A 288,358-nucleotide genomic window follows, 5' to 3' on the forward strand; every position below is an offset into this window, starting at 1 on the left:
GTATGACAAAGAAGATGCAATCTTCTGGTTAATATGCACCAAGGTCACCGAGATTCAGGAAATGGATTGTGATTTCTAAGTTTTATTTCTTCTTTTATTTACTTAATTGTTTCCTGTCTTTTTTTCATGAGGATTCTTTCAGCGGTTCCTGTTGGCGGTACCCTGTTGTATATATATATATATAGCAAAATCTCTCTAAAATATAACAATTTGGTGATTTTCCTATACAGAGTGTTTGAAGAACAATTTCAAAGCTGTTCTAAATATGATCGCCCAGAAAATGTATAAAAAAAAAATAAAAATAAAAAATATATATAATTTTGCAAAAATGCAGTTATCTAAGGGAAAAAAAATAAAAAAAAATATTAATTTTTTTTAAAAAAGTCTATTTTGTGAATAGCTTTTGAATAAAGATTGTAAAAAGTATTCTCCTGACGTGTTGGCATTACAAAACAGCTACAAGTCCTTGCAGGGATGCGGATTATAAACGCCCTTTTTGTTTTAATCATATCTTCATGAATTGGCATGTGTAAATGCTGATTTAGCATCCAGTCAATAGTAGGTTTGAACTTAAGGAAAAGGGAGCTTTTTTTTTTATTGTGTTTTCAGAAATTCCTGTAAATTGATATTTTCAGGTGCCAACTCTAATGGGCACTCACATGCGCGCACAGGCTCACACATGCAAAACCCGACAATTTAGGGACTACTTCTATGTATGCATTCTAGATATTGGTAATCCTATGACACGCTCATAAGGAAAGCGGTATGTGCTTGCGTATGTCATGTCCAATATACGCTCTTCTTCTTCAGTAGGATATTGCTTTTGATTAGTAATTCAAAAAAACAAATTTGAACAAAAGGGGATTCTAAATTAAATTTTTACAGAGAGGGATGGGGTAGAATGTCCCTAATAAAATAGTAAATTGGCTTTGTCTGCTTGGAAAAGGATGAAAATTATCTCCATATCACATTTTGCAGCTATGTCTTAAACACGGTGGAAATATTAAGGATCTATTCTAAATATAAGTACTGGTGTTTTTTAATGATTTTTGATGATTTTCTCTTTTCATGAGGTCACAACACAAAATGTTCTTTCATGTCGCCACCGGACAACACGTTCTCTGTTGTAGATGCCGCTCTGGCTGTCAATTGATCTATTATAGTATTATCTTCGAAAAAGGAAATCCTACAACAAAAACCTCTATCTTGGAAATGGTAAAAAATGCTGCAGGTGTGATGTGATTATTTTTAAGCTCAAACTTCGGGACAAACCATTGATTGATTGTAGAAAACACGAAAAAAACTTGTGTTCTGTTATTTCTTTTATTTCTTTCCATAACAATAATAGTTGATATCTCTACGTTTTCTCATTTGGCATTTCTTTACGTATTAGTTAGGCTAGGTTTCCACTTGGGTTTTTGTGCTGCGTTTTTTTTCTTGATGAAAAACGCCAAGAAAACTGCCACTGCATTTTCCTGCGTTTTGGCGTTTTTTTCTGGAGTTTTTTCTGGCGTTTTAGCCTTTCTGTGGAAATTGCTTTTTTTGACCTTAGGCAGTTTTTCCAGCCTTTACAAGTTAGAAGTTTCACCCAGCTAAAAGGGATTAGGATAAATGGCAAGTATCTGCCCCCTGATGTCATTTACTTGGTAGAGTTCTACTTAAACACCCCGGCGGACCCTTTTGTCACTTTTCTGTGGTTTGTAAGGCGTGCTTTATTCCGAATGTCTGCTCCTGTAGGAAGATTGGCCCCAAATGATGGTGCAAATTGTTTGCTGTTGCTTTTTGTACGCAGGATCAAGTTGATGCGTTGCGTATGTTTGTTTGTAATGGCATGTTTGTTCCAAATGATGTAGAATTCAATATGAACTTTGTTTTGTGTGAAACTGTTTGTTTCCAGCCTATTTCTCGTAGGACACACAGATACCGGGTCCATCCTCTGCATTGTAACTGTGGAAAAAACGCCATAAAAAACGCCAAGGCAATAAACCCACATGGCTTTTTCATGGCGATTTTTCCCTCCCATAGACTTCTATTGGAGAAAAACGCCAAGATTTCCTTGCAAAAAACGCCAGAGTGTCAACATGCTGCGATTTTGAAAAACTGCCACAGAGCCCAAAAAAGCAGAAAAACGCCAAAGAGGACTGAAAAAACGCCGAACAGAAAAACGCCAAGTGGATATGGGATTCTGCGATTTCCTATTGAAGAACAGCTAACATCTGGCTGCTGCGTTTTTTCACAAAAAAAACGCCAGGTGGCGCTATTGGCGTTTTTATGGGCGTTTTTAGCTAAAAAAAAACAAGTGGAAACCTAGCCTTAGAAAGATGTAGATCTGAGACACCAACCAATAAGTGAGGATTTCTGGTTAGGCCACTAACCTGTGGAGGGAGGGAAGTCTGTTATGATGTCATATCCCAGTTGCCATCATCAGACAGAAAGGCTAATATGTTCTTTAAAACTCTGGGAATGGTTGCAGCTGCACCAAGCCATATGTCAAATATACACAAATATATGTCAGTGCCAGCGTCTGCAATTAATTCAGTGAATTTAAGGCCAGTTGTTTGAGTGTTTTTCACTTGGTTTACCCTCTTTATTTTTTTCAAATAGTCTTTCAGGGAAAAGGGTGTAAACAGGGGAGAGCTGATAACATTCAGCTAAGTAGCTCAGTAATAATACCCACCAAAAGACATTCAGCAAGCAGCATACTCAGAAGAAGTACTATTTGGGTTCTTTAAAACATTTTTCCTCTCAAAAAATGTATAAAAAACACATAAAATACTGTAAGCAAAGAAATGATCCAGTTATCATGTAGATGCTTCAGGAAAGACCTTGTTGTTCATCTGGTGGCCAAATGGGGAATTGCAAGTAGAACACAACAAATTATTATTATTATTATTATTATTTATTACTATTTATGTACATTCATCATAAAAGTAATTATATATATATAGATAGATAGATAGATAGAGAGAGAGAGAGAGAGAGAGAGAGAGAGCCTGGGGTTAATTGCCCCTCTTTCTACACTTGTATAAATTCTTATCGACTTCCCACAACCACCTCCATTTTATTAACTTTTTTATTTATTTTCTTATTTATTTATTTATTTCACTGTTCCTAAAACAAGATCAAAATGCATTGTTATCTAGCAACATGCAAGAATCTCACTCCCTAGCTTCCTACTGAATCTGGAATGCTAGATTTATGGAGGTTAATTATCATAATTGCAAGAATTTGGGCGTTCACCTTTTTCCAGAGGTTTCCTAAGAAATTCTGATTCTCCATGGCACAGATCCAGTACTTCCTGTAGAATGGCTTTGTACCTGAAAGCATACATTTTATGAATTGTTTTCAGTGAAGCTTACTCTTGTGGTTAAAAATGGCAGATCATTAGAGCTTGGTCCACAATTAATTCTTTTATATTCTTTTTTGTGTCCTGACACACTTATTGGCATTGGAATCGTTCTAACAATAGACATAAAAGTAAGCAAGACAAATATTGACACAATACTGAGCAAATAATACCAAGAGAAGGCATTCCGTATAAAATGTATATATATTTTTTTTGCAGACAGGAAACTCGATTAATAAAACAAAGAAGAAAAGAGAGAGGGTAAAATAAACAAATTTAACTTTAAGGGAAACTATAGGACCCTTGCTCATCAGATAAAAATGAGGACGCTTTCCCTTTAAAGAATGTTTCTTCTTTGACCATAACATTCTTTTTGTAACAATCATCTGATACATTGTAGCCAACAACGGGACGGACATCTTTTCTTTCTAGAAAGACTATTTTCATGACGACGTTTGGGAAAACATAATGAAGTCCACTCTGTCTACTGTAAAATAAGTAGGAACAAGCGCATGGATAAAGGAGAAAAGGCATGCTTTAATTTTAAGTCCAATAAAACCGCATGACGTATGAAAATATAATAAATTATTTTATTTTCTTGTCAAATGTCAATGTTCGGTGACAGTGAGTAGAGATTTCGAGCTCAAAAACACAAATTTTGTGTTCATTTTTGCCGCCTTCATCTTCAAATTCCTCCATCCCTCCCCCGATGCCCAAAATACAAAAATATTTCCAAGCATTTAAAGCCAAATTGTGACCCGTGATTAAGTTAATGACTATTATTCCACTCCGGGGCATTGAACTACTTGTCACGCCGCGCTGTGCCTTTCAAATGGAACATCTGCTACAAAATGAGTCAGGTAAATGTATATAAAAATGTCTGAAATGGTAATCACGTGGGAAGATGCATTTCCATACAAGTCTTTACCATTAAATCACAGATTCATCTGGGTGACTAAGTCGAATCAAGGCAGTTCGAGGCTACGATTTTAAGTAATTTATTTTAAACTTGTGTGGTCGTGTAGAAGCCTATTTGGGGAGACACCCAGGCACAGCTGGGAGATCTGCTCCGACGTAAAATTAAAAAGAGCAAAAGCAGCTATGTTTTTGAATGCAGGTATACTGATGTGTTATGTTCAGGCCCGGACTGGCCACCTGGCCACTGGCCTTAACCCCTTAATGACAAAGCCCGTACATATACAGGCTCAAAATGCCAGCTTAGCCCTGATCATTTTCATTAAAAAAAACTAGCTAAAATGACACTTATGGGGTGTTTAACCCCTTCATGACAAAGCCCGTAAATGTGCGGTCTCACAATGCATTGTTTTTAATGCTTTTTTTTTTTTTTTTTAATTAAATCATATTTATTATTTTTTCACAGGTCATACAACATATAACAAATAAAAGAAAAACAAAAACGGCAAAGTATTCATACAAATTCATAACAACTTAACCATAAATTTACTCATTCGTCTTCTCGTGTCATTAGACCTCTATACGGTCATATCATATCATAGTATTGATATTTATGTTTTTAATGCTTTTAATGACAACCCATTGTCCTTAAGGGGTTAAGTCTCAGAATACATAACAATTGCTATATCTTACATTGACTTAAATAAAAACAACACCAGAACCAATCATATCACAAATCCTACATGAAAAACAAAACGTAGACAATAGTAAAATAGGAATTACATGAATTTAGTTAAAAAAAAAAAAACAGGTAAATGCTTTAATTTTTGCTCATTTTCAAAAATGATCATGTTTAAATTCTGTTTTAAGGGTTTCTGCTTGTTCTTGTTCTTATCCCTATCCCTTCTGCTTTGTTTACACAGTTACTACTGGCAACGTCTTGACCTTTAACCTTAAGCATTCCTTAGAATATTGGAAACTTCCCTTTGTTTGGGGATTCGGTAGTGAAGCATCGTCACTCACCCCGCTGACGCTCGACAGGTTGAGATTTGTACAAATAAAACAAAACAAAAAAAACACATTATGAAGGGAATTCATTTTTTGCTGTTGGAGGCATAATATTATTTACTGCGTGTTGCTAAAATAAAATTATATTTTTATATAAAATATATAAAATATATCAAATATTTATGTCAATAATAATCAGAATAATCAGAACACCCGGCTGGTTTAAAGTCTCTGAATCGACATCAGAAGATATGTTACTAATTATCAGACAGAGGCTGGTGCTAGCGTGAATTAAACTTCAAGCTCATTGTCTTGACACATTCCTTCTTGAAATTCAATAATAATTAATAATTCCAATGTTTTGGGGTTAAAAAAGCAAACTTTAACAATATTTTACTGCTTTTTTTTGACTCACAGATTTTTATCATGTTTCTTGAGTGCATTTCAATGAATAATAAGAACGAATAATATATATATATATTTAAAAAAAAACCCTCATTATTTAAGTTTCTGGTATCTGTGGAGGTATAGGGGAACATTTCCAGTTCTTTACCTCCATCTCAGTGGCGTATTCTGGATAGGATAACTAGGACTAGGCCGGTTTCTGGATGGATGGCAGCCCCACTGTTGTATAACTAGGGACAGATAGACCTACTAGATGATCGAGGTCCACAATATGGATGTATCATGACTCAATGCTTAAGTGAACATGCAGGGTGCAGATATTTCCAATGTTTTGGACAAGGCAGCGAAAAGACATAAAATGGTTCCCATGGATCCTTTCTCTCATAATCCTCATTGTCCTTCTCCACTTCTTTATATTCCTGCCTCAGCCAAGACCATCGTGAACCAAATGGAACTCTATACAAGAGGTATTCTATGACACACCATGTTGCTGGGCATTCGCCATCTTCTTTTGTGAAGGGTTCTACAGCTTCGGTTTCTCTAGAATAACCTTAAGCAGACAACTTCTACACACAAGACTACTTACACTACTGGAGAAGGTCAGTGGCCACCTAGATGCAAAGCAATAAGACAAGACCAAGGACTATTGATTAAGGCTTGAGTTTTTATGTCAGGAAAAAACAGGTAGACTAGATGGGCCAAATATTTATTTTCTGCTGGCAAATTCTATGTTTTTAATGGCAGGTAATCCACCAATTACATTTTCTTTGGAAATAATGATGTCTGAGATAAAAGGGAAGGCTGGCACTATTTACAAATGGGACAAGTTCAATGACGTAGCTCAGTAATACATTGTTCCAAACAATATTTGGAGATTAAAATGCCGATTGGGCACTATAAAGCTCTGTCTTAGACATAATCACCAAAGGGACTGCATAGAAAGAACATACTAGGAACACAGGGCAGACACATTCAGGATATAAATGTTTCTTATAGTTTTTATTCTATCCCAAGACACCTTGGAGATCCCAAAAGCTTATGAAACTATACATCCTTTTTTTGGCTCAATAAAAGGTTTCAACTTGGACTAAAGACCCAATTTTCTCTTGGGTTAATACGGCTATATCTTATACAGCTTATGTTTTATGTTACTATCCATTTAGTCCCTTAACTAGCTCTTAGTGATGTATTATTTCTTTGGAAGAGCCTAATTTCCTCAATAACAACGACAAGTCCTATAATCTCCAAAAGATGCGAACATCTCCACGGAAGTTTATTGACCTAAGTCTTCCAAAACACCGGCATTTTTTCCGTTGAGTCATTCAAATCTTCAGCTTATTTTTTAAGTAATCCAGTGACCACTTAAAAGATAATGCTGGTATCCGAAGATGAGGGACTGGAATAAATTGTGCGGTGGTTTTCCAATATGCCTTCGAGTGCATCTGTTTCTAACGCGTCAGCACTATTTCTCTCTGTTGGGTTTCTACACACGGGTTGTTTATTTGCCTATTGTCCCCCACGTAACCTCTGTTTTTTTTCATGTTGCCATTAAATCTTAAACATTGTTTGAATGAAATATGTTCCAGAACCTTTGTAGTAGAGAAGCTACATAAACAAAATGAATACACAGCTAATTTTTAGTTTGTACACATGGACCGTATGACTTTGAAGGTAAATGACTCTACGGTTTGTGAGCTAATTTCCACTTGATGCTCTATTGTGGGATGAGAACAAGAAAAGATTCTCGTAAAGATTTATATCGAGGGACATACCTGTGGCTAAGCATTTACGTTAATTTGACTTTGATCTGACGGGATCAGCTACAAAGCCGTCAGTTTGAGGACGGTTTAATTGAAAATAGCTCATGTTTTCATATCACTCAGAAATATCTTTTAAGGACACTTTAAAGACATTTAAAAAAAAAGCATAAAAAGAGAAAATGACTGAAGCATTTTTTTTTGTTATTCTTAGCTGTTTTTAAATTAAAACACAAATGATTACCCCATCAGAGCAGCCATCTTGTATTACATCGATGTTCCGCTAGATATTCATGAATTGGGTTAGTCATTGTATTGTGTGTAGGCCAAAGTGGAAGCCCCCATCATGTTTGGGTCTGGGCATGCATCGGATATAAATTTAGGGGGAAAAAATCTAAAAAATATATTAAAAAAAATTAAAAATGATTTAAAATTGTGTTATGCATAGGTCATTCTGGATGTTTACTGGTGATAGTTCCATTCCATTGGTTGCTATGGTGATAAGACTACTTTAGTAATGTTGCTCCAATATCCAAGTTTTTTTATATGAAGCTTTAAAAGTCTTCATTGGTAAAGGTAAGGAGAAAAAAAGTAAATTTACCACAACGTTTATATTTTAGTAACTATTATTATATCATGACTGATACTTATGAAGTAAAAACAAACTTTTGTTGTCGAGGATGTTTCATAACATTTACCACCCTCTCAGTTTAGAAGAACCGGTGAAATGCATAATTCCGCCCCCAGGTGTTACGTTATTAATAAGGGTACCGATTCTGGGAATTTCCCCCACTAAATTTGCCAATTAGTCTACAGCTGAAAAGACAATGATTTGCATTCTGCTTTTCCAAGCCAAGTACCCAATGAAACAGCCATTTTATTTCTACGCATACCTTCGTGGCCAAGATGATTTACGTTACTATTATCCCCCTTACTCTACGTGGGTTGTGTTGTTTAAAGCCAAGTTACGTGACATTCGTGAAATATATGAATGAAGCAGAGCTGCTATGTCTATAAGAGGTGTTACCACTTGAGATTTTTCTAGAAAAGCAAGTTTCCTCCCACTTAAAGATGCTCTATAAGCCTCTGAAGACGATGATCTTGATAAACTTCTGACCTGCATTCTTTAGCACTGAGTGTCCCTGCTTGAGAACCAAGCATTGAAACGTATTTATACGCCATATCTTACAGAATATAAGATATCCAATATCAAACAGGATGAACATTTTTGGAGTTTTATATTGCAGAGAATATGTATTTTTTCATATTTAAGAAATCCTACATACACTTAACCAGATTCATCCTACACTTGTGCATTGGGATACAATCGAATTTAAATTTTAACAACTTATATTAAATTTGTCTGCTCAAACGAATGTTCAAAAACAAAGACGGGGACTCCAAGGAAACAGATAAAAATGAAAGGAAAAAGTTCCAAAGAAGCAGAAAAAGGAGACAGAGACTTGGAGAAGGAGGAGTTGGTGGAGAAGGTAGGAAGACTTCGAGAGAGAGGGAATGAGTGAGAGATAGAGTGTGTAAGAGTGAGCGAGTGACAAAGAATTTTATTTCTCAATGAAAAAGGCCCTCTAAATTTTATCCAAATCAAAAGACCAAGAAATTAAATTTACTGTCCGAAAATGTCACCAAAAATGACAAATCTAATAGAAACTAAGAATATTACATAAACGTTTAACAAACTTTACTACTTGGATCGCCCAAATAGTTAAATGAGAATAACATTTCTTCTTACTGTATCATTCGATAGCCAGTATACTTTATAAAAAAATCCCAAGGCCTGTTTAGAGTCCTCACCCGACCTCCGGGGATGGATTCCCCATAAAGCCAATTTAGTGCTGTCCTAGAACCAGCTTTAAATCGTATTTCCAAGTGTATATCTATGTGTAGGTCCACTTGGTTGGTAAGCCTACTTGGTTGGTAAGCCTGGGTAATAAATCCTGCCCAGACATCCCTTTTGTATCAGAGGCTTGGGCATCTAACAAAAAGAAAATTTTTTCCCTAAAAGTCTAGCCAAGTTACGACTATAAATTTCCCGTGCAAAAACAATCAACTATATTCAAAACATTCCGAATTTCCCCGTTTTATTCATGATTGCGTGTCTTTTCTGTTTTATATTTACTCTTTTATAGGGTTACATGCCTTTGGATTTTGTTTGGTGCTACTAACTTACATTTTCCTCCATTCCTTATCCTGCGCTAGAAAAATCTGTTCTTTTCTCTTTTTTGACAAAGCCAATAGTGGATGCCAGGAATTTCCTGGCTGGCCGCCATCTACGTGGAGGAGGGGGGGGGATAATACGAATGTCACTGACATCTTAGTATTAAACGTTTGGGAAATAAAAGATACTGTATACGATAAAATAAAGCCTGTTGTTATTAATGTATAGAAAGAACATTCGGATTCTCGCTTGCTTCAGTGCCAGCTTCCTACAACGAGGGCTGTGGGTGAATTTGTTGGAGGAGGGCAATAACAGCCCTGGGGCTGGTGGGACTTTTTGATTTAGCATGTGCCACCATGATAAGTCACTCGAGGTCGTAACTTGAACGACATGGGAACCCAACCATAGGTCTGTTCTATTAACCCTTTCAGTTATATTAACCCTTTGTATTCTAGATTGTAAACTCCTTTTGTGTTTGTAAGTCCAAAATGCTATGTGATGTCCTACTTGCTCCCTGCAGAATATAATGGCGCTATAGGAAATCAATAAATAATAAAAGAAGATCATTTGAGAACTTAGTCTATTTTTATATAAATTCTATTTGCATATAAAGAAGAAAGGTAAGAGATAAGACACATCTCAACAGAGAACATCTTTTATTACTAAACGAAGAGAAGACCTTATGAAGGGGTGATCACCTAAGCTATAACAGCCATCGTTCTTGGAATCTAACTCTATAGCCCTTCTTCAGGATAAATGTTTCGATGTATGTGTTTATCCAACGTTGTGTTTGGCATGGCATCGGAGACGTGGTAGGGTCTAATACAGTGAGGGTAATAAACATGCATGGGATAGGCATACGGCTCCTGAATCTAAGACGAGACCAACGACTGATTAAGGTTTGAGTCGTTACAGCGGGAGAAACGGTCGACTAGATGGGGGCCGAATGGGGCCGATCTGCGGGCAAATTCTATGTTTCTTTCTATTTCTTGTGAGTTCCTTCCATCTTAAGAAAAGACATCGCTATTTGTGAATCATACTGATGCTGTGATGATCTGCCGTGTAAGCTTAGACAGCGCATACACCCAAATATTGCCCCAGGGTTCCTCTTTTGAGGGAGATCACAGAATGACAGGCCATCAGCCTCAGTGCACTTAGGTGGTATCCGTACACGTTCTGCCGCGTAGACACAGAAAGTAATTATGTCGTTTGCAGATGCACAAGACTGATGGCTCAAGCAATTATTACGAAGGACCCAAAAGCGGTAATGGAATCTAATTGCATGATTACCAAATTCAAACGACTTCACAAGTGCATAGAATGCTTTTTTATGTATCTTTTGAAATAATAATTAGTAATACAAAGAATATAATTAATTGTCTCTAGATAAACAGGTAAATGTATTAGCGTGCCGCTTGCACTATATTTATTAATAATGATCTTAACATGAATCAGTCACTAATTCCGTATTTAACATTTTTGGGTTCATTTATTAAACCTATGCGTATCTTTCTGTTATATTTGAGATGTTTGACTTTATCCCACACCCAAAAAGACTACCAGACTGTCCACCAAAGAAGGGATTTAAGATGGTTGCTCCCATGTAACGGCATAACACAAACTCCTGGGCCCCTCCTGCCAGCCATTTTGAGAAGCCCCCTTTCTATCTATGTATCCTGTTTGGGATTAAAATGGCTACCCCTTGGAACATGTTACCAAACTTGTGCAACTAGTGGTCAAGTGCACTCATAGAGCAAATTAATGACATTTTGCTCTAAATGTGAGCCGGTTAACGAATGCCTTGTGTACACGCCATCAAATAATACAGATGTGATTAACAACAGATCATCGTGGGTTTGAAAGCACCATAAAACCTGGGAGCCCCTTGCACTGCAATAAATGTTTCACTTAAAAGCAGAAATTAGTACCTATATATATACTGAATTTCTAAAGTTAAGACCAATACTTCCTTACAATAGTGAGTCGAAGGTTAAGCCTGATCCAAAAACTCTCTGAAACTAATTAGCTGGTGCTAAATAAAGAAAGAAGGAAAAGTTACTTGGCTAGAACGTCAACGTACAAATTAATTCCTTAACCCCTTGATGACAATTGCCGGTCCGGGCACGTCACCGAAAATCGTGACGATTATGACAATTGACGTGCCAGGACCGGCACGTCTTTAAACGGGTGAAAAAATCGATCCGTGATCGATTTTTTCACTCAAACGGTGTTGCTCTAATGCCTCGACATCGAGGCATTGAGCAACACCAAAAAAAACATTCCCGGCCCCCCCCCGATCGCTCCTAGGAGCAAATAAAAAAACATGTTTGAAAGACTGCACGTCTTTCAAACATGGCGGCGCCCGCCGCCGAAAAACGGGTTTAGGAAGCGATCGCGAGTCGCTTCCTTTGCTTAGCTGGTGTTGCTAAGATGCCTCAGTATCGAGGCATCTTTGCAACACCTGTTTAGCAAAGGAAGCGACTCGCGATCGCTTCCTAAATGCTCAACTTACCTTCCCGGTGCCGGCGTCTTCGAAACACATGCGGTGTTTCAAGATGGCGGCGCCCATCAAGCCGGGGGCGGAGCCTGCTGTCATCATCGGGGGGGGGTGTTGCTGGATGTCATGGACATCCAGTGAATAACACCCCTAGTGGTCAGATCACTCATAAGAGTGATCATGATCTGATAAATCAAAGGCAATGTTTTCTAAACATTGCCTTTGATCAGTATTGGATCTGCCCCCCTCCTTCACTTGCTTCTAGTGAGGGAGAGAGACAGATCAGTGTGTTTTTAGGTATTCTCAATAATATATATTATTATTGATCCAAAGGCTCTTATAAGAGCCACCCATTTAATATTAACCCCTTCATTGCCATTGATCACTGCATAAACAGTGATCTTGCATAGTGGCAATTGTTTTGGGGGTTCTTTTTTTTTACATTTTTTTTTACTTTTTATTTTTTTTTGTACTTTTTTTTAGGGTTTTTTTAATTTTTTTTATTAGAGCCATTAACCCTTTCCTTCCCTACTATTTTTGCTGCAATTGTTGCCATGCAGCGGTATACGGCTGAGGAGGCATGTTCCAAATTTGGCCCTTTTGCCCCCAAACAATCTGACAAACCCATGCATGTGGGGTATCAATGTACTCAGGAGATGTTGCTGAACACATATCGTGTTGTGTGACAGTGACATATACCAGGAGCTGTAATTTTACACCTGAAGTACAAAGTATGTTTAAAAAACAGCAAAAACAATTACTATCACAAACTTTGACAAGGGTTGGTGGTAGGATTAGTGCATGGAAAGGGTTAAACTATCAGCATCTAAAATACCCTGGGGTGTCTAGTTTTCAAAAATATATGGTTTGGTGGGGTAAATTTAATTTGCTGGCTTCAAAGATGCCCCAAATACCACATAGAGACAAAATTACCAGATTCAGAGAAAAATGGTTTTGAAATAGCAAAACGCTACTTGTACTTATTGCCCCATAACGTGTAGAAGAAAGCAAAAAAACATAAAAACATTGGGTATTTCTAAACTCGGGACAAATAGTAGAATCTATTTAGCAGGTTTTTTCAGTAGTTTTTTATGATGAATAAAAGATTTTTCAAATAAAAGTGAGAATTTTTTTTTTTTTTTCAATTTTTCGTCATATTTTATTATTTTTATTATAGAAAATTACATCATATATAAAAAATTATGGTGTCTGAAGAAAGCCCTTCTTGTCCTGAAAAAAACTATATATAACTTGTGTGGGTTTAGTAAATGGGTTAAGAGAAAATTACAGCTAAACACAAACACCGCAGAAACGATAAAACAGCCATTGTCACGAAGGGTACAAAAAATAGAATCAGCCTTTGTCACGAAGGGGTTAAACAACATTCACCATACCACTGAAAAGTCACCTTCAATTCATAAAAGAGAATGTGACGCCATTTTGTAAAGGTTGTTATAATAACAATGTTTCTGGTCCTCTTGGGCTATCCCTAGGGGAACCTGGAACCTTGACCCTACAGCCCGGAACCCTCTCCCAGTAGATAGAGGTTAAACTAAAATAAATATCACTTCTTTTCCCTGACATGTTCTTACTAAGCCAGCGCTAAATACCTGAGATTACTGATATACTCATTGAATAATGGAGATGGATATACAAGACGGTGATTATTCAAACGTCTCTCATGATTCTTTCAAGCCGTATTCTTGTTTAAGATATAACAGGACACAGACATGAATGATATGGTGTCTGCTCACTTGTAGATAAACTACGGGGTTAAGGATGAGCGGATTATATCAGCTGCTGGAAGCAACTTCATTTTTCTTATTTCATGGATTCCCTCGAAGACATAGAAATTAATGCCGGGCCTTAAAAGAACTATAAAGGCCTTAAAAATGTGTTTTACAAAATGTCGGCTTTCATATTTTAGACATGTTGATGTTTCATGATTCTGTTTATGATTTGTTTCATTGGAGCAGCTAAAAAATTCTAAATTTTTTTACAGAAAAACTGAGATTCAGATAACAAAATGAAATGGAATGGACCAAGATTTGACGGGTAAATGTCATTGTGAACCAGTAATGGATGTTATATCGCAGCCAGAAACATGGCGGTGTGACTGGTGAAGTCGGTGACCAATCCAATAGAGATGCCGCAATCATCTTTAAAAAAATCTTTAGAAATATAATGCTAAACAAATTGTCATAGAGGATAACTCTTGCCATTCAGTGTATTGCAATGCGGTCTTAACCTAAATGACTTCCAGCCTAAACACCCCCTCAACTTCCTTTCCAACTAACCCAATGGACTACTTAAAAAATCATCTTAATTCTATAAAATGACCCTAACAGGCCAATACTGACCCCTGGCCAACATCACTCAATGCTCCCCAATCTGCGTACGTAACTTGGGCCCACTCATATCCAGCCGTCGACCACACTTATGTCTAAGGCTGTTGGCTTTAAAGTGCTAGAACGACCTTGTTAGCCCCAATCCGGACCTGGATCCTAAGATTTTCTTGGCTTAGGTCTATGATATGATAGGAAAAGTGACTGTGAATCCATTAATTTGTTAATTTCAAGGATAAGTTACAATTAGTTGGATGATGGTGAGATTGAGTAGTATCAGCTAATTTAATATGTGAATATTGGTACATTTCTACAATAGTCTTAAATCATTTAAATATGGCTTTTCCCCTGGATTTTTGCATCCGGAAAGGAAAATAATTGTCTAAATAAGCATTTCCATTCTAGAAATGTGTACAGTGGGTTAGGGTAAGGGTTAGGGGCGATGCACTGTAAGCAGCTGAAAGATTTATAGTTGGACAAATACTCCATTCAAAATCTCTATAAACAGCTTTCATTCCCAGGTTTTAATGTATTTTTTTCTCTTGATTCTCTTCATGGTTGAAATGTTCTACAATGTCAAGTATTTTCACATGTATGTAGACTGTATCAGCAGTTCCATTGTTCAGGAAACTGGCTTTTATTTATGGAATTCTCTTTGGGGAGGGGGTGAATGCCATGAGGTTTAAAGGTACTGGTTGGAAGGGGTTAATATAAAAAAATGTTTTCTGTTTTACCAAAAAAATTATAATTTTATTTACAATACAACAACAGTGATCAGAATGGTGTGACACTTGTTTATCAGTAGAGACATTCATCGGCGTTACATGATTGTTCTCCCGACCATGGGAAACAAAGGAAAATTAGCATTAAATGTCCTGGCGATGTCAAGGCTGAGAAAAAAAAAAAAATATGAATAAGTGAAAAAATAGAGCATTAAATAAACACAATAACACAAGAGACAGATGGTTTTCAGTAATGGATTCAATTACGCTTTTATCTCAGATGTACCAGTTTTCATTTCAATGTCGTCCAAACTGCGAATGATTTTCAAAGAATAAATTGTCAAGTTTCGCAAACAGCAAAATGAATGATTTTAGGTTAGACGCGAGATTAGAGGAACAGACCTGTTGTTAGTTTTTTCCCCTCGTTTTTAAAAAGTAATTAAGAACTGTATGCTTTATACGCTGCGGTTGCTTCAATAATTATAATTATCAAAGATTAAAAAAAGGGACATGGCAGGTTTATGTCTGTTTGGCATCAGAACCTAAAGTCTGCTCTCGTTTTCCGTGATTTCCATTTTTCCGGACTCACCGGGCTGCACCAACATGCCTTGGCAGAAACTGTACCCTCGGTAAAGGCAGGTTCTAACAAATAGGAAACCACACGAGGGTGCATCCACCTTTCATAATCATTCCCTCGGGTGTTTTGGGAAGAACAATATTACTTTATTATATTAGAGTGAAACCAAGGCATTTAATCAATGTCACGTGATGATCCAATAAATTGGTACCAGTTTTAAAAATAACATCAAAGTCATTTCAGTTTGAGCTCATCATAATTGTTTCATTTAATTATTAGTATTTTTTTCGTATTTTTTTTTTAATGCATTTTTTTTTATGATTGTGTTGCGTCATATGCTGTATTATAAATGTTTGTTAGGTCTCCCTTGTAAATGCATGGAGGGATTCTGCACAATCCTTCATATGCATTTGCTTCTTTCCTTCTCCTCAATCTCCTAGGTTTGTGTGGGACCATGGAGAGAGGATTGCACTGCATCTCTGGAGCTGCAGCTTCTACTGAAAATGGAGTTATTTATTTAACTCCATAAAAGCGACCTTCTGTAATTTCCTCGAATAGAAATTATACAGCAGCTACATTAAATCCCTCATACATTTCTTTATGTCCTTGCATAAAGGAGACAACCTGGACATCCTTGTTTCTTATTACACACTATCACCATTTTCTTCCAAAGCTCAGACCTCTAGATCACAAGCTTGCCTCAGTCTGTGGGACCCTAAGATCTAAGACCCTTTTAATCTATGGACTGTAAGAAGTGCTGCACAAAATGTTGCTGCTATATAAAAAATGTAATAATAATAATAATTATTATTATTATTATTATTTTTATTATTATTATTATATATAATATAATATTATTATTATTATTATTATTTCTCAAAACACATTTGCTTGCTACTGTGTATTCCTAAAACCTGATAATCTGTGCATTTCCCCCCCCCCCCCAAACATCGGCAAATAACAAATGCAAAGCATGTAAAATGCCCAAAACTGCAAAGAGTAATAAATTCTAATGTAGCATTTACATGGCCCATTTCCTCGTACAAACATTATTTGTCAAGTATAATCCGTGGCGTTTTAAACACATATTTCCAATGGTGGGTGAAATTTGAACAAGGGGAAACCAAGCTTGTAAGGTATAAAGTTAAGTCAGCTGTAATTGCTGAATTAGTGTTTGAAGACATTTTTTTCTTTTTTTGTTTAAATTCCTTCGTAATTGGTATAGAAACGTCAATGGAAAGGTGAGGATATTTTGTTCTGGGAAAGGTAGAGAGGTTGAAAAAAACTTCAAAAACATATTTTCTCCATATGTATCAAAAGACGTTTCATGGTATGTTGATCTACAATTTGTTTGCTATGATTGTGGACTTCAAATGAAGTGTTTGAAGTTGAAGGAAGATCTTCTTACACAGTAATTTCCACCATAATGGGATCTGGTAATCAGAAAGGTGAAGAGCGACCCATCGGGACTATAATTCATCTAGCAATCAGTTCTGTCTTTGTTGTTTAGTAGAAATGTAACCGTTGGTGGTTTACTTGCTTAGAAAATGAACTCAAATCACTCAATCAAACCACTACCAAATGCGTGGTATTATGAATTTATTTTGGGATGTAGGTTTATATAAAGGTTTATCTAAGAGGCTTAGTCACATAAGTGTGAGTTGAAGATGTGCTGACTCTGGATAATACACACTGTTGCAAAGTAATACACACTGTTGTCAGTAGCAGGTTGGGGCGCTCTCTGTTCCCAGCATTAAAGGGTTAATAGATGGAACTTAGCCCTTTAACGCTGGGAATAGAGAGTGTTCCAACCTGCTACTGACATAGAAAGCCTCTCTAAATACCTAAAAAGCTAAATTTTTGGCACAATCATGCTAATTTAGGTAAGTGTTCTGCAAGATCAACTTGGTACTTCTTATTGTAGAAGTTTGCTGGGTTTGGCCTTTTGTAATGAGTAGGAAAGTTGGTGATGCCCTCTTGGTCGATCAGACTCCCTGGTGTGCCCGCTGCTTATTGGGCTGGTTCTAGGAGAGATCTCCGATCTTCTTAACCAGCCCATTTACACTGTGGAGGGCTGGACACTAGACTGCTCCTTAGATTCTCCTTATAAACAATAGCATAGGTATAAAGTGGGTGACTAAAAATCTATAGAAAATAAACATTACAGACATCCCCTATCCAGAAAGAATGGCTAGGATCTTAGCTGTCATTTTCCATGTCTTCTATGGTGAGTCACAAATAAAAAAAATGTAAATGACTGAAGTAGTTTGACTATTAGAGATCTTAACAATGAAAGAACTGTGAGGTTTAACTGTTCGACTCATAGCGCCTCTTCTATCACACATTTTGATTACATCAGTTTACTTTGACACAAGCTGTCTAGTTATAAACCATGATTACACGCACCGACTAGACGTGAACATCAAGAATAAGACAACAAATACTGACACACACAGCAACTGAACAGCCATCCCACAATTAACACACGAAGCAGCCCAAAAGATGACAAGTAATAACATTAGAACAAAGGTTTACGGTAGATCACAGAGATGACTACAGAAGAGGACCATGTCTCCTTACATTGTATCATGTCTGCCCCCTGTGGTCATTTGATGAATTGCACATAAAAATGAACACTAAAACCCGTAAGACGTACGGTATAAATGAAACTTGCCAGCAGACCAGTTTGTCCAATGAAGGCCCGGTACCAACTACAAAAACAAAATGTCAAGATTTCTGTACATTTTAATTAAAAATATAACATCAAGGGTTTGTTATTCTGCCAAAATGTCAAAACCACCAAAAACTGTTATTTGTTAAGCTTGGTTATTTTTTTAATATTAAGACAGACAGCTCCAGGCTCACCAAGGTTCCATAAACAAAGTTTTAAGTGAAATCCTTCACACAAGGTTGTTCCAATCACATATATTTTTGTAATAATTTATCTTCTTATTTCTAAAGCATTTTGAAGGTCACAATCCAATTTCTCATCCTACGTCACAGTTCGATAGTCAAGCCTGATAATTGAACACCTTGAGTAACGGAAACAGTCCCATAATTTATTGCCTCCATCATTTCCGTAGCATTGAGGGGGTTGAAAGTTAAACGTGTCTTTTCAAGACAAAAAAAAGTTAATATAAGTGTTTAAACATTTAACATAATGGTTTTATATTAAAAAAATATATTTCTTTAATAAAATCTTTATTTTGTGTATTTTTACAATACTTCTAACTATCTATGAAAAATAAATATAGGCAACAGAATTTTGAATCTAGTGGCAAAGGCTGCATAACTAATCGCCTCTCTTCTCTTAACTTCTTCTAAACCTAGATCTAATCTGCTTCCATGAAAGAGGAGGAGCAATTTAATGGGAATGAATAATTATGATATGGCTTATGGCTAGTCCTTAAAGTGGTAACTGTTATTGGCATACAGATAAAGTGGGTTTGTGATACACACACCCAAGCATAGACTTTGATGGCACATCAGACTCATTTGGCCCATCAAGTCTCCCCGTTACCCTGCTGTAAAGACTAGAACCTTAATCAGTCCATTGTATTTTCTTAGATTCAGGAGCCATATGCCTATCCCGTGTGTGTTTATCCCTTTGCTGGATTAGCTTCTACCCAAGGTAAGGCTGGCACCAAAGCCAAGTGGCTCCTTCCGCCCCTTGTGCCTGTCCCGACAATACACTGGCACACATATTCACACCAACACAGACACACTCACGCTAACATGCATACAGACTTTCATAAATACTTACGCTAACACACAATTACACACACTCCCTAACACAAACTTACACACTCACACTCACACACTTAAACATGCACATTCCTGCTAACACACACTTACACAAACACTCTCACTATAACATACATACGTACATGCATACATACATACATGTGTTCGCGCCTCTCTGGTCTGGTCTATGTCTGACCTCTGTAAAGACTTTTCGACTTGAGGCCTCTACCACTTCTGCTGGGAGGCTGTTCAATTATCATCCCTCATTTTACCATCTAATTAAATTAGAATTAGTAAATACATGGGTTATTTTAATCTGTAGATGGCATTGCACACATTTAAATATAATGAACTGGAAATAGGAGAATTGGGTCAAGTATCCAATGTACCGTTATAGGAATAAGTACAGGAAACAGTTATTGTTGGAGGTTTAAGGTTTTAATTACACTTTGATATTTTGATAAATTGAGTAAATTGAATTTTTTTTAGAGGGCTTATCATATCCACAACACTAGCAAACACATCTACCCAACTCAAAATAAAGGAAAGAAAATATCTATTTGTAAAATTGCAGAAGTTTATGTTTCAGTAGCATTAATTATATAAGGATTAAAGCCAATGACCTAATGCACAATTTAATCTTTAGTGGGCAATAAGACGATAGTTGGAAGGAATCTTACTGTTTGTCTTTTATGCCTTTTTTATTATCTGGAGAGATTTTAATGTGCATTCGTTATGTCATGACTCACGATACAAGAATTCACTTCTATTAGAAATCTGATCAGTTGGAGTAATTAAGTTCTCTCAAGCAAAATATGAATTTCTTATCAGTGTTTGGGTAGAAAAAGAATACTTTGTGATCTCAAAGTTCCTGTAAGGACAACAACAGAAAATAAAAAAATATGGAGTGCTCAAAAATTAATTGATTTGTGAAGTTTTCATGAATTAAGAATTCCTTTTTTTTCGCATCTCTTTGGCCACAATGTTTGAGACATTACTTGTTACACATGATGCAAGCAGGGGGATCAACGTAAAGACTCAAACCTTAATCAGTTGTTGGTCTCATCTTAGATCCAAGAGTCGTATGCCTATCCCATGCATGTTTAATACCCTTACTGTATTACCCTCTACCACCTCTGCTGGGAGGCTGTTCCACTTATCTAGCACCAGAAAGGTTAAAAAAAAAAAAGAGAACTGTCACTTTCACATCTATAACTTTTGCTTGTAAATCAGTATGATTGTTTTGAATAATTTGTTTTGAAATTAAGAGATTATTTAAATTTTTAATCAATATTATTATTTTTTTATTTTCTGTTCAACCTAAATGGACTTGTATATCGTAATATTATCATTTATCATATGGCTGCTTACATAACATTTCAGAGCATTGATAGGTGCCAAAGTGAAATGCCTAATGTTAAATCTCTTGTCAGCTGGCATTGTGATATATCATGATGTTTCCCTCATTCACGTCTCTGTGACATCATCAGTTAGTAATGTTTTCTTATCTATCATCCCCATGAGATCATGCTTTGCAGGATCATGTTATAACTGTTATCTTGTGCGTTAGTTGACCCTGGTCAACATGTTTGAGCAAGAAAGGTGCAGGATATCTGGCTTGTGAGTAACTCTCAATTCATCTTTGGAACACAAGACTATACGTTGTGTTAGTGTCAATGCTAACACGCTCTGTTTAACATTACACATAACATTCAACAACCACTTCAAAAAAATTGAACAAGAGAGCTATAGTACAAATCTAATTTTCATTCTTTTTTCTTTCTGTTACATTTTTTTTGCTTATATATTTCCAGTAAATGTTTACAAACATATTTGAGGCAGAAGAAGTGAGACCATATAAAATAATAATAATAATAATAATAATAATAATAATAAATAGAGTATGTGTACTGGGAGTCAGAAGACTCTAACATAGTGTTAGATATACCTAGCCTAGGTCTAAGTTATTGTCTGGGATCTTAGATTGGATCAGAAATATCAAAGAGTGGATCCTTGAGTTTTACAAACCAAATGTGCAAATTCCTTCCTTTCTTCTTTTCTCTTTCTTCCTTTTTCTTTCTTCCTTTCTCTTTCTTCTTTTCTCTTTCTTCTTTCCTCTTTCTTTCCATTTTGCCTTCCTTCCTTCCTAGTGCTTTACAATGATCAACATAATTGAGACAGGATAAGTGAGACCATGTAAAATAATAATAATAATAATAATAATAGGGCATGGGTCGGAAGATCTGAGATATCAAGGAGTGGAACCTTGAGTAGCTCAATGAGAATTTTGGTGAAATAATTAAAACTTCAAGCAATTCTAACACCCCAAAAGAACAAGATTAAAACAATCAAGAAAAAGTTCTCTAGGCTTCTAGGCTGCTACTTCTGCTTACTAAGTATTATGGCATTTTGTAATTGTGTCATTGAAGTCCATTTTGTCTCTGCTGTAATTGCTTACAGAAAAGAGGAAATATTCCGATTTGTTTAATATTTTTTCAAATTAAATCCATCAGCATGCCACCATCTGTGAAAACAGACTTCAGTTTTCATCTAATTCCTTTTTGTTTTTTGGGGGGGAATTAATAATCTATCCATGTAGGTTTGCTTCTGTTACAAGAAAAAGCCAGACTGTAACCAAACACTTTGCTTGGAAGCCCATGGAATACTTACTTCTGCTTCGAATTATACAAATCTTATATTCATGATGCAGAATATACCTTTTATTGTTTTTTGGAAGCCACCCATGAATTCCGCTATACAATGGAATTTTAATGTACCCTAAATGGGGGAAGCATTTTCCATAAATATGAGGACGTTACAATAATTTGTCTCCGGGGATCTGGAACTGGGACTAAAGAGACTGGAAATCCAGACAGGAACTGGCCAAAGGCGTCCATGAAAAGACTATAATATAGAAAACAGTTCTAGATGAAATCCTGAAGTATCATATATCTATTCATTATCTTAATTCAATTAAATATTAATGGGCACAATGTAACAATTAGATTGAGTTTTTAATGTTTTACTTAAAATATGTTACTCTTACATGTCGGCAATGCTACTGAGACGAACCTGATGTTAACCCTTTAAATAATAATGTTTAACCATAATGTTTAACACATGTATGATAATGTTTAACCCAACTGATGCCAATTTACTCAGTCCTTGTGAGCCGTTACACCAGAGGAAGATTCCGATCCAAGCCTCTTTTTCCAGAAGACGTTTTTCTTCTCGTGGTGATCATTTTATATGTAAGTAGATCCGTGGAGACATGATTTCTTATCACTATTTGTTAAAATAATACTTTAAATCATCTCCTGTTTTCCTATCCTCCCTGTCTAAGGTCATAATCTCTACTGGTTATTAATTAAGAGTCTGTGCAAATCTCTGTGGAATTCCAATATTTAATTTTCCAAACTGCATTAGTTTGACAAATCCAGTGTTATCCCAGTACAACCAGTTGGCAGATTCTCTGTTAATGGAGTACATTCTGTCTTTTTTAAGAAACATCATCATCTTTGACAAATTAGTGGAATTTTAAAACCCGAGGCATTTTCCGGTCTGTGTTAAACTCCAGAATATAACATTTACTTCTCACCATACCTGGGAACTGTCAGGGTTTGACCTTGAATCTCAGGGTTTTCTCCTCAATCTCAGGGTGGAGGGTTATATTCTCAGGGCCACGCAATCTAGAGCTGAGTCCTTCCTATTCTCCCCCAGCTGTGATCATATATAAGACTCCCAATTGGTGCTTTTGCTCCCAGTATGTTATGGTTGATATCCCTGCTTGAATGCAGGTGACTCAGTGAAGTGTATCTTTAAATAATGACAAGTCAAGGTTTCCATGAGCCATTTGGAAAACACATCCGGTGGGTCTCTACATAGAATCTTCATGATGGGCTTTTAAGGGGTTAATATTTTAAGAGCCTCAGGGCCAGTACATTTAGAAACTTCCCAGGTATGCTTATCATGTAAAATGGAAAAACCAAGTTAATACAGAACCAAATATATATTTGTAACAACAAAAAGGATAACATTGTACTCCATGTTTCCATGTTTTCAAAAAGCATACTATATTTTGTAAAATTCCTAAACATTTTTTTATCTATTCTATCACTTAAAAAAAAAATAATTAATTTCATGACCATAGATTTTATTATTTTGTATGGTTTTGTTAAATTATCACATTACTAATTTTAATATTTCTTCAATGCTAAATCACAACAAAAAATGCAGAATTTTAGTCCAGATGAGAGGTTCCAATGGCCGTTACAATCAACAAACTTATCTATGAAACAGGAAGACATTTATTTTATGCACATGAACTTGGTCTACCCCTGATAATGGTTTGAAGTCCTGCATGGAATTAGGTTTTTTTTTTAACCTTTTAGGTCCTGAAGAAGCCGAAGGTTATGGTGCAAAAGGAAATATAGTCAGATTAAGTTGAGAAATGGTTAATTCTCTTAAGATCTGGAAAACATCATTGAGACCAAAGAAACAGGCCATGGTTCGGGTGATTTATCTAAAAAAAACTTCCATATCCACCAGTAGCTTGATATGATCACCCTTCCCGGCTCCAATCTCTGGTCGATATGTCTTGTTTTCTGGTTCCATGCACTGATCAGGAACCCAACGACCTATTGACAAATTTCAAAACAAAATAAAAAGATTTTATTCAAATTTGGATCTTTTCCAATTTGCTTGACTTTTCTACAAGAGAAAAAAAGAAAAATTGGCAAAAAATGATTTACAAAATGTTTTCATGCGCTTCACTTGATCATGCAAGGCTGATGGGTATCATGTACAAGTATCAGCATTCGAAACAATAGAAATAAAAAATAACAATGACATTAGATATTTAAAAAATAAAAAAATAAACTTTAGTATAGTACATAGCCCGAAAAAAATAACAGACAAAAAGGAAAGAATGATAAAGCTAACGCAAAAATAAATTGAAGATGTTGAGCCCAGTAATGGCTTTACGATTATTACTGGTCTTATTATCTATTTGTAAATCACTGATATATATCGGAGGACTTGTCAGGACAACAGTTTAGGGATGGACACCTATTCTCGACAATCAGATCTGTCTGGTTTGGCTGTGCTTATCTCATACTGGCTAGAAATAAGTCATTAAAATATTTTACTAATTATACCCACGACTTAAAGAATGAGAGTATAATTAAAGCAAAAGAAAAAGATAAGGATCTGGGATATTCTATTACATTTCATGGGATGTGAAAGTTCTGATTGAAATCACCATTAAGTGATAAAAATCAGAAAATTATATAATTACATTGAAAAACACCTCGTAGCAGATAATTACTACATTTATCTCTCAGCCACATTATTGTCAAATACTGGAGATTCACATGGAAAATGTATTTAATTTAAGGAAGAATCCCTAATATTGTTACAAAATTACATTTTTTTTGGAAGCCCTACTTTTTAATATTGGTAATGGTTTTCACAAATCTGGGAAATTGTAATAGGGTCAAGGAAGAAACATCAGTTCCCCTTAAAAAAAAAGTTCTAATATTTTTACTGCTTTCATTGTCCTGAAAACCCAGAATTGTCAGATAAATAAATATATATGTAAATATATAAATAAATATGGACAGGATTATTTTAATTACGTATTGATAATATATAGCACTATCATATTCCACAGCGCTCTTCAATGGGTAAATAGGGCATAACATAACAATTTGGACTTACAGAAACAAAAGTTATGGAAGGCCTTGCTCAAAGGAGCTTACAATCTAGAAAAATATGTTAAGGGTCTGTTGCCCGAAACATAGTTACCAAAGATCTTAAGTTCCGCCCCCATAATTACAGTCATAAAAACACAATGTCCTTTGGTTAAATATAAGAAACACGCCTCCACACACACCTCGTTTAAAACAAAATAGTACGAACCTCATTGTCGGAAAGGGGTGTTGGTGAATAATATATTTTTAGGCAGGAATTCTAAACATATAGCTTTTCCGATCTTATTTCTATTTTAAGTCGCGGGGACAATTTGGGACACTTCCATAGTCTATCCGCTTGAACGAGATTGGGAAAGATTCCATGGAATGTGTAATTCTGCTCTTAAAGCATCTAACACAAATAAATATATTCCATTCCAACTCCGGGGTCTAAACTAATTAGTTTCTGGCAGTCGTGCATTGCTCTATTTAGGAACTTGGCATGTTGCTCGTCAATCAGTTCCAGACTTACCAACTTCACCTTCAATAACAGGACAATTACATCAAGCAGACATACTTAGAACAGATTCCTTATCTCTCAGCCTTTCTAGTTTAGCTCTGTGGGTGGGCCAAGTCTTCCAGTCTTACCATCATATCTTCACTTCATGGTTGAGTCAGCTTCATCATGAGCTTCTGCTACTTGTCTGCCCACCTTTTGTCTTCACCATCTTGCATTTTTTCTGCTATAAAGCCTCGGGGAATAGGTTATCTGTGAGATGTCTACTAAGTCTCTGTCCGTCTTGTTAGTTATATATCAAGACTCCTTGTGAAACTCGCAAAAGATAACGAGTCCATTAATGAGAACATCCAGATCGTCAAGACATAATTTGTAGACATCTAGTATTTAAAGTTCGGGAGATACCCAGAACAGAACCAGAATATTCATGACCTCCAAAAAGTCTTAATTTTAATATTAGCTGGATATACTATGCTACATATTCGCAATGCTTACTATTAATTTGTTAAATATTGTTGCATAGCTTTTTCCGCCTTGTTCTGTTTTGCAGGCTTTATTGGCATTAGATAAAATCGGTTACCTAATTTGACCAGAGAGCTTGAATGGCCTTGTGAGTACGTCCTTATTAATCTCGTCACGACTCGTGAAACATTGATAACAAATGGATTTTTTACTTTTATGGGGCCGGCTTTGCTATCTGCTGAAGCAAAGGATGTTCATACATATTTTCAAGTAGATAATGCATCATGTACTTTTTATTCAAATGTCTTTACAATAATGGAACTCGGCCGGCTTAATAAGCTTCTGTAATTAAACTACATTTCGAGAGAGATTAAATAAGCAGGGAGAACCTGGAGTGCTTTAATTCAGTGAAAACCTTTTGCAAATAGGTTTTTGTCCAGCAGATAACTCAACTCTCCGATGGAGCTGGAGAGCGGGGATTTTGCTAAGCAGCCCAGTCAATTCACCTGTTGACTTGTGTTACACCTGGGCAACATCTCCCAAGTGTCCCTGTTTATGCCCAGATCACAGAATACTTATTTTCTCCTAGAATGTCCATCCGTTAACAGGTTAACACTACTAACCAGATCTACTTCAATCGAATGACCTAACTTGCGAGTTGTGTGATGCTCTGTTAAAGAGATTTTTTAAGTATTTTTTGGTTTAAATAAACCTGCGAGTTGGGCTTTTGTTCTGGAAACTCGATTTTTACTTAAATGACTAGCCTCTGTTTGCTGTTTATGTGGGTATCACAGGATTTTACAGCCCTAAAAGCCCCAATAATGTGTAAAGAAACAGGAGGGAATGGGTTACTAAGCCGTGCATCTAAAATCCATTATTCTCCTTATTGAGTGATGCAATTAACTAAGTCACCTTCTATGCAAGCTTTGGGGAATGCTGAGTGCATTGCAGCAGGGTATAACATTTCAGCGTGGGATTTCCCTGTCGTATACTTTTTTCTGACTCAGATCTTATCCTCATCCTTACTCCTTACCTACAAACTTATCCTTAAATTCTAAATTATTAAAATAAAGTAGAACTCCAGAAAGAAATTAAATATATATAAAAAAAATATATATTTAATATATATATTAAAACACATTTGAAATAACAGATTTAAAAAATTTGCATAGTTTGAACAAAATAATTTACTACCATAAAAAAATTTTATGAAAAAAAAAAATGAGATTAAAGTAAAAGATTCAAAAGTATGAGAATATTTTGTATTTTATTTTATGGAGAACTATGGAAATTAAAAGAATAAAATTTGCCAAAGTAAATGCCCAATGACAGATTTTAAATCTCAGTATAGTTTGTTAGTTTATTGCAAGTTTTTCTTGTATAGACAGCTATAGACAAGTATAGACAGCTGCTCCAACCTCACAGGGCCCCAGAAGTGTGGGGGTGGTGAAAATAATATTGCAAATTTCCAGTTCACTAAAATAACTTATTTCAGAGCCTCATATGTTAATCATTTATCGCTTCTGCTAATTATTGTGCTAATTATGTTAAGAATTTTCAAATGCATTAAAAATAAATTTGGACCTCCTCCTACATGGCTGTGTCTAAATTGTCGCTTTAGGTGTAATTCTAAACAAAAATAATTAAATCTCAAGCTTTCCAAAAGTTAAACTGGTTTTAATGATTGTTTAATAGCACAAAGAGGGTATGAGACACGGAGTTGTGAGTGCCTATTATTTCTAAACACGCTAAAGCGACAGTCCAATGTCCCAAAGGGATAGTTTAATCTCTCATACAGCCCCAGCACAAGAATGCACACAAAAGTGAAAAAGCCCAACTCATCTGTCCAACTACCCTCCCATCTCTCTACTTTCTCTCGCCTCCAAGATTTTTTATACCTAACTAAATTTCTTGACTCCAACTCCTCACTTGACCCTCTTCAATCTGGATTCTGTGCTCAACATTCTACTGAGATCGCCCTTACTAGAGTTACTAATGACCTGCTCACTGCTAAATCCAAGGATCACTGCTGTATGCTAATCCTTCTGGACCTTTCTGCTGCTTTTGACCACCCTCTTCTCCTACAAAACCTATCATGATCTTGGTCTCCACAACACCACTATCTCCTGGTTCACATCCTACCTCTCTGATCATACCTTCAGCGTATCCGTCTTCAGTAAGACTTCCCCTCCTCTTCCTTCTCAATCAGGATAACCCAATCCACAGTCTTAGGAACCCCTTCTGTTTTCTAAAAAGACCCAAGTCTTATGAGATGTGTGCTTGGTCTGAATCATAAGTTCTTAAAGTTGGTTTTCAAGATGACTCGATTCTTAAGGTATCTTAAAACAAGTACTTAGATATCCAGCAGTGACTAATTCTTTAAAATGAATTCATATTAATTGAAGGTTATTGTGCTTAGACAAGAAAATCCAGAAATTTGACATATTGTTGCCAATATATTGGATCAAACCTTTGGTCCAGGCCATGGAAATAGAACATTTGAGGCTCTAAGGTTATTATCATACCTCAGCTCAGATAAATTACAGTAATTCTTAGGTTGATAGAGAATTTGAGAGAGTTATACTTAAAATAGCAGCTACAAATCAACCTCTTGACTAAGCTGTTCTAATTCGGTCAACTGAGATGACCTACAACCTTCATGTTTCTAGGTCAATATTTGTATAAAGAAAGGATGTTCTTACTTGTAAATTGTAAATATTTGAATGAATCAAAGTAAGAAAAATTATCATGCAGTGACAAAGAGTTACCTCGCCCTTCCTCTTGAAAAACAATCCTAACGTTTCTTATTGTTCTTCTCGAAATAATAAAATATTACAGCCCTTTCATGTTTTACATATAAATGTTGCTCCGTCCCAAATAAATAATAAGCGGTCAGAAGAGATCTGAGCCTGAATAAGAAAATATTACAAATTAACAAACTTCTACTATACAGAATCCAAACACAGCCAAGGATAAACCAAAACCCCAAATTAATGAAAATTTCAGATAAAATATTCACATTTCTCCAGTTTTAGAGGTGACACACACAGCTCCTGTAAGGTAGGGGTACCCAAGTCTTAGGGATACCCAAGGCTTCTTAGCGGACCCCTTGAATCTGACTCTACTGACTCTGATCATTAATGACCTAATTTATTACGAGAGAAGCAGAAGGTGTGATCATATCACTAGATGATGCCTGGTTGGCTTGTGTTTATTTGCTCCACACCTTTTATGCGAGTACTGTATTACGCATGTGCAATGACTAGACCTGGAAACTTTCCAGGCCAGTCTACCTAGAGCTGCCCCTCTTCTGGAGGGTTGGGGATATCCATCTCATAGGAGAAGCAAGCCCTTCTATGGTATGGGCTAGCTGTGTGGAGGTGGGGCTAACAGAATAGTAGGTGGGGGAGTGGGCGTGGCTAAATGCCTATCCCCTGGCCTGGGGATAGAGGAAAGTGATCCAGAGACTCTGGGTCAAACAGTGCTTCACCCGGAGACTCTGGGTCAAACCCAAGGGGTTCCCAGGTATGACAATATCGTGTTCTGTGCCATTCTGATCTGGAACAGGATATGTGTGAATGGGGGTCCTTCATTGGTCCATTTTGTCCTAAGGCACAACTTCTGAAATATTCTTATGTGTGATATAAAATTACATAGTGATGATTCCATCACTTGGCACCTTTATATGAACATCAGTACAAGTAGCAAAAGGATGGCATGGTGAGGATTTGGGATTTTTGAGTTGACAAAATAGACACAATTTCTAAAATGTGTCACTGCTGAGTAAATCTGTAATCAAATATTAACTGCTGAATTTGTAATCTTCTATATCTTGCAGCTTGAGTAAGGGCTCCGTATAGATATACTGTTCTTTATGTACAGCTTCATTACTTTTAAGGAATCTAAAGAGATTAGCTGTAAGTATCAGATTTCTGCAAGGTTTTACAAAAAAATAAATAACCAGACTCGAAAAAAGGTAATGAAGGAACATTGAAAGAAATGAACTGGCTGAAGTATCGTCAGGTGTTGCGTGAGCTTTAAACATAAAGAATGCAGACTTTGTTAGAAATTTGTCATCACTTCATATGAGGTTAATGCATAAGGGTGGTCAAAGGTATTACTTAACCCCTTACAGAGACCAGAACAAGAATGTCGGCATGTGAGTTCAAGAAGAGAAGGTAATTTTTTAACAATATTTTTTAGTAAAAACATTAAAATTATTAAAATAATTCAATATGTCTAAACAAAAGCAACCATTTTTCCCTTTAAGGCCAGGGGGAAAAAATCAATAGTCTGCATTTACTCAAAAAAATAATATTGTTTTTTTGCTACATCACATAATGATAAATTGGTACGTGATACGCTCTAAGAATTTATGTCCAGAGACATGAGACAAAAATCGCCTACAATGGAACTTTTTATCTGAGAACTGCTTTATTTTTTAAAACAATATTAAAAAAAAATCTCTTTATGGTCATTATTATTTCCAACAGGCTATGAAGTGATATATTTTACTGAAATGGTCGAAATCCTACCCACAACTCTGAAATACGAGCTTATAGAAATATTGGTTCATTCTATAATATATTTATTCGCAATGTGCTGAATAGTCATGGGCCAAAAACAAATCATATATTTCTAGATCTGACAGTTTCCTGTTGCTGTTTTCAATAAAATCATTTCTCCGTAGTGGAAACACTTTGATAAATCTTCTTTGTTAGAAACTACTATCGAATGAAATGAATGGAACATTAAGTGTCAGATTTATAAGTACGTTCTACATTTACTGACAGATGTAGCTTCGACTCACGGGCCAGGCTTGGCTCATTTGCTCAATTAAATAAAACACCAACACACAAGATGGGTTTGAAAAGGCCACAGCCGTTTTATTTAACAGTCATTGTCCTGTAAAACCTGAAATAATAAACATAGATGCGTTAACAGAGACAATGACGTAACCAAAACCAACCTAGCTTGCCAAGTTATCCAGGTACCATACCACACACCAATTTTGGGAGGGGACATACCAGGATGCCCCAACCCGGACCTGAGGTTCCGAGCACCACTCCTTGCAAGGAACCTCCCACCGGTTATGACCACCAATGATCATACCACCACATTAACCCCTTGGATACCTGGCAAGCTACCGCCCACGACTGTGACTAATGCAGCAACACCATACCACACACCAATTTGGGAGGGGACATACCAGGATGCCCCAACCCGGACCCGAGGTTCCAAGCACCATTCCTTGCAAGGAACCTCCCACCGGTTATGACCACCAAGGATCATACCACCACATTAACCCCATGGATACCTGGCAAGCTACCGCCCACAACTGTGACTAATGCAGCAACACTACTCCACAAACTCAACCACATAATGGGAGGGAGGGTGGGACAAACACCACCAGGTAAGGTTAAACAAAATGGATCCTTACCCCTGTGATCACCAAACTTAAATATCCTCCTACCAAAACTCCTCCCCTAAAATCCACAATTCCTGCCTTAGCCTAGCCCTGCTCAGCACTCTGTCAGGGCCCACTCTAGTCCATTCTGGCCCCCGTGGGCTTCAGTAACATAGTAAAGCGTGAACTTAAGTTCTGCTTCTTATTCTGCTTTACTGAGCGTTAAGATTAAACATTTAAATATAACACCAAAAGGTCGATAAATGATATAAAAAAAATAATTCTAGAATGAGCATTTAAGTCAACTGTGAAACCTTCTCTATGTTGAATACTTTTATATTGAGAGCATTTTGTAATCATGGACATGTGGTGGGTCTGCGAAGAGGGGGTCTATGTTGGTATTTGAACATGGTGTCAAAAGTGTCCTCTTCCTGAGACCTTGGAAAAAAAATTATATTTTTAAACGAATTGGACTTAAAGTCAAGCCCAGAGAGTGTGTCGTTCACCAAAAAATGTAGCCTCTTCTACAAAGACATTAGAGTGGAAAAGAGGTTCATAATGTTATTTTAGGGGAACTCTGGCTATAAATATAGACCTGATCTTGGCAAGTTTTATTTTTTGTTTGTTTTTCTTTAAATTTTATACCAATTTTCCAAATAACACTAGCAGACAGTTAACATTATCAAACACAACAAGTCTTTACTCCCTCTGGTTTGCAAATAAAAAAAAAATAATAAAAAATAATTAAAAAACCATAAAAAGTAATATATATATATATATATATATATATATATATATATATATATATATATATATATATAAAACATAAAAAAAATATATATATATATATATATATATATATATATATATATATAAGCAGATACCAGAGGATTATGTAGATAAATGTATAATGTAGGCATCTACAGCAAGATTGTATAATAAATCATTTTTGTTACTAATTAGCGTGCCCCCGAAAACCACCAATGAAATCTTCTAACCAAGGTGTCACGGTCAGGACTACTTGCCAAGCCGTGACTGTGTGGAGGGCGTGGGCATGAAGGGGTTAATAGCACCAGGCCTCTGGATTTACTAACTTGACCTCTTAACAAGGCATAAGCTATACCAAATTAACCCCCAAATCCTGCCTGTATCCCCCCAGGTAGTCTGCCACCACTCACGATTTTGATACCGGATTCGTGAGAAATCCGAATTAGAACCTCTATCTCTATATATATATCAACCCAACCAACATATATATATATATCCAGTAAAACGTAATAACAACAATATGGTAACGTGTTATCCTCTCTTAGGGTTCGTGGATATCGATACTAGAGCCCAAAGACAGACTTGGATTATGAATATTTTAATAACAAAAAGACAAAGATTACACAGTGCCAGAATTACAAAAAACAAGACATACAAAATAAAAATAAAACAGCAAACAGTTCTTAAAAACAAAGGGACTTAAACACAGGACCCTCACTCACGAGTTTCTCCAATAAGTAGGCCTGTGGGAACTCCTTAAGTCCAGATGGTTTCTTATGATGTTGTTCCGATCAGAGTATATCATGGAGTTCTGCCTTGAGGTCGCTGCTTTGTCCCTAAATCAGACTTTTGCAAGCAAACGCCCCTCTGACCACATGACTGATTATATGACACCATCCCCAAGAATCGGGTCCTATCTTTGATGTGCCAATAAATTATGGTGGGGTAAAGGTGATGGAAACCCCTCCACTTAAGATAGGAATGGAATTCCTATAACTCAGGGTCCTTATCTGTTAGGCCATGAATCACCACAGGGGTCCTTTGGGAAGATGACACCTCTAGCCAGAACAGATACAGTGGGCATTCACAAAGAAACACATTAAATCAACCTCAGATTAACTCATTGAATGCTTAAACAAAGAAACTAACCACCTCTGCTGGGTTACCCTTCCATGCATCCACTATGTTATATGAGTTAATCATGACACCTCCCCCTTTAAGATGGTGGACAGAGGAGGTCAGCACACGCTGATCTACTATGTCTGCCTAAATCCTAGTCTCCCCCTGACAAGACAAACTGTCAGCACGGGACTCCATCTGAGCAATTTGCTAAGCTTCCCCTCTAATCTATCCACCTGAAGAGAAGGGTTGTGATAGATTATAACAGTGAAGTCACAACCATTCAAGTATGGCTGTAACTCCTGCAAAGCACACACCAGAGCTAAGCACTCTTTGCCAACCCTTGAATAAGCCTCTTCTTTTGGCGATAAGTTACTCCGATGTTTCAAGGCCTCATCCATTTGTTTCTCTGCCCTGCTTAGGATAGCTAAACGCTGCCCATTCCCAAGCAAGACAGCAAACGGGTGTCCATTGTCCTGGGCATCCGGTGTGGATCCCAGGTTCTTGGCTTCACCTACACTCACAGGGCGAGGGGTTTCTTGCTGACTGGTCAATGCAGCTGTCTTTTCATCAACCCATACTATATTATCCTCTATAGCTGTTGCCTCAGCATCTTGCTGGTATGCCACTACAGCTACAGGGGAAATATTCTGCCCCTCACACTGCCCACTCGGTAAACACACAAAAGGGATAACAGGGTGTGAATTTTCCTCCCCCTCCTCCTTATCTCCAGACTTTACAGCTTTAGGGGTCTTAGGCACGGTGGAGAAACTACCCCCTTCCTGCTTCTTAACCTCCAGCACTTTAAGAGTTAAATGAAGCATTTCCTCTGGAGCATGCAAGCAGGGTTTTGGCTGTTGACACACAGATACATCACATTCCATATATCTCTTGTTTTCCCTTTGAGGAAAGTCAGTAACATAAATATCCGCAGACACCCCTATATCATGTATACTTTCTCCTGCACCCAAACCTAAATACTCAGGTGCTGTAGGCACGGTTGGCCACACATCCCCAGTCCCCTTTAGTTTTTCAGGGATAATACCTTCTGGGCATACAACTTCTGAAGACACTTTGGCCGAAGTATCCCCAGCATGACCGAATCCCTTGGCTACCTGATCACCCATAGTAACACTATGCTTTTCCGTATCAGGGGGCATTGAACCAGAAGAGCCACTACAGACTCCCTGTTCCTGAAACTCTGCCCCTCCAAAGGTCAAACCACACTTTTCCCCTAGAGCTTGCTCACTAGGTGTGGTCCCTTGGTGCACATCCCCCTTCATCCCTTCAGGAGACAGGATCCTGGGTGCTGGTTCAGACAGGCATACCTCTACCTTCTGGGCTCCCTCCCAGCTACTCACTACTCCCAAAGTTTCAGACAGTACCTTAGGTTGGACAGGGCTCTCTACCAGCCCTCCAGGTTTGCAGGTTTCCTTAACTGGTGCATACTGGCAAACAAGTCGACCCAGATCCTTACCCAGCAAAACATTAACAGGAATATCCTCGGATATACCCACCTCCCGCAAACCCTTGCCCACACCCCAATCAAGGTACACACGTGCCACTGGCACTGCAGGGCGCACCCCGCCAATTCCATGGATGGACATGGTCTTCCCAGGGATATGATCCTCCAATTTTACCATCTCAGGCCGCACCAGAGTGCAAGCAGCCCCCGTATCCCTGAGTCCCATAGTCACACGGCCACCTACGGTTACTCTTTGTAGGTTCTCTTCTTCATTCCCCTGAAGCCTGGAAACAAACAAGACAGCTGGGTGTTCCCCAACTGTTACACACTGCAAATTGTCTCCTTGTGCCTCCTTTGGTCTAGCCACAAATAAAACAGGTACAGCTCCCCCAGCTGTACCTCCATTTCCATTTGTCCATGGAGATGGTCTCTTAGAGGGGCAGGTGACACTCAGGTGCCCAATCTGGTTACACCGATAACACCGGCGGGTATCCCCCTGGCCCGATGTGGCCCCTGCTCTGTTGGCTAGAAAAGGTGTGGGTGATGGTCTCCCTGCTGGCTTAGGAGTTGGTGGCTGGTAGGCTGCTCCTTTCCAGGTAGATGGTCCTTGTGATGCTTGTACCCGCTTGGTTGTTGGAGTACGGTTGTTGGCATAATCGTTAGCCAGATCTGCCGCCTCTGCCGTGGTCTTAGGTTTTCTGTCCAGAATCCACTCTCGGGCCTCCGGACTTCGTGTGCTCAGGAACTGCTCCAAAATCATCAGATCCTCCAGGGCCTCATATGTAGTAACTTGTAGGCCTCCAGTCCATTGCCGGAAAATAGTCCGAAGCTGTCCCGCATATTCGGTGCAACTGTCCGATGTAGCTTGCTGCATCTCTCGAAACTTTTTCCTGTAGAATTCAGGGGTGAGGTTAAAACTTTTTAACAAGGCAGATTTTATGGCCTCATAGTCCTGATCAACTTCCATTGGTAAGGAAGCAAACACATCCAGGGCTTTCCCCTTCAGACGTGGGGTTAAATACTTTCCCCACTCTTCCTTGGGCAGCTGGTACTGCCGGCACACTTTCTCAAATCCTCTCAAAAACACATCCAAGTCAGTGTCCTTTTCCAGCATTGGAAAGTGTTCCAGGCGAGGTCGGTTAGCATATCCATCCCCGTTAACAATGCTTTGGGGAGACGGACTATATTGCTTTAACCGTAGAAGTTCCAGCTGATATCTCCGCTCAGCTTCTCGTTCAGCAGCTGCCCGCTCCGCAGCTCTCTCAGCAGCCTCGCTCTCTCTTTCCTTGTACTGCATAATCAGGTTGAACTTTAGCTGAGGATCCACACTCCCCAGATGTTTTAGTACCACTTGTAACTCAGAGTCAATTGCACTCAAGGCGTTAACTTTATCAGGAAAACATCCTTGATCCACAGGCTCTTCCAAAATCACATCTGCTCCAATGGCCTGCTCTGCACAGAGTTTATCATGTTCCAGGAGATCCAAAATCAGCTGCTCTTTGCTTTTGCCAAAAATTTGTATATTCCTTTCTTGACAAACCAGCTCCAGAGATTCTTTGGGCTGTCGTCGATATGCCTCCATAATGCAGTATGGTAGAGAAAAACAAAAGGAAGAGGAACGAACTGTTTTGCACTGTATGTCTGTAATTAGGCACTGAGTAATGTCTTTGGGAAATTACACAAAACCCATGTAATTTCTTCTAGTACTAAAATCACCAAACCGGGCAATATAAATAGCACTAAAAAACTCTAGATATCCCACCGCTGCCACCAAGTTTGTCACGGTCAGGACTACTTGCCAAGCCGTGACTGTGTGGAGGGCGTGGGCATGAAGGGGTTAATAGCACCAGGCCTCTGGATTTACTAACTTGACCTCTTAACAAGGCATAAGCTATACCAAATTAACCCCCAAATCCTGCCTGTATCCCCCCAGGTAGTCTGCCACCACTCACGATTTTGATACCGGATTCGTGAGAAATCCGAATTAGAACCTCTATCTCTATATATATATCAACCCAACCAACATATATATATATATCCAGTAAAACGTAATAACAACAATATGGTAACGTGTTATCCTCTCTTAGGGTTCGTGGATATCGATACTAGAGCCCAAAGACAGACTTGGATTATGAATATTTTAATAACAAAAAGACAAAGATTACACAGTGCCAGAATTACAAAAAACAAGACATACAAAATAAAAATAAAACAGCAAACAGTTCTTAAAAACAAAGGGACTTAAACACAGGACCCTCACTCACGAGTTTCTCCAATAAGTAGGCCTGTGGGAACTCCTTAAGTCCAGATGGTTTCTTATGATGTTGTTCCGATCAGAGTATATCATGGAGTTCTGCCTTGAGGTCGCTGCTTTGTCCCTAAATCAGACTTTTGCAAGCAAACGCCCCTCTGACCACATGACTGATTATATGACACCATCCCCAAGAATCGGGTCCTATCTTTGATGTGCCAATAAATTATGGTGGGGTAAAGGTGATGGAAACCCCTCCACTTAAGATAGGAATGGAATTCCTATAACTCAGGGTCCTTATCTGTTAGGCCATGAATCACCACAGGGGTCCTTTGGGAAGATGACACCTCTAGCCAGAACAGATACAGTGGGCATTCACAAAGAAACACATTAAATCAACCTCAGATTAACTCATTGAATGCTTAAACAAAGAAACTAACCACCTCTGCTGGGTTACCCTTCCATGCATCCACTATGTTATATGAGTTAATCATGACACAAGGATAATGATAACAGATGTTTACAGCAGTCCAGCCTTTCTTTGATGGGTATTTAATAATAACATTGTTTTGGTTTTTTTAAAGTAAGCAGAAAAGAGGATATTTAAAAATTAGGAAAATCTGCTATAAAAAAAAAGTCCTACAAGTCAGCATTTTCTGAGTTTATTAAAAATTCAACCATAAAATTGTTAAAACCCCAGGTCAGCAGTAATTCATGTCATAAAACATATGTGTAAAAAAAAAAGAGTTCTTCAAATTAAAGACGGCGGCCTCCAGGTCTTCAGATAAAGGGAGCTTACTGGGACAAAATGAGATAAAAAAAACTTTTTGTCAATTCCGGCCAACATGCCTGTATACAGCACTTGGGGTTATGCTCAAGGCAGAAAAATACATTTTTTTTTTTATAGAAAATGCCTTTAAACACAAAGTTGCCTGATGTCCTCTTCTCCAAAGAATCTGGTATCTCCTGGGTCTACCACCTTCAGGTCCTTCTCCCACTAGCCTTACCCAACAGTCTTGACCTGGAACAAGACCAGGCCCGTGACCTCTATCCTCTAAAAATTCACTATTATCAGGTGGACTTGTCTTTGAATCTCCTTTAATTTGTTGAAAACTTTTATAGATACAACAGAAGTGAAAAGACCTTGTGCTGCATGGAAACGCGGTCACACATTCCCGATGCTTAACAGTCTATTCTCTTAGAAGGCTTTGTCATATACTTAAAGGTTTTTTCTTTCTGGAGAGCACAATCACCTTGAAAACGTTATTGTGTACACATCTAATACATTACTATTTGAAATGACCTCATGTTCCTTCGTCTTCTCTGTAATCATAGATGCAATGCTGCCGATGAGACGCGTTGTTAGGTTTCATTTGCTATACTTGGCGTTCTACTTCTCAGCCTTAGAATATTATAAATGTTTAGTTTTAGCCTTCGTCAGGAGATTAACTCACTGTCCGTATTATATATATCACGATAAAATGCTGTGTTATGGCAGGATGTTTGCAAACCGCTAACGTGACGTATGAACGTGACGGTGTCCTAAGTGTGGAATATATTAACCTGAATCATTACTTGACTTTTGTTATCAATTTGAAGAACGTCACTGATGAGGTTGATTGTATTGTAAAAACATTAAACCTACTATTAATTGTTGCCAGACGTGTATTTACCTTCCATGCTGTCATATAGGTCCAACCTAGGGAAGCACCCCCGGCCACCCTGTGGTTGACATATTCCCTGTATTAAAAGGCGCTTATGATGTCATATCTTACCACTTTGTGTCTTCTAATGCAGCGTTGCTGCGTCGGTTTAAATGGGCCGGTTGGGGACATCATAGACACTGGAGGGTTTGATACCCCAGAAGGTGATCTGCCCCTCGGTTTTGAAGTAGGGGGACTGTCACCCCCCTAGATCTGCCATCCTAGTCGGCCCAAGCCAGAATATCTGTTGCGCAGATTTGGTCTGCGTTATCCTTCCAACACATTTTACCATTATTCCAGAAATTCAGTGTTAAAAAACATAATATTTTAGTTAAACCTCTTCAGGATGGAAATGTACATTTTTAAATTAATTGCTTAATTGTTACTAAATGATAATGGTGGGTTACATATAGCCGACACAATGGTATGGAGCGATGTGAGTTTTAATGAAGGTTAAAGGGCACGCGCTGAATACGAAGGCTGCTAATCGGAGTAGAGTTGGTCCCATGACATTTAACCCTTGTACGAGGCCTTCATATCAGAAACAAGAGGATGTTTAACAAGCAACGACAGCTTGTTTTTTCTTAATTGGCACTCTTTTTAAGGTTGGTTTATCGATCTATAAGACAAGGGCAATAACCTTAAAGTTCTACACACTGTATATAAACAGAAAAGATAAAAAATGGGAAGCCAAGTTCCTGCTTGATTTTATGTTCCTTTTTTTAGTTAACAAATCCAGAAAAATAAAAGTTTGTTTTTGTTTTTTCTATAGGTAGAGCGAGTTCTGGTGTGATAATCACATTTAGAAAAAAAAATAATATATTTTATACAAGGATACCAACATAAAGCAAAGAAACAACAGCCAAGAAAAACTGAAAAATATGCACTGAAGTTATGACAAAGAAAACAAAGTAAAAAAAATGCTTTACCCAAGGTTCTGGCTTCCAAAGAGTTAAGAAAAATTGTAATGCAAAACTGACAAGTGCTATCTGAAGAACGCATCCAGCTGTCCACATAAACAAGGAACACACTACTACACAATGGACTTATTCTGCAGCTGTGGCAAAGTGAAGTGTGACATCATTTGGCACCAACATAGAAAGATTTGCAGCTGTATATAAAAAAAGCGGACAAGTGGTTTCAGTCCAAGACAGCTTAGAGAAATAGACGATCAGCTTTAAAACATAAAACAAAAGCACGGGTAATAAACGCAGCGCACAAGATGTGGCAAAACGTCAATAAATATGTCAGAAGAACAAGACCGATTTGTTTTTGTGAAATCACACGGCGTGTATTTTTATAGTAAGATAATGGTTTATTAATGGGAGGGTGTGTAAGTATTTAGAACCTTTAGATCTTCTTAGAGTTACTTTTGTTACTTGGATTGGGTCACATAGCTGTTGGGTCACCTGATTAGACATCGTCAACAACCAATTCAACATTGGGTTAGAAAATTCTAAATGTGTCCCAAGAAGTATCTGCTATAAAAACGGGGATACATTTTCAACCTTTAGAACAGACAGCCGCCATTATCACCTATGGTAACAGTGTTACGCATCAGTCTTTTAGAACAGGGGTTCTTAACATTTTTGAGGTCACACCTCCCTTGACCCAAACCTCCCATGTTTTTTAACGGCTCAAAATTTAGGCTTTAGGCAGGATGAGTTTGAATTTCTTTTTAGTTTATGGGCAAGTCACAAGGTAATTGTGTACTTATAAACTTGTAAGTTGTACTCATAAAGTTTTCAAACTCGTATCGCCAAACGTATAAATGTTAGGACTCGTGAGTGATTCAAATTTAACCCCTTAATGACCGTACATGTACGGGCTCAAAATGCATTGGTTTCAATGGGTTTAGGGACCTCCCATTGTCCTTAAGGGGTTAAGAGAATACATGTTATGTATCATTTTGGTGCAAAGAAGACTAGGAAATTACAATGACTCTTGAGTTGATTTTGACTTGTAACAATGTTTATACTCTATGGTTGTTCCTAATGCACCATGGACCTGATGGAATTCTTGGTGTTCTCCTGGTGAGCCAATAACCAACATTATAACTAATCCACAAATGTTCAGTTCTATCTCATAACACATCTGGACTATATCATAAGGACCAGAAAGAAACCATGTATATGGGGCACATTACATCTCTCTAAAGTTAGCACCATCTACCACGTTTCCGCAGGACCTTCAGCTCTCTAAAAACCATTGAGACGTCATATAGCTCCAATCTTCTATGATCATGAGACATCTCTCAGGAATCTTTAGTGCTGCATTCCTTTGAGACAGTTCCAAGTACCAAGGACAGTAAGGCTTCTACCTCTCCAAGAAATAAATGGTTCCTGGAAATCTAGATGAGAACTATCCAAACTTTCAGTACATAGAAAGAAGCATGGCCAGTTTACTCAAACAAAACATGTGAAACCACCCATTATAATCACTTATAGCTTTGTTAAGGGCACCGACTGGGAAAGCACCTTTATTTTTCTTCTATCGCCTTTAAGAAATTGCAAAATTACTTACATTTCAGGATTTAATATTGAAATCGTTGCTGCCTTTTTCATGGATAATAGAACACATTAAACACATTGGCACAATCCAGCACCTAAAAATCTGTCGTTGCCCGAGCGGAGTAAAGAAAATATTGTTCTTTTATGTTTTCCATCAACGGGAAAGGAAAAAAAAAAATGTATAGCAGCGAAACCCTTATAGTTTATCAGAAACAGCTGAAAGATGTGTCCATGGACTTCTGTAACGTGTAATTAGAAAACTGACAATATGGTAAAGAAATGACAAGCGGGGTCAAAATCATATCCTTGTATATAAAACAGGACATTGTTTGGACTTTTGAATGTTATCTTACAATTAAACCCGTCTGCTCTACACCAACAATGAAATGCAAATAGATTTCTCTCGACCCTTCGTGCTGCCTCTAATTTCTATTTTCCTAAGCCGTGGTTCAAGTAATCCAGATGTTACCCTAATTTCAAGACCATGTGTCTCTTATTATCTGTTCTCGAAACTCAGTTTGCTCCTAATTGCAAATTAATTGTTAACTTTTTTGCAACTTATTTTTCCTTTGGTCTGTGACTTGTCCGTGGATCAGGTGTTGGTCAAAGTATATGACCTCTATTTGACTTTGAAATCTACCCTCCTTTACCCATGGAACCAGCTATAAAAATAGTGTATAATGGTAGGGTTGAGATGGTTGCTGATCAGAAAAAAAAGACGCAGATTTTACACAATTTAGTCTTTTTCATTGTCTGGCCTCAAAATAAGTAATAAAAAAAATTACAATATTTTTGGTGTTTTTTAAATAAAAATGTAATTTAAAAAAATGATGTAATATTTGTTATTATGGCATTTTGTTTAGTTTTAATATTTGGCCATGCATGTATAATGCTGATCAGATGTTATATAAACTAGAAAAATGTCAAACAATATATATTCTTGATTTATTAATTATTATGATTGACATTGAACGCGATATAGGGTATATTTTAACACTTAGAGAAACGTAATTCGTGACCGTGGCTTCTGGAAATGGTAATGCGGTGAATTCGAAGGCTGAGTAAAATGATTGCATGTGTTGCAGAATTCTAATGGACGGTTCAACAATGATTTTACTGAAGTTGAAACAATGAAAATTGTCATTTGTAATTACCGGCCTTAGCTTCACTTTCGTTAAAATAAATACGTTCTTGGCAACCGTTCCCGGATTGGTGAGCTATTTCGGTGTGGAACGCCAGTTGCCGGCGTGCTGCCAGAAAAAATAAATTATATTAACAGCTATTATTTTTCCTGCGCGGTTGGATTGACCAGCTACAAACTTGCAGTCTCACAATCTGTGACCAAACGCAATCAAACGCAACCAAACGCGTCCTCGTCGTCGCCACATTTACAAAAATCTAATTTTTTTCATAAAATAAATAAAATAATAAATAGTAAAATGCAGATCTTGGATATTCTAGATTAAAGAGCCTCACTGGGGACAAACATTAGAGATTTTGTGTTTTAGGGAACAAATAATGCATTATTTAAGACATTAGCTACAAGGGAAGATGGCGGCCAAGTATTTAAGTGTAAACATATAAACATATTTACAAAGGAACCCCAAGAAAAGGTGATAAGCGCATAAGAAGTCATGTATGAATGTGAAGTTTAAGCATTTTGCTTTAAAGTGATTTTATTTTTATTGCGCTCTTTAATTTTTGATTGGTGTTTCGAACTAAACTAATGTTCTCCCCCCGTATTGTCCTAAACCCCAGAATTCCTCGTTGCGTCTCTGCAGACGGCGTAGAAAATGAGACAGCTGGCAGTCGACACGAAGAGGGCCCAGCTGAGCTCTAGCGTACACGATTATCTGCGCACAACCATAGAGACATTGTACGCCAAGCTAATTGCTGAAGAGCAGCTGGATACAGTAAACTCGGATGGAGGAAATATGTCACACTATCACAGATTACCAAAAAGATAAGAGACCAACTTCGATTTCTCAGCGGTAGAGTCGCAGCAGGAAGTCAATGTTGACCCGACTCCCATAGAAAAGCAGAGCCAACGATCTCACTAAACCACGTGGAAGTATCCGGCTTGTTTTCAGATGGGTACATGCCTGTTAACCATAAATTACAGTGAAGAGGTTAATAAGCCACGCTCGGAAGAAACATCAGTAAAAGTACTCTACTAAATACCTTTTTTTTAACAAGCACGGTTTGGAAGGGGCCCGGAAACCATTATTGCAAAGATCTGTAACAGTATCCGAGAGTTAAAGTTTTGGAGAGATTGTAAAGTCTGGATTGTTTCAGGCCAAAGCAGTTACCTGCCTTCTATCATCCGTTTCTGGGACCCCATGCTTGTGTAAACGTTCACCATGTGTTATGCAAATACGACTCCCTAAAGGACATAGAAAACAAATTATAAGCAAGAGAACAGCTCAATCACCTCAGTACTCAGAGCAGGAACCTACATTAATGATATCTAAACATGTTTAAGCAGATCCCCCCCAAAACCTTTGTTTCTGTGGGTTACGGGTTTGTATAGCATCATCATATTCTGAAGCCCCATATAATGGGGAGACAGAACATAACAAGTAGTATATCTCATAAAAATATGAATTTTATAGAAATAAAAATAAGGCCTTGTTCAAAGGAGCTTACAATCCACTTCTTGTTATTTAGTGTTTGCCTATTGTGCAGCACTACAGACTTTGATGGTGCTATGCATTATGCACTGACACACACACATACACTCGTGCTAACACCATACACTTACACATACACTCTTTGACACAATACAGTAACAGACACGTACACATGCTAACACTATTTGCTCACACACACACACATTACACCATACAGTAACGCACATTAAAGCTAACACCGTATGCCTCGACAAACACACACACAATAACATAAGACCATACAGTAACAAACACTCTAACACCATACACTCACACGCACTAACACCATATACTAATACTCCACCTTTTAGTACCAACACACACTCTCTCACTCTCTACTCCCCTGGCCATCTCCTTCCCTCCATTTTACCATGCGCAGACCCCTGTTTTCAATCCAGCTTGAACTCTGTGAGTGAGCGGTCATGCTACTACAACTGTGGTACTCAGTTGCTGGTTACCTTGGTTACCAGGTGCATATGTACCATCCACCTGTCACACCCGCCTTAGCGCATACCTATATGTTACTCCATCTTTGATCTTTATTCATAATTGTACTATAGATATATCTGTAATGTAGGGTAGAGTTAAGAACATCCTTTAGCCCGTTTAACAGCCATACTGTCCACGACATGGAGACGTCATGTAGATTTATATACCTAGCATTTATATTTTACACATATAACCAAATACTTTTAAGTTAATAACTTACAAATTTAGGTAATTGCTAGAGCAAAGCTAAGCGGAGGAGGATCCTGTGCTTATCTTCTTTTATGCTCGCGAATTATGTCAGTAAAAAGCAAGTTTGTACCTCCAGACACTGAATATCACCAAATCAAAAAAGAATGTGTTTCTCCAGATCCCCCTGTTGCTCATTATAAAGCTTATATTAAGCAAGGAATATACTGTCTTAAGGTTTAACCCCTTTAGGGGCCGCCCATTATCCTTAAGGGGTTAAGAGCCCCTTCAATGTTAGTTCTAAAAGACCATAATTGTTCTACTTTGAGTTGTCTCAAGTTTTCATCACTTCATCACCTTTTCACACAGTATATTACTGGAGAAAAATTATTATCAGTGTAGCTGTTTTCTCTCTGCTAGAGGCCTACTTCATCATAAACTACATTAAAGGGCCACACGTAGCTAACATCTGGTGACCTCCTTGGCTTAGCTAAATATAAGTAACTTTTTTTAGAAACACAAGGGCCCGATTTGCTAAATGTAAAGTTTGAGCTACTCAGAAAACCTTCTGGCCCCCAAACCTCAGAAGAGTTGGTCAACATCACTATAGTTAATCCAATGGTTGACAGTTTTAAGATTTGTTTTGTCCAATTATCTGTTACGGAGTAAATACAATTAACACTTCTTTTGGCTTTTAGTGATTGAGGCCTAGGGTCCGATTTGAGACCAAAATAAATGATGGCTAACCACTAGTATATACGCTTATGGTAGGCAAACTTTCTTGAAGAAGGGATACAAGGTTATAGCCACAAATTATAGACCAGATAACTATTCGAAAGTAAGTAGACACTCAGATTTGCACGTACTCAAGAACATAGGGTATTCATTCGCTTCAGCTATTAGACCTGAGTTAAAAATGGCCGCCGGATCGATTTCTTTCCAATGGGAACAGTAACCCGTAAGTTTGGGCATATTAATACTCAGAGGAGAAATATTAATGAAAATGTAGCACTATTAAAATAATAATATTTTCTCACAAAAAAAACAAAAAGGGTTCTAAACTACAAAAGTTAAAGGCGTGCAACGGTTTAGTCTGCTTTAAATAGTTGGAAAAACATGTTAAAAATTAAAAGAAAATACATAAAAATCTGTTGTTGATAAGCATGTAATTTAGAGAAAAAATATACATTTTTTTTTTTTGTACCAAGCACCAATTTAGAACATTTAGCCCATAGGCATTTATATGACTTTTACTAGTTGGTTTGTGCCAGGGACTAACAAAGCGAGTATAGATAATTTAAGGAAATTAAATGTATTTGTTTTGTTTGGCAGCTCCGCTTCATTATCGGTACAATAAATGTTCCTGGCTCACTTACAAACACTTTAAATTGAATTAAACCAAATGCTTTTAACAAATGATTCAATTTCTGAAATGGTTGCTTATGTAACAAAAGGCAGATTGAGTGTTAAAGATATGAAATTGAAGAATATTGGATGGAATGTCATTATATTATACCTTTCCCAACGTAACGGAGTAAAATGTCTTACAGTGCGTAATTTACATGTGTAATTTTTTGCCGAAGATGAAGAATACGTTTAGTGAAAAAGATTTCGTTCCCCAAAATGCTTCCCTGTAACGTTAATCCACTTTCTTGGGCCATTCCAGAATTATAAAGAATTGGCTGGTCCCTAGAGCATCCAGCGATTAACCCTTTAATAAACCATCATTTCTCAGGAGGTGTTCCTCACATCTCCCTCTCTACTGCTAGTTAAGCGAGAAGGGGGTTAAACCCACACACGTGAACTTTCTAAATAGGACTTATTTGAGAGAAGGTGAGACTTTTGAAGCATTAACCCTTTAATAGCCCAACAGGAAGAATTTGTTTACTTACCAAATGTCTTATCCAAATGTCTCTAATTCCGGGCATCACAGAAACTTTGACTTGTCATTATTTAAAGATGGTCTTAATTGCGTCGCCTGTTTCATTTAAAGGGCCGCTCAGGTATCACGAGCATTAAGTGCATCTGATGGCTGGAGTTTCCCTTTAATGCATTTTCTCTGTCTCTTTAATCCATTTTTTCGGTCAAATCTTTCTTAAGGAAATTTCACCCTTTCTTCGTTAATATGCACAATTTTGATTACACATAAAACACTTAGACTTAGTTAAGTTTTGCAAAGAAGGGGGGTGAACATATAACACAGAACACCTACAAAAACAAACAAAATAGACAAAAATATATGAATTAAGAAAACTAGATGCATAATCTATTAAGGAAATAACCCAACTCTCCCTGTATACCTCGGTGACCGGTGTTGTTTAGATTTTTTTTTAAGGATTGTAATGTATTTTTTGCAGAATTTCTTCAATTTTCTTATAGTTTTTTTTTTTTTTTAAGAAAACATCTGCTTTTTGTCTTTGTTTCTTTTACATTACTTTTCAGGGCTAATCTTCCAGATGATTGCTGTACTGGATATTATTCAGGAGAGAGCATAAAACAGATGTTAAATTTTGTATACAAATACGCCAAATGGCCCTTTCAGTGTCATGTACATAAAGTGTGTGGCCTGGGAAATTAACAATGCATAGATTGCTCTTTACTGAATAATAATACAAATGTGTTTCCTTTACATTTAACCCTTTGATAAGTGGAAGATCTTAGTTATGAAGTGAGGCTAAAAAAAGAGGCATTTCTATACGCTAGAAAATGCGTATAAAATCTGAGACAGGAAAAGCGGAGATTTCATACACTGCAAAGGAAGGGATTCTTTACAGTGAGAGCAGTAAAGGTACGGAATCCACCGCCAAGAGAGGCGGTTTTATCAGATACAACAAATGCCTTCAAAAGGGTAAAAGCAGAATATATAGGGGTACAAATGACAGAATAAATTTATATTTTAGAGCTTCTTGATCCAAGGAGAAATCTGATTGGCTTTTGGAGTCAAGAAGGAGTTCCACCCCTAAGTGGCAACATTCAAGAAATAGCTGAATTAGGTGGGATTTTTTTTTTTGCTTCTTCGGAAGACGAGACCCATTTGGCCCCGTTTCTCCTGCTGTAAAGACTCAAACCTTAATCAGTTGTTGGTCTCCTCTTAGATCCAGGAGCCATATGCCTATCCCATGCGTGGTTAATACCCTCACTGTATTACCCTCAACCACTTCTGCTGGGAGGCTGTTCCACATATCTACCAAACACTCAGTAAAGTAAAGCTTCCTCACATTACATCTCTGACCCTCTAGTTTTATATTATGGCCTCTTGTTCAAACATTTCTCCTAGGAGACTTGTTTGGTGTCTCCTAGATTGGGCACCCTCTCAAGTTTGAAGATTGTAAGAAATGAGCTACAGATTATAGACTGGGTCTAGTTTTACATTGGCGACAATGTCAAATATCTACTTTGCTATTCAAAGCCAGACACCTGAAAACCATATCCAGACCTCCTAAATAGTTTCGAAAAAACAATATGTTTCCTTTTTATTATTTTTCCCTGCCGAAAAAAACAGATCATTTAATGGACAGCAGGTGTACAAAGTGCAATGGGAGACTACAACAAGCATTTATTATGGAGAACATTTCCTTTGTTTCTACAAGAATAAAAGTTATATTTTAAATAGACAATTTGCATTCTAAACATTTTTCTCAGTTGATGCACCCTGTGTATTTGACAACATCCGTTCCCAGTAAACCGATGGATAATAATCATATATATATTTTTTTTTATTCTGATTTAGAACAATTGGAATTTGGAATTGGTATAACATATTACATAATTTAAAAGGATTTGACATACAATTTATCAGGCCCTGATTGGCCATTTGATGCATGGATGTGTACTTGTGTGTGAGCATGGATGTATACTTGTGTGTGTGTGAGCATGGATGTGTAATTGTGTGTGAGTTTGAATGTGTACTTGTGTGTGTGTGAACATGGATTTGTAATTCTCTATGTGTATGAGCATGGATGTGTAATCGTGTGTGTGTGCATGGCTGTGTAAGTAGGGTGAGATAGAGTGTGTGTTAATGAGCATGAGCAAGTGTGTGTAATTTGTGTAAGTATGTTTACATATGTTGTATGTTGGAAGGGGGCAAGGGGCAAATAAGGCACAGAACAGTTGTATGGCAGCAATGATGGCACGGCGGGGGGTTTCTAGTTACGTCCCTGCACTGGGTATATGCCCCGGTGGGCCCGCTGATTTACATCACCCCATAAGCCTCCTATCTGCAGCTCAAGTGTTATATATCGGGAGCATAAAAACATAGCCTTGGCCTCTCATATCCTGCCGTCAGCCATACTCTCCTTTCCTTTGGCGACGATCGACCTTAAAGTGCCAGGTCCTCCCCGTCATTTCATGCAATGTATCAATCTACACAATGTGTAGTTCTGTGGAATATGATAGCGCTATATAAAACAATAAAACAATAATGATAATCCAGAGGGTCACATTTTGTTCAGAATACATGTAGGTCTGTAAAGTCATCCGTTCACATTCTATTATGGAATTTATACAGCAGACACTCCCTTGATATCAGTTAAAATCTTGGAATAAAGATCAGCAGAAAACGAAGTGACCGGGTGTAACGCTGTAAAACGATACTGTAGAAAGTGTTTTTTTATGCGAGCAGGTAACAAAAAAAATAAGAAGAAATTCAAGTTATAAATGTACATGAAACCCTGGAGACTGGTGCTAGTTTTACGATGTCAATTAAGTATTAGTTTGAGTCATCTGTCTAGTATTCATAAAAATGGATTTTACAATAGATTTTTAAGAGGCCAAATGAACGATACCGGGCAAGAAATATAGACTGTTTTATCTGTATCAGATATACAGTCTCGCTTCATTAACTGTACGAAAAGAATCCACTTTGGAGTATGTACATAAAATAGACTCATTTCATATTATCGGACCCAGGCGCGGACTGGACGTCTGGCACAGCGGGCTAATGACTCGGTGGGCTGATGCCTATCGGTGCCCCATAGTCACCCAGTCTGCCATTTGACCTGATCTGCTGATGGTGCCTGTCTTAAAACGCTAGCATTAAACAGGTGAGAAGACGGCAAGGTAGATTTACAATTAAACCGTAATGCTTTACAAAAAAAAAAATAAGAATTAGTGCCTTAATAGAATATTTTATATTAGGGATTATATTGAAGCTTGTATGTTTCAGACAAGGCATTACATCGTTACCGGCGCGACGCGTAATAGCCAGTCGTTGAAAATCTCGGTACAAAAATTTCCCATGTCACAAATCGTGGAAGACGGAGACTCATCCATTATTAATTTCCTGCTGGGTTTCCAGTTCTGCAGATTCGATGGAATAAATATTCGGAATTGGTGAAGCGTGCCGTATTCCGAATGCTTTCAATATTTTGTAATTTCTGTTTATTTTATTCTGGCTTGGTATGGGAACTAAAAGGCTAACCACAGAGAAAAACCAAAATAAAGACACTTGTCAGGATTTATTTTTTTCTTCTTCTTGGTATCAGAGGAAACATCTTGGGGAGTAAAAAAAACCAGATAACTAATGAGGATGTTATCTTGATAATGATCTTATGCAACCTTTACCTAATAATTCTGTAGAAGAAGACTCCTGTGTCCCTGAGAAGGTTGCTGCACAATTAACCGGTATATATTCAATCACAGATGAAAGCAGGAGTCCCATTGAGAATATCAAAGTGTCAGGCTTTCCTAGTACCTGCAATTCATGGAGCATGTACGCACCTTGAATCCCAATTAGTCTGTGCCGTAAGAAGATGCGCCTGGAAATGTGCCTTGACTGGTAACTGGGACACCAGAAAATCCCCGGTGGGAAACTGAGCCGGTGAGCCAAGCTACAAGAAGAGCCTCTCTGACCTTGGACAAAGGTAAGTAACAGGGATAGCTTTAAGTTCCATTTGGACCAGCGTGTGATGGAGGTGATTCTGGTGAGTGATGGTATATTAAGTGTTAAGTTGGGGTCTTAAAGTTCTGAGCACCAAATTCTGGATAAAATAATTACAAAATGGAGCTATTCTTACAGAATGGTATCTTTACAGAATATGGTACCAAAAGAGAGTCTTAACGGATTGATAATGGCAAAATAGATATTGCCGTAACAGCCTAAGAGAAAATTGGGTTTTTGGACAAAGTTGATTTCTTGTATAAAGCAAAAATAGGAAAAGAGAGTTTCATAAGCTTTCGATGACCTCGATGAAAATGGTTACACAAATTTTAGTTAGCCAAACTAAATGCAACCAATGGGAGACATCGGCTGCTTATTTTTCATTGGCTGCCCAGTGTTCTAATTTAGAACAGCCACAGTCAGATACGTCTCCGGTTGAATCACAACTCCTTAGGTTACTCCAGTACACGCACCTCCTCTCCCCCCGCAGTGTCTTTGTGTCCAATCAGTATGTTCTACAAAAGCAAACAAGTAGGACTTTTACTTTAATAATCATATTATAGTCATTTTCCTTCTTTACAGCACTCCATGTAAAAAGCTGCAAGTGCGATTTATCAAAGTCACGCAAGCAGGTTTTTCCGGGTTAATTACACGATTTAGTAGAAGCAAAGAGAAGGAATTCTTTGTTCGGTCTCTGCGTTAATATCATGCTGCCCTCTAGTGTTTAGAACCTTTGATGGTCTACAACGTGTTTTAGTAACACTGTATTCTCTGGAGAAGTTTCTTGTGATGGGCTATTGGCTTCCTAGAGATGGACCTCCATACTTGGGTCAAAACAATAAGCGCCTACTAGTGTTCATACCTTGAGATTTACAGAACCAAATATAGCATTTTTAGCATGAAAGGCAAGTATAGGGAATAATTAATAGACTCATACCTGGAAATAATGTTGAATTTTATAGAACTTTCTAAATGAATTGTTGGGTTTCTCATGTTGCCAGCAGACGAAGCCTGATTTGCTCATGTATCATTGGCTGAGACAGTATAATAAACACCATAGACAGAATTTTATAGTTGCAGAGAATTCTGTAATCATGACATTATTGTTGCTCTGTATTCAATCCTAGGTGTATTATGCGCCTGGGTTCTGCATGTGCGCTGTCATTTACCCTGCCTTATTATGTCAAAGCTTCAGCTGAATAACTTGTCTTAATACCGTGCGTCTGAGATATGCAAATCCGATGTGACAGAGCGACCCAAATTTCATTAGTGATAAATGATGAGCCATAGCGCACCAAACAATTCCCTCCGACTAGAGGCCGACTTGAAGTTGTCTCATTGGGTGAGTGTCATCGACGGATTATCTGTCTATTCCTCACAATGAGTATCCAACTCATTCCAATTTCCAGTTACATCCTATATATATCATTTCAATATACGATCCACAGTGCCCTGAACTATCTGGCCGGCACCAGTTTGATGTCATCGTGATTCCCTCTCTGATGGGTCAATGGCCACATTGGTATGAAGGTCTATGTTGGACCTATTGGGCTTTTAGAGAGGGTTGCATTTTAAGCCCTCAACAAATTCCAAGGGATCCAGTGACGCCAAAGTCCCAGTGCCTGTGTCTTTTGTGTCTAATGCTGTTGGAGATATAAGGGTAATGCCAATGGCTGTGCGCACAATGACATGGATTGTGTGTTGTGAGGGTAAAGATCTCATAGTCCCTTCTGTGAGTCATGGGAGAAGGTGGTAGAAAAAAACACCAGATGTATATCTCAGGAACAACAAAGCGTTATATATCATAGCTACATATAGATTATTATGTTTCATATTCCATGGATTGTAATTAACGTCAATTGCTACTTTCTATTGTTTCCATTATCAATTGCTCTTTATGATGATATTAAAACACTAACTAATTAAACTGGAAATTTTATCAAATAAATCAATAACGCATCTGTCATCTAAGCTTCCGTCACAGAACACGCACCTTAGAGAGAGCAAATTAACATACATAGCACAGCCTTTCCCTATCACAAAAGTGATATCAACTATCTCTGTAAGGTATCATCTTTGTAGTGCTTCAGCAGGTGTTCAGGCTTCCTGTTGCTTATGGTTCTAGAATGACCTTTAACCTATTCTTGACCCATCTTCTCCGGCTTATCTGACTCATGATTGTAGACATGGGTTGCCATGGTTTCTTGAACTAATATTATGCTTCTCTGTGATCTGTTTTTGATTCTGGTTTGACCTTTGGCTTGACCCATGACATGGCTTCCAGGATCCTGATTTGGTTTCTGCTTTTCTGACCTGGCGTGGCCCTGACTTTGCTCCTGTCTTGTCCCCTGATGCCATTGGACTCCCTCTTGTACGGTTTGTCTGTTGGCAGCAACCTGGAGGGACTCCTTATATTGGAATTAGCTGTACCCTCCAGGGACAGCAATACCCCCTACCCTCCATGACAAAGGAAGTAGACAAACAGCGAGAAAAGGCGAGGACACACAGATCGCATGCCCAATTTTCTCTTCATATCCACCAACAAACTAATTTTAGTGCCTTATCCATCTCATCATTATTATTGTTCTAATTTAGAACAGCTTCAATAGTGCATATGTGCAAATTGCTCATATAACTAACCTTTCCGCACGTCCTCACTTTATCTTCATATAGCGCCACTTAATCCGCTGGCACTATATATAAAATGTAATGTGAAATCGAAAAGTTTGGCTATTCTGCTTCTTAAACTTTAACGTTCAGTCCCAGAGTTCTGAGAGTTCTCAGTAGCGGTTACTAAACACTAGCTGGCCTGCTTTTAAGCTTTTCTCTAAATAATTTAGATACACTTTAAATTTTGCAGTTAGATTTCATAGGAAAAATCATTAAATAATTATTATGTACTTTTCTCTAAAAAGACAAGACAGCTTATGATATTGGTGTTATTGGAAGAAAAACAGAAATATTTGGGATCAATCTGCTCTAATTTTCACTTTTTCTAATAAATGCAACGAAACCCACAGCACTGACGGAGAACAAAATGAATGGGTTCTCTAGAATAAAAGAAGGTCAAAGCCGGACAGAGCCTGAACATTTGGGCGTCGTCGTGTGACGTAAGCTACATAATGCATGTGAAGTGATAAGTGGAAGTTCCATTTTCGGAAGTTTCTAGAACATGACCGAAAGTTTTTGGCCCACTTCTAGTCCCTGCTGATAGATCAACATGTGACTATTTAAAGAGACATTCCATGTGGGCACAGGAGATGTTCTTGACTGAATACATCTACTGGAGGTCTAGGGGCTCCAACGGGGACCACACGACAATTTAAAGTGGACACTCAGCAATCGTATGAATTAAAGTGCATATGATGGCTGGAGTTTCCCTTTTGTTTAGAGATGGTATCTATTAGAAGATCATAGCCTAAGTCAAGTTGTTGTCTTCGCCAGGTGCAATACTATCTCTAAGGCGCCCCTAACCATGGATACACACACACAGCCACGTATAAAAAAACAAGATATGATGCCAGCCGGTGTTTTGTCAGTAGGGAGACCTTCTCAAGTCAGTCACATTTACACTGAAGCCTGACATGGCGAAGGGCATCAGACTCTGAACATTTAGTTTTTCTTTTTTTTTCTGTCACTCAAAGACATGTTTCTAGGTGCTGGAACTCATGGAAAGTAAATACTGTCACAACATTTCAAGAATGCGTGGAAAAAGGTGAATCGCTGCTCCTTACATGGCTGGACAGCAGGTAAACAAACAGCTGAGATAGATCAGTAGACGTAACGTGCTGTGCGAGGAAGTGTGGGCGCTGTTCGGATTACCGCGGTATTTGGGCTGCACATAAATCATAGCAATTTACTGGCATGATGCAGTCTACCAGGGGAAATGTAACATGGGGGGAGGGAGGGAGGGAGAGAAGGGAGGAAGATAATGAGGAGAGAGGAAGAGTGGAAAGAAAGGAAGGGAGGAAGAGAGAAAGGAAGGGAAGGGAGGAAGAGGGGAAGGAAAGCGAAAAAAGGGAGAGGAAAAAAGAAAGATGGGAAGGGAGAAAAAGGGAAGGGAGAAAAAGGGAACGGAGGCAAATTGTAGAGCATTCCTCCCAACTTCTGCCTCTGATGAATCAGACTCTGTGGAGTGGAACTTGGAAGGTAGAGTGTCACTCAACCTGGCAGTGCTACCGTGCACGTGCACAACTCTGCACATGCGCATTATTCTCCAGTGACACCAGAGAATGAAGTCTCAACCGTGGGATAGGATCTAACATTAAGCTATTAAATAATAATTAAGTGATAGAGATTTCATAATGCATAACCCACATTGGACAACAGTCATAATGTTGACTTCCACGGGACTTATCTCAAGGCTCCTAAAAAAAATAAAAAATCATTGTTTTTTTAAAGTGTTTTCAAGGATGTGATCTAATCTATTGCTTTTCTGCAGAGATGACAATTAAATGCCACAGATTTTGCAATTGCTGTGTACCTCAGCAAAAGTGATATCACATTCTTGTTTCCATAACAACTACAGAATACACATCAAGGTCACTAAATCCACTCAGCTTTTTAGCCCGTAGCTATGTTTTTGAAGCTGTGTGAAGTTCAATTTTACCATGGCTTTCAAAGAGAACAGCTTACAAGGAAAATAGCTATTTTTTTCCCCTGTAAATTTGTGGTAATATGATATATCAGTGATCTCTGGAAATGTTAATGCAAATAATTATTACATTTTTTGTACCATTGGTGGTTTTTTCTATATATACGCATTATGCACTTTGGGTGCATGGACTAAATGTAAGTTGCATTTTGCTGGTCTATTGACTCTTTACCTGCATATTGCACTTTTTTAGTTTGTTTTACATATATTTTATTATTAAAATATTATTATATTTCACTTCAATTGTTTTCTCCCTTATATGCATCTGCGCCCCATACTTCTTTTGTTTGGTTACATTTTTTTAAACAAAGTATTTCACTTAATTTTTCGATGGGGGAGGTTCAGAAATACTAATCATCACAGGAAATGTGTTTTATATATCAATTTATTCAAGATGTCCGGCATCTCGATCTCATTCTTTTATCTGGTGGTTTACGCCGATGACTTGATGAAGTCAACTTATGGTAATTAAATATTCCCCCAAAGTCACTGTGGGATTTTCGTGAGTTATCCTAAAAAGAAGGATAGCCATTCATACTGAGCTACAATAAACAAATTAGACACGTTTGAAGCAAACAATTTTATACTAACTGGAGAACTCCATGTCAAAGTCATCTAGGAAATGCTGTTGAAGAAGAAACATATCTTTGACATAAATGCTAGGTAGAGACAACCTGGTAAGGTTTCCCTACAACCCTTCTGGAGACTCCTGTGTGCTCCTTGACCTTCATCAGACCCTAGGGTGCATGGAGAAGAAAATATACTCTACAAGTCAGAATGAGTGCCTCTAAGTGACTCAAACTACCATAGTAGACAACATTAAGATGGCTTCTGGGCCTTCATCAAGCCTGCAAGGGACATCAATGAGCAAGAAGGGAGCTTAACTGAGCAACACTCAGACTTCTCAAACTTCTTCTTAAACTACTGACCTAGGACCTTTACTTACAGACAATTATTTTTCTGATCAAAAAATAAATGTTTCCATTTTCTTAATCCTATGTGGAATCTTTCCATTGATATTGTAAACAGGAGAAATTAAAAACAGTCCTATGATTCAAAAACACTTTGTAATGTGGGCATTTATGGATGACATCATTCATATGAATGTTAAAATTTGTGGTGTGAAAAATATTGCTTGCGTCCCATCTGGAAGCCCCTTGTTTCATGTGCTCAAAATTGTATTGGGTGATGTCATCTCTTTCATTTAAACATTTCTTGGAATGTATCCCGTTCCATGTGGTCTTAATTACTCTGCAAACATCAGTAGTCCTCAATTTTGTTCACAAAAATAAAACTGACTCAATTGTGAAAGTGGCTTCCCAGAAAGCCAGAGCAATTTTAAACATTTGTATACCACCTGGGTTCAAAATCTTGATTTCAGTAACATGATGGACACGGGAAGAAACTAAAGTCGTTAAAAATCTATTTTGTCACTATAATAAGGGGGAGGGAAGAGTCCTCGCCTAAGGCCAAATCTATCTTCCAGGCTCCACACCTGGCGAAAAACGGGACAATGGTAGTGCTCGGTGGGATAGAGTGGCAAAATAGGCACTGTAAGTGGGACAGTTACATGGAAACATAGAACATGACGGCAGATAAGAACATTTGGCCCATTCAGTCTGCCCAACCTCTGAATACTTTCCTTAGTCCCTGGCCTTATAGGAGGCATGTGATAAAATCATAGTAAAGCATGAAGGAGTCAAATTTGTCAACCTGCAGTCATACTCCCATGCCATTCCATGGTCAGTACAGGGAGTGGATAGACGCTGTGCCAGAAGTTAGCAGAGCCAGAGGCCCATCTTGCCAGAAGAACCACCTTGGAGCACTTCGCTTCAAAGCATCATGAGATGACCATGTGTGAGTCGCAACAGCCCAGACCCCCAGCCCCCTAGGCGAGTGAGAGGATATCAGAGGATCTCTGCAACTTGGCCTTGGTCCCCACTGCCCCAAAAGCAAGATAACCGGGCAGCTTCAAGAGACAACAGGACAGCGCCTGAAAACCATGGAACCATTGGGATGTATGTGAGGACCTACCCATGACCTTGTGACCTTGGTGTATAAATTCTGAGATTGGGGCTGATCCAGCATGGACACTCTTAAAAGTGGCTTCCTTATTAAAATAAATAAATGTATACAATTTCTTATGGCTTGCCTTAGAGTTAACACTGCTTCCCACTAGGAGTAATAAATATTAAATACTGTTACATTATATTACATTATATTACATGTTTGATAAAACCTTTATCAACCTTGAACCTTAAAAATCACTGTGAGCATTTCTATCATATGTCTCATGTAGAATATATAAAGGCACAATTTGCTTTGAGATTTGGTTTCATTTAATTGTTGGTTATAGAAATAAAACAAAGAGAATGTTGCATTATTTATTCTTCTCCTCTTAATGATGTCTGTAAAAAAGTGTTTTTTTTTATAGATCAACTTGTGGTGCAGTGAAATTTACATATTGACAGTTGTTATTAAATACCCATCCCCGCACAAATTTTGTTTATATGAAATTGCATTATTTTAAAATTATGAGGAACCAACAGTTCCCGAGACGTTTAGTTGGCAGGAATAATACGACAAGTTTTTTTTTTATTTTTTGAAAAAAAGATCCTTTCGCCTACATGAAATCTGGGCGTTCAATGCTTGTTTATGGATTAATCTCATGTTGAATATGGTATGTTCTATGAGAAATTATGTTAGATTGGATCACGTTTAACTACTTTAGTCCTAAAAATAAAAATCATAGCATCAACTTTGCATTTTTGTCCCTTGTTTTCAATGGCTACCTTTCATTCTTAAAGGGCACTCCAGCCATCACATGGACATTAATGCATATGATAGGTCCCTTTAAATGTCTGGGTGGTCCATTTTGGAGAATCCCCCCAATTTCATTGCCCCTCGTCCCTGCCTCCCAGCTAGGAAGACATGCATTCGGCTGAACAACTCTCACTGCACCTGATATATGTCCTGCCTCTGATTGGCTACTTGAAGCTGCCAATCACTGGCAGGAAAGAGTTCCTATTGATTTTAGTGAGAGTACTTTCAAGACACTAGTTAGCAGCTTCAAGCAGCCACTCATTGGCAAGAATTTAGAATGGTTTAAGAAAAAGGCAGCGTTAACAGCATAGGTACAATGTCTGTGTCCCGTGAGTGCGTTATTTTTCTTTTTTGGGGTGTTTTTTTTTTTAAAGAATGCATATAAAAGTACTTACAGAGGATAATTTAACATGCATTGTTCTATAATAGAGTTGTCGGGGAGATTAGACCGTCCCTTGAAATAGTAAACATGTTGTCTTTGGGTGTCATTTCATTTCTCTGAGCACACTAACCATTTACATAGATTTTATGGAAATTCTCCTTTTACTTTTGAAAATATTCAGGTTTATATTAAGTGTAGAATAAAAAAAAAACAGCAAACTTATTTTTTTAACGGTCCTTTATTTTGACATTTATTTGCAGGGTCTAGAAATGATGGACTGGAACATGACGTAATTTATGGAAGATATTTTCCTCCCTTCATTTCATAGAATTTTAATTTGATGGCAGATCAGACCTTACTTTCTTTACACTTTTTAAAATCTGTCCAACCTCCTAACATTCAAGAAAACATTAAGAGCTTTCTCCTCTATGGTTAACCAAAGTGGCCTTCAAAAAATGTAGAAATGCAATTCATCTTTGTCGTGTACTCACTTTCCGTTCTAATAGAAGGGTCGTTCCTATTAAACTTTAAGTCTTATAATATCTGAACCAAAAATGGTCAGATCGCCTTCTCGTCTTATCATCTGACCAGTCTGAGAAGATCCTCACTGAACATGAATATATTGCTGATTACCCCAAGTGATTCTTTTCATGTCAATCAAAACCACATTTAAGAAGAATATCCACAAAACCAAATAGGATTTTTTTGAAGTGCATTCAACTCTCAACATTCCGGGCTCTTTCTTCCTATCTAGACTTCGATGAGGAATTTTCAAATATTTTATTTTCCTTTCTTGCTTAAACTCAGCTGAGCAGCTAAACTTGAAAGAGACTCTGTGATGGGTCCCTCCAAGTTTAAGGTGGGAAGAGTAGCAGTCAATAGAAACATAATTACCCAGATGGATTTAATAAAAGATAGGAGCTTAGTTTGAGGAGAAATGTTAGAACATGAGGTCATAATCTAAAACTAGAGGGTCAGAGACTTAGATGGAATGTAAGGATGTTTTACTTTATTGAAAGGGTGGTAGATAAGTGGAACAGCCTCCCAGCATGGGATAGGCATATGGCTCCTGAATCTAAGACGAGACCAACAACTGATTAGGTTTGGAGTCTTTACAGCTAAAAACATGGCCAGACTGAGTAGAGGTCTTATCTAAGTGAAATTCATGCAGTGTAGGTCATGATGGTCAAAGCATGACATGAATCCTCATTACTTGGTTTGGCTTCTGATACTTCTTCATCTCAGAGGTTCTTGATTAGTACAAATCCATATGAGGGTTTATGTAGTAACCGTGGGTTCCCAGATGACCAGCACAAAGGACCAAGCGCATAATCCAAGGGTGAAGAGAGACATCTACTTTTAAATGTAGAATTTGCAGGCACCATTTTTTATGTATGTTTTCTATATACTTTTATAACCCAGAATAATAATAAAATAATTGTAAATTCGGCAGATGTGCTATAATGCAAAAGTTTAATGACATACACATACAATTAAGGATACACAGACTAAAAAAAAAAAGCTAAATTCTCCAGACAGGCTTGTAAGACATATTGTATAAGGAGCGCATACATTTGCATTAAGTGCAAGCTATGGATCATAAGTTACTACAAAAAACAGCATTAGCAACACTGTTGTAATTAATTTTAAGGGATGTCGAGAAACATTTCGGATCAGCATTTCTGCAAAATAGAAAATTACTGAAGCATTATACAAGGTTTATGATTGTGATGAAAAATAACATAACCTAAAATGTTAAAAGATATGAAACTCTTCTACTTTTCTTATTGTTTGGTTTTAGTCAATATGTTTACATAAGTTATGGTGGGTAAAAGGTGATGGAAACCCTTCCACTAAAATTTAAGGGGTAGTAGAAGTATTATTAAACACTCATCTACAGACACCAGACAAGCCAGAAGGCTTGCTTTTCCCTCAGAAATCTCATGGTGCTTTCACAACCACAAGGGATTCTGGGTAGGCACATGCAAATAAGGTTAACAATAATCAATATGTTAAGTCAATATGTTAAAATATAAGTGATATCCTTCGCAATGTTACAATGTTGAATAAATATTTTAGGATTTTAATATTTCTGAGAAATAAAACAATTATTTAATTGAAAGCTTTTTTTCTTGAATTACAAAATGTTATTTTTATCTTCTTTGAAAGCTAAACTTTAGTCCTTATTTCCTGTTCTAATGCCATGCATAACAAGACTTAATAGAATTATCCATGTAAATCTTATTATATTTCAAATATTGTCTTTGTTGTGATTAAGGATTTTTAATTTTTTTTTTTTTTTAATTCTTCTGAGTTATGCATTATATTTTACTGCTTATTTGTATGAAAATATAGATCCGTGTAAGCAATTAAGTATACAATATCATATCAATGTTATTGTATTTTAGTAAATTATTAGACAAAACCACAGTTACTGCATTATTCTGATGACATTAAATGTAAAATTGGTCCATTTTGGGTTTATTTCCAGATGTTGAGCTCCTTCGTTTTGCTTTCAGTTGCATTTTCTTTTTTATTGAGATAAAGTTGATTTTAATAAATGTATATTGAAAGAGAAAGGCGAGATGATGGAAACCTTAGAATTAATCTGTTGCGTCTCGTTTACGGGTTGGATGATTCTGATGGCTGGATGGGGAAATTGGATATAATGCTGCAATTTAAAAACATGTGGATCAGATTCTGTGACAAAATTGCTAAAAATGCTACTCTATAGTTTGCCATTTAGCTGTGATCCATTAACAACACAAATGACCGAATATCAATTATTGGCGAGCCAGACTTTTGACCTTTCCCGTATTACCCTGGGATTTACAAACTTTTTTTTCCCCAATCTTTGTTCTTTATTAAAGTTTAATAAAATACAAAAATATATATCAATAATGAATATGAAACGTTCTCAAAAACTTTTGCTTTAATGGTTATTATTACAACTTATAATAGAAAAAGTGTCTATATTTTAAAAAGAAAAGAGTTTATTTAATTTCAATAGAACTCTTTCAAGTGTACCCTAAAAAGCGCACAAAAAAACGTAATGTAATTCTATTTATCTTGCTTTTTTTTCTGCACTAAGTATTTAAAAAGCAATTTAGGCAGCCAATAACAAAGCGACATATCCAGGTTTATATCCCTTGAAAGCGGTAAGCAATTTACCCCATCTTTCCTAAGAGAAATATGACTTCCATCAAGACACTTTCTTTTATACTTCTTGTTATCTGGCTGCCGCAACACCACCAAAATCAATAAGAGCACAAAAATTGTAATCTAAAAAGTAATTTTCCTTAGAGCGTACATATTGCCCACAAACAAACTCTAATTCTTCTCGCACCGAGCACTCAATCATTCTCTCATTGAGAACAAAAGGCGCTTTTAGCTCTTGTTGACAAAGAAAGAAAGAAAAAATAAAAACGGCAAGTAGAGTATCTTCAAGTCAAAACAGAGCCAAGTAATTCAGGTGATGAATGGCTAAAGCGTAGTTGATACATTGTAGCAGTAACAGGCCCTGTCGGGCATTCCAGTGCCCATACCTTGAGAAATTCAAAATAAGAAAAGTGCATAGGAGGTGCACAAAAAAACAAGAACTTTGAAATAATAATTATTAAAACTGGAATGTTTTGGTTACCTGGAATACCGTAGATGGATTACCTACAAAGTAATACAGGTTAGGGTCTAAGGCAGGGTTGTCCAGCCTGTGGCCCTCCAGCTGCTGCAGGACTACATCTCCCATAACGCTCTTTCAGCTAAGGGGCTGGCTGAGGAGTACGGGAGATGTAGTCCTGCAGTATCTGGAGGGCCGCAGGTTGGACACCCCTGGTCTAAGATCTTTGACCTGCCATGAGGCAGACTTTTATTTGGTTAATTTATGACACCTCAAAAAGTAGATTCATCAATAAAAAATATATATATATATATTATTGACAAAGAGGTCGGAATGAAAACCAAAAATGAAGCTTTCTAGCTGATATCAATCGAGTGTTTAGCCCAATATAAGCAAGGCTGAGCTTCATAAAAATAAGCATGGGTATTTTTGTGATGGTTCATTGAATCTGTCAACTAGTAGTAGTCAGTAGGATACTTGCAGTCACCTTGTGTCACAAAGTTCTTGTGTGAGGAACCCAGTATGCAGCAAGGCACAGAAGTATCAAGAATCGTCAAACAAGCCAGGTCAGGAGTGGAGAAGGCAGCGAAGTCAAGAACAGGCACAGGTCAGCAACGGAGATGGTTATCATACAAGCCGGGTAGGAGTAGAGAAGGCAGCGAAGTCAAGAACAGGCACAGGTCAGCAACGGAGAGGCAATCAGGTAAGTATAACTTCAGAACGAACTACTCAGCAGGAACAATAACCGAGCACTGAATGGAAGTCAGTGCTCGGCTTTTGAATCTGCCGCTCAGACCAGGCTCCGCCCCCAGCGGACGACGCAACGTCAGTTACGTTACGTCGTCTCCAGGGAGGCAAGCTACAAGAGAGGGGGCGTGGTTCGCCCCCGTACGTACCGCCCATCACTAGCGATGGGGATACCCTGAAGGACCTGCCCCGGGTGCTTGCTGGCTGCTGGCACCTCGAAGCAAGGTCCCGGAGCTGCGGGAGAGGTAAGTTTCGAGTACCCGCTAGCCGCGGGTACTCGGGGGAATCACTACGTTGCGGTCCGTGACGCGGACCGTGACACCTTGGTACCACCATTTGTGGCTGCACTTTGGGTAGACTGGTACAAACAATTTAGCATTTTGCCTTAAACATCATGAGGTGGCCGGACATGTAAGTTAGGTGGTCTGGCCTCAACTGCATTAATAATTACCCCTCGGTAAAGTTGCCACTGCCTTTGACTCCTAAAATGCAAGTTAGGGTGCACTGTAGACCTGTGGATCTCACTCTCTTAAAGTAAGACAAGAAAAATATATAATTAACGTAAAACGCGCGTTCAGGGTCATATGGGTATCGGCAATGTATTTATGTTGGTTGCTGTCGTAGACCTCACTCAAGGTAGCGTCCCCTTCAGGTTGCACGGTCCTGGGTGCAGCAATCTACGTTTACTACGAAGATATTTCAATCATAAAACAGGCTAAACTATCTCTACCCCTGTGGAAACAAAAAAGAGTTTGTACGCATCTTCTCTCCATCATTGCCACTTTTTTTGAGCACAATTGGTCACAGCTCCAAAACAACCCTCATTGTCTCCAAGACTAATCATTAATAACTAATTACAAATAACGGCAAGATCTTCTGTAACTTCTGAAGGTGTTTCCTAATTCTCCGTTTTTGGCGCATAGACTAACCAGCGGAATTCCAGTTGATATTGATTCTAAGAAACATAACTTTAGGTGTCCAGTAGTTGCCAAGTAGATACTTTTTCAACCTTTGCCCAATTTTCTAACCTTAAACGTAATATATTCTAAGAATGTTCAGACACCATACGCTCACAAAGATCAGTATTTCTACGAAGAACACAGACTGACGACATCTGGGAAGATACTTTTTATTTGGTTTCATCGCCTTCACGCACACACACACGCTAACCTCTTTCTTCTGCCATTCCCATTCAACGTCTCCATGACTGAAAAGCTTCAAAAACCAATAATGTTTGTATTGAAAACTTTATTTGATAGTAAAAATAGCATTCACAGGCTTGTTTTTCTAGCTACATACATTGGGTTTTTGTTTCCATGTAAAAGAACGGGAACCTTGCAGCGTCCAACAATCACCGTGAATCCAATTAACGCCATTATGAGATTCCCATAAATTAAATAAATCTACTTTAGGAACAATGTTGAATTGATATATGCATAGTGTTTTAGAAGAAAAAAAATAATAAAATCAGCCTACATAGCGCTTCCCATTGGGACAGAAAATAGCGTTATGATGAAATCACAGCGATATGAAGACTAAAGAGACCAAATTGCATACAAGTGCTTCATAATTCATGAGCAGGCCAATCAACGGAATCCAATAACAAACCAACAAAATCTTCCGTACTTATGTATATTCTCATTTTGAAAAACACCTTTTAAATACCTGATTCGGTTTACATTAAAATATATATTTCCAACGATTTTGCTCCATTTTCAGAAATATAAACACATATCACATTCCTCACATGATTTCATTGTAAATTATCTTTTTTACAAGGAAAAAAAAGGCAACATTTTTTTTTCCCCCAATTACAGTTTATACAGAAAATGATTGGCCATTTTTTTTTTAATGTCTTTTTTTTTTGTACAGTACCATAACAACAGTGATAGACTTGAAACGATGGAATATTTTATGTGTACACGCAAATTCTCACCTAAGCAGCAGAGATCTTTTATTTTATTTTTTTCTCTGAGGTCTAAGAAATATGGAAAATATTTTGGCTCAGCTCGGCAGTAATGCAGTATTATCTTGGACCGAGAATACAGCAGGCTTGTACAATTTAATAAATTGCCACTTAGTTGCTCTTAAAAAAATGTCAGTGTACAACATCTTTGATATTGAGGTCATACAACAGGACCTTCATACTACGCGGTACAATAGAATTTTAAACCAGTTTGAGACGCCTGGTGCGGCATAATGATTTCCAACTGGAAGCGCCCGAGCCAAAGACGGCCCCTCTACTTTTTGGGCATAACTTTTGAATAAATATTCTAGAAACAGTTTATCTGCATATATGGCCAGTAGATCTGTAACCCGTGTCTTTTTTTGGGAAAACAATTTACCAATGGAATGTCCAAACAAACTTAAAAAAAAAATAAAAATGAATAAATTAATTTTTGTGCTGGGTGTGCTTGTAAATTTCCTTCATTGTAGTATAAAATAATCACACAAGATTTAATTTGTTTTCCACTTATTCAACTTGGATGGCTTTTCTTAATTTCCTTTGAATATGTAATTTTTTTTAATTATTATTATTATTATTAAATCCCACCACCGGCTTACTCATCTAATTGCAATTGTTGCCGTAGGTAACTCATTAACAGTCAAAAATGGGTTAATCAGCCTTAGCAAAATAATAATACACACACAAAAAAAAAAAATCACCAGTTTACTTTCCAGTGCTCTAAACATGTTCCACGCAGGAATTATCTGAAAGGTGATGTTCGAAAAAAGAACATTGTCATTAAAATAGCTTGAAGAACATGGTAAATCCTTTTAGGGTTGACATTTGGCAAATAACTTAAAAAAAGAAGATGCATTGAAAAATACTCTCTTTAATATACATCAGGCACAACACTCTGTTAGCAATGCTTCATCTGCATAAAACGTTTCGTGGAACCATTGGATCATTTCATGTTGAGTGTTTACCCTTGTAACACACCATAAGTGTTCTGAGACCCTCTTTAGAACCTTCCAACACTATAAAAGGCTAAAGCGTGACAGATACATTAGATACTGAGGTCAGTGCTGCATTCCTTGTAAGGTCTCCTCCGTTGTTCTTGGGGATGTCTTGCACTTCTCAATGTATCACTTTTCAGACTAAGCCCATCCCGATCTCTGTTAGATCTTTGATCTTTGTTTCTTCTCTCGGGGGACCTCTCTCTTCTCCTTTCATTAGAACGATCCCTTTTTCTTTCTGGTGATCTTTCCCTTCTTCTGTCTGTTGACTTAGCTCGCCTTCTGTCTGGTGAGCTGTCTCTTCGTCTGTCCGGTGATCTCTTTTGATCCATAAATCGATCTAATGATTTCCTTCTTTTGGTTGGTGATCCATCCCTTCTACGCACAGGTGACCTCTCCCTGGGTCTTTGAGGAGAACTATCTCTCCGCCTGTCATATTTTTCTCTCCTCTCCAAAGTATTTTCAGCTTCACCTCTTTTATCGGGAGATGATATTTTCTGTCCATTGACCACCATCATGTCCTCTTTCCGTAGCCTCCTCTCGTCGGGGGACTGATCTCTTCTGCCGCTTTGTACAGAATAGTTTTTAGAGGACCCATTCCAAGTGTGGTGTTCTTTGTGTTGTCTGTTGTATTCCCTGTTGTTTTTAGGGTGCTTAACATACGTCTGTTTTTCCCCGTGTTGTAATGATTTGTGAAGATCTGGTGGATAGCTGAACTCCAATGAGGTGTGGTTTCTATCAGATGGCATCGTGTTCATTTTCGATACATTTTGAGGACTGTCTGAGAAGCTGTTCCTGTCGCTGCTAGGGTCTGGAGGGAAAAATAGACAGCGTAAGTCTTTTATACAGTCAGTTGAACACATTAAAAGCTAGAGCCTCCTCCATTATTAATCAATCACGTACACAAAATAATTAAATGAAGTTCAATATCTGCTTGGAGCCGTATACAATGACTCTACGCATTAGTTAATGCACTTCCGATCTTAATTTATTGCTTAATTCTAGGGTGAAAGCTAAAGTTAGCGTCTCATCGCACATTCGGCATATTGCGGTATCCTTATCAAGACTAGAATATTTTAGCTGCTCTAAAATTAATACATAACCTTTATTTTTATCTTTATCTATCTTTTTTTTTTTTTACCTGGAATCGGGTTAACATTATTTTTCCCCCTTTAACAGTCCAGGGAGAATTTTTTTATTTTTTTTTGGAACACTAACATTTTCATAAAAAAACTTTTTTTTTTTCCAATAAAGTAATAGGAAGACAGAAAAGGGAGATCCCCAAAAAAGTGAGTGAGATAGGGAAAGCTTTTCCGGATAAGTGTACGATCTCTTACGAAATTCCAATTTTTACTAAAATATCTATTTATTGGCGTTTTAAACTCTTTAATGATATAAAATGTAAAAAAGAAATATAGATTTCCTTCATTGTCTGCCATATGGCACCATGCTTTGATTTAAAAAAAAAAAAAATTAAAATTAAATTTAAAAAAGGAAACAAACTGCAAATAAAGTTTGTTTGGTAAACACATGACTGAAAATGGGTTTATTTAATATGTTTTAATTTTTTTTTTCTTTTTTTTTTTTTTAATATGGGCACAATGGCGAAACCAGACGTAAAGCCGAAGCATTGGATATTGTACTTACACGTACAGATCAAATAACGCAGGGCGTTCATGGATTGCTGTACATATTGAAAAACAGCGAAAAGCACAAGCAATGTAGTATACTAGGCCACAGCACAAAAACACCTAATATTGATTCAGCTACAAACCGTAGTTTGGCCCGTTAGGTAGAAGCTGGGCTCCACGGGTTTGTCATGTCTCATACATGCAGCAATATTAGGTGGAATCATCGCTGAGGAAGGAATAGCCCCCGCACCAAGTATAGTGAAAAAAGAGAGAGAGAAAGAGAAAGAAAGAAAGAGAAAAAGAGTAGAACATTTAGAATCCCCACATAATACGAGAAGGAAAGAAAAAAATAATAATAATCTTCATATTTCAAGATTTTTTTTTTTATTATTTTGTTTCCGGTCATGTTGCCTAGGTGACATCCAAATAAGGCTGTGAAATCTGCAATTTCTATAGTGACATTAGGCATTAAAATGTGACTTTGTAACAGACAAGACTACTGCATCTACTCAGGAAAATTGGAACAGAGAACAGGATGGCAGAAAGGAAAAAGAACATTTACATTCAACAAGAAAAAAGTCCACAGTAGACCACGACATTAAAATAAAAAGTACAAAAAAATTTCTCATTACAAAATTATGCAGCCTCTCTTTGAAGCGTGTTCCATCAGAGGTAATATGCCGGAACTTCACATTATTATTATTATTATTAAATAGGATTGAAATGACGAATGACCCCATGGTACTTTTTTTTTTTTTTCTTTACATCTGTACTATATAGCAGCACAACTTTCAAGTGTCATACATTTTATAAAAAAATTAAATAAAAAAAAAAGGAAACATTTTCATAAATTTAAAAAGGAAAATTTTTGTTTCCAAATCAAGTCAGTGCAACAACTTAGTCACAATGTAAGGAACCACCTTGCCAAAAAAAAATAATTATACAATTATACAATGAATGGAACAATACAGTGCATTTTTTTTTCCCGAGAAACCATAAAAAAAAAAATGGACAGTAAAAATATATACAAGGAAAAAATAGCCAACGCGTTTTACATTACATTTCATCAGCATGTGGATTTCTTTATTATATTAGTCATTTTAAATTCTTAATTTTTTTTAAGAACGTTTTGGTAGGGATTGGGCTTAGAAATACTATTCTCTTTCACATTATTCTCTTTCATTATAATTTTTAAAGAATAAAATATTGTCACAATTTTGAATAAATGTAAGACCATTTCTGTCTCCTGACATCTGCAGTTTAACGCATTTTCCAACCAAAAACACTTTTTGCATAAAATTAGTGGCTACCGGCAGCAACGTATTCCGAGTGGCAGGTCCAGAGGAGGGCACCAGACGCCCCGCTTCTCCTCTGCCGGTTAAAGGGAGATCTCCGATGTCCCCAACCAGTCTACTTATACTATAGGGGACGCTGTCCATTCAGGAACGCTTCTATAGCGAACTGTCCCTGATGAAGCACCGCCCCAGAACATAATGTTATATCCCGGCGCTTGTCTCATAGGATCGGAGACGGGGAGCATCACCCAAAGTAAATACATTCCTCGTAACCAGTGATAAAACATCTTATTATGTATGGATACAAGGAAATATATGAACTCCATAATTACAAGTTGGGTAGGAGAAAGACCTGCTATAATTCTGAACATTGGGAAACATTTAGGTTCTGTCTTTCAACATTTGAGGAAGATGTTGAATATTCACTAGTGGTGTTTGGAGTGGCCAACATAAAAAAGAAAAAGAATCAATACTATATCAAGATGTATAAATAGCGTTACATTATATTTAATGAAATGCTCAACAGTATATTATTTGTTTTATGAAATGGCTTAAGTCGAAGGTATAATGGCAGTAACCCACAAATGGGAAAAATATCATGACATCCTTCAAAAACAGTTTCGATAGAAACTTCAAAGACCTTTGGTTGGGCAAAAGCCCTATATATAGGGCATTTAATCAGAACTTCTCTTAAATAGGACTATTTTACAATATAACTTCTTTAATACAATATTTGATAGAACATCCTTGACTCACATAAAATAGAAATATGCCCGGAACATCCAGATTACTGATTGCATATCTTTATCCATACTCTCTTAAATAAAATTTTCTCTCTTTTTTTTTTTTTATTTAGAACAATTAATATTTTTTTTTCTTATCTGGTATATATATATATATATATATATATACTGCTCAAAAAGCAGAAACTGGCAGTTTCACAAACCTTTACAGAACGTTGCACACAATATATTAAGAGGTTAATGGTTTTTTTTCCGTTTTTCTTTCAACATATTAAGGGATTCGCGTTTGTTTCTTTGTTTTTTTTCCCCCCCAGTGAGAATTACGGATACATTTTTTAAATAACCACTGTTCCTTCTTTCACTTTCGTTACAAATTAATCAAAACAGTTTGGCACAGTTCGATACAAGTATAGTTTTAACAAAAAAAAAAAAAAGACAAGTTTCGATTTTTTTTTATTCCTTCACCAATGATGCTAAGTTGATAATTCCTCTTCCAGAGCCCCAAGTCCACAGAAGCAAGCAGAGGATGAGTAGAAGAGTGGATAGAACTCAGTACAAGCGAAGCAATTAATCATATTTCGCAAAAGTTGGTAAGACACTGGTGATTAAAAAGTAAAAGGAAAAAAAAAGGATTTCCTGCTCCAGATCTTGAGAGAGAGATCATTCATGGAGTGATGGCAGGAAGCAAAGCAATGGTTTCAGAGTTTGACCCACCATATTCTGGGACAGAACCATCTCCACGTTTCAGACTCAGGTGTACTCTCCGTCCGCCATTTTTAATCAGTTCAATTGCCCGAGCATGCTTCATGTTCTTTGTAGACTCGCCATTAATTTCCAGAATTTCATCACCAACCTGATGTAACAATGAGAAAAAAAAACAACAAAAGAAAACCTTGTAAGTATAGATAAAGAAAAAAAATACCTGCGTGTAATTATTTGGCCAACAGGTCCGTGTTACCTCCAACAGTAAATACCAAGGATGTAAAAATAGTCTTGGCCTTTCAAGATCGGTTGTCCTCTACATGGGGCTGTTGTTCAACCCAAGGACAGAGTGATTTTTTAATGAACATTATCCTGACCTTTGGAAATAGAGATAGCAAGCTCAAAGAAACATTACTGCCATCTACACGTCTGTTCTTCTCATCTCTTCAGGTTTCTTTGTGTACCACAAATTAAACGCCCAGAAACACATCGGTAAAAACTCAATGTTGTTGTTATCATCATAAAAAAAAATAGATGCAATCAAAAAATGAAGCTGCTTTTAAGGTACAAAGAATGTATTACCGTGAACCACGGTGATAAAATAGTATCTACACAAAGTTTGACTCAATTGAAGAGAACCTTGATACCAAAAGGTCGAAAAAAAGGTGTGGAGCTGCATGAGATACTGGCCCAGATTCCATGAAATTTATAGATTTGAGAGGGGTTCCCATGTTCCTTGTGTCTATGTTTACTACATAGTAAGTAGGTTTTAAAATATATACACACAAATTATATAAAATAACTTAAATTTGTAATATTTGATTTGAGTTATCACGAAAGATCCATCTGTGAAAAATAAGCTCCCAATACCCTAATGGATCTCCAACTCTATGTGGTCAAAAGGCATCAGATACGAGCCACCTATATTTACCTGAAAAAGGGGGAAAGGAGTGTGAGAATTGATACATACCCTCATTTTCCCACATTTTTCTGCCGGCCCTTCTTCAGCGAGGCGCAGCACGTAGAGATTCATGTTATATTCTCGACCTCCCCGGAGACTGAAGCCAAATCCTTTGAGCCCCCGGTCTAGTTCCACCGAATAAAATTCTTGATCCTGCTTTGGGAAACAGATTCATCGATTAGCAAATGTCAACGTCCTATCGACGTACTAAATGACAAAAACAGCTGTTAATAATAACCAACATAAAACATTAAACAATAAAAACAACATAAAACATTAGACCATGTTTAATAAATACGGCCAATCGTTTAATCAACGAGCCGTAAAGTCTTGTAGATCTCCCCCAAAAATAGTTTTTTAATAAGTAGAGGAGCACTAGATGGTTTGGCAAACTAATAAGGATGCCAGAAGGATCTCAAATTATATTCCTTGTAGAATAAAATCGAACGCAGGGCGTTTTTTGGGTCGATCACAGAGCCCAGTTTTTTTATATGTGACTATATACATCAAACGAAATGCTTACCTGCGCGGCAGGCGGTGTTTTAAATTCAAATTGGACTTCTTGCTTTGGTTTGGAATTGTTCCTAAAAAAATAAAAATCAATCATAGTCAAAAAGGCTTTCTGAACAAAAATAGATAAAAAAAACAAGAATAAAAATTATTTTAGTGACACCCCCATCTGGATTTCTCACTAAATCATGCTGGCAGGTGTGTTGGGTGCTATCGGGGTTACTGGTGACGGTTCAGAGATCGTCGAAGCAGTTATGAAGTCTAAAATGTTGAATTTCCCTGAACCAGAAGTGGTTTCCCAGAGTTGTACCAATCCGTCCTTAAATCGCATATGAAAGGCCTTATGCTTCTATGTAATTAACTATATGATTAGGCTTACGTTTAGATATTTTTTAGGTTATATTGAGTTATGTATGTTTTTACATGTTTTATTTATTATTTATTCATTCATTTTTTTTTTTATTATTACATTTTCAAAATAATCTATTGAAGCCCCGACCGCCTTACTTTGTTTCCTGTGGTATTGTCTGAGGAGTATGCGTGGTCGTTATTGTCGCAATTTTCTCTGCGTTGGTCAGTAAAGTGGCATTGGACGATTCTGCAAAATACAAAAAACGGGATCAAGCATTCAGATTTCCGACGTATATTTTGCCAAACAAATTTTTAGTACTGATGGAAATTTAGAAAACCTACATTTACTTAAAAATAGGACCTGTTTGGGTACAAAAATATATAATATTGATGCCCTAGTTATGGTATAAATGACATTTCTTGGACAAAGCCCTAAAGGTGACCATTCATCGTGGAAACCAACGCGATGATCATTTGTATCTCTGTTTTGTTGAGTTTCCATCTTTTGTAACAAATACTGTTGGTCTGGTTAGCAAAAAGAATAGAATAAATCCATGTTCCAATTGGTCTTTTGAAAACAAGATTGTATCAAGTAAGCACAAAGTCTCTATAAAATGCATATTTAACGTATATTAACGTAATTAAATTCCCTCTAGGACACCGGCAATTTGATTCATTTGGATACAAGAGGAGCCCAGAGACAAAGTGCACCAGACATACTTGGTAAATTGGATGACGAGTTAAGAGAGGACCTTCAAATCTCTGACTTCATCAGGTTGAATTTATCTGGTGTTAGCAGATACGTTGGATTTACGATATTATGCGAGTCCGGCTTAGTAACCAATATTAGAGAACTCCCAATATTATACTTTCTGCAGTGATGTACGAACAGTTAATTCAAAATAATCATAATCAAGGTAACCCTTGCATTTTCATTACTCCGGAAACGGCATAGCAAATGGTTCTGTATCTAGCCAGGGGACACATATTGTGGCGCTGTTTTCACTAACAGTGCTAGTCCAATGTTCCATTAAATGACTATGAAAGAGTTAACTGTTTTTCAAGATTTGTGTTCTCCTCAATATTCTTCTTATAAAGAAAAAAATTTCATGGGTTTGTCGCTCCTCAATCACAAAGAGCTTTTCAAACCACAGAACAGCATGGCAGGTGTTGGTAAAGGTCTCTTGGCTATTGTACAGATTTCTATATGCAATAAAGGTAATTCAGGTTACAATTGTAATCAGGAGAGGGGTGGCAACTTCTGGCCCGGGGGGGGGGGGCAGGTTAAGCCAAGTGGCCCCATCAGCCCCTCTCCCAGCAACATACGCACTGGCACACAGAGTTACACAAACCTACACACTCACGCTAACACACACACTTATCTTTACACTGACATACACTTACACATAGTCCTTCACACGCACCGGGTGGTCCAAAATTGTTCATGAAGGGCCGGTCCAACCATAGCTAGGGACTTGCGTTTTCATTAATTCTCCTAATTTGATTAATTTCAGTGAAACATGAAAAAAAAAAGATAATACTTTACCATCTCCAGGAATGATGCGAAGAGTAACAGTGTTTCCTGCTTCTTTGATTAAGTTAACAATGTCCGAATGCGATTTGTTGGTGATAGAGCACCCGTTGACGGCCAGGATCCGATCTCCCACTTTCAGCTTGCCGCATCGATCCGCCGGGCTTCCTTCTATAATCCGACCTATTTTGTGGGGCATGGCCACACATGCATTGCCGGCTTTTTGCATTGAATTGTTTTAAAGTCATAAGACATTGAAGGGGACAGCAGAGAAGAATCGGAAAGGGAAGAGAGAAGATTAAGGGTTAATAATGCATTGAGCATAAGTTATTAGGGCAGATGGACTGTATATAGGGAAAACATTGGCAAAGGTAGGTGGTTAAATTGTTGGCTTTACAGTGAAGCAGTATTTTAAAACAGCAAAATATCGGATTGTCTATATAGGTCGCCATGGTGTGATAATAACAAAATGGAGTTTGCAGCTCAAGTAGTTGAAACTATATCTAGTCTGTGCTTTTGTTCATAAATCGTTGTAAAGGCTCTAAAGACAGAGATCTTAAACGGAAGCCGAGACCGGTGGAAATACCAACATTATCTGATTATTTTCCTGTCCTGAAGTTCTGCCCCATGTGCTTACAGCACCTTTATAAAGGCTGTCTGAACCAATCAACAATAATCAGCAACTTAACAAAAGGTAAGAGATAACATTGTTCCCATAGTAAACACTTGATATGATCTGTAAACACCCTAACCGGTCGGCGACAGACGTACTTTAGGCATCTGTTAATATATACATATATGCTGTTGGCATAAAGTATGATTGATCTCAATGCTTCATTCAATTGATAAAAGTTTCCAGATTTTATGACTTTTGGCCAAAGATCAATGTTAATGTGTTTCATGGACGTGCTCTGACCACACAACTTCATTGTCTTTTCCATATTGTGCGTCCGTGAGGTCAGGCACCACAGGTCCAGATGGTAAAGTCGACCAGTAATAATCAACATTTCTGAACCTAAACATTAAAAGATTTTCCTTAAAAAATATATATAATTGTTGAGGCAGTTTCCATTAGCATCCACACCGTTGTGTTTTTCATCTGCATCAATGCCACTTATTTTTGTGTGCGCCTCGGATAAACGTTCCACATGCCTTTGCCAATATTTTGTACTTTCTGGAGTGTGAAAGATAATCACCGCATCGGAAAGGCTGTCCCTACCACCACTTAGTGCTACATGACTAAGCCAAACGGAAATGGTTTTTTTTTTTTCATTACTAGAAATGGAACATTAAGCAGGATTGCTCAAGTAAGCAGGGCTCAAAGTGCAGATCGGAAGACAAGAAATGGAAGCGCAGAATGCAGAATATAGGCACAGGGAAAACCTTATTCATTATCAAAACCTTCATAAATATTATATAAACGTGTCTGGAAAGGATCAGCAGAAACCATCCGGTATCAGACGGCACCATTACTCTCTTCTCGAATGAAAGGGTTAACTCAAGTGTTTTTGGAGCACCGGAAACATTAAAATACTCACTGACCATTGGAGTTTAACGAAATCAAACAAAGTGTATAAAATGGTCTTCTGATTCATTATGTTGATTATATTGTAATTATTATTGAGCAGTCGAGAGAGCAGTTTCGGTGGTCGTTAAAGGGAAATCATGCAGTAATATTTTTAAATAAAACAAAGTGTGCGTAATTTCAATCGTATATTCATTTTGATGACCTAATATCCTACAGAAATAGTAAGGAATGGTTATATCTCTAGGTTTGCAGAAGTCCGTTTGAGGGGGACTCATAAGAACCCTCAAAATGATCAAAATGGGTTTGGATTTACTAAATCTACATTTTTTAACATATTTCATCTTTATTTCCTCAATATATTTAATAAAATATAGTAACAAAAGGATATAAAAGGTATCTTAACTGGGGGTCTTCACTTGATCACTCGGTTGGCCCAATACTCTAATTTATTTTTTTTTAACTCTTATATGAAAGTACAACTTATGAAGGTTTGTCCTAGGTTTTTAAGATTTTTCCTAGTAAAACGCTACATAATTTTGATCATCAACCGGTATTAGGCATCAAGGTTCCAGGCACTGCAAGCCTACGAGACAAAATGGCCGCCCCGATTGCATTGCTTGTCAAGTACTACAAGACTGAAACTGTATACCTAATCTAAAATGACTTAAGGAAAGATAAATCATATTTAAAATGTAATCATATCCATATTTTTCAATTATTTTTATTTCCTTTTAAAGGCCTTACATTAAGAAGAACAGAACAATTGTTATATTAAATTATTTTTTTATTAAATTAAATAAACATTTTTTCCTCTGTGCATACTACACGGAATACTCTGCTTGTAAATATTTTACAGGGGGCATTCAACATTTAGAAAATAAAGGTCAAGCAGGTTTTTTTTTCTGCTATGTTGTTTAATACGGTTAAAATATTTATGTAAAAAGAGTTCACTTGATGTTTTAAAGTGCGTTTCTAAATCGCCTCTTTCCTTCAGACTCCAGGTCAAATCACACAAAATATTTCAAGGTCTAATGTATATTTTAGTAAGAATAGAGGCCACCGAAGATAATGCTTTTATAATCATTATTATATATTTTATATAAATTTATACATATTTTTTTATATTTATGTGTTATATTATTTTATATTATTTATATTATATAGAAATAAATATATATATATTAAGCAAAACAATAACATCTTAAGTTAAATCTGTTCTCTTAAAATGTACTATTGCCTATGGATAGGAGAATAATTAATTGAATTAAACTAGAGTCCAAAGCATGACAATCCATCCATTTAGAATTAAATTCCATGAAATTGCCCGTGGATCTTGGATTTGCATGGTTAAGCACAAAAATACCACATCCTAAGAATAAACATGTTGATTTCTTCTGTTTACTTCAATTCCAAATAAATTCAGTAAGAATACAGTTTTCTGTGTAGCCGATCTCTGGATAGAACTCGTATTTGCTGGTGTTTATAGAACTTACCAAAAGTTGTTCCAGCTTCTGGTCTGCTGACGGACGATACAATAACGAACCCAAAGCCTTCGTTTTCCCCTCGCCTGATTTCTACGTCATATGGCTGGATCCCTGGATTACTGACCACGATACTTCCGCCACATCCGCCACTGCCAATGCCGCTGGTGCTACCGCTTCCGGAACTGACGGTGTTTAGAGAGTTCTGGCTGCCTTGAGGGGTGCGTTTCTCCTCGGTTAGAGAGGCTGGCTGGGTACTGCTGTGATGCGAGGAAGTGGGTGAAGCTGGAACCTCATTTTCCGCTTTTAGGACTGAAATATTAAATTTTTTTTTTTTTTTTTAATTGTATGAGATGCATTTACATAACCAAAACTGCCCACAAACACAAAGAAATTTAGAATGTTTATATCTAGTCTAATATTACTTGGTCCACTGGTCCAATGGAATAACTACCACCAGAAATGGTAGCGGCTAATGCAGTAAGGGGATTAAATATGGCTCCTGAATCTAAGACAAGATCAGGGAGTCTTAGAGCAGGAGAAATGGGTGACTAGATGGGACAAATGGGTCTGGCTGCTGGCAAATTCTATATCTCCATGTAAGTAGCTAGATCTCTACTATTATTATTATGATTTTTTATTTATATAGCGCCAACAATTTACACAGCGCTTCATAAAATATATACATTCAACGGGTCTGACCAATCTGGAACTGTTAGGTAAAGAGGTCCTGGCTAACAAGCTTACAATCTACCAGTAAAGCTACAAGAGCAGCCAAAGACTCGCTCTTTGGAGATCATTTGAATATCTGTTTTAATATTTATTTTATTAAATTTTTTTTAGCTACAACGGAATGAGTTTTATATCCAAGCGAAGGATAGCATCCGAAATAATGATCTATCAGAAGTCTTTTTTGTATTCTGTACACACCTGGGTACACCACTTTGCGTCTTATGGTTAAGTTGACATGGCCTTGCTTGGCTGCCTGTTGCATTAGCTGTACGACAAGTTGATGGGATTTCCCAACCACCGCGGTCCCGTCCACGCAAATGAGTTCATCGCCAGATCTCAGCCGGCCGTCGGCATCGGCTGAGCCCAGAGGCACAATATGGCCTATGTATATCTGTTAAAAGGAAAATTAAACGGAAAGGTCAAGGAACGAAGAGGTCCAGAGGTATTAAGAAAAACCGAACCTCCAATTTATCACTGCTTCCACCAAGACAAGAGGTAGACGTCTTGTCTTGGTGGAAGCCATGATAAACTGGACTCGAGTCAGACATCCTGGGCATGCACTAAAATGATCCTATCAGCGTATGATCAATAGTTGATTTATTTGAAGCTTCACTTATTGCACCTGGACTGAACCCTTTTATTGTTATTATTTATTGTTTTATATAGGGCCACCAGATTCCGCAACGCCGTACAATGGGTAGACAGGACATAATAGGTAATACGATAGGAAACAACAGGTGAGGATACTCAATATGAATGAAAAGATACTTACTGGTTCACCTGGCTCATTCCCCCCAAGAATTCTGAACCCAAAACCAGTTTCCTTCCTCCATAAAAATATATCATGTTCTTGAAAATCTGGAACTTGAACAAATAAATAAATACATTTACATTTTGCGCAAACAATAGCCTTACATCTCGATGTATCCTATAACAGATTTTGCCATTATTATACAAAAAAAATACATAATATATTTAAAAATATAATTTCAGATTATATTGGATTGGGATTTGGTATTATTGGTCCCAAAAACACGCAAATTGTTGAAATAATACGGTATTATCCCAGACTTTTTAGTGATTCGTGACTTAAGTAGATTAGCATTAAGGCCACTGGACCCTCTTTAGGGAAGAGTCAGGGCAGCATATCGAGTGAATAAATCTTATGCTAAAACCACTTTTGGATGCGGCACGAATGTGCATTTTAATAATTTATTAGCTGCATCTTTTATTATTATTCAGGAAGCAGACTGACTGACTTCAGTCATTTTGTTCTGCTTTAGCTGGGGAGGCTTTTTTTTCCCACAGTATAATTTTGGAACAAGCGAAATGCAATTTCTGCTTAAAAAACAATTAATGGCTAATTTTTTTTATAATATTTTTTTAAAAGTATTTTTATATATTTTCAGTATTTTTATATTTTTAAAAAATATATATTTTAATTTTAAATATTTAAATTTTAAATATTAAACTATCTCCATAGAGAGAGAATGTGGCAGGGCTAAATTATAACACTGAAACAAACCTATGGAGTCTAATAAAACTATAAACTGGAACTTTTTTTTCTCGTAATTCTCCCATTTTATGCATGGTGGTTTTAACAAGGTAACATGGTGTCTATGGATAGATCATTTTACACTTCTTGAGTTCATAAATAAACAATTAAATAGCTACACAGTACATAAAGCTCACATCCTGGTTGATAAGATGCTCGTTTGAATGTGTATCGGCCGCAATATTTCAAGGAGTTTTCTGGAGCAAATAAATTCTCGTTAAGAGTCTGCAAACCTAGAATTCATGGCCACAGATGGAGAACATTCAATCTCTCAATTAAAAGATTATACATTAAATAAACCAAGTCTCATGGGGATGGTTACTAAGAATCTCGCAGTATTTTAAAGTAACGTCTTTTCTTTGGAGTTTTAGCTGGTACCCAAAGCAGCCCAGTGGTAATGGGACAGACTGGAACCAACGTAAATTGACATATCGATGTATGGATACATAGACCCTCTATCGCCTACTTCAGTAGCTAGCATCTTACTTATGGTTTCCTTTCTTTTATAGACCTACAGGTACAGAGTTTGAAAGACAGAGCTTTATTGGTTAAATATTCATGTCCCCCGGCATGGCTTTCCCGGAAAACCTTCAGTCATTTTTAGATCTGTGTATTCATTGATTGGAATGGTGGTCTCTAAACGTCAATTCCATTAAGAGAGTCAAGTAGGAAGGCTGATATTAAGTCTTTTCTTTAAAAAATAAATAAATAAATAAATCGATACAAATCAGAGGAAGGGCACTAGTGTGTGGTCAAGCCTCGAGTTCATACTATGGAGGAATGTTAGGATTAAAATTACGAACGTGGAATCTGGGAAATGTATGATTTGAGAAGATCTCTTAAGATGGTCTTAAGTAGCTGAAAAAAAATGTGTACAATCAGCCATTGTAGTCAAAAAGAATAAAATAAAAGAAGGTTGTGAAACATGTTCGGCATGACGTGATATTACAAGTTTGTTAAAGAATGTGCTCTCTTATTGCAACCTTGAAGGAAACAGTTGATGAATGTCATCAACTGATGAGTTTCAATTATCCTGTATCCTTTGTTGTTTTTGATGGAAAAAGGTATGTCCTATAAAACAGCAGTTTCATTGTATAAAATTGCAGCTTTCCACTACTTTTTTCTTTTACAATGCTTCTTAATGATTATCATTCTGAATGATCTTTAAGTAGGGTTGTTGACAACCTAGGAGCACCATGTGTGTGTGGGAGCCACCAGAAACCACCTCGTTTTCTATCCCTCACCTTCCACCAATCCAAATTCTATCTGTCGGGAAAGAATTGGGCAGTGGGATTGGTTACAGAAATATACGAATGGTTGAAAAACATACTTTGACTAAAGCCCAAAAAAGACTACCTTTAAAGTACTAAGTATTTTGAGGACAGATTGAAGATCTTTAGTTCATGGAATTAATGATTAAAATTACATTTTAAGATTTATGCAATGAAAATTTGTTGGAAATTGACTAAAATCCAAACAGTTGACACAGCCTCATTGCAGCTGAGACTTAGCCAATGAAAACAGTTAAATTAGTAATATCAAAATGGTATTTTCCTACGTCACGTTCCGGAACACAAAAACCTACTATTTCAGTTCACTTTGCCATGTCAATAAGGCAATTAACTGCGAGGCCTCTCTTCATACTGGCCTTTTAGTCTAATTGGTTGTTAATTTAACTTTATCAAGATTAAATAGCCATAAAAAGTTAAACAAACATCGATATCAATCCAATGTTCTTTCTTCATTACAGATTCACTAGAAATAACGCCTCTCTCAAAGTGTTCTTGTCACGCATCTTTTATATCAGAGGAAGATAAAGGAAGATAATACCGTAAAGGAAGATAATACCATTTAGACAAAAAATAAAACCTAGCAAAGGTGGCGTTGTATTTTTTCCTAATTGTAGGCATTTCAAATAAACCCCTTTTTGTAGATTATTCAAGATTATTATGAGGGGCCATCAGCATACCCGGGAACTCTCAGGGATTGACCTCGAGTTTCAGGGTTTTTGTCCAGATCTCAGGGTCTCAGAGTGAAGGGGAGATTCTCAGGGGTCACGCAATCTGGAAGCTCAAGTTTAAATAATGGAAAGCCAAGAGTCTCAGGGTCAGCTCATCAGGACCAGACTAGCCATCTAGCACACCAGGCAATAAACCTGGTGGGCATATGGCCAACAGGACCTTACTGCCACTCAAATTGTAAATTGGGTCCTACAGTGGGCAGTCGATGTCCAGATACACACAGCCACATGCTGGTCCCCCGGATTAGTTTCTTCTTTCTCCTGGTGGGGGGGGAGAGGTATCTGGTCCCCTCCCCACCCACTTTTAACTACTCCCCATGCTTATCACCCAGACCCCTCCTCTGCACATGGCTAGCCCCACCCCTACACAAAGACACTCCTCCAGAACAGGGAGAGCTCAAGGTAGTTTACCCTAGAACTTCCCACATATGCCCAATGACCCTATGGCATTGAAGCTCTCACTCTACTATTTGACCAAAGCTGAGGCCGACGACAGAAAGAGGATCCAGAGAGAATCAATAACAGTCATTTAAAACATGTGCCACTGATGTGGAGCTCCACGTAACACCAGTTCCTCAATGCCTTACCCAAAGTCAAGTATTTACTCACCCCTACACATATTCAGATATGATAACTATGCTTTAGAACAGTTTGACATATTATGAAGCCCTCTAACATTCTGAGCTGGGACAGTTGGAATGACAATTACAATCAGAATTTAAAAAATCTGGTTAAAATATGTTAAACTTACGTCTGCTTTCATACATGCTCCTGGACTGGGCCCAGATTTTAAATGGATCCGGCTTTTTCTGCCCAGAGCCTTCCACCTGGTCCACAGCTGGTGCTTCACTTGTTGGATAATCTGGGAGGACTGGAGCAGTGTGAAGTGGGGACGCTGTGTGTCCACTATGGTGACTTGAGGCGCTGTGATGTGAGCTATTTTGACTGTCTTTCCTTTCAAGTGGTTGCTGTTAAGAAAAGAAAAAGATTCAGAAGTCCTTAAGGATCAATTTCTTGCCAATAACATCCAACACATACAGTCTTCAAACATCAAAAAATTCCGGTACACAAGTTTTTTGAGGCTATACAGCTGTGATGACTCCCAACTCCTGATATGTTCCAGATACTCTGCTTGTTCCAGATTATTAGCTTTTAAGGGAACCCCAAGGCCACTAAAAAGACCATCTTGATTCTTCTAAAGTTGTGCCGTGTCCATACACAACATCAATAATTTATCTCTACAGCCTTTGAAAAAAAAGGTCATGTCCTTTATCATGGAGAATAAGATGAAGATTCGCTCAGCATAATCCGTCGTCGTTCCTACACAATCACCAATATGGATGATCCCATGTAAGCATGTCGTACTTAATCATATATATATTTCTTTGTATAATGGAAACCATTATCCACGTATTTAATAATGGTCGAGATTTGAATAATAATGTTGGCGCTGACACACTTGTGGATTCAAAAACTATTTTAAAAAAAAAATAGACCCATGAACACATTCTTCTAGCAAAAAAAAAAAAAGGTGTTAAGCAAGATTAAAAAAAAATGAAGCCACATAACGCTACCGGGTTCCGCACAGAGAATGTGAAGAGGTAACAATTTCCTGCTCGAGTGCACCCTGTCTCCCTGAAGGAGAGCTGAAGACGGTTGTTTTAGCAATAATCTGTAAAGAATCATTTTGTTAACACTGCAGATTATATTGGATATATGCAGATTTCAAAAATAAATGAAATAATCCTGTCGTATTTAAGAATGATATATTTGCCAATATATTGCAGTAGGTGCAAAAACACCACCAAACAAGAAACAAAAAACAATAACAAATTAAAAAAGCGGGTAGATATATTTAGCTTGGAAAATGTATGGAGCTATTTTGGCAGCCTGATTTAGAAAACGCTAGTTGGAACAGAAACATTCCGGAGAGGCATCTGGGAATGGGCCGTCATAATTCGAGAAGGTATAAAAACCCCAAATAACCCATGCAGTAGATCGAAGCATGTTCTTAAAGGGTTAAATGATGATGTATGCCTCCGTATCACTCCAGGGATACAATCAGAGTTATATTAAAAAGCTCCTAAATTGTCTACAGAAACAATGGGAACCATTAATAAAACAGACACAGCCATCGCTCCGCATTCACGAAACTCGATAAGATTGAAGGCTTGGGTGAGTGTCACTCAACAAACTATTAACGGAAAGAGTGACACTAGGAAACTACGAGACGACGGACGTTTTTTTCTTTCTTTATGGGAAGAAGTAGGTTTTTGGAGGACACTTCTTGAGTTAAAAAAAATATATACACATCACAGAAGAAGAAACGCAGCAGAAGGGCATAAGAATGAGGAATATATTTCCATAAATTATCGAGCGTTGTCATGACAAGATATACTTACATAGAATAACAACTTTCTCAACCTCTCGACTCGGCAGGGACCATTAATCCATTGCAGAATAATGGAGGACTGGAGATATCTACTTGTTTAGAGTGCAATGATAATTTGCCTTATTTGCCAACAGCATTAGAATGAAATTATTCATTTCCGAGTGGTTTTTTTACAAGATTCTACAGATATGGTGATTTTTTTAACAACTCTCTCAGGCGCTTCAACGAGAGCAGAAAATGCTCACTATTGGAAAACAGGATTGTAACATAAAACGCTAGTCAGGGTCCTAGAATCGGACCATAGTAGCTAAATCAAAGGACCCTGGGAAGTTTGGTGGGATCTGTAAAGACTTTCAAAACCGAAGGCTCCAACATGTTTGATAACTCGTTACAGACACTATTTTTTTTTTTTTTTTAAGTAAATCTTTGATTATTATGGTAATATTACACTTTTTAATTGACGTTAGGAGCATTGCAAGAACACAAAATATCAGGATAAGGATATAAAAAGAAAAAAGGGAAAAAATATTGAACTAAGTAAATCACAATAAAGAATTTAAAAAACTATTTATTCTTTTATTTAGGTATGAAGTCATGACGAAGAACTCCCTATGAGCTCACTGGTGGATCACTTCAAGTTACTGTTCCGTTTATGAGCCCGGTTTGCCTATGGTATCTCTTGTATACAAGCCTGTCGCATTTTTTTTAAAAAAGAGAAACAAATTCTTTTTAAATCGTCATTTACTTTAATCCGAAAAGAATGTTTGAGAGCAGATCAAGGGCGAGCAAACACATGATGACTACAGATGTGAGTGTGGTGTTGGTAAGAAGATTAGCATATGGCAGCAGATGTATAGTATACTCATCTAGAGATATGTTGACAAAAAGAAATATCATAAAAGGATAAAAATCGAAATTCATATATAATCCAAAAATTAAATCCGAATGTAATTTGGGTTCTTAAATATATATATATTTATTTTTTTATTTTTTTTTTAAATAGAGTAGTGTTGGCCAGATTTATAAATGGTTGGCTTTTGGAATTTTAACAAGCATTGGTTAGGGGCATATGGCTACGGAACCTAAGACGAGACCAACGACTGATTAAGGTTTGAGTCTTTACAGCAGGAGAAACAGTTGACTAGATGGGCCGAACATGGCCGATCTGCCATGAAACCCAATGTTTCTACGAATTGAAGTTTTTTGAAAGATCTCCAATTTAATTGGCTGCGTTAACACCATGTGATGCAGCGGTTTCCATGGTTAATACTCTGTTGTCTGTTAAGGCAAAAAGAAAACGTCATCACGTCTGAATCTGCCCCTTCTGGTCATGTGCAGCACATCAAAAACCTAAGTCACAATCCCATTGGGTACATTGGTCAGGACAGGAAACCAATGACGCACCGGCTTCTATGGTCTGCCACTCCCACCAACCCTTAAGAGTTGTCCACTGTCCATGTACCCGACATATTGTAAGAGGTAGACTTCTGCTGGGATTACAAACAGAAATTTGCTGCCAAGAAATCCTTAGTCAAGTTGGACTTTGTAGATCGTGAATTATTTGTGCAAATTTTTTTTTATTATTGAATTTTCCAGTGTGTTATAGACCCATTTATTGGAAAATAAACGTTCTACGGTTGAGGCATTAATTACACTCTACTGAAAGAGCTTGGAAACATTCCTTGTAAAGGAGCTTACAGCTAATGCCCGAGGATTTATCTTGCTTTTCACATCACAAATTAAATCTGGCTCCTGTTTTTTGGACAACAGACATTAAACGTCGTCGATATAACGCGCACATTACTTAAACGGGGCTGTGGTTAACTAGAGAAGACGACAGATTTATTTAAAGAACGGGAGTCCTTGTCACCAAAGGCCAAATCGTTTCTGACTACGGTGCAGAAAAATAACCATACAGCTTGACATTTTTGTGATTGGGCTACAAGCGAGTCTTTTTTTTTTTTTTTGTACTAATATAATGTGACACTGGTTTGGACCTGAAGTCATGTGACCTTGCCCCAAGCCATTAGAAATTATATCAATTATTTTAATATACATTCGGTTTTTGGTATACGAGCAGAACTAATTTGCGTGGCGTACGGTGATTTATGAATATGATAGGCACAAAAAAATATAAATATTTTTTTAAAAAATGTAATTTTCTAAGAACTATTGAGTATGTATGTTAAATAATTGAAAATCACTAAAATCGGTCAAAAATCTTAAAAAAAGAGATAACTGATAAAGTTTGCGTTTAAACCCTTTTTTAACGAGACGTTAATACGCAGGACCTTTCCCTCGAAAAAAATATAATTGTGAAAAATGTCTAAAACAGTTGAGATCATCTAAATTTAGTTTAAATGTAAATTTAAAGTAAAAATGTATATCTAAAAAAATATTTATACAGTACATACAAAATAGTCAATATTCTATTCTAACAGCTGGATAGAAAACAGTTAAAGGGTGCACAGGGTTTTTTTTTGTTGTTGTTTTAACCCTCTGACTGCCAGCCAAAACACTACTTCTAAAGCTGCTTACAAAGAAGAGGTAACAGCTGACGAAGAATACAAATATACGTATACACATTTTCTATAATACATTAACGGGAAAAAAAAAACCCCAACAACATCAAATATAACTCATCAAATAGTTCCAGTTGTCTAACTCTTCATCATAGCAGGCGATGGTGGTTTGCTTTTTTTACATTCTTTTTTTTTTTTTTTTTTTTTTAGAAATATATACATATATGTGTTTTTTTTTTCATTATTGTTCTCATTTGGGGAAAAACAAAACAAAAAAAGAAAAACAGGCAGGTTCAGCGCAGCATCTTGAAACCAAATAAATAAATAATGAATAAGGCTTAGATGTTTAGAGGGGGGTCCCAAACCTGCAGGCACCCGCAGAGAACCTTTTCCGAGAGATAGACAAAGGCTGTCCCCTGGTGGACTCAACACACTAACGGCGTACGACAGCGACTTCATCCTTACCCTTTCTCGTTTCTTTCACGAGATATAAATAAATAAAAGAATCCTTGGTTACGCCGGACAAAACCCAGAACCTTGGGAATTAATTAGAATACTTAAGGTCCCAAAGCTCCAAGGTGAGGGTAGCAGGTGTTCCATCACCCCGTAATATTAAAAAGAAGGTGGAGTCTCTTGATTTTTTCCGACGTCGGAAATGGATGATAGTTCACCCCCCCCTCTTTCCTAAATTAAACTGCCACAGAAGTAACCCTCGACGATTAATAGGTGCGATAAAGACATAACCGTTATGACGGGTGGGTGCAATCGTAGCCTGCTGCATTGTGCTCTCGAATCGCGAAGCGCCGATTAAACTCATCTGTGTCGTCCGTCCCCCCCACCCAACACTATGAATAAAACAGCGATAAACCCAACCAAAAAAAAAAAAAAGCAAATTGACATTACAGAGACGTGAAAATCTTTAGATCGGCACATAAGAGAGGGGCAAAAAAAAAAAGAAAGGAATAAGAAGAAAATGTCTTACCGACTTCGGGCTCTTCCTTGGGACCGGCAATCCTGGAAAACGACAAGAGGAAAATAATCATTACCATACAAATGGTCCGTTCATCTAAGAAAAATCCCAAGGTATATCATTCTAACGTAGCCATCTGCACAGCAATGCCAGGATTGTCTCTTTAGCATCAGAGTTATCAGTCTGTTTATAACGAATCAAAAGCAGAGTGCGAGAAAGAGAGAGAGCGAGAGAGCGAAGGGGGGGGGTGAGGAAAGGGAAAAAAAAAAAAAAAAAGAGAGAGAGAGAGAGAGGGAGCGAGAGAGAGAGAGAGAGGTGGGGGAAACAAGAGACAGAAATCTATCTGCATTAGCTATGCTGACTTGTGCTGCGGCAGCCCAGAGCCTGGGGGAGAATAAATTCAGACCTTCGGCGGCCTAAAGGAATCGAGCGCTCGGTGTGAATCTCAAACGCTCTCCTGGATTAAGAGACACTTGGCAAATAATTAAAGCAAGATTTTTTTTTTATTTATTTTTTTTTGACGCGAGCCGCTTGTCAGTTTTATCAGACCAATGAGAACAGATACAAGCTCGTGTTAAAAAATGTTGGGTTTTTTTCCCCAGCAAAGGAACGAAAGGGGGAGCCGGAGGGGGGGGTTGATATTCCATCTAGGTTAATAAACATGTAGCAGTCGGAAATCTGGAAACCAGCGTGTTTCGTGAATTTTTAGTATTTTTTGTTCTTTTGTAGGTGACTGGTATAGTTTGGCCACATCTCACAGGGCAAACTGGGAACCAGTTGAATTTTTGATGATGAAAAATAATTTATGGGATAGGTGTAGCTTAATAGAAAAAAAAAACAGATTTTTTTTCTAATGGAATTCTTATTTCTTTTGTAAAACAGGATTCAAAAATATTTTGCTAAATTTTTTTTTTAAAGACAAATTTCTATAAGATTTTTTTTTACATATAGGTGCTAACTGGCATGAACTTTATTTAACAGCCATTTAAATATGTACAAACAGCACCAGCTACCTCGTAATTCTTGACAACAGGGTTTTAGGGGAGTCTTAGTTCGATGGATAAAGGCCTGGATTTGGCCACCATGGCCAATTTGTAGACTAAATAATAACATTTACAAATTATTATTTTGTATTCTTTTTTATATTTTTCGACAGAGTTAAAAATTCGTACAAAGAAAAAAAAATGTTTTATGTATTATTTTTTTTTAAGCAGTTTCTATGGTGCAGTACGTGCCACTTATTTCAAGAAGTGCAAAAAAAACCAAAAGAAAAGCATAAATATTTTTTCCTTGTTTTACATCATATATATTTGCGAAAATTTAAAAACAGCCTTAAAATTATTATTTTAATTTACTGAATAAAATTACATTTTCATCAGTATTTACCTTAAAGGGTTCCAAATACTTAAATCATGTTTTCATTAAAGATCCAATTTAAAACAGTTTTAAACTTTAAATATATACTTTTGCCCAAATATAATAAAGAATCATATGTTTTGTATTATTTCTATTATATAGAGACTAGAAAGGCGACAACCCCCCCCCCCCCCCAGTAACATGCATATTTCAAGGGACCCTTAAATTCAGGGAATACGACGCTCACTATGCTATGATGACAACGGTCTATGGCAAAACATTGATGAAAAAAAGGTCAACCGCACTTAATGCCGCGTTGGACAGCACTGACTAAATTAAATGTCAATCGAAATGAGGAGTTACTTGCAAACATTTGGTTTTAAGGGGAAAAAATGAATCTAAAACACAGAATGTATAAATGTCAGCATGAGATATTGATGGAATCGTAAGAGGTAATGACCGGCAAAAGCTCCCCATTAGCGTTGTGTTTCCATCTCACAGACCAGCTTTCTCCTGATCACACCTTAAACTATAGGCGTAGCTGGGATCTCTCTGGCTCTGCCTACCGGAGCCCCCCCCTCCATGTGGGATGTGGATAGGAGGTCCCCCTGACATCGCAGGACATACCATTTTTGGAGGGGAAGTAGGCGGGGAGCGGGGACCTGCTTAATTGAGTCACCTGCAGTCAAGCAGGGATATCAACCGCAACATACTGGAAGCAAAAGCACCAATTGGCAGTCTTATATATAATCACATCAGTGTTGAATAGGAAGATATCAGTTACAGATTTTGTGACACTGAGAATCTTCTCCTTCAACCTGAGATTGGGGGAAAAAACCCTGAGACTCATAACATATTTGCCTGATTGTATCTTGCCCTAAAAGCACATAAGTAATCATTCTATAGTTGTACTATTATACTACACCGAGAAGCCCTGAACCATGCATTATTAATGCATGCATGCCTAGCCACTTCTGGGGCATGCATGATGGAGATGAGACGTAGGGTAACAACCATTGACCAACCACCGGGGGAACATCTACAAAATCTTTCCTATTCCTTCCTGTTTCTCTTCTGTGTTGGACTGGAAGGGGGTCGGATTGCGCTAGATGGAGTCCAGGTTGGAGTCGGCAAAGGCATGTGTCCAATCACCATAAGCCTTGGACGCCCAATGAAATGTCATGCTATGGGACACTAAGGTTCGTATATAATTTCAGAAAAACGTATTTCTTAGCTCTTCCTATTCAATTTTCATTTTATTTTTTGTACTTTCAACACAGGAAAGCTTTCCGGTTATCCCGCGCATGTCTAAATTCCCTCACTAGATCAACCTCTACCGCTTCCGAACAATAGAACCAAGGGAACAAAATATATTCCTTCAAGAGCCTCCAGAATCTTGTTATCGCAATTAAACCCAGATCCTTCTCTTCCGAGCCAACTGAACATGCTGAAAATGATTGAAAAATACACAATCCCGTTGTTTTCTGGTTCCCCCCCCCCCCCCCCACAAGAGCAATGAATCACAAAATGTCATTTTCTTTTCCTACTACTGTTTACTGCGAACCCCGGCGGTAATTGACTTAAGGAACAAGGTTGTATTCGCTTGTATTAAATGTCAAGCGCTCTTTTGGGAAGAGCGCCGAACATGTGTATTAAATCATTTGAAAACATGTATCGCAAAGTAAATAAATGGATACATTTCTGATTAGGATGCTACGGACAGAAAAGGCATAGCGTCCTTCCGTAATCGGGGCGACTCGCGGATATTTATTCAAATAAACAGCAATAGGGTTCTTCTATACTATTATTTTAAGCTACACAACAACAGCGTAGTCTTTAAAGAGCCCGTATAGATTATAGACATTTATCGGGAGTAATGGAACACGGATATCGTTGGCTTGACCTACGTTGGGTTTCAAGACATTATATAAGCCGTATATTCACCAGTTTGAAACCGACCCTTGGAATTCCGACACACAGCTCTAAACTCACGGGAAACAGAATAAGGATTCTCTCACTTTTCAGATGATAAGAGTTTTTAATCTTTTTTTTTTTCCCTCCCGACAGGCAAAGAAATAACGAGAGAAGCAAACAGAAAAACGGAGACATAAAGACGAGATTCATCAGACAGGAGGAGAGAAAAAGATTCATTTCAATCCCAGGGGTCAATGGAGAAAAAAAACGCAGTCAATATAAAGAGCCACTTTAGACCAGAATTGGTACCTTGCAGCCTCAAGACCGGTGTACTCCTGACCATCGAAGCAACATCGAAGACAAGAAAAATACTAAGAATTAAATCCTTATCTTAGTATTTCCACCGAAAAAAGTCCCTCACATTAGACATTATTTAAAATAATGTCTTGGGTACTTTTCAAATAAACTGGAAGCTTTTTATTTTACCCAAAAGACAGGAAGGGTGTTTCCTCTAGGGTGACTTATATTTTCTTAACGTCGTACAGTATGGAGATGACTCCTTCATTTTCTGCATTGGTTTCATTAAATTTGAGCCTCTCAATCGCTCCTTTTTAATGGACAGGACCAGAAAGGCCATCCAGCACACTGGGCCAATGCCTGGTGGACCTCTGCCCGACATCGCTCCACGCACACCTGATCTGCTGCACCGACAGTGTGTATGGCCACCGGCCGGATATACCGGCCACGCGCTACATGAGCAGAAAAACATAACGTGCCGATACTTATATCCAGCCAATAGGGCGTATATATATATATATAATTTAGCAGGAGACACAGCTAGAGGCAGTCCATGGAAATGGTGGGACGTAATTTTTATTTTTGTCCTTTCAGGTCTCACTCTTGCTGTTTGGGGACAATCTGTTGAGATCAGATGCAAAGGCAAAAGGGTCAAGTATTCTGCTGGTGTTCAGCCATCAGCGCAAATGAAGATCAATGAGTTGTCACCAATAATTTATGATTTTATTGATCTAGCAGCTAAATGGTCATTGATATGAATTTCAATGCCCCTGAACGGCTACCAGTCCCAGCACATTTCTGGGAACTAAAATTGCTTAAAAACTGAGATTTGCCTTCTTTTTTCATAAATACAACTGATTTTATGAAACAACTGGTCAAAAAAAAAATACGAACTTTCAAGAAAAGCAAACCTGCACTGACCTCGGGGTACAGATAGACCCAAATATCCACAGGGCTGGGGTCAAGTGAGCACATAGCGATCACCAACATGCCGGGCTTGAATGGGCCCATTAGGGCCCATCTGTAACATTAGGAGTTGCAGGTGGAGGAGCTATGACCTTGCCCAATGCCCCGTTAGACATGTTCTTGCACTGGAAGGAAGGTGTGATGGGCAGTTAGATGGGGGCCCAACGTTTTTCAGAGACCTCACTGCTACGGAAGAGTGTGAGCAAGGGTCAACGTCAGAAGAGCCACATCCTATTTACTGCAGTCTGACCCCGAAATATGGCACCTAGATAAATCTTATTTAAGTATGGTGTAAGGTCTACAATCCAATCAGCCATGTTTCTATTCCAGATTACTCACATCCCGGAATTTTTACATAAAGAATAAATTGAGGGCACGAACAAGTATTTGTTGAAAAGAACCCTCATCTGTGTTGACAAATAATTCTATATGTTTGTTCTCTCGGGCTGATGAAAAGTATGCAAAAATTGGTTGACTTCTTACTTCTTCCAGTACAATGAATCGCAAAAACATTGTGAATGATTTCTTCGTGAATAATTTTGCATTCAAATCGACCGTCAGGGAAAGCAAAGGCACGTCTCCTTTTGAAAAGTGTCTTTCTAATGACACTGAGAACATCACACGTTTTGAAGAATGATTTTCAAATGCTCGGGTTCCAAATTACAAAATGTGTCAAAAAATGATCTCTATCATCTTTGATACATCTCTTTACGGGGTTGAACTGTTAATGCAGATATAGAGGTATCAGAGTCCGTATAGGATGTATATCGCGAATAGAGTTAAACGGGGATAGATGATATTAGATTTTAGACTTTCAGGATAATCATATATTTGCAAAAAACACCTCTTCGCCTCCGTTTTCCTTGGTAGGACAATATTGTTATTATTCGTTCTAGAACAGATAGTATCCATAGTATGCTGTGATACCTTTTAGTGGTGATATCATATTATATCCCGGGGCTTTGGTGTGGTCGAAGAAGGGCTTGCCTGTGACAGTATCCTTAATGAAAGCATCACTGCTTAGTAACTTATTGATATATTCTAAAATGCCAAAATATTAATAACTACTGTAGACTGATAAGAGAATGTCAGATTTTGTTAACATTTTGTTGGAGACCACGACGCAATGGAAAAACACAGAATCATGGGATACATACTCCAACAACCGATGGAGGGTTCCAGGATCCCAATATTAACGAGATGTTGACTTTAAGATGGGATACTATTGGTCAGACTAGATAACAAATCAGCTGCTCTGTTTTTGTGCTTAAACTGTAGTAACTTAGTTCTGCCTCCAGATGGCGCGGTTGCTTCAGTTAACAATTAAAGGGAAAGCATATTACGAAGGAAACTTTTTGACACACTAACCTAATCTAGGGCAAAATGTGGTCCTATAGTTTTTGGCTACAACTTTCACAATCCTTACTGACAACCTTTTTTTTCCCTTTTTTTTTTTTATTTTCATTGATTTTCTGTTCAAGTCCTGCCTCCCACTCAAACAAGAGGTTGGAAGTGCTTTTGAATGAACTATGGTGTCTAACATGGACCACACGTGGTTCAGTTCATGAAGTCCACTTAAAAAAAGGGTTTCTGGGTATAATTGTGCTATTTTTGCTGACACTTCTCAACACAAGCCAGATGTCGGTGTACAATACCACTGTTTGTAGAGCAAGCTCATTCATATTAAACCCCCTATGACCTGAACTACTATGGATTATGGGTCCTTGTGAAACCCAAAAGCCCTACAGCTGCATGGAGAAAGCTGGGTTTTAGCATCAGCTGGTGTATTAATTGCCTCCTCACTGGGCTGCCCATCTCATTTTGGATACTAAACCTCCTAAAGTACCAGCTGAAGATGTGTACAGACGGAGCCTAAATCCACCACTCATCACTCATGTCTTGAATTACATGGCGCACCTTTAAAACCCATAAATCAACACGAGCCAGGGTCGTTTAATGGAGTGTTTGTCTAGTCTCCTATTTCCTGGATTTTTCTCCCCTCTCCTAGCACTTAGCCTTTTCCTGGAATAAGGTCTAATCACATTTAGCAATTTGATCACCGTATGATCTGCCAATCTGATAACAGCTGGGAACAAAACCACTTATAAACTTGAGTGTTTATTATTTACACCAGTTTCTATCTGGCCTTTAACCTTTTTATTACTGTAAGTTGCAGCGCACATTGGTACATCAGTTTAAGGCTGTAAACCGACTGATCCAAACAGATTCAGCAACTAACACCTCTAAGCCTTTCTTACCTTACTTGTCTTCCTGATTAACTTATACGGGGAAAAAAGATCAAGACCTGATTTCACAGCAAGTTTCTATTATGGACTGTATTATCGTCTATGAAATTATTTTGATGGCAGTTCCATCAAATTACCGTATTTGCTCGATTATAAGACGAGGTTTTTTTCAGAGCAAATGCTCTGAAAAATATCCCTCGTCTTCTAATCGGGGTCGTCTTCTAATCAGACCTCAAATAGAGGTCTGATTATGAGACTAAGATCCAGATTCCCCGCACCGCTGCAGGGCACCTGGATCCTCCTGTCTCCCCCCCACCCCCGCACACTTACCGGTGCTTGCTGCTGTATTGCCGGGGCAGTGGGTTGGGTTGACGTCTACGCGATCCGCGTAGACAACGTCCGCTGCAGCCGGAAGGAGGTGTGGCTAGCAGCGGGGGTTGTCTGCGTCCGTCGCGAATACCTTCCCCGACTGTCAGGAACTCTGATCTCTGACAGCCGGGGAAGGTATCCGCGCGGACGCAGACAAACCCCCGCTGCCAACTCCACCTCCTTCCGGCTGCAGCGGAAGGAGACATCAACCCGCTGCCCCGGCAATACAGCAGGAAAGCACCGGTAAGTGTGTGTGTGTGTGTGTGTGTGTGTTAAATGGGGGCATAGGGCATTTCTGGAATGCCTTATACCCCTATATGCCACTCTGGCACTTAGGGGGTTAAAAGGCACATTATGGGGCAGAGTGGCATATAGGGAGGTATAAGGCATTTCAGGAGGCAGAGTGGCGTTAAGGGGGCATTTAATAGAGCACTCTGCCTCCTGAAATGCCTTACACCTCCCTATATATGCCACTCTGCCCCATAATATGCCTTTTAACCCCCTAAATGGCAGAGTGGCATATAGGGGTATAAGGCATTTCTGGAGGCAGAGTGCTCTATACAATGCCTTTTAACTCCCTTAATGCCACTCTGCCTCCTGGAATGCCTTATACCTCCCTATATGCCACTCTGCCCCATAATATGCATTTTAACCCCCTAAATGCCAGAATGGGATATAGGGGTATAAGGCATTTCTGGAGGCAGAGTGGCACATAGGGGGTCAAAAGGCATACCATGGGGCACAGTGGCATATAGAGGGTTAAAAGGCATATCATGGGCCACAGTGCCATATTGGTGTGGCAAGCATGGGGGCAGATGTGCGTAACTGGGGGACAGGTTGGAAAATACAAGGAAATAAAAACAAAAAAAATATTTTTCTCAATCATAACTTTTATTTAAAAAAATAGTTTACATGAATTAACATTTACTGGTAAAACTTTTTTCCTTTAGGGTCGTCTTATATTCAGGCTTTTTCTTTTTTTCCTAAGTTAATATTCAGATTTTGGGGGGTCGTCTTATAATCAGGGTCGTCTTATAATCGAGCAAATACGGTACTTCCATCCACGTGCAGTACCAGGCCTGGCCACTAGAGAAACCTGATGGTTTTAGATCCCCTTCTCCATCATCTTCTTTTGACTGGTGAATGGGTATCCTGCAATGTCCCTTTCACTGAGACACCTCACTGGTGACCTTCAATAGAGATTAATTTGGAAACCCTTGGCTAGGTATGTTTTTAGTCTCAAAAAAAACCTTAGAAGTCTATGATACCGTCTAGTGATCAAAATACTTCCAGTTCTTAATGCAGGGCCAAGCAAGACCTCAAAAGTACCTTCTTCAGGCATAATGTCAAAGCAAAGTTATTAAATGGAAATATTTAATTTAGAGTCTCTGTGCTGTCAATTCTAATTATATTAGTTTATTATTCCTTCAGATATTCTTTAAGAAAAATGATATTCCTCAATCAAGCAAATCAACTGACGTCATGGAAATAAAGAAGGATTAACATTAATTACACCAGAGTTTCTGCTCTGTGTCTAGTAGTTTACACTCGAAGATCATAGACTTTTGATTAGTGCCAGTATGGGGTAACACTTTCACTAGCTGCTACCGGAGCCTGCTGTGACCTTAAAAGACAGTGGCTCAGCTGGGCTGCATTACCAGCCTGTATGATTTTCTCATGTATTAGATATATCATTGGCAATGAATCAGAAAAGATTTTAGGAGGGAAAGAAGCGGTGCATATTCATATACTAAGTATCCAGTGTAAAATACATCAGAATAGTCTTTGAAAAACGTGTACTTGCTGATGTCATCAGGCGACATCTGGCCTTAAAGTACCAGGGCAGCCTCATCATCGTCGGTCCGGCCAAGTTTATAGTCTTTTTATTTTTACATGTTTGAGGTTTTATGTTTGTTGATACTTTGGGAAAAATAGTAACCTCTATGTTATGTTGAAATTTAAATTTTAAAGTATTTGCCTTTTAATATGGAGTTTTATGAGTATTATGAGTTGACTCGGTGAAAGAACTTAGTGGAGTGTTATGGAGAACTTGCTTACTTACTATTCTTGATAAATAACACATTTTATGGAAAATAGCCTTAACAATAGTAGCTTTACTGAGTTGTTTCCTAAAGAAGAGATACATTTTCATGATGTTGGAAGGAGGTTGGATACAGAATGCAGATACTGGGAATTTAGCTACTCAGTCCGGCAGGAGCCAATTACGCGTTTGTGGCATCTGACCAACGATGGGCCAGACGTACGTCTAGGTCCTGTATTTCCGATAAATTTTAGACAATGCCTGCCCTCAATTTCACTAATATAGCCTGTCCTTTTACATTAATTTCCATCAGCAAAATTTGGAACTTAATAAAGAAAACTTTATAAAAAGTAGGAACAAATATTAAAAAAAAAATTAAACCTACCTCCCCGTTGAACCAACAACGTAACTTCACTTCCTTTTGGGCATTCGATCAGTAAATCCACAACTTGGTTATGAGTAAAGTTCTGGACATTTTTCTTATTCACCTCCACAATAAGATCCCCTTCTTTGAGGCCACGACACCTTGGGCTGTCTACAATCTGTTTGACTCTCTGGCCACCTCCACCAGGACTGTCTGCTATGGTAAAGCCAAATCCCATTGGCCCTTTAACTATATGCACAGTAATAAGTTCAGGCTGCGTTGCTATAGAGGATGCCAAGGAGACTGTATCATTAGGGTAACCATGGGAACCATTTGAAGAAATGTCTGCGGGGCTGCTAGGCCTCGGCTCTTTTAAATGATTGGCTTTTCTAGTTTTACTGCTGTTACTTGATGGAGAGTCATAGCCTTCTTGCCCATTGACAATTATAGGGTCTTTGTCCAGAATGGCCACCGACGTTACAAGACTTGTGTTGGGGTCGTCGGGGTCAAAGGGAAGCGGATAACCTCTACAAAGTTCAAGGTCAACACATTCACCAATTGGTATTGACTGGAAGATCTTGACAACTTGAGCATGGGTGTATCCAAGGACACAGATCTCATTAACACTAACAATAACGTCCCCTGTAAAAAAAAATCAAAAAATAATCATATTTTATAAATCATTAGGGTGTATATTTAGAGCAAAATTAGGTGATTAAAAATAAACAAAATAAAAAATATTAAAGTATGAAAGTACCGGTTTCCATTTTGCCATCAAGGGCTGCCGGACCATCAAGTACCAAACTCTTGATCTGCAGAAATTCATCGGGCTCATCTCCCCCAACGACCGTGAAACCAAATCCTCGGCTGCTCTTCTTTAGTTTTGTGCAAATGAACTTTCCTTTCAGTTCGGAAGGATTCCTCGTGAAGAATGGCTTTGCTAAAATACAAACAAAAACGTCTTAAAATTAGAAAGTCTTTCTAAGGCAGATTAAAAAAACCACCTAGGTATAACGAAAATCTATGAAGTACCGTGTGCTGGAACGTCTCTTCCTGGTTCCTTCTTTTTAGGAGTAAGATTGTTGGGAAGTGGAGCGACAGGTGGAGGAGCTATTGGCGGTGGTTCTGTCCACTCTGTAACAAAAAATTAAACAAAAAAAACCATTAAGTATACAAAATGTTGCGCCTGAATACATATAAGATACCTTAAGACGTTTCCATTTTTGTCATAGAAATCCTTGATTGTATGGAGTCCCAGGAATTGGAGAAAATTTCAGCTACCATAATACTGTAGAACGTGATAGATAGATAGATAGATAGATAGATAGATAGATAGATAGATAGATAGATAGATGAGATAGATAGATGGGATAGATAGATGGGATAGATAGATGGGATAGATAGATGGGATAGATAGATGGGATAGATAGATGGGATAGATAGATGGGATAGATAGATGGGATAGATTTTGTATATGGATTGAGCCAATGGATTATTTTCTGTGCATGCTCTGGTTTCATTATTTGGTAGATGGTGCCCTCCTGTGGAATGCCTTTTCTTGTACGTTCTTATACAGCAACGAGGATATCATCTGCCTCTTTACAACACAATGGTAAGACAATGTTATTTCTATACACCAGAAAAACAGTGTCTTTGAGGAGGTATTATAAAACGGTATGTTATATGTGGGGGGGGCGATATAAATACCTCCCCAGTGACATGTTTATTAACAGAGGTCGTCCTCTGAGCCGGGAAAAGATTTCATACACAACAAAGGAAGGGACTGTTTACAGTGAGGGCAGTAATGGTACGGAATCCACTGCCGAGTGGGATTGTATACGCGTAATGTGGTTGGAAGAAGTCAAAAATTGCCTGGGTCCTTCCATATACAGCCGGTTATCATCACCCAGGACAGAATATTGGCCCGTATGCTTCAGATTACTATAGCAATTATTTAATGTCTTGAAATATTAGTTGATTAAAAAGAGTTATAATTTATCAAACAAAAAAATACATGTTCATGAAAATACATGGTGTTAATTATTCATTTACAAGACATTTATCAGCAAAAATACTGAGATCAGTAATTCATTCACCTTCTGTCTGCTGCTGTCCAAGCTGTTTCTTTCTTTTGGCTTCTAGAACCGGATTTTCATACTGTGTTTTTCTGTTTATGTGACTGCAAAGTAGAACAGAAGTACGTCAGAAAGTAATTAAAGAGAATTACGCTACCCCTCCAAAAAAAAATGTTAGAAACACAAAACCATAAGAGTTTTCATATGCTTTTATTTAAAATACTTAATCAGTTCTGCTCTCGTAATCACATTATAACATGTATCACTTTAAGTAAAGGATGAGGGGGAAACCTTTATTACATCAGCGGTGATGTCACTTTTAAGAGATGAAAATTCAGCACAAAATGGTACTGAGGCGCTCTTCCACTTCGGCAAAACATCACTTGAGCTCTCTAGTATAAATAAATAATTCTTAGCAAATCAGTCTGTTTTATTCTTTCACTTTTAGGGTTGACTCATAAGAAGCTTCTTCAGTTTGTATAGCAACAGCCAATCAATGCCTGTGTTTGTGTCACATGACAATTAAGGTTTCCCAGCACAAAATTATAAATAAGATATTTGACATGAGTAAATAATTATTTGTGGGTAGTGCCTGGACATCGGACAGTAATGGAATGCTGCTTCTAATGGTGCATGTCAAAAATCATGAGCCTTGATAGCCCTCGAAAATTGCAATAGAGTCACATAAAAGCTGGAGTCCAATCAAGTGTCTATAACATGGTGGTGCCAAAGTATTTTGTGACACCACGTCAGCCCTTTATGAGTTCAAGACCCTTATGTGACCGTTGACTTTGTTGACTTTGTCTTCCATCTCTTTGCCCATTTTAATAAGATGACTTACTCTACATAGTAGATGCCGTAGACAGGATCTTCTATTTTCTCCCATCCAGCAGGCAACTCTGAAGATGAAAAGACACAAAATAAGAGAAACCTTATTAAAAACAACTTCCAACTTAAGAGGTCTTTAGCCCCATTTTCTTCCTGAGATTTATTTTAAAATTGTTATAAAAATTGCTCGACAGTCATAGAGAAGTTTAGGTTTCTGTTGGTTGAAAAATGATATCAACCGACTTCTTCTAATCTGGCATAAAGGGAAATATGACTTTGTGGCAAACAGACTTTAATTACAAAGTGTTCCATTACGGAATGGCTGAAGATTAGATGAAAAGCGTGTGTACCTTCTATGATGTGGTTTCCCAAAGGCATGGGGACTGAATTAGTATTTGCACACAAATTTAGAAGGATTTGTATTTCTCAAGAGGAGGTAGTGACTCAGAAACAAGCCAGCATTCTTATAAGTGAAGGACATCTTTGGAAAATATTAACGCAAATACATATGTAATGATAGTTCATGCATACATGATTAGAGAGAGTGAATAATGAAAATATCTTCCGAACAATGAAAATTGTTGGCTAATATTTTAAAGTCTACTCTGTACAAAAAGTAATGTATTTCCTTTTATCAATACAACATAAAACAGATTATATATTGTGTTAAAAAATTAAATATATAAAAAAAATAATTTAGGGGCATTTTTAAGTAAAGGGATGAATAGACTATAAAAATAAAGATTTTCAATTGCTTAATGAAAAGGTTCAAAGGGTGGTTTTATCTGATAATAAAATCCCTCTGTCTGTCTGAATGACCAAAAAAAAACCCTCAGAATTGTAAATGCCCTTAAATATTAAATTATTACTGAGTTATCAATCATTAAAAAAAATATTGAACTTTTTATTTGGAAGTTGAATTAGGAATAAAAATAAATATGATACGCGCACATATATACATATAGAGATACATTTTGTTTCTGCAACAGCTCTTTAAACAGGCGCGGCATGCACTGTTCTTACGTCGACATTTAAAGCATTTACATACACTATACCTTGAAGGGAAGGTGGCCGCACGTTGGCCCATTTTATGGGCACGTAGGATTTATACTATCAGGCAAATGATAATACGGGGAGTTTAAATACTTTACATTAGAGATAAAAGTGCATGCATATAGATGAACAAACATACACAGAGACAGGAGGAGGCATGCAGTCAGCAGTCGGTATTAAACCCAACTCCAGTACTCAAACTCCCACCCGGTGCACTCAAACTCCCACCCGGTGCACGTGTCCCATATACCCGGACATCACGGTTAGTGCCTTGGTGGACATATCTGTGTATATGTGGGTCTTCTTAATGCCAGGGATAGGCAAGCCCTAGAGAGCCAACCGTTGGGGTCTACAAGTCCCATTGTGAGCACAGATCAAGATATAGACCAATATATAAATAAATATATAGTTATAGACCTATATACGGTTGGCTATTTCCAGCTTTAAGAGACTATTCCCTGGAAGAAGATACCCTAAAGGTATGATAAGATGACAATCGAGGAACAGACACCTTTCCAGTTCATGCGTACTATGTGGAGTCCATGAGGGTTATCTAATGGTAACTACCTTCTGTTATTTCATACCTAAATCTGTTAAAGTGGTGCAGCCGACTTAATATATAAAAATTTTCTGCAACTCAGTTTATTTATCGATACATCAAATTTGCACGTTTTATCTAATTCCTTGCACAGGTGACAGTTTTATACATAACCCCCATAGACTCTACATACAGAATAACGTGGATTGGAAAGGCATCTTCTAACACCAATTAACACTTTCGAAATTTTAATTTCTTACTCAATCTCCCCATCTGAGTCAACAAATGCAGATCACTTTAATTGGGGGAGGGGGTTGTATACCAATTAATAAACAATAAATAATTTGATTTTACTTAGATTATTTTGATGCACGGTCACATGATGCTTTTTGACCAATAATAAAAAATGTCAACAGAATTTCACCAGTTCTAATACAAAATTATGAGTTTTTCAATTAAATTGAAATTTGCATTTGATTGTAAATTAATAGTTTTGCGAATTTCTAACGAGCTATTATTATATATATTTTTGCTTCCAATTGCTACATATTTCTGGAAACCAAATTTTAAAATGGAATATTGGCGAGCCAACTAGAATGGACGGGTCTCAGTAAATTTACACTTGTACTAAAACCGTCTGCCTCTTAACAGCCCAAGCTTCCTTGTAAAAAGCAGACAAGTAATTTGAAGAAGCAAAAGGAGGTGTTCTAAGGAGGACCACACAACAGAGAGTAACAGATTACCTATTTCACTGTCCAGTTCCTCGGTGTGTACACCTTCTTCTCCAAGGCAAGAGCAGATAGAAAGATTAAAAAGAAAAACATTTCAGACACCAGAACCAAGTAGGAAAACCCCATCAGGAAACCAACACCAATTCTATAATACAGGCCGCTATATAAGAAGCTATAGGTCAGCTTGTGGTTCTAGACATTTATGATACATTAAGATGATGTAGTGAAGTCAACTTTCAAATTCCTCCACCCTCACCAATATATATAGCATTATGTGACCTTGCATTTTCACTTAAACAAATGAATGATATTTCAAACAGATTAGGTGCGTTATCAAGTCAAGTTAACTAGGAAATATTAATTTGTTCAGATGCGTAGAACTTTTTACAGTTAAAAAATAAAAGTTGAGCCTACAAGACATATTTTGTAAATGTTCAGTAGGCTATAGATTCCATTAAAAATATGACATCAGTAGCTCCTGAGAAATATAGGGCTTAATCTAAGAGAGAGTGCATGAGAGAGAGAGAGAGAGAGAGTGAATGAGAGCATGAGCAAGAGTGAATGAGAGTGTGAGAGAGAATTAATGAGAGTATGCGTGAATGAGAGTGAGTGAATGAGGGTGTGAGAGCATTAACGATCCTTAATTTAATTTCTGAATTGAAAAAGCCCTCAGAAGTTTGTCTGAACTGAAAGAGCAGGAAACAAAGTTTTCTTGTACAAAAACAAATGGGACCAATGGAACAAAAAATCTCAATTGATTTTGGTCCATCTGTGCAAACCTAACAAATATATACTCAAGGCACAACCAACAATCATTAAACAAGGTATTCAGATACACGAGATCAGGCGTGATAATATTTACACATTATCCAAACGCTATGAAAAGTGATTGCTTAAGAATAAACAGTCTTCCTTACCATCATCCTCACATTCTTCGAGAGGTTTCGGCTGTTTATTCAGGCACCGAGGGTCCAACCAAGATGTTGTTTTCGTGTTGTGACTAAAAAACAAGTCATAATAAGTCATTAAAATGTGTCCTCCTTCTAGTCCAGCATCCAATTTGCGGAAGCAATCCTTGAAGTTGGCTTGTATGACTACAGTCATTGGAGCCGGGTATAGAATAATAACATCAGTATCCCGATATCTCCCATTTTGTTGCATACAATGCAGTGTTATGATATTTCCATAGTTTAAGAACAGCCGTAATTTAAATTGAAATATCAATGGTCAACATTTGTTTCAGAAAAGATTTAAACCATGAATGCCACTGGTAGGTTCCTAAAATTCCACAGAATCCAGGGGCAACTAGCTTTTGTTTAAAATTCTTTCCTTGGGTGAATTGAGTTATTTAATCATTTAAAATACAGATTCTTAATTTTTACAACCACCGATACATAAACATTGTTTAGACTAATAGGAAGAATAAAACATCATATCCAGGTGTAATGCATCTAATCGGCAGATAGAGGGCGTCAGTTGACTCCATTCAACATCTAAATGTAAAAAAAAAAAAAATCATGGTTTACCATCCCCCACCAAGAGCCGTTGTTAAGGGATTTGCTAAGCCTCTTGCTCCAGCTAGCAGTATTGGAGCCACACAGATGAATGCATTTGCTCAGTGTGTGAGGAATTAATATCTCCTTGTGAGCAACGTGTTAAGAGCTGGCCAGTTTGGACAAATACCATTTAATAAACACAATCCCGCAAATTTGGATTTTTAGCTGGGAGCTTTTTCATTAACACGTTCCAAAAAAAAATCTTAGAAACAAAACGGATTTCCAAAATCGAGGGGAATCAATGACAAACTGCAATAAAACACCCCCCCCCAAAAAAATAAAATTCAAAGGGTTAAAATAGCAAGCCGCTTAGATGGATTTATTTCACATCACGGCCACGGAATCATGCCATAAATAACATTCTCATTTAAAAGGCAGGATTCTACTCTCTGTGATTGACTAGCAGCGATATGTTGGTCTTTGGGGCTGAATGCGATGGTTGGATGGTCTTTCACATCAGAACCTACCAAAACTTATTATTTCTTTTATTATGGTTTTAAAGAGTTGGTATGGGGACGATCACTGCTAACATGTACCAGTGTCTAAGCAGTGTCTTAGCCTCCATTTCTATTATATACCATAAAACGTCCCATAAAGCATGCTAAGCCTACCATATTTCTGATGGACATTTGGAAAGATCTGATTCGATATGCTTCAATGGTATTATTAGAGTTTATTATTGGAGCCAGACTTTAATTGGCCCCACGCAAGCTAATGTCTGAATAGAAGTCAATGATGAAAGCAAAAGAAAATGAATTACTCTATGAAATACACTTCTCCGTTCTCAGTGTAGGCCATCTCCCAGTTTGCAGGCAGAGGACCAAGGCTGTCCCCGTCAAGTGGAGGTAGATATTGAAAGAACTTCTGAGATGCTTCCGTGATGGGAAAAGCCGGGAGGATCCGAACCACCGATGCAGGAGTCTCTTGCGTAACAGGAGCGGTGAATACGTCTTGATCACTAGAATCTGTTGGCGAAAACATGCTTGGTCAGTAACAATGGCCAAATCCTCTTATCAGACAACAATATAATATAGGATAAAACAGATATCTCCAACAGAAAAACCTAGCTATGAACAAATAACAAATCGTTAATTAAAACGCGTGATTCGCTTACCTGTAACACTACTGTTCATTTCAGGAGCCTCATCGTACTCCTCATTCTCTGTATTCACTATGCCTGCATTTTGCATATCATTGTAAGACTTGGTTCGTTTTGGGGTGGACTGCTTAGAGCCAGAGAGACGATTTTGCAAAGCATCACCGGAAATCAATTTCCCACTGGCGGGTTGGCTCGGAGGTTTGGGTGTTCCATAAAAGTTACCTAGGCAACATTAAAAAAAAAAATGAATGTTAATAAGAATTCTTCAAGTCCTTAAATTTTTTTTAGAAATTCCCCGCTAAGCGCTATACCTCCAAGATAATAATGAAGAAAAAAGAAAAAAACTTGTAATGGCTGGACATCAGCCAGCATTAAAAAAAAATCTTTGTTACTTCTGAGTTACTTAAGTTCTATTTATTAGCAGAGTTGAGGACTGCATTGTGGAAAACCATTCATTTGCTGGGATTTAAAACAAAAGGCAGTTGGCCTGAATAGCGAAACGTCATCTCATTACATCTGAATTTCAATTAGCAGCCTTCATCCCAGGGTGCGTTTTATACAATGCAACGTCAGATTTAGAGTGAGCCCAACAGAAAATATAAAATTCATTACCCCCTTTAGCCCTGAGAACTCATGAAAAGAAAGAGAGAGAAAAGAATGACCCACATTATTACGCCGGGTTCATTTCTGTTGGCGTTCACCGGGTTTTTTTTTCTATTTCTTTTTCTTCTTCTTCTCTTTTTTAGAAACTTTGAGAAGGAACTGATTAGAGGCAGGATTAGTCATTGAAAAAAATGTAGGCAGCTGCTGTGGCTTTAGAGAACTTTATTTCGAGTGACTGGCTTGAGTTTTGGTGTTAAAAAGGACACTTTTGTGTTGAGAATGTACTAATAAAATTTGCATTTCCACAAAATCTTCTGGGATTGGGGGTCTAATTTACAAAAAAAAAAATTTATGGATAATTGTCCTGCTATGTATTAGATTTAGTATTAATATAGGAAATGCTCGGTGGGAACTGTCCTGGGAATTTAAAGTTAAGTGTGGCCAGAGATTTCGATGACTTCTCGCAAGCCACCATATTGGAAGATTAGGATATGGAGTCCCATCTGCATTTAAGGCCTAAGATGTTCTATCTTCATCACATCTAAAAAAAGTAACCTCTACAGTCTTGAGGGTTAGGTAATTTAGTTAAGGCTGTCCTAACTTCTCAAGACTTCTGGAACACCATCACAACCACCAAGAAAACCAGCTGTCCCCTTCTCCATAACACAATACCGAGCCATAAGGCTGTTTGCACACCTCTCTACTTCGATCTTGTTGTAAGGTTGACACATGGTTACATTTAATTACCATATATTTGTGCCACTTGCAATCATCGGGACCATCTGCAGCAGATGAAAACTTGGGGCAGGTTTTTAAAAAAAAATAAAAAATCTTTACTTATTAGTATACATCTGTCCAGTCATCAAATTCATTTTTGTTTTTGTGTCATTTAAAACCATTTCTGTTAAAATAAACACATAAATAAATAAATAAATGGATGCTCTGGATTTGCTCCTGAAAACCCAACAAAACAACAAGTAGAGTAATGGTGCCAGTCTTGGCGTATTAGACTTTTCCCACTTGTACGCTCATGTTCTACCTCCAACAGCTCCAACTCACTTTCTGGCATTGCTGCAAGGTGTACCTTAGACCTTCTCTGCTGGCCTAGGATCGATTGGCCTACAGCTTCAGATGAGGATGACATTTTTGGTTGTATTTTGTCTTGTTCTTTGAACTTTTAACGAAAACACTTTTTACGTGTCAAGCATGTTAGCATGAGGGTCCACAGGAAAGGGCAAGAGGGGTAGATAGGGTCACCCTATTAAACCTATGCTTCACTCCTTTGGGAAATTTTGCCCCCAGCTCCCAGAAACAATTATATGGATAACAATCCAGATACTTCTCAGGCATTTTGGTTTGCCATAGAGTTTAAAGAATCAGGAATCAAGCGAGGGAGAGGGACCCGCGGGTATTTGTTAACTTGTCAAGACGTTTTGTTATATTTTTGCATGCCCCACCAGAAAATAGAGGTGTTTTTTTGTTGTTTTTCAAAGATCTGCATTTGTTGATACTTCGCTTGGTTGTGTATAATATATGTTGAGTGTTTCAAAATGTGCTTGGTATCAAAATGTTATGTTTGGGGAAAAAAGGACGTGTACGTTGAAATACAGAAAAAAAAAAAAGAAATATGTCTGCACATATAACAAAGTTGCAAATCCGAGCCGTTCCAGAGATGCCTTAAGGAAACTCTCGTATCCAAGCAACCAGACTAAGACCCGAGAGATGGCAGCTGGGGCAGAGATTGATTCAGACAAAAGAGAAAAAAGAAAAAAAAGGAATCCAACGCCACAGAATTTACGTTCCTTCCAATATCGCGTTTGCTTGCGGTGATGTAGTGAAAACTAATCACAGAGCTTTTGTTTGGACTCCAATCTGCATATTAATTAGAAATCTCTACATAATGTTTACAACGAGGCTCTTCCGGTACTTGACCAGCCGAGTTCCAAAATAAAAATAGAATCTGGAATAGAACGATAGAATACTACGAGGATTCTAACTTCAGATGGGTGGTGGTAGATTTCTGACATGGAAGAGGTTAAACTTTATTTAAACACATCTTAAAATCTAGAAGAAGAACTTAAAGAGTTACCTAGAACGTTGTTGTAAAAAGGACAGCTTAATGCCATGGAGAATAAAAAGTCTAGATGTGATATTGAGAGAGAGAAAAAAAAAGAAAACATTTTCTTCTCTCCTTGAAACATAGAATTAATGAGAATGGATGGATCTTTTCAAATCCTATTGATTTCTATGTGAAGCCTCTGGAAGGGCTGCAGCTAAACCCTGAGAGCGAAGCCTTCTCTGTGCCGTAAGGCTTTTCGGCCAGATGCATATTCAACAGTAATTTGGTAAGAAATCAGCAGCATGTATTCAAATTTGCTTTCTAATTTCCTGCTCAAGCCAAGCTGTCTATCACTAAAATTAGACCGAATTAAGTCAAGTGGGAACGAAGGCTGGAGAACATGTATATTTGTTTCATAAAAAGAAAAACCGATGATAGATATTCAGACAACTGCTTGTGAAAAGAGTGGAATTATTATCTTTTATTTATATAGCGCCAACAAATTACAATACATATATTCAAGGGGTCTGACAAGACTAGAGTTGTCAGACTAAGACAAACCGATACATTCGGTGGAGAGAGCCCGGTTCGCAAGCTTACAATCTCGAGGATCAACATGTACTGAAAAAAGGCAGCAGTAGGGGATATAATCACACAGGACAGTCTAGAACTGAGCAAGCCGCCAGGTATCTATCCAGCCGATATGGATCTGGAAACTCCATGATCTACCTGGCGTGCTGTTTGTTTTCTGAAAGACCGACAGAGAGTTGAGATTCCAGAACTACTAGAGAGCAATGCGATGGTGACCTCCGTTCCAGAACACTAAAAGCCACGGTCTTAATTCAATTAGATCTAGAACAATCACTGGGTAAACTCTACAGAAAATAAATTCAAAAAGGACCAAATGCTAGGTAGATTTTTCCTAAAATGTATATATATATATATTTTTTTTAATAATAATTACATATGTTTTACATAATAATTTATAAAACATGTAAGACTAAGGTAACCACTTACTACTTGTGTATAGAATGTATTAAGTCCACTATATAAAGTTTCTATCATTTAACGTTATGGATACTTAAAGGAACACTCCAGCCATCACATGCATTTAAAAGCATTTGGAAGCTCAATGTTTTCTTTAAACTACTGGTTTCCTCCATTGAAAATGTATAAAGGGATTCATTAGAACCCCCTTCCCCCCCCCCAAAAAAGGCACTGACTTGACTACAGGCTCTTTTCCTCTCTTGGACCATTATGGCTAAATCCATTAATCTGACTGGGGTACATATTCAGTCACCCAAACATTTCACAAAAAGTCAGCACGCATGTATTTACTTAATGTAGCCAGTTACAGGAAACAATGATGTCATCATAAATCATAAAGGAATAGTTTGCTCAGCTTCAGAACCCAGAAGCACGAATCACCAAAGCAACATTTTTGACCCGTTTCCCACATTGTTATATAGCGCTGATGTAAAAGATACCCCAAAGTGGAATAATCCAGCGAATATTAAGCAAAGCGTCCCATATCACATCTTAATTGGCCAGCCTAAAACATGCACGTAAAGTAATATGTCTTGCATCCTTAAGAAGGATGTTCCTTGGTTTATAAGCTGTTCATACCATCATATGTCCCAATTTCAAGAAGCGTCCCACTTTCCTCAAGCGCTAAAAACTCCTGGACCGTCAGAAAATTGTAATCCACGCCCGGTACTTCACCTTCTCTAGGCGCACGTGTTGTGCCTGTTCCAAAACAAGAAAAAGTAACAATATTTTTCATAAAATGTAAACATAACATAAAAACATAGTAATAACAATCTATCTTTATAAACAGGAATAGAAACAATTTTATGTTTTCAGAAATGTAAAAAAAATAAAATAGAGATATAAATTAAGGTCAGTGATACATATATGTAGATTGTATGTATTTTGTTACAATCATTCTCCACTCTTATGATCCACCGGTTTGGGGATCTCCGGTTAGCCGCGATATACAATGTTTAATGGGGTGGGCACACTTCTTAGTAATTAAGCTACCACATTAAATACATTAAAAACCTCTTGCAGAGGACGGCCCTGTTTGGGCAGATAAACAACTGTTTTAAAAATGATATCGCCCAACTCTAAATTAAACTATACTATATTTAAAGCTTCAAAGCCAAATGTTCTCTTAGTAGCCACAGACTCAGCCACAAATGACAATAAAGACATCATGTAATTGCAAATAACATTGTGAGTTCACGCTTACCCCATTCAATGTACGCCACATTTGCAATCACAACGTAAATGTCAAAACATGGACTCAAGCTCAGTAGATATATCAAGCTGGAAATGTGCCAATAAGTACAACAAAGTGTAGAGTTCCACGCAGTGTGTATCTTCAGAGACTTTGGGCGGAGAAGATCCACACTGAACCTGTCCATGGAATCTCTAACATCTGTCTTAAAAATGGCACCAAACAATGACACCAACTGTCAACAGCCGGCATGAGTTACGAGACATATTGCCTTCAGCAAGCAAGGAGAAACTACAGACCTTGTTCACATTTGAATTTGACTCAAGTGCCAAAACAACAAGAGCAGAGAGATCAGAGGGGGCTCTTTAACCATTTGAAAGCCATAAAGTTCAGAAATGTGATTTGTGTTTTGATGTTTTATTTAAAATCTTGATGTTTGTGTTTGCTGCCTTTTGGTTTGGTGACATCATTGACGATCTAGTGATGTAATATACAGGCTGACATCATTTATATGATATATGTTTCTCCACTCTCAGATATCGGTGATCATAGAGGTATGGAGTTATCTGCTCATTAAAGTATTAAGGTAAGTCTAGGTGAAGACAGGGAGATGTTGCAAACTGTTCACCAATACCAGTTATTTATTTTAAAAGACACAATGATGATATGCATGCATTGCCGCAAATGTCAGTCCAGCTATATTATATCTACACAGCCTCCTCTAAGAAGATCCTTAAATGCCAAGTCTATTTCACAATAAGAGATTTTGCCAGGTTTTCCAAACTCTGTATGCAAACTTCCGAATGAACCAAGATAAGGAGGGGATTAAAGATCGATTTCAATTGAACTAACCCTAGTGTTCTTTTACAAACAAAAGAATCCCCCAGTCACCTTATCTCTTTCACTGTGAACATTATCTAGAAAAATGAGAGGGCCGACACCCTTTAGATAACCGTTTTGGATCTGAGCAAATATTGAAAACACTGTTAGATAAAAACAGGAGTGACAGAGAGACAGAGAGACAGAAAAAGAGAGACAGAGAGAGAGAGAAAGAGAGACAGAGAGAGAGAGAAAGAGACACAGAGAGAGAGAGAGAGAGAGAGAGAGAGAGAGAGAGAGAGAAAGACAGCAAGAGAGAGAGGGGGGGAGAAAGAGCGAGAGAGATAAAGAGAGAGAGAGACAGAGAGACAGAGAGAGAAATAAAAAATAGAAAGGTGGGAAGCCGCCCCACACCCGCCCTCTCCTGTCTCCTGAAACAAAGTGACAAGCAGCCAGCTGGACACACGCTCGGCAGATGGCATTTCAAAGGGTTTTCCTAAGCCGTCTGGATGTGTACGATGATTACAAACCACACTTAAAACAAACCCACTATGTTTGTGTTTTAAAGAGACTAAAGCAAAATAGTTTGAATTAGAAAAAAAAAAAAAAACACATTTGGTAATCCAGTCACAGGTTGTTAGCCCAAAAAATATTGATTTCTGCATGCAAGATCTACGCTGAAATATATTAATGTTTCCAAGAATAAAGTTCTACGCGTCTCCTGCACATGAAATCAAACCTATGGGGCAGAAAAACTCCAACCAAGATGGGATACATACATCAGATGTACCCCCAAAAAATGACTAATTATAACCATATTTTAAGTAGATGAAAAGGCAATCATTTTTGATGAACCGCAAAGTTCTTGATGAAGTATCCAGATATCAGACCTACATCTGAGAATTCAAAGTAGATTCCAAATGGGGAATCTAGTTCAATGGTGATCAAGTAGGTTCTCTAGTTTTGACATTAATCGGTTCTCTAGCCTTGTTTATAACCCATTGATAAAACAGTGTCCCATCTGCATGTCCTCACATCGGCTACATCTTCATCACCAGATACCCTCAGACAGCCCCATCTGCCCTGCTCGCCGATGTCGCTCATTTCTCCTTAAGTATCCACCCTGTGTGAGATTCTACTCAACTCCTTCAACTCTCTCTACTGATCTCCGCTTGGCAAGTGTTCCCCGACACAGCATTAAATACCAATTGACAACTTGTTAATTTGAAATGATTAGTTTTTAGCAAATATTTCTCCCTAATGCTTCTCTTATGCATATATCTTTTGTTTAAACATGTTATCCTCATAGATAAGAGAGAAATGTAATAATCATTACTAAAAAAGCAATATCCTGTACAGCGTATAAGAAGAATGTTCTTCATCCACACTAAGGATATCTTCACCATGGTCATCCATCAAACCTGTAAGATTCTATTTGTAAGGGAAATACAATTGTAGACAATTGTTGGTTCTGTGAATCCCATAACAATATTCGAAGCCCCTCCAGACTCTGAAACTAATAACAGGAATGACGAATATAACAATCAATAACCTGGTTATCTTCAAATGTAACATGAGGCTTCCTTGGACTTCATTATAGTCCGTTGCCCAACACGTAGACTTTGTATTACAAGAAGGAAAATCCTCATATATATATTTTTTTATTTTATTAAATTATTGACAATGGAAAACCTTATGAAATTCAAGAGTCCCATGAAAACCTATTTTTATTATTTAGTATCAGGCTATCCACCAATGATGTATGCATGTCCTACAGTCCTGGAGACCCACCGTCAGAACCCAACTATCAACATTTTGGGTAATCCTATGATATTTGGCAGCTCCCAAATGTCATTAGCTTCTGGGTTTATCACAGAACATAAAATGACCTTTCCTTAGAGAGCTTCGTTATCAAAGTCACCACCTGGGGATAAATCCCAGGCCTTCTTGTCTCTACCAGAAACCAGCTGGATAACGACATGTATGTTTTATCCAGGGTACATGTGACTAGCGCTTCGTACACAAATAACTAAAGTATACGGCGGTCAAAACATTGACTCGAAAATTCAAATTAGGTATGGTGGTCGTCTACAGTGATCGAGTATATCTATTTTTTCCAGCATTCAAACGCAGATGTAATTCTTGAACTTGAAGGGTTAATAACTTTTCTTAGCAATTCTATACTTTCCCTAATCGAGCCATACAGGGGTTTAAACCTTTGCTGTTAAAGCTCCGGGGACTGTTTCAGAACCACCTGTTGTCTGACAGATGCATTTTAACAATGCTCCTTTTAGACAGAGTAACAAGGAGCCCGGTGAACTTTAACCCCGTAACTGCTTCCGGCACAGCGGCGGAGCAGCAGAACACTTCACTAATGACTTTACTGGAAGTGCCTGCAGCGTTCAGGAGAGCGGTTTATAGGAAACTACAAGTGAGAGAAAAAAATGGGAAACAGGACTTTTTTTTATTGTGGGGAAAAAAGACACACTTTGGTATTTCTAAAAGAGAAAAAAAAGGATTTCCTGGAAAAGTTTTAAAGGGACAAACAGTGGAAATATTGTCCTTAATTGGGAATGGATATGTAATTAGTAAATTTACCGCAGGTGACATATATGTTATGCTTCAGCGTTGACTTAAAAGAAGCCCACCGACCCCCAACATGGACTCTAGGATCCAACATTTCACCTATACAGTGATTTATACAATTGGCACCTAAAGTTTTCCATATTGTGAGGTTTATTCGCTATGTGAGTTGGCAGGTGAGTTTGGAGGAGAAGTTACAGTCTCAGCTCCCTCTCATCACTCTGCATTTGGGTCTATTCACTAAACAGTGCCGGAGGGCTGGATCTCATTATGGATGCCTGTCCGGCAAGAAGGTCTAATTTAATCTTTCCCTACAGAGGTCAGTCCTTCGTAATGCTATCTTCAACTATCCTCCAAACTTCATCTTTAGACCGCAATATTATGAAGGGCTGGTCTTAGTTGGATTCTCTGCATGCAGATCTTGGTTGTTCTGTGCAATGTATAGATCAAATCAAGGAGATGTTTTTTAAAGTCCCCTTACAGACTGAAATATGCATTATAGAGGGATATCCTAGCTCTTGTACCATCTGTGATTTGGTATGAAATGCTCACAGGATAACTTGCAAGTCTATTGCTTACTTATAATCCATTGGACAGACAAGAATTTATCGGAAAATACCCTCACTCGTTGACCTGGCTACCACAATACATGTGTGGAATAACAAAGCCATACTTGAAGATGACATGTCCCGATGACAGGCTCCGGTACAAAATGTACCCATTGCTTATCTTTAAAGTCTAACACAGTGATTGTATTTCATGATAAAAAAAATAAAAAATAATTCTTATTAGAAGTTGAGTTGAACACAAACTGAGCTATTAAGAGAGGGTTGCTGACAACCCAAAAGTTTGGTGATCTTCACCAAGCTTGGCTCGCCATTTATATCAAGAGTGGCCCAGATCAAGAAAACAGACGCATGAAAATGTTACCCTTGGAGATCGTTTAAATCCACAGTAAAAGTTACTACCAGCAAAGAAAACAAATAAATGAATTACAATTGATGCAAATCTTTTCAAGGCAGAATATGCAAGCTCAGATAATACATTCCAAAATCACAAATCCATTCCTAGAAGCACAACACTCGTTGCAATCCCTTGTTCGTTTTTATTTTCAGCACAAATCGAGAATGTTATTACAGAACAAGGAGAGAAAAAAAAGATCCGTCCATCAAGGGAAATGGAGAGTCAGGAGAAAGGATCGTCGGAAAGGCTCCAATTGTAGGGTTAACCCTGAAAATGAGGCAATGTGTTGGGTACTTAGAGCTCTGGTCCATTAAAGCCTTGAGTGTTACATAGAAATACATGTTGTAGGGTAATTAAGCTAGGAAGCTGGCAGCAAATCATTACCCATATGCACATTAGCGTATAAGCAATGACTCACATATTTAAATTATAAATATCCGTAGCATGTTCTTGCTACAACAGCCTCCGCACATGCATTACGATTCACAATACGACTACAGATTGACACGGTGAGGACCACCCTTCCGTCTTTCTCAGTAGAATATTAAAGCAGATGAGGAGATGGTAATCTAGATATCTCAGCCTTCACAGAATCCATCATCGTTCTGGTGGGATCGTAGCATCAGATGCCATTAAGCATCGGCTGGGTGAATAAATATTCTTGTAATGTTTCAAAAGGTTAAGTGATGAAGCCGCAATCATCAGATCAGCAGCTGTTGGCTCCAAGATTTCACATCCATCATCTACCGCTGGTGACAAGCAACAGAAAAAAAACCCGAAACAAAAATTACACGGAGGAAAGAAAGCGGTAAATGACTAATGACCGGAATAGAAGCAACAGAGCACACAGTTCTAGACACATCGCCAAACCCGGTGCTTGGACCACCGTGACAAGTTTGCACCTTATTTAAAGAAAGGTTCCCAAAATACATGCAGAATAATTCCTCCGTACAGGAAAGCCGGCACCTGTGAGAGCGGCCGGTAAATGCCAACACCCGCTCGCCGACTCCTAAATATTACATTCAACGCGACCACGACGCATTTTACAAAAATGTCTTCATTAACATAGGCTAGATCTGAAAATGTTACCTTCCACCAACATGGTGGAAAGTAAACAATAAATAAATAATGATCAGTAATGGCAACCAGTGGCTTTCTAGCTGTTGGTATAGTCCCCCTTCCCATGATCCCCCTGCCAGCCGAAAAAAATCCCCCATAAACCCCTAGCAGCTGATGGGCTATAATCCCCCAATCATCCTCCATCTGATATAATGCAGCCACCTGGTACTTTGCCATAGACTTTGCTCATTGGCCAACGTCGGCATTCAGAATGGCATTTGATATAAAGTCTCAGCACAAATATTCAAAATTGGATTTTTTTCATTTCTAATAGAAACAATATCCGTTATGGATAAAAAATGTTTTTAAAAAAAATTCTTGGATCTTTGTAGTTGTCATTATTCTGACAACCTAGTAAGTTCCAAAATACATAATTACAATTAGTATGGAGCAGACTCAAAAAGAACCAATAGTAATGTTGCCAAGTACATAGTGCAGTTAATTTGGCAAATGGCCCGGATCGACCAATAAAAATGTTGGAAAACCCTAGCACAATTTATTTGGCATAAATCCAACTTGACCTATACAATGTAGCAAGATGTAGAACACCATAAATGTATCGGTGTTTAGAAACCATCTACAGCGTACATTGGGAGTCCATGCGCGTTGTACATGGCACCACAAATGGTGGCAATAATCATTTTTCTTCCAACATTACCCCAATGAGAGCTTCACAGGGGCAACACCACCTTCCCGAACAACTGAAGGTTTTAACAAATATACATATTAATAAAATTACAAAGACATTTCTGTACGTTGGGAGCATCTGTTCGGGGAAGCGCTATAATGTAACAAATTTCAGCTTGGCCGGTTTCCCAGACTGTTACCATAGTAACTGCAGACAGAATTTGAGCAACGCACGTATGTAAAATATAATCAGCGGTAGTGTATAGAACATACGCATGTACACGTGACGCCAACATCAAAGGAGGCCGTTTTCTTCCTAAAATCAAGAGTTTGGTTTTCAACAAGGAAATACTCGAGGAAGACGGAAACATGACTGGAATAGTAAATGTGGTATTTATTTATAAAAAAAAATGTAACAAAAATCATAAAAAATATAAAAATGCATTCAGTCATACTACTAGAAGCCAGACTGTGAATGTTTCAGATTTATCAGGTATCCATTTTTTTTTAGGGATAAATTCATCTCTCGTTACTGTTGAAGGTCCTAAAATTCTATTCTGCTCCTGAGGACGTATACCTATCGGGCGATCACGGTCAACTGTCCCACTTTGGTTGGGAGAGTCACGGTTTTATGCCACCGAGTTCTACCTCCGGCCCGCATTTCAGGACAGAGATAGAGCTCAGCGGACAGCAGGATCCAATTTCATTCTTCAGTGTCTGGGACACCGGAGAATTTATACAGCGCGTGCGCAGAACTCTGCCTTTCCGATAGATCCTCTTGTGCTAATTAAAAGGGAATTTACTCACCCACAGAGTTTATAATCTAAACCTAAAATGTATTTGTGGTGCTAAGGAGGCTACAAATGGGAACTCAAATGCTATTATGCTACATGGAAAAAAAAACATAAAAACACGATTTTCTTATTTTTTTTCCATGAAATAGGAGGAAGCCATTATTCTTAGTGATTGATAGATTACGAAATAGGTTTGGTTTTCATGACAACTCGGGATGCTCCACTTGGCTATCCTAAGTGAACAAACTATTTTTATTAAATCACTGCCCCAACCAATTTATATAAGAAACTATGTTAAAATAACCAAAGGATCAGTAGATATAATGTTTTTTAATGTATATCTTTTCATAGAATAATTTAGACGTCAGGTTTAATCTTTAGCACTTTATGAATGATTTTCTAACTGGGATTTCATAACATTAATAATTCACATTATATAAAAGAATAGACTAGAATAGACTAAAAATGTATTTTTATTACTTGGTCGCTTCGAACGAACTATTAACCTTGAGGAGAGGTAACATGGGCCTTCACAGTTGTGGTCCAATGAGCCACATGCATGATGCCATGCGCAGGCAAAACATCAAAGGAAAAGCACAACACCAATGGGAATTCCTGTGTGTGTGTGTGTGTACTTTTGTCTGAACCTAATGGTTCTACCTTAATTTGGACATTGATGACCTAAGATGACCATTAGCGATGGTGGGTGGTGGACAGAGGTCAATGAAAGTTGGAAAATGTTCTTTATGCAGGTCCTGCAAAAAGATGCAAGCAAAAGCAGGCAGAAACTGCTCGAGTGTGCCCTCTGACATCACAAACCAAGCAACGTTTTCCTGAAATGCTGCTCATATTAGGACGTCAAGAATGGCCAAATGACATCTTGATGTTTGTCATGCTAACGACCATGGAAATTCAAGCTAATAAGCAGTTCAAACTTTTCCGTGGTTTCTCAGATATGGTTTGTGTTCATATAATAAAACATTGTATTTGATCAATACCTGATTTAAATTATTAATCCTTAAATTCTTACAAAACCCTTATGAGTAAAAAAAAACCCACTTAAGTTATGGCGATTGTTCCAGTCTGTCTCCTACGGTTCGTACAGTCATCATCAATTCAGTATGCTTAATTCGAGGCAATGAACCACAGGCTATTACAAGGCTTTTTTTCACCTCTGCTTGAAGCCTTGGTATTCTAGAGAAGTGACGCTGGCCTATTAAGAGTACATGCAAATTTTATGCTTATTAATTTGGCCTCTGAATAAAATGCCTTCCTACGATGCTCTTCAAACTGCAATAGCAGAAGGCTATAGGAGAACCATACAAGCTACAATGTATCACAGGGTGTTCCGACCTCGTGATTTGGAATATTAAACTTACTTCCATCCAAACAAAGAGTATTTCGTGTTCTGTTCCTTTAAACATAAGTCAGTAAAGGGGAGTCTGTGCCACTGGGGGGTAAATTTCTTTAGCTCTATACATCGTGAGACACATGGAATGAGACAAAGGCGGTCTCTGTCTTGTGTGTCCTTCAAATCTGTGTGATATTGGACTTTGAAATCATATACCTACTTTGTGAACCTCCTCTTATGCTTTACAGATGGAATTGAAGACCTCAACATTACAACCAGAGTATTGATAGTAGATGTTCCCAGCAAAACCTCATAGGGCTTACTAAAGCAGGACTTTTAAGGAGAGCTGAGGTCTCCACATCCAATCCTGTGAGCTTCTCATGCAACAAAAAAGGTGATCAGCAAGAATTCTCACTCATTTAACTATGAATTGCCCAAGGCCATCTTCAACCATCTTGCAAAATAAGCTCTTCCAACTCCAACATTCATTCCAACACCATCCAACACCCCATGGTGGTTCAAGGTTTGCATAGTCTAGAACATTTGGGTTGATACCTATCACGCAATTAGGATCTTCAATATACCTGGAAGAAGTTGGTATCTACAAGCCTAATTTCTAAAAAGGAACAATTTACAAGCACATAAAGTAGGGAGAGGAGAAAATGATCTTAGTTATTCTGCATTTCAAATCCATGGCTTCTGGAATCCTACCTTCTAGCCTGGGACCTGCACCAAACTCAGTCAAAGACAAGTTATCTTCCCCAGAGTGTCTAAAAGTATAAAATTAGAATCAAAGCATGATTTCCCCATCTCTGCCAAGCTCCCCTCAGTTTTGGCAGATTATTCAGAATAATGTATCGGCATTGTAGCAAAACGTGCAACATCCATTTGGGCAGAATTCCCAGAATGTTACCATGGCAACCACAGCCACGACTTCTCCAAAGTAACTCTGCAACCAGCATCTTTGAATGTGGGACACAGGACAAGACCACCTCTTCCGCATCTAATTCACAGAACAACTTGCTCACGTACCAACGATATCAACAAACCATCAACTGAAACCCGAATTAGAAGTTCATAAGGGACTCGTTGGGGCAAACATATTTTATCTCTTAGCAGAAAACAAAGACTGTTCAAGGGATCTACATTTAAAAGTGCCCAATGCTCCTCTGGTTTACACCAGGAACCATGCTGCTTAATAGTGAATGCAAAGCATAAAGGTGATCCATAACCCCTAACCTGCAAGAATTTCCAGCAAAAGAACATTCAGGTCAAAAAATTGTTATGTTGTGTGATTATATGGAATATATACATTATGGAACAGCATAGTGGAAAGGTATTGTCAAAAATATAACTATATTTTCTTGGTCAATCTGTCTTTTGTAGCTACACAATACAGATACATTTTTATTCTCCAGATTCCACATTTCAAATTTCTGGGCTTGATGTGTTTTTCCTACTTTAATTACTTTGTAACTTTTATTTCAAAGCACAGCAGCTTATAGATAATTTGTAACAATTCCTATTAAAACCTAAACCTCCTCGACTTCAGGACCATCCCACATATAGGATAGAAGGACCATAATCACCAAGATTATCACCAGCAACCTAAGACAAATGCAAAGTCCTAGAACCTGTTGATCAACCTAACTATGTGCAGGAGAGGCCCGGGGGCCGTGTTAAGGACTGGATTTCCATCTGAACAGTAGAGAATAAATACACTCAATAGAACAGCCAGCTATTTACATTTCTTAAGGATTTACTACTGCAGAGGAACAACATATATAAGCTTCTCTGCAAAGATGATTTACATCTTAAATTAGCAAGTCAAAAGATCTTTCTCTACTGTCACTACATAATGAAAACTGAATTCTACCAGGCAGCCAACAAGTCAACACAGCATTCAGTAATCAGATTAAAACAAAACTGAATTACGTTTCGAGGTAAATATTTATAAATTCTGTTTTAAGTTATTGCCAAAGTTTGGACAACGTTTGGTAAAGAAATATATGGCTGGGTTTTAGGTGAGTGGAAAAGTCTAGCAGTTATACCCAATACTTTTTGGTTCGGGTATACCGGTGTCCTTTTTTTCTTACAGGACAGTGCTGTTTTTGGGGTAGTGTCCCATTATAGATCAAAGGGCTGGTTGGAGAGACCTTCTGATTTCCTCCATCCATCCAGCTCCCATGTGGACACCCTGTGACACTATGAAGCCAAGTGCCACAATGTAGCTCTTCTGGTAAGTTGGGTGAGTGGTCTTGTCTGGACCACTCACCTTCCAGGCCCAACTGTGCCCTACCTGGTTTGACTCTGTAGTTGGGGGTATTACTCTAGCAATACCCCCAACACATTAGCCCTGATTTGGACACCTCAAGTGTTGGTAAATAATACCTGCTAACCACCTTAGTTGGCAGGATAAGCTATAGGAGTTTCTATGCTTTGGCCAAAATAAATAACTAAAACATCAGGATTACTTAAGGTATTTAGGCGTACGTTTGGTCTCTTTCTCTTTGATTATCTAAGTACTATAGCTAAATAATGGGCTTTAAGAGGCTAGGCTTCTAATCTTGTATTTTAAGCCAGGTAACCCCTTATCTATTCCAAAAAACAATTACAAATTCCACCAACTGCTTTCCATCACGACAAGAGCAGTTTCTGCACACTGCTAACCCTCAAACATCCAGGTCTTCTAGAAGTTCGGTCACATGTATCTTCAGATGTTCTACTATAACATTTGCAACATAGTTGCTGAAGTTTTAACAAAAGGTTTAAAGGAATTGTAGTCCAGAATCATCTGTTGGTCCACATTTAACTATCACCGATTGATGGAAAGTAGAAAGAATCCAAAGAATGATCACATAAACCAGCATTCGACAAGAGTGCTACACAAAGTTTATACCGCTTTCTTTTATGTTTAAAACCCCCTCCAGTGAACCAAAAGTTTAGAGATAAGAAAAAACTAAATAGGAGGACAGTGGTGTCCATCAGACTACCCTCTTCTTTTCATATTGCCTTTGAACATTATCAGGCTTGGGATTTCTAGATAAGAACCATGTGGCAACCTACCGTTGGCCTACATATCTATCCACACCAAAGGGATTAATATCTAGCAGGAACACAGTGATTTGGCCAAACATATTGCCAACTAGAAGACAAAATATAACAGACACGTCAATCTGGCAAACCAGGTAAATGCCCGGTGGGCCATTGGCCATCAGCACCACAAATTCACCCCAATCTGCAGCTCCAGCATCAGGTCAGGGGCTAAATATGCAACGTATAAGGTACGAAACATACCGCTAACGTTCCTCAAAGAAACACATTCCAAAAAACAAGCCAATACCGGTTTAAAGTTTTTAGAAGATCTAAAAAGGCCCATTCTTTTTGAAGTTTTATGTAGACACAAGTCTTAATAAATCTCATAGGCTTGTCGACACCTCACTTATAAAATGACATCATAAAAAAAAAAAAAGGTCTGGATGTTTCATAGATCATGTGCTTCACAACACAAAATTGTTTAGATTTAAAAAATGTAAAAAATCATGTATCCCGTGAAATGACAGTCACGCTAATGTTTTGCTTGTCGGAAACAGCTGCAGTGCTTAATAGCCTTGAAGGCATGTTCCTCAACAGCTATACAGGAAAAGGCGGATGATCCAACAGGAAACTGCTCGCTTCTGCCTAGCCCTGTAAAAATCAACCGAAGCATTGTAACGCCATCCGATTGGCTAATGAGCCAGTCCAAAGATATGATACACTACCATTCCAAATGTGCCATGAATGGATACATTTCGTTACATTATCAACAAGGCATTAGCCGAGCATCCAACGATTTTGCCTCGTAAGCAATTTTAGAAACCATTGTCACTGTATTAAAGAACAAAGCGACACTTAGTAACAGGATTCTAAACGCAGGTCGCTCGGGAGGCCGGTAACCCAACGCTCTAGCTATTTAGGACACTTTTTTGCAATGAATACTGGTATTTTTAGGCGCTACTATATTATGGTCACAGCAATGTCTTGAGTGCGTTAGGAAGCTGTTTAAAGTGTCGTGACATACGATATCCGATTCATACAGGTTTACTTTGGAATTCTTTTGACAGCAAATCTGTCATTTGAAGAATCTTGTCGGATCATGCGACATCAGATCCTGACCATTAACGGTCCGTAACACCGATTCACGTCACGTAAAAGTAAAAAGCACGCCATTTAGGTGATTTAAGTACCTTGCGTGCGGCAGAGACATACATTTCAAGGGCACATTGTTAATAAAGCATAAGCCTTTCACGTATCAGAGTACTTGCTCACCCCACCGCTCCTGAACGGGTAAAAGCTCGCCTCTTATCTCACCCCCTCCGTATCGTCTCGCCATCCTTAGACTAGGACCATTGAAATGTGGCTTGAGAATTTCTTATTTTCTCTATTTGAAGGGTTAATTCCCTGCAGGTAGAAAATCCATTCACGCAAATTGCTCAGCGTTTTTCCAGTCCGCAGATTTTGAATCGCTTTTTTAAAAACCCTTCTCAAACTGTAAATGGGTTGCATTTAGAATTCCGTATTCCATCAACCTGTTTCTCCAGGCAATGGCCCGTTAACTAAATACGGCTCATGTTCCAATATGAAGCAATGGGGGGGGACACACACACACAGCACAATAGAATCTAACACAAAGGCCACTTTCTCTCCATTTTCTCCAACTGAGTTTCAGTTCCATTCAAACGCCACATTGAGAACAGAATAAATGCATAAGAAAGAAAGAACATAAAGGGGAGAAAAAATCTGCACCCAAATTCATTCGTTTAAATTCAACAGGATCTTCATCCACGTTCACATCCTCAATTTTGGTCCGGGCTGCAAACCGTAAAATCCCCTTCATTTTTTATTTTTTTTTGCTGCAAAGGCCTTGTCATACAAAAGATAAGGAACATCCCCGCATTCTCGGCTCAGATAATACAGTAGGTAATCTTATGGAAAAACATGGCTGGCTCGGAAAGATGCAGGGGTACTAGATTAAGTTCTCACGTTCATGGCATATACACGAAAAACAAAAAAATAGTTAAAGAAAATAATAATTAATCTTAAAACCAAACCTCCCTTCCCGACGCATAAAGGGCTGCGAATATACCATCTTGCTTTTGTTTCCAATACTCATTCACTCACTCATTCATTCATTCCACAGGCACGGAATGGATTTTTTTTGTGTGTACAGTACCTGATTAAGCCAAACTTCCAAAATCTTCATAAAAACCCGATTCCCTCGGCAACCAAGAAAAAATAAAATAAAAAAATCCAGTATATTCTGATAATCCTTTCTCGAAGCAGCGGTCACCATCTACATGCAAGTGTGCAAACACTTCCTTGCAGCTGCCTTTTTAATCAATCCCAAAGGCACAGTAATTTAGTCCTTCTGCCCATTCAGACAGCTCATTCAGTATGGGCTATTCACACTGTGCTTTGCAGCGAGAGGAAGGCAAGTCTGTCCCTCTGTCCCCCTGGTGTGAATCCGCCCTCCTCCACATGGTCTTAGGATAAACAAGGAATATCGAATCACATGACCCTTACAATCAGCATCCTACCCCCCCTCCAAAAAAAATAAAAATTGCACTCCTTAAGGTTTCCACCCCCCAAAAAAAGGAGAGATAACCTGACGAGCTTCCTATTTATTTTCTTACGTAAACAAAAGCTTTATATTTACAAACAAAAAAACAAAAAATAGCATCCCGAAGTTTGTTTCGTAAAGCGATTGAAAAACAGTAATTGGATAGTTTTTTTTTGGGGGGGGGGGATTCTTTCTTCAAACAGATGTGACACGCACCTCATTTTTTAAAGGGTTAAGTAAATATTAAAACAAAGGAACCCCTAAGCCTGGGGCATAAATGTGTCAGTGTAATAAAGTAGCTTTAATATGTTCCAATGAACAGCTGTCTATCTGTTACAAGGAGAGATATAATTGGGGGGGGGAGAAAGAAGTCTGTCTGCACTCCTTTAACCTATCGATTGCCAAAGGCTTTGGTGACATTCGATATAACGATGGCCCATAAAAATGTGTTTATAAATATATTTGTACAGCGCTACAGAATATGATGGTGCTATATAAAAGAAGAAATAACAACACTAATAATACCCCCCTTTTCTATGACCTTTTTTTTTTTTTTTTTTAATAACTATTTAAGTCTAATACGTTGAGTATCTCATTCAACAGAACACAGAAATGGTTCATTCCAACAACTTGCTGTCTCTTGTTGGTAATAAAATCAATTGTGGGAGACAAAGGGTTAAGAAATAGCATATTTCACTCTTTCTTTAAGCATGAACAGTTGATTGGCCGGTTAATCTAATTTCTCAGTCCATATGTTGCTCTGAGTCTCACCCCAGTGGGGATGGGGGGGGGTGCAGGTTAAAAAAAAAATTAAAAAAAAATTGATTTGGTAGATCCATGGAACCACCTCCCAGCTGAGGTGGTGCAGCTGCCTGGAAACCCACATGCTCTTTAATGATACAATTTTGCTAACCTCGCAAGGCTTCTGTTGTATCAATACAAAGTAACTATTCATAAGTGCATTGTTAATACGACAGACATTGGCTGAAAACATCATTATGACGCCTCTCTCACAATATAAAACGTGAATGTAGTGTGTGTAGATGAGTGTTTAACAATACTTCTACTGCCCAATATAAAACGTGAACATTTTTCTCCTAAAAATTCAGGTGAAACTTTAAAATTGTGGCTATTTTTTTTTTTTTTACTTTTCTATGGCACAAAGCTTTGGTGATAACATTGTCAGGTGATAAATTAACCGGGGCGCCCATTGATTTTACTATTGATTTATTACATTCCTAGAAAGCGACCACAAATTAAAACAGGATATATTGGCCATTAAGAGGTTTTTTGCTGCAAAAGCAAGATTCCTGCCCCCAAGAACCTTCCTTTCGTTGTGTTTAATAATACATAGATCTATATTAGTGTTAGCCACCTCCGTTATATTGCTATATAGTATCTGCGTTTGTATAGAGCGATCAGATTTCGACTTTGACCAGAAGCTCGTATGGGAAACGCATCACATATAATTTATTTTTTTGTTTTTTTATTTTTTCCCCCAGAATTTGGGTGGGCTGGAAATGTGTAGGTCAGCAAATTCCACTTTTATTAAATATCTCCATAAACCTATTTCCGCAAAAAAAAAAAAAAAAGGTGAATCTGGAATCGGTTCTCAATTATTTAACACATTCCACGCCAAGCGGACCTGTGTTATTTTTTTCAAGACACTGCTGGCTTCTTAAGTACCAGAACATGAGAAACAACCCCAAATCTTATCTCGGTTTCGCCCGCACATTAGCAGACAGAAGCCTGGAATTTAAAGACTGATAAAGAACCACTTCTCTGAATAACACCTCTTATATCTCATCAGCTACAATCTCTGCTGGTACCATTTCCATAGCTCTAGGGTCTACGGACGAAAGAATAAATAATGAATCCAATCAGACACTTTTATTGATTATTTTATAAATTAAAAAAATAAACAAACAAGAATTAACATCTCTGTAACTGAAAAGATTTAAATCCCCATTCAGAGTTTACTCTAAACAATGGAACAAGTGTTTGTACTTGAGAGGTAAACAATGCTATCCTCCTTCCGGGATTTAAAAGGTTAAGCTAAGAGTTCCAAAATCAATCAAGGTCCTTCTTTTAAAAAGAGATATGGTGGCGCATGGTGTATTCTGAGAGTTGGGGGGGTGCGTCAGAGTGCGTCAGCACTCCACCACGTCTCTACCCGAGCCCTCCTGAGGGCATCTTGCAAATGTGACCTTTAAGTATTACTAACACAGGTTTGGAGGGATCTGTCTACATACCGAGAGAAAACCACCCTTAGAGTCTCCAAACCTTTCAATAACCTGCAGTAACAACAGTCAGGTTCAGACTAGAAACTCAAGTTGGTCTGGACCAGAGAAAGTCTTCAGATGAGTCACCTGTACTCAAGCAGGGATCTCCAAATAAGCAAGACAACTGAGATATTACAATATAAATAAGCTTAGAGTATGAATTAGTCAGCCTCAGACTGTGTGACCCTGAGGGGTTTGTTCATGAAACCAAGTCTTCAAAAGCTGATCTTAAGTGAGATGAATCATTTCAACATCCAAGCTTTACTCTACGTTACGAAGCGGGCGTCTCGGGTGAGTTTGTCCTCTGGGAAGACCTGATTTGTGAAACATTTTAGAATTTTACATTTGCTACCAATGCATTCTCCATGGTCAGCTTCCAGGAGAAGTTCACCGGAGTTGGGCCCTTCAGAATGCGCAGTACAGCCAATGAGTTGAAATGTTGCATCTCGCCTTACCTCCATGTGCCAACCTAGGACAACAAGCTCCCAGTGTGGGTCTTCAGCACAAACTGGCGACCTTTTGTGGTCTTATCCACATCTCAACCACTAAGACCCTGCCAGTGTTGATCAGAGACCTCTGGGGATTCCTGAAGCTTGGCTCTGAGAACATTTTCCAAAAAGACCCAACCTGTAACATGCTACGCTTACTTCTCTGAGACCTGTACCATACATTAATTAGTCCTGTCTTGCTATTATTACTAATTTGTATGTAATTTACCCAAAAACACAGATATATTTACAACAGATGATAACAAGGGAAATCAAGCAAAATAAGTTGTTACAATCAGCGGCGTATCAGTCTTTGGCTCTGCCATGGCCTTGTTGGCATTGACCAGAAGACACAACTGGTTACAAAGTATAGAACCATAAAAAAAAACTTTGAAAATTGGTAGGATCACATCTTTTAAGTGAAATAACAAAAACAATAGAACTTCCTACTCACTACTCACTGTTTTCAAATATATATCAAATATTTGCATAACACTTAATTATATATAATTTAACTTTAAGAAAATGGTTCATTTTTTAATTAAAATACAACTTTTGGAAATTAAGATGATTCATATTATTTTAAAAATAATATCGTTTAAGTCTCTCCTATTAAGTGGGAATAACTCATTAGATCCACTTGGTTTTATTAGGGTCTTTATTAGAGTTTTAAAGTAGAAAAGCATTTTTTTAACCCAAAAACCTGATTTTACTACTAGCAAGAACGGTTCATATAAAGTGCAACGATTCCTGTGTTTATCATCACATATACTATACTTCCATGTTGTAAATCATTTGATAGAGTAACTGTTATTAACATTTATTTATTAAAAGGCCAATCTATTTAGCAGCTAAAATTATTGTGTTACCCATTCCTTGACAGCGTCTGTTTTAATGATCTCTAGAGTTTAACACGTCTCTAACACGGATGTGCCGTGCTAAACACCTCTCCGTGTTACTACACACCCCGCACAATAATGTTCCAGGTGAGAGAAAGCATTGATATGCCGATACTCCATAAACTTACAAGCCGAATGGTAGCGTATGCTCTCTGTGAATTTCATCAAGGTGCCCAGGTGTAGGGGGGCTCGAGGATGGCGACAGGGCTATGAGAGGGGTATTTTTCTTACTATAGAACAGTTGAAGAAGCGATATTGTTTTTTTACATTCTGTAATTCTGCATACGGCCACAGGGGGTGCTAGAACGAAAGTCCGGTTTAGAGGACTTCCACCATTACTGGATCCTTCCATCCATGGGGTTTTCATGAATTCTATTTTTCTTTGCTCCATTGCATTTGGCCTCTTATAATACCGGTTTCAAGACGCGTAGAGCAGAATTAATGGAGCATTCGATGGAAGAATTTGAATATGCACATGGCTTCTTTGGCATTTACATGGTTAAACAGAAGCTTCACGTTCAGTAGATAAATTGAGTGAGTAAATAGGTTTGACACGCAGATAAGCATGAATTGTGCAGTCAGAATTTGAGTTATTTTCCAGTAAAACCTTACACATTATACTATCACTAATACCCTCCGGTGTTTACAGACGACCAGGCTGCTTCTTCTCGTTCTACCCATAAATATCTTCACACGCCATCCGCAGCCCAAGAATTCTCTAATTTCTGATGAACATTCAAGGTACTTTAAGCTGTAAAATCTCTAATTTACTGTAAATAAGCAGGTCAAATGGAACTCGTGTAGCGTAATCCAGTGTAACAATTTTTTTTTTTTACAATTATCATCTTCGAACAAAAAACGTCAAGGATCGCCCTCCCTGCATTTAGCGAGTTGCCTTCGCTCGCGTTCACGCTACATTATTTTACCAAAACATTTTGCCTTCCCAAACATTTAGGGAAAAAAACATATGTTTAGAAAAAATTCAATATTATGTAAGTTAATATGTTACGATCAAGAAGCATTTCAGCTAGAAATAAAAAAAAAATCATTTTCTGTTAAAAAAAAAAAAACCCCAAAACAATGAATTCTATTTTTTTTTTTTTTTTTTACAATTAGCATGGTAAGTAATGTTTTATTTCATTAAGTCAAATCAATTTTCCTCTGGTGCAATGTGCCAAGTACAGGGAACAGAAGTCCTCGGTGTATGCCCAGAGCAGACACAGCATGAGCAAGGATTACTGCGCTACGTCCTTCATATCCAGCCAACGCTCTTAAAAGTGTTTGGCTGAGTTACAGGTCTAGGTGAGTCCTTGGCATGGTTCCCAACTCTTTGTCACTAGGTTATTAATGACATCTCAATTCTGATGTGTTCCTACTTTAGATCGTGAGCTCTATTGGGCAAGAACGTCCCCATCATTCTGTTTCTGTTACAATATCCCAATACGCATCATGGTAGAAGCTATTAGAGCTTCACATACCTAGCAACAATATAATATATACGCAAAAGGATTGTTTGTTGCGTTTCCCCTCCATTTAACATCTAACTACCTTAAATAAAAGTCTTGGGATGTTTAGGATTTGTCTCCAATAAACCCCCTATTCGCCCAGCAGTGTAAAGCGCATCAGCACATATACTGTTTAAATGGTGGATGGTTCTAGTTATGGTACTCAAAACTCTTAAAATGACACAAAGATCGAGGGATAAGCTTTTCACCAATTCCCTTAATCCATTACTGGGCTACAATGAAGAGAGGCAACTTTCAGATGGAACAGGATAGACTTGGTTTCCATGGCATTAGCGTTCATGGTTATAAATAATACAATGTTTCTTAGATACTGAAGATTTGGTAGGATTCAACAGCACCATCCATGGTTTCCCAACATGGACGCTATGCTATAAAACATAACACAAAAAGCAGGAACTCCTAGCGCTTGTACAGCCATGCAACACAACTACTAGACATGTTCCCAAGGTTCCAAGTAGGAAGTATACCTACAGTATATTTTTAAACACTAATGGATGGGGCTGGCTTGTGTTGTCAAAGATAATCATACAATACATGACTGTTGGGGTCTTACAAGGTCCCAAAACGTATTATCGATTCTTCCCACGCAGTAATTGGACCTCTCTTGGGCATTGATAGTAGATTTTATCAGTCTCTACACTCTCGAAAATGTCTAATTGACTTATACACCATATATTCTCTATCTTCCTCTATCAACCTTTCTTGGAATTCATGGATACGTCTGGTGGCGATGAGAGAGGAGGTTCAGGGCATCAAAAGGTTGTTAATCTCTCAACAAGCCTTGGTGAGCAGATATTAAAAAATAATACCCAGAAGGAGTATTAAATAAATATTTTTTGACACATTCTGTGCCAAAAGGAGCGAACAAGTTATGTGGCACTGTCATCTCAACCCCTGCCAAGATTTTCTTATTGAAATGCTTCATCATAAAGCGACTCTCCATATGGATCTCACAGATGGGAAGAGGTTCAAAGGTATAGGTCCCCAAAACACAATCAGAAAGGAGATGAGATAGACTGCCTGCTCCTTTGAGAAGTTCTCCGAGTGCTTGGGACGCGTGCGTTGGGGTGGATTTTATAGGAGTGTCTCTGGAACCCAAGGATTAACGTGATGCCCGTTAAATAGTATCCATCGGGGATACACCAATCGCTACTATTTTACCTTGAAGAATTTGCAACATTTGCCATTTGTTACATAACAAGCATTTGGTTTAGATCGAGGTGTGTGAATCGCCCATGCTTGATTCTCCATATTTTATTAAAATAGCCTCCAGCTTATTCAAGTAAAAAAAAAATCTCTGTGATGTATTTCCCAGCCCTGCAACAATCCGAGAGGCAAATCGCTAGGACAATCAATGTGTTCTAGAAGAAAGGGTTTCAAGCAAGCATCAGCTTTAGTGCCAACAGGAAGAGAATTACGTGCTACCGAGTCTAAAAGATTCCGGAATCAGAAGAAGGAATTCTGTGTGTTCTCTGAATGAATTAAGCTTATTCTTAGTTGGCAATTGCGCAACTTGGAGAGTGCCCAAATTTGACATTAAATTTACAGTAGAGAAGCAAAATACAACAAGGGTTTAGCGCAAGGATGGATGGAAATCTACACACAACTGACGGAATGGTCAAGGTCTATCTACCACTTCTAATCCTTTTGAAAAAAAAAGACAAGTTCATCAAAATCCATTAAAAATTGGTATTTAGAATGCGGATGCTATTGGAAAAAACTTTAGCTCTACAAATCCATCCTCTACAGCTGGTGAGAAGACCTCTGGGAATCTACCGGCGGTGATTTAATGGTCACCAGTGGACAGCCAGAGGCTGCCAATAGTCCGATATTGGGGCAATAGATGGCACAGTAGAAGACATAAAGGACTACATCTTCAGTTAATCACAGCTGTTTGGCCTGTCATATGTATTAAGAATGAATTAAAACAATTGAACAGGAAAATATAAAATTTTATAAACATATACATGTTTTATTTTTTATATAGAAGACGTATGGATGAGCTAAAATAAAAATAAAAAAACAAAAATGCTGCCGGTGTTTTTCTGAAACGTGACCTATTCGCCTGGACGATGAGCAGAACCTTAGGATCTCAATGAACTCCGTGGAGTCTTCTCATGAGACAAGAAAAGCTTAAAATTACCCACTGGGACAATTACGCGAGTGAACAGGAGGTTATAACACAATTGCAACGTGGCACAAGTGTTATCCCGACTTCCCACGTGGGTGGTCTTGACCTTGTTCAGTTTAATTCCTCAATTACACCACACCTTTTGAGAGACGGTAGTTCACATGGAGGGATAACACGACAAAGTGTGTGTGTTATACTAGGAGCCAATCGATTTAAGGGAAAAGTTCTTTTTCTAGGACAAATGGAATTCTGGATTTCTATTTATCATTCATTGGGCAATTTCATAATCAGAATTTATATTGGTTTCACCTTGAGATAGCTTCTCTTTAAGGGTCTGAGGTTTGATTGTTTTCCCTCCCCTTTAACCAGGATCTGGTTTTAGACTCAGTTTCAAAACATAAGAATGGTTACTGTCATTTGAAGAGTTATTTTTTTAAGCAGCGTTCACCGTTATTTGAGCAGAACAGGTTACTAAGGCTCCTTAAAACCATGAGAGAGACGAAATAAAGAGGTACTGCACTTATCTCTGGAGTGGACCCACATGCACTCTCAAGATACGAGGGAATAAAATCTATATGTGCGCATTGGCGGCGAAAATTTAATTTACAATTAAATTCCTTACCAGGAAATGTTGTAAAATGCAGCTGGTTTTATTTTCAGGGGAAAAAAATGAAATTTTTGGTCTACAAAGGGCCAACCATGGTCTAGGAAGGGCTTGGTTGGCTCAGCAAAACAAATAGAAAAATTGCTTTACTTTCTTGGTCATCACACCAATTTAATTAGTTAACAAGAAGAACCAATTTAACCTTTACTGCAGGAGACATTTGCCAACTTTTGAAAACTTTATAACGCATAGTAAAGTATCTGAGGTTAAAAGGTTCATCTAACTTCTGCTCATCCGTACGTTTGTGAATAACGAGCTATTTTCTAATCTTGAGTTTTTTCCATGGAGTCTTCCCGCCCAGTCTGTCACATCTGTTTTCACTCCTATTTAATATTTGATATATTACAATGAACCATAAACCATGAAGCACAAGGAGATGGACCGTATAACAGAGATATAGAGGGAGTTTCCAAATTCGAGAGGTTAAATATACTCAACAAACTACACCCTGCCTATGACCTCAATTTTTCTAACATATTAAAAAAATCACTGTGATAATGAACAAATTCATGCTTGCTTGTCACCTCATTATTTCTAATTACAGTGGGAGCAAAAACAAAAGGGAAAAAAAGACAAATTTATCAGATTTGTGTGTCTGTAAATGATAGTTACAATTTCTGACGCCAATATAAAAAGTAGGAGCCACTTACTATTTTACAAAAAATGGAAATCTGCAGAATTGTAGATTTAGCAATATTTTCATGAGATCATTACAGCTTAAAAAACTTTTCATAGAGGTTATTATGTGACATTTGCTAATAAAAATTATTATTCCCCAGGAAATATAGATATATTTACAAAAACATCCCGCCTCATTATTTTGATTGAGCAAAAATAACATACGCGGACGTCTTCGGTTATCAAACATACTGTTTTTTTTATGACATTGTTTTGTTGATCTATAGAAACTAAACAGACGTTCGTCAGACCCATCTGTCTGTCGATGTGTCAGAATTTTTCAGTTTACACGAAAAAGGACCATAATACAATGATTTTTTTTTTTAAACCGCGTATAGTTAATTGCTATCATTTTGAAATAAAGATTTAACATATACATAAGGCACAAAGTTAGAAAATAAACATTAAAAAAATGCAAAAAGTTTTGTAAGATGCAACAATGTATCAGTTGTATTCTACAATAGTGTTTCCATACAGCTAAGTAGATATCCCTATTAACTTTGCTGCCTCCTAATCCTTCCTAGATATATCTTTCTGGGGTCAACAAGAGTCAACATAGTTATATTTGATTGAGTAGCAAGTGAAGGATGAGCGGTAGTAGTCATCAATGAGGTCACATGAGCCATGTATCCATGTGACATTATGGCATTTAAAACCCAAGACAACTTCTTGCCTTATGTTACATGGTTTTCCATTCGTGGTTGTGTAGACACTCAACACGTTCCCAGGCTTACAGTGAATATTGAAATACTACCTATACTCCTAGATATGCATCTACACGATGCATCTCTCTTCAGAAACAGATCTTTGTTTTTAACAAGGGTCAAGGGATCGCACAAGTCGCATTCACTGGCACAACAGTCCCACCACCATCTTGCCAGTACCACTAGTGGCTCTTTGAAGCCAACTTAGATGTTTCTTACAGAACAGCACAGCATGAATCTTTGGAGGTCAAGTCTTGTTTCATGTGCAGTTAAAACAATCCCTAGGTTTACGTTCTCAAATAACTAAGTAATTCTCATATTACTCACTTTGGTCAAATCAAATTAATTCCAAAAACTATTTTCCATTATGTATAGACCTTTGAATATGGCGGCCAACGAGGTACATCCACCACTGTCCACAAATAACCGCTGAATTGATGTTATTTGTTCAGCTGACAGAGTTGTCCTTAGGGGACAGAATAACTTACTCTTGACTATGAAAAACTGTGCAGATGGTCAACTGACTTCCTCTCAACAGGAGATACAGACGATAACAAAGCGCCAAGTGGTTGGCTTTATACAATAATTTAATTAACAGGAAGGAAAGCTGTCTCCTGCTTATTCCTTCCTGGGTGTAATACAGCACTAAATGATTGCCAGAAACACGGTCAACATATCGCCAAATGTTGGTTGACCCCATATGGATCTCGAAAGGTTTAGCTGCGGCACATGATTCTGGGGATTCTATTTCTGTTACATTTCCATCTGACCTTCTTATTCAAAGTTTCCTTTTCCACGAGACAATAAGGGGCATTAAATATGTATTTCAAAGGGATGGCACTTTGTTACAATGACCTTAAAGTAGATACCTTTTCTGAATAGCAGTCTTGTTTCTTTTTAATTGCACAGGTGAACAAAATAAGCGTCTACAGCTATGGCGCCCTTAATATTCATATCCTCCAACAAACCCACATTATATGCATGTTAAATAATTTCTCAGGACACAAATTCTAATCTGCTGTTTTAAAGTTTATATGGAAATATGAAAGGAAGAAATTTAAATCTTATGAGTTCTCATCCGAACGTCTTTAGGAATCTTGTATGGATATTAAATGATATATCATTATCGTAGAGCAACAGATAGAGTTGATAAATTACACATAAACATTATAAATTATGATGCTTTCAGGAAGAGTATCGGGGTATCATAAAGCTCAGCCATTGTGTTTAATTAAAAGGATAATCTTATGGGTTTGGGGTTTGCTTAGTGAAGTCCTTGCAAATATTGAAGAGCATTAGAGGACACAGAATAAAACCTCCAATACTCTCTATTCATTGTACCTCCAATATGGTACCAGTTGTCCACGTTTGATTTCGTAAAGACACATTTTGACTCTTCGTGCCAACTTGTATTTTTTTGAAATTAAAGTCTCTTCTACTTACAAACTGACCTTGCCGGGGCCCATAGATCACCCAGGTCCTGCTAATTACAAGGCCAGGCCATTATAGTCCATGAACATTAACTTTCCATGGTGCTCCACTGATAACCAGAATCTTTTGGGAAGTAAATAAGGATTCCGGTCACCAAGGCTTTGAAAAGAGAAATTCCCGTGCTTTATATCCCATACCTAATTTTTACAAATACTGTACATTTCCCACCATGTTTTTATTACTTATAATTATTATAATATAATAATGTGGCTCAAGAGATATATTTTTTTCCTTGTTTTTTCATTAGATTTTTTTTTTTAAGCTAACAATATTTTTGGGGTTTGTGTAATACAAATACATTTTCGGTGCGGACGAAATCTTATAATTCGAAATAAAGTTTCTTTTTTTCTACACAGTAAAATATTTAATGTAAATCAGTTTAATTTCTGTTCCTATCATAAACCGACCCAATTATTAATTGCAGACTTGGCCTGGACTCTGACATAAATCTCCCCTCTCATTATAAATATTCATGACTTGCAATGAGAATATATAATACGTATCCTTCATAGCCTAAGACTCTCGTGTGTTAAGCAATGAGTCTAAACCTAGCTTTATTCTAAGATCTTCCCGATGGTGTTAATTAACAAAAAAAATTCTACTTTCGCCACTGACATTGGGTAAAGCCCCATGAGGATCTTCGTTAGATGGTCATCTACTGGAAAAGAAAGGCTTGTAAATTTGCCCTGAATACCTTTATGGTTACTTTGTTTATTTTCATTCAATACTGAAGATTTTGGAACAAAACACAATGGGATCTTTTTTTGCCAACATTCTGCCAACTAAAGTCTCGTTTTTTTTAGAAAGTTCTGCATATATTAATGAAGCTCTCACATTCTGCAAATAAATGTTTCATCCTTTGCTCAAAAACTACCTCCAAGTCACAATATTTTTAATGAGTAGCCTTTAACATTTTCTATGAATTGGGGGTTAGGAGCAAAGTTCTATTAAAATGATCTGTAGTCTTCATACTTAAAAAACTCATTTTTTCTCAATAGAAAAGATGATGAATCAGGTTGGTTCTGGGCAGATAGATATTTGACTAAGCAATTTCTTCTTTTTTTTTTTTTGGTTTATTAGCTTGTGTGACAAGTTTTCCTGTTGGCAGGCACCCCGGAGAAAGGTTGAAGGTGATAAGGAGTCCAGCTCATAAAATCCGAACGGCTGGACTTTCAGGACAGCAATTATGATCTAGAATGCTTGATTGAATTTGATTAATTCTGAAGAGCGATGATACGAAGTACACAAATGTCACAACGAGAATATATCAGCAATTGTTATTGTGTACTAAAAAGACGAAGAAGAATTGGCTAGGCAACATAGTTATAGCTTATAAAAACAGATCGCAGATAAGGGTATGGCCATTAAGCATTTTAATAGGTGATGTTATAGTGAAAAATTATTTCCTTCAACATTCTCTTTTAGATGAGAAGTCCAGACGTGAAGCTGGCATGGAGGAAACCAGTACCAGTTACAAATACTCATGTATCTCTTTCCACTTTAAGTTGTTGGGTAAGTGTGCTGGGTAAGTGTGTTACTTTGTAGCTCCCCGAGCGATCCATTGTGCATTAGAAATATTGTATCCATTGGTACAGCAGCTGTTTCAACAGACAAACTATGTAGAGCCCCACAACTTCATACTTTCAGAAGAGGTTTTCACCTGGACCAGTATGAGAAGGTCGGCCATACCCTGGCCTACGAGGCTGAAGAGCATCTTGTCTTTGCATTATGCCTCTGATTACATTGGTGACTTGTACAACCTTGGTACCTGGAAACTCACAAACGACCGAACTAGCACACATGCCTTAACTGCTGCATCAAAATCCCTCAAAGGGCCAACAAGGGCCACTTTGGCTTAAGGGAATGTGGTTAGAGATGAAGCTGGAGGGGAGGGGGACTTTACCAAAACTTTTTCTGTGACTGTGATCTGTTGATTGCTATTTATGTAACCAAGGCATGTTTTGTTCATGCATTACTTTAACTTCAGGACCATTTCACGTTGGAATGCTAGTCTGGTCACCAAGAAAGCGTTAACACTCTTATCTAATCACGTGTTACCGCAAGGGTTATACACAGAAAATATCATTTCTAACCAACCAAAGATTTAATTCCTCGTGCCGCAGAACAGGAGAATGGTAAATTAACTGGGAACCAAACCAATATCATTAATAATCGCATTGCATGCATTCATAGACCAAAATATGGCTGACCGTGCCTATTACCAAATGAGCCCATACATTTATTACATCGCTTGCCAGATGGCTACATGTGCAAGTTCTCTGCTTTTGTATCTACTGATTTTATGCAGACAGGGGAAACTTATTACATTAGATACTAAATATAGCCACATTCTGGGAAATCGCCCAATGTAATGTTGATACATATTTATATTGATGCCTCTTATTGTCACTTTATCTTTGGCACAGTGAATGCTGACTCATTTTTGTGTCATTTTAACGATACTTCATTAGAGTCAACGAGGGTACCTGCTACACCACCACATCTTGTGCCTTAAATTACTGATAAAGAGCTTGGGGGGGGCATGAAGCCAGGGCTGTAACTTCCATGGGGCATGAGGGGCAGCTGACTCAGGTGCCGCAAGGAGAGGGTTGTGCTGGAAAATGTAAATTTGATTCCAGGGATAAATATGACGTCAGCCAGGGGCTTTACCTCTGACCGTGACCAGGCACCAGGCTTTGGAGGAAGACGGAGGACAGAGGTCTTCTTCTGCCATTAGATGGCCACATAAAGGAGCTCTCATAGTTGTTTAACCACAGCAGGTGACTTTTAACCCGTTTTAGTGGACTTTTAGTTTGGTAAGCGGACGGCCAGCGCCCAGAGTCTCATCACAAGGTCCTTGCCCATAACATGCCTGCGCTAGATGTTTACCGGGGATCATTATTCAGAAAAATGCTGAGCTATAGCTCCTTAAACAGTATTTTAACCAAATCTGTAAATAAAAAGGTAACACAGCGGGACGTATAAAACGGATATCAGTTTTGGAAACGAATGCCACACAAATAGCATTCAGACAGGAGGAAGGACTCGGTCAGGCATCACGGAGATGGGACATTCGTATGGATTATCCGGAGCCTGGAAGGCCAGAACGGATTAGCGCAGGCTGCTTGCGATCCGAGTTACCAGAATATATTAACAAATTAAAACATCAGAGGATTTCTGAGCCAACATGCCCAATGTAAACAGGCAAATGGCATGGCATTTGAGGAGGAGATCCACAGGTTCCCTGGTAGAATGCACATGGGGGGGATGGGAGACGCAATCCGACACATTGGCGATGAGCACTGAAGCCTTACACCCTTTCACTGCCAGAACACCGACCTGATCACTGGCCAGTAATATGAATTGCTAGTGAATGCTGAGGACTCAGGGGTGGCTGCTAGAAGCCCAGCATTCTATGTTCTAAGGACTCCAGACAATAATAATCAATTTTTTTATCAAATTTAAATTTGTAGAAAACCGATAACATGACTATAGGGGACATCTGGGGGCGCAGCATGTCCAAGAGTGACTTTTTGAGCCCCCTGGTTTTAACTGTCTCCAATCTATGTATGCGCAGGTTACTTATATGATGACATCATACCAAGTGCCATGTTATGACACTTGGTATGATGTCATCACATGGCACTTCAGCTCCTTGTGACCAAAAGCCAGTATAAGGTAAAGGGGTCTGTTGATGAAAGCATGGATCCCCTGGCTCTCTCGCTGGACCACCATGGATGTTGCCACTGGAAAGCGTTCACCGTATACAGTCGTGTAAACCTGAGGTGGGATAGATAAGAAGTGGTGGGGACAGAAACATGGTCGTCCATCAGTTCTGATCATGCATGGGACCCTGCTTAAATGTTATGATTAATAAATGTTTCACCGACATGGGGAGCTGTTCAAAATACAGAGAGGGATATCTATGGTCTTCAGGTTCCAGGAGGACAAATGAGCAGTGAGCAGAGCTATATTTATTCCTTCCCATGGTGTCCCCATTAATTTGTGTTAATGCATCATCAAGGAAAGCATTATTTATTCATAAATCAATTGCTTTCATTCATCGAAGTTCAACGCTCTGTGATCTGGGATTTGCAGAACAGAATTTGCCACAAGAATCACTGCACCGATTCCACCGAACACAGCCGTCGGTGAATGCTGCAATGTTCCTTGTTAGCGAACACGATGCCATGCTCTATCACTAAGATAATATCTCACAAACATTCATGCTAGATTGTTCGGCGGCTTTGGGAGAAACATCCATGAGTTTGATAAGATTAGATTGTAAGCTCTCAGGAACAGGGCCCCATTACCTATAAGAAAACTTCATTACTTCCATTACTATGTCTAATGATTAAGCCATCAGTATTGTTAAATGCTATCATTTCATTTTCTGTCTTGGGAAAACCGTGCCTTGGACAACCCTCCTCTGGCGTGGTCTTCTATAGGGCACGCGGCGCAGACATATTCTACGACCACAGCGACACAGCGTGTGTATAACGGGAAGATGGTGCTGTCCCTTTAAGAGCTGTCCAGCCTCGTTCAGCTTACCCGAGTGAGACGTTGTGAGCAGACGTACTCTCTATCAGCAGACGGCCATGCGGATCAGTAACACCCGTAGCTTCCTGTTCCACCCAACCGCCAGTTTTCATTAGACCGAGCTTTAACCCTTACCCAACCACGCAAGTCTATTCTACCAAACATTAAGATGTGGTTAATATGTATCCACAAACGGAACACTCGCACAATTTGTATCCCATTCCGCACACTTTCTTTTTTTTTTTTTTGGCTGAAAAAAAACATTTGAAAGAATTAATAAAATTTATCCCGCACCCAAAATTACTTTCGCAACCATCAAATCTCCAGCATTTTTTTTTTTAGTCTGCAGAAAATAACCCCCGCATCCTCTCCAAATCCCAGACAAACGACCGCAGTTTAAAATGTACTTCATTAAAAACAAGCTGCCCGAACGCAACCTGCAATGCAGAGGCGCCGCAAAGCACCCGCCACACTCCATTCTACGTTTCATTGAGATGCCTCCATTGTTTCGCACGCATCTGGACCTGCGTCCCTCGGTTTTCTCGTACCCGGTGACCCTTCTTTTCACAGAACACCCATTCACAATCACGGCAGCTCTGCTGAATGCACCAAGACGGCTGCACTAACCATCTGTCTTTCCGAGCTGGGTTTTCACCGCACTGTTTACGATTCCAAACATCTATTACAACCCACCCCCCCCCCCGCCACCACCAAAACCCCAAACATTTGGCACCGCTCCACAAACAGTCTAATGGCAGCTTAACCCGTAATGCACCAGAAACAAGGAGGTCCTATTTCTAATTAAAAAATAAAAATAAAATACCCAAAAGATGAAAATGATTCTCCACTTGCCTGGATCCACCTTGAAATTCCAAATGGAACGAAAACATAAACTCCTTTTTTTCTCCAGGAAAGGGGGGGGGGGGGGATTGCAAGATCTCTTCAAAGCTCCGTTAAGCAGAAATACACAACGCAGGGGGTTCTAAGATCAGCTCGGTTTATTTGCATAAGGGTTCTCACGGCCGTACGACAAAAGGTTTGCGAAGAAGAAAAGGCGTCCAGCTAGCTGTGCCTCCCAGTACATGAAGGGAATGCAGAAGGATGCCTTTTATATTATTGGTGACATTAGTAACACATGACAATTTACATCTGTATGGAAGCAGCGAGCGTAAGCAAGTGCCGCGGCATCGCAGGGCCACACAACACACACAGGCCGGGAAGACTTCATACAAACCACAACTTTCTACCAATTACTTAATGGCGGAAACCGTATTAGCACCCGAAACAGAACCACGAGAGATATGCAAGGAAAGAGGCACTTAAAAAATAAATAAAATATATATATATATATATATATATATATATATATATATATATATTTCAAGTTACTATTATTATTTATTGTTTTATATAGCTGTCTAGAATATTCAGTATCTATCTAAAATATATTATATTTGGGGGGAAAAAATTAAAACATTAAATTTCCATCATAGCTAAATGTTTTCCCTTTTGCATGTTTGGACTGTAAGAAGCGCTGCAGAAATTGACGCCATATAAATAAAATAATAATAATAATAATAAAGATAATAAATAATAATAATTATTATTATTATTCATTATCTTATTATTAAGATAATAAAGATAATAATAAATATTAATAATAATAATAAATAGTATGCCTATTGTCAATATATAGGTAGGGCTCAACCTAACCTAAAAAAAAACTAAAATTGTGGATATATTTTTATTTCTTTGCTAACCACAGGGTTTAAGTGCACAGTGTATAATGCGGCATGTGTTACAACTACTATGTGTTCATTAAGTAAACCAAGTCACACAGACACAAGATCCCATTCTCCTTCATGTCTGGACATCTGGCACGTTCTTCCTAAGATTACAAAAGGCCGTAAACCCCGACCTTGGTGTGACCTTGGACTGTCATTCCTAATGTTGAGCTCAAGGGTCAAAGTGCAGGTCTTAAAAAAGTAACTATATATATATATATATATATATATATTCTGATTTTGTAGCGCAGACAGCAATTTGATTGTATTGTTCTTCAAATGTTTCAATGGGAAGGTTGTGAATGATTGTAACAACTAACGTTTGGCTCTGGAAGAGTATATCATGTGCCTCCTAATTGCCCCATTACTTATTCACAAACACAGTGGACAGTATTGTCCAAAGGACCACATAAGTCGATTAATGGATTTGTTTTATTAAGTTTCATTTATTTAAATAGGGACTGTCGTATTCCACATTATACCAGATCCCAATTCTTACACCTTTACACATCATATTACTCAAGCTTTCTTTTTTTGTCTTTCTCCTTTTTCTTATTTTCTTTAGTGCTGTGTGTGGGAGCTGCCATCTTGCTGTCCCATCCGGCAGTTTAAATTGCCCCTCTGCCCTTAAGATAGCTGTTATAAAGTGATAATAGCTTTACAGAGGACATTATGTGGCTGGAAAGGATGTCTGGTGCTAGAGGCTCTGCTAGACCAATGCGGGGAGAGCCCATGATGTGCTAAATAATGGGAATAAAGGAAAATATACTTAATATGCCTTGGCTATGCCTTTGGTGGATGTCAGAGCACAGAGCCCTGACCTCATCAAACACCTTTGGGATGAACCGGAACGGAGATTGCGAGCCGGGCGTCTTGTCCAACATCAGCACCTGACCTCACAAATGATGAATGGACGAAAACTCCCCAAAATCTTGTGGGAAGCCTTCCCAGAAGAGTGGAAGACGTTATATCTGGAAAGGGGGGGCCAACTACTCATTAATGTCTATGTATTTAGAATATGACTCTGTTGGTGTAATGGTCAGGTGCCCCAGTACGTTTGTCCATAAGTGTAACTCTAACCACTTTAGGTCAGACTAAAAACTATTTTTTTCTATGGCCTAAGATCACTAAAAAACGTTATTTTTCCATCTGCCAATATGGTCACAAACATGAAATGCATATAAGCCAAAAAAAAAGTTGGGTTGAGACGACTTACAGTCTAAATGGTACATTCTACATCAAGATTTTGACATCATTCTTTTGAAAACCAAAAAACATATGACCTTTTTAAACTGTTTTTAAAGAGTTTTTCTTTTATGCCTGTAAATCCAACCATTAAAAATAAAATTAAACAAAACCAAGTCATAAGGGTCACTCAAATTATGTTATTCTCATATAAACATGTTTCCATCAGGCAAATCTTCAGATATATTTTACTGCGGCTAAACACTAGGCAAGTAAAGTATTTTAAGAACCTATTTAAATAATCCCGTTTTTGACAAATCTCCATGAATGGCATTTGGAAACTCTTCACAGTGAAAACCATAAATTTATCCAACCACTCAGGTAAATAACTAAGTAATAACAAAGAAAACACACAAAAGTAAAGTTTCTTTGCTAAGAATGTGAGCTTTGAAGCTTTTTTTTTTTAAAGTTCTAAAATAAACTAATCTATTGTGCTGCAAAGTGTTCTGTGGAGCTGCCTGTAATAACTGAACCACTAGGAGGACAGCAATGGATGAAGCCATCATGGGTTCCTCATGGTCAACTCAACTCAACTTTGTGGTTGAGTTGACTCAAAGCTCTACGCGATGATACTGTTGGTTTGTTGGTTACTTCATAAGGGAGGTAGGAATCAGGAAAATACAGAGAATCTTACTGTCAAGAGAACAGTTGACACCCTTAGCCATCGGGATCATGATTATGAGATGGAGCAGACATAGACCTTTTATGAAGGTAAATGCCCTTCGAAAACATCATCTTTCACAATGTTCTACTGCTGTATTCCACCGCATCTCTACAAATAAACAAGCTTAGCATAACAGCAGGCTTATTTCCCTTTAGAAAATGTGTGGGTCGAAACTCTCCTCTTGTGCAATTGTTTCAACAGATGAAGCAGGTAATCTAGTGACATCAAAATCAACCTAAATGCAGAGGAGGAAGAATGGAAGGATTATCACTGAACATAATAGCCGTTCACAACCAAAAAGGGTAAATAACACACTTGCGTTCCACGTTCTTCCGAGAACAAATGATCTCTGGATGGTTCTCCAGCGTATTCTTTAAAGCTGCGACGAATCTCCTTTTATAAAATTGATGAGTCAAATAATGCGTCGCGTTCCAATATCTCAAAATTGGATGCGAAGTTTTCTTATGAGAAACTTGTCTAGAAAGTTTACCGAATGTCCTCTTCTTAGGTCCATTCCCTGAATAAGTGAACCAAAAATATATATTTACAGTAGTTTGACCTTCTGAAAGGAACATGTTGGCGCGATTCCTGGTCGTAGTTAAACTCCAGACCCTCTGAAGGTACAGAGAGACTTTTGTTTTGGATTGTTTGGATTAAGAGGCTTTCTGCTGAACTCTTTGCCAAGAGATCTCACACCTGTGGAGGATCGGAGTATCAGCTCCAGCTGATCATTGTTTTGGACCTTTAAATAACCCACACTCACAGCCACGCTTTACCCTTGGATGGTCCTGCCTCTGTATAGTACCAGCGCATTGTTGTTGATCTAGTTCCTGTTGTGACGCTGCTTGTTTTCTGCGCTTTGGCATTCAATTAGCCGATTTCTGGCATTCTGACCTTGGCTTTGGGCTTCGATTATCCAACTTCTCCTAAAACATTGAAAGTGGGGGAACTTGTGGTGGAACCCGGTGGATCATTAGTAAGTCCCACAGCTGCTCAACCTGAGGGGGAACCGTTGGAGGGTATAAAAAACTCCACTTTGGTCCCAAGTGGGTCCTCTTCTGGTATACATTGAGCTCCGTTCGAGACGCTGACAAATATATAGTGATTCAAGTGAATAATTCTAAGCTAAAATTCTGGGAGGGTTCTCAAGGAGGGTCTATAGGGGGCAATTTCCCATGATGTGCTGATATTCATATTTAGAGCCAATACCAAAATCGTATTCTTTCTTTATTTTTTTGTGCTGCTATTAGAAGTTTCAGTGCTCTGTATTTCTAGTTTTCAAACTAGGAAAAGATAGAACACTAGAACTATCAGATTGAATGCTGCTGTTCAGGAAAACATTACATATGGCACCTCGTCTGTTTCATATTGGTTTTTTTTTAGTTTTTGTGATTTTGGAACCCTCATAACCCAAAGGGTTCTTTACGAGGCCTGTCTACATTATGCTGTGGTTTAAACAACCAAAATTATGGTTTTATACTGCTTACTAGTGAGCCAGGACGGATAAAATCTTGTTTGGTGATATTAATTTTTAATGCCTCCACAACAATATATCTGCCAAGGCTACTGTGTAAATAACGGAAATGTCTTTGTTGCTGCCAAGAATATTAATTGCTTTATAAATGAAGTCGGAGAAGACATTGAAGTGTACTTTTCTATGCAAGCAGCATCGTATTCTGCGGTGTAAAATAATACCACTTGTATTCTACTGGAAATTAACTGTTGTCGTCCTTTAGGACAACAATAAAAATACTGTTCCTGATAAAACAATTTGTTTTTTCACAAATAAATTTACGTTATCCAGCATTGTATTTGCAAACCACGATCCTGTCCTGATAGCATCATCTTCGCCCTAATTTTAAAAGTTGAAAAGAAAAATAGACAAAACTAAAATTATTATACGGGGCACGCTGATAAAATGTGGATGTTTAAAAAAAAAAAAAAAAAAAAAAAAGGCGCTTCGCTATATGTGGCCATCACACTTTTGAGCAGAGCTGGTCAAATGTAAATATTCTTCCTGCAGGAGTATTTGTAAATAATAATGGGTTTAACCCATTTATTCCGGCCACCAGCTACCTGCTTTGATGCATAGTGGCGCTCTGATCCATGATGATCCTTCCCTTCCTCCATCTTTTCATACAACATCAGATAGTTGGGAGGGAAGAGGACATGCTGGCCACCATGCACAATGCTATTTTCTGGCACGCCGGGGAACACTTAAAAAACTATAGAGTGGCTGTTGATGGGACTCAAGAGATACCTACTCTGGGCTGCTAAGGTGATCATGGACTTGGGGCAGCTGCCTCTTCTGGCATTTGTTAAAGATGCCCCAGTGAAAACTTTATGACTTCTGTTCTTTTCAGGAAACCTCCCAATGCAATGTCAGGGCTTAAGGAAATGTCATCATGAGAATAGCATAACGGGGCATTTTCCAACAATGGCGCCATTGGTTCACCTATTCCTTACCTTTCTATCTATTGGCTTATAACTGGCCATATGACCTTTGCCAAGACCTGGGATTCTGCTTCTAACTCTCCCTTGCTCCATTTGTTGATGCTTTACTAGCCAAATGTAGACGCATCCTCTTAGGGAAAGTTCTAACTATAATGCAAACCTGATAACCTCGAGCCATGATCCAAATCAGGGAACCTCAGAAAATGTCATGTTATGGTCATGAAGATATAATATAACTCATCTGAGCCAGCTCAGCGATGGAAAAGACCATCAAATAAACATTCTCTAGATCGAAGCTTGAGCTTTTTCTTTTCACTGTAGTGGCTACACCAATATCCATGTCTTCAAACTGTGTAATAAGAAAGTTATCCTCAGACAGCCCATTGAAAAGATTTAACGCAATTTCCCACGGTATGAAAAAATCCATCCGCTGATTATCATCCCTAATGGAACTTTTAATTCTAACATACTTAGAATGATACAAATCAAGTAAGCTGTATGTATACGGTCACGTGGCGGGCTGCCCCCTCCATCCAGCTCCTTTTAACACCGACATGAAACTTTTTTTGGAAAAAAAATGATTTTTGATTAGTCAAGCTCATTTTAATCAACCGAAACGGATTTGTGCTCCAAACTGTTATTTTTTGTGCTCTGTATATAATACCTAAAAGGTTTTTGACTTTAAAGGTAAGAAATAGGAGGAAATACACATCAACCACATGCAGGTAGGTCAACAACACGGTACACGCACGGCATACAGAAAGCACCACGCTGAAACCTACGGTGCTGATGCAAATGAGAGGGCTCAAAGACCGCACTCTGTTATTGTTAACCCTTCCTTCTTAACCCCTTAATGACAAAGCCCGTACATGTACAGGCTTAAAATGCATTGTTTTCAATGGGTTTAGGGACCGTTAAAACTATATATCTTGTCTCAGGGGAGATAGTAATAAATTATAACTACTGAGATGGATCTTTAAATAAATACATACTTGCCAAGAACCTAGAAGGGACATTTCCTACTGTGAAAAAAGCAAATTCGGTATTCACATAATTAAGACGAATTAGTTAAAAAATATATATATATATATATATATTCTGCATTATATTTTGCTTCTTTTAAGCTGAGATTGAGACATACTATGTTACCGTGCCATTCGTCACGCACTTATCCGTCTTGCTGACCGGCAATTTAAATTTTCCTAACACAGCTGATGGTTGCTAAGCATATGGTTTATTTAATTCAACACGATAAAGGTGTACACAGAAATCTGTTACTCGGGTGCGGAATGACAGAAGAAGAATAGCCAGTGATTTCTCCTTGTGTTATGTTATGAAATATTAATGTATTTATTTTTTTGATCGAACACGAAATGGAATTAACTTTTGTAAAATCAGATTACTTTGTAGCTGTGTTAAGACTTTGCTGGAATGATTGTCAGATACAAAGACATACACAGTATTAATGTACATTTAAATGAATATTCATTTAAAAAATAAACGAGTAGAGCAAATTAATTTCCCAAATTCTGTAAAAAATATATTTTAAAGCAAAATTTTCACCAGCAGTTGACCAGAAGCCACATTTCCAGCAAAAGAGAATTACAAAATTCACGTGATTAATAAGCACAATAGAAATGTTTTTAAAGAGACTTTACGAGCTTCTTCCATAAAATAATTGGGGTGATCTGGAGCAGGGATGTCACAAGAACTTATCATTAGCCAATAGTTACTTGGCTATATCTGATATAATCATAACCCACAGAGACACGTGCTTTTCCAGATTGTTTAAAGCATCGTACACTTAAATACGTCTCTAACCAGCAATACGGACATCTGCCAAGAGCCCACCATTACAAAGAAAACAGCGCCTACACCTATTCTACGGAGAGTTCCTGGAGTATCTGTCGAAAAGGATGTCTCACCCGATTGTTTGGGGCTAATTTATGGTTGGAGTTTAATAATATTTTTAATAAAATTTAATAATTTTATCAAAATTGAAAGGAGGCGGATCTGGACACGATTACAATAACTTGAGATTGAGTTTCTGCCCTGGGCCAGACGATAAGACGATTTTCAGGAACAGCCAAAATTCCCTTACCACCCCCCCTGGCGTCAGTTCCATTTTTAGGCTTATCGTTAAAATGATGATGTCATCAAATAGTTAATCTGAAAGTTCATTTGAGGTTTCCTCTTGAGTTACAGGTTTTTGTGAAGAACATACTTCAATGCTTCCGTCACCAAATCTTTGTTCTTTGGATAATAGGACTTATTATTCGAGAGCCTCTTTTGATACTTTGTTTATTAAATGTACAAAAGTACAATTTAGCCATAAGACGGATTTTGTCTGAAGATCAACGTACAACCTGCTTTGAAGAAAGCCACTAAACACTTCTCGGGTACAGATGAAGATAATGTTTGTAAACCATAATAAACCAACAAAAATTGAGTACTTAAATTTTATGTTCTGTATCTCCGGCAAGATATATATATTTTTTTTTTATTTCTTACAAATCGTTTAGGACAAGCTCTACGGAAACAGAGAGCCGTGTTCTCATTCCCTCAATTTAAGCTTCAAACAGATAACTTTCTATTGGAGCCTGTATCGCACGCCGTCTTTTCAGTTAAAAACTCACCATCTCGATAATAATAGATTCCCTGCTGTGGAAGGTTCCTAATAAATCCGGACTATAAATTCAAAGTAGTTTCACCAATTGGGTTTTGTTAAGAACATTGTGTTACAAAAAGAAATTCTATGGTGTATCTATCATGATGAGATGAATCTATTACATTCTGGCTTCTGTTAGCGGAGTATCAACTATTTTTTTTTATCTTTGTAGTCTTAAGTAAAATGACACTAAATGAACAGCCTGGATCAATTATATTTTTTAATGGATCTCCAAGTTCTACTCTGCTAAGACAAACATATAATAGATGGAGCCTTGTGACCACAGTGATCCAGTGATGAGGCACTATTGGTGTTTTTTGAGTAGACGTTGGGTGAAGCATTGGGTGAAGAATGAGATAATGAGTAGTGTAAAAACCTAGGTAGGGTAGAGATCCAATCCAATTGTCTCTGATGATTATAGCATCATGTAGAGCAATGGAGTTGAGTGACTTGTCTAGCACATAGATGGTGGAGAAACCTACCGAGACTATCATCTGCCATTTAAAGCTTGGACAACATCCTACTAACTGACTTGGTATGCTTATGATCCCAAAATCATAAGATTTAATAAAAATACTTATTTAACTCAACTAATTCTGCATTTTTTAACTTCTCTTGCTTTCCTTAGGCCGCTTGTCAACAGATTTTGCTCACCATGACAAAATGTCATTATTCAGTCTAATTAAGCTGTGTAATTGGTCATCATTAACTCAGCTCTAGCACAGAAATGATAAGTTCTCAGGTAGTCTTCATGGTCCACCGGATAGAGTTAAATTAGTCCTTTAACCCCTTCGCGACCTTTGCCGGTTCAGGACCGTCATAACAAGAAGGTCACTAAATGACCTTTGACGGTCCTGAACCGTCAAAAAATTAAATAAGCTTAGAAAGTGATCAAGGATCACTTTCTTCGCTTAAACGGCCTTGCTGCAATGCCTCGATGTCGAGGCATTCAGCAAGGCCGAGATCGGCATCGGGGGCCATGTCTGGCCCCTCCCCGGGGCGTCAACAGCCGCCATACATTGTATGGCGGCGGACGCCCGTTTTAAAAGCGTTTAGGAGGCGATCAACGATCGCCTCCTAAACTTAAAAGGTGTCGCTGGAATGCCTCGATCAGGAGGCATCCAGCGACACCAAACACTTACCTCTGGGTGGGCTGTGACCGCTCCGGAGAGCGGTCACAGCCGCCGCTGCCGGTGATCTTCGCCATCAAGCAAGATGGCGGCGGCCCGGGAAATAAAACAATAAAGACGAAAAAGTTCGCTAGAGGGTCTCCAGACCCTCTAGAGAACTGGCTCCACTTGCTGGTTGAATACAGGTACTGCATTCAACCATGCAAGTCAATGGAGCCCAGCTTTCTAATCACTATGTGATTAGTAAAATATTCAAAAAAAATAAAAATAAATAAAAAATGGAAAAAAAATAAAAAAAAAATGTGCTAACATTTAAAAATAATTATGCAGTGATGTCACTAGATGAACCATCCAGTACCAGCAAAATGTGTAAAAAAAAAATATAAAAAAAGTATTAAAAAAATAAAATTAAATTAAAAAATAAAGTTTATTATTTTGAGCAAGTGCTAAAATTTCTCAAAAATCTCAACAAAGAGTTAAAATAAAAGCACTTCAAATACCCAAGGGGTGTCTAATATATAAAAAAAATGGCTGATGGGGTAAATTGGAGTGGCCTAGCTCAAAGATAGGGCATAGGTACAGACTGACCAAAATGGCGAAAAAAAGCGCACTTCCCAAATGTGGCATTTTAAATCTGAAACAACCCGCCAAACCCATGCATGTCGGGTATCACTGCACTCAGGAGATGTTCCTGAACACACATTGGCGTGTTGTTTGACAGTGGCATATACCAGGACCTGTATATCTATAACTAAAGTACAATTTGTGTGAAAAAAAATAAAAAAAATTACTATTACAAAGTTTGACAAAGTGTAGTTGTATAATTGGTGCATGGAAAGGGTTAAAATAACAGCATTTGGAATACCCTGGGGTGTCTAGTTTTCAAAAATATATGGTTTGAATGGGTTAAATTGAGTTAACCGGCTTCAAAGATGTTCCAAAGAGGAGATGGAGGCAGACTGACCAGATTTGTTAAAAAAGATTTGGAAATCATAAAACGCTGCTTGTACTTATTGCCCTATAACTTACAAAAAACAGCAAAAAAACATAAAAACATTGGGTATTTCTAAACTCAGGACAAGTAGTAGAATCTATTTAGCTAGTTTTTTTACTTGCTTTTTTAGGTGAGTAAAAGATTTTTCAAATAAAAGTCATAAAATGTGTTTTTTTTTTCAATTTTTCACCATGTTTTTTTAATTTTTTTTATAGTAAATAAGATGATACGATCAAAATAATGGTATCTGAAGAAAGCCCATCTTGTCCTGAAAAAAACAATATATAACTTATGTGGGTACACTAAATGGGTGAGGAGAAAATTACTGCTGAAAACACGCACCACAAAAGTGTCAAAACAGCCTCGGTCCCACAGGGTACAAAACGAAAAATGAGCCCGGTCCTTAAGGGGTTAAAACAACAGCTATTTGGTGACTAAACAACAAATAATATATAGCGGACTTTTCGCAACACTGAATGCCTGCGTCCGAGGTCCAGGGAATTTAAATAAGATGTTCAGATCCGTTACTTACAAGGCACCGCATGGCGATAAAGATTATCTCGGATAATTTGTTGTAGTTCGTGGTCTGGAGATGCTTTCTGAAACCTTTGGTTCAGGTAATGTCTCAGATCCTTGTTTAGTCGGCTTCCTGCACACAAAAAAAGAAGATAAAACAGCATTTTAAGTCACATATTTTCTTTTTCCATTTCCAAGGCATGGTGAACATTATCGGTACGAGCAATATTTACTTTTACAGCAAACCCAGAACGTCGATATTCCTGTGTCTTTCTTGAAAGTCTCCTATATCTGGAAGCCGATCCAAGCATCCACTAACTAAGGGTTGGGTTGATCCTGTGGTTAAAACCCTTAGTGTCTTCTAGGGAAGATCCCTTAGGTTTCCCCCTCATTGTTGTAACTCAGCTGAGTGAAAAAGATATTGAAAGTGCCTTCACGCCCCTGACATTGATAGGACTAAAGGACAGCGGATGTTTCCTTTGGGCCAATAGAAACTAGGTAAACTATTTTCCCATGGGTGGTGACCTCCAATATGGAAGATCTAGAGTAAACTCTACTATGTCCATGAGCCACTCACATAACAAACCCATAGCTCATGAAATGTGCCTCATCGGAGCTCATGGTCAATATCTTCATCACAACTTGACACTCACAGATCTGAGTAACCTCAACCCGGTTTGACTATAATCTCCATTGCCTAGGTGCTCGACGGGGATGGTAGAGTTTGCAGTTGAACCACAAATATCCTATCACTAGGGAACCATGTCTTTCTCATCAACTTGATGGTCCTTCACAATTTTAAAAACTAGTTAAAATTATAAAAAAAATATGTTTCCAAACATAGCTTACGGTTGGATAAATCTTGCTCCTAGTGAGTGCCGAGCACAATGATATAATAAATAATAAATAAGGATATTAAAATATCATGACATCTTCTGAACAACTTTAAAAAAAAAAATATATATATATATATATATATTATATATATATATATATATATAATCTAAAATGATTGATTTACTATCATTGCCAAGGTAAAAATAGAACATTTAAAAGTCTATTACTAACCAAAATTGGGTAAAATGTATCTTCTTAATTAGGATTTACTGGGGAAAAAGCTTTGTTGTATTTATTTTTCAATTTTATTGGTCTAGGAGAAAGGTTTTTAAATTGCTGTTCGAGTGAAAAGCTGCCATTTGGCAGTTTGCAGAGTCAGCAAATAAACTGCAGAGCTTATGCAAAGATAATGTTCTTTTTTTTTTTGTGGGTGTACATTTATAATGAGACGTTTTTCGAGATGACACGAAAGTTGTGTCGAGCAATTAAGAGGAAATTAGTTTATCCAGTTAACATTGATTTCCCCAAACTAAATAAAATCCGACCATATTCCAAGTGGCTAATAACTCCCCGACTCGCAATAAAGGAGCAGTTTTAGAAGAAATATTCAATCTTAATTCAGGATATAAACACAGCCCCGTTTAATAACTCGCGCTAACAAGAAAAGGGTCACGGATTCTACGTCAATGAATCCATCATATTTTAAGTGATTTGAGATCAGTATCTCTCATAATGGAGAAAATGTTCAGCATCCTTCTGGTGCCGAAAAGATTGATGCGAAACGCGTCAGTTAAAGCGTTCATGATTTAAGCAGCCCTTTTAAAATCTTAAGCTCTCTGTTTTAATGGCGCCATAAACACCTCTTAATAAATGGTTTCTAATGACCGTCATGTCTTATCTTTATTTGTCCTTGGAAACAGTAATAAATATTTTATGTTAAGTTTGCATTGGTTCATGTGTTTTATTGCACGGTTCGGATTCATGTTTCCAAGACATTTTAAGACCTCAATAATTTTTCTCTAGAGTGGCAGATACTATAGTCAACTTTTAACCAATATACAATAAAAAAAAAGTCATGTTCAGGCCCAGACTGGCCATCTGGCACACCATGCAAACGCCTAGTGGGCCACTGGCCGACAGCATCACACACTCACCGGATCTGCTACCTGCGGCCAGCAGCTGGACATGCCCAGCCTCAAGCTACATGAGCCAACATCTGTAGCATGCGACCACGTCTACCTAGCCATCAGAGCCACTTATACAACCAAGTGGCCACTTAAAGTGCCAGGGCGTCTCATCATTGCCAGCCCGGCACTGGTTCTGTTTCTTTCATATATATATATATCCTGTAGGTCATTGTGTGTCCACGTAAAGACACTCGAGAAGATACCATAGAGGAACTAGAGCAGTTTAGAGAAGTTTTTCCTTCTAAAACACACCAGTATCTATACTAACTCATATATTGGGACGTTCCGGTCAATCTACACCCTCGGGTCTCGTAAAATGTGACCCGTCAGCGATATGCACGCTAAAAGTCCCGTTCGGAAGCATCTGCCCGTTTCCCCCGTAAACCCTTACTTGTGCAAAGGTTTTAGCGAGCTTCAATAAAACCATGCTTTTCCGATGATTAAACATCTATTTTAATAATGGATTCTGACTGCCCTTGCTACAACCTTTGTGCGGCGTTGCACAACATTGTCATTACAATATGGCGTTAACTGCAAACAATTAATATCAGACCACATCATCTGCAAGCTAATTAATTTGATACGTTAGTCCTTCCAAGTAACCGTATTTACCTTCCTGTTAAAAGTATACGATAAAAATAAAAGTTTTCAAATATTTCTATGTTGTGTAATCTATTCACACATAATCAGAGTCTTTTAATTGAGAGTTTACAATTTGTGATCTTAATGGTATTCAGTGAAACACTTTGGGTAAATGACCTTAGTAAAATATAAGTCAAATTATGGAAATCTGTCCTTCTCGGTGTAATTGGGCGAAACTGATGCCTTGCGGAATTAGGGAAGCGTTGTCAGAAATGCGCGTTTATTTTCCGTGTTTGCTGAGTAGATGGATTTTAATGTATAATTACCGTGAGTTGTGCCATAGATAATAAACCTACATTTTAACATATATCAGTGAATTGGCTTCTTGTACTAGGATATATATTTTAACAAGCTTGAGAGAACATGGCTCTCTTTAGTTAAATCTGTAAAAAAAATCTTTAAAAAAAACCAATGTTGTTGAATTTATCCTGAAAGTAAGGACGCTACAAAGAAATTATGAAGATTATATTTTTGTTTCACTGTATATTTTATCAGTTTGAATAAATTTGGGTTTACAGAGTTGTTTTTGCAGTTACTGATAATTTACACATTTTACATCTCACAAAGTTAGCATGACCCTCACAAATTTTATACAATGTAATGTGTGCTAGCAGAAACAGCAGCAGTTTAAGTAAAAAGGATGCAACAATGTATTCTTTAGAAGGAATGTATGGCAACAGAATCAAGCTGCATGTATGGGTCAAAAATTATTACTTGCAATTCCAGATCCAGCCTCAGGGGGGAGCATGTGATAAAAAAAGCACCCATAATTTACACATTGATTCTCCTCTCTAATCCTGGTTTGAACTATAAACTTATTTTCAACAGAAAGAAGCTTATTTGTCACAATTATTTCTAAAAAGTGTAAAAGGTTTTGAAATTTGGGGTTCTTGACCATGCACAGTGTAAATATGACTACTATCTCATTGGCGGTGGGGCAATTTGACATATGTGACACTGAAATGATTACCCCATACCCATACCACCCTCAATCAGCTGATCCCAGTTACTTTGTTACTTTTTATGACATTTTGTGCTACTTCATCTATTTCTACTCAATTCTAGCTTCCAGCTGCTTTACAAGAGTGATTAGAAGTAATTGGGCAATAAAAACCATCAATAATTAGGACACACTGGCCATATGGCAAGACTGTCAAAGGAAAGTGATTTATGTAAGTCAAGTTCTGCACATCTGCCACAGCTTGGATTCCATGCTTGATTTGCCCAAAAGGTCAAAGTGATGACTACAGCAATGGTGACTTGCCCAATGTACGGGGATACTAGAAGGCTACCATAATATGGATGCTTCCCAGACCCACAACCCAACAACCGGGTAAGTAAGTGAAAGAGGAAAATGTCTGATAAACATTACTACCATCCACCAGTGCTTGATGAAAACGTCTTTTTTAGCTGTGGGAGCATTTCCTGATATCTTATGACTTATGTCAAACCACTCAGAGAACACCGCCACATGCCTCATTAGAGCAGAAATAGTGTGTCTACTTGCTGAAGCCACAAAACAAGCAATAACTTTTTCTATGCCTTGTGTGTCTACTATCTGCTACAACATCACCACCACATTCTGAATGTGTTTGCTAACAATGAAGAGAATCGGGGGTCTGAGCCACCATCAGATAAGCTCCCTAGGCAGCTGCCTATATGGCCCTTAAATATTGTCTCTACCAAGGATCGATCTTGATTATTAAAGGAAGGGAAGGTTAGCACCACACAGTGTTGATTTTCATCTAACAATCCCAATTCCTTTTGGGGACAATGTGCCAAGGACTGGAAGGAAGATTATCAGTGTTCCTGTAACCCAATTTGTGACTCCCATGTCCTCATCAGCATTTACTAGACCTTAGCGCTCATGGGACATACCATATACCATTTTGCATGGCCTGTTGCCCATCAACTGGACAATAATGCCTTAATGAATCAATTAAGTTGACTATTAAGACAATACCGCACCCAATAGAAAGAAGAGTTCACAAACTGAAGTGGCGAGTAGGGCTTCGTTGCTCAGTGTTTAAGTTTGAACCAGCAGAAATAGAAGTAAAGTAATATTTTAAATTTTTTAAGCTATGCAAATATATTTTAACTTATTTATTTTTTTATTTTTTTATTTTTTAGGCAGAAAGGTCAACAAGTGAAGAATTAAAAAAGTTGCAAATGAAGGAGAGATTTCAACAGCCGAGGGTATTTTTCCGTACTGTAATCAGTTGGGTTTTTCTTTTTCCATCCTACATTTATTGCCTTTTCATGTTTTGCCACTTGTATAATTCTCTACATTACTACTGAAAAACCTTATAAATGATGTCACAACCTTTAGCAGCAATTGAAATGTAAAGTTTTAAACAGTTTATTATAATCCTTGAGAAGTTCCAAAAACTAAGAGAGTTGAAGAAATTATGCTAGAATATGTGAAATAATTTCAAATGATTTACTACCATCTGTCCCAAGGGTACCTCTTTCCTCCCTAATGCCCCTCTTTCCTCCCCTGATGCCCCTCTTTTCTATTGATCAGAATGTTTGCTGTGTATGAGGGTATCGCAGTGTTCTACAGCCCTAAAAGCCCCAATAAAGTGCATAGAAACAGCAGGAAATTGTGTTATAAATTAAATTATTGTCTAAACACTTTACTCAATTATATATCAATAGGTCATGAAGTCCCATAAAAGATCATCCTTAAGTCACTATTTAGCCACAAACCTAACCATATCCCCTAAAACTAATTTTATTAAATGGTTTCCATATATAACGTATTTTGTCCCGATAAAGGATGAACATACATCCCCTTTTCCTCCGTTTCTCTCTCTCTTCTTCTTTGAAACTATGTTGCAAAGTTAGGAGCCACAATTTGATATCTTCCGTAACATTAACACCACAAATCAATACAAATGAATATGTAAAACTATTGTTTGCATGTAACTCACAGGAAATAACCAATCTTTATTTCATGTCTCATAACACCTTCCATAAATGTTCTTTGAAGAGCTACATTAGCCGACAGTCATTTCAGTCTGTCTCACTCAATAAATCTCTCGTGACGCGCCGTTTCCTCCTGAATTAATTTGCCTGATATTATCCTGGTGATCTCACGAATGAAGGAAGATACTGCCATCCACCCAGGCAAAGCACTTGAGTTAAGAGGAACATTAAGGAGCTTATCACTGAATGGCTTGTGGCATAGCAGTAGTGAGTTAGTAGATAATCCCCTAAGAACCCAAATGTTCTTACTGTAAGAGAGGACTCTCTGATGCTCAGTATTAATTCTACTGAAGACGTTTGAGCTTTCATAAGGGTCTCCATATCGCTAGTAAACTATTCTTCTAACATTAACATTCTTCTTTTACCTGACCAGCCGAGAGACATGTTGCAGTCCCATGACTTTTCTAGAGAGCCTTCTTCTTACAGTCCAACTAGAGGCCTACTGTCATGGTGCCAGAGCTCTCTTGGTTTTATAACAAGACTGAATGTACAAATTGTGGTCCAGGTTAAGGATGGTTCCTCTGTTCATTCACCAAATTTATCATATTCCTCAGAAAATGACCATTCCATAAAGACTTCAAACGTTCCACCAAAGCATTTTCTCTTTATACTGCTTTTGTTGACTCCGCTAGAACATGGTTAGTAGACCGACCATGGCCAACTTTCGTTGTGGAGACCTCGCTGTAGTTTCCACTAATTCAGGTACACATAGTACACATATAGTTCATAGTTTTTTTGACAAGGTTTCTGTTTTATTACCGAGAGATGGATGTTATACTACATATTTGGCAAGTAAGTCCTCCCAAGTCCTTTAAACTTTAAAGGAAGAATCTAGAGCGCTTGGAAAGATCAGCATTTCTAAGAAATGCTTCCCGATGTGCATTTTCAAATCAAATGAAATTATAAACACAGACTTTTCAGCAGAAAAAGAAGCTTTACTAAGCTAAACCCCACAATAATATAACTTATGTAAAAAATGAATAGCATATATAACATGAGGTGCGCAAAACAAATGAAGAGTCAACACTGGCTTAAAAAATAAGAACCACCACAGGTGGAACGAAGGGATCGGTATTTGCAGAAGAAAACACAACAAACAATATCTTATATCTTACCAGGAACGATGAAGAGCAAACCTTGAGATACAATTCTTCTGTGACTATTTGGTTAATTAGTATCACTCCCTAAATCTAAATGCCACGAGCGTTCTTACAGCTCGCAGTCCTGACACATGACTTCGGAGACTTCGGAGACTTACAAGGCAGAAAAGTTCAACATCACACCCTTTAAGAAGGAGCTGTCGTTCTACCGGGAAGATTGACACTGAAACCTTAAAAAACATGTTGAGTTTCCGTGTAGGTGTAAACAGGTTTTTCTCTTGTAGGTAGACAGCGTGGGATCTGACATGCATTGGGCAAGGTAGAATAATCGACTGTTTGTGGCCCTCAGAATCAGGCAGGTGACCTGTCTGTTTTATTACGGCAACATTTTCAGTGATGCATTCGAGATGGGTTCTAGTATCGCAGGAGTCTACTGATAACTAATCTATTAATTTAAATCAAATGTATTACTTGCTCTGCTGGCATTTAAAGTGTTATTATTATTGACGAAATAAAATCAATAAAACACATAAAAAACATATGTGGGTATGTCAGCGGTGGGAAGAAAGAAGGACAGTACATATGAAGTCATATTCGCATCCATAGGCACTCTCTGGGTTTGACCCGGAGTCTCTGGGTGAAGTCCAGCTCCCCCCGGGTCTCCGAGTCAGTTTTGTTTTTTTCTATGGGTAAGGGAGCGGAGTATGACCACGCCCCCACACTAACGTTCTGCCTACTTTTCTTCCTCCCTTCCCAATCCCCTCCTCACTGAAGCCCCTCCCCCAGAAGGTCATTTTAACCCATTATTTGCCGTTTTATTGGTACTAGTTTAAATACTACTTTTAAGTTTACTATTAAAATGTTTGTGTTATTCACAATGTATGCTTTTTTTGTACATCACAAGCTTTGTATAAACATTAACTTGATTTTAAAAAAAACACAGAAAATTATAGTCCAACTTGTTTTGTTTTTTTTCCTATGAATCCTTTATTTCTCCTTCGCATAGCCGGTGTCTAGGAGATGGGTATAAATCTCGTCTTGAACACCGCATTGTGCCTCATTGCTTTTTATTGCACTCATTCCTAATTGCCTGGAAAGGACTGACGACTGACACATAACAGACTCTTCAGGGGAATAATATTTATATCGGCCAATGAGGTTTAAAGCTTCCTCCTAAACGTCACCATAGATACCAGCTCAAAATGACCATTAGCTTTGTGTAACATTTTAATTTCATATAACGGTTATATTTTCCAAATATTTTATGGCTATAAAATAATTTGGTCTATTCAGGAAACTAGCAAAAGGAAATATGTGGGATATCTGTGGACTGCAAGGGTGAGCCCCCAATAAACTGTACCTAAATTTATTTCTTAAAAAGTGATATAATATTTATACATTTTGATATTTATTTTTCTGGGTCACTGGAAACTGCACAGAATGAAAGAAATAAAAGTGATAATTGTAACCGGAGCTGATGTCAGAAACATTATATTTCCTTATGTACTCTGGGGGATCCTTTCTCATTAAAATGCACGTACTTATTTTTATTTACTTTATATTTATAGATGTTTTTGTATTAGCAGGGTTTTTTTTTTTATAGACCCATTTTCTTTGATGTCTTCATAAAGTTCCTGGTGTGTTTTGTGTTTACCTTTCACGTACTCACCCCACCAAATAGCTTTATATACATATACTATACTATACTATATAAATCCTATAAACTTATATATACACAACCAAAGATATTTATGGGGGAAAAAAGAGCGTCGGATATTTCTTTTTTTCAGTACATTTTCACATGCAGGCATTCCCTTCGCAAGCAAGCAATCACAATGTTTCTGTTGTTTAAATGACTCATTGCCACCTCCTCCCGGCACATATGGCTATTATTTCTATATTTTGACAACAGTTTGTACGGTGTGATTATATATTAAACCTTCGCTCCGGTAACTGGGAGGAGGCCCCTCCAAACAATAAAACCTGATTGAGCTCAGCAGGTTTTTTTTACTACGAGCTCAAACAGGCCTTTTTAATAAATGAAGGATGACAAACATCGCGTATTATATAAGTTTAGTTGTTCTAGAACGTCTCACTTGAAGCCAGACCAAGCCTAGAATGAATTATACTTTGCACACACCTGATAAAATGGCCCACTCAACATTTAAACCCCAAAGGATTGCGTATTTTGTCTGGCTCGGGGGCTCCATTTGGACATAGTTGAGTTTTATGGAGCATTTTCTTAAGTAAATACAAGTTGGGTGTCCCAGGAAATACAATAATTCAAGGACAATATCAGTTTAACACATACCTGGGGACTTCCCAGCTCGGGAAACACGGAGAGTAAGCACTGAGGTGCGAAACGCGTCAGGCAATTTTGCTTGTTTTGATACAATACATAAGCACAATCCAAACAAGTAAAATGGCTTGACGCAGTGCAGCTCTGCAAAGTAAAGCCTTCACAAGAATTTCTGGAGTCACGTGGTTGTAAATGTGTCGGATTTTATAGTCTAGAAGAATATCTACTAATACGGGAAGAGGTATCAATGCAAACAGAAAATGTAAAGTTATTAGAATTTCTGTAAATGGGCAGCTTCCTCTTCAAAAACAAAACCATTATAAAATAATTTTTGTTTTGTTTTTTTAAACCATAGCTTCTTTTAATCCGTGCTATTTAAATAAAACATATAAAATAAACAATATATACAAAAAAACTACTTTTGGCTGACACTGACAATTTTGTCGATTGCACAGATAAACCCCCAAAATGAGTTCCATGTTCGAGGTGTTGACTGGCATCATACAATATAATACAAAGTCTCTCTAAATGTTCTCCATCCCTCCAGTGTTTGTTATTGCATGATACGGATCTTTATAACACTCTCGAGAATATATTTTTTTATGTTTTCCATTATAAGGACATTTGTATTAGAAAATTTAATAACGCTACCAAATTTTAAAACACTTTACATAGTAAAATTAGGTTGCCAATCAATCATACAAACTAATGTTATGATGGCTTTTGTATAAAAGCATTCAGGGGTGGTTGGATACAGTATTAGATTCAAAAATGTGCTGTACTTATGCAAACAATATTATTCTTCTTGAGCATAACCCCCAGTGCTGCTGTATACAGTAATAACCCCCAGCGCTGTATACAGTAATAACCCCCAGCGCTGTATACAGTAACAACCCCCAGCGCTGTATACAGTAATAAACCTCTAGCGCTGTATACAGTAATATAACCCCCAGCGCTGTATACAGTAATAACCCCCCAGCACTGTATACAGTAATATAACCCCCAGTGCTGCTGTATACAGTAATAACCCCCAGCGCTGTATACAGTAATATAACCCCCAGCGCTGTATACAGTAACAACCCCCAGCACTGTATACAGTAACAACCCCCAGCGCTGTATACAGTAACAACACCCCCCAGCGCTGTATACAGTAATCAACCTCTAGCGCTGTATACAGTAATATAACCCCCAGCGCTGTATACAGTAATATAACCCCCCAGCGCTGTATACAGTAATATAACCCCCAGCGCTGTATACAGTAATATAACCCCCCAGCGCTGTATACAGTAATATAACCCCCCAGCGCTGTATACAGTAATATAACCCCCAGCGCTGTATACAGTAACAACGCCCAGCACTGTATACAGTAATAAACCTCTAGTGCTGTATACAGTAATAAACCTCTAGCGCTGTATGCAGTAATGCTTGTCGACTATCGCTGGTATGAAAGTATGTCTATGTATTGGGTACCTTTTCTGTATCATGTCCTTTTCTGCATCACAGGAAGTGCTCATCAGAAAGCGCGCAAAGGGAAATGGCTTCCCCCAGCCTGCACTAACCCTGATTAAAAGCTTTGCCACTTAAATTAAAGTTTACATTTTGCAGCCACTCTTATCCATTGTTACAGTATTAAAAAATAACTTATGGTATAAGGAAATGCAGGCTGGTGTTTTTGACTCAATAATTAAGGTGTCATTGGAAATGGATACTATAAGGTACTTGTTTCGTGGATTTAATTACGAGATGACAAATTAATAATATACACTCTTACACGCAAGCTCCCTATGAGAAATCTTAATTAATAATGCCACCTGGCAGGGAAATGTTTAAATTGCTTTTATTAACATGCCTATAATTTCCATGGTGCTGGGATTTCTCCGCATTCAAAACTACTAAAAGAAAGTTCTATTTAAAGGAGTATAGCGTTATGGCATATTGCGCAAGATCCTTTGGGATCCCACAACATGAAGGAGAACTGAATATTTTCATGGATTCGTCCACGAAAACAACACAAAACATGCGTAAAATTATTATGGAAACCCACAAAAAGAACAGGTTTTAATAAAGTATAAAATCTAGCCATTACCATCCAACATGTCCAAAGCAAGACATATTTGTTGAGGGTTTTAAAGAGGGAGGGGTCTGCTTAGAGGTGGGGCTGAGCCTTATCCAACCACCTCGCATTGTGGGAGTTGCTAATGTGGTCTGGGCAGCTCAGCTGGACAGTGTCGGAAAATCAAGACTGCCCACTCCAAATGGGACACTTGGGAGGTTTGCGTAGCACCTGCCACTGAAGAGAATGGCTACAAAAAGAATCCATAATCTGGTATTAAAGGGGCATATTTTGGGGTAGAATAATGGGAAGTGGCACTCATGGTAGAATTTTGGGCATAATGTTTTTCAACATTAGGAGAGACTGGCTTAGGTTATTAGCGGCTAAGCCAGTGGGTCCCAGGGCCTGCCTTGGCCTTTAGAAACCAAGCTAAAGGCCAAGGCAGGCCCTGGGACCCACTGGCCATAATGCCATAATAACTGGACACCATGACACCCTTGAAGTGGGTACTAAGCACGCATCTATCTTTGTTGTGCCTCCTGCACCTACCCCAGCAGCCGTAGTCCTTTCTACTGAGTGCTGGGAAATGACTTCATATCCCAACGCTCCGTTCAGAAGGACGCACAGCGACGTGTACACCGTGCCAAGGGAACTATAAGAGGCAAAAGGGTTAAAACACCAGCATTAAGAAGTATAGATATATTGTTTCTTTTTTATGATGAAAGTCAGAGTAGTTTTATTTAATATGTTTCTGGCACCTTTTTTTTGTGGATTATTTCAATTACAATTTAAATCAGCCATAAATTAAACTAAATTCCATTTTATAGCACAGTTTCTCAGAACAGATGTGGCATAATATGTAGATAAACATTTGAAGCAGTCAGAAGGCACTTAATCTTTAAGGGGATACATACAGAAAGCATCGCAAGAACTTCCATCTGCATAACACCTTATTACTGAGATTAATACCATCATATATACAGCGAGCTATCTAACGGAACAGAGCAATCACACAACTTTATAATTGCATTCTAATGGGGTGATCCGCGGGAAAATCAGTCCTCATAATTAACAGAGAACAACAATTATGTACAATTACTATAAATCAATGAAAATCCCTACCGGAATAAGTCTGCCAACGCCAACTTGAACAAGTACCTTTCTAAATAGGGTTATTTTGTAATGTTTTAATCGTAGGGTATTTGGTCGCAAACTACCTATCAAGTTGGGATACCGAAACCAACTATCAACTTGTACATTCTAGAGAAGAAAAACAATAGATCTGAACGGATTACATTAAGGAGGGCGATAAAGAGGAACCGTCTGTTCACCCTAAGCTCTCGTGTCTGTTGGAAAAACAAAAGTGACCCAGAGACTCATGGAAACATCGGTTCTTCCGGGGACTCCGAGTCAAACCTGGAGACTTCCTGGGTATCGTTGTTATGAGCTGGACTAGATCGCCTTAATATCCAAAGTATATTATAAAATGTATTCATTTTTGGCACAACTATCCAGTGATCATCACCATTCATCACTTGTTATACAGCTGCTCTGCATAGAATTTTACATACAGATACATATTCAAGATGTATAAATATGGTGTCCTAATTCATGGAACTTAATACATGATATATGACGATAGGACCATCAATGTGTTATGGTTAAAACACGCCTGCCCAAACATTCAGACCAGGACTGGCCGGGGCCATCGGGCACATTGGTGCCAATGCCGCTGCCCAACATCAACTCATGCTTACACCAGAAGAAAGAAGTTGCTTGCAGCCGCGCGTATCCAGCTGTCGGCCACATCGACGTCATCTGGCGGCCACCAGACTTTAAGTGCCAGGGCAGCTCAATCATCACCTTGATTTAGACTGTATTAAGATACAGGATACATTGTTTCCCCTATGTTCATGACTTTTTATTTAGTGGAATATTGCAAGAACTCTTGACAATGGCCATCAACAAATCGATTCCCTACATTCTACAATATGATATTTTTAAAGTTCTGCTATATACAGTAAGTTACATGAACCAAATAACCATTGAGGTGTAAAAAAAAAAAAAGCATACACAAAATAAAATAAAAGATTAAGAGACAAAATGTAATAAAAAATGATTTCTGATACTCTCCAAGCATTGATTGTTGAGGGATGGGGGGGTGAAATAAGATTATTCACTAACTCAGCTGTATTTCAGAGGGACAGAACATCCCATTGTCTCCGAATGAAATAAAAAAGAACAGCAAATTAAATCAGTACAGAGAGGTCACAAAGATATTTTAATTTTCTTTGAGTCAGGAGACTGATTGACTCAAAAAGTAATTCAGTAAAACCGTATTACCCGTATTTAATTATTTAAAGGAGATCTATCATCGGAATTTTGTGTTGTCTTATTGATGTTTATATGAAATCTCCAGTGATATAGGTTAGCTTTATGTTTCAAGTAAAAAGCCATTATATCGAATGTTGCAGTTTTTTTTTTTTAATATAGCGGAGGATCTGGAGAATTCTAGAACACAAACCCAATTTTTCGATACGATGAATTTAATCTACCAGGCTCTGTTTCTCATAGATCAACAGCGAGATCAAAGATCTAGAACTACAATGAGCATACGTTTCCAGAGATATTATATCACTCATAATAGCAGCATCAGTGTTTTGGTGCAAACTTACACCTGGGGGTAAAAAATAAACTTGGAGCGCTATTTAAGGAGAACTTCCAGCTTTTCCACGTCTTCTTGTTAAAACAGTTCTAGTTTTTGCATAATATAACATTTCAGGAGGTTAAATATTAGCTGTTTGTACGTGTTCTAGGTCTGTTATCTAAACTGAGTCTACTGGGCTCCTTATCATGCTGCCTGTGGTAAACAATAGAATGGCTCAGTCTTAATCACGAGCTGGACTCTTTGAATAAAGAAAGTCTGTGAAGGAACAGTCTTCTTTATCATTGCCATAAAGCATCAGCTCAGTGTGGTGTCTGAGCCTGGAAAGTCACCCAAAATATCACATGACTGACAGCAATGACGGCCTTCAGGTCTGCAGATAAGAGGGAAGAAAAAACGAGTGACTAGACGGGGGCCGAATGGGGCCGATCTGCCAGCAGATTCTATGTTTCTATGTTGAGACTTAATAAACTTGAGCAGAGTCACACAATGCCTGGAAAAAAAATATCTATTTTTATTCTTCTGCTTAACCTTGTTGGCTAACGGCTCCCACCGCAGAGCTTCATCTCCCGTAGAATCCTGTTTATCGGACAAGGTCTGAAATGTTTTCTCACCGTTCGACCCTTGTGCTGCCGCTCGATGGCCGCCAGAGGTTTAGTGCCTCTTTTAATGCATTATTGCCCTCCTTTCTCTTTCCCGTGCTCTGACACGAGCCTCATCGTCGCAGCCATCGCCATGGAAACTGTATCCCGCATTAAAATCAACATTTTTTTCTGTTTCCAAAGGTTTGCACACTGCCACCCACTGGGTGCTTTCATCGGAAAAACAAGAAATACAAGAAATCTGACAGTTTTTAAGACAAGGAAGTCGCTAATTAGAATAAAATCGCTTTGCGGTATGTGGGCACGATACAGAAATCCAATATTTATCCTTAAGATTTAGTTTTAATTTGGGTTTTTTTGCTATTGTACTGGGGATTTTTTTTATCACTCATTTTTATGATTCAGTCAAGACATGGGAGGTCATTTACAAAAAAAAGTTTTTCTAGTGAAAATAGGCGCCGTGATAGATCGCTTTGCTGACGTTCGAGGTTAATCTGAAGCCGGCGTCCATTAAGCTCTCATTTTCTGACGCTGTTCTGAATATTATTATTTTTTTTATTAATAATTTGTGACAACAGTTACAGCGACAGACATTTTAATCCATTGGAGGAGCCTGGGAAGGGCGATCTGCTCCCCGTAGAGGGCAGCGGAATATAATAGTGCTGTATAAATTAATAAATAATAATAATAATAATACGACAGGATAGAAGTAAATAATTTTCTTGGTACCTCAAATTTGTTCTATAACCCTAAAAAAAATGAAAATGGTTTGAGATATTAAAGATGAAGATGATGATGATGAAGATAGAAGAAGAAAATGATGAAGAAGACAGAAGAAAATGATGATGAAGATGATAGAAGATAAAGGAAGAAAGTGATGAAGAAGAAGATAGAAAAAGAAGAAGATGATGATGATAGAAGAAGAAGATAGAAGAAGAAAATGATGAAGAAGATAGAAGATGATTATAGAAGAAGAAGAAGATAAAAGAAGAAAATGATGAAGAAGAAGATAGAAGAAGAATAGTAATATTATTATTAGTATTATGGCTATTAATGCAGATAAAATAAAAACATTTCTTGGCACCTCAAATTTGTTCAAAAAGCTGAAATTGTTTCAGTGATTGAATATTATTATCATTGTGATTTTTTTAAAATTATAAATATTCGGATGTATCTTGTTTGTGCGAAAAGTAAATAATTATGTGAAATCTTGCCATGAGAGATTGGATTTCTCTTACTCTATAAAAGGTATTTGTTTTATTACAAATAGAAATGTTCCAATCTTCTCTGTTCCTCGCTCCAGACAGTCGAGATGAGAAATGCATTTTTAATCAAGGAAACTTCGGGACGACGTGAAACAACATTTGTCAACTTCTCGTAATGATAGGGAGAAAAGAAAAAAAAATGGTGGCCGCTTCGGCCATGAATCTAGGAGCGTTTCTTCTCACTGATGGCGGAGACCTCTTCGTGTCACTTGGGGAATGAGTCACATATTAAATTTCTATCAAGCAGGAGACGCAGGGTAGAATAATTTCATACAGCAGGTAATTGCATCACTAAAATATTTATGCCGGCTCATTAGAACAAGATAACTAGTTCTATCAAAGGATTGCACAGATGTTAATGCAACGTGAAGAGTATGATTAATCGCTAATAATATAAGACTTGAATTATCACCATCAGGAGTCTATATGGGTTACGGCAGTGAAGCTTTTTTTAATTTGAGATTTTGGACAGGGTGGTCCCAAATATGGCCACATCCTGTATTGTTGTGGGCAGAGTCATAATTAAGCTCCTCCCCATCACCGCCCATGAGGTCTAGGGAAACGTTGTTCGATAGGCACGACTGGCCTGGTTTATAGAATATCTGACACTAAATTTTGGACTCATTATGAAAAAGAGATTTTTGTGATGTTTGTACACTTGTTGTCTAGACAGAGGCTGACAAACTAGGTCAAGCAGAGCCCTATGTCATAGTTATTGCTGTTGGACTCTTCTCCCTTGTACCTGTCCTGATCCTTTGGGATGGTGGTCTAGTGGAAAGAGTAGGGGGAGAGAGGTGTCAAGGTTTGGTGGTCACTGGCCTCATACTCACAAGATCTGCCCCACCACTGGCTTCTGCCCTTACGTTATCAGGTAGATCCAACGTCAGGCAGATTTATTGAGACAAAAAACAACGTTTCGACCTCACAATGAGGTATTTTAAGTTATCAGGTGGCCACTGACCTTACAATACCAGGGCCGCTTTGTCATGACCAGTCCACCCCTGGAGTTGATGCTGGTGAAGAGAGGGACCCCAACAGGCAGATCAGGTGACCCTCTCTATGGGTCTTGGGGCTTATTTCAGATATGCAGCCTGCATCCCCCCAAAAGAAAGGATCACCCCAAGAAAATAACAGATTTTTTTGGGTTATAACCATTACCCAGTTTCTAATAAATTGGGAGATTTAGAACGAAATAAACTTGCGGTGTTAATTTAATCTTTCACTCCGTGCTTTCAATCAAAATTTAATCTGCTTCGAGCTGAAACATTAGTATTGCAGAACGGTAATCAGTTTGCCTAATAGCAAATCTAACTTTTCTGCTTATTAAGTAGGGTATAAAGTTCCATACACTAACTTTACAGCTTAAAATGCTAGTGGCTCTGATGGCATTAAAAGGAGGGTTAAAAAAAAGCTAAAAAATACCGTATTGGCTCAAATATAGGCCGCACTTTTTTCCCCCACTTTAAGTTTTTAAAGTGGGGGTGCGGCCTATATTCGGGGTCTAGCACCCGGGCAGGCAGCGGGGTTTGGATACAGATCCCCCGCAGCGGTGCAGGGGACCTGCATCCTAATCCCTGATACGCTCAGACAGCCTCCCCTGCCAGCACTTCCCACGGGGGGGGTGCCGGCACGGGAGGTTGTCTAAGTGCATCGTGCGGACCGTCCGCACGATGCGTTTTACCTCTCCCCCCCCGACTTACCGGAGCAGACTCCCGGGTGTCTTGCGGGGCCGGCGGGGGACATCTACGCAATACGCGTATACAACTTCGGGATGTCCCCCGCCGGCCCCGCAAGACACCCGGGAGTCTGCTCCGGTAAGTGAGGAGGTCAGTGGAAGCATATCTCGGGCAGGGAGGAGGACAGTGGCAGCATATCTCGGGGGGGAGGACAGTGGCAGCATATGTCGGGGGGGAGGACAGTGGCAGCATATCTCGGGGGGGAGGACAGTGGCAGCATATCTCGGGGGGGAGGACAGTGGCAGCATATCTCGGGGGGGGCAGTGGCAGCATATCTCGGGGGGGGGCAGTGGCAGCATATCTCGTGGAGGGAGGACAGAGTGGCAGCATATCTCGTGGAGGGAGGACAGAGTGGCAGCATATCTCGTGGAGGGAGGACAGAGTGGCAGTATGTTTTTTTGGTGCTTTTTTAAAGAAAAAAACCTTTTTCTTTAAAAAAGCACCAAACTTTTAGGGTGCGGCCTATATACGGGGGCGGCCTATATCCGAGCCAATACGGTATATATATACTGAGTGGTTGTGTGCATAAGTTACACTGAAACAGCGGGAGGATCCTGTTCACAAAAGCTTACAATCTAATTAAAAGACAGATGTGATTTTTTTTTAATGTACTGCAGTGAATTTGCCCCCCGGAGGTGTGAAATAACATTGGGGGAGGGTATTTGATGTTAAAGTGTTGTCTAGGACACATCTCCTTGCTGTTAATTATCTTTGATTTTTTTTTTTATTATTATTTACTTTGACAGATGCATGTGTCGCCCATCATTATGTTTTTTTTTAGCAGTTTGGTAAAAGGGAAATGTGATAAAATCTACAGTTCTAAGGGTATTATCTGCTTTTCCATGGCACATGGCTACTTACTATGAACTTTAAATGCTCCATCTGGCAGGGTTGATTTAAAAAAAATGTATCTATTCTAATCTAGAATCTCATAGAATAGCATATAGTATTTTACATTAATTAAAGCTGTGATTAAAATTAAATAGGATAATGGAAATATTCCATGGTGGTATCCCTTTAGAGGTGTTGTTTCACTTATTGAATAATCTAACATATCAAGCAAAATATCAGATCTGTTGTTTATTGTCCCCCCCCCAAGGTTTAATCGCACAGAAACAACACAGAAACCTTTTAAAAGGTTTTATTTATTTTTTTTTTCATTTATTGACAGATTCTATGGCAACAACCAAACAGAGTTGGTTTTGTCACATAATAAACACGCTTGACATAGAAATAATATATTAACAAGGCCAAAAAAAAAGAGCATGTATAAAGATTTATGGGAAGAGTTTGGGAAATCGTTAATAAATGATGTTTCTAATTCTGCACTTAGTCACAAAAAAAAATAAAAGTAAGTGGAACAGAACCTTTAAAATTAAGTATAGTAATTTTTGCAGCAAGGATAGTGCAGGCACAACACATATATATTATAATAGAATTGAACAGATTATATTATTAGAAACAGAGTTTAATGGCATGTCGGCCCCATTCGGCCCCCATCAAGTCGCCCGTTTTTCCTGCGGTAAAGACTCAAACCTTAATCGGCCGTTGGTCTCGTCTTAGATTCAGGAGCCGTATGTCTATCCCATGCATGTATAATACCCTCACTGTATTACCCTCTACCACTTCTGCTGGGAGTCTGTTCCACTTATCTACCACCCTCTTGGTATCAAAAAAATAAATATAAACGTTTAAAAGGAGAGATACTTTGTAAACAAAATAAAAATCAGTCTCCAGTATCGTGAAGAGCATACAACCACACCATTAAATCCGGCCAGGTATGGCCGACAGCTTCAACCATCTGTCGGTATGTGTATATATGGTGGTCCTTCGAGAAAAACACCTGTGCGGTTTGGTTTGATTGAAGAAAGATTAAGGATGTGGCTTTAAGAAATGGCTGTTAGAACACCAGAGGGGCTCGTTCCTTTCATTTACACAGACTGTAGGATATGTTGTATTTTTTTTTTCTTCTTTTCCTTGACTCCGTGATTTAGAGGAAGGAATCGCTCTGAAAGCTCAGCAGGATTTCAGAGGAGGTGAAGAGAGCGAGGCTTTGACCAATATCTCAGAGAATTGGGTCATAAATTTTCAGAGCCTGCCGAAAGAAAGCAGCTGTTCCGTCTAGAACATAAATTTCCTCAAAATGCTGACACCTCGGGTTTATAACCGTCAAGCCACCGAGCGCCAAAAAGAAACATTTTGAGGATTTCACGGTTTGCGCTGAAATATTAGTATTATTATTGTTGTCACAGGATAGAAATAACCAGCCCCGAAAGGGGGGGGGGGGGGCAAATTTCCTTTCGACATCAAGCAGTATGGATACAGTTTGGAACGTTACATAAAAGGAGCTTTATTTCCCAAGGTGGTCGAAACAGTATATTTAAGAAGCATTGATATGGATGATATCACAATATATCACAGTGATGTCAGATACTCGTTATTCGGAGACCTCGGTATTAAACCTCAAGAGAGGTCTTAGTTTGAGGCCATAAGGCGTGACATCTTCTCGACAACAATCATCATAAATGGAGATTTCATCCGATACAGAGATAACCTACCTGACTCAATCCGTCTTCCTTCATCCGGATTTTAATATCCAGAAGTTATATTGGTAGTAGAAATTACGGGCAAGGATCCAAACGATCTTCCACGCTTTTCGACTAATAAATGCATATACCAAGAATTTTCACACATAAATATAAATGACTGCTTCTGACTTATTGAGGCCAATGATTATTGAGCGAAGATTAATGAGATATTTCTTTTTTTTTTTTTACAAAAATTGTCTTAGAGGGTTTTTTTTAAAGTCCTATTTTCCAACTTGGCCACATTAAAGCCAGAAGGAAGAATTCTTATTTATGAAATGAGAGATCATCGTCCAATAGATCGTAAAGGTCACAGTGACCTGCAGATCCAGGGGGCGTGGCAGCCCCTCTGCCCAATAACATGAAGCCAATCGTTCTATTGGTCGATCAGGAGCCCTATAGCGCGGCTGCCGAATGGGCTTGTTGAAAGAGCGATCACTGACTATTTACACTATGGAGGGCCGTGCAGAGTCAGCACAGCCTCTACAGTTTACTTCTACCCGGTGCTGTGTACCGGCAGGGCAGGGTCCTCTTCTTCTCCGGTACTGATAATTCTAATAAAACAGGACAGCCAAGGCAGCCAACATCAAGGACATAAACCAAGTAGATGGGAGTGTTAGGGGAAATTCGAAGTTGTTGGCAGCTATGCAAAGAGTGAAGCTTGAACAAGCCATTTGACTATGTCTGAGTGCCACAGACATGTACGAGACATAGCTAGTATTATTTTGGCAGCCAATTAGTTAACGCCGCGTCCTGTACCATGGAACAGAAAGGGTTACAGTGGACTTGCTTTCGGAAGACAGTGAGACAAAGGATTCCGTTACTATGGCAACAGCCACATATTGTACAAAGCTCCGAGAATAGATTTTTTTTTTGTAGCTTGATATGGTAACGATAGTGTTTTGAGAATCTGTAGGCAGAATAATTCCTAACCCCACTTAACTTGTAATAGCTACCAATTAACTATCGATTGGCTACTGTTTTACATAAGTGTAAAATTTATACCCAAAGGGCAACGTGTATAAACTCTCAGCCCCCGAACTGACAAACATAAGGCCTTCTTTAGCCTTCATAAACATCTAATTGTAATTGCCTCCTTCTTCTAAAATATTTATCGGGGTAAAAGGATAAGATCAGCCTGCACCTTGGGGGGCACCATAGGCAGTAGGGTCCCAGCTGCCCCTCCATGGCTGCCATGCTTGCTGCAGAGTGCTGGGATAAGCTGTCAAATCCTAACACTCTGTGACTTCAAGCAGTCTACGGAGTCTTTGCCAATGTAAATTGGACGGTTGGGTAGATGAGCGATCTCTCTTATAACTGCCCCATTCAGGAGCGGCACACCAGGGACCTGCCACCCAACCCGGCCTAGGCCAGGATACACGGCTGCCCAAGCTTAGACCTTTAGAAAATAAAGGTGGTCATGGTGACTGTACCAGGACCTAGATGGCTTACATGTGCCACAACAGGACATTTAATTACATCAGTGGCCCTAGGCACAAGCCTACGCCCCTGTGATTTACCCTCAGCCTACAAAATGGCAAAGGAAGATATATATGTGCATTATAATGCAAAGATCTTACTAGACCGCCATTGTTGGAGCCTCTCGGTGGGGGGGGGGGGGGAGTGCATGGTCAAAACCTCCATCGACCAAGGCTGATTGAGCTTGATGTGGGTTTTGAGAATCCCGAATGCCAGGGTTTGTCTGTTGCTGCCTGTCTGCGTGATATCACAGCTCGCTAGCTCTTCCCCGAGGCCCTTCTCCATATAACGCGGCCGAGCTGATTAAACCTCTCTGCGTCTCCAGACAAGAGGCATCAAGAACTTGTTGTGAGATTTTCCATGTTACCCTCCTCTTAAAACAACCTGACTTGGCAGCTGTCGGGGAAAGAAAAACCAGAAAGGATAACATATCCAACGCAGAAAAGTCTTGCTTATCAAACCGCCGGGACTAGTACCAACTCTTTAGCCGCAACTGTAGCTGGAGACACTTATGAATTGGTACTTTTTTAATTTTTTTAATAGTAGGGGTCATGATTTTTTTTATTGGGACCCATTTACCCACGTCCTTCATTCACAAACCAGGGGGGCAAATTTAAAAAAAAAGAAATAAAAAAAAAAATACTTTGGCTTCTTAGTGAAGGACTAACAGGGGTCTTTTACAAGCCCCGAAACTGCCCCAAAGGGCATTCTGGGATTCTCTAATTTAGCCCCCTCTGTAGTCTGGGTCTCTTCACACCCAGTGCAAGCACCCCATGTCACATTGTGTATGATAAACGAGTTATTAAATGGTTTTAAATCCCTAAACTAAGATACGTACATGGAAAATAGCCTCTAAATCCTGTGATTAACAAAGTGATAAACAAAAGTAGTATGATTGAAACAACGGTGAGGAGAACTAATTTTCTGGATGAAAGTAATACGGTTTACACGAATCTGAATATGTCTGGCTTGGAGGACAGAAGAGGGAAATGGGAGGGTAAATATTAGAATAAGAGGTCATAATCTCACACTAGAGGCATGTATGATGGCATGTAAGGAAGGTTTACATTACTTAGATGGTTGTAGATAAATGGAATAGCCTCCCAGCCGAGGTGGTAAAGGCTAACACAGTGCAGGAATGTAAACATGCATGGGATCGGCATATGGCTTCTGAATCTAAGACGAGACCAACAACTGATTCAGGTTTGAGTCTTTACAGCATTAAAAACGTGAAGACTAGATGGAGCCAGAATAGTGTTTTTGAAATCTACCTGTGTATAACCCATTCATCAAAGAATACACTTTAAACAGATCTACCAATATAAAGCTGTAGGTCGCCATCTAGTGATAAGTTTTATCACTCGTAACATTTTTATTTCCAGGAAGCTATTATATCACAAAATTTCTATCTTAATCAATGACATTTGCAGAATTCGTATGTTTTTATTTATCAATGCAAAGCCATGGTGTGTTACCAATAATTAAAAAAATTCCACACAGTGTATATTAAACATAAAAGAGGTTACAGCTGTTAGTGACTCTGGGGCGCAAAATGCATTGTCAGGGTCCGAAGGGCATACGGCCAGCGTAAACATTAATTAAACGATCACATTAAGGTCATTAGCCGTATTCTGTAAACAATCACCCATGGCCTCTTCTGGATTGCTTAACTAAGTCACACGCAATGGCGACCAATGAGCATCTCCACTTTTAATAGATATTTATCAAAATGTGCAATTGTTAATGACTTGTTAATGGGGTTTTATTGACCTGGGCACATTTTTTAAAAGATGGCTATCTTTAGTATTACCCATGCCCATCAAAACCGCTGGATGTTACAGAGATAAGTCTACATAATAGACACGCGCAGCATCTGTTATTTGGGAGAACATCTCCAGGAACATCAAGAGATACCACAGAATCCATGGAACTATCAAGGTCCCTTTATGGTTATTGATGTTCATTGGAACCTTCTCTTTTAGGTTCACTGTTCTTCCAACATTGACTACATGACCAATTTACTTAAGTGTCAGAAAGCACATTTGCCTCCAGCGGTGGTGGAGAAGGAGCATCTCCAGTATCTTGTTCCGACCAACCAGACTCCAACCCCCTTGACCACTTGGTATCAACTTACTACATCAAAAGCTTTAGTATTTTTTTAATCAGTATCCAACAAGCCGTTTCATTGATTTATTATTCTTACACAATTTGTCACAAAAATGTCAATATCAGCAAATTTATGGAATGCCCAAGGTCACAGAGCTACCGACTTCAGAGGTTACATGTTTATTGCCCTTCCCTGGAGTAATCTCATTATTCATGAGGATGCTTTTATTGTTACCCCATTTCTGTATCTTGTTTGTTTGATACAATAGGAGTCACAAGGTTTGTTCCGCTTTATCTGCATTATGGCATAGCCTAGACATCAGTAGGCAGGAGACCTGTAGAGAGGACGATGGCCAACTATCTACCATTTAGATATGAGACATCTAAATGCTTCTAAAAAAATGTTTTAAAAAAAATTCTCTTTTTATGGAAATCTTCCAGTAGAAAGCAGAGTTCTTATTTTCGGAATTTTAGTTTTCTTCCAATAGAAGGTTTTATTCTTCAAGAAACATAATAAAAATGAACATATCTAAAGCATTTTCTGCGAGCACTCTATGTTTCAGTGCGCTGTTGTTTATATAATTGTTTGGTTTTTATAACCCGCCAACACATTAAGCAGAACTGGAATGCCATGGAGAAACTATTCCACGCACTGGCCAACATTCATCGTGTCAACCAGAAGTTGTTATTCTCTGCCATCCAGAATGGTCTGTGCATAACTAAGCATTGCATGGTCACGGAAGGTCACTTGGAATGCCAGCTGGTAGAAATCTATATTCCTGGACCTCATTGAGGTTCTAGAAGCTTGCCGATTACATGCAAATAACGTTCAAAGATGATTCCGAAGGCTCCTTCGTACAGATCAATCACACTGATAGAAAGTGTCTCAAGAAACATACAAATCAATGAAAATCCCATTTGCCCCGGGTGTGCTCTACCATCTCAGATTTAAGGAAGTGTAATAATGAATGACTCAAACAGCAAGTCACCAGAATGAGCTTCCGACATGTAAAGGACCGATAATGTACAGCATTCCAGTCGTACGATTTCATTCAGTTCAGCTTTAGTTCATCCCTCCACCTAAAAAAGCCAACTTGATGTAGTGGTTTATTATGTTAGCATTAATCTTCAGTGTCAACATCTAATCCGGTCTTCCAGTTCTGTAGACAACTTCATATAATTCTGTTCTTAATTCTGTTCCTCGGGTCCCCTAGAAATGGTCTTTTTATGAGCTGGATCCTTTTTCCAGGCAGTAACTCCGTGGAATTCCATGTGTTCATGAGCAAAATACCAACTCGGGCGAAGTGGTGATGGGATATTAAAAGCTGCCCAGAATCGTAAACAATCAGCCCTACGGTCAACGAGCGCTTGCAGTGAAATACTACACATAAGCATTAATGACACCAACAGAAAGACTGTCACTGCGTCTCTGCGTAGACTTATGAGCAACGCAATTCCCCCCTTCTACAACCTGGACTTGAGTCTTTTAATCGGTATCCTTATGGGATTTCTGAGCACATTCTCCGTTCTGGTCGACTTTAGCCTGGATTCCAGGTAGTTATTTTAAGATGTCATAATATGTTTTGCTTTCACAGATAAAAATAATCTTCATGGGCTGGAGCTACCTAATAACTATGATTGGTTTCTTCTATTCAGAGCTTGGCAGATACAATGTGTCGTTCTTCTCTTACCCACTCATCGTGGCTTTGTTTGGCTACCTGGCTTTTTAAAAGAACAAAAGAAAACTTTTGGTGTGTAGGCATTGGCGGTCTGATGATATGACCGGATGGGCCAACGAGTGCAATAAGAGCACATCCCACGTGCCTATTTTGTGACAAATGTCACCATAGCCAAAGGGCACTCGACCCAACACATGATACAATGCGACTTGTATTCTCCAACTTGACATCTAGATCCAGAGTAATTAGTGGAGTTCTGCGTTGGCGGAAACCATATTTCTCAGGCATCAGCAATTAACGATGAGTATCAACAGACATCACAGATTTAAATGTAACACTAGCAATAATTTCAAATACAGAGTCATATTTATCCGTTATCTTTATTAAATGACAGAAGTCTGCCTGTCTAGACCAACTCCTGCCAAAGACATTTCTGCACCTCCTCCTACTTCATTACATCCAACTGAACATAAGTCTTTACAACTACACCAAGAAAGCCACGTAATTAACCTTCTCAGACTAATGCATATTTTATGACCTGACTCTAAAGTACCTGCCCCACCGGCGGTTCTGCCTCTCTTTAGTTTGTCGCTGTAGATAAGAAGGAATTATGAGCTACTGCTGACAATCAACCTCATTATTTTAAAAGGAAAAGGGTTAGTGTTGGGTGTGGATTATTACGAATTATTCCGGGGGTGGAAAAATTGCATTTTGTTTCATCTTTAGAGTAGAGGCAACAGATTTTACCACCTCTAGTCATCAGTTGCATAGATTGAGGGCTCCGGAGTTATTAACAAGATGCTAACAATTCTCAGAGCCAAATAAGTCATTTTCCATCAGGGGTATCAGACTTGGTCCTGGAGAGACCAAAATCCAGCCACAGTTGAGGGATTCACTAAAATACAAACAAACAATCCACTATTTGTATCACTAAGCCATCTGGTAAATTACGTGCGCACGTGGCCACTGTCACAATTTATATGATGAACAATGATATAAATTGTTACATATGACAATAATGTGACAAGAAGACATAAAATTGTCCTATAAACATTAGTGAAACACAACAAAAACTGGCAAAAAGGGAAAAAGTCTTCCACTTTTACTCTGATCCCCTTGACTTCTCCCGACGAGTCCTGAAAGACCTAACATTTCTTAACCTCGCGCCATCATTTGATGGAGTCGCATATCAGAGAAAGGAGACAAGTCTCACAAAGCTTGCAAATTCTCAAACCATCATTTGATGAATGTAATTAAGAGCGGCTTCCTCCGAACAAACCCATGTGGTTTAAATTCTCATCTTTGCATAATTTCCACGTTGATTGTAATCATCGCAGGGTGGAGGATAAATCCTTCCTTCACAAGCTCCCCTGCGATCTCATCTGCTGCTGCCCTGCAGGAGAAGACACAGACGCAATGTCTTCGCATCTCGTATCCTGCAGTTAGACAAAAGCACGAGCCCTGTTGGAAACCCTTAACTCTAATGGTGATTCCACATCTAAAACAACATCAATTTCAGCGCGCCACGAGGGCCCAGGAGAACGCAGACGAGTATAATTAGAGAATATTACGTGCGAGCGTCTTATGAAAATTCCTGGCGATTGAGGAACGATAGGTACCTAATAGGTGCTTGAGGAAATGAAGCACCTGCGCAGAACCCACGGAACGAGTCTGCCTGATAAGTTGATGGGTTCTGCTGGATTGACAAACTCTGTAGGAACTCTCGGGATTTGACTTGGGGTCTTCAGTTGAAGCCCTCCTTCCCCAGGTCATCTCCTTCATGAAGCCATTGCTCCAGAAGGGGCTCCAGGTAGCCTATGACTGGATGGTTATTACCAAATTTACGTTGAGCAGGTGATTTGTCATGTTGACTTGTGGTCAAAAACCAATGCCAAAAGGGGTTATAGACACCCGTTCCCAAAACACAGATGAGCTGAATTTCACATGAATTTAATAATAACGGACACAATTTAATTAACAGACAAAATAAAAAAAGTGAAGAGTTTTCTAGGAATCTTTGCCAATTTTTAAAGTTCTTATCTCAGATTATTAAACATTTATAATAAGGCTTTATCTTTTTATGTTATTCTTGACATTAAAAAAAGAGACTTTCCCTTCAAAGATTATTCCTCTTTAAAGGAATAATGAAACACGTCTGCTCAGAATGCATCAAACTGATTATGCCCCAAAGACCATGGAATTCTGGGGACAAAGGTGTCTTTTTTTCTACAAATATTTTCCATAGTAAATTATTGGTTTCAATTACTCTGCCAATATTTGGACCATTCAAAAAAAAGGAATATTAGATTTAAATTGGTCCAATTGTCAAATTCAAAGTGTTTAATTACTTATATACATATATATGTTCTTACTTACAGACCACTGCAGGAATATTCATATTGGAATAAAATTCTTACCTGCAATAAATAAAAAATACCATTAAAATATTGCACTTTTCATTAACAAATTTTTCATCATAAAACAGCATAAATATTCTGATTTATTAGCGTAAAAGTGCCAAAAAGTAGAGTTTTTAGAAGTGGAAAACCGTTTTTTTAATGAATCTTCCTGCTATTGTTATACATTGTTCTATATTTTCCTGGTTAGGTAAACACACATACCGGGTATATACTGGAAGCCCGTGGTGCCCTTTAAAAAAAACCAAAAAACTGATTTGCTCCGTAACGATTACGTAAATCACAGTGAAAAGCCAGCAAATATCAATAATATTAGATGGAGAAATTAGAATTTATTTAGCGGATTCTAGATTGTGCGTGTTTTTTGTTTTTTTCTCATCCTGCAGCCACATTAAAATGAATTACCTCGATATTATTGTATTTATATTAAACCGTGCTTGGGAAATGACCGGGGGATGCCTGCCGATTACCACTTGGTGATATTTAGAAGCTTAAAGCTAAAGCCAATTACAAGCCAGCCTGAAGTACATTTTTCTTCTTTTTTTTATAAATTACATCAATTTGTAATTTTTTTGGGGGGGTTGGTAACGAACGGGAAGTGTCGGATTTTGTCCACAAAATGAAAAACAGTATTATGCCTGAAATAGTTATCCTATCTACAGACAGCACATTACTGTATATCTGTCTATTCGTTCTTCTGTGGGTTTCACACCTTGGCCTCCATCTCTGTAGAAACGCTTCGAAGAACTATATTTCCCCGCCATTTGATTTGTTTCGCCACGATAAAATGTTTTATATTGTAAAAGGAAGACCAAAAACTAGTTCAACAACTCACATTTGGATAAAACCAGACTTTTTCTGTTTTCAACAAAGTTAGGTTTATGCATCAAACAAGCATACTTTGGAACTTTACAAGTTTGACCCAGACTCTCCTGGTGGAGCGTCGCTTTCCCTGGTCTCCAGGTTAGTTTTTTTTATTTATCCAGGCAGGAGAACTGTGTTTGGCCACGTCAACCATCCACCCATTTCTCTCCTACTCCCTGCACTCTGCCCCGTCCACCAACTCCTTGAAGCAGCAGTTCACTGGAAACCCGATCTAGAGCAGAGCCCCCAACCTCCCTCTCCATGGTCAGCGTCTTCACTGAATTAACAGGTGTGCCGTGCCTTTAAGACACTGAGCACCTGGATATGACATCATATCTTGGCATGCCCTGCCTTAAAGGCGCACATTGCCTTCTAACGCAGTGTACGGCGGCACATTGAGCAGCAGGACCCTGGGGGAACCTGCCATCTTAGGCCAAGTCCACCTCCACCTAGTCCACAATTGTGAATTTTTGTGAATCTACAGAAAAAAACAAACTTTCAGTAAATATTTTAAAAAATGTGTTTTAAAGAATACAGTCTCATGCTAATAGTGCCAAAGCTTTGTTTTGGAAGAGCGAATACAGCCTGAGCCCGAATCCTCCACAGCTACTAAAGCATTTGGTTTTCTAACAATGTTAATAATGATTTATTGTTTGGTTATTTGATTTTTCAAAACCCAAGCCACATCTGCCAACGGAACAGAAAATGGAGACTAATGGAGTACTTTAACCTTGGCAAGTACGTTCAATATGAAAAGCACATATTTCCTCTGGTCTGAAACACAATAACATTAAACGAGACTGAGAGCTGCCATCTTCCATTCCAACATTAGCTTTGATTAAATCCCTGCTATTGGATGTTTAGAAATGGATTCGGGGGGGGGGGGTTCTCTTAAATTTTGTCTAAAAGAATAACACTTTTTTTTATGAAGGATTTTCCGTGTGCATCAATTTTTGTTGCTTCAAGTCAAACCTCACTTTTTTGTTATTTCTGTTTACCTTCCAAAAAAAGGCCCTTTTTTTGTGTGTCAAGATCGGCTCTAACGCCAGCTTGCATCTGCTGCGTGTGTTTGCCAAATGTGTAGGGCGAAATTTGGTCAACAAAGGATCGGTGGCTTCATGTTTAAATCAGAATGATCGCTCTCATCTAGGCTTTCTCCACTTTAGACCCATCTGGTCCCTCATCTTCCTCTTTCCTACCACTTTCGGTGTCTCGATAAACCCTGGTCTGTTATGTTTTCTAAACACTATGACAAATTCTGGATTGTTGGACGCAAGTTCAAAAGCAAATCAAGTTGCGTGCGCCATGATTAAGAACATTCTCCTACGAGGTCTAGGTGCAACAGAGGTCATCAAAAATCCACAGTTCATCCCTTTCAACTCATCATTAAAGATTCCATAGTTCTAAGGACTGTTATAATATAGGCTAAATCTGATTAAACTCATGAAAAGACTTGAAAATGTGTACTAAAAAATCCCAAATCAAGTTAGTATAAAATATTTGGTACAAAATTTTTTATCCAGCTCCAATAAACCAGTGGTCAAGGAATGCTGGTTTTTTTTACAATATTCTAATAGAGGTCTTAGACTTCCACAAGATGCCAATGTTTTCCAAATGTCTATAAAAATAAAATAAAATAATAATAATAATGTAAAACAATGTGCCCAGATTTAAAATTTGTAATTTAACTTTTATTGCTTTTTTTTTTTTCTACGTTGCATATAAACCAAGATTACAGATTCCAGAATAAACCCCTGATGAAATTATGAGCGTATCGGAAGAACGAAGTAAAGTAATAATTCTGTACTTGGTTTTATGGTAAACTTGGTTTAAAATTATATACATGACATTGCAAATGTGATCACAAATTTGACCCAGCGTGACATGAAAATAAATTATTCCCCAGACTTTACAATTGATTTGCAAGAGGTTAGGCTAAAGGGCTTCGAAATATAGTAACAGCCCCCCCCCCACGTCTTGTTAGAAATTACCCTAGCACAATTTATTGATCACTGTAATGACCTATACACCCCGTCTACAATGTTAACAGAAAATCAGTTATCTTAAAATAATTGAATTAAAAGCACCTTATTTTTTTCATAAAAATGCCCTGTATAAGTATTTTTGTCATTTTTAGTGTTATCAATTAAAATATATTTGTTTAAAAATGTATATTTTTCTATGAAGGATTTCATTTATAAATATTGTAAATTGAACTTCTTTTCTTAATAAAGTTAACATTCTTAAAATATATATCTATGTATCCTCCGCAACCTGGATTATTGAGGACAGAGTTTGTACCATTGGGTGTTGGGAGGCCATTATACTTCTTGTCCACCATCTTCACCATGTGTCCATCAAGTGTTGACTTTTGTAAGATGTCTTCACATATGAGGATGATAATTCAAGCATATGATCATTTATAAAGAGTGCCACTAATTAAAAACGCTATAATTCTAACATTCCAAAGCAATTTACAAGCCAATGTAAGGATTTCATTGAAACTTCACCAAGCTGTGGCCTCCTCGACCTTAAGCTTCATTTATGCACAAATCTTGCCTCATATCCCCATCGTGCCTGTGAGTATAATAATTAGTTTCTCTGCCTTTTGGGTGAGTTCAAGTGAGTACCTGTGAGAGAGGGAAAGCTTGGTCCTCTAGCCTTAAGGCCGGGATGGCTTTGAAGCCCCGAGGTCGCTTGGAGCTCCCTGACCAAGGACCAGGTCTGGGCGCATGTCATTTTGAGTTTGAGTGTGCTGGTTACATACTTCTGGTAAGTGCACCAGGCAGCTTTAGAACCCTTCTGAGCACTTTTTATTTTACGTATCACTAGCCTTTTAGGTAGGTGTGCGGTGTATGAAATGCTTACCGTACCGGCTGATTTCCAGAAACCGAAAAATTCGGGGGGGGGTTTGGGCCTGGCCTAGTCAAATTACACATTTGGTCCAAAAAGTTACCTAACCTTGTTGACTAGTCCCAAGAGATAAGAAAGCCACAAAAAGGAACCACAGTAATATCATTGCTTACAGATATAACACCAATTTAACCTTGATGGTCGCTGACCAAAAATGGAACTGCATATACAAAACTGTGTCCGCCAAACCCAATTTCTTAAAATTAAAGCAAATTCAGCACCTTAATGCGCCCTCCCACAACGACAACCTCATTTCATTGGTTGCTATGGTGATTAAACAACGTAACTTTTTCTTTAACAACAAGTCATATAAATTAAACAAATGTTAGCTTTATTATTAAGGCTGTAAGGCGGCAAGGCCGCCATTTCCGCGTGTATTCATAATAAATACTGATAATAAAGTATGTATTATTTTGTATCAATCACTGGGCGCTGTAGATACAAATTATTATCAGTATTAATGTTACGGCTAATTTTTTTGATCAGCCATATATCCCGAAAAAATTAACAAGATGATAATTGGTCTGTTGTACTGAACGCCGAGACCGATATAATGTATTCAGGCCATCTGTTAAACATAAATTTTCATCTACTAATTATCGAGTTTGAGCTGCAGCCGCATAGCGATTAAGCAATCTGCAGACATACAGTTCCCAGGACTGACTCTAGGGGGAGCCACCTCCTTATGTTTCAACAGCTACACATACTGTACACAGCGCTACAAAGTTATTCAGACAATAAATAAGTTATGCATAACAACGTAAATTATTTTTCTTAGTTTCAAACAGAGATAATTATCTCTTTTTGCTTAACATGTGGTGAACATTAACAAGAAATATTAACATTCTGAAGGAAACCTATGTCAGCTTCCGTGGATTCCAACTCCCATAACTCTCTGTTCCTGAGTCTAAAGGACGTTGTAGACAAAGTTTCTAACCTCTACCAACTGTAGTATCAAATATTCCCTTAGGGTGGAATGAACTTCCAGCAAAAGTGATAAAGGCTAATTAATGTTTGAGTCTTTACAGCAGGAAAAACGGGCAGACTAGACGGGGGCCGAATGGGGCCGATCCGTTGTAAAAATCCGAGTTTAAAATTTCAGTTCTTCTCTTTTAAAAATTGTATTTTTTTTCTTGCCTCCTATTTTCCTAACATCTTATTTAGTTGAATTTCCTTTAAATTTTATATATTTTTTCCAATTTTTTCTTTTTTTTTTTGTAGAATCAAAAATTCTTCCCATATCAATAATCTACGCAGAGGACTCCAAAGGACCCAATCAGTGGCATATCAAGAGGACACAAAGGATGAACAGGGGCCAGATTCCAACATTTAAAATGCCTCCATCCCAGTTCATGAAAAATACATATTTTTGAGATTTCAGTTTCTGTCTCAAGTAAATATCATAATTCCAAGCTGCCGAGCAATGATCCCGTCATTAAAATTTAAAGGAACGGACATTTAAATGTCAACAAAACTCTACAACTCCTATAGATCATCCTGTAGTAACAGATGTTCTTATACCCTAAAGTAACACTACTGCCCAAAACAATCAGATATTCCACCGAGCAAACCACGGCGGCCGACAAAATGATTTGTGCGAGGATATTTTTGTCTCCGCTGAGCAGGACTGTGCTAGCGCATGAAAAAAAAATACAGAAGAAAAGGGATTTTAAACACACATGCGAAAAATGACAATTATTACCCGACAAAGTCTAATTTTAAACTTTTGTCAGAGATACAGACACAGCCTTCTAATGTTATTTTAAACCGAAGATTGCCAAATTATTTTTATTGTTTTTCTGGATTATTATTCTACATTAATTCTTCTTCGGGTGTGTCATTATTTTTATAGATTTTCGGTTTATATATTGGTAAGCTCAAAGATAAAATAATTCTTATTTTTAATTTTCTATAATACTACTTCCTCGTACGAGAAAACACCAAGGACAGAGAATGACCAGAACCGCATTGTTGAGCCAAAGGATTCCATATTTCTTCTTGCAGAAGCCAACTTTTGGCTGGAGGTTGGAGGTTATCTGACGAGGATGCACCTAATTTACCAAAAATCAAAAATATATCAAAAATGTATTTATCCCAATACATGGAAACTTTGTTGACTGTTTGGTCAGAGATCTGAAACCCCTCCCCCACCTCACCACCCGCCACAAGATGGGGGAATTTTCGGTCAGACATGGCCCCAGGTCCATAAAGAATGAGTAAAGAATGAGTAAGAGGGGAAAAGAAAGAGCTAGAAAGGAACCATAATGTTACAACATCATTTTTCCAAGAGCAAGGGTGACATGGTACTGTGGACTTGCGACCACCAATATTTCTGTTGATAGAGACTTATCTGTCAACACTGGTTTAGGGAAAGCTCTCCAGCCATGCCACAAAGAGACGTCCACCAACTCCTCGAAGCAGCAGGTCACTGGAAACCAATGGCTTGCGGCCAACAGTCCAGATCAAATTTTGGGAAAAGGGTAATTTGTCAATAAAAAAATAAAAAGTCCAAAACACTTTAGACCAAGCCACGCCCGGCGCGATGTTGAGGAAAACGACTTTGTGGACCCCGTATTCCATTTATACACTCTGTCCAGTGTAGAACGTTCTCTAATTACATTAATCTTCTACAGATGTTTCCACGCTCCGTAGGACGGTCGGACAATGCGAGCCCTGCCCACTCTACCGAATTATGGAAGCCACGACTGAGAAAACCACAGACCAAGCTTTGAACTAGACAGAGATACGGTCTGGAATTTTTCTCCCGCTGTCTGCAGCATTAGTATTATTAACGTGAAGTTGTGTATGAAAGACACGTAACATGTAACACACTCGGTCTTATGTGTTGGTGGATTTGCAGTAAATTCGTACCACATGTGATTCCATTTAATATAATCTTTTATAAGTGAAAAAACATTAACATAAAGCCTCACAGGAATCTCGAACGGTGAATCAAATTCAACATTATGTATAAGGTTTCTTGCGGTAATAAGAAGGGAAAAAAAAAAGAAAGACAAAAAAAAATATTTTGGCTCGGTTTTTAAAAATTCCGATGCCAAATTTATGTCTGTATAGATTCAGAAAGCTGTTTGAATCCTGTCCTAACCCTTTAGTGACAGAGAGGAATAGAGCAAACTATTGTTCTGTGGTATTAATGCTCCGACGATAAACTTAAACCCTATGGGTATTCTTAAAATCATAGACAGACAGGAAAGTAAGACTACAGAGAGATTTATCAATGGAGAAAGTATGAATAACCAACGCGATCATATGGAGAATTTGACGCAATGGGAGGTAAAATTATCAGTGCGTTATTAATCGAGGATCATAACCCAACATTTCGGGTGTCCAAACCGGGATACTTGCGTTGTATCAAGATGTGTGGAGGGCCGGAGCTGGCCCCTGAACATAGGTGGGATTATCCCGGAAGAGGGTGAGGTAGGAGGCATGGCCACATGCCAACCTTATATGAACAGCCACCGCCAAGATGAAGCTACAATGGAGTTCTGTGCTACACCAACACAGACCAGTCAGGGGAGATCAGCGGGGTAGAAGGGGCAGCTACCCAGGCCAAATGCCAGAATCCGAGACTGTGGGCAGGTATGTTGTAAGACCGCTTGACATAATACCATAACATTTTGCATTTCAGACGTTTTTTGTGGGTTATGAGCAGCTACACAACATGCTTTCCAAAAAATAGTTAAAATGTCGGGTTATGACGACTCAGGATTTAGGCAAATGCTGTATCGACAGCGGATAATTTCAAGAATTTAAAGGGACACAATATCCAAAAAAAAATTAAAAGGTGTCAAAAGGTTTCTTAAAATCATGTCATTTTATCACATATAATGGAAAAGCTATATTTGGAACAATAGTAGAATATTCTGGATTTATATTTATGATTGTCACTTACATCCAAGTCAGGTCAAGGTAACAACAGCTTAAATAAAGGAAATCCTCAAATTAGTTCTGCCCTCTATTGTTACTTAGTTCATATACTAAGTAGCAATTGTGTTCAGTCGTTACAGGTTTAAAGCTCATTTTGGGCATAATAAAGAGATTTTAACTTTCTGGAAAAGTGGGTCCCCCCCCCCCTTACTGAATAATTATGGGTCGATAAGCTCCTCTTGAAAGTGAAAATGCCAGCAGATTCAAAAATAGCTGGAAAAGAAAAGTTAAAAAAACTAATTCTTGAGAATCTTATTGAGTTTTTGTTCACCCTTAAATATGTTTTCTTATTGGTGATACACCGTACTGTAATGAGCAAAAGACGCACTCGGCCTCATTTTTAACATCATATTTACATGAAAAAGAACTAAAAGCATCAATTGCTTTAAAATAATAAGAACAAAAATAATCGCCATGTTAAGCAATCATGGCGGAGCTCAGAGACAGATAGTCTGCTCGTCTGTCGCTTCTTGAGTTACACTCCGTCGACTCCACTAATGAATGAAGAATGATCTTATTGTGCTACATCAAGTATGTTGATTGCCACCTCATTTTCTTTTCCACTTTAAGATTTCTAATCTAATCATTATTAAATAGCATATCAGTTTTCTGTGTTCATAAATACAATAAGTGTGCCTTTTAGAGACGATACGGCAAAAACCACCAAGCGCGTAACATCATAAGAATATCGCTAGTTTATTACTAATACTGGTAATAGTTTATAGTTATAGCAACCCTTTTGGTATTTAAAAGGTTTTTAAAAATCCAAAATAATCATTAAAAGAACGTTTCTCTGTGCTTCTTCAAAAGAACTTGGACAGAATGTCTGAAAACCCCTGTCCGCCCTGAAAGGTTTGGGAGAGACGTGGCCGAGAAGGTATAACTACCTTGTGTGTTGTTGCTGTCTTCGGGCTTGCCATGGTGTATGACTTTTGACATTAAACTGTGTTTAGTAACTTCACCTTGTTAGTGAATTTGACTGTTCCTCACCCAGTTTTTTTCCTTCTTTAGCCATTTCTGTTTCAGTTAATATTAAATATCGTATTGTAATGCACTCAGAAGCATTCTTGCTTTCCAACATTTTTACGCACTTGCCTTAAACTTTTGCACAGTATTGTTATATCGATAAGGAGCATCTGTAAAGTACTTTGTAGGATTTTAAGGTAACTTCCAATCGTGTGTCCAAAGCTTACCCATAATTCAATAACAATATGTGTTTTTTCACCCCAGTGTCCTATGACTATGAGGTGCTGTCTATTTAAAGGTAAGAATAGGTAAGAATAAGCCCATACCTTTGAAGATAAAGCCTTCTAAACTAATATTTTCTAGAAAGTGAAACATTGTATTGTCCAATTAAAGAAACAAGGAAAGAAAATATGTATTGATTAACAAAGAACGATCCTTCTTGGCACGGCTTTAACTCAAGAATTACACTTTAATTTGACTAAACGTTCCTACAACACATGAAGTTAATCCAGGAGCCTCGGAATTGGCTAGATCAATCACAGACGCGCAAAAAAATGCCAATTCCAAAATTTACATGTATTTATTTTTCTTAAATTCCACCTTTATTTATATAAGGAGAGATGCTTTCTTGCTTGTTCAGCTGATTGTTGAAACAGAGTATTTCCAAATGTATTTAAAGGGTCTATGTATGAACGCAGCTAATGAATCACTTTTCATGGCGGTAGGGTGTGGAGACGCTGATATGTGAAACGTTTGCAAAGATTTTAAGGCGGCGGATATGGAAATTTGATTCAGGAATCGTTTTTTTCGCAGGCCGAGGGAACAGCTGACCAGATAAAATTAAACACACCTGTGGTTTCTAACAAAGGCTAATCCTCAGGGATTCCGAAACAGTATGGAAAGTTCTGTTAGGCAAGAAATGTTTTAACAAATATACCGGATGAGATACCTTGGTACAGTTGATTTTATTTGATGTCTATATAAACAATGCACTCATCAGTGGCGTACTCTGGTCTAGGACAACTTGGTCTGGGTCAACATATCTGGGGGGCAACCAGACTCCCTGTAGCACTACCGCTCAGTGGACCAATTAAAAGGGAGATCACTGAACTCCCCAACCCGCCCGCTAACATTACCTCAGCCCAGTGCTGCGAGTCCTTATAAAGGCTGAGATATGACATCATAAAAACTATATGACACTGTTAAAAGCTTATAGAGTTTATGGCAAGCGGCAGAAGTATTAAACATACAAATAGTGACTTTTTAAGGTTCTGCTGATTCCTAAGGGGGAAAAAGGCATATGTTCTTCCAATTAAAATAAAATGTGTTTTTATAAATAAAGGCACCTACTATACAAATTCACTAGTTCTCGTTCGCCATTGTAATAAATATTAATTGTTCATCTTGTTTACTACACCAACAGGACATGTTGTGGCTAATAACAGGGGATAAAGAATTCAATAACCATTAACATAATCCGCACAACAAAGCCCGAGACACGCTTTGTAAAGTATTTATGGCAAAAAGTAAAGGAAATATATATAAAAAAATTATATATATATATATATATATATATATATATATATATATATATATATATATATATATATATATATGCGCATTGTTCTTCTCTTGGCACCCAAAGTGTTAATCAATCCTATAGTATTTTTGGGTGAAACCGAAATGGCAGCTAGTAAGTGATTGATAGTTTAGCCTGAGGGAAATGGTTTAAATTATTTTTGTGGATTTTTTAAAAATGTAAATCTAAAAAAATAATAATAAAAGACTTCCTTTGAAATATAATTACATGGCTACATCCTCCAGAAAGAACACTTTAGGGGTCTCTGACATTTTATTTTTTTTAGGTTTTTTTCCAGAACGTTATCAAGAGAGGAATTTAATCTGAATACATTTCAACAGAAGCTGTCCGATATTCAGTTAATAAGGAAAATTTGAACAAAGTGGCATAGAAAGGTGAGTGCTGCCGGTAACCTCGGCTACGCCAACGCTTCAAAGCAGGCCCGTCACATGAATAAAAAAATTATGTTAATCAGTAGCGGGAACATAACATATATTACTACGGGTTTTTTTCTTTATAATGCAAAATTTGATTTATAATCCGAAATGTTCATATTACGTACCTTTTTCCAGCATGCACCCTACCTCCTATTTAAGACAGAAGAATAATGGCTTTTATTTACATTGTTTCATTTATAGAGCTGTTTCAATACACATTATCGGGGCTTTTAGGGCTGTAGAACCCTGTGATGCCCTCATAACCCAGCAAACATTCTGAGCTCATAGAAAAGAGGAGCATCAGGGGAGGAAAGGGAGACATCAGGGGAAGAAAGAGGGGCAACAGAGGAGGAAAGAAGAGGAGTGATCAGGGGAGAAGAGAGCGGACATCAGGAGTTTGAGGCCCAGAGAGGGACTGTCACCTCTAATTAGTTACGACTTGGAAGTATAAAAAAGGGAAACAAGGAATTTCATTAACACACACAATGTATAATTTGAAGGTTCCTATATAGTACCATTTTCTCAGACTTCTTTAAAGTCTATTTTCAGTTGCTTTGGCAACAACCAATCAGTGCATGCTTTTGTGTCACATTCCCTGCAAAATTATGAATGAGGCAGAAATTTACATGATCAAATAAGTACTACTTAGAAGGTTTGGGTATTTGACAGAACTAAGAATGATGTCGTAAATATAGAAACCTCCATCCGGCCCCCCGTCTAGTCTGCCCGTTTTTACTGCTGTAAAGACTCAAACCTGTCAAATCAGTCGTTGGTCTCGTCTTAGATTCAGGAGCAGTATGCCAACTCCATGCATGTTTGGGAGCCTCATGGCTGTCTCCCACCTCTGCTGGGAGACTGTTCTACTTGTCTACCGCCCTAATGCTACATTTAGTTCTAAAAGTCTAAGTTGATTTCTTACTTCCAGTCCTAGGAGGCACAAAAGATACGCTAAGGAAGTAACAGAACTAATGGCACATTTTACATAAAGAAGGCTTATGGGGGAGCCGAGACACAGCTGGTCCTAATTGAACACAGGGCAAAAGCATTAAGGTCACGATGAAGCGGGGTCCTTTGGAGGAGGTGGCTTTTGCTTTTTTTTTTTTCTTTTCTTTTTTTGCAACAAAAGACTCTGATTGTACACGGCAGAAAATTCAAGATTCACACAAAGAATATATTTGGTGTCAGCAACACCTTGGTTTACAGAAATAGATTGAATATCTTGTGTTACAAGACAGCAGAGAGGATTCTTCATTCCTTGCCAAGAACAAGTTCTAATACATTATATACACACATACCTGTACATACACACACACACACACATACATACTTACACACACACAAATACATACTGAAGATAAACAATTTAAGTAATTTAAAATTCAAAGGTGTTAACCCCCCAAAATACCCTATTAACCCCTTCCTTTTTAAATGGTCATTCAAGATTTTAAGTATTTTTTTATTTTTTTTTATCAGAATACCTTGTAGGATATACGTTTGCCAGCACTGAAAAAGTTAAGCTGCCACTTTATGAATAATACATTCTGCAGGGTTTCTTAAGAGCTTAAGTATCCTGCGCAAACTCGCAACCTGCACTTTCCTTTCGTGAAGAAAAAGTGCGTGTAACCTACTTGAGTGCTGGAGCGTACTTTCTAATAGCACTTACACAAACACACTGAAACTGCACCTACCTCACTCGGCCTTTTATTCATCCCCTTTACGGTTTCATTTATTTTCTTTCTAAAACTTTCAGACAGGAGTCGAAAAATAAGGAATTTCAATCTAAAAACAACCCCAAAGATTTGCGAAAAAGGGATAAAATCCACATGGGAATACGCAAGACGGTAAAACACATAGGAGATCTGGTTCTCTCTTCTCCGCACACTTTGGTTTGTGATAGCACCCAACAAGATGTAGCTTGATTTCATTGTAAAGCAATTAGCCAATCACCAATAACGCCGGCCGTATTTGAGCTATACATGATGGAACACGCTCATACCGTCACTCACGTAGACAGCTCGAAAACTTTCCCCAGGGTTCTTCCTGCTTCGAGAAATAGACTTCCCTTCTCTTTGAAATATTGCTCATCCTAATGACATTAATGGGATAAACCAACCACAGACTTAATTTCAGGTTTTGCCGAAATGAAAGCCAATGCCTTATAATTTAAGGTCGAGATAGAAAGATCTCCGCTGCTTGGCTCAAATTGGAACTTCAGGAATTTCAGCCACCATCTGCAGTGTTCTACAACTCCTCTATGTGTGTTTGTGAGCTAGAACTCTAAGAATCATGGAAAATCTTTCATAGAACCTGCCAGCAAATCGGCCCTATTCGGCCCCCCATTTAATCTGCCCACTCTTCCTGCTGTAAAGACTCAAACCTTAATCAGTCTTTGGTCTCGTCTTAGATTCAGGAGCCGTATGTCTATCCTATGGGTGTTTAAGTCCCCTCACCGTGACCTCAAGGTTCTGACCACTCATGATGAGGCCCTAAGATCTGCCAGTTGCCCTGAGACGAGAAGGGAAAAGTTGGGAAAAAATACCTCCTTGCTTCCTGATAACACCCCCGAGATCAATGACAAGTGTGTCTTGAGTGGTCATGTCACACAGACAACCGTGGAATGAGTTTTTCCCAGCTCTATATGCAATCGAGATAATCTGCCCACTGGAGAATTTACCCACTCGGCCTGAAACCCAGAGATTCACGGCAGGAGATGCCAAAAATCCATCCTGAGAATATCTCTTGGTAAAACACAAAATTTCATTATTTTCAATCACAAAATCACATAAACTTCATTTAAAAAAGAAAAAAAAAAAATTACCATTTTTTTTAAATTATTACATTAATTAATTTATTTATTTTCCTGTAATTAAGGGAGCAGTTTTTGTTTATTTTAGTAGATCGCGGTAAAAATATTTCGGACTATGATTACTGGTAAATTTTTTTACAACACCAACAATTATAATTAAACTAAATGATCAGTGTCCACAATGCACTGCGGTTTCTGAATCTAAGTATAGCTTTTATCAATATCATTATCAGCAAATATTAGTTTCCCGATGATGTGAACTCAGCCCACGAAAGGCATTTCATTTATTCGTATTCACAGGTAAATTTATTTGTTTAATACAATAAGCGAGGCTCTGACTGCTCATTCAGCGACCGCGCTGCCTGCTCTTGACATTCGTGACAGCTAGATAAACACTCGAAAAATTCTTGCCCAAAAGTCCAAGGATCCTCCAGAAAAAAAAATAAAAAATGCTTGAAATATTTCCATCCTGCACATTGTAATATTTTTCTGTAAAACATTTTTAAACAGGGTGATGAGGGCCCGGCTCAAAGGAGCCCCGTTGGCAAGAGGGACAGAGGCATTTGGGTCCTGAAGAAGGACTGGATAATCTAAATGGGATACTTGAAAAATATCCATTACTATTATACAATTAAGTTCTACCTTAAATCTCCCAACTGTCCTGATGTGAGCAGGACTGGCCTGATTTGGGGCAGTGACTCATACCTGCCGTGTTTGCCACAGACCAGAAATAAAAAATGTTTCTGAAATCCAGGCTATTTCGTTCTCGACGCCTACACCAGACCCTTGAAACTAACTTATTTATAATTATACGAGACGTGGGTGCACGGAAGCCAGCATGCCAAAGTATGATTACCCTGAAATACCTTAAAATGCATGTTATGAAACTATTTTTATTTTTTTCTGTATTTTTTAAGTGTCTGTATAAAACGATCACTCATGTCCTCATGCGCAGACTAAAACATGTGCTTCTAATTTGACTCGGCCTCCACTGAATTATATGTGGTGGGTAGTTTTTAAGAACATGACAATAAAGGCTAATAAAGGGCTGCCTTTTTACTATAGTCCTTTCCTGACTTTTTTTAGTCATATGGTCCCCCGGGTGATTAAGACCGAGTCATTCTATGTTTCACATCAAGAGACAGACAGAGGTCTGGGCCGCTGAATGAGATTAGTGAAGCACCGCAAAAGGTCTTCATTATGAAGAATGCCAGGGATTTCATAAAAAGTCAAAAAAAGTTGCTGCCTGCCCTGACCCCAGCCTATCCTTGCTGCCTGCCCTGACCTCAGCTTATCATTGCTGACTGTCTCTGACACTGCCTTCCAGTTTATTATTCAGGACTTACACCTCCACCAAGGGTATCCACCCTTTAAATACCCTATAGAACAGATTCTTGTTATCTTTGTCCTTTCATCATAATCATCAAATATTGAGGTGCATGTATTGAGGACACGATGAACGTCTCATACGTCTTTCTCAATAATCCTAGAACAGATACATTGAATGCGTGTATCAAACACATGGAACCAGAGGATCTAAGGCTTTATAGCCTGGTCCGTCCTTCCGAGTCCTGTTTATATTTTGCCTTAAGCCTATGACATTCCTCGCTTCCTGTATTTAAGGTACTAAAATAGCTCATGTCCTGTTTTTTGCCACCATCTGTCTCAAATAATAACGCTCTTCCTTGAGAGACATACGTGTTAGATAATGTTTTCTAGTTACTTCTTCCCTAAACAATAACTAAAAACAATAACGAACTGAGCGTGAATCCCTAGCGTCTAATACGTTTAACAGATACAATAATAAAATGGCTCAATCGCAATTTAAACTTTAAGCCAAACATTGACGTCACATTAGATCTTCAGAGTTTGTTTAGAGATTGCAGGGTTAAGGAGCTGAGACATCAAATATATAGAATTCCGACTCCAGACCACAAGAAAATGGTGATTTAAAAAAAACCAAAAAACGCAGCCAGCATATAACAAAATCGGCGACCCAACTGTATAACAGAGCGCCCGATGCGTGAAATAATGTTTAACGTCACATATTGTTTGATTCTGCCTTGTTTGTTCAAATCAAACTCAAAAGATCTATATTTAACGTCTCAAAAAGAAAATTTTATGAAAATCATCATCATAAGTGAAATAATAATAAGATGTTAGAGTCACGTATCAGGTACAAAATCTTAAGCAAAGATCAGGCAATGGGTTTACTCATTCCATTGTACAACACTGCAGAATATGTTGGTGCCATAATTCCTCTTGGTGCTTTCAAGCCCGTCAACAGCAATCGTGGCATGCCTCCCAGAATATTTTCTCAACATTTTTGGAATATTTAATTATATTGATTACTAACTTTAAAGTAGAGAGGAGAGGGGTAGAAAATATCTTGGACAGTGCCCCCCACTGGATGCCACCATACTCATCATCTGACACATCAAGAAAGTACAAAGCAGAAGCCATGGGTTTCCGATCTTCCATATGCCTAAATCATCATTTTATTACACATTTTTCCAGCTGTACCATTAATTTCACATGGAATCCTTCCTAAACCATTGGAATTCTAGAGATTCTGTTTAAAGGAAGCCTGATAATACCATAAGGACAACTATTAAGGCGCTAATTCAAAGGTAATCACGGCTTCTGGAGCGCGTCAAACTCTGAAACCCAACGTGTTACACAACGTTCCAAAATTATGATCCAAATGAGAGCGCTTGGGCATTAGAAGATTGTTCTGCATCTCAGATCGGGAAACTCATTAAGGAACCCATTAACTTCCTAATACAAAGACGCTTCTGTGTTTTCAAAGTGATCTCCGCTGGAAAGGCTGACCGTTCGTTAAATATTTACAATGGAAGCCATCTCAAAATGACTGCTCGATTGTTATTTTTCAAAGCCAATAAGGAGGGTGGCCAAAAACGTGGAAAAATTGAAGAACAATTTTTGTAACAAAAGATTTGGCACTCGAACAATATAATTATTCCCTTCATGTACCACTTATGTACCATGTTTCCATTCATTAGGAAATCCATAGCTTTTTTCCCTACGTGTGATCGTAAGGGCACGTCCTTTACATTTTGTGAGCTGAAGGTTGCTCTAAGATATTAGACATTTGAGGAACACCTAATATACACAATGAATATATATTTTATGAATATGAAAGAATATTTGAGATAGGGAAAAGGCTGAAATCTTCTTAGCTCAAAGATTAGACCAAGACAAATGTGGGTTATTTGTTGCTTTGCACCCCTGGGATGGAGTCTTCAGCCGAAGTTAATACCTTTTATTGGGCAAACATGGAAAAGTTACAGAGCTTTTGAAACCAAGAGCTCTCTTCTCAGATGGAAGAAGAAGAGTCCTCAGAAGTCCTGAATGTTTATGTAACTTTACATCTTTTTCCCTATTGACCCAACAAAAGCTATTGATTACATTGTTTACGCTTTGCTAATACAACTATATCCACTTTTCTATGTCTAAAATTAAATTACGTGAAAATCTCCATGATGTGCCCGTGTAGCTCCCATTCAGGGACAATGCAGTGCCTACAAATCAGGCAATCCCAGGGTAGGGTCCACATCCTAAATCATAGGCATCCGAAGCCAACGGAAAATAAATAATAAAAGAAAACAAAATAAATGTATAAATATAAATCTTGTGGAATCTTAGAATGTGGAGCGTTTGGGTAATCAATCGTAATTCATTGGATTGAGCATCTAAGAATGCCCCAAAAAATGCAGGAGAGCCTTCACAATTGTATCGTCGCAGCACGTTTCTTATATGGTACCAATATTTTAGTCACATGTTCACGACACCAAAACCCTTTCAATCGTCTATCTTAAAGATAATTTCTTAACATCCAAACATCCTAAACCACCCCCTGTGGATCTCACGGCGGATGACAGCCGTCCTTTTGTTGTGTATCTCAAACAGCTAAACGAGTTTGTTAATAAGGAAAGCATGATTCATATTTCCTGTTTTCCTCTACGAGCGGAGGAAAATTTCACGGAAATTGGTGTTCCTTCTGCCGGATTGCCGCACGCCAAGAACAGGAAGAGGAAGTGAGGTAGGTTTTAAAACACAGCGGGTCTCCAGCGATTAAAGGTATTTGCAAAAAAAAAAAGAGGTCTTTGATTTATCTTTGTTTGTCTTTTTTTAACCCTAAAAAGAGCCAAGTCCCAAGAGCAACAAACCCTCTTTTTGTATGAAATGAATAAACTCTATTCTTTTGGAATAATTGGGGTTTTAATCATATTTTGTTACACTTCAGTATAATTGACGCGGGCAGCTCAATACGTGCTTTGTCTGGTGTCGATAGCATCAATCAACGTGATGATAATTGTCACACAAAGCTCATTGTCTGGGGACGTCAGTGATATCATAACATCCTGAGTGGCTTTCCATATAATGTGTGCGGTGGAAAGGGCAATCTGCACTCAGAACCAGACATAGTACAAGATAAATATCCAAGTTCCCCTCCTTAAATAGAAACCTATCCCTGAAAACACGTACTAATGTTGGCCGCATAAAGACGCGGGCAGAGGGAAGACCCTGTATTGGAAGAAATGTAGTCTACATACATCTCCGCTCCTTTTTGAGATCTATGTAGGACAGTTTCATCTTCACTTTACATTATGAAGGGCCAACGCCAATGGTCTTCTGCTCAAAAAAAAACAAAAAACCTTGGATGACCCCATATGAAGAATATTTAAATCAGTGATATTTCTCACTGATTGAACTATACATTATCCAGGGACATCTCAGCCCTCTTTTTGGTTTTTATGCATAAACTTGGGGTCTTCAAAAAAACATTAGATCATGTCCGGTGGAAAACGCTCATTTGTTAAGACCTGACTTATGGTCAAAGTATTCGTTACCATACAAAAAAGTGAGTGGACCTTCCTAGAGAACGAGTTGGAGTTAAACATCTCCGGAATTTAAAGGTCGCAAGAGCTTGTGCTAAAAAAAAATAATAGGAAAGTAGCCAGACTGGTTGGTTTCCCTCTGACACAAAGGACTGCTTGATGCCATTCTTACATGATCTGTAGATGTTCCAACTGCCATGGGGACAACCCAAGACAACCCAAAAGTGGTATTTATCATTGTAAAGAAAAGAGTGTTAAAGGGACAGTAAAGCTTAATGACCAAAGCTACAGAATGGAAGGTCTACGTGGGTGATATGTCAAACTCTACCGTGGACGGCCAGACTATGGCACTGGTTTAAAGTGATGGAAACAGTTCAGACATGGACTTTAATGACTTTCCAATCCAGCTGTCTAACAGGCCATCAAGGTTATTTATACATATTTGTTCGGTGGAAGAATAATGAACGTCTAACTATAAATGTGAACTTTCTGTCATTGTAAAAAAAGAGACCTATTGGGGAAAAAAGCATCGTGGTCATGGCTGTCACTCCCGACTTACATAAAGTAAACACAAAAATAAACCGAGGTGATAACCGACTTCAAGGCTCTTGACCAGCTTCATATTTGACATTCCTGATTAAAAAAAAAATACATTGCCCTTTCTGAAACTTAACAAAACCGCATTCTCCTATAACACCGAATTCCGCTAAACCGAAATAACTCGTTAGACATGTTTTTGAGGTTACAGGTGCCTCTACGTGATGAAAGAACCAACAAACAGTGAAATAACAATGGAGTTTCACATGGTTTTTCAGAGATAAACAGAAACTAGAAGAACAATGGGCAATACAAATATTTAGGGAGGAAAATGTTCGTTTTAAGCTATATAAATGTGTAGTTTAGAAGAGAGATGTCCACCTCATGTCCTCCTGGAGGCCTGGAAAACCTCAGAAGGGTAAATATAAAATTCTGGCATCAAGGACAGGGCTGGATACTTCGGTATGGTTTGTGATCCTTCGATACAATTCCATCACTGATCTCCGTTGGAGCTCCGACATGTCTACTTTATGGCGCTCTGAAGTGAGCGCCACAGGGTGACTCTTTGGGTAATATAGGAGAGCAGTCCCAACATCTGAAAAAATGGGGGATATGTATACATAAATTATCCTCGTGGTTTCACTCGGTTAAAAATGAAAGGCAGTTTGGGACAAGTAGGATGCGACTTTTTCCTTTTCGTGGAGAATTCTAACGCACTCCAAACAAAAACATGCAATATTTGCGTTCCTACATTTTTAGCATTGTATTTATTGAAGGCCAAAAGAATGTAAAAAAAAAAGAATGTTATTTCCCACAGTCATCCAAAAACCATTATCATGAGAAAGGTCACAAATTTTGAGTTTAAAGCTCGGTAAATTTGATGTCGTACGGAACGAGGAAGCAGCCTTCAACCGGTTTCCTTTTCTGTATATACCATTAAGAAAGATTCCAAAATAAACAGAAAATAATATTTAAAGTGAAGCGTCATCCAAAATAAAAGCTTTACATTAAGCAGAGCCTATAAACCAAATCAGCTGATTCTATGATCGCTATTCTAGCAGATAAAGAGCCGACGTGACATTTTTCATTTTATTTTTCTTGCTATTGGATATGTATCTTTTCCAAGCATTTACAATAGCTTTTTTCCCCCAGAATAATAATAAAAATACAGTATATTCAATAATTCGGATTTATGTCCATTTTGAATAATTCATATTCAAATTCAGTTATTCCGGTTTAGCAAGTAACAGCAAAAATGCCTTTTTTTGAAATTTGCACAAACTATTTGCACAAATATTAAATGGTTAATATTGCTACGTGTACAAAATCGAATATTAATATTTCTAGGCTTTTTTTGGTATTTTTTTCTTATTTTAGTACATAATGCTAATGAGTATCATGTACGTCCAGACTGGCCATCTGGCACACCAGGCAAATGCCAGATGGGCCGCTGGCTGGCAGCACCACACACCACGGCTGGATATGTCCAGCACCACGGTACGTGAGCATAAAAGCGTAGTGCCGTGCTCACCTCATCAGGTGGCCACTGTCCTTAAAGTGCCAGGGCCACCTTATCATTCACGGCCCGGCCCTGGTATCACGACAAGTAGGTCCGGCCCTGGTATCAGGACAAGTAGGTCCGGCCCTGGTATCAGGACAAGTAGGTCCGGCCCTGGTATCATGACAGGTAGGTTAAAACAATTGGCTATAAGAATACTTTGATTTTGAAGGCTTGGCTGTTTGGCTCCTGGGATTTTTCTAGCTCTGGCCTTATTTATTTATACATAAAGCAGGGGTTCTGACATCCCAGCTCCAGACATTTCACAGTCACGCATGCAACGTCCCCGTGTTGTGACTAAGAGCAGAGAACGCGCTGACAGGGAAGGACCTCTGACAGCTGTATCCTTTTCCGTCTCGAAATAAAGCCGTTATTTTTCTGGGCCTTGAAATCTCCCTGTTTTTTTAAAGCTCCCTTGATCACCAAGCCCACACACAGGTTAACTTTCCAAATTAGTCACAATTAACCTGAGAATTTCCTAAATTAACTGATATTGAAACTCTACAAATATTAACATTTTAACAGTCCATCATAATTATACAACTAAAACCTTCCATGTGTTGGCGAAACCTGAGATGATTCAAATGGCACTGAATGGGGGAAGGTATTGCATGATGCACTCTTGCTTTCCTAAACAACAACCTCTGCTCAAAAGTGTAAACATTTCAGGAAGTGCAAAATAAAATTGCTTCCCCCAGCCAACTAAAAAAAATTTTATTTTCCCATTTCCACTGTATTTGCAATTTGGTTAAAACTTGCCAAATTATACCGTTACAAGCAAACGGAATCGAATTGGGTGCAGCACATATTAGCTTAATATTTTGTTTCAGGCATTTTTATTTTTTATTTTTTTTCGGGGGACACAATAGAGCCCTGTTCTCCTGAACCGGTTTCATACACAACAGCAAGGTCACCGTTTATCGCGCTCGTTCGCACTGAGAGGAGATTTGTAGCTAAAAATAAAGATAGGATAGAAAAAAATTCAAATTGTAGTCAACCCTTGAATCAATAATAACTACCCAATAACTTACTTACAACACTTATTCTTCTCCTGAAGAATAACAATAAATACGAAATATTCTAAAAAAATAATAATAATAAATATATGTTTAAAATTTTTTAGGATTTTCTATATGAACAAGAAGATTGTTTTCGAAACTTTTAGTTTGGGCTAGAGTAGTTACCTTTTAACAGCTTCGTAGAGTATGTTGGCACCTTATAAATGAACAAATAAAATATTTTTCACAATTAGAATATCTTTACATATTAATAAAATGGAATTTCCAGACAATATCTGTGTAGCGAAGTTTAACACTACTTAATACTACTTTTTGCCAATTAAAACCCATAATATTTGTAAAAACATATGTAAATAGAAATAAAAACTAGTCACATGAAAGGAAGCAAATGAGACGTTCTCCTAGTGGGTGGTTTGGGATTATAAATTCTAAAAAAAAACTAAAAAAAAAAATATATATATATTTTCTGGAATAATATAGAGGCTCTTCTCCAACGCAGTAGAATAAAGGATGTGAGGTCCAGTGGGCATCCCCTGCTTACGGCCATCGGAAATCTGATACAAAAATATGGTTATTGTGCGCAAGGACCATAGGCACACTTTGTACCGCCTGGTCCAGAAGATGACTCTGGTCATAAGCCATAAATTTCACGGACAAAAGCAATCCACAAAAATAAGAAAATTACATTGTAGAAAGTCGGTTTATTATGTGCAACCAGGACATCGTATTCTACTAATTATAAAACTAATGAGAATTTACATTAGGTTCTTCATCTGGAAAACTGTGATTTTAGTATGGAACAAGATAGTCAGGAACGTGGCTTCATTTGTATGCAAATGTCCACGGATTAGTGCATTAGCTCCTCGCCATCGTCTACGGTGCGGCAGTTACTCAAAAAAGCACTTGCTGATATATGACAGATGAATATCATAATATTGAGTATTCATAAAGGAGAAGAACAAAACTGATCTCATCCCTGGAAGGTGCCTTCCTTACAAACAGATGAGGAGCCAAACCGAGACATTTCATTATGCACATATTTAATAATATTTCAGGGAATCCTCCATAGCTGTTTCAGCACCCAAGGCAGAGCGGTATTATAAAGGACAGAGTGACAAATTTGGGTATTTTTTTTTTTTTAGTTGACTGGGGGAAGCAATTTTCTGTTGCACTTGAAAATTTGTATGCATTTGAGCACAGATTCTTGCTTAAGAAAGCAAGAGTGCATCATAAAATGTCTTCCCCCATTCCTTAACATGCTAAAGAGTGCACTTAATGTCATATACCATAATGATATAATTGAATGGGCCATAAAAAAACATCCATACTCAAAATAAATGACAGTCTTTCCTGTTTTTCCTTTAAGCAAGGTATCCCAGCAACCATGGAGAAGTTATGTTTAGTCGTGTATGATGTCATAGCTAAAGCTGGATCCTCTTCCTAGAAGAAAAGATTAATCCTCTATTGTCTTGTAAGGAAAACACAGCTTCCTTCAGGTGCAAACCAGGGCACGGGCATACATAAAACAATGGGTTAATCTAACGAGAAACCATTGCCGAATAGCTTTGACCTAATATGAACACACGTTTCAGATGACTCAGCTAAAGTGTGTACATCTTAGAAAACAAAAACAATAGTATGATTATTAATACTTCCCTACCATTAAATTAACAGAATTGAGAAAATATTGATATTTTATGTAAAGACACTTTCATGCTTCAATCATGTGACACAATTGGAGGGGACCTTTAATCTCTCTGGATTCTAAGAGGTTAACGCCAAGCATCATTACAGTGTTGCCAAGACAATGCAGGATTCTTAATTGATAGCTGCAGAAATGGTTAATTCCCCAGGGACAAATAACAGCTGTTTCCCAGCAATGGTAACCATGAATCCACCAATCAGAACGCAGGAAACTGAAACATCCTTACCTTGCACGCACCAACACAATCACAACATCAGTCGTATTGGGGCAAAAAAACAAAAAAAAAAAACCCATCGTAAATTCTGTCCTCACTCCGAGAGGACGGCTCTATACTGAAATTTCTAATGAAGCACACATAGATACAGTACATTACCCAATACATCTCTCTGGAATGCAATAGGTTAACGAGATTAGAATATTTATAATATGTTTTCAATTGTTTTTGCCGAGCTATTAATTTTGAAAATTGCGAGAATTCTTTTTAAAAAAAAAAAAATCTGCATATTGTCAATTTGGGATTTTTGGGCCAGGAGACCTTTAGGCTCCAACGCATTTCGAGACAGGTTTCTATACAGTGGCTTAGTCTGGCCTAGGTCTACTGGGCTATTAGGCTCCCCGTAGTACCAATGGACTGGTTAACACAGAAATCCAGCCCATTGACACCATGGAGGACAGTGCACAGCCTCCATAGTTCATTTCGAGGCCGCAGCACACGTCCTTAAAAGGCAGAGCGCCATAATATGATGTCATATCTTGACGCTCAGCTGAAGGGTGGCGGTACGGATGGGGCAGGAGAAGATTAATACACAACTGCTTCTAGATACAATATATCACAAGAGTTGTTTCATTCTAAAACAAAGGCCACAAAGAATTAATGCTTTCACTAATATCCAATGAAAGGCTGTATGAGTCTTTCCCCGTCGGTTACTAAGAACACAGAGCGTGACTATATTCTGACATATTTCATATAATTACGAGCAGCCTTTGTGCATTAATTTGGTTCTTACAGAGAGAATTGCTTTTCTCGATCGAGGTATGATTACAGGGCCCGGGTTAAGCTACGCTACGTATACTTAAGTACACAATGATAGTGTGTATCCGTATTAATGAAATGAACACAGACCGCTTGTCTCAGACAAGGCTTTGTACACAGATAGCAGGTCAGTCATTCCTTCTCGGCTAATGGTCTTTGTTTCTATAAATTAACTCCTGGACCCACTGAACCTTCATCAGAGAGTCTTCTTTTGAAATTTATTTTAAAATATTTTAACTTGGTTGTAATCAGCATCATGCTAATACATGCGGGGTACAGCAACCTCTGCCCAAATACTGCAGTGTTTGTCTACTCCTATTGCCCCATTTAACCCTGGTTTTACCCACAGTCGGGACTTCTTGATGCTACCCTACAGACTACACAATTCCCATGTCTTATTTCCACAAAACCCCTATCTTCGTTACCATTGTTTTGACCCTACATGATGATTTAATTATTGGGGTGGAGATCTTGACCCAAAGCCAGAGAAACTTATTAGGTATGATTATAAGGATATGGACATCATCTTTAAGATCTGTACGGAGGCTTCATTCCCCAAGTATTGTTTCCACTTCCGGCTTCCTGTTGAAATGATGATGCGTTAGGTCTTTCTATTAGATGTCATAAGTTTACAACGCATCATACGGACAACTTAAAGCATTAACCCATCTTTTCTAGTTTCCTCTCTTCGTAACTTTATTGAGACCCTATAATTATGTTTTTAACTAATCTTTTGCATTGATTATTACAAGTTTTATAAGCAATATTCATGAAGATGAGAATTCAAATCAACCGAGTTCTTCGATAAATCACAGCAAAGTCTCTTCAAGGTCGACATTTTTTGCATCCATGTCCTTATCTTTGGAGCTGTCGACTCTAGGTTCCAATCATGGGCAGACTAGATGCATCCAACGGTTCTTATCTGCAGTCGAATTTTATATTTCAGATTCTATGCTTGTATATTTTATCTACAAAACGCTTTATCCCTTTGGAGATTGCACCCGGAATAACGTTATTACATCACAGATTACTAAACACGATCCAGAAGACTGGAGAAGCCACCATGTTAGACCTTCTCTCGAAGAGCAGATCGTTAAGAGTCTAGCATAAACATGTTGGTTTTTTATTATCACTCACTTTTAATGATTCTGACACGATATCGTATCCAATACGATATCCTGCTCCTGGTAAAGCTTTCAGCGTCATTAAATACAATGATCAATACCACCTACAGATTCAGAGTTTATTTGCTTGTCTATTGTTATTCCGCTATTTTATCGCCCAGTTCCATTATATATGAAACAGCGTATATATACGTATGCACAATGTGGTATATACAGTACTTATACCTTTGTATACAGCAGGGTCATATGTAATGGAAAGGCTTCTCTGCGATTTCCCTGCAGCTTCCGCTCATCCCTGCTCAGCGACCATTGTGGGCTCCCAGCACTCATCCCGATACAATTTACTACATAGTATCGCACTCGCCACCCTGCGTTTCATAATAGAGAGGTTATGTCGGGGGCAAATATCAGTCCACGATGGGTATTTAGAGTGGGAAAGTGAGGATTTATACATAAAAACGTATTTTTTATAATTTCATAATAATGTCACAATCCAAGAAAGATGGAATGTTTGGAACGTTGTTTCTTTTCATAACGTGAAATAAAGTCTTTTAGACGTTCTGGTAGAATTATCTGAAGGCTTTTTGCAGCTTGATAGGCCTCCGATTGACTCAACTGGAGACTAATTAGTCCTTTGAAGTTAATCAGTGATGGAGTTTGGGAAGGAACGCTGCTCATCCTCCTATAAATCCCGGGCATTCCAGAGCAAGAACGTACTGACCGAGTGTTTAACTCATTGTTGGCTGCCCTCCATCATTTTAGGCATATAGAAAGGAAAACGATCACCTGCATGGTTTAAAAGGTCCCTTTTCCTATAATATTGACCAAACATGATCAACTATTTCAAACTCGTGATACATATACATTGGGCTGATTCCGAGACAGACTAAACAGCTTACAAAAAGGGATATTTTGTCAGATTTCTATTTGAAGAAACTAGATTGTAGCCCCCAAATATATAATAGAAGGCTTGAGATATACTGGAGCAGTATGGGAAATGGAACACCAGAAGAGGTTTGGGTAAAACGGTAGGGTTTTAGCATTTAGAGCTTTCCACATCCATGGACTCCGCAAGCCATGCCAGATCATTTTGTGGCAGTGACCAGGAGCACTATGTGTTTGTATTTCTAAAAACCTATAAAACAAAAAAAATGACAATGTAAGCAATAATTTATCAAAAACCAAAACTAACCCAAATTTCAGGACAAAACTAAATTTTGCGTGGAGCCGCTTAAATAGTCAACGGCAATGGCAGAAACCATTTAAAAAAAAAAAACTATATCCACTTAGAAAATGCAACAGTTCTAAGCCTCGGGACAGAGACCAAGTCAAGTGAACAAGTTCCTGCCATGTGTTAGGAATCAAACGTAGGTTTGAAAGCTTAACGAGGAGACAGCTCTGAGCAACCTGTCACATTTACTAATATTGGCGGAATAGAATAAAAAGGCAGCTTAAGAAAAAAAAAAAAGCGTGAAGCTCTGACCACTTCAAGCGCATTAAAGGGATTGAAGGAGCTGGAAACCCTTGAAGAAGGAATGACCACAGAGGGTTCCATAAAAAAAAAAAAAACAGTAAAAAAACCTAAAATTCAGCTGAAATTAAGACAGAGAAGATATTGTGGGGGCTACGATGAAACCAGAGGCTTCCTTCCATTACCTCTCAGAGGCCACTATGATTATACCACTTGGGGTTCTATAAGGATCCAGTAATCATAACTCTTGAACGTTTCCTCAATTGCTATCGAGTCCACGATTTGAGCCGTAATTCCATGAGAATATCTGCCACGTCGAGGGACGTCACTGGCTCTCAGCTGCAATAACCAGCTTCCCCGTATAGACGACACCGCGATCCTCCGACACGGCTGCACATCTCAAGGGTGGCGAACGTGCGCAGGGAAGGAAGGGGCTCTTTGTTCCCAGCAATTATTACCATATGAAATCATTTTGCGGAAAGGTTTATTTTTCTATAATCAGGGCCGAGTACATATTTCAATGAAAAAGGCAAGGTGCCTGGCCGGACAGGCTGCAAAGGAGGGCGCGTGTTTGTTTTAACGAGTAGGCAGACAGCACGCCTGGTGAGTGATGTAGGTTTAGACGGAATAAATGTTTACAGACTAATTTAACGTTACGGGAGTGCTCCGCGGCTGTAGAAGGCACACAACAATGGAGATCTGTCGCTTTTCCCCAAATCCTACATTTTATACACTAAATAAAGTTGGTGTTCGGTGGCTGATTGGTTCAATGTTGAGTGAGTAGAATGGAGAGAACTTCAGGAAAGTAAGTAGACAATGCTGGCTGTGCCACGGGCTGCCACCAATCCCAGCTTCCCTGAAGTCAACATTTAAAAGAAGATATCTCCATAATAATGACACGGATTGATACATAAAAGGCACGTGCTACAGATGCTTTTAATAAATGAAAGTTGTGATGGTAAAAGTTCCCAATTTAAAGTAGAGCTTCACAAAGGTCGGCCCTTAAAGATCACCATCAATGTGGATTTGGCCACATGCCACAAGTATAAAAACACAACGTGCGTCGGCACTCATGTCATTTGGAGGCCACTGGCCTTAAAGCTCCAGGATCACCTAGTTATCCCTAGTCTGGCCCTGCTCCTCTGAGCTCATCTACAACAGTCGACATGATAAATTAACCTAATAAAACTGTTAGGAGAATTTCGTTTGGTTAATATTAAAATATTAAAAAAATATATATATATCCTATATTGGTTTCTTTTCATAGTAAAGAAGAAAAAAAAAAAAAACAGAACGATCCGTTACAAGAAAAAAGACGGAAAGTTTTGCAAGAGAGCATAAACACACCGAAATGCAATTTCTACCCAGAAATATTGTTTGTGCGACCTTACCGACACTTGTTTCGACAAAAAGTAAACTGAAGACTTCCTCTAACGCACAAAAGCAAAACAGCCCTGCGTTCCGGAGCGTCCGCGGCGTTCCAGCCTGACTTCTTACATTCTAAAGCGTTACATTTTCCGAAAGCAGATAGATCTGTGCGCTCACAACAAGGAACATATAAAAGAATATCAGCGCCAAAAGATCTTCATGCAAATGTAATCGTCGTAAAGGCAGGGAGAATTTGGACACAATTTCAAATCACGCAAATAATTAGAATTCGTTTATGAAGTCAAATGTTCTGTACGCGTGGTTTGCTTAGTCTCAGAGAGAAAATAAAAATTAAACGTGACGCACGGTGAAAACAGAGCTATTATTTTTGTCTTTGTTTTCTTTTTATTCAAAATATTAGGTCAAAAATACATTTTAGAAAAGAATTTGCCCCATAATATGGGGCTGCATATTAGCCATTTGTACGAGTTCTCAAGCATACATGAGCCCAATCTACTAGACAAACACCCTGACTTCTTATCATGCTGCCCGTGGGATACAACAGAATGGCTCAGTCTTGATCACCCATTCCGACTCTCTGACTAATGAAAGTCTATGGGGGAAAGGACTTCATCAGCATCGCTGTAAAGCATCAACTCAGTGTGGCGTTTGAGGAGGGAAAGATACAAGGGGGATTTTCTCAATGTCGACCTAGATTACTGTATACAGCGCCAGGGGTTATACTCAAGGAGAAAAATATATACCATGGGACTTTAAAGCGAGTGCATCAAGGAAGACAATTTTTCCTAGTTTTGTTACTTTGGGGGGCCTCTTTTGGAAGTTGAGTCAAATTGCGGTGACTTTTTTCTCCATTTACTATCTTTCAGCTGGGCTGTAAGGTTTCATATTTCCGAGGGTCTTGGGGTCAGGTTATGGTTAAAGTCAGGTAAAACCATCGACCTCTCCGAGTCATCCTCACACCTGGAGGCAAAGTCTCACTTGGAACATGTTGGGAATATCTCTTCATTAAAAAGAAAGAGTAAAAAAACAGAAAATATCGGAGAATATTGGTATAATAAACATATTATACATTTTTCAACCTATTTTTATTTATTTTTTTCTCTGAAGAATACCACACTACGCTGGTGGAAAGATTATCGTATGTCTAGGTCAGGTGAATAATCTGCTGGCAGATCGGCCCCCTTCGGCCCCCGTCTAGTCGCCCGTTTCTCCTGCTGTAAAGACTCAAACCTTAATCAGTCGTTGGTCTCGTCTTAGATTCAGGAGCCGTATGTCTATCCCATGCATGTTTAATACCCTTACTGTATTACCCTCTACCACCTCTGCTGGGAGGCTGTTCCACTCAAACACATTTCCTGCATTGTGAATAGTTGGGGGCAGGGAAAGAGGGCAAATGCACAGTGAGGATCCTGTTGAATCTCTAAAAGTCTTTGTATGCAAGAAAAAAAGTTTATTTTTAGACTATCACGTGCGTCAAAACGCACGCTGGCTGGAGCGTCTGGACGATTATTAAATTGACATGGGTCTTGCCGAGTTGCAATAAACAATCTTAAAATATCAGTAATCCTTTGTAAAGCAAGCCTAGCATATGGTTCTAATTCCACTCGCTTTCTCCATAGTCTCACCGTCCTGGCTGTGAAAGAGTTAAAAAAAAAAAAAACGAGTGTCAAAACGTTCAGTGACAGGAAAGAAATTTCGAATGCAAATCTCCCTCGGCGGTGTTTGGATACAATGCCAGCCTCTGACGGAGGAAGAAAGTACCCGGCCGATACGTCTGGTGTCACTGAAACGAGGAAAATTCCCAGTTATGTAAACATCACGAATCCAGTTTCAGTGACAGGAAGGCAGCCAAAGACTTATTAATCAACATCTACGGGAACGTACCTTGCCTAGAAGAAAAAGAAAGAAAGTAGCCGATCAAAAAGGACAAAAAAAAGAAATGAAGAAGAAGAAAAAAGAAGAAAAGTCTTGATCTTTCTGTTTCCCCGAGAAGTTTAAAAAAAAAAGAGTGCACACTAATTTGTTCTATTCCTACTATCAGATTAAAAATAAGTATATTGATAATATGTTTCCATCCAGCATATCAGTTCTAGCTCTGTTATCTGAGCCCCGATCTACTAGACAAACACCCTGCTTATCATACTGCCTGTGGGAAACAATAGAATGGCTCAGTCTTAAGCACCTAGCAGGACTCTCTGACCAATGAAAGTCTATGGAGGAACGGACTTCATTAGCATTACTATAAAGAATCAGCTCAGTGTGGTGTTTGAGCCGGGAAAGCCCCCCAAAATATCACATGACTGACAACAATGATGATGTAGTTGGCCTGAATGGACGACAATATTTTGTCTTGCAGCTTCCTATTGGCTGCAGTGATTTCTCTGTGGCTTATAATGAATCCCCAATGGGGACAAAGACTAATATGTTTAAGACAAAAGTAGTTTCACAATTTAAAAGTAAGCAGGTTAAAATGTCTTCTCCCCTCTCCGTGGGTCCTCACATACAAAAACCCTCGCCAGGACCGGAGCTTCCAGAAGGCACGTCTAGGATGCAGCTTCTGGGGATCACCTTTCAGCTATAATAACAAAAATTGGTAAATAAAGAAGAAATGATTTGCCTTTCCTGGATTCACATATGGACATTGATACAGTTTTTGCTTAAACTTTAAAACATTAATTGACCCCTTAAACACCGTAAAGGCGCGGAAAAGGAAACAGCTTGGGTGAAATTCTTTGAACTCATTGAAATGATAATATATCTGATGTTGATTTAATGAGATGTCAAACATGTTACATTATAACCGATCCTAAAGCCTGAGGTTGTCAGCGGAGATACTTCCACAGATAATGTTACTCCAGAGGCCGAGGAATGTCACCAAGTACATTAATATTTTAATATTTAAAAGGCTCTTTTTTTAACCCATCAGCAGATGGTAAATATCAGTCATTAGCTGCCAGTGTACAGTTAACCTGTTGTCACCCAAAACGATCATGGTTTTCATTGGTATTCAGACCCTTTCTGGAGCAGATGGATCTTGAAAAGCGACCGGAGTAATAAAATAATTTGAGCCTTCACAAGTTGCCCTGGCTTGTTCCACAAAGAGTCCAGAGAATAAAGTTGCAGATGGGCAGACATGTTAATGGGGCAAAAGCAATGGTGACAGTATGGGCTTCGGGGGTAGGAATAAATTCCTAATAGCATAAGGTAGAGAAACAAAAAAAAGACATGTTCTGAAGCCAATGCATGGTCTGTGAATAAGAGTTATTAAACCAAAGTTAGTTAATTAAAGGGTTAATCGAAAGAAATTGGAATACTAAAGCGATCGTCTCTGTCTCCGAATCTCATACATTGAATTTCTTAACACGTGGTCTATCCTGTCCTCCTTTTTCTTCTGTAGTAAAGCAACTTTTAAAGTTTGCTTTTAGAAAATAGAGAACCTCTAATGAAACTTTTTACTTAAATTGTATATTTTTCAATATTTTGAGTATTTAAGACTCAGTTGAAAGATATGATGCTTCTTGGCTTGGAATCACATTTCAATCAAAGTTACAAAAAAAGCCTTAGCACGCCCTTATTTAATATCTTGAACCTCAGCGATCGCCCCCAGTCAGTGTTAGTCTTGCACATTACAGGTAAAAAAAATAAAAAAAAAGCTTAAAATGAATATATCTTAACTAAAAATATGGATTTAATGCAGATGGAACCCAACCTTCCCTAAAAAAAAAAAACTGTCGTAACATAAGGAAACCTTTCCCTTATGATGAACTGAATCTACAAATGTTTGAACGACCTTGTTCTTCCGATCGTCAGTTGAGAATTGATTGAATTCCCTCAAACTCGTTCTTGGACAGGACACAATGTTTCTTTCTCCAACTGAGATACCGGGATTAAATTGTATTAAATGTCATTAAAATATTTCCCTTAGATTTATGACTACGTCCAATGCTTTTCATCTGCTGTGTTAATACACAGTCGCCAGATCGCAGTGTGAGCAGACGTTTGGAGTTCCACCTGGATGTTGAGTTGGTAAAAGTTATAGAACTGAAGGTCATCTAATCCCTTGAAGTGAACACATGTTCTTTCCCTATCTACGGCGGGGTTTTAGCCTGGTGGCAGCAGGCACAGGCTAATTCCCGGGCATATGCCGAGGTCATACACAGGATTTCAGTTCTGCCGTCACAGCGTTGAGTATCTTCATGTCCAACGTTCTTCAGAACATCTAGGTGCAGGTTTAAGACCTAAGTATCTATTTCATACCTCTGTATTGTTTGGAAAAACAGAGTTGCTCTCCTTTCTGGGATCCCTGTTAAATTCAACTGAGTTCCTGGCATCTGGTTGCCCTATAGTCCACTGAAACTATGACCCAACCTCGGCACGTGTTCCATGTCACATATTTAAACTGTGCTTACAAATTCCAGAACAGGGAAAAACATTTGAAATGACCTAGGAACATTGGAACTGATTTTTATAGCCATTGGCAGGTGTTACCAGGTAAGCTTAATGGCCGAGAGATCGGAGGTCTGCATTAATAAGGCTCGGGACAAATTGTGAAAAGAATAAGTTGTGTGTAACTTCTGTATTTTGACAACAATGGGTGTTATTTATGAAAAAAGTCATTTGTTACAAAGTTTCAATGAGGTCTTATCTCCATGGCAACCACTGGAACCAATCTGTTCCGAAACATCGCATTTAGTTTAGGTGATTATTGGGCTAGTGTTACCATTGTGCACCAGGACCGCCCTTTATATCTGTTATGGTTTAAAACAATGCTTAAACTGAAATTATATTTAAATTTTAAAAAGTAAGGTGAGTGAGGTCCCTGTTGTAGGAACTAAAGCCTGTTCCACTCGACTTGATTTTGTGAGTCTGGTGCAACATTGGCACAACCAGATTAAAAAGAAAAATCCTCATGTTTTATTTCTGTAAATCTTAATTGTCATATGATGTAGTAATTATGATGTCATGTTCACCAGGATAGGCTACCCAGAACTCTTTGGTGGTGGTGGTGGTGTAGGATTAGCCATGCGTAGGGTTGGGGCTAGCCCAAGATGTGATTTAGTGGGAGGCAATTGAGTAAGGAGCAGGGAAAATCAAGGCTTCACCTGGAGACTCTAAATCAAACCCAGAATTTTCCAAGGAATGCGTTTTACCCATTGTGTAGCGCTGCATAATATTTGATGGCGGTATAAAAATCAATTAATAATAAAAATCCATACTAGTAGAAACCAGTATAAAATCCCTTAGCGTAGTCTGAACTGGTCTCAATCTATTCCATCGTGTACAGGAGGAACTGTGTTCACTGAGCTTATATTGACTAAGTTGCCATTTTATCCAGCGGCTCTACTGATTGGATAGCGATTATTTTGTTTCCCTTGGGTGTCCATATGGATCACGATTGTCCTCTTCTAAACACCCCGTCTTCTTTAAAACACTTAATTCGGATGTTAGTGTTTTCTCTCTGATCCAAGATATTCCTCAAACAAATACCTGTGATACCCACTCCTGATACAATGTTATTCTTTGGTTTATCACTAATAATGGTGGGAGAGGTTTTAATCTCTCATTTATAGTTTGACTAAATACTGTTTTATTCCCCCAATTAAGCAAACGGAGCTGTTATCATTAAATCAATAGAACTTCAAAGAGAAAGTGATAAAAGAGATCTCCCCAATTATACAAACATTTGCTGGTAAAACAAAGAGACTCGCTTTAGATACCATCTCTGGGTCTTCTACATTTTACCCGATTTATTTCCCCTTGAAGACAATAGATGCCATAACACAAAATTTAAAGGAACAATAAATATATATATTTTTATAAGGACTATTAATACCAATGCCTCTCTATAACAGACTTTCTACGGTAAAGATCCTTGGTAAATAATGGCAGATATATGCCAATTTTTTGACTTTTTTTTTAATGGAATCGTTTCTCGGTTTATTGAGTTTTTCGATGTATTCGGGCAACCCACAGGAGGAATGTTAATGTATCCCAAGTGTGTGTGCGGTATCGGCTCTTACGCCGACTGCTGATACCGGCGGTTTCTGTAAGGTGCCGGTTATTGTTGTTAACAGATAAGCCATTGTATTTTGTATCTCAGGAAAACAGGTCCTAAATGGACTCTTTGTTGATCTATAAACCAGGATGTTACCAAATATCAACAGAGACTCGAGAGGCACTCAATGCGATCCTCTGTACCTTTAACGTTTCCAAAATAAACTTATCCCATACATACATGGAACATATTTATTTGGAATATAAGACACATCGAACCACTGAGAAATCAAAAAAGTAAGCGTTATCCTGCAGAAAATTCAAATATATATACCCAGATATATATTCTCATTCTTAAAAAAGGTCACATGAGCATTTTGGTTCACGCGGGGTTAAATAAAAGTTCCTAACCATCAGACTCCAGAAAATATCCAATTTGGCAGAAGATAATAAATAACAATAATAAAGGGTTCAACAGAGAACAGAAGTGATTATTTGTAAGCCAAAGTACCATGGTGTATCCTGCGCTCTCGTATTAACCCTTTATCAGCGCAACTGATACACCAAACACATTATCGCCGAATAGTGGAAAGATACGAAAGCAAGACCGGCGTTATCTGTACCCCGAGCAATAGTATCCATCACCCTGGTCCAAAAGAGTAATTCTCCAATGACTGGTAAATGCAATCGCTCTTTAATGTATCAGCCAACTAAATGGGGGGAGGGCGAGGTTGCCTAGCAACCTTATCCCTACTGGAACCCTCCCATATATATATATATATATATATATATATATATATACACATATATATATATATATATATATATATATATATATATATATATATATATATATATATATTGGTTCTCCAAGGTGGATAGAGAGGGGGGAAGCTATCTTACCCTTTCTGTAACAATGACTACATGAAATAGGAAGGTAAAATGGTCAATCACACAGTGTTCTGGCCATTTTCTCGTGGAGAAATGGGTGGCGTACCTTAATATTAGTTATTGTTTTATATAGCGCCAACACATTTCGCATCGCTGTACGTCCGCCATGATTTAAACACTAGAGATAAATAAGTCGCTAATAAAGCACTCGGAATATCACTGTTAGTCTTACATGTTGACGTGCGAACCAAGAACCAACTTGTTGTAGTGGCCCCTCCCATAATATGCAGAGCCCTCCTCCTTAACCCCTTAATTCTAACAACAGTTTGTAGCAATATCATAAATGACTAAAATTTTAACTCTTTAACAGCCCATCATGAAGATTCTATGTAGTGACCCGCCAAATAGGTTACTCAAATAGCTCCAATACCAGCCCTCGTGGAAACCTTGGGTCACCTGCATTCAAGCAGGGGTATCAACCATTACATACTGGGGCAAAACCACTGATAGGCTGGCACATATATGATCACAGCAGGGGTAGAATAGGAAGGAGTCATTTGAAAATCCGCACTTTTGCCCTGAGATTGGGGCAAAAACCCTGAAAGTTCCCAGGTATGATAGTCATGGAGGCTCCAAGAACAGGAAGTTAAGAAGGCTGCCCCATGGTATAAACTATATTAGAGTTTTTATAATACATTTATATTGTATTCTTTAATTAATTCCACCCTATCAGAAACCACATGGGTTAATGATATACAGATTCTAAATGTATCAATAAAATAACTATCGGTCTGTTCCACATTCCACCGGCATTGTAAGGGTTCATTATATTACTGGCGCACGTTTTTCGGGCCTGTTCCTGTTCAAAGTCTAGTCTGGAAGCACAGATACGAGTTGCCCTTTTCACCCGTGAAGGGCGGATATCGTACAATATCACATTCCAGCTCTGAAAATGCCTTCCATGTGCTGGTTCACACGGATCTAAGCTGTCACCGCACATAAACCTGTCCCTAACCCTTTCCAAGGGGCCGTTAAATCACCGCGGCACTTAAGGGTTAACAAAACAATTTACATTATTTGCATAAAAAAAAAACCAGTATTAAATCTCGACAGCACCTTTTTCAGGTGCATTGTTTCGAGCTGAATGTTTTTCCAGTGTGCACCTTACTTCCTCTTCCTCATTGGCTGCGCATTTTGTACCATTTTTTTTTAACCCTTTAGTAACTGGTGCAGGTTACATAATAAGTTCCATAACAGCTAAAAGAAATCTAGTATTAAGAACAGACTTTTTTTTTTATATATATAATACGTTCACTCAGCACACGGATAATTCTTATGCTCTATTTATTCACGAGGCTTTGTTTTTCCATCACAGCTCTACGTCAATGATGTCATCACTGATGATGTCATAGCGGCGAAACGATGCGCGAAACAAGATGTTTGAACATGTGGCGTTGCATGTTTCCTGGGATTATGTCATCGTTCATGATGTCATCAACAACGAAAATATGTAAATTAGGATGTAAAAGGTATTTTAGTAGGATTGATGGACAACACGTAGATAAAAATGTTACTATGGGATAAAGTTATTGGGCTCTTTATGACCCCTTATTTGTGGGGGTCCTGTATTTTAGAAAGTTTATTAAATTCTGTGCCAGGAGTTCAACAAATCACCAGTCACGTTCTCTTCTGTCTCGCAGTTAGACCAATATATAGATCTTTTATGAAGCGGTTTAGAACACAGTGTAGCCGTTTTTAATAAGAATGGAAGGAAACCCCTTGGGTGTCCTAAAGACCAGGAGAACAGAATTCGCTTTTTGAACGGCCCCTGGCACCCACATCAAAGCTTCGAGCAGCACGGCAGATACTGCGAAACCACAAAACTCGCTTTTCCAAAACAAACGGGATTTATCTCCTCTACCGTGACGCCACATCGCGGCCGGACAGACGAGGCTTAGAGAGAGAGAAAAAAAAAACACTTTCCGAAAAAAGAAATGATTTTAAACACGGCAATAATCTTATTCCATGTTTGGTTCGGAATCCTTTTAATCGAAGCCTAACAGGTTAACGTATTTGGCTGGTGATAGAACAATCCGAGCTCGCTGGCAGGACGATTAAACTCGGTGGACAGTCACAAAGGACGATGTAAAATGGATCAGAGTGAAAATTAAAAGGAGTTCGTTATAAGTGAAAACATAAAGAAAAAGTCTAATACATGCGATTTAACTCTTAGTGCATGCCTAATATAATTAGATCCGTCAAGCAGGTGAACCAGACTGGAGGGTCATAAGCTTAGGTGGAATGGAAGGAAGTTTTATTTTACTGAGAGGATGGTAGATAAGTGGAACAGCCTCCCAGGAGAAGTGGTAGAGGGTAATACAGTGAGGGGATTAAACATGCATGGGATAGACATACGGCTCCTGAATCTAAGACGAGACCAACGACTGATTAAGGTTTGAGTCTTTTTGGGCTAAATGGGTGGGGCCGGATAATGTCCCCTCTTTAGGAAATTAGGTGCAAATTACATACATGATGCACGAGAACATGTGACTTTTTGGCCACGTTTCTTAGAATTTTGGGTCTAATTTAATGCAGGCATGAGATTTTGCGGTGAGCATGGTAACCCTATACCATCTGTCGGCTTCTCCAACCGTTTACAGTATTTACTATTGGCATGTAAAGTGAAGCTGGTATCAGTACACACCTACCAGCTGTCCCACTTTGCGCAGGACAGTCCTGATTTTGCCACTATATCCTGCTTTTCAGGAAGGAGGTAAAGCTCGAGGGACAGCGGGGATTCTGGACCACAATCTCATGGTCATGTTGTCTCACTAGGCACAAGCCCGAAGACCTCCAAATCCCAAGACTGCCACAATGTGCACTCCATAATACTAGCCCGGCAGCTCCCATTGCATGCAAGGAGAGGTTTCTATGGCAACAGCATATCAGTGCTTGCTTTGGCGTCACTTGACAAATTAAGCATTCCCTGGAAAATTATGAATGTAGCAAAATTCCTTGGAAAGGCATAGAAAATGCCGCAGTTCCACAAATGATGTATCTAATGCGGTTTTTAGTTATGAGAGTTAAATTCAGCAGAGTAGTGGAACAGCCCCTTTATTTACTGGTATCCTAACGTTCATATATTCTGTATACCGACATTGAAAGGGACTTCTTCACATTATTAGGAACCCGTGCAATTAGGTTCGTTTACGTCAGCCTCCCCACCATCGTAAATAAAGGTTCGATAAATATTGATTTTCCTTCTGCGTAGAAGAAACGGATTGTAAGCTCTTACGAGCAAGACCCTGATCCGCATCTGTTCCACGTGCAATGGTGCGCGATGGAGGTGGCCAGCGTTTTAAGAAAGGACCACCTGGACATTTCTAACTTTATAGAGGGGGCTTCAGACTTTACCGGAAAGAAAGTTAATAAAAGGAGAGGGAATCGCTTTTCTGGCCAAATCTCGATATGTTGACAGCCCCGAAGTTTACAATAAGCACAGGCGGCCCTGGGTGCTGTTATTGTCACAACAAAAAGCAAATTCCGGCCAAGTTGCTGTCGCACTTGGTTTATTGCGATTTAACTCTTGTTTGCTGGGCTGTTCAGCTCCTTTGCGCCGGCTTAATACCCTCAGGTGAGTTAATGGAGGGCAAATATTGACCCAAGGGGCTGACACAAAAGGTTCTGTTTTATTTTTTGATGTACTAAAATAAAAATTAGATTTTTAGATCTACAGCCCTCCCTTCCCCCCACAACACCGATCATTGATGTTGTTACCTGGCCAAATACCCCCGGGAATTCAACTAACCCCACGCTGGTCCCGTTCCCCAACGGCAGCTCTGGGGTTTTACGTTGAGACTTAAAGCGGAAAGATTGAAGGGGGGGTCATATTTAAGTTTAATTAGAAACTTGAGGATGAAACGTGATTAAAAGAATCATTAACATTTTCAGTGCCAGACAGGTAACCCGACCACTGCATTCTTCACCGATCTTTCACAAAGCAAGCGTTTGATGAGGAGTTTAACCCATTGAATACCAGAAAGGCTGAGGGCACATTCTAAGTTTCATGGAATCGTTAGGCTAGACCGATTTTGAGTCAGAGGGTGACACAGGTGTGCGGCTGAAGGCATTTAACCACAATATCACACCACCCTCATACATACACTCAGCAGATATTAATATTATACCCCATGTAAGTGCAATTGGCCTCTCTCATCAAAACAGAAACATTGTGCAACCCAAGCGCTGATTCAGGTCCTGCCTCAGGGCCGATCCCATGTGTCTTGGCCTCTGAAATCTCCCGTCGTTAGTAAGTAACAGGTAGAAGTGGAAGATGACACTGTCAGCTGCTGTGGACTTCCACTCTCATCACACTGTTGCCATGGTCAGGTGTGTAATTACAATACACAAATGTATATATATTTCAGAACTTTATATACTCGCAAATAACTTAATTGGAATGAATTTACAGAAACATTACTTTATCTTGTCAATGATTTCTTGAAAGGCAGAGGAGGATTAGCTGCCTATTTGGGCTGCCTAGGGGTTGATGAGATGACCAGTGACCAACTCCCTAGGGGTTATTGGGAGGGGGAATGAGGTGACCAACTGCCTAGGGGTCATTGAGAGGGGAATGAGGTGACCGACTGCCTAGGGGCTATTGGGAGGGCGAATGAGGTGACCAACTGCCTAGGGGTTATTGGGAGGGTGAATGAGGTGACCGACTGCCTATAAGCTGTTGAGGGGCTGAGCCTGTGCAAATGGTAAATGGACCACATTCATCATAACCCCTGACTAATTGGGAGTCAGGGGCCCTATGGGGCCAATTCACTGCCCCATACTCCTGTGCATCAATCTAATCATATAGTGCTTACAAGTGAAACTGTAGGCATCTTTCAGTCACTTTGTGTTTGCAAAATATTTTCAAATAAACATGTAAATATTTTTTAATAATTGTGTTCTGTGCTTATGGATGGTGGAGCCACCTTCCATGCAGCTTGTCGTGTATTTACACAGCGCACACACACACACACACACATGCACAGGAGGTCATTGCTCCGTGAAGGACAAGCCCAGGAGCTTGTTTCATGGTAGCCACTGGCCAAGTGACCAGGAGTCGCCCTACCTTGTCTGACAGCTTTAACCAGCACAGGTTCTTTGTAGGTCCTGATCATATCCAGCACGTCATACCGAGGTAACCCGGACACTGAGACCCCGGCCACCTCCAGGAGCAGCTCCCCTGCAGCCAGCTTCCCATCGCAGGAAAACAAGGTCTCATCCACCTCTCCCAGATAGAGGAACTCCCCATACTCCGCTCCCCCCAGCACTGGAAGAGTCAGCTCCCCACTGGGGGTCCTGCTCACTGTGCACTGATGGACCCTACTTGTCCAGTGGTTCTTCTTCTCAATCACTTTGGCCATGGTGAGCCTGAAACCAGCAGAAGACAAGTGTCCTCCACGCTGGCCACCAGCTGGTGCATAGGACAGATGACAGCACTTTAACCCCTTATTAATTCAAAAAGAGAGGAGCAAAGTTTCCATACAAGCCATCACAGCCCAAACTTTGTATCCAGATGCCCTGAGCAGCTCCAAACCGAAATACATCCAGGAGCGAGGAGCCCCCTACCCAGCCATCCCCCCTGTGCTACATCCACAAAGTTTCCAGCTTCTGCTCCTTTGTGGAGTGGATCCAGATCCTGCTCTGAGTGGAGCTCTGGCTGCACTTCCTCACTCGCTGCGGGCAGCGGCTCCTTTAAAGAGATACAAAGGTTCTGCTCTTGTTACAATGTAACATTCCATCCCGTCCCGGCGATCCTCTGATCAGCGAAGGGAACTGGCGCGCATGCGCACTTCTCTCCCCCCACCCCTCCTCTTCAGGAGCGCTCTCTCTGCCAGGTCCTAATGCAGGGAGGGGGTTGGGGGGTGAGGTGGTACACACAGGTTTTTGGGACAGAGTTCATGGGGATGCTGAAGATCTGACTCAAAATGAGAAACCTTTACACCTCTTTAGTATATATTAGATTTAGTTAGTAAAGGGTTAACTGGTTGGGTGGGTTGGCAGTTTTCTGAATGATTATTATTATTACATAGTATTATTGTAATTAGTTATAATAAATAATAATTGTAACACGTATTTATTATTATTATTAATAATATTATTACTACATTGTGTTATTGTAACTAGTAATAATAAATAATAATAATTGTAATATTTATTATTATTATTTAAAATGGTGGAAGTTAACCCTTAATTCAGAAAACTACCAACCAGTTATTATTTTTGCATAATAATAATAATTATTGTTTAATAATAATAATAATAATAATAGTAATAATAATAATAATAATAATGAAACTCCATCATATTCCCCCGTATTGTGGATCAGAGTGATGAGGATTATCACATTGCACTCAATCACGGTTTGAGGAACTGGAATAATTCCGACTATGAGATCTGACTCATTAGAGTGTAAAACAGCTTATTCCAGCCAGAACTGAAATATTTATGACATATCCTCTTTTTATTATCTGGGACCGTTTCGCGCCCTGATCCATCTCTGTGGATCTTTTTATGTGTTTGCTGAATATCAAACTACATGTCTGTAATACGTATCTCAAAATATAATTTAACCTTTTCTATAAAAACATCTAGTTAAAAGAGAAATTCAGAATTCCATATTCATTTAGATAAGTGTATAGTATTCTGAAAGTTGCATCTATTCGCATAACCATATAACTGCTAGACGTCTCCAAGTGTCTTAATGGGAATTATTATTATAATTATTATTATTATTATTATTATTATTATTATGTAGTATTTATATAGCACCACCACTTTCTGTGGCACTTCTTACAGTCCATCCAAGTGGTCTGGCAAAACTAGAACCGAGCGACTAAGACGAACCGATACATTAGGTAACGAGGGCCCGGCTCCCAGTTCATAATCTAGAAGTTCAGCTAAATGGTTAAAAGCTGAGCGGCCTGTGCAGTAAGGAGTTAAGTCCTGCGCTTCCTAAAGGAACCTGTTTGACACAAGGATCGCTTTAGCCCTAGAAGTGTGCTGCTCACTCTTCGTGTGGCATATGAAGGGTTAAAGGCTGAGCCTTTGTTTCCATATTGTTGCCAAGCACCTCTGTGTATACACTCTGCCCTCCGCTTCCACGAGGCGCATGATCTCACTGCCATTCGCTGTCCTGTTCTGCACCGACTGAAACACCTCCTTCTGCAAACACGCAGCGCGTTGTTACGTGAATCGTTTTGAGGTTCAGGAGTCGCCTCAACCCTCCCCTGAGTCTGTGGCTCGGGGCAACATAGTGACGTCCTATATATATATATATATATATAAAAAAAAAGTGCCATCGTTGTTTGGACAGGAAATGTAAAACATGTTTACAATTGTTAACACAAAAAATAATTTTGGAGTATTGTGTAAAAAAAATAAAAATCATAGAATTTGACAGATGAGAACAACTTGGCCCATCTATAGCCTGCCTGTGTTCCCGGTACAATTGTGTACGCTAACCTTAGAGGTTCAAAAAACAAAAAGTAAATGTTTAGCATATTAGCATTTTTTTATCATTCAAAAAAGAAAGCCGTTGTGCTGAACAAGGCTAATGAGAATGTAAATTTCCAGGCACGGTGTTAACTGCACCAGCGGGTCAGAGGTTAACATCTATTCCAGTAAAAACATTACTAATAGGCTGACAGACTCACCAGATTACTAAGGGAGACCAAGTTGCATTTTTGTAACAGCCAGGCCCGTTTTGAGGTCATGGGTGCTTTTATATCGCTTTGGGGGACATAAAACCCTAAGAGTTCATGTAATAAACCAACACACATCCAACCGGCGGAAAAAATGAACCCTTAAAACACGACGTGAATAAAAACAAAATAAAGAGTACTGAGCAAGCTTTATATGTAGCCTAGAATGTTCTGGTTTTCAATATATATTGTGGGTCCGTACTGCTTTTTCTTTTTTTCTCCTTTCTTTTTTTTTCTTTCTTTCTAATTTCTTTTTCTCCTTTCTCTTCTCCTTTCTTTTGATCCAGTTCCTTTTCACGTTGCGATTTCATGTGTGAGATTGTTAAAAAAAATGGATACGAGACAATGGATAATGGATGTTGGTCCTGATGGAAAACTTCTTAAAAAAGTTTTTTAAACAAATATAACAAAAAAAATATTACATGAACATTTTGCCTACTAACAGCCAGGTCTGTGCAAACGATGAACTAGTTCATGGTTCTACCTGAATTGGGGACAGAATTGGGAGATAAAATTACTTTTTTAAGACAAGGATGATTAAGAAATGTAAAACGTTATTTAAAAGATACAAAACATCTTATTATGACGAGGAGTCCTTGTGCATTCTGGGAAATGTTTAAAAAAACCCACAGGTGATTTGTGCAAATTGTTTTATTTGTATTTTTTATTAGAACGTCTCTAAAGTGTGGAAATGTGGAGCCAAGAATGGATCATGAAGGCCACACTATGGCTTGTTGTCCTCTTGATAGATGGTCCTCGCACTATAAGAACCTTGAAGAACCAAGGAAGGATCTCCTCACCATGGGTTTTCATCATAGTTTGGCAAAAGTTTTTTAAAAATTCCCTGGGAATCCCCCCCTGAGAATCCCTCGAGATGCTGGCAGGAACATGTGTGTTCCCATGGAAGATCCCCCTGGTCAGAAGATGGGTAGAAATATTCAACCCCATTTAGTTTTTATACTTTTTCATGTTTTAAAGGAAAAATGGCTTCTTAGCAACAATAAGGTCCACTTGTACCAACAAAGGCAACAGCCTAGCTCCATCGTGAGCCTCTGTCATTTTTTTAGGGTGGATTTTTTTGAAGATCTGTAATATTTGAGCTAGTATTTGATGGCTAAACAGGTTTTAAAAGTTAAAATTGCACTAATTTTCAATGACTCCGTGCCCTTGGTATGCGCATGCTCAGAATCTGCAGTGACAATGTATCAGCGGCTGCTAACAGATATCCACATGTCATTTATCTGGTTTTTGTAAGTGTCTGCCTTATGCTAAAAATACCCAAGAAACTGCCAGAAACAGCGTAAAGGTGCGACTCTGTAAGGGGATTTTTACTGCACCGCCCCCTGCTGGTGCATCATAACTCCGCCACTTCTCTAATTCATTTACAAAGATTTTTTTTTTTTAAATAATTATAAAAATCTGATTTCCTCTACTTTACAGTCCTTTCTAATATCATGCATGCTTTTCACCCACCATTTTTTTGAATGAGGCAGCATTCAAAGCAAATAGTGCATTTATCTTAATATTATGGTCTAAGACAAACATAATCGATATTTAACTCCTTGGGAATAAGCCTTAGCCTGATTTTTACTCTAATTTAAATACATTTTTTTTTTTAAATAATGTAACCATTTTCACCCAAAAGACGCTTTTACTTCCTATATCCAGATACAGCCTCTGCTTTGCCCGGTAGAAGGCATTAAGAGATAGGCTTGCTAGTTTCTTCTAGCTGACCTGAACAATTTGTACATAAATAATAAAACTAAAAGAAAAAAATGAAAAACATAAAAATAAAATAAAAATTTACATTTTTATTCATGGGTGCAGCAGTCCAATCAGTCCAATCAACGATTATTATTTGAAGAGCATTAGGTATTAAGAATGAAATGTATCTTGAAAAACCATTGAGATAACCATCTCGATCTAGATAAATATTTAAGCGGAGGCCTAGAAATAATGTTATTTGTATGACAATTAAAAAAATAAAATTAATTAAACATTTTTACTAATTTCTATGATATATATTTTTTTAATGGACGTATTTTAAATTATAAGATAATTTAAAAAAATACTTTCAGAAGTAAAAAGAAATAAATAAATAAAGCGGGTTCTCCAATTGTATCTACGCATCAAGTATTCATGAAATGCAAAGAATGGATTGGAACAATTTCTGAGGTATAATGACTCGCTGAACCCTCCTGAGGAAGGATTCATTGATAAATGAAATGTCAAACAGTGAATTTATAATTGTTTCCCATTTGAGAAACCACCACATCAGTGTGTTGGGAAATATTTTTTTTTTAATTATTTTATACTTTATTTAGAATTGTTAAAAATGAGATTTTACATTGACTTATTAGCCCTCTTTTCTAATTATTAGACCTGTTGTATTGTAGAGCGCTGCATTGGGGTTTATTCACTAAAGGGGGAGTTGTGTTTTCAGCTTCGTGACTTCACTATCCATCATGTAGGTCCAACTCAGGAAGCTTCTGCTGCACCAAAAGTTTAGCTGGACCTGTATAATGTATAGTTAAATCAATATGATTTCTTCAAAGTCTCCTCACCCATTGAGGTATACATTATACAGGGCCAGCTCAGATCTTCAAGCTGGAGGAACCTCTGAGCATTGGGCCTTCATAATGAATAGCGACGTGAGAGAGCTACCACAACTCTCCTGCAAACTCTCCTGTCAGCTCTCCCTTTTGTGAATAAACCCCAAATAAAGGCAATTGGAGAACCTTGCTATTCAAGCATATGTTGTAAATAAAGTAGGCGTCATTTTCACACCACAACCTGCTATACGTTTACACTAACCTTAAAGATGTTCGACTTCGATATAATGTTAACGGTACTCCTCTAACATGTTTTTTTTTGTGGTTTCTATGGAAACAGCCGAGCTTTTGTGTTTCGCGTGACAATTAAGTGTCCCAGGCAAAAATGATGAATAATGTTTCATTTATCGGGATTAAATAATTATTCCTATTAAAAAAATTAAAATTGTTAAAATAGACCACCTTCAGATTAGGAAATTATTTCAAAGTTGGGTTGTTTTTTTTTTCCGCATGAAACTCATCTAAACTTCTTTACATCGACCACAATATACAGAAAGAAAAGTATTATGGGAGATCACGTTTGGAATAGGTTCTATTTATATCTCGACGGTTACAGAAAGTATTTATTCAAGAAGGATTCCGTTGGAGACTGACAGTTCTTATTGCTCTGTTGGTCTTCCCGTCTCACATGGTGTAAAAGGAGACTTCTCCTGAAATGTGGAGGCCACCTGGTTTTTGTTGAATTTATTTGATCCCAGCAGGCATCCATGATCCATCAGCTCTCTCTCTCTCTGCATACATTACCCGAATATCAGTCTGTTAAGAAGAATAGGATTCTTTATGTTTCGGTACGCCGTCTGCCTCCTGTGGGTCAACTTCTACATCCAACGTAAACGTCTGAGCGCAAAACGCATCGACATATGGAATGTGGTTGCGCTTTAAGAAAAGCGAAATAGAAATATTAAGTTATAAACACAAGAAATAAAAAAAAAAGTGTTAATAAAACACATTCCCTGCTTTTGGAGGGGAAATTCCTCAATTTCTATTTTCTACTCTGTTGCATGTTCTATTAAATGTATTTAGAGGTCACCTAAAACTACTCTTGAGGATGTCCACCTGGCTATGTCCACAAAAGTTGATTTTGTGGAAAGGTGTGTTAAAAATGGCTTACTAACTAATGAAGGTCAATCCTTGAAGACCTTGCGGAGGGTCCAAGAAGATCCAACCCTCATTAAGGGGGGAAGGAAAGCGCTGCATATCCCCATATGGAGCCCCAGACGAAGAAGAATGGGGATCTGGTCTCCACTGTGGCCCTACCACTTTTTATGCGCCCCCCCCACAATGAAGGGACGCGTGAGACACCACAGGCTTCTAAAGGCCAAGTTGCTTTTCTTGTGATCCTATCCCCTTAAATTTGTAAAGGTCAAACAAATTTTTGCGAGTCGCGGAATATTTTAGAGAGAGATGTTCTAGGTAATACATTTTGATTCTGTAATATAATTAGAAGGACGGAAAAGGCTCAAACATGGTTAAAATGATTAGATTATCCAGAGGATCCATATAAAACATGGTATTCCGTTTATTTATACCAGAACTCTTTGGTTTATGACAGATAACCTACAAAGCTATATTTGAGTCAACACTAGAATGGGTGAAATATGCCTGATTTGGGCAGTTTTGATGATGGAAAGCTGAAAGTCTACAATTTTCTTCCTGAATCAAATGAAAAGAATGAAAGAAATAAAATATTGCTAAGAATGTGCAGGTATAACGTCTTAGCAGCAAATGCCAGGAACCTTCAAGAATTCTTCTTCTGGAAACACAACTGTCCAGGAGCTCTCCAAAGTTCTCTAGGTTGATACAATTGTTACAGTTCTGAAAAGAAACTGTCCTTCTTGAGAATAATTTTTCCTGAACCTCAAGATTTGCAGAATCAACCGGCACATCCATATCGATAGTTTAGAGCCCAAACGTGAAGCTTGAGCCGTCGCAATCTTGGCCAATATCCATGACAATGACCATAATAATATTGTCAGTTCTAGAGAAGGACACAATTTTCCCAGAATGACCCATGGCTGACTTTCTGATAACACCCAGAGAAACCTCAGATTACTTCGCTCTGATTATAATCCCCATTGGTTCGGTAATAAAACGTCGTGTAGCCGGTGGTCTGCTAAATTAATAGTATGACCTAAGTGATTAGCTGGCACGGTGCCTTCTCATTTCGTGAATGACTTTGAGTGCTTTGTATAGATTGGAGAGTTGTTTTATCCTTGCCGGCAGTCTCTTTGATGAAATGTTTAGTGGTTTGAACTGGAAACCTTGAACAAGCATCCTCTCTGCGTTTTATTGCGTATGTGTTAACCCTGTTGGCGTTAAGGATTATTCAAGCGTAAGGAGTTGGGAACATATTTCTGTTAAAAATATGTAATTATTGGTATAAGGAAATGGGAGAATGATTATGTTAACAAGACATGGCAATATGGAGTGGACTCTTAATGTTAAATCTCTAAAACAGCCAAAAATAATTGTTTAGTAATTATTATTCACTCCAGGTCCAGCCGTTCTCAGATGCCCCCAAATAGGTTCATAGAGGGGTCCTTTAACCACCAAACTAATGACCAGCTCTTCATGCGGCAAATGGAGTGGATTGGCCAAAAAAATGGGAAACTGGGGGGGGGGTGAGTAAGCTCAGAGTAAAATAGCATGGGAACTGGTGATGACTTCAAAGGCATATGTAATGAAGTAATATGTTTGTCATTGACATGATGAAACCATACATATTTCTATAGTCAAAGTATATATATAAACATACATGTTTTTTAAAAGAGAGGCAGCCAGTATAGCCAGTGGTCTACGTGTGTACATGTACATGTATGTGAGCATGAATGTGTGTGTGTGAGTGTGTTAGAGGGAGTGTGTGAGTAAATGGGTGTCAGTGCAGATATTAGTTATAGAGGGAGAGTTGCAGGGGGCCAATGGGGACTGAAAAATGGAGCATTAACAACAACACCAATGATAATCAGGCGTGACAATTCCCCTGCAAACATGGAAATAACATGGAATGAATGGTTATGGTGAAAAACTAATCGGTGTGTAAAAAAATAAATACCGACTTGTATGAGAGAAGCTACTTCCGCATCATTTCTAGTTGCCAAATCATGTTATTCTTTAGTTAACATGTTTGTTGTCCTAGAGGTGTGCTGAAGCTATAGTACGCCTCTAGGACACCATAGGCACACACCTATTTTAATAGCTCAACAGCTTCTGACCAGCTTCTATAACTAAAGGGTCAGAGGCTTTCATGAAATGTAAGGATGCTTTACTTTTGTGAGAGGGTAGTCGATAAGTGGAACAGCCTCCCAGTAGAAGTGGTAGAGGCTAATACAGTGGGGGGATTTAAACATGCATGGGAAAGGAATATGGCTCCTGAATCTAAGACGAGACCAACGAGTGATTAAGGTTTGAGTCTTTACAGCAAGAAAAACAACGGGGCCGAATAGGGCCGATCTACTGGGAAATTTCTGTGTTTCTGCAGTTGGTGGAACGTAAATAAATTTGGGTTTTTTAATTATATATTAAATCCCCGATCGCTCAAAGGGGCTTTTCTTGCTACAAACTTTAGCAGCTTTTGCTTGAAGGGATTCTTAAATAATATAATAAGATGGTAATTTAGTTATGTAAATGTCCAGAACACCCTAGTTTTTAGCTCCATTTGTAGAGCACAAAATCCCCCTGACGATTTACAAAGTTCAAAAGCATAGTTGAGTTAAAAGCATTAAAAAAAACCAAAAAAACTCAGGGAAGTTTATTTTAGATTAATAAAAAATGGAAACATTTAAATAACTTTAAATTTACAACAAAAACACCAGATCCTTGTTTTTTTGTCTTTTATTTGTCAAATATAAGAATAATCTATTTCAGTGAAATAAAAATTATTTTTTTTGGTTAAAAAAAAGTAGAAATTAGAGATGGAGGCTTTTACTCAGATGGTTGGCATTTTTGTTCCGAAATATAAGTAGCTTTAATTATCTGAATTCCTGTATGGAACCCATTAAACTTTCATACGTCCAGCATCACCAGAATAAGTAACGCTATTCCAAGCTGTGCAATTACGTTACGCGTTGAGCGAGTCGCTGAACCAACCAAAAATCTATTATTTCAAATCATCGGAACTGTGGGATTAATTTGAAAAGACTTTTTGTTATGATTTGAAATCACTTTTTAATATAATAATAATAAGGAACAGGCTGATATCACCATGGAGACGCCACCAAATAACAGATAAGGAACTTATTCGGCTTCTGCCATCACTGAGCCTAGAAATGACATTTTACATAAAAATGTACTTGCCCCGTTATATATGAGCCACAAAGTAATATATTAAACCTTCGGAACGCCCAACCAAGTCCAGCTCTAGTCCTCTTGATGCTTTATAGTTTTGGCTTTGTTCATTAAGTCAACTAAGTTATTATTTATTTATAAAGTATTTTAGCAGTCAGGATATATTGAGATTTCTCTGTCCTGGATACACGAACATTCTATTGTTACATTGTTGAGACGTCTTGTAGTTGGGTTGAAAAGTGGTTTTTGGATACTGTGTAACCTTTCTATGACGTTTTTGGGGATTGTGCGTTGGGCAGGTCCATGTAGTCCTGGTATCTTCTGTCAAATATATTGGGTCGCCCCTGATAGGACCTAAGATCGACCCATCCACAAGGCCAAATGAAGATGCTACCAAGGAAGCTTCCATCTTATGCTCAGTTCAAAAGGCAAGTCTTACTAAGTGGCCCAACATTTTTGACAGAAGATACCTGGACTTGTCCAACACCAAAAAGAACATCATAGAAAAGTTATACACTCAATACTCATAAAGGAGCTAGCAAGGATCCAGTGAGAGTATAAAGTCTAAAGTCCTTGTTATGCTAAAAAAAGACACTTCAAGCAGTGGTCCGAAATCTTCCATTCAGCACAGCTGATTGTCCCTCTGTCTCCTTGCCTACATTGGTTTATTCAAGTGGCCCATTTTAACTACCAAGGGGGGTAAATATATATTTTTTGAGGGGTTAAACAAGGAGCCAAAGATGACCTTATAATCTCTAAGTCAGATATAAAGCAGTGGTATCCTGAAATCAGGGCCGAACTGGTAATGATGAGGCGGCCCTAGCACTTTAAGGCCAGTGGCCATCTAATGACTTACGTGCAGAAAGAATTAAAGGGACAATGACGTAAGTGCGATCAGCGGCAGTATATGTGTGATAACAGGAGACACCGGCGCAGACACCAATGGTTATAAGGGAGTTTTGGGCATGATTGCCTTCTACGTGTGAGGCGAGCGCTGTGTGTGTTTTTAATGAATGCTATGTGTCCGTAGACGGCATTCCCTGCCCTGCGTAACTCACTTTATATAAAACAGATGCGGCGTCTATAAATCAGATGGTTGTAAGGGGTTTCTGCGCAGATTAACATTAAACCCATAAAAGCTGCCTACGTTTTATAGTGCATTTTGGGGGAAACCATAAAAAAACTGCTCTTTTTCTTTCTGCCAAAGTGTTCATCTGATCAGATGTCATAGGATTTAAAGTCATTTAACTTACAATCTAGACTAGAAGAGTAAACGGCATTGGGAAACAATGGGTTAAAATGCAAAAGTAAGCAGGCTTAAAAATTAAGATTTTTTTTAAATGAAGGGGAAGAGCAGAAGTAAAGAATAAACTTGAAAAATGAGTTTTCTACCCACTCTTTGTTCAAAACTAGAGCCTGATTTGGCTTTATGGGTTTGCTTCAGTAGAGCTATTGAGGTTTAGAGGTTAAAGACTATTCATTTACAATGTATCTCTAGATCATTCTATAGAATTAGGATGAAAAACAATTTGTAAAGAAAGCTACGTTTAAGAAATTGCACTTTTATGAGATCCGGTATCTATATCTAGAACAAAAGCTATTCTACCGCAAGGAAGGGTGGCCGTTCAACACTCATTGATACATCTGCTTTATGTCTAGCCGTCTCTGCAGACCACCCTCGGAGCTGATAGAAGTTCCTTGTAATCAGACTAAAGGCAGGCTACACATTTCTTAATTACAGGTCTGTATCTAAAATCACCCAGGGCTGACGTTGTTTTGCGCACCCATCTTCCACAAGCTGTTCTGCAATCGGTAAATAAAATATATGCTAGGATTATACTAATTCTACCAAACTCTGGGAAAATATTCCTGAACCTTGGGGTAGTTTTGTTATTTGATTTTTCTTTTTTTTATTTATAATTAGACAATTATCCACCCTTGGGCTTTCACCATCCCACACTAATGATACATATTTATTGTTTTTTAGACACACCTAAACATGAGACACAAGTTATGCTATCATTTGTCAAATCCAAAATTAGCCATTTGACCTTAAAAATGCAATCACATTTTCAACCTTTCGTCATTACCAAAATATTTACTCACACCTTCATTGTTATCTGTCAAAATTCAGCCCAAATCATCATATTCTATGCGAGGACTACTACCCCTTTTGTTCATGTCCTATTTCATGTCATTATCCTTCTTATTATCATCATCTTAATGATGTCATCAACCCTCGTATGTATTATTATCCTTAAATCACTTCTCCTGGTATCGTTTTTCTTTTTTTATTTCTCACCACGTTCAAAGGTAACATGTATGGCGCCACCACCATGGAAAGACATCAATGGAGGGGCTGAAGTATTAATCACACATCACGTACACTAAATGTCAAGCTATTTATATAAATTCTATGAGTTCCATTGGATGGAGAGTCGTTATTGTCTTGGAGGTTCATCTCATTAGACACTAGGATATATCCTAATCCTTTGACCACTCATCTTGGATAGAAGTTCTTCTTTCACTAATCCCTGTGATCATTCGTCTTCCGTTGCGATGTTAGTGGAACCCAAGATGGCGTCTATATGGAATTTCAAGAATTCTCCATTTGGTTGCAACAATTAAACAAGTTGAGGTTTATTGAATATATATTTTTTGCGTTAAAAACTCTTTAAACTTAAGATTCAAGTTTATGATCATTAAGTAATTGCTCGGCGCTATCAGGCGGAAGAATATAGGAGCTCAAGAGCTGATGAGACTTGAATGAAAACGTATTAAGCTTCTGCAGATGACAAATCTATAACATTCAACGCTAGAGACATCAACAATGATTAAAAGCACGAGCTCCCACCTTGGGCTGTGAGGATGCATTAATGTTACCTTACCCAATGAATAATGGCATCTAGTGCAGGTTGCTGCCGCATTTAAAATATTACCAGAATCTAGCTTATTTTTTCAGTTTCAGTTACAGAGTTTGCTATCTACGGATCCCATTTCCCTCGGGGCATAAGAGTCATTTTAACCAACAAAAAGTGGGGACCTTGAGAAATATAACTACCGAGGAGATGCCCTGGTTTGACGGGACTGTCCTGAGCTAAGACCCAAGTTCTCCGACAATCGTTGGGTGACCCAGTGATCATGTTGCCTTTTTTGGGACACCAAAGAAAGCAGTTAAAGCAAAGTTGAAACCTTATTACAGAGCACATAAGGCAAGAATACAAATGGGTTGTGTAAATAGGTTGGCAAACACCTTCTTAAGTTCATACTCATGAGCGTTCTCTACCTGCCATGTTGAATTGTGGAACACGAGACCTAAGTAGACTCGATAGAGATGGTAGAGGAAGGAAGATGGCAGATATTAGATGCCAGAAATAAAATTGTGCGCCGTGGTCAGGGTTACCCCAATACCACCGGCCAAAAGGTGAAAGATCCAATAAATCACATTCTGGTTAAGCCAGGTATACGCCATACCTGGAACACCTGCCCACCTTCTCCCTTGCCATAATTATCTCGCCATAAGAAAAGCACAGATCCCCATAGATATAGAAATTATGGTTCAGGAGTACGGAGGACTTTGACCTTCGATATAGACTGTTATGTGACTTTATCAAATTGAATTCTCACACTCTGTGAATTAGAAGATACATATTTGTAAGTTCTTGGACCGAACCGAATTCCGGGACAGGTTCACCGTAACCTTATGCTTTCCTAAGACACGAGGCTGGTGGTCCACTAGGAGATATCCACGTGGTCGCCCCAAAAAAATGCTTCGACCAGGAGATGGCCTGCAGCTCTATCGCAGAAAGTGAAGCAAATTGATTTGAATGCTTTGCGGTTCCAGATGTTTTAATCAGAGTAATATATAATCCGACAGCCGAGACTTAATGGCTTCTGGAACGAGTCTTAAATCATTTGTGCTAAAGGTCTTATTTATGAAGAGCCGTTATATACGAGGAGCTCTAGGCATAAATAAAAGTTAATCGACGTTATTGAGAAGATACTCAATCGTTAGGAAATACAATTATTTTTCAACTCTTCTCGGATAAGCATTCTACATAGAGAAAGGATTTATCTGTTAATGTTCGTTGAGTGGAGAGTAGCTTCATTAAGCGGGCACTGGCCACTTACTGAAGCTTTTTTCTTGGACAACTGAACATCTAGGGACGATGGACTTCTTAGCTGCCATTTATATTAATGCCCAATTTAATGTTTCATTTTAAGGCAATAAAAGAGAGGATAAAGGCTACTGAGCTGCCCAGAGTGGCTAAATTACAAAATATTATACCTTTATAATAAAAATCTTAAAAACCACCATATCGAGAGTTTAACAATGTGATCACAACATTTTTTTTTGGTAATATTTAATTATGCATTTTTTAAGCGACAAGTTCTCTTTAAAGTCACTAGCAATAAAATTTGATTTGCTGGTAATTGTTACGTTTGACTTCCAGAAAACGTGACATTTTACTCTTCGAATCTAATTGAAGAAATTGTCTGGTAATTTTTACCTATGCAACCACCGGGAGATGTTCAGTAATTACTTCTAAACGAACGGATATAAACTCAAGGAAAATAAATAATACTCATTTTCAGATTTCAGACGTATAATTATTGATTACGTGAGCTATAAAAAAAGTCATTGCTTTTTAAATGAAACAAATAATACGTTTCAGAATTCTAGAGCATACATCACAAGGCATTCTGTCTTATCTTGCCTTGGGGAAGTCTAATTAATTTCTTCTGTTTGAGCAATATTGAGATTTTTTTTTCCACTGGTTCTAATTTATCTACTTTATTTTATACATATACTTAACTCAATGATTGCCAATGAGTGTGAACAAATTGCAAGGCTAATTCTGCTATGGTGTCCCTTAAATAGAGGCACAAAGGGAAATTATTCACTGCAGAAAAGTCTATAGAAATGATTTGCATTGCATTTTGGTTCTAGATTGCTATCTATCTATCTATCTATCTATCTATCTGTCTGTCTGTCTATCTATCTATCTATCTATCTATCTATCTATCTATCTATCTATCTATATATCTCTCTAAATATATATATATATATATATATATATGTATATATATATATATTGAGATACTAATATATATCTATATATATCTCTCTCTATATATATTTATATCTCTCTATATATATATTTATATATATAGATATATATATCTATATATAAATATATATAGATTTATATATCTATCTATATATATATATATATATATATATATATATATATATATATATATATATATATACTGTGTATGAACATGTATATATAAATATTTATAACCAAACTCAAAATTAACTTGTCTTAATTATTAATGAATAATTAAAATATATCATTTAGGAAAGGTTAACTCATTATTTACCCCAAACAGTAAATCAATGAATTATCCCTATATCACCCGTTTCTCTTGAAAAATCAATCAGACTATTTTTCATCTGGGGGTTGAAAACTGATATTGACGTCCATTAATCTCTTTTCTACAAATCCCGTTCAACGTTTTCTTGTTTTTTTTTAACGTGTCGATTGTGGTTCCTTAAATCACACAAAGGATTATGATTTAGTCTGTATCCACTGAAATTCTGAAAATGCCATTAATTGGATTTTTCAGGTCTTTCTGAAGTAATGGGATTTGCCAAGGAAGTTATACTCAGGCTAAGGGAACCTGCCATACTATTCAGGTTCTTCAGCAAGCTCCATATGTACCAAAAAATACTGCCTAAAGGCTACGCCGTGCTCCCTTGTGCCCCCTTGTGGACATTAAAGGTAAGAGAAAATATAGGTGGTGATCGCCTCTTCCAACCATCGCAGAAGGCATTTGGTTTTTTCTTTGATGTGACATCTCTCTTACAAAATCGATTGTGACAGCCACTTTTAGAAATGCCATGAAAGAGTTAATGAGAGAATATATTCTCCGTATCCTCTAATTCACGACAATTACACAAGTATCATTTACACAATCAATAGCAACTAGATGAGCCTTTAAACGCAGCCATCGTCTACAAATGGAACACAGAATTTAGGTGTTTTTCAACTAATAGGTATCTCAGGCCGGCCCGCGCGTTTAAATGTCTTGCTGGAAACGTCATCGGTGCAGGAAAGATAATGTTTCATTTTCAAATATTGTATATTGTAACAACATTGATTTACATCACAAACACCTAAATACGCACTGCCCTATGCGGTATCCAGGAGCCGGTGATCAAATAGATCTTCTACTTCTCGAGAGTTTTCTTTTATATCTCAATAAAAAAAATACCGCGTGAGGTTTTCAACAATGATGCAGATGATCCTCTGAGCTAAAGAAGTGTCTTGGTGTAAAAGAACACCTGTGCCAGGTGCGCAAAGCTGGAGATGTAACTGTATAAAAAAACATAGAACCTGCCGGCAGATCGGCCCCATTCGGCCCTCGTCTAGTCGCCCGTTTCTCCTGCTGTAAAGACTCAAACCTTAATCGGTCGTTGGTCTCGTCTTAGATTCAGGAGCCGTATGTCTATCCCATGCATGTTTAATACCCTCACTGTATTACCCTCTACCACCTCTGCTGGGAGGCTGGATGGGGCCAAATGGGTCTTATCTGCCTGCAAATTCTATGTTTCTATGTAAGCATTTTCGAGTTTAATTATATTAAATTAACAAAATGCATATAATAACCAAGACTTTTTCAAATTGTATTAAACTTGAATAATTTATGGGCATATTATTGTTTTTCATTACCCGGCTCCTTCAATCTTTATTAAAAGCTATCCTATCATATTAATTTTTATTTTTTTTATTATGGATTTGTTTGATTGACAACCAACAGGGAAAAATAATACTTAAAAAAAAAAATGAAAACATTAATTTCACAAATAGATTGGATTTTCTTTCCAAGCCCAACTATAAAAACGTATTTATTCAAGAATTAAATCAAGCTCAAAGTGTTAAATGTTACAAAGCAGTAGGGTTGGGGGTAGAAATGACTTTTGGGTCAAACCTCGTAATTTATACATTTAATTCTGCAAATAAAATACATTTTTCTTCTTCTCAATCCTTCATCCGATTACATAAATACATACTAATAGGTCACAAAAGCCATATAAATAGTCTTGTTAAAGTTCCACCCTAGTCCCGCCTCTAACCACACCCCCAAAGCAAAAATGTCCCTCTTTGACCAATTAAAATGTTGGAAGGTATAAAAACATTGAAACATGGACTCTGCCGGGAGATCGGCCCCATCCGGCCCCCGTCTAGTCGCCCGTTTCTCCTGCTGTAAAGACTCAAACCTTAGTCAGTCGTCAGTCTCATCTTAGATTCAGGAGCCGTATGTCTATCCCATGCATGTTTAATACCCCTCGCTGTATTACCCTCTACCACTTCTGCTGGGAGGCTGTTCCGCTTTTACATATACCCACAGCCCTACCGGAATTCATTAATCCTCGTAACCACATAAAATAGTCTATTATTCTAGAATGCTACACAACAACAGTTAGCATCAGAAGACACATTTTATAAAAGGTAATTATTTTTTACTTATTTTGAGTTATGCTTTTAATTGAGAAAATTAAACGACTGACCCATAAACCTGTTTGTAAGAAGCTCAACACCAGCAGCGAGAAGGATTTCTTTTGCGTCTTACATTTTATCCTCGACAACTATTCGCTATAAACAGATGCTCCTTAATTTGGCAGGGGACAGCGTAATGCTTCAGAGAGGTGATAACTCACTTAGATGGCTCTGACAGACATAAATTGTCCATAAATAAGATAATTCTATTTTCTAGCCCGAAACCTAGTTACTTGGTCTTTGTTTTTTCCGATCAGACTGGAGAATATTTTTGAGATTTTTGTAATTGCATAGGAAAGAAAATGTTAAGTGGAAAAAAAAATATGTTTGTTAAAATAAACCATGACAGTTATTTACTTAACGAGAAATCTTTTCTGTAGGCTCGGAATTATAGGCTCGGAATAACACTGTCTTTATTTAAAAAGGCCTGCCGGGTTGACTGTCCGAAGAAAGAGAGACTCCAGACACATGCTAATCTTCAAAAGTTGGGTAGAATAACCCTTGATTAAGTAAAACCCAACCTATGCAATGTTCTAAAACAACAACGCGATGACCAACGCCAATCTCAGGCCATGGCGAGGTGTACTAAGCCACCATAGACGACCAAACTTTTTGCTGATGTTCTAGTTGGTTTAAGAGTCATGGTGGTCAAAAAGGTCTAAGTTTCCGTGTTGCCCACACCTTGAAGGCTCAGAAGAACCTTCGGTTCATCTGCTCTCCAACCATAAGCCTCAGGTCTCTGTTGGCCTCCAAGACTCAGGATCAGATGACACCGTTCATTCAACTTCTGTCAAGAAACCCAGACCAGAAGCTGGTCCAGAAGCTGGTCCTAGCCACTAAAGTGCATGTTGTGGACCATCTACGGGAGCTTGTAGCTTAAGCTTCTCCTCTTTTCATGACCGATAAGACCATGCTTGGGAGCAAAGAGTCCATGCTTCAATTACCGTTAGTCCTTAGGTGTAGGCGTTACGAGTCTTAACGGGAAAAAGAGAGGACCACAGCCCTTTGATATCAAATTATATAATGTTGTGACCTGTTATATCTCCAATTAATTTACTCACACGTCTATTTATGTATATATCTGTCTATATATCTGTATATCTGAATGCCGCATTCTTAATCAATCTGTCTCGAGTTCTAAAATCCACTTAAAATGCCAACAAAGGGCGACGTTTCTCCGCACGCTCTGTTTCCCCTCATTATCTGGCTTTTGCATCCAGGATACCGAGTAACTTGTTCACTCATCCAAAATATTTTTCTGCCCTACTTAGGACTTGTTTTTTTTTTTTTCTTTCCATTGTGAGAGTCCAGGTGCTCGAAAAGTACACAGCTATTTCGTAATAGCTAATAAATCCCGGATGCCTCGTTACCCCCGCACAATGCTTTCTCATAGTCAACGAGATCGCACAACGTTAGTCTTTAAAAGTAGCATTATTTCTGGGATGGATTTACCCAAAGTTACGAAACACAAATGGAACAAAACCCTCCAAGATCTCATACAAACCGGTATATATTATTTATTTATTTTGGTTACAGGGGTTTTTTTTAACCATTTTTAAGCTGGAAGACTATCAAGGATATGAAAATTCCCCCTAATTCCTCATTATTCAGTTCTATGCATAGATATTTATTTATATATTCAGACTAGATGATCAAATGTGGAATTTGGGGGAGGGGGATAGAATTTTGCCCCTTTTTTTTTCATTTTTGTTGAGACGCAGAAAGAGATGTTTGTTACATCAAAGACAAAGACGCTATTATATGTCATAAGTTGGTAGAACAGCGTGATCGTTACTTAATGTCAGATGATCACGAGTTATTCCGAGATCAGGAGTTTAACGAGATCATATAAACATGAATCATACTCTGCTCCGCGTCTACTGGATACTTTTATATCCTTTTGGAACTAAGATTTGTTTCAGACAGTAGTGTACCTAGCGGGGGGCGGGGGGGGGGGGGCGGTCCGCACCGGGTGCCGCTCATCAGGGGGGTGCCAACTTACCGGCACCCGGCACCCCTCCAGAGACGGACAGTAATGTCCGCCACTGGAGGAGAAGGCTCGCAAGGGAGCGGTATCGGAGGTCTTTAACAGGCAGCCGGAGGTCTGTTAAAGACCTCCGATATCGCTCCCTCGCGATCCGCGCGGCAACTGCTGCTGTGCGTCGGGGTTTGTTGTCAGATCCCGGCGCACAACACTGAAGCCGCGCCCACCGCCGTCCGTGCCCTCTGACCCGGAAGAAGACAGAAGAAGAGGAGCGAAGAGGAAGAAAAGGAGCTGACTGCTGTTAGAAGAAAAGAGGAAAGGTAGGAAATCATTCAGTGATAGTGACAGTGAGAGTGGATTGGTATGTGTGGAATCTGTGGATTGGTAAGTGTGGATTGGTATATGTGTGGATTGGTATGTGTGTGGATTGGTGTGTGTGTGGATTGGTGTATGTGTGGATTGGTATGTGTGTGGATTGGTGTATCTGTGGATTGTTATGTGTGTGGATTGGTATGTGTGTGGATTGGTGTATGTGTGGATTGGTATGTGTGTGGATTGGTATGTGTGTGGATTGGTATGTGTGTGGATTGGTGTATGTGTGGATTGGTATGTGTGGATTGGTATTTGTGTGGATTGGTATATATGTGTGGATTGGTATGTGTGTGGATTGGTATGTGTGTGGATTGGTGTATGTGTGGATTGGTATGTGTGGATTGGTATTTGTGTGGATTGGTATATATGTGTGGATTAGTATATGTGTGGATTGGTAAATGTGTGAGAGTGATGGGTGTTATGCTGTACCATTTCCAATGTCTTTTTCATTATGCTCTAAAGTACATCATAACTCCCATCACTCTATACTGTTCCATACAGTGGCAGCGCTGGGAGACAGAGGCCTTGCACCCCCACCGCAGGACTCCTGAAAGGTAAGTGAACTTCAAAGGGGGGAGAAGGTAGATAGTTAGGAGGGGTTAGATAGGGAGAAGGGAGTGAGACGGGGGGATAGGGGGTAGATAGGGAGAAGGGAGTGAGAAGGGGTAGATAGGGCAGAAGGGGGTGAGAATGGTTAGATAGGGAGAAAGGAGGGTAGCAAGAATATTGAAATAAAGAGTCAGAATGAGAGAGCGAAAATGAATGGATTATTGTGTGGATGAATTGTGTGAATGAGTGAGAGAATTACTGAATTTGTGAGAATGCATCAATGAATATGTGTAAATAATTTGTGTGAAAGAATAAATGATTGTGTGAATGAATTGTGTGAATGAAAGTGAATTAGTGAGTGACTGTAAAAGTGTTTGTGTTAATCATAGTTGATTTGTCAAAAAGGCAAAGATGGTATAAGCAGGGTGTTTATGGGACAAAAATGGCACAGGCAGGGTGTTTACGGGACAAAGATGGCACAGGTAGCGTGTTTATGGGACAAAGATGGCGTACACTCGGCTGTTTGGGAACAATGCTGACTCATGCTGGGCTGTTTGGGGGCAAAGATGGCACGTCCTATGTGTGTGTAATTTGGGGGCTGGTCAGGTTCTAAGTGGGCAATGTGGGCAATGTGGACGCTGTTTTTTTTGGAGGGTTATTAAAGAAAGCACTATTCGGCCCCGTCTAGTCTCCCGTTTCTCCTGCTGTAAAGACTCAAACCTTAATCAGTCGTTGGTCTCGTCTTAGATTCAGGAGCCGTATGTCTATCCAATGCATGTTTAATCCCCTCACTGTATCACCCTCTACCATATCTGCTGGGAGGCTGTTCCATTTAACTACCACTCATCTAAGCCTCTTTCCCTCTTTTTTTTAGATTATGGTCTCTTGTTGTAACATTTCTCGTTTCTCCTGTCCTTTCTTAAACTGTTTTATTTATTTAAATGTTTCTATCCCATCCCCTGCCTCTCTCTCTCGTCTCTCTTCTCTCCTCCAAGCTATAATTTTAGACACACAACTTAATATCAACATACTTTGTCCTGTTTTATAAAAAAAACATTATTGTGACTTTTAGAGCCGTAGAACACCGGGGGAAGAAACAAAGTTTCAAAGAGGTATAATTTCTAAAAACAAAAACAAGACACAAGAGAAGGTTAATAAGAAAGAATAAGTCAATCTACAGATATAAATAAAATGGGCAAGGAGGGGGAGGTGAGCGGGACCAAACGTTCTTTATTTATCCAAAAAAAACACAAATTGTTGTTTCTAGATCCAGGAAAACAAGTAATACAGAAAATTTAGAATGTTTTAAATTTGGATTTTTTTTTAACCCTAAATGCCTACATTTAAAAAAAAAGAGGAAATAGAGCCAAGGAACACATGAGTTAAACAGAAGCAGGTGCTCCGAATTAATGTTTCTCCCCCCCAAATGTTCATAGTACATTTCCTTTCATTGTGAATCGGTAATAGAATCGTCATGTTTTATCTTTTTCGTTAACTGATTCATTCGGAGCAGAACGTGGATCTAGATATTGGCGAGACTTGTTAAAAAAAAGAAAGATCTAAAGGGAAATTCGTGATTACCTCTTAGAAACGTACTTTTCCCCGACACCCCACAAGCCACCACTTTCTTATATTATACTTTTTTTTTTTATCAAAGCAATCCGTAGGCAATGGGTATGTTTTAGATTAGACACCCGGGGCCATCTCAATTTTCTTGGGAAACATGTAGATGGGATTTAGATGACTCCAACTTTAAAGGGGCGACAGCATTTGAATGCCTTGGAGGCATTTTCCGGAGTCATTCCGCAGAGAGCATTAAACAAATATAGATTTTATTTTTGATCCATTGCTTCTTCGCAGAAAGATTTTGATATAAATCATATGGAACATGCAAGGAAATAAAACTACAATGTGTTGTAGAGTAAAACATACATTAAAGAGGCCACCTGTGACCTCCAGTCCTTTTAGATTAATACCCTGAAGCACAAAAAAAAAGTTAATTTCTTCATTTTAGTAAAAAAAAACCAAAAAACTGCCTGATTCTGTTCTGCTTTAACTACAGCGCCACCTAGTGTACTTTTCCTAAAATTACAGTAATTGCTTGCTTGCTTGCTTGCTTGCTTGTCTCTGGGGCGAGACGTGGCGAATTTGGAGAAAAGTTGGCCAACAGAGGATGGTTTAAACTTGGACCAACTTTTTTGGAAGGTAAATGTAGACTCCATGGACCAGTTTCATTGGAACAGAGACCTCCTTGTCCCTTATGATCTTTGCTATTACCATGCGTCCACGTGATGTTGCTCCTGAAACTAAGACATTTCTTTCTTTACAAGTAGGTAAGAAAGTTTTACTTTACTGAGGGAGTAGTAGATAAAGGGAACAGCCTTCAAGCAGAACAGCCATGGGATGGGCATACTAATCTAATACGAGACCAACGACTGATAATAACAGTAAAAGAACATAGAATGGTAATAGAATTTCCAGAACAATAGAGCGCGTTCTGAATCCTCATGATGAAAGCCTTAGGTTTTGGTGGGGAGAACGCGGTGGGGAGCTGGTGGGGAGTTTGGCAGGGTTTCCAGAGACTTATGGAGTTAAAGAAAAATGTTTAAATAGTAATGAGGTGACTGTGAGCACATAAGTACGTGCTGACGGATCCCGTGAAGGTTAATCTTTAACTCAGCTGGTGTCACATGTAGAGGAGCAAAAGTATCAAGTGAACGCGGCCAACGGAGACCATTCATGGAAAAAACAGGTTCTAAAAGATGGGTTTGTGAGATAAAACGATAAAGTGTGGACTTTCTATATGATTAAAAAAGGTTTATTCTTTACTGTTTCCATTAAAAGCTTTAAAGGGTCTGCATACAATGTGAAACCAAACCTGGGAACTCTCTGGGTCAACACCCAACAAGTAGGCAGGTAAAACAAAAAATAAGATAAAAGGGAAAAAATGAGGATGAGGTGCTGCTGGTTTTGAGATCGATCCCTGCCGTCCACTGCATCAATTGCCAAACAAAAAAACACCACTGTGCACGCTGTATAAATAAAAAAGAAATGTATTCAGCCAACATTTTGGCCATAATGGCCTTCGTCAGGGCAAAAATTCATCAGAGACAGGAGCCGAGATAGAGCTCTGTGCCAATTTTGCGGCTTGCTGAGCTGATCCAGAGAGATCCTCCACAAAGGCGAGAGAGCAGGACCTTGCCTGAAAAATCAGGACAGTTGGGTGGCATGAACTTCTGTGCCTAAAATGGTGCAACATTAGGGCACTGGAAGACCCAGAGGCGGACTACTCCATGGGTTCTAAGCATTACCCTTGGTCTCCATGTTGATAATTCTTCACTGATTGAAAGGCTTACCAAGATATGAACCCAGCTCTGGATCTATATTTGAACCATGGTGTTAAGGTTCTTTTTTCACATGATAACCCTCAACAACACTTCGCTGTCAAACCGTGAGACAGTTATATCACGCTGTTTACTTTTCTTATTTTTTTTTTTAATGATAATGATGTCAAAAGGATCAAACAAAAATTGGGATTTCATTTTATAGTTAATGTTTTATGTTTACTGTATCATATTTTATTTTAGTCTTTTTCCTTACAAATTGATATAACACAAACATCAAACAATGAACCAATACCATATATGCAGAAATGGTTAATGTATAACCTTGTGTTCTTTATTAGATTTTATTTCGTAAAGAAATCAGGAATAAAATCACTAAACAAAAATCTCTTCTCTTTTTTTTTATTTCCTTAAGGAAAAGAAAATGCTAGAAACACAGCTCTATATATAATATATGGCGATGCTGTCATATTAATACAGTGTAGCTACTGCCCTGGGGTCTTATAGACAGATCCATGTGGCAAGAATCATTGTGCTGCCTGTAATTAGGATCCGAATATATTAAACACGTACGCGGCGCGTGAAAAACCTCGCTACATTTTTTTAATGGGAAATTTCTATGCAACATGAGCTACCTCTAGTGGAGAAAAGGAGTAACTGCATGTGGCTCTAGAAACTGATCCTTTTTTGTTCATTAATATGTATTTTATGTCATACATTTCTTTTTACGCATGTGTGTACAATATATTAATATGTGTTGAATGGCAGGACATGTCATGCAAAATTTCCTGCATTTCCCATGATCCTCCAGTGCAGGCTGTATTGGTATTCTATTGTCAGCCCACACAGAAAGTTGTAACCCACTTTGTGGACCCACTCTGCACTGTTTTAGCAGACGTTGCATGAGCTTCTACCTCAACTGGTTGCTTACAGATGAGCCATGGCTCTTAAAAAAGCATTTGTCGACTAAAAGATGCCAAGAGGCAGCGAGAAAGCAGCTCAATTATATAACGTACAAATAAACCAAATGTCTGTAAATCTTTCTCTGGTGGATGAAGTCCAAAGGATATATTTCTGACTCTGAGGTGTCTTCTTGGTGAGGTATCCCCTAGGCACAGTATAGGGTTCACGTGTCGATTATACTTCGCCATGACTGTACTGTTCTCTTGGTCAAGCTCTTAAGGCTCTTCCCATCCTTGGTTGAGTGTTCTTTTGGACACTATTTGAGGTTCTTTTTGCTGTAGGAAAATCCAAACGTGTAACCTCCAAGAGCCACAATGACACTAACTAAACTTCATTGAAAAAAGCATTCTAAGGTCAACATACACGTGTGGGGCCAATGGGTCAGCATTTTTTGGGTCTCTTCTGCCTTTAAACCTCACACAAGGTGGTTTCCCTCACTGTGCAGGTTTGCATGACTCCTCCAACTAATTGTCAAGCTGTGAGATGCCCTCAGCTTTCTGTCTCTTAAACATCGTCTGCTCCATTACAGTGAGAGATTTAGAGCGTTTCAGCTGGAAAATAAATGATAAATGGACATCCAAGATAATTTTGTGCAATTATGCCATTTGAACACTAGGTGTCAGTCTAGGTCTACATGATAAAAATATGAACCTAAACGGGTGATTATTAGAATTATAGTCAATTAAAAACAATATCATGTTAATTCAGTAAAATGACTATAGTTCTGGATCATGCCGCAGGAGGGCTTAATATTGATATTTTTGGTAAATATAGTATAGTATAATATTATTTTGTTTGTCGTGTTTATAAAAATAAAAGAGTGGAATAATAATAATAAACTAGCCTAAAATGACAAATTAAATTAAAATATGAATAGGTGATTCGTTTTGATTAGTGATTAGGATCTCCCTATAAAGGCCAGTTTCAATTCATTTGATTCCCCTGATTAATGAGGGACGCAGCTAATGTTTTCCAAAACCAAAGACTCGACAAGTCTAATTGACGTAACCATCCCTGGGAACTCGCGGGGATTGACCTGGAGTCTCCGGGTGAAGCCCTACTTCTCCTGAACTCCTGTTCACTTTGTGGTTTCTCCAGTTAGGGCAGTAAAGTCTGATGACAACGTCTGGTCTGGTCTCTAAATTACAAAGTTCCAAGGTACTGCCATAACATGTAGTTTAATATCTTAACTTTACAACTCCCATTGTCCTCAGTCAACAAGTGTGAATCAAGTTAGGAGCCCAAGTGGTGGCCAGTTACTGCAAGCAAATGTGTACAGCGCTACAGTATATAATGACACTTTATAAAACAACAAATAATATTAATTCTAAAACATATAGCATAAAAGATCAGATTTTTATATTTTTAGGCTTTATAAATTTATATATATTTTTTTATTTTATTTATCCTACAAATCCTTTCCAAGGGGCCTTTGCAACAAAAGAGCCGAGACTTACAAGTCAGCTTTGGCGCTATTGTTACATCAAATTAATTTAGCGCAGACAATGCTACGACATCACTGGTGTTTATTGGTAAGCATTCTGCGATCTTCTCCAACAATGAAACTTCGTCTGGACGAAGTTCGGTAATTTACAGAGTAAGCGAGGCGTGTAATTGAGTTTGTCAACATAATTGTATTTAGGAATAGATAGTATTTTTTGAAAGCCCTTTGTGACCGCTGGATTTCAGGTGCTGATTACATTTTTTACAGGAGTTAATTAAGTAGATGGAGCGGGGGGGGGGGGGACTTCTTTGTTCGAACACAATTCATTTACGCTACGGAACTCTGTGTAACTATGATGTGTTCAGAAAAAAAACCTTTGTTTATAAATAAAAGAAATTATTAATTGTTAAGCGCTTTTTTTGATTGCTGGAATATCAAAATATCAACCATAAGCACCAAAATGAAATATCGAAAGCGACTGATCTCTCGAAAGTTCTAAGAGAAATGAGAGTTATTTATTATTTATTTATTATTAGTTTTGGTCGTAGACCGAGTATTTTTTATGTGATAAAACGTTTACCCAGAAAGGTTCTTAAATATTGTTTAAATGAAGCTATTTAAATATTGCTTTGTTCCCTCTTTTAAGTTAATATCTAATAAAATGATATCTAATAATTTCGAGGGAAAAAATACATATATTGGAAAGAAACCAAATTCCAAAAAGACCGTTTAATGTCCTTGGCAGCCTGGAGTAGTGAAGTACTTTATGAGTCAGTTAATTTGCATCCTTTAAAACATTAATAAATAAAATAAAAGCACTTACCGTAGGGAGAAGATGCAGCTTCAGAGCTGCAGCCCCTGTCTCCTTTGTGGTTGGACAATGCTCAACACTGATTGGCTGGAAGCAGCCAATCCGTTTTAGGAAACTTCATAGGCATTGCAGTAAAAGCTCATAGTCTTATGTTCAGGATAAGCTTATCTCACACAGGCTAAATTCTATCACTGTATTAACCTCTACCACCTCTGCTGAAAGGCTGAACAAAAACCATGCAAATATTAAGCTTTGCTATTTCTAGGGGGGAAAAAAGGGAATTAAAATGTATTTATTTAGATAGGACCATTAATCACCTGACATTCCTGATGAATTTTACTAGGCATTTTAAAGGGCTGTTTAATATTTGGCCGCCCGCATTCCCATCTGCTTCAACAACATTAACAACACTTAGTTGTAGATAATTTATTCAGAAATTGCCAAATCCCTTTTTTTTTTTATAGCGTGGATCATGTAAACGTTGTGAGTGGATGCCGGACGCTCTCCACAATTTTTGCTCGTGTGCAGTGGAGATAATTAGGGACAATTGCTGAATAATTCATTAATTACTACGACGACGGTGTAGAATTCTTCAAAATGGAATTGATTGGCAGATGAAGGCATTTGCTGGCATTAGGGTAGAACATGAAACTGACACATCCTATTTCATGGAGCCGATATACGAGGGCCGGCCAAGCGATGGCGTTCTGCTAGCTTTCGTAGGCTTCAGCCGACGCTGATTTCCTAAAAAGTACCAAGTCGCATTATTTTGTGGGCATCATAGACCTGGCTTAGATACCACGTAGGCTCGGACGTCCCATGCGCAAGGTCTGGTGCGTGTCGAGGAGCACGCAGGAATCTTTTTGGGTTGGAGGGAAAAGTCACTGATGTCCTTCGACTGCTACGCTTCAAAAGGAACCAGGCTGTGATCGTGGAGCAGCCCTGCCGAAAACAAGCCCCGGGAGCTGGCTTTTTTACCTTATGTATTAAAGAACAGAAATTAGAATCAGGGGAGCAATGGTGACCTTCAAGCCGGAGAAACCCCAACCTACCACCAGGTAATATTAGAGCGGCCTCTCCTGCTTACAGTCTAAGTGCGCTTGGGCATACCCGGGAACTCTCCTGGTTGGACCCGGAGTCTCCAGGTGAAGCACGGCTGCCCCGGATCTCCAGGTTGCTTTCCGCTTGTCTGGGCAGGAGAGTGGCACATGGTCACGCACACATTCTGCCTTCTCTATGTCCACTTTTGCTTGCTTTTTGTCCAGTTCCCTCGTACTAAGTGATGTCTGGGGCGTTTCCCACCCCTGCGCGTGGCTAGTCCCACCGCCATGTTTGAAGGCTCCAGGAAGCCTACACTGGGAAGTGCCCACGGACAGCGAAGTATTTAAGATGGGGGATCCTCCACTGTGGTGGAGCGCTTCAGTGGCATAAGCGATTTGTCCCTCCCAGGCAGTACCATCTGGCAGCCTATTGCCCCTCCAAAGATACTGCCCCAGGAGCAGCTAGCTCCTCTTCCAAATAATGGTTCAATGTGCAGACCTGACCAATGGTCAGAGGATGGGCAAATGTGTGCAATGGTAATTCTACCCTAAAGCAGATGTTTAGGCACCTCATAGGGTGCGATACAAGTAACCAGGCCATTGCACGGCATTTTATATCCCATTTAGTCTAGAGAACACACAATTGCTGTTAACGTATCGAGGTCACGATGAACTATCATGGAAATTACAGGTCCGGATTGTGGCGCAAATCCGGTAACAACAGCAAAAAGGCCGACCATAAAGATTGCCGCATGGGGTCGTAGCTTAGGATGCCGCGGTTTCACGTCGTGCAGAAGAAACCGGGCATAAAGCGAAGAAACAGCGATTTACGTAAAGGTTCCAATACTTTGGGTTTATAAAGCGCCCTTTAAGGAAATGTTTTGGGTTTTTTTTAAACACAAACATTGCAACCTGGCGGTGTCCATGATGCATTATTTAAGGTCAAAGATATTAGAGCGAACGGAGAAACTAATTAGAGTTATAAATAAGACCGGGGACAGGTGTGTTTTACGCAGCCCCGGGGGTTAATAATGTGCTAGGTAGCCAATTTCAGCAGCTGGTGTTCTAAAATGCCGCTTGTTCGATCCGTCGACCGGCGGATGCATTATTCAGTTATTTACCGACTATTTGTTACTCTTCTGGGTAAATAATCGATGTTTTATTGTATATTAGAGATTTATCACCAGCTCCAGACAATTCCGGAGTCGAGGAGAGAATCCGGATATGCATTGCAGCGGAGATCGTAAACAGTTGGATGTAATAAAAGTATAGCAAGCCCGTATGGAATTCTGCGAGTGTATACCGCGACTCTATAACATCACAGAACACCATGGGGATTTATAATATTTAATGTCTTCTTAATCAAAAATATGCAATGCGGGCAACTATCCTGATATTTCTTTAGATCAACCAAGAAGAATCTCGGATAAAATTGTAGCATGGTTTTCATTTTTCTGTTTTGAAGGTCATTCTCCATTCTCGCTGATCTTTGGTCCGGTTGCGTCTTGGACTTGTTTTAAGATTCCGTTGACTTGCTCTTTCCATGCCCCCCCCGCCCCCGTGAAAAGGACGATGTGTGAGGTGAACCTTCAAAGGCAGCGCGTCGCCTCCTGAGCACCGAGGCGGAATGAGGAGAAATGCTATTATTTGCGTCCTGCAATGCTGAAGGTCTGGAATACTGGAGGCTATAGGGGGAAGATCCCATGATCTGCCGATTTGGCTGGACCCGCTCGACTAGACACGTGCAAGTGGGCCAAAAACCAAACAAATTCCGTTTCCTGACCATTCGTTCCAGACGAAAATTCAGGAACAAAATTTGTTGCCCGAGTGATTTACTCTCACTCACTCTCACTCGCTCCCTCACAATCCTTCACTCTCTCTCATGCTCTCCCTACCTTCTCTGCCGACCACTTTTGCTTCCACGTCTCGCAGCTCATTTTCCGTGTCTCTCATTGTCATTTTCTGCATCTTCTTGTTCTACGGTCTCCTCTCTTCTCACTTCTTTCTTTGTCCGCGGACATAGTGGACTGTCGCCCAAATGGTGGTGCTTCCGGTGACGTCCTGCCCCCCGATCATCTTGGCAAAGGTTGCGTGGAGGTCATGTCCATGGAGATGCGGATAAAGAAAGAAGAGAGAGAGGAGAGAAAGGAGAAGAACAAATAGAGGGAGAACAAGAAGATGCGAGACAATAAAGCAGAACTGGGAGACAGGGATGTGGACGTGGTCAGCGGAGAAGCTGTGAATTTTGGATGAAAATTCATAGCTTTATACTTCTTTTCTGTCCGTTTTGTGGGGGGTCTGGCCTTGTCTACCTTGGACCACCATGGTAGAACCTCTTCTGGTCAAAAACGGGTAACCTGGCTTTAATGAACATTTAGAACCAAATTCTAGCTCCGGGGTTCAGGTCACAGAAACATTTCATCTGTCCGCCTTCTAATGACTTCACTTGGGGATTCTTCTTTCAAAATAAAGGCAGGCATGAAGTGGATGAAAAGTCCACGGAAAACGGTCTTCCATCAATCCCATCCAGAAATATCGACGTTTATTATTATTTCGCTCGAATTTCCCTGCGTTTTTAGTCTAGGGCTATCACTGTGCCATGTCCCGAAAAAAGTACGCTTTTTAATGAGTTCGAGTACATATGCTGGAAATATAATTACTGTCATTCCGAAAGATGAGCACAGGCGCTCCGTGCGGAGAAACGAGCAGTCATACCGAGTATATGGGGTTTCATGGCACAGAGTAAGGACTGCAAGCAGATGGTGGGTAATATCGCGCGTGGCAGATCTGTCTGATAGTCCCCGGCCCGCTATAATGTTCTAATGACACATTTGCGCTAGAAGAAAAAAAACGAGTGTTATCGGACGTCTTTCGCTGAGTGGACACCCACTGAGGGACGCGTCAGGAAGATTAATTCTCGGTCAATTAGTGTGTGTGTGGGGGGGTATTCGTTTATGTTACGGCACGTGGGCAAAAGGTCGGAGCCTTCGTTACGCGGATGATAAATAAACCCGTCTGCCCTGCTGGTGGGCACACAGAGAAACATTTATATTGAATAAATGGAATAAAAATGTAAAAAAAAAAACATGGGCTCGCGGTGACCCAATATTACCTATACTGCTTGCTACGGCCCACGGCAGGGTATCTCGTCTCTGCAAGCTGTCTCTGGCACCTAACCCCCTGTGAATACTTTAATATGAGTTCTTCAAAAACAAAAGGAAAAAAAAAGCACTTGGCTTAAGTAGAAGCTGCAGCTCTGGAGCAGCTGCCGCCTCCTTTGTAGTCGATTCTTGGCACTGATGTGCCATCATGGATGCTTGGAAGATGTGATCATCTTGCAAATGCATATTGCGGGCAATTCTGCGTAACACCACCCCCCCCCCCCATGCCTTTACAAGGGGGGGGCACCATGGGAATTTAAAGGTACCTCTCAGCTGTCATATGTCTGAAAATGCCGCTTTTTGGTAAACAACAATATAAGGATTGTTTTATATTAAAAAGTCTATTATAGAAATAAAATTGTGATTATATATATATATATATACACGGTCAAAATGAAGGCGCCATCCTCGAAGATTTTTTTAAAGGATAGATTCCGGGCAGCCTGATTAATTATTTACCGGACACGTTTCCTCGGTAAAATATTAAAAAAGATGATATTCCCAGCACTAGTAACATAGTAACATAGTTCATAAGGTTGAAAAAAGACCAAGGTCCATCAAGTTCAACCTATATACATATTGTGTCCCTACTGTGTTGATCCAGAGGAAGGCAAAAAACCCTTATGAAGCAGATGCCAATTGCCCCATACCAGGGGGAAAATTCCTTCCCGACTCCAAATATGGCAATCAGAATAAATCCCTGGATCAACGTTCTGTCCCTATTAATCTAATATCCATAACTTGTAATATTATTGCTTTCAAGAAACACGTCCAGGCTCCTTTTGAACTCTTTTATTGAGTTTACCATCACCACTTCCTCTGGCAGAGAGTTCCATAATCTCACCGCTCTTACTGTAAAGAACCCCCGTCTGTGCTGGTGCAGAAACCTTCTTTCCTCCAGCCGTAGAGGATGTCCCCTTGTTATAGATACAGTCCTGGGTATAAATAGGTCCTGGGAGCTATAGATATATAAATATTAAACTCCTTAGTGGAACAGGGCCTTTAAACGTATAAGACATAAAAACACGTTTCCTGCTTTATTTCCATTAACGGCGATCGGATGATTTAGTTTATAGCAAATCAATGAGACGCAATCTATTAGTTTTTCTTCTTGCTTTTCAATACTTTCACATTATAAAGTTATCCCCCCCCCTATTGTATTATCCGGCACGGAGCATCAATCAGTCAAGTAGAAAGGCAAGCAATATCGCCTGATATTTATGAAGGGCTTTCACAGGATGTGAGACAAACTCATTTTAAATCCTTCGCCGCGATATACAGTGACAAGGGTTTCATTGCATTCGCCATTAATAACGGTCGGCAATTTCATTTCGTTTGGGCGCTTTTAAAAACAATAACTCGGGCCATTGGGAGAGCTGCCAATCAAAGCAGAAGAACAAAGCGAGTCTCGTCATCCCTACAGAGGACAGTTCTCAGGAGCGTTTGTCTTTCAGCTCCTTGACTTCAGTGTTCATTATGAAGGGCCATCACGGACAGGTTTCTCCAGCTAGAAGTCTAAGCTGGCCCTGTATAATGTATAGTTTCAAGGATAAAGAAAGGTTTATCTGGTTTGAATATGCATTGTACAGGGCCGGCCAAGCGCTTCCTACAGCAGAAGCTCTTTGAGATTGGACCTTCAAGGAGCTGAAACACAACTATCCTACAAGCTCTCCTGGAGATCTCCCTTTAGTGAATAGTTAGAACCCCCAGTTACCACCTATGGAGAGTTTAATATTGTAACTATAACTAAAGACACCAAAGTGAAAGCGCAGCATCGGAACACAGGTGACGTCTGGTAAACTCCATACTTACGTCGAGTTGCAATCAAAAGCATGAGGTTCTCGACAGCTGCTGGGTAGAAGAAGACAAGTAGCTCTTCAAGTTTGTTGGGTGCTGTTGAGTTGGGGTTGGTCGAGTCACCAACAACCCATCTGAAGAAACACATTTTGAGTGACGGAATGTATAACATGAGGTCAGGGAGGGCTTGGTGGTTGGAGAGGAATAACCCCTATTTGGACTGTCTAGTGTTCTTCTGGACATGAAGGAACTAGGTCTTCCAAGGTGGGACTCGGCTCAGCTTGTCCACCTCTACTTCACTATAACGGGGACTTGGTCCAAGAACCGAGCCCAAGGGGCTCAAACATGGCAGCTTCTTCTAACCAGTATTTTACAGAATCTTAGCAGAAAAAATCCTACGGAACTTATGAAACGGACCCAACCGTAACAGCATCCAAACCTTCGCAATGTTGGGTCCTTCATTGCATCATAAATGAGGTCTACAATCTTTCAGATACCCTATATATATATTTATATACACATTTATTTTTTTATAACTTGTCCCTTTATCCTTTCCGACTGAACCGAAGGAGACGCCGGCGCGGAAGCTTCTGTTAAATCACTTCAAAGCTCGATCTGGTAAGTCACGCAAAAAATAACAAAACGCCGCCAGCCACATCTCCCTTCACCGCGTCGTCTCTCTGTCGTCCGCTCGGCCTCGTAACAGCTTCATTTCCCGGGGGTCCGTCTGTCCACACGCCCAAACACAAACACCTACACGCGTCCTTTTGTCCGTAGCTGTGACAGGCATCGGCGCGATGTATCTTACGTCTGATACATTGAAGCCCAAGGTTACACAGACGCGTTCGACCTCCAAATTCTCCTGCCAAAAACACTACTTTATGTTCGATGTGAAGAATCAGGCGGCAAATTATTTAAAGGGACAGAGAAGTCTTTTATTTCAACGAGCAAAAACAATTAAGAGAAATAGTAAGCATGCATTTTGGTGTAATAAATATCATTTTTGAGAACATTTTATAGCTGTTAGATTCCAAAAGGTATAAAGGTATAATCCACTCATATATTTAAATGCATATCGGAGTCTATTTTACAGTTGGATTTACAGTTCTGTCTCGTTTTCTTTTCTCTCACTGGCTGCCTCCAGTAAAAACAGGAAGTGTACTTAAGTATGCTTCCTGTACATGCACTGTAGCGGGTGATAATGGTCCACAGAGGGTCCAGGAAGGCAGGAATGTATCGGGGTCACATGCCGCGGTAAAACAAAGCTGATCGCTCCGAGTGCGAGCAGCCAGAAAGAAAGCCGTGAGTGAGAGGGTAAGGCAGAGAGGGAGGCAGTATGTATGTTAAGAGTAGGAGTGTATGTGTAAGTGTGTGTTAGTATGAATGTGTATGTGTAAGTGTTTGTGTGTTACCATGAATGTGTGAATGGGTAAATGTGTGAGAGGGACTATGTGTGTAGGTGAGTGTGTAGGTTTGTGTAAATGTGAGAGCGTGTATAAATTTGTATGCCAGCACATATGTGAGATAGACAAGCCACTTGTCTTTAACTGCCCACCAGGCCTGTCTCTGGTCTCCCTGTGACTCTGTGCCTGCCTGTCTCTCTGTGCCGTCTCTGTGTCTGCCCTGCCACTGTCTCTCTGTGCTGTTGTTGTCTCCGTGCCTGCCTGTCTCTGTGCTGTCTCTGTGCTGTCTCTGGTGTCTCTGTGTCCGCCTGTCTCTGCGCTGTTGCTGTCACTGCTCTGTTGCCCTGCTCTAGGCAGCTGCGCGTCACGTGGCGCGGAGGGGGCGGGGTTTCCGCTCAGAGGGCCGAGCAGTGTCTCTCCCTGGGTTTCCCGCCGCCCGCTCGGCCCGCGGTCTGTGCAGGCAGGGAAAGGGCCGCTCGCCCCGCTGTCGGGGTCACCCTGTGTCGGTACACATGGGTCCGGCCGGTGCCCGGCGTCTGTGAGGCCGCATCATGGACAGGAGGGACTTCCTGAAATCCCTGCTGGTGAGTGGCATCCAGAGCCATGCTAGTGTGTACCCAGGGGGCAGGCCTCAGCTGCTGCAGAACCTCCTGGAGTATAATGGTGTCTAGACACGGTATAGAGGGAGCTCAAACAGGACCCAGACAGGTGGGAAACCTGCCTTCAAGTACATTTTACATTGTGCTAGATGTTTTCTAGGTCAACATAACTCAATGTGCCTGTATAATGGTACTCTCAGGTATTACGTTTCTGAGAGGGTGGTAGATAAGTGTAACAGCCTTCCAGCAGAGGTGGTAGAGTTTAATACATTGCCGGGATTTAAGCATGCATGGGGTAGGCAGATGTTAATCCCACTTTTTTATAGATTTCCGTAACATTTTTTTTTACCGGTAGAGCAAACGCAATAAGTGCAGATTGCATCCGATGCGATCGGATTAGTGGGAGTTATAACGGGAGCGAGGCCGGCGGCGTGTTACTGCTGTGCTGAGATCATGAATAAAACAGAACCTGCGCCGCTGCTGCTGCCGCCAAGGGAACAGATTGTTCTCAAAGCTGCCGCTAAATCGCATATTTATTAATCACACGCCGCTGTCCAAAAGTTTGGGGTCACTCCGCTGTTTTCATTGGAAACGAGGAAATTTCTGGCTGTAAGATAATTGCAAAAATGTACAGCTACCGATGGGCAGATCCACCATTCTTTATTTTTTCTGTAGGGTGAATATTTTCACACTTAAATGATATCCGTTAAACAACTCTTTGGTTCTTGAGGGGTTAACACTTGAGTATTTTACAAAAGTTGTAGTTTTCTTTTGCTCTTTTGGGGGGGGAAAGTCCTGTTCCTAACCCTTTGACTTTTGGGTGTAAACGATCGCTCTCTTTATCCCCCTTTCCTGTTCCACGCTGATCTCATATAACATCCAACCCCCCCCCCCCCCATAAGCTCCGAGGATCGGCGTTATTCATCCAGCCGTTAAAGTCAAGACTAGGATGGAAAATTCAGAAAGCTTTCCAGCCGAAGCTCCGAGCGTCAGCGATCCTGTCGCGTGTGAGAGGTTTCTTCCGAGTGACGCCGTCTTCACGCCAAGAATCTGCTAAACCCACGCTTGGCCGAAGAGCTGGAAAATCCGTGTCATGGATTCCCGCCACCGCGTTTCGCGTCCGCCGTCGCCTCTCAACCACGCGGACCGTGCCAGTGAATTGCCGCGCGTTACATTGTAACGAGGAGAAGACCTGCTGGCTTCTGTGGGATGAAACTTTTAACGTCTCAAAAATCTAGAAACAAACGTTCCGCTTCGGAAATCTTATTGTCGCGGACGGGGTCCGATTTATGTGTTTCGGGAATCTCTTAACAGATCGCCTGTCACCTTGGAAAGGGGTCTCGCTGTCCGTGGCTTTTTCTCGGGGGGGGTCTTCAGCTCTGGAGCTGCAGCTTCTCCTCAAGGAAAGAGTTTTATGAATGCGATATGCGTTCTCTGTTGGCGAGACTCACTGTGAGTGAGTGGAGTAGCCCTTGAAGTTTGACTCGCTGTAAGTCATACTGTCCCTTTCAGGGCCTGCCCTGCCGTATCCTAGTATTGTAGGAATAGAATTTTCCGTTCCTCGGGGCGCCCTCCCTCCCTCGGTCTGGGATCCGTATTTCATGTAACATCTGATGATGAAGCGAGATTTCATCTGTATGATGTGACCGCCGCAGGAATACTAATGAACATCTTGTAGATAAAAAATCAATCCATGCGCAACTACCAGCCAGATTAAAAGTGTAATTAACTTATTGATTAATGTCACTACGATCGGGGCCAAGCATTGCGCGACCCCCCCCCCCGCCGCCAACGGTCGCATTAAAATGAAAATGACAAAGTTAACCATCACTATGCTTCACTTTCCTCCTCTTTTTTCCCCCCCCTTCTTTTCTTCTCTTTAATTATTCCCTTACTTTTTTTTCCTGCAGCAAGTTTTCTGATACTTTTCCAAAGTTATAATTGTGCTAATAGTGACACGAGAACCTGGACCATGTTACACGGATGTCCCTCGTGGAATGATCATTCTGTCGCAAACGTTGCTACTTGTGCATTCAGATTTCCAATTTCGTTAATTTGTAGAAATGTCTGAAAACGAGGAAGGGCCCCAAGGAAACAAATGAGAACGAAGCAGGGAGCTCCAAATGTTTCATTCACAATTTTTTCCACTCACGCTCTCTCTCATTCACACTCTCATGCTCTGTGTCTCCCTATCTTCGCCGACCTCCTCCCTGCCCCTGTCTCCTTTCCTGCAGCTTTGCTTCTTTTGCCTCTTCTTGTCCTTCTGTCTTCTTCCTGCTATCTGCTCGGTTAACCAGGCCTCCCGGAGCACTTCCACAAAAGGGCACCTATAGGTGTACCCTCTCCCCTGATTGGAGGAACAGATGAGAAGCTGCCCCCGTAGCTCCGCCTCTTTGTGGAGGTATTCCGTAAAGGCCGGAATAAAGCAGCCATATAGAACGTGCAGAAATGCTCCTCTTTCTCTGCGAAACTGTCTTCGTTATTCTGGCCTCTCGGAGTTCCTCTGCAAAAGTGTGGAGCCACCAGGATAGCCTCTCCCCCAATCCTCCCATCGAGGGAGAGGGTGTGTTGGGAGACTCCGCCCCTTTGCGGAAGTGCTTCTGGAGCGGATAGCAAGAAGAAGAAAGAAGGTAAGGTAAGAGAAGAAATGGAGGCAGGGACATAGAAGTGGTTGACAGAGAAGGTAGGGAGAACGTAAGAGAGTGTGGTGGTAACGTTGAATTTTGTTTCCAAATGAAAAAAGCCCTTTGAATTTCATTGGAAACCGAAAGGGCAGGAAATGAATTCTCCGAATACTCGATATGCTTGTAATTCTCTGACACTGTTGGGTCTTCTGCAGAAGGTCTTCTTCTCCCAAAGTCCTCCCACCCAACTAAATAGGATGATTCCATCACAAGCAGACCCCCGGTGATAATAGATATAAACATTTTTTTTAAATGACTGATAATGTTAAAACTTTGTTTTGTAGGCGGGGGGCACAGCGGGCATGTGCGTGGACCTCATCTTATTTCCACTGGACACGGTCAAAACAAGACTGCAGAGCCCGCTTGGATTTTACAGATCTGGAGGATTCCGAGGTATCTACGCAGGAGTTCCATCCACGGCCGTTGGATCGTTTCCCAACGGTGAGCAGAATCTAGAATCATTCTAACGAGAATGACGAGAGCCTCTATAAAAATCTATACAGTGAAAACATTGTTGAGTTACACAATAATTACAAAGTATCTTCAATTCATTTCTTTCAGCCGCCGCTTTTTTTGTCACTTACGAAACTGTGAAATGTATCCTACACCCTGATCCGTCTTCGTATTGGTCGCCCGTAGCCCACATGGCAGCTGCCTCTATGGGAGAAGTGGTGAGTAAACCTCGGACGTTGATTTAAATTAAATACCTTGAGTGGATACTCCCAACTGACCCCTTTACTTCGTGAAAGGTGTGATGGGCATCACCTACTAGAGGAAAAAATCCCTTATCGGGGGAGGCGAGGAGTAGAGATCAGAAAGAGTTAACATTTCATGGAATCATTAAAAGGATGACCAATATTTGGGCTTCCTATCCCTTTAACCCTTTAGCTGCTACACTCCTTCGGCATACAGAAGGTTAAGCAGATTCACAACAGCTTAGAAGAAAACTCAATAAAATAATAACCAATCCCTATGGGTGCGAATTTGATTAAAACTTTAACGACCTATCGATAAAAACTGTAATTACAACTTTTTTTTATGTCGGCAACGTTGTGTACAGTAAAATCAATGAAATCAGATTCCATATGAGAGCTCATTTGTGTCGTCTATATTAAGCTAGGTTACCGTAGTAAATCTCCCGGACCTTGCTTCGATTGTGTTGAGTTTCATCATAAAATAAATAGCGGTGGAAAAGTTTGAATCTGTTATTAAATAAGAATTGGCGCTCAAAATACAGAGCTGTACCGCCAGGGACCGCGAGGTATGAAATTGTGTTTATATTAAAAAGCCCCCGCAGGAGAGGCGATTTGATTGTTGCGTACGATGGACACAAAGCACGCAAAATCGGGTCGTTTTAAGATTCGCATTGTGTGTGTTCGAAGAACTATATAAAAAAAAACAACATATTTTGGATTCCTGCACTTACGCACACTACAGTGCAAAAGTTTGGGGCCACTTAGTAACATGAAATCCAGCGCAGACGGGGTTAATGTTGTAAATGATTGTAGCTGGAAACAGATAATTTTTAATGGAATATCTTCATAGGCGTACAGAGGCCCTTTATCACTCCCATCACTCCTGTGTGCCTCCCATCACTGGTGTGTGCCTCCCATCACTCCTGTGTTCCTCCCATCACTCCTGTGTGCCTCCCATCACTCCTGTGTTCCTCCCATCACTCCTGTGTTCCTCCCATCACTCCTGTGTTCCTCCCATCACTCCTGTGTTCCTCCCATCACTCCTGTGTGCCTCCCATCACTCCTGTGTGCCTCCCATCACTCCTGTGTGCCTCCCATCACTCCTGTGTGCCTCCCATCACTCCTGTGTTCCTCCCATCACTCCTGTGTTCCTCCCATCACTCCTGTGTGCCTCCCATCACTCCTGTGTGCCTCCCATCACTCCTGTGATCCTCCCATCACTCCTGTGATCCTCCCATCACTCCTGTGTTCCTCCCATCCCTCCTGTGTTCCTCCCATCACTCCTGTGATCCTCCCATCACTCCTGTGATCCTCCCATCACTCCTGTGTTCCAATTGCTAATTGATCGTTAGAAACCCTTTTGCTAATTATGTTACAGCCAGAATTTTCCTTATTTTACATGAAAACAGCTGAGTGACCCCAAACTTTGTAGAGCAGTTGAGTCATATGTGTTAAATTGACCCTGTACAAAGAGATGAGGACAGAGGTTAATTACAAGGGAGATATATTGAGTATGGATTTTTGTAATTGCATTTTTTTTAAGTTTCATTTGATTATGTAATTGTTTACAGATTAAAAAGAGCATATATACTGTATATATAAATATATGTGTGTGTGTGTGTGTGTGTGTATATATATATATATATATATATATATATATATATATAATATATATATATGAGAGAGAGAGATATATGTATCAGATGAAACCCATCTTATCTGTATAACATTTATAAAGGTCTGTTATCTTCCTGATCTGCATGGTTATTCATTCCCTTTATCTCTTCCCAATTGGTAAATTGGTGATTAATTCAGGCAGCCTTCACAATTGTGGAGGGAGGAGAAAAGAGAGAAAAATAAGTACAGGTAATTGATTAGATGCTAAATCTGCTACTTTTGTCACAAATACCAAACTGTCTGATTTATTCCTTAAAAAAAATCTAGAAAATCTGCCAGATTATACATTTCAGTGTAAATTTCTCCGGTTTTAATAATAAAGGCTGAAGGTGTGCGTTTCACGTGTTTCCACTAGGTGGCAGTATTTAACCAGTTATATACATGCTGCGCATGGTTGAGGCCGGAATCGATCCATAGAGATTTTCTGCGTCAGATAACACAATACAGATCGCGTTTACAATCAATACATCTGTTTATTAAAGTTTTGTTTTTCAATCCCATTATTTTTGCCCCACCTTTCTAAGGCTGCTAGTGCCAATCAGCATCCACCAAAGGGGAGAAATTAACCAATAGGGATGGATAATCCAGTTGGGTACAACCGACTTTAATGGATAAAGATTGTCGTGATGGTCAAGGGCAGCTCTACACTTACACATACATACATACCATACATACACACACCTGCTCACTAACACCTTACACATACGTACACATACACACTGTTATAACATACACGTACACATACATACACATGCTCACTCTAACACCTTACACATATATAACTTCATAGATTGCATTTATATTTGTATTATATTAAAACATGGCAGTGCCGTGTTATCAGTCCTGGGAGAGCGGCTGTTCCAAAGTGATCTTGAAACAATGTCAGGTTAACATTAGCACAAGCATTCAGTGCGCACATACTTTCATAAAAAAATAAAAATAAAATAAACGTAAGACTTCTAAGCAACTAATAAAAATTAGAGGGAACATTGGTTACGACCTTTTATTTCTTGTCGCTGATGCCCTGGTGGCACCTAAGAACAAAACATGAGAAATAACAGACTTTGAATATCAAGATTAAAAACCAAAACTCGATATTTAACATTTTGATGTTTAAATGTCACAATCTCTTCCGCCGGAGCAAAGCGTTTCTTTAAATATATATATATGTGTGTCAGGGGACCCGCAGATGACATTATCTCAGTTTAGGTTCCAGAATAGAACTTTGAGGTTTTGTTCCTGCTCAGTGAAAGACGTTCTCCTGATTCAAATGGGGGGGGGGGATCAAAGATAATCTGTAGGAAAATAGATCTTTGGAATATAGACGAAGCTATTACTTTGTAAACCCCTTTCACAGGCTGAAATTGCAGCTCCGTGGAAGTCCAAGAAGCCTTGCTGAGTTCTTAGCACCCCCTCTCGTCAGATAGATTGCGCGAGTGCTTCTTTCTTTTTTTTTTTTATCTAAGAACTCTTTTAAAGTCACACTAAAGTGAAGACGCCGAGTTTCACGAAGCATAAAGCTCTATAAATATTTATGCCGAACTTCAACAATTTCTTATTTTCTTGACACATCGGGGTTACTTGGAATTTTTGACCCCCGCCAGTCGAGAAGCCGGCCGAACGTTACCTTTTATATATAAAAAATGAATAAATAAATAAAAGGACTCCGGATCAGACGCCGTCTCGTTACATTCTTGCTACGGAGGCCGTTTCATTTCTGTTATGGAACCTCCGCACCGTGAACGACGAGGCCGGGGTCATACCCGCGGCAAGGCCATTATATCTCGTTGACGAAGTCATTGGATCGCGGGTCAACAGAGTGCGCAACCAGCTGCTATACATTAATTTTTTCCATTTTCTTAAGGGGCAACGGATTAATATGCAATTATAACGTATAATGAGGAGCTACAACGGGTTTCACCAGGTCCGAGTTTGTTTTTTCTGTTAGTGATTGTACAGCCTGTCCTAATTGTATCAGCTCTCGGTAATTATTCTTGGATAGGAGCTCTGAAAATTCAAGGCACGCTGTCCCTGCCCTCGGGGGGGGGGGGGGGGGGATCAGATGCAACCGATGGACTCCCTCCAAAGCACTGTAGACAGGATCTCATAAGTCGTCCCACCACTGATCATCACCTTGTTTAACTCCCCGAAGGCTGTAAGATCTGCGATGATTAAACATAACGGACCGCACTGTTTTGTTTATTCACTGACCGCGGAATGCAAACTTTCCTTTCATATCTCTTCTTTGTTCGTGTTGAATTAATTCAGGGGAATTCTGTACAAATCACATCTAATCGGCACGTCTTCATAGAAGCCGTTCCACCCGCTCTGCACTCAACTGCTTAATAAAACGTGTTTAGGTTGCTGTTTAATTCTAAAGACTCGGTCAGAACGACGTTCCGATTTTTTTTCATATTTTTTTTTCCCCATTTATTGTTTTTCCTAAACCTGAGCTGTTTATTTGTGAGCACTGAGCCGTTGGATTGTTGCCATACCAGCAGAGAAATGATCCTTCATTGATGTCTTGCTTGGGGCTCCCTATTGGGATGTAAACTCCAAGTCCTTCCTTTAAATGCAGGGTTAATTTAATATAGTCCCCTCTCTAGCCTGCTTCAAGACCCCCATATGGTTAATATCATGCGTATAACTATGTGATTGTTGTTTATCGACAGGTTGCTTGCCTAATTCGGGTGCCCTCCGAGGTTGTGAAGCAGAGGACACAGGTGTCTCCTTCTTATTCCACGTATCAGACGTTGGCTTGGACTCTACGGCAAGAGGTGAGGTCCCATATGATCCCGACTTTCTCGAGCACCTCACCTTACATGAACCCCGCTTGGCATTTCCCAAAATCTGTCAAGATGTTGGAAATAGCACAGACGTTGCGCAGCGTGCGGAGGAAAACCCTTTCTTTTTGTATAGAATTGCAGGGACAGAGACTTTGTGAAGTGGAAGTGAGTGACATTTGTTTTAAGCCGGGCTTAAGAAGCAGACATTTCAAAGCTCTGTTATTCTTCTGCCTGCCCGATGAACCCGATCGTTATAAAGTCCAGGTCGGAATACTTTGTTATTCTTCCTTTAATAAAGTTGAGTTATCATTGAAATATTGGCACAAATGTGCGTTTTTTTTTAAAAATTGAAAATAACTATATAATAAATGACATTAACCTAATTTCCATTGATCTTTTATGGGTATAAACAACACAAACGATCATTAGTTGGGGGACACTGCCAAAAAGCAGCTGCATTGTGCTGTCCATCCTCAAGATACAAAATAGCCGCCTACAGGATACTTTTTTTGGCATTTAAATGGGGCTGCTTGTCTTTTTCATATTCATATTCCATTAAAAATCAGCCATTTCCAGCTACAATAGTCATTTACAACATTAACCCCGTCTGCGCTGGATTTCTGATCCGTCTCATGTTATTTTATTGAATTTCTAAGGGACCCCAAACTTTTGAATGGCAGTGTAACATCAAGTGTTGGGAACTATGGCTGTAGTTTTATAACTGTGATCAAAACCAAAAGGACCGGACCATTTGGCGAGCTGTACGGCCGATTCTTCAGTCCAGTTTGGCATCTGAGCTTCTAAAACCTGCTCTTAGCTCTGATTGGTTCCCTCGTCGGCTTATTTCGTAGACGTTTCACGCTGTCTGCCATGTAATAACTGCTGTTTTTTTATTTTATTTCAGGGGATACGGGGCCTTTACCGCGGATATAAGAGCACGGTGCTACGGGAGGTAACGCAATGTCTTAATTCTCATTATAAACCTATTCGCAAGGTGGATGTTTTATCTGCATGTAGAGAGGTCTTTTTTCCCTCAATATGAGTAACATATTGAAGTTTGAGATCCTGGTGATCCAATTGTTTTAGTTTTTTAAGTTAATTAATTAAAATCAATTGGGGACAGCCCTTTCATATCGTTGAAACTTTCAAGTCTTGGCTGTAGTTGGAAGTTTGAGCATTTTTCCACTGTGTGATGATGATGTCATAGGTGAGGTCAGATTAAAGGTTGCTGTTTGCTCCACCCGCTGACCTGCATTATGGTTACTTAATGGGGGGGGTAATTAAATCAGCTTGTTTGCGCCTCTCCTTTAGCTCTGATGGCATAATAGATGAAGGATTAAGTGACCGGTATCACCCCCCCATACGGCTCCCTCTTGTTATTGGTTACTTTATTTATGGTAAAAAGTCATCCAGAAATCTTTCACCAGGTTTTTTTTTATATACAAAATGTTAATACAATGTTTGATTGTGAATCGTTGGTTTTGTGAAGATCATCTGCGTCATATTATTTAGTTTTCTCCCTTTTTGTATTGGAAGCTGTGTATATAATAATAATAATAATAATCATAATTAGGGCTGCAACTAACGATTATTTTAATAATCAATTAGTTGGCCGATTATTTTTTCGATTAATCGATTAATCGGATTAAAAAAAACAATATGCAAATTTTTTGTTTATTTAAAATAATTTAATGAACTGGATGTTAAAAAACAACTTAAAATTTACATTAACATTCTTATTTTGTTATGATGTAATAAAAAAACAATATTTTCAAAGTACAAGAACCCAAACACAATATTTATGAAACAAAATAACCCCAAACATTCTGAAAAGAGGTGGACTATTACTGTTCAAGAAACTTTGCCCCAGCCCTGGCACTTTGCACCCAGCACTTTGCACCCAGCACTTTGCACCCAGCACTTTGCCCCACCCCTGGCACTTTGCACCCAGCACTTTGCACCCGGCACTTTGCACCCAGCCCTGGCACTTTGCACCCAGCACTCAGCACTTTGCCCCCAGCACTTTGCACCCAGCCCTGGCACTTTGCACCCAGAACTTTGCACCCAGCCCTGGCACTTTGCACCCGGCACTTTGCACCCGGCACTTTGCACCCAGCCCTGGCACTTTGCACCCAGCACTTTGCACTGTGCCCCTGCACCCAGTCTCCAACTCTGCCCTGCACCAGCCCTGCCCCCACACTCACACCCTGCACCCACTCTGCCCTGCACTCACACTCTGCCCTGCACCCAGTCTCCAACTCTGCCCTGCACCCAGTCTCCTGCCCTGCCCCCACACTCACACCCTGCCCTGCATCCCCACCCCCACTCTGCCCTGCACTCAGTCTCCTACCCTGGCCTGCCCCCCCACCCCCACTCTGCCCTGCCCCCCCACCCCCACTCTGCCCTGCATCCCCTGAAACCCCACCCCCACCCCCGCGAATCGCTCTGTGCGAACGGAGCCACACGCAACTAAAAGAAGGCGGAGAGTGCAGAGCGTGTAGCGGAAGCGGGGAACGCTCGCGGAGGTAAGTAAAAGGAGCCGAGTGCTCCAACAACGAATCGATCACTCGATTAATCGATAACGGAAATCGTCGACAACGATTTCCGTTATCGATTATTATCGATTTTATCGATTCGTTGTTTCAGCCCTAATCATAATAATTGCAAAAAAACAGTAATGGTTAACTCATGCATCACAGTCCCAGCAGGCATGTGAGTCGCTCTTCTAGAGCAAGGCTATTTGCCCTTATCTGCACCGCTGTGGGGGTCCCATCAAATAATTGCCACTGAATGTGACAATTCTTAGAACCAATGGCTCAAATAGCTTTATACTATATACCTTCTAGCCACACAAGGATACCTGCTGAATACTGTAGCACATAGACTATTGGTCTTTAAATACTACACTCCGGTCAAAACTTTGGGGTCACTAAGATATTTCCTTAGCAAATTTCTGTCCATTAAAATAATAGGAAATGGATCAGAAATCCAGCGCAGACGGGGTTAATGTTGTAAACAACTATTGTAGCCTGACTTTTAATGGAATCTCTTCATAGGCGTACAGAGGCCCTTTATCACTCCCATCACTCCTGTGTTCCAATGGCCCTTTATCACTCCCATCACTCCTGTGTTCCAATGGCCCTTTATCACTCCCATCACTCCTGTGTTCCAATGGCCCTTTATCACTCCCATCACTCCTGTGTTCCAATGGCCCTTTATCACTCCCATCACTCCTGTGTTCCAATGGCCCTTTATTACTCCCATCACTCCTGTGTTTCAGTGGCCCTTTATCACTCCCATCACTCCAGTGTTCCAATGGCCCTTTATCACTCCCATCACTCCTGTGTTCCAATGGCACGTTGTGTTTGCTGATCCAAGTTTAAGTTTAAAAGGCTAATTGATTACTAGAAAACCCTTTTGCAATTATGTTGCAACCAGAAATGCCCTGGTTTTCCCCAAAACAGCTGAGCGACCCCAAACTTTTGAACAGTATTGTGTATAGACGCCATGTACTTTTATTTCTCGCCGCCTTCGATCTGGACAATCCTGTGGCTTGTTCAAGCTAATCCCGGCTGTTCAAAGCTCCCTCCGCTAGAATACGTTCTGGAATCTTTAGGACGGAGGCATCGTATGAAGCTCTGGAATTAGCCGCGCCATTGCTTTATTCTGTACTTATTTTATGCCTCACTAAACAAATGTCAGTGTTCAGATTTCATCAAAATGCATGCAGCGAAAAAAAAAAAAAAAAAGAAAAGCCAACGAGCCTTTGTGATTCCTTCGAGGGCTTTTGAATAAATGAATAAATTTTGATGCCGTCAAAACCGGATTTTGCATAGCGACAAATAGGTAAAACACACCGCTACAAGACAATGCTATTCTCCTTTAAAATTCGTTTTGACATATGTCAGCCCGGTAATTAATTCCCGCGCCGCTATCAAAGCACAGTTTGTGACCTTCCGGTGATACATTTGTTTCCTGAAAATGGCAGAACTTTGTTGGAAATTTAATTGGGGTCTTTTCCATTATGTGGATTCATAATAGAACCTTCAAAACTGATTTCAGATGAAATATTGTTTATTTTAGAGGAGACTTCGATGGAGAAAAGAGCAATTATGTATCCGGGGATGAGGATTCGTTTTAGTTTGAAATAAAATAGAAATTTGCCTGTTTTTTGAACTTATGTTTTCCATTTTTCTTAAGTAGTTTTATTTGTGCAGAACATAGTAAGACATTATGCAAAAGGGTTAACTTTTAACGCATTGTATCCAGAAAGCATACGGTACACGAGATAAAGTCCATGTCTCGTACACGTTATAAAACATTTGATCTATACATTATGGAAACCAGATTGATTGACGTTCTCATCATTTTTGGTGAGGATGTCCTTAAGGACACGATGATCCTTAAAAAAAAAAAACATTCTAAAAGTTAGGTATTTATAACATTTTATCTATATTTATTTTGGAATGAGATATATAATAGGTCAGGATAAGGATCCCCAATTTTGAGCTGGTATCGCCTGACGGGCAAAACACGACACAAGAACGTAGCGCAGAAGAACGTGGACAAAAAACGTAGTCCAGGCAAACCAAGGTTGTGTATATACCGGAGCAGGACTCAAGACAATGTGGGTAAGGCAGGAACGAAGTCAAGGTCAAGCAGACGTCTGCTACACAGTTCATGATCCAATGGAAACAATAGCATAAGATCACTCATGGTCGAGGCAAGGAACCGGAAACCGATGTAGGACTCGGCACAAGGCAATAGCAAGGAATCGGACCCAGGGACTAAAGATCGCTCTTGCATGGGCAAGTGCTTCAATGCATAGGGCTTAGGTAAAAAATGCACACCCAGAAATTAAAACGTATCTTCTCCTTTAAATCTTCGCCGAGTAGCAGGCACAAGCTGCCGGTGGCCACCCACGACAGCCAGAGGAGAAGAGGACTCCCTGCTGTGTAATGGCATGGCGGGGCATGGTAGTAACAACCCTGCAAGGAACATAGAGACCAGGGTACCCACCGCGAGTGGGACCGGAGCGTGCGGGGACCGGGGGGGGGGGGGGCGGTCATAACGGTAATACTGATATAAAACATCTTATTAACCAGATTTAAACTTTTGGCTCATAAAAACAAACCAACGTAAGGTAGCCGGAGCCGTAAAGGAACATATTGGCAACAGATTTATGATAAGCAGTTTCTGGTTTTGGATACGAGCGTTTCTGATCAAAAAAACCCCCATCTGTCAGAATTCCATTGTTCCGGCTCCATGGGAAGTATAAGTTATGTTTGGAATTTTTCCATTAAACGAATGTTGTTAGCTTTAAGCAGATGTCTTAAATAGACACTATTATTAATGGGAAATTTTACACGGGGCGAAATCAAGCTCCTTGTCTAATCAGAGTATTTCTTTAACTCTTCGAATAATAAGCGATTCCGATATATACCTTTATGTAAAAGGAGGACGGATAATCTTTCCCACAGTACAAAGAAGTGAATTAAAAAAAGAGAGATTTTATTAGCTTAGACCTCAAAAAGCCACCTGTCTGTTTTCTTTCAATAAAACATTGTTTTTCGCTCATGCGGCTTATTTCGTAAAATGGATTAACTGCCTAAGGCTGGGTCAGATATCACCAACTGGTAAAGGACATTTTTTTAATGTTCCCAGTAGATTCTGGACTTTTTTTTTTTCCCCTTCCACGAGATGAAACAATGTATCTCCAAACATAATATGGACAGCAGTGCAAAGTCCACCGATATGTTGTTTTTACTGACGCTACCAACGTCCCGAGTGGAAAGAATTTGCCTTCATCTGACTTGATGAAAATAAGGTCCTCGAGGATTATCCTCAGATCGTTTGTTAGAAATAAAACGAGAAGCCATCTTTGGTTCAAATAAACGGCCGCACATTCCTTCTGATCTGTTCCTTTAGAAAGGGGCTTAGTCATCTTGAGGCTCTCCTTACCTCGATTAACTACATCTATCATGAACTGGTGGAAGGCTCATGAAAACCGTAGGTCATGAGCTGAGAGAACATGGAAGTTGACCTCAGAGTCCAAGTTTAGAACCTTCATGAAGGATAAGGGCAAGTACTAAAGGAAAGTACTCAGAGGTTGGGCAGACTGGATGGGCCTACTGGTTCTTATCTGACTTCACTTTCTATGTTTCTATGTTTTATTTGGTCAATTCTGTATTGAACCAAGTGGCTTTAAGGCCAGGATAGCCGTGGGTCAAGGTAGGCAGTAGAGATGACCAGGCGAGGAGTCAACGAGACGTACAGAGTTTAGAGGAGACTGGACAGAGGTCAGTATAATTGGCACAGGTTTAGAACAATGAAACTAGCCAAAGGTCAGGGTGGGGGGCACAGGGTTGCAATAGTGAGATGTAGATAGATTAGCAAAAGCGGTCTGGAACATTGAAACATTGTAAGACACTACTCAATGCATTTTAAAAAGCAAATTTCTGATGTAATATTGTTTATAATTCTTGTTTTCTGTTAATTTATAGCACTGACCCTGATCTAGTAGAATAGGTTGATTAGTGACAGAAGCTGTGACGGGGGCCACCAACATTCCTAGTAACGGATAGCAGGGTCTTGTTAGAAAAAGTCCATCCCTATCGGATCTTTTGCTTTGTAAATACAAAAAAACCCAATAACTTCTGTTTATAGAAAATATTTAATCTCGTGTACATACGCGCTTTCCCTATTTATTTGTTTTCACAAACAACGTCGGGTATTTTAAGGACTAAATATCGCAAGCGGATTTATTTCGGAAAACTATTTGCATTCGCTGATGGAAGCCGTCCTTTGTCATGGAGCGCCTTTCTGTTGTTTGAGGTCCGCGTATCCCCGCGTTGCATTAAACAGCTGCCGTTGGCAGGTTATATAAATTAAGGTGTTCGTACGGTGACATATTTTAAAATGTCAGCCCACTTAACGTGACGGCCAAGTCCTGCGTTATCTCTTTCTGATAGGCTGGTTGTCAGCTCCAAAATCTTTGCACGTAATCCGTTTAATAACAATCCACTTCTCGATTTTGTTCCGTGACTCAGGTGTTTAGATTCTTGGCAAAGCCGAGAGGACAGATGAGGTCATCGATACAAGAGGCTCATTGTTAGCAAGACACAGCCCCAGCGCACACCTTACAAATATATCTTACTGTACCTAAAGGGAGATGATACGGGTAACAGGAGGTTTGTCTTAATCATGTTGTTGCCATTTTTTATATATATATTTATACACTAGGGAAGTACCCCCCCCCCAAAAAAAAACCCCCCCACAAAAGCAGCATATTTTAAACATTGTTACCAATGGCTGAATTTTTTGTATGCAATAAAAGCCAAAGGCATTATGGAATAAGTCTGTAATCTAAAATGTGCTGGTTAGATTGAATGGAAGAAAGTTTTACTTTACTAAAAGGGTGGTAGATAAGTGGAACAGCCTCCCAGCAGAGGTGGTAGAGGGTAATACAGTGAGGGGATTTAAACATGCATGGGATCGGCATAGGGCTCCTGAATCTAAGACGAGACCAGTGACTGAGATTAAGATAACACTGAGACTAGATGGGCCGATCGGGGCCGATCTGTCGTCAGATTCTAAGTTACTGCTCTCTATGCCTTTTCTGACCGTGCGCAGACTCCTTTAACAAAATACTTTTCTGGTTTCTTGTTGATCGAAAGTTGTGTTTTTCTTAGCGAAAAAAGTTTTCAAGATACGCGTGGGAACTACAGATTTACGCAAGTGATTTGCAGTCTTGGTCTGAAAAGTACTCCGCACCGGCTGCGTAAGCCTCATGGATCAATCAAAATGTCCTATTAGTTTCCGTGGATATTAATTCATGTATTTGGCCCAAAGTGCGATATGTTTTTCCTTAGCGTTCGGTGAACGGGGAACTTGGACCTCGGGGTAAATAATATTTCGGCAGCGTGGAAAGTCTCCTTACCCCGGAAACGTAAACTCAATCTCTCACTGGGGGGATTTCTTTTCCCCTCCAGCTGCACCGGTTTCTAACGTGCCGTTGTTTTTCTGCAATGGTGACAGATTCCTTTTCCGAATCCCGACAAAGGTTACAAATGTTTGCACAGAAAATATCAAACTCTGGCAGGAATGTAGTTGAAAGTTCGTTTTATAAACATGTGCAACTTTCATGCAATGTTGCCTCATTCTGTAGCGCTTGCAAAACTCCAGCTCGGAAGAACAGCCCTTGAAAGTATTGATATCACCTCCAGTATACAAAGTAAAGCCATTACGATTGGAAATTCACATTGTGTTACATTGTAGGCTTTTGATGGGACCAGCTAGGTTAGATCTTCTGCCATCGTAATTCAGGAAGTGGGGATTGTGTTTGTGGCGATGAAGAGGCGGCTTAAAGCCGGCGGTCGCCCGATGGTACGCGCTACTCAAAGGTTTGGGGTCACTTCTGTCCATTAAAATAACATGAAATGGATCGGAAATCCAGCGCAGGCGGGGTTAATGTTGTAAATGACTATTGTAGCCGGAAATGGCTGATTTTTAATGGAATCTCTTCAAAGGCGTACAGAAACCCTTTATTAATCCCATCACTCCTGTGTGCCTCCCATCACTCCTGTGTGCCTCCCATCACTCCTGTGTGCCTCCCATCACTCCTGTGTGCCTCCCATCACTCCTGTGTTCCAATGGCACGTTGTGTCCGCTCATCCAAGTTTAAGTTTAAAAGGATAATTCATGGTTAGAAAACCCTTTTGCAATTATGTTGCAGCGAGAAATCTCCTTGCTTTCCATGAAAACAGCCAAGTGACCCCAAACTTTTGAACATTATTGTAAGAGCGTCCAACACCTGAAAACGCAAGGCCGCGTGCTACGTTTATGTTCCCATATAAATGCATCTGGGAATACCCAGTGGTAGGTTTGGTGAGCGTGGGACACTGTCGTGCAGCGTCTCTTCGACATTTGCCGTGTTTGCTGAATGGCCGGTCCGAGGCTGTTTGTGTACCCGGCATTACACTTGAACCGGAAAGCCCAGCAAGCCTAACTTAAACTCTGTTGCAAATTCCACAGTTAACCAGCTTGGGAGAAACTGAAATATTTTGTTCCCAAACTGGGTAGAATTAATATCCATATCTCACAAGTTATTCCATCTGTTCTGTCTCAAGAAATCATCAATCTCCTGGTTATCCTACAAGGACTGTCCAGCAGGGGGCAGTGTTTGTCTACCGATTCTAGCCATTCTTTCCTTTCGAGCGTTCTTTAAAGGTTCTATACAATTAGAATACTCAGACGACACACTGGTGCTTCCTCAAGAAGCGTATGCAGATAGATTAATATTTTTACAAACTAATGGCTTTTCAGCGGTCTCCTTGAAAAAAGCGGTCTCGTGCTTTTTTCCTTGTTATCGTGTAGATGGCACACTTACTTAAAATGAGAGATTAATAAGGGATATGCCGCCGGCGGTTTCAAGAACTCCTATTTTGTTAAATTTAGCATTTTTAAAGTAAACGCATTAGAAACATAATTTCTAGTACCATTCAATGTCCCAAACCCTTCCATCCTTCTTGACATTCTGTGACATCATGAATAGGACTTCCTTATCACTTATAATGGGGGCATGGAACATTATATCTTTGGTAGTAGTGTGTGCGCTTGAGCTTAACTTTGCTTAACATTTCTGTGGTTCCAAGCAAATTGGCATTTTTTTTTTTTTTACATTTTTTAAAATTTTCTCGAATTTCCAAATTCTACTTTATCAGACATTTTTTCTTTTTGTGTTTTGTTGTTGAAGCGTTAGGGCAGCGGAGTTGATAGAGGTCCTACTGCAACATGCCAAAAACCCTGATCGGCAAGTGAAAACTTGCTACCACCCCTACTCATTCAGCTCGACCCATGACTCAAATAACGTCTCAAATTGGCTTATTAATCAACTTCCATTGCGAACGTTGAGTAATGATGAACAAGAACTTCCTGTTTCACAGCGCATGGAGTTCTAAAGCCGTAAGGTTAAATGGGTTGAAAAGTGTTTACTTTTTACACAAGGTTGAATTTTGCTGAAAGGTTTGCTGAACGTTCCATGAAATGAACGCAGCCAAAGAAGCCTGAGTGTACTGTAATAGAGATACGGGCATTATTACCTAAATAGTTAGCTGTAGACGAGTCGCAAGCAGGTATAAAAGGTTGACTATAAATTATGAACGGACCAAACCACAAGCGTTTCTCCTGAGACGGGGGTCTAGTTGGGAGTCCTCTTCACTCCATGGTCCCCCAAGGGTTCTTTGTCCAGAGAGTACTCTCATGCTTAAGTCTCTTGGATAAAATGACTTACATGAAATATAACTATTGCCGGCTTCTCTGACCCAGGTGCGCTGTACTGGCCGCCGGTATGTAGCGTCCTCCACCAAGGACATTGTGCGGTGTCGGCAGTGGCCTATTCTGGCTTAGACTGACTCCGGGGCAGGGGTTGGGGTGGCAGTCCCCCTGTAATGCCACTACTCAATGGGCTGATTAAAAGTAAGACCCAACCGGACCCATTAACACTAAGGCGGACAGTCCATAGTTTCCTTCCGCTCCATACTTCATTTAAAGGTGGAGCGCCGGGACGCCCGACCCCCAGCACAATGGACAGCGTTGTCGGAGGAGGCGGCCAGCTCCACTGCACTTGGTTAGACCCAAAACAGCGGCAAAGGCAATTATGCCGCTGGGTGTCCTATAGAGATTAAGACCTATGTAGATGTCTATCAATCAGCATAAGACATCTACTTTCTCAGTTCAAATTGACTGTACGATAAAAATGACTCCTTTAGAAAATTGGGTTTTATCTTTACTAAATCCTATAAAATCCAGCAATTAAATGCAGAAAAAAATAGATTGGTCGCAGGAGACTGCTCAACGCGGTCCGGTTCCACTCGTAGCAACGGTTCCCTCAACATCAATCTAAAGTGGGGCGTTCCGATTGTATTTTTATTTCACTCTGCTCCCCGACCTCTATAAAGCTTTTTGCTTTCATATACTAACACGTGGATAAGATGTCAAAGTCCTTTTTTTTTTTTATTATAACCTAATGGATTTTGGCTTTTGTGATCGTGTAGACGTGTTTTACAGACTTTGTTCACAGTCTGAACTTTTACATCGCTCTACGCTCCTTTTATTATAAACAGCCTGCTTTGTAGCGCGAGGGATTCCGGCCGTGAAAATTGGCGAGTGTGACGCATGATAATTAGTTCAATACACCGTCCGAATCCGCAAATTGAAAGTTCAAAGGCACACGTGGACACGAATGAAATCAGATTTTGGCATTCATCGCCCTCTGATCAGGACACTTTAAAGACTTTGTTTTGATGTGAAAATATCAAATAGATTGCACCAAGTAGATCAAACACGTGCAGGTCCTTTTTTTTTCCCCTGACATTCAAAGAATTTTTCTTTTCCTGGAAGTAATAGATTTCTAGGAGAGAGAGTTTTTTTTTTTTCTATAAAGTGAAAAAGAGACAGAAAGGGAAAGAGTTCTTGCTTTGTTTAGTTTTTACCTGCCTGACGATTGTGAAAAGAAGCTCGGCCTGGAGCAGAAAGTCCCCGACTTACAAAAGCGGCGCGTTCCCCCAACTCTATGCGGAAGTCGGAGACATGTGTTAGTATACAGTACGTGTTGCTGACGTTACTGGTAGACTTCTGCATCCAGATCCCGCCGACCTCTTCCGTGTCCCGTCCTCTTTTTCCGCAGCTCTGCTCCTTCTCTTGCCTCTTCTCTTACTTCTGTCTTCTTTCTTTGTCCTCTTCTCCCGGCTGTCCGCTCTGTTTTCCAGGCTTCTCCCAGAGAGCTTCCGCAAAAAAGGCACGGCACGCACCACCGGGACCTCCTCTCCTACATTTCTCCTATGGGAGGAGAGGGAATGTGCGGAGCCCCCCCCCTTTTTGCGTAAGTGCTCTGCGTAAGGCTGGAGAATGGAGCAGACAGCGGGGAAAAAAAGATCAAAGAAGAAAAAAGAAAGAAGAGGCGAGAGAAGAAGCGGAGCCAACAAAAAAAAAAGACAGGGACATGGAGAGTGTAGACGTGTATGAGAGTGTGAGAGTGTAGATGTGTATGAGAGTGTGAGAGAGTGTAGATGTGTATGAGAGTGTGAAAGAGAGTGTAGACGTGTATGAGAGTTTGATAGAGAGTGGAGACGTGTATGAGAGTTTGATAGAGAGTGTAGACGTGTATGAGAGTTTGATAGAGAGTGTAGACTTGTATGAGAGTTTGATAGAGAGTGTAGACGTGTATGAGAGTTTGATAGAGAGTGTAGACGTGTATGAGAGTTTGATAGAGAGTGTAGACGTGTATGAGAGTTTGATAGAGAGTGTAGACGTGTATGAGAGTTTGATAGAGAGTGTAGATGTGTATGAGAGTTTGATAGAGAGTGTAGACGTGTATGAGAGTTTGATAGAGAGTGTAGACGTGTATGAGAGTTTGATAGAGAGTGTAGACGTGTATGAGAGTTTGATAGAGAGTGTAGACGTGTATGAGAGTTTGATAGAGAGTGTAGACGTGTATGAGAGTTTGATAGAGAGTGTAGACGTGTATGAGAGTTTGATAGAGAGTGTAGACGTGTATGAGAGTTTGATAGAGAGTGTAGACGTGTATGAGAGTTTGATAGAGAGTGTAGACGTGTATGAGAGTTTGATAGAGAGTGTAGACGTGTATGAGAGTTTGATAGAGAGTGTAGACGTGTATGAGAGTTTGATAGAGAGTGTAGATGTGTATGAGAGTTTGATAGAGAGTGTAGACGTGTATGAGAGTTTGATAGAGAGTGTAGACGTGTATGAGAGTTTGATAGAGAGTGTAGACGTGTATGAGAGTTTGATAGAGAGTGTAGACGTGTATGAGAGTTTGATAGAGAGTGTAGATGTGTATGAGAGTTTGATAGAGAGTGTGAGTTTCATACACATATTTGTAACGTGCTAAATCAGGGTTCTTACATCTGTTTGCAGGTGTGTCTTCTGTCTCTTTCCATATCTCTTTCTTTGGGTGTTCCGCACACCTTGTGGAGGGTCCAGCCTCGCGCTCTTTTCGAAATCTTCCTTTAAAAGAAGGAAAGCGATCTCGCGCAGCGAAGCGCAATTTCAGAGAAACGCAGTTGAAGTGGAAAGTTCTTTAGGTTGAACATTCTGTGTAGTGATTGCACCAGTTTTACCAGTTTGCACCATTATGGATTATATATATATATATATATATATCATTATATATTGTATTGTTAGCACATGGCAGAACAACCAGTCTGTAATAGATTGTAAGCTCCCAGGATCAGATCCCTTCTTCTTTCTGTACCGTTATGTGCATCACTCTTAGTGTTTTTTTTATGATTGATAAAATATTTTTTTAGGAGAAATAAATAAGTAGATTAAAAAACCCTATGCTGCCTGCATCCGCATTTGGAGTTCATCGTGTTCATATCTGCCAGCTGTAATCATGCGAAATCTATTTAAATGCATGGAGGAATGTACCTAAAAAATGAAAGATGGTTATCTGGATCATTCTTTGAGAGATAAAGATCGCTCCGGAGACTCGCACACCTGCATTACTCACTAGGCGGATCCAACAAATATCAATGGATATCACGTGACTACAACACAGGAGAGAATATCACAACGTGTGTGATCTAGAAATGTCTATGAAAGCCTTATCTTTTTAAGAACAGCCTCCCTGCAGAGGTGGTAGAGGGTAATACAATGAGGGTATTAAACGACTGATTAAGGTTTGAGTCTTTACAGCAGGAGAACCGGGCAGACTAGATGGGGGCCGAATAGGGGCCGATCTGCCGGCAGGGTCTATGTTTTTTGTTTGGGGTACCTTGCTATAATTAAAATTAGCCCTTTATACATCTCATGTACCAAATCACTGTTGAATCTTGAGACTTCCCTGTGTCTAAAGGGCCACTCGGTTGATATACACACAAAAAAAAAATATATATATTTTTTTTTATTCTTTACTATATTTTAAAATATACGTAGCTATCCCTGTTTAAATAGAAGAAAAATTCCTTTTTTGATGTATTTGTCCTTTTGCTATCTGCCCCACCTACCCTTTAAGAAATCAGTAGCGAGAAGATACTTGCATTCTTCATCTCAATACTTTTTTTTTTTTTTTTTGCACGTCTCATATATTTTTTTTGCACAAAAAGTAAAGGATAAAAAATATTGTTTGATTTTCATTCAAGCTCTACTGCTTTTTTACAAAAAGATCAGGAAAAGCTATAAAAAAAAAAAAGCCACGCAGTGAAAGGTCGTCGGCCGAGCGTGTTTTTCCGTCGGCTGCAACAAGTTAAAACAACGTTGCATAAAAAGTTTCAAAGTTTGCAAACTCATGCTCGTGGAATACTGTATAAATAATGATGGTGTTTTTGTATTTATTTTATTTTTTCTTTAAAAATCCATTGTTGGAAGTGACAACCGTTGTAGAAACGAACGCAAACCGAGGTTAAGGAAAGCAAACAAGCATAAAATGCATGTGAGGATGACGTATTGTTCTGAGAATTCTTTTCAGCCTTGGAACAGATTAATCTCACACCTGCTCGGTTTGGCAGCAGACGTAGTTTCCATGTCAGGGGGGGAAAGCAAAAAAAATAAAAAATAATAATAATAAAATTTGCCCTTAAAAAAAAAAAATGAAGAAAACAAGTTATAATTTACAAAAAAAGAAGCCTCTTCGGGGGAGAGAGAAGCCTAAAAATGAAAGCGTCCTGAGAGTTGAGAAAACTTTTGCAACTGGTGGACAATAGATCAGGAAGCTTCATATTCCAAAAAGATCAACCCCGCTTCAGATTATGATGTCATATTGGAGGCTATGAAGTTGTTGAGAAAACAAAAACCTTTCCAAGGGATACATTTTCCCTGCTATCCGCTTCTTCGACAGGCCTCGTTTAGAACTTTCTCCAAGCCCAACCTAAGGGTTTGTTGGTTGGTTTATTATATGGAATTGGGATAAAATGTATCTATACCGTTCTCTCTTCTTCTTGACCACGTTCCTCTTTTGTAACGGGTTGTGATTAGACTCCAGTTCCCATTGTGGAGATAGTGGCCCAAATGCCATTCATGGAAATCCCTTCCTCTACATGGTGGTCCTCTTCATGGGCCACCTTTCCATGTTCTTTGTTGGAACAGCACTGCAATCTTATGTCATTGTCTTTACGTAAGTGGATCCCGATGACGATAATGTTTCAAGCAGTGGGTGAAAAGTGTTTAAGATGTGTGTGGCTTGGTCTGTCCCGTTCGCGATGGTTTATAGTGGGATTTGATCTTAGGCAGACAGTACGAAGACGGAGCCCGCGTCGGCCAGGCTGCGTACGTAACACCAGGTTGTATACATCTGGCTGTTTCTATGTGATGTTATCTCGGCCGGTGGCTCCACGTCTATTATTTCACCGGGTTCTAAAAATATCCTCTCTGCTACCGGACGCAGTGTATTTATAAATTATTCCCTGCTAGGTCTATTTCGCTTTTCAAGTTGGATTTTAGAAAGAACTGTTTGGAGCAGCTATTTAAAGGGACAGCGTATCGCCTTCACAACGCAAAAACAAATTAGGGTTGAAAGGAGAACCATTCAGCCTACTTAGTCTTGTCGTAAAAAGGCACCTGTTCAAATAGAATGTGCATTTAAAAAGGAAGATGTACCACTTATAGATTATACTAGCCAAATGGCTACCATATGCACACACGTGTAATTATTTAGTCGATGGGTGGCCTGCGCCTGGTCATTCACCTGACCATCCGAGGTCACGTCACGTCTGTGAGCTGTGTCCGTTGTGATTATATACTTAATTATGAGAAATTGACGGCAGAATCCCGTGTCATGCGTGTAACGTGTTTTCCGTTCCAGGCATGCTGTTCCTTTAAGCTCAATAAATATTAAGTGTAAATATTAGAATATATTAATTGTGTTAGAAAGATAAAGCTAACAAGAAGTATAATCTAAGAACTGAAACATCTTGACAAAGTATGGGTGTGACATTATGAGTGAATTGCACGGATACGTTTGGGGAACCTGTTCCGTGGGTTGTGGAAGCGCAGAGATGCCGGAGGATGGGGATTGGCCAAGACCTTTTAGATGACATCATGACTAATTGATAACTATTTATGTAACAACGTTTGGTATTTACAGAAAACAATTGGTTTTATTTACCCCGTTTAATTTATAAAGCCGTTTCCTGCTGTTTCTATACACATTATCGGGGCTTTTAGGGCTGTAGAACCCTGCGATACCCTCATACCCAGCAAACATTCTGAGCTCCTGGAAAAGACGGGCATCAGGGGGAGGAAAGAGGGGCATCAGAGGGAGGAAAGAGGGGCATCAGGGGGAGGAAAGAGGGGCATCAGGGGGAGAAAAGAGGGGCATCAGGGGGAGACAAGAGGGGCATCAGGGGGAGGAAAGAGGGGCATCAGGGGGAGAAAAGAGGGGCATCAGGGGAGGAAAGATTTGGGTGCTAAAGAGGGACTTGTCAAGCTAAACAATGACACTTTGGGGGTATTTGAATTTTTTTTTTAATTAAATATCTAAGAATGAGTATTCCGTCTCATTTTCTCTCTTAAAATATCTCCTGTTTTCCTGGTATAATCTCTGTTACATAAGCAGATTCTTTGCTGAAAGGTGCTGAGTGCGTCGGATGAGAGGATGGGGGCCTCCCGTCGAGTGCCCAGACTAAGCATCTGAATGCTTTTCACTCCTGTAGTCTCCTGTTAAATAAAATAATTGTTACTTAAAGAAATCTCCTCTATAGATCTGTGCATTGTATACATACATTAAATCTTCCATTAAAGCGGCACGGCGCGGTCTGTATTTACATTAACTCCTTGGAAAGTTGAAGCCTCAGACCCTGAATTCAGATCTGGGAATACCTTGGTGGGACTTGAAATTGAAACGGTTTAAAAGGCAGGACGTTTATAAGCGAGCGTTGCGCCAAAATGTGTCCTTTGAATTATTGAATAAATCATAACTGCATTTATCGCCAACATTATTATTATTGTTGCTAAGAATATCGTTAAAAAAACTACATATAAACCTTTTTATGTTTAGAAGTGTAAAGCGGTTTTTGTTACCCTCTAATGTCCATCACACAACAGTGAGGTCACCAAAAGTTTGAAGAACATCTAGGAACGTTGAGATGCTCAACATACGTGATCACTGGGTCACAGGTTATTCGTAAAGCAAGTAGCGTCCAATGATACTCTGCTCATTTGTGTCCAACACCGGTATGATCAGCGTAGAAACATGTCCAATATTGGCTTTGACTTGATTTGCCAGTGGCTATGGTAATTGTAAGCAAGTGGCGCTGACTTTGCTTGGGTCATCGCTGGAGTCTTAGACCACGATGAAGACTCAAACACAATGTTTCCGAAAGGAAAGCCACATAGGACTCATAGCCTTGATCACCACAGAAGACATTCTTCTATGTTCTCGTCTATTCTAAGAAAAGATAAATGGGGAAACTTCTATGAGATAAAGTCCGATGTTGGCACGTTTTTCTATGGGCGCTGTGGTGGAACGGTCCTACCTTTGGGATATTGGCAGACATTCCCAACTGTGAGTCTTCTCATAATGTGTGAGTGATATCATTCTCATCCTCGTTATCTACACCAATTCATGAACCAGCCTTAATCGATGTGACCGTTCTGGACTATAAAATGATTGTGTTCCTCCTTCCGTTTCTTTGTCTGTCTTTAACTTCAAACCACAAACAATAATTTTTCTAGCCGACGCGTTCTGAAATGTCACTACAGACGTCTCCTCGTTGAGTGTCTTGCCACTCTCAAAATCTTTGGCCTCTCGTCTCTCCCCGCAATTTAATGGATATTTGTCGGAAACAAACCATGAAACGATTTGGTGCCAACATGTGGTTGTAATAGGATGTAAAAGCGGGAAAATAAAAGAATGTTAATTACTGTATTTTGCGGTTCGTAGCATACAAACATGAGCATTTTCTAAATATCCCTCTTTGATGTCATCAGTAGCCAGTGCTTTTCGGAAAAAAACAAAACCCAAGTCTCTTGTGGACAATATGGTGTCCTCGATACTATCGTAGAGATAGTAGCAGTGGTACATAGTACAAACCTAAAAAATATCACTTACAAATATAAAAGTGAACATATCACCTAAAATCAACCATAAAAAAATGATTACAAGTTATATTAAAAAAAACCAATTTTTTTTTAGGGGATTTATAATATTTTTGTTTAATATCCAGGAAAAACACTTTTCCACTTGCTAAACAGCAATTCCTCCCTATCAATAAAAGAAAAAAACCCTCAAAGGAGACAACCAATTAAGAGAAGCTCCTAGTTCCGGGGCATGATGGGGAATAAACTAGAATTTAAAGAGGTCTCAATACAATGTATCTCTTTTGTACTATAATAAATTAATGTTTTTTTACATTTTTTTTTTTACCATGGCCCTGATTTTAAGGCCTGCCAAATAAACCCCATAATCTTGTATTAAATAAATTTAAGTTAATGATTTCATACTTTGTGCATGCTTCTCAGACCTGTGGATTTATTTTGCCCTTCTGACACTCTGTATTTTTTTGACGGTAAATATGGGTTTATAAAGGTAATAGTGATTAACGATGAAGTCATACACAGGTCTGCTTGTCTTTATGCTGCATAATTTAGAGGTGGAATGCGGCTCGGAGTGCAAACAACTTAATGTACATAAAAGCCAGATATGTCGGGGGGGAAAAGCTGTGAATGTTGTTTTAACCCGAAATACAAATTCATCTTAGACGTGTCTTCTGCAGGACAATAGTGTAAGGTTTCTTTTATGATTCACGGTATTTTTACATGATTAAGAGAATTGCCACCTGTGCAGGTACACATGATGATATCACCGGGGGCATTTAAGTAAGTGAAACTATTGCAGGGTGTAATTAGAAATCGATAGGAGCCGGTGCTTGGGGATCGGCGGCCTCCCACCAGCTTGGTGCTCAGGAAAATATGAAGTCTTCTCCGCACCAGAACCGCCAGGGTTGATGACTTTGGAAAAATAGGAGAGCTCACAAGGGTGGATTTGTAATTAAACAAGACAAGGGTCCACCAGGCTCCATATAGTCCTGAGCCAGGTTACACTGATCTACCCTAAAGCTCCTCATTCACAGTCCCAAGATTAGTGTGGAGGGTGGACCGATGGCACATGAAACATATTTTTTTAAAGGATCACTCTTGGTTCTAAATTTGATGATTGCTCCAGGTTCAAGACATTGTTCCGATATTAATCTTTATAAGCATGGCACACTAAACACGATGACCTGGAGGTGCAGTAATCAGCTTTGGATCCTTGAGAGCACCCAGGTATACCAAGGACTTGTCTTCTCGAAACGGAAGTGACTGATTTGCGAACATCAAATGATCTGAACTGAAGATCTGTATACAGATCAATCTCCTCCGATATACACTCCCAGTGTTTTTTCTCTCATTATGGGTTTAGCAATAAACCCAGCAGAACGATGGAAAAAATGGGTTTAGAGGCTTGACATTGTCCCTTTGTAATAGATTGGAGGCTGATTAACCCTGGACTGTTGCCAGCGGGACGGTCTCAGCATTTTAAGCATGTCTTAATTCGCTCCGAATACCTTTTTCCTGGAGCTCGTTTCGTCTCCAGGCCAATCTAACTCCACACGGAGAGTGAGAGACAGAGTATTATGACATGCCTCTCGGCGCTACGCCATCAGCTAGTGTAAATTCTACATGTGGGGTTCCGCTGGCGGTGACAGGTGGAATCCCAACATCATTTTATTTATTTATTTTTATTGTACACTGAGTTCCGACCTTCTTGTCTACCTTCCAAATGTTTTGTTAAAAAATATTGGTGCAAAACTCCCATATATTTAAATCCAATATTGCGGTTTCTAACGCTTTAAAGGTGCAGTTCCACTTAGATAAAATATTAATTGTACCATCCGGTATGTTAATCAAATAAACCTTACCAGATCTGTCGTTTTACTCTTTCTTCTGAAGGTTTACCTGCGTACAATACACAGAAATTTTTAAGCGTTTTTTTTTTATATTTCTATGGCAGGCTGTAAATGCGCGACAATTAAACATTCCCTGCAAACCTTTTGCATAGCCTAAAAAGAGGTTTGCACATTTAGCAATAAAAATTTTAATTTTAGTACAGCGGGTGGAAAAAAACACCTTTAAGGTCTATTAAAACTGAATAATCAAGGCTGTGTCTGTTTTCCAAATTCTAGAAAAATGGTGGAGATAGTATCTTTTCACCCGTTTTTAATCGATGTTGGCATTTATCATGCCTGTCGGTCTTTGTCACCAGCTATTATTTTAATAACTAAGCTTCTGATTTTAATATACATCGAAGGTGATAATTCACTATTATTCAGATGTGAAATAACCAAGAAAAATACAAGGTACAAAAAAAAAATAAAATCCCATTTTCACACCAGTCTCAGAGGTTTCACAAAACCTAATTTTGAATTGCGTAACATCGAATTATTTTACAAAACTGGAAAAATTATTCCCAGCAAAAAGTTATTAAAGCTCTATTAACAGCTCCTCTAAAAATGTTAAATAGCCCTTTTTCATATAAATATACTTATTTTTTTCGGAACAGCGGCCAAGCGTAACATAAGGATATTACTTTGTGCCGGTATGTGTAACTTACAAAGTGCAGACCTCTAAACACCTTCCAAACAAGGATGATCACAGCTTTGGGGCTTGTAACGTAACCAGTAAAGCAGAGGCAATGGGTTGAGGTTAACCCTAAATTGGATTGGACAAACAGCAGGTTAAGCTAACGTTTGAAGAAAATAGCTTTTTTTCCTCTCTGAATTTCCCTTTTTTTTCTCTTTTTTTAAATTCCAAAAGTACAATTTCCATGGAATCCAATTTTGCGCATGTACGAGTTTTTTTTCCAGTGGATAATCAATCATGTTAAAAAAAAAAAAATAAAATGCCACTTGTTGCTAAGATATTCAGTGTACCGTTATTTATGGGAGTCTATATTAAAAATAAAATATATATTTTAAATATATATATTAAAATTAAACATATAAGAAATCTAGATAGGGAACACTTTTGGAATTTTACAAAATAGTCAAAACAACAAAAATGCGAAAATGATATATGTGGATTTTTTTTTTTGGAGAATCTAATTTAAATATATAGCTAAAACAGCCACTTTCTAGCCTAAGTCTTTTCTTTTCATTACTTAATAATTTAGATTTTTACTTTTACTACCCCTCCTTTAAAAACAATTTTGTTTACTAACACCATTTTTTATTTGTCACATTTTAGAAAGGAAATTTAATTAGGAGACCTTCTCCATCGCACACATTTTCTGTAGTACTTCATTTTCGTCTGGTTTCTTTTAGTTAACAATTAATTTCAAGAGTATATGGTCGCGACCTTTCCTTCCGATAAAATAGAACCTAGATTTTTTATTATTACATCTACAAATCTTTTTTTTTACATAATTTCAGCAGTTTTTTATAGAGAACAAAAAAAAATAGACAATTTCTGCACATTTCAAGGAAAAAACAATAATCAAAACAGCTGTCCTCTCAAATTTCTGGCAATCATTTTTTATATATTTTTATTACATAGTAGAGGAGGCTCGACATCTGTGACATTACTGCATTTCAGTTACCCTTGTGATTTAAATATTTGCCGTTACGAGACAGAGATTTTCTGTCTTCACAACTCCTGAAGAAAGTGAGATCCTTATTGTAGTTTTCTTTTTTTCTCTTTTTTTCCCTTTTGTTTCTTTTTTTTATCTTTTTTTTTTTTTTTTTTTAGAAAAGAAAAAAATATATAAACACTTTTCCCAGACAAATTGTGTTGCATGTTTTATGTGCTTTGCTATTATAACCTTTTCATGTGAACAAAGTTTTGGGCTTCATGGCCCTCAACTGAATGCATGTGCGCGTCTGAAAGGCATTACCCACCAATAAATGTGAGATTAGCCGCGGCTTGTATATTTCCTGATCACTACAGTTTTTTCAGATGTCTCATTGTTATCCAGTTTCCTTTTAACGATGGGACAGTCTAATGACTTTGCCATCTGACACACATCTGTTTCTTCTTAAACAATATCGGCATTCATGCGGAGCTGTGCATCTCGTCTGTTATCATACAAGCTCGGTTTTCTAATCTGCAAAATAAAGCGGAGAACGCCGAGATGGGGGCCACAATGTTGCGTGTCGGTTGCGCTCATTGCGGAAAAAGATTTTCTGGCACGTTCTGGCAAGTTAAGAAGGTTTAGGAAACGTAATTTTGGAAGCTTTTTGTGTCCTACAGAATTTAGAAATATATGCATCAAAAAGTCTTAACTACATCTGCACGCCCTGTAAAATATGATTATTTTAATTTAAATTATTCCCATAAAATATTGACAATAGTGGGTGCAATTACTGTTTTTGGAATGAATTGTGGTGATCATACTACCCTAATGTCACCCTCAGCTTCAGGGTTTATGGTACTTTTACCTCCCTGGTGGACATTTGCTTTCTGGTGGTCTCTCTAACTCCTACATACCCACAGACCATTACTACACAGACACACACACATATATATATGGTTGGAGTTGCACAACTCCCTACATTCTAAATGGCAAAAGATGGACAATTGTTTTAGGAGGTGAGCTTGGAAACATGGCTAGGGCCGGGTCTTTTCGTGTGAATTTGTGGCTACTTATGTAACAAGTAAGGGATTTAGAAGAATAGATTTTAGTTACCCCGTTTAATTTATAAAGCCGCTCCCTGCGGTTTCTATACACATTATTGGGGCTTTTAGGGCAGTAGAACCCAGCGATAGCCTCATACCCAGCAAACACTCTGACCTCCTGGGAGGAAAGAGAAAAAAGATTGACTGGCTAAACTCCTTTTTATTATGTATTGTATCCTACAAAGTAGGAATTGATAAATTGTATCTGGTGCTGGCAGTCGATGTGATGTTCTTGCTATAGCGAGAATTTAATACAGAGCTTGATGTAGGGCTGAGCTTTCATGTAGAATGTCTAGATTTTAAAGTTACGGCTCTGTACATAAAGTTAGCGGGAATTCTGACTTTGAGCATTGCTACATATAGTACGCTGCGTCAATATTCCACATCCAGAAGAGAAAAATATATGGAGTTTATTTGAATCCCGATTAAGAAAAAAATACCTTTTATATCACAGCTTTAGAAATAAAAAGGCGTTTTCTATGTCATTTGGCCTCGATTTTTAATTCCCCCCGACCGTTTTTCATCGTTCCAGTCCCTGCCACAAAGATGACAATCACTTGTAATTTATTGCCCCGCTGTACCCTAGCACTGGGGGTTTTTTTTTTTCTGGCAATTTATGGCTTTCCCGGCTTTCCCGCGTGAGACAGCTGTAACCTCTGCTGCTGCTTTCAGGGATGCATCAGGAGGCATTTATCATTCAGGGCATTGACAAACTTCCCGGAAGATTTCCGAGTGTCAGCTCAGCGTGGAACGAGGACCATTGATTTCTTCTCGCTGTCAGTTCCTGTCTGAACAGATAACAGTTTTCATGTGCTGGGGGCATCAAGCAAGCTCAGCCTGAGAGACTCGCCACAAGTCCGCTCCTTTATGAATCATAACTCACGACACATCGAATTAACAGCTTTTCAGGGCTGAAATCTACACTTTAACCCTTTAGTGCCAGCGGATCTTAGATGGTTATACTCTGAATTCGGTTGCAGCAGAGAAGTGCTTGGCTTGGCTAAACGGCGTTAAAATTACGGTCCTTATTAAGAAAGTTGTTACCGGGGTTTCCGAAAGAATAAAAGAATTTGCTGCGGAAACCTGGTCTCAATTTCATTGTCTCGTTATTTGGAATTTTCCCTTGAATTACTTTGACGAATAAGAAAATCCAGCAGACTCAAAAGTCAGATTTTTTTGAATAGCTAATATTAGGTGGGCTACTGATTCCTTTCCAGCTAGCATTTTTCTGCTTTCTGATAAAAAAAATTTAAAAAAAAAAATCAGTGTGTGAACATTTCTATGTGTAAATTGTAACTTTTTAACAGAAACATTTATTTGAATATGTTTTTTTTTTTAATATATATTTTTTTTTTTATTTTTTTTTTTTAAAGTATTATCATTTCAGGAGTAAATATTGTGACTTACAATTAACCTTCATTGGTTGATTTCACTTTATTTGGAAACATTCTAGAACTCTGGTTGGGCATCATTAATTAACCATGATGATATTTTCCAGTATGCACCTTGCTTTCTGATTGGCTGCCCATTCTATCTGAATCGTTGTAACAGCTTGAATGCAATTCATATGATTTAATGGCTATTTTGCCAAGTATTTGTTATAATTAAAAAAAAAATTTTCCATCTTTCGTTTCAGATTCCATTTTCGTTTGTTCAGTTTCCTCTGTGGGAGTTTTTAAAGGTGAGTGGAGATCGCTCGCTAAAGTTTTATACCGGGAAAGAGATGGGCGTTGCGGGGGGGGGGGGGGGGGTCAGAGTAGGAGGTGAAAATGGCTTGTGAAAGAGAGATCAGAGAGAAGACGCTCAAAAATAAACTATCATGGGTCTCCGTTAGGAAAAACTTGGTTTCTAGATATAATTATTACATTTTCTCTGAAAATATCTTTACTTGAACACTCCCTTCACGACAATAGAAGAGATTTTTCATGAGGATGCTTTCTGTAGAAGAAAAAAGTCTTATAACCTTCGCTTCTAATTATAGATGAAAAATTGCAAAAAAAAATAAACTTTACTGATCCTTTAGCAATAAAACGGAACATCGTCCTCACTTCACATCAGTCAGAGGGGGGAAAAAAGTACAAACGTCCTATAATTCACCGGCAGATTATCTTTGGGGGCTCGGAGTTGTCAATGTCAGTTTGTCTGTCCATTGGTCTTCCGTTAAGTAGAGTTTCCCCAGAAACTTAAAGTACTAACATAAGTATCCTAAGTGGTCTCTCGGGGAAAACCTTTCCAAAGCCCCCCAAAAATGTATAAGGTTTCCTCCGGTTTTCTGGATATAAGCAAAGAACGTGTCTATTGCATATCCGCTCTCTTTCCGAGCTTTGTGAGCGAGTCAAAAACATCTGGTTGTGTTTTATATTTGTTTAATATCAAGCCCAGGTGTCAAGTGGATCATTCAAAATGAGTATCTGTGAGTAGCCTCCAGGCTTTCAAAATCTTCCGGGGAGACACCAATGCTGGGAAACATGATAAATAATGAAGTTCCATCAACAACAATCTTTAAGAAAGATTCTATAGGCTTTCTGTCGCCGCCTGTTCTACTTTTTGAAGTTTTTTTTCACTGATCCAGTTTACTGGATAGTTTGACCATTCTTAGCTCCCCAACATCACGATACGTTATGAAGGACCAACTCCGGCGGTCTCAGGAAGGATGAGCCCGACCTGTGTAATATATAGTTAAGTCAGTGCAATGACGTTCAACAAAATCTCTCAATGTATGTCAACTATACATAATGCAGGTCCTGCTACAGCAGAAGCTCATGGGGGGTGGACAGTGACGTCAGGGAGTTGAAACGTCCTGCAGACTTCTCTCAACCAAAATGTTCTATCTACCATTCTACAAGAAGGGAGAAAACATTGAGTTTGTGTCAACATTCAGTTGGGTCAAGGGTCTATATATGTGTGTGTGTGTGTGTGTGTATATATATATATATATATATATATATATATATATATATATATAATGTGATGTGATATTTTAAGTGTTCTTCAGCATTTTTTTTCTGAATAAGGTAAAACATTCCTTTTAAACTATAAAAATAAACTCAGCAGGTCCCCTGAGCTGTTCATGTCAGAAATCCCAACAATCTAGCAAACCTTTTGTCAGCTGTCAACAAAGGGATTAAGGAATGCAGGGTTTGTGCCTATTTAAGGTCGGAGACGAATGAATTTAAAGTCGTTTACATGTAAATAAAACACCTATTCCCACCCGAACATTTTGCTGAAATATCATGCGTTTTCAATGTAAACAAACTCCGTTTCATCATTATTTTACTTTGTTACAATGTGATATTTTGTTTATTTTACCGGTTAAGCCCCAACCTAGCTGAGAAATGTATCTTTTTGTTTAATTTTGCTCAACAGCTTTTTTAAATGTAAAAAATATTTTACAGTAGATCGGGTCCGTAGAGCTAGTGGTGAGCAGCCGTAGTTCTTTTTGGTTGACAGTGAAAGTCTTCCGTGACCTCATGAGGTTTGTTTTCATGTTAAAAGGACGTTGAGCCCCTCCTGGACTCCATCACGGCGGGGGGTGCTTTGATGACGTTGACGATGGTGGAAATCCCCAGCTGTACAAATCTTGAAGACCTATATCTAGGTTCGACGTCTTCTAAGACAACTCGGTGTGTGCGCTGCTCTGAGTTCCAGAGGGACATAAACCTCATAGGGATAAATATTATCCTCATCAAGGCATAGTCCGGTTCTGGTTTGTGTAGAAGGCTGGGCAGCCAATGTTCCATTAGCTGAATCTTCTAAACTTACACTACCATTCAAAAATTTGGGGTCACTCAGCTGTTTTCATGGAAAATAAGGACGTGTCTGGCTGTAACATAAGGCTTTTCTAACCATTAATTATCCTTTTAAACTTAAACTTGGGTCAGCGAACACAACATGCCATTGGAACACAGGAGCGATGGGAGAAACACAGGAGTGATGGGAGAAACACAGGAGTGATGGGAGAAACACAGGAGTGATGGGAGTGATAAAGGGCCTCTGTGAAGAGATTCCCTTAAAAATCAGCCCTTTCCAGCTACAATAGTCATTTACAGCATTAACCCCGTCTGCACTGGATTTCTGATCTATCTCATCTTAGTTTCATGGACAAAATTGGCTTTTCGTTCAAAAACAAGGGCATTTTTGAGCGGTAGTGTACTTTGGTTTAAAATCTACTCATGTGGCTTTATACGATAGACATTAGCCACGTATTTAGTAGACTACAAAATTGTTTTCTGGGTGGTCCTTTTAGATAGCATGGAATACAATGTTTTGGACCCCTTTTTACGCACAGTCTTCCCATTGAGTACTTTTACTAGACTATACTATAGCTGGGTTTAAACAGAACCGTATATATATATATATATATATATATATATATATATATATATATATATATATATTGTTTCTGAAATGTCTGGGCAAAAGGCACGTGGAGACTTTCGTAGGATTTTAAGGACTTGACTGCTTATTTCATACTCTTTTTTTTTTTTTTTTTGTAGTCTGACCGCGTAGGTCGCATCTTTCACCTTAATTCAGTTATTCTGCCCGCTGTAACATATTTTAGACGTCTCCCAGTATACAGTAAGCCATGAAAATATACTAATAATTCTGCGAATATTTTCGACTGGTCCTTAAAATTCTTTGTTGCATTTTGGAATATTCGCCATTTCAGGGTTTTACCCCAAACCTCTTTATTTGTTAATCGTATAATCAGAATGGTTTTTTTTCTCTAATCTGGGCTGAATTAGATTCTATACACTTTAGAAAAGGGATATATTTTGAGTCTGTTATTTAGAAGGGAGTAGCAGCAGATCGAGATGGGTTCCTTTGAAGTTGGAAACAAAGTCTCCTATTGAGAGTTCAGTAATAGAACACACATGGCCGCCTTTTTCTGCATCCATATCGGAACGGCGTTCTTGGCCGTGCCGTCCTTCGCTCTCTACGAGTTTATTTACCAGTAAGAATGGGCATTATTAATTCGGAAGAAAATCTAATTATCGCCATGCTTTTCTAAACACACGAGGCCCGGAGCTACTGTCCCAGACAGCAGAACTTTGTGACTGTAAAAAAACAAAAAACAAAAAAAAAACAGCCCAAAAAATAGCTTGTGTAGCAAACGGTGCCAATTATTGCTAATGCCCCATGTAATACTGGAAACACGTGCCAGAGAACGAAATTTCACTTGTTAAAATGAACATAATGTTCTCTCAAATTTTACTTCATCCGTTGGTGCCAATTGTTTTGTTTTTTTCCCAAAAATCCCGTTTTATAACACTATTTTTTCAGGCTTAGAAAACTGTTTCTGGAAGCAGGTTTGCCTGATAGCAGCATTTTTTTTTCTTTAAAAAAATAAATAAACTTTTATGGAAGGTTTTCATTTTAAAAATGATCAAGACTTCAGAATTTTGCTCCACGTAAATTCTACAGAAAACAAACAAAATGTTCCATTAATATAACTCCTAATATTGTACCAATAATGTTATAAATAATATATATATATGTGTGTGTATTTTACATTTTTATGATTTTTTTTAAATAATATTTTATAAATACTTTAAGAAAAAATGATTTCGTTTTTTTGTTTTGTTAGAAAAAGTTTATTTTATTTTATTTTTTTGGAGCATTACATAAATCACGGCAAATATTATTTCCTCACTTAAGAAAAACA

General features: G+C 38.7%; 2 protein-coding genes across 3 annotated transcripts in view; one reads left to right on the forward strand and one right to left on the reverse strand.

Annotated features, from left to right (window-relative positions):
- Positions 1-65,839: 65,839 nt before the first annotated feature.
- LOC149278705 (membrane-associated guanylate kinase, WW and PDZ domain-containing protein 1-like) lies at positions 65,840-217,915 on the reverse strand. 2 transcript variants are annotated; one of them, XM_089501834.1, is made up of 23 exons: positions 217,621-217,915; positions 149,776-149,892; positions 108,435-108,554; positions 104,162-104,368; positions 103,808-104,012; positions 102,409-102,491; positions 101,504-101,539; positions 99,183-99,240; positions 98,363-98,445; positions 97,299-97,400; positions 97,024-97,206; positions 96,288-96,908; positions 86,726-86,757; positions 81,581-81,797; positions 78,027-78,118; positions 77,453-77,645; positions 76,535-76,834; positions 73,529-73,732; positions 72,139-72,229; positions 71,645-71,705; positions 71,131-71,274; positions 70,173-70,311; positions 65,840-66,600 (listed from the first exon to the last, which is right to left on the reverse strand). In XM_089501834.1, the coding sequence occupies exons 1-23, from the start codon at positions 217,913-217,915 to the stop codon at positions 65,840-65,842; spliced, it is 4,344 nt and encodes a 1,447-aa protein (XP_089357960.1). The 2 variants fall into 2 exon arrangements, with proteins under 2 accessions (XP_089357960.1, XP_089357959.1); XM_089501833.1 differs by having other exon boundaries at positions 71,131-71,277.
- Positions 217,916-252,138: 34,223 nt separating this feature from the next.
- LOC149278706 (mitochondrial S-adenosylmethionine carrier protein-like) overlaps positions 252,139-288,358 on the forward strand; it is a 40,941-nt gene continuing 4,721 nt past the window's right edge. The window contains exons 1-6 of the mRNA XM_089501865.1: positions 252,139-252,171; positions 255,155-255,311; positions 255,432-255,541; positions 259,915-260,019; positions 260,933-260,980; positions 284,330-284,374. Coding sequence (XP_089357991.1) covers positions 252,139-252,171; positions 255,155-255,311; positions 255,432-255,541; positions 259,915-260,019; positions 260,933-260,980; positions 284,330-284,374 — 498 coding nt within the window. The remainder of the gene's footprint in view (positions 252,172-255,154; positions 255,312-255,431; positions 255,542-259,914; positions 260,020-260,932; positions 260,981-284,329; positions 284,375-288,358) is intronic.

The sequence above is a fragment of the Sceloporus occidentalis genome, unplaced genomic scaffold (genome assembly GCF_023333645.1).
Source record: "Sceloporus occidentalis isolate IW3139 unplaced genomic scaffold, rSceOcc1.0.p SCAF_183, whole genome shotgun sequence".
NCBI classification, from domain to species: domain Eukaryota; kingdom Metazoa; phylum Chordata; class Lepidosauria; order Squamata; family Phrynosomatidae; genus Sceloporus; species Sceloporus occidentalis.

Coding starts and splice junctions, on each gene's coding strand:
- LOC149278705 (XM_089501833.1), bottom strand. CDS start 217,915: ATGGCCAAAGTGATTGAGAAGAAGAACCACTGGACAAGTAGGGTCCAT. Junction 81,798..86,725: donor CAAGGAAGAGCCCGAAGTCG/GTAAGACATTTT, acceptor TTTTCTTAACAG/CAACCACTTGAAAGGAAAGA. Junction 72,230..73,528: donor TCGCATCATTCCTGGAGATG/GTAAAGTATTAT, acceptor TGTATTTTGCAG/AATCGTCCAATGCCACTTTA.